Below are 284889 nucleotides of genomic sequence, written 5' to 3' on the forward strand. Positions count from 1 at the left end.
GAAGGGATTCCAGCACCTGGAAGACCCACACAAGGGGTATTTGTCCAGCTTCTCTTTCTAACACCATAACACCAGGTCTCACTTTGAATGACCATGGGAGCGGAGCAGTGATTCCTTGTTTCCAGTTCTACTGACAGTTACATTGTCTGTAGCCATTTCAGGTTCATTCTTGGCTCTGCTCCACGAGAGAGCAGATCTGGATCACACAGAACCGCGAGCTCTGACCAGCACCCTGAGACACCATTTCACCTTCAGGGACTTTTGACTGAAGCCTAGGACTCAAAACTGGCTTTCAGTCCTACACCTCTGCTCTGGATTAAGCTTTGCAGAGAACAAAGGCAGACTATTCTATTGCTATATTAACATTCACCAAAATAAACCATCTGCTGGAAAAGCTCCCAGGCCCCATATGCAAGATTTGTCTTCCGTTATTACCGATGCACATGAGCTCATGGTATGTTAACATGCAGCAAATCGTTCCCAACATGCATACAATAAAAACCTGATTCCGTTTAAGTGCTGTTTCAAACGCTAGAGCTTCATCCAGTATTTGGCTCGCAGCAGAGCAGGGATCACCGGGAAGCGTTACAGCCCAACAGGTGAAGCGCTGGCTGGGCCCACAGTGAACGGCTGAGCCGCATTCTTTCCTTCTGACTGCAACTCATTCCATCCCCCGACTGTAAATCCCCCCTTGGCTAATGATGCACAGCAGCGTAACAGCTTGCATGTCTGGATTCACCCCATCTAGGCCTGTAATGTGTTTTCTGGCTGCCTGCTCACATCAGTTATTATCCTCATATTTGGTGAAAGCACACAAAAATGAAAAGGGATTCTGTGAAACAAAGAGAAACTTGCCCCATTTCCCCATCGCTAACACCCAGAGCCCTTCTGTGAGCTCCACAGTGTCACATGAATACCAGGATGAGCAAGGGGGAAGATCAGTGCAAAGTCAGTATCACAGAGGTACAATGATTTGGAAGCAGAGCTCAGCCGGGCAGCTGCTGGCAGGTACAGACCTGCCCTCTCTGCAGCACCAGAGCTACGGCTGGGCCAGACTGGAGCTGGTGACCTTGCTCAGCCCAAATGGGCTCTAGAGAAAGCAGAGAAGTGCACAGATCCCAGCCACTCTACAGAGGAGCAGAACCAGCCATGCTTTCTGGAGGAATATGCACGACTTGAGTCTAGTTTTTAACATTTGGGGTGAGTGGAAAAGGTTGTTAGGCTTCCTTTTTGTTTTCTAAACCAGAAAATTTTCTGTCAAGAGTTTTTAATATATTTATTTGAAAAGGTTTTGTGAAAGAGTACACTAAATAGCATATATCTGTTCTTCAGCCATAAAACGCGGACTATCGGCTTTAGCTCAGCACAGATTGAGGCTGCATGCACTGAACGGCAGATCTTGACAGGAAGGTCTCCATGTCTGTCTTTCCGACATCAAGTATAGTGTCTTCTTTAGAGGACATGATCCTGGAGGAAGGGGAAGGAGAAACCAGAAAAGCAAATGTATTTAACTGAGGTATCTTGTGGTTGGCCCCACACACTCACCCGAGCCTGCCACTGACGCAACATTTACAGTTTTTAGCAAGGAGTTTGTTTTCCTGCCCATCCACCAATTCAAGTGCATAATCTCTGCTCTTGGGAGCACTGGGACATGCCAGCCCATATTTGGAAATAAAGCAACTGGGTTTTTGCCTCTCAGCGAGAAACTTGCACATCAATTCAGGCACTTTAACCAAGGAACCTGAGAACTGCCTGGAACAGATCTGTAAGTATCCTTAGGCTGAGCTCAGAGAGCACCACAGAGCCCACAGCTGGAGTGTCTTTAAATTCTGCTAAGCACCGCTGGGAAGACAAGACAACAACCCCAGAAAGCAGAGACCAATCCTGCCACACTGAGGTCAAGTAGATGACAACTTTGTTAAATGAGCCACTTGTCCTCTGGGACCATATTTCACAAGGTGATTATTCCCAGCTCAGCAGCTGCCTGTGACCCCATGCACTGTTCTAATTCTGCCCAGCAAGGCTCTACTCAAGAATAATGAAGTTTACGAGATTAGAGACCATATCCAGTACGAATGGGTCAGACCTGATCCAGCACAGTGGATTTCTCTTTTATTACTGCCAAACTCTTCAATTTGGGACGGAGCATGTTTCTGAATCTGGTGCAAAAGCCATTAAAGAGCTAAAACAAGAGTGGTGGGTGCTGGTAACTGCTTCAGTTGATCCAAAGAGGCTTCTACACTGGGATTAATGAAGGTGACTCTGCACACTACACTGTACCTCAGGTCTTAATCATCAATGTACTCAAAGGGCTCTGGTGGTTCAGGTTCCTGCTCCTCTTCCTCAATCTTCGGACCGTGAGCTGCCACAGGTTCAACCAGCTCCTCCGTATCCTCACTGGTGTCCTTCAGAATGATGATGCCTCCGATGGAAAGCTGCAAGACAAGCGCAGTGAGCATTACAAGTGCTCACCTCTGCCTCGTGGTGCAGTGTTTGTGGCTGCACTGTTTATCTTAGAGCAAACGAGACACCGCAGCGGGAGTGAGTTTCAGAGAGCAAAGTGTCTGACACCCACCCGGATCCCTGCCTGATTGGGGTGGAACAGACAGAGCCTGGCCAGGCTACCTGTTGTATTCCCATTGTCTAAGTCTCAGTTCGATAGAAAATGGCATCTGGATTCACAGCTTTACCCCAGTCTGGGGCTTTTCACATGAAAACTAATTGAACCGTAATTGTTTTATAAGGCTCATCTTTTCAGGGTAACAAAGCTTAGTGAAGCTTCTCTGTGTCGCCACCTCCCAGGAGGGTATCTGAAACAGAGACTAATCAGATCACCAGCTTCCACCAACTGAGGAATCCTATCAGCAGTACCTTGTAAAACAAAGGAGGATTAATTACAAAATCACAACCAAACATCCTGGCAGGCCAAAGCAAATCAGTGTGTCTCCAGGACCGAAACACGAGGTGCGAAGAGGCAGCACTGTGTCACGCCTGGCTGGGATCTGAGCTTTGACCGCAGCTGGATTCCAGGCTATAAACAGCATTTCAAAGAAGCTTTTTACTCTGGCGTTCCCCAAAGCAGAGCAAAGCTCCACAACAGCTCCATTTCAAAAGCCTCCTTGGTTACACACCCTAAACCCCAGCAAAAAACCTGCACTGTTCTGTTCTCTTCAAAACCTATTCATTGGGGTTAAGGCAGTGATCTGCATTCCCCTCACCAAGGACTTGGCTCCTTTGGAAACCGAAGCAAACAGCTACTTGTGGCCACATTTCAGCTGCACAAGTGGACACTTACTGGACCACACAGCAGATCTTCCCCATTCAAATACCAGTTGGGTCACCTCTGCTTTTTGAAGGGTAGAAACTGAAAAAATCCTTCCACAGCTTTGCTGAAGTTGTTTCAAAAGGGGATGAAGCACAGAGAATTCCAATGTGCTGATAGAATTCCAGGAAATCAATTTATTAAAAAGCATGACTATTTTCCTGGAAAAAATATTACTACTTCTGAATACCATTTTCCCACGCATAATCCTGCAAAAGGGGGAAGTCAAGGGTGCTATTTCTTGAACAAAAATAAAGGCCAGAAGAATTTTACTCAGGAGATTTAGAGGTCAGGAGCAAGCTTATTAGCCTTGCAATATATTTGAGCATCTTAGAGAAAAGTTAACCCCTTGGGCTAATGCTAAAAGGTCTTTTTAATCCTCTATCTGAGAGTTATATCATCTCTTTATGTTAACAGGAGATGAAGGCAATTTTCAAAGGTCTGATGTAACTGACTAAGAAGTTTGTTTAATGAAAAAAATACTCCATTCAGGTATAAATGCCACTCTAGACTAATAAAGCGCAAGTCCTAATGTATTTCATTGCTTTGATAATGAGCCTGTACAACTTCTCAACCCACTGTAGAGATCACAGCTCAGCCTTCACGTCCCCAGCAATGTCATTAATACACAGAGTACGTCCAATAGATTTCCAGGTTACAGTGTCTGGCATACGTAAAAGAAGAAAGAAAAATAAAGCTGCGTAAGCACAGCAAAAAGGTTCGTAGCAGCTCTGGCTTTCCCCCAACTAGAGCTGCACGTGATCGCTTGGAAGGAGGGACATCAAAAAGCAAATACGGCAACAGTGAAGTTGCAAACCTCTCAGACACATTGCAGTGCTGCCCCAGCTGTGAGTGCTGTTCTGATGTCAACACTGAACTCCTGGGCCTCACACACAAACCCAGCACTGGGGACACCGTCAGGTGCACAGACCAGGAAGGCGACACTTACTGGTTTGAAGGGCTGGTATCGGCAGCTCTCTGTCATAGTGAGAACTTTGAGCTGAGCGGGCATGACTCTGGCTGGGTTGTCCAGAAGCTGGAAGTTGGGTTCAGGTTCCTTTTTCTTTTCTTTTTCATCCTTCTTTTCAGTCTCATCCTGTGGAAGGGAAGATCAAACTGATTTTAACAGTAGCCTCTAACATCTTCACACTTCCGGAGGATAAGGTAAAATGTGCTGGAGAACAAGCTGGCGAGTGTCTCTCAGCTGCACAGGCAGTGCCAGCGTGGATCCAAGCACTCTCACCACAGCAACCCCTCGCTCTCAGCTGCAGCTGAAAAAAAGTTCAACAAGAGGTGGCAGCAAAACAGTTTACCTCTGACTTCCCTTTCTAATAGTTTCTCTGTAAACTCACCACTTTTGGTGCACAGCTGAAGGTCCTTTAATATCATTACTAAGCACATGAAAATTGCCAAAAGCCGCCCTCGTATTTTTGCAGCTCTACAGCCATCAGGGACAGCAGCTCAACTGAAATGACTCTGTCTCAGTGACTCCCCAGGGAATTGCAGCTAAACCTCCCTTTACCGATGACTCAGCAGCTGGAGGCAAAAGCTCAGAAGGAAAAAAGACACAGAACCCTTTACATATTTAAGAACATGAATCATGTTTTGCCTCTTGCTTGAGAACGTCTGAACCGCAAACAAAAGAAAAGAGACTGTAGAAAAGATGGAACCGATAGGAAATGACCAGGGACATCACTAAATGCACAGCATGTTCTGTGACAGCAGACAGGACTTCTCTGGCACGGTGGCTGCTTGGTGCTGTGCACATCCCTTGGAAGCTATGGATTACTAGTCCTGCAACAGGCATAAAAGAAAAACAGGAAAGCAATTATACCTCTAAAAATATTAGGACAATGGCAAAACACTCGACTCAAACATAGCAGGTGGCAGCAAGCTCCCTGTTCACTACCCTCATTTTTCTGCTCAATTCAGCCATGAAAACTTTTGAGACATCTGGAGCATACACAGACACGACACATGAATCCCGTCTAATATATTGCTTCCTCCTAACACCTGTACTTGAATGTAGGTTGTAGCAATTTTAGAAGAAACAGGCATCTGTTCAGCACATTTTGCTTGGTATATACTGCTGTAAGAATAATTCAAAGAAAAGGCAATGTTTGATGACAAAGAAACATTGATAAAGGAGCAAAAAGACAAAAATCAGATATTCTACCTTGAATGCATAAGACGATTCCTCTTCTGGGCCAACTGTATAAAGGTCAGTGCCTACAGCGTGGTTGCATGTAGGTCTAGGAAGGTCATTTTACACACACACCTTTGATCCTACCCCACGCTCTTTCACATAGCATTTGCGTGTTTCTTTTTAAAATTAAAGAGAACAAAAATTCCCTGACCAGGTTTCTTTTCTCATATAGATGTTAAAGTGGAATCAGGAAGGTTTCTACTGAGCTTGTCAGCATAACACACTTTCAGCTCACAACTGCTCTTACAATATTTGCATCTGTTAGCAGAGCACAAAAGGAAGAGTCCTTTGTCAGGGCACAGTGAGAATTTTAGCTGCCATATGTTTTCCAAATTACAGCAACCACAAAGAATTCATTATCCAGCCATTTCTCTATCCCTCAGCTTGCCCCACGATGACACACTATTCGTAGATGAGGATGATAAGTGCCAGTGTCTCTAAGCAGAAAGAAATCATCAGAGGACCAAAGCAATCACCGTAACCGCTGCGCAGCGGACGGATCCAGTGCTCAGATCAGCTGCTGCTAAGGTGGGTGTGGGTAAATGTTTGGCATTTTGATAGATGGGCAAAGCGTATAAGAGATTGTTGCCAAAAATGTGAACGTTTCAGAACAGGGGGTTAAGCATGTGCAAAACCAGAAAGTTTAAACTCTTCAGTGCTCTCAACTGAATTAGACACCACCAAGCAACTGCTACAACACTGAGTCCTTTTAAAAAGGTCAGAGGTACCAAGGACATGAAATTATTAAGACTTTTTCCACGTTAATAAGAAAAGTACATGGATAAGAAATAAAATTCCCTTGGTCTAAAACCAGCAGGTAGCAAAATAATTCACAAAAGGTTGCGGGCAGTTAAAGGCACACAGATTTGTCAAAACAAGCTTCTGCCTTTCAGGAACTCAGTTACTTAACAATATTGGAGAAGATTTATTTCTCAGAAATAAAGGATTCACAAATAATACTTGGCTTTTAAAAACGCACACACCACAGAGTAAAGATGCTTACGTGTACACTGAAACCTCTGTTAACACTTTGCTCAGAACTAATACGAGGGGACAGCACTAAGAGGGTGCCAGCTTTCCAGACAAACCTTCCACATTTATAAGGGGGGGGATGAAGACATTTAAGTTTCAATGTTTGCACCCACCACTTCCATCTTCTCCTCTTCTTTCTTTTCTTTCTCCTTCTCCTTTTCCTTCTTCTTGGCTTTCGCGGTGATGGACAGCACAGCAGTGGAAACCTGGGTATGTCAACAGAGGAGGCGCTCAGTGTGACTGCAGCGCCGGGCACTGCGTCTCAGCTCCCCAGGCAGGGGACAATGGGAAATCAGGGTTAGGTGCACTGCAGGTGTCAATGAGATCAATTCCACTTCATACCCACTGCTCTGCTTAAGAGACAACTACAGAGCCACCAAAGCAAACAAACAGCACAGATGGGACAAAAAAGTGCCATGAATGCAGACTGGGTGCAGCCACGTATGCAGGAGGAGAGCAAAATTCTTAATTTAGAGATTAATCATTGCTGTCTGGGTCTCTATATGAGAGGTTTGTTTATTTTGAACAAAGCAACAAATGGAAACCTTATTCCCAGAGTCTCCAAGGTAAAGAAACACGTATATAGATACTCTTTAGAATGACCTAAAGCTGTCCCAGTGTGTGAATCAGACAGCTGTGTTTCTCATTGATCTGAAGAAGTGCATTTACAAAATGGCCCATGGAGCAGCCCTCGGGAGGCTTTGGCACTCCTGAACCAGAAATACCCAGAGGCAGCACTCAAACACACAAGCAAGCAAGCACCTCTATCCACAGGAACTGGCTCTCTAAGGCAGTAAATCGCTCAGAGGGAGCAACCACATTAGTCACATCGCTGCCGAGGTTTTCTAGGCTACATGTGGGCTCATGGCACATTTTAGTTTCGACCTGGGAAATCGAAAGGAGGGAAAATGTGTCTAATTCTCATCCTATTCCAAAGGCAAGAAAGCAGCTACGAGCGGTGAGCTTTGCCTTTCATCAGAGTTCATTTCTGGGTTCTTGGTGGTTCAGAAATCTGTCCTGTGCAGCATTCAATTCTGGTAAAATGTTTTACATTTTTCATACAATGCCATTTATCAGCATGACATATCTGCTGCTCCACTGCTGCAGTCGCTCCCCAAGGGCTGCTCTGCCTGTTGCTCTGTTCTGCTCAACAGCTTTTACCATCTTATGCCAGGAGACAAATTTCTTCCACTATTGTCCCACTTGTCATCCCATAGGTCTCATCTCTTCAATACCTACATATTCTCAGTTCCACACTTGCCCTTTTGCAATCCACAGGCCTGACAGCTATTATTCTAGCACATGGCCCCAGGTACACTTCCGTCATTCGCTATGGGACTATTTGAGAAGTGCCACACCTAATGTGCTCAATGCTTGTACTGCAGCAGCATTTTGAAGCCCAAGTCATGAACAAGGAGCCCTTTGTGCTAGATGCTGCACAAGGATGATACACACATACAAATCAGTAGAGCATGGAAAACAGTTTTATTAATCAATGCTTCTGCTTGACCGCTGGAGACACGGGAGGTTCTAGCGACTCAGTAGCACAGCAGTTTTATGCCACGATCAGCAACTGACCCCGGCACAGCAGGAAAAAATTGCTAGAATTCTCTTTCAGAGACAATAGTGCCTGCCAATTTTTCTTTTGCTCTTTAGATTCCCTGTTAGTGCCACCACAGTCAATGTTTATACTAGGAGGGAGAAGAGATTAGTCTTTAGAACACAGAAAGCTCGCCTAAATACCTTTTCTTTCTCCTTTTCCTTTGGTACCTCAAGAGGTGGGGGGTAGGCAAATGTGGACGGCTTACAGTTGGACTTGTACTGGACTTTTGGCATCTACAATAAACAGTTAAAAAAATGGTTAGAGACAAGAAAAACAGGGGGAAAAAAATCCACAGCAGAGTAATTACTTTAGCTTCATTTTCCTTCCAGCAGAGACAAACACAGATCCTCTAAAGAATACAAGCTTCCCCTTCTCTCCCTCCGGAAGCTGAGAAACTGTTATCAGTGGCAACAGTTCAACTAGAACAATGTTATTTAATTATTCTATAATTTGACTCTGGCAAGCTCTCCCAGCCTTCTCCATGCACTCCACGCTATTCACACCATGCTCTGTTTTCATTGTTTCGAAGCTTTTGTGGTTTTGATGTTGTTGCTGCGCCTGCTCGTATTAACACAAAATTGGTTTAAGATTTAAGTGAAGATCTGCTCTGCCAGTGCACGCTATGGCAAACCAAGCACTGCCTGACACCCACTGCTTGCAAAGGGACAGCACATTTTGCGGGTGGCTTACCAATTTCACGCATTCTTGTACTCTGCTAATTAAGCAAGGGCAGAAAGCATCTTTGGCCAGCAAATCCATATTCTCAAACTGAATTAATTTCTGCAGTATCTCAGCTCTCTTCCTTTCTGACACATCGCGGAGCAATAAAAGAAGCTCTGAGGATGCAAGGTGGGTGTGGTGCAGCCGTTACATACATTTACATACCTACATTTAGTATGCAATGCAAGTTATACAGCATAACCTCACCCACAGCCTTTTGGGCTCCCTGGAAACTAAGGGATGGGGAGAGGGAGTCAAAACGGCAGTTCAGCCAAAGAGCCAAAAAGGTTCTGAGCCTGTCCCCATTGGTGAGCACAGAGAAAACCAGCAATGAAGCCTCTGTGATGTATTCAGGACAGGGAGGGGAAAAAAAAAAGGCATTTTAATGCAAAACCCTCTCTTCAGAGCGAGAATTTTGAGCTGTGTGTAAATCAACTCAACGCTCAGCCTGAGACAGGTGGAGAAGAGCAACATAGAGCCATAAGGTTCTGGTCCAGAAGCTGCAATCCAGCAAGCGCGCTCAGTCCAGTGGAGGACTCAGAGCAGCCCAGCTTGATGTGAGCTCTGCATATCACAGAATAAGCCTGTAACAGTGACAGGAGGGGGGTACATGCCCCTGGGCTGCCACATTCAGAGCCTTTTTGTGGAAGTTACCAGGTCAGTTCTCCAGCACAGGAGCCCCAGCACAGTACACAGCTTGCAGGGACCACACCACAACCCATCAGCTGGCAGACAGAGGGATATGAAAAGTGCAGTACCCGTGACTGCTTGGTTTAATTTTCCTCCCCACAGAATCCAAACAAATCCTGCTTTCCCATTGCTAAATATCCTAGGGGAAAATATAATATAATATAATATAATATATTTGGGAAGGTGACAGTTTAAAAAACAAAAATCTTGATCTTCTGGAAAGATAACAGGCTGGTTTCTGCCCACACAGACTGACTAGAGTTCCTTTCTTCGTAAGCTACTTTGAAGCTCACAAAGTCAGGTCAAAGCCTGTTCTCTACATTTTCTTGTCCTTATACCCACCAACAGCTCTCCAATTTAAGCCTGCTTGTCAGACTTCTTCCAGTTAGAGCCTTTTCTGGCACAAACAAGCTGCAGACACGCAAAGACAACCAACAAATCCATGCACACCCTCCCAGACCACTGGAGTCTTCCAAGCAGCCATCAGTGCCTCCACTCCTCTCTGCTCATGACGTACCTTCAGATCCTTGTTGAGACCAATGACACAGGTTGGGGTGAAAGCCAGTGACAAGAAGTGTGACAGGGGGAACCAGAACCAGAACTGGGTGAAGACCAGAACGCCCACCACGGAAGGCATGTGAGTATGTCCTGTCCTCGACTGCAGTGAGATAGTTACGTTATGGCCACCTGTAAAGAGTCATAAATGAAATCACTCAATGCATTCCTGCGTACTCCACAAAGACACCTGAGTGCTGATTTTGTCAGGATACAGGTTAAACGAAAGCACAATGCAGAAGGCAGGGAGAATGGAGCAAAAAGGAAACCTTTGCCATAAGCAGTTTTAAAACAGCATCCACAAGACAAGGCTCACAAGGAAAACAGAGCATTTATAGCAGTGTGTACAGAAACATTTCTTTTTGAGGCTGCCTCCCTGAACTGTCAGTTATTCAGAAGAAATATGCCTAGGTTTTTATCCTACACCATCTCAGTAGAAAGAAATGTAAACAGCAGCAACTTCAGAAGTTGCTTCTAGAGGCTATCAGTCTAAGCAGCAAAGAGACAAACTCCTGCAGTCTTTGCAGCAAAATTACATCTCTGCCAGACAACCAAGTCTTAGCTTCATACTTGCAAAGCAGAGACCAAAACAACTCCATACATTGATGTAGTGCAGAAACGTCCAGCTAGAAACCAAACTGAAAGATTGGGCTTGCAGACAGAGTGAGAAAGTGTTAATCGGATCTCCAGTCTTCTGATGAACACAGCAAACTGAGTTGAAGAGGGCACCAGACAAGTCCATTACTGCTGACAAGACCAGGTGCAGGAAGGTTAACTTTGTTAAAATACCAACACCCACTTGTTGCAAACTCAGGACACTTTATAGCTGAAAATCCCAAGCTGGAGTAGCATTCTTCTGTCACAACATTCTTATGGCACAAACAGCCACTTCGACACGGCCAGGCAGCAGTGAGCTGAGTGCTGAAGACAAGCAAAATTAATTTTTGCTGCCAAAACTAACGAAAGTCCTGAAAGCAGCAACAATCTCATCTTAGGTATCTGTCTGTGTTAGTCCCAGGAGAAGCAGTGGAAGATGGAGGATTTTGATGCTCTCCTGTAGGATACTCTGCATACATACAATCTCCTTGCTTCTCCTTTTGTGGTACAAATAGACCTCCTGCTGTTTGACTAGAGAACTCCTTCCAGCCACCCCTTTGAAGAAAGGCAATGATACAGTCTCATCTTTTACGACTGCTAGGTCTGCTCTGCTTCTCATTTTCTCCAATATCAATCTCCTACCCTTGTACTTGACTTTGCCACAGCATTAAGGAGGGACTACCTGAAGTCTTCTGCTACCCTTAAACATGTCAAACATGGCACACTCACACTTCTGGTCTTCTCCTCCATCCTTACTTTGAACTTTTCTTCACTGCATCACTGTATAAGGGTCGGGTCAGGTCAGGAATCTGCAGATATTCTGGATCAAGCAGCCCACTCGATGTTGCACAAGCGGCTTAGCTAGACTTTATCAAACTTCTGGACTTTAATTTTCAGAATTTATTTTAACCTTTAGAAATTTATTATCCAATCTCTGGAATTTCCTGGATGACTAACAGATTTCATATTCCAAAGACACTGTCATGCTACTCCTGTTTGCTGCTTCACACCCACACAGAGCCCACTCCCTGCAGGGAGCAGGAAAGGTGGGAAGACACAATATTGCACAACTGTGATTTATCTTCATGATTAAGCAGCAGCCCCGACAATCCAGAAGGGAACACATCCTGGATCTTTGGCTGGATACATGAAAGCTGTGACATGATGCCTGGAAAAAAAAAATAACCCAAAAACACAAGAGAAAAATTTTCAGGGCTCCTTGGGCAGTACTACAGGGTCTGTCTCCCAAAATTCACACTGCTGCTGTGGCAAGGCTTGATGGAATTCAGGTGGCTGTTCTGAAAGCTACAAGGATTTGCTGGCCCAAGTTCAATGTCAGTTAACAAGAGGGGACTGCAGCAAGCAGATGCCGATGATTTATATACTTGGATGAACTCGCTCTTTACATAGTCATGGTGGCACTTGGTAATACTGTGGCAGTGTAGCCAAGGACAACACACCAGGACAATAACCATTAGGTAAAGATGCTTCATGGATCTTGGAAATTAGTTTCCAACCCTGGCTCAGGCAGCATCACATTTTCAAACAATATTATACTGTTTCTCTCACTATCAGCAAAGACTTATAATTCACTTGATCTATGCAGTGAACGAAGATAACCTGAACTGTTAGCAGCAGCACAGAAAAGTCAATGGCATCAGCTATCAAAATGCCAGCAGAGTGTCTTTCAGCATGTGTCAACAACCCAAATAAAGTGGGCAATGAACTACAAGGTAGCTCTTGTCTAATGGACAAGAACATGATGAAAAAAAGCCATAATGCCGTGCTAACTACCAGAGTTAGACCCAGGTTCACATGAAGAGCCCACGAGCAGGGACAGGCAGGAGGAAGGTGGAAAACACTGGCACCAAATTCAACACATGGGAGAGCAGACTTGGGCATCTAAGTTTATACTTTGTACTTCAGCCTTTAACATGCAAAATGTAACACAACGTGTGAGATACATATTTGGAGAGACAGCAACAAGGAGACGGTAACTCTTTCTGTTTTAATTTGGATGACACTTTTCCATCCCTCTTCTTCACAAATGTCTCCAAACTGTGGAGAATCCAGCACGTTCACACCAGGCTGCCAACAGCTTCCTTGGCTTCATTCTGCTACACCCTGTCCCCGACTCCCTGCACTGCTGACCCCCCAAACCTTTCCTAAATATTGAGAAGAGGATTTTCCAGATGTACTATACAGATATTCGTGTAGTAACTACGGCTCCTCCTTTTTTCTCACTGACTGAGAAATGTAGCATTAAGAACCAGAGAAGATACATAAAGTCTAGGGGGCAAAACAGTTTCCAAGCAGGTAAAACACCGACATCTAATTTGATCAGTATATCCCTTTTGTAGCTCACACTTACAAATCCATACTCTAGCAAATAAAGTAGATTGATTTTGCAAATAATAGAAAGGCAGTCATCAGCCGGCAATAAGAGAGCATGTTTGTATGTGGAGGGGAATATTATAAAAGTTCAGAGGTTTTTTTGGAAAAAAAATACCTAAGCTAAATTTTGAGTGTCTACATTTTTCTTATTTTATTAAAGAAGTAAAAATGTAGCTGCTGGGGCCTAATAATTAGGAAATGACCAAATTCTTCATTTCCACTTCGGTGCTCCTGAAGTCCCCTGCTCCTTCCATGACACCACCAGTCTAATAATGACCGCTTCATTGTCAGAGCGAAAACCCACCTCCAGTGCATCCCCTCCCAGCTGCACGCTGGAAATCTTGGCCTTTTAATCAAATCCTGTCATTGGAAGAGAATTACTCTTTTCTCTGCCCCACCCCCAACAACAAAAACTAATCCGAACTCAATTGTCCCAACTGTGGCAGATGACCTAAAGAACCTTTTCTTTCTGGTAGTGATAATTAAATTCTATAGCTCATTGTTTCAGATAAGCACTTGTAGTTGTATGGGAGAGATAAAAAGAATATATTCTTTTAAGAGGCTCTAATGAAAGTGGCAATAGGTTAAGAAAGGGTAGTTCACAGTCTTCCCCCAGCTGTTCGGCAAGAAATAAAGAGGTTAAAGTTGGCACAAATTCATATTTAGTTTCATAAAAGTGGGTGCTTCTGGTTTCCAAGTCATTATACAATACATGAGTGACACGGGAAGCAAATAAGGTTTTTATGATTTAGTCTTAAAGGCAGGAATTTGAAGCTGGGAGAGAAATCTCTGAGCCAGCTGGGCTCTGGCTTCCCAGCGGCACAGTACGAGTATGGAAACGATGAAAGTTATTGGGGCAGCATTGTGCCAAGAATATCGCTCAGTCTGAGCTCCAGAAGGGGAGGCAAGAAAGATAGAGGAGGTGGTTCCTGTTGCTTCCTCCTGAGCTCCAAGAAGAGTGTCTGAAGGACAATTCCACGCAGGTCGGTGCGGGCAGCCCCACGTTTTTCTCCCCGCACTACACGACTGGAAGGTGTAGTAATAATTTCACACAGACACCGTGTAACCACAGCGCACGCTGCTGTGCTTAAGCCATGCCACAGAGACAAATGTATGAGACTTCTTTGCATATGTGACTTCAGGGCTAACCTTAAAACAGGTTGTTTCTGGTGCCACAGGGAGGAACACGGTGCATGGCAATAAAAGGCCACAGAATGAGAGACCAGATGGGAGAGACTGGAAACTTGGGAGGTGGGTGCGAGTGACACACAGCACCGCACAAGCCTGAACTGCAGCAGGAGGAAAAATTCAAAACAAAACACTGTCTGTCCTCTTTGCTTACAGAAACCTTCCTTAATAGGCCCTGCAATTCGGTCCTTGTGAAAGGCTCATGCCTTTCGAGAATCCTTGGCTCAACATTTAGTCATTAATGATCATGAAATGATGTCTCCTCAGCTGGAAAAGGTAAGTAGCTTGTGAAACTGGCTCTTCCTGAAGTAACACTGATGTAGTTCACTATGCTTCCCTCTTAATAATCAGGAAAGAGGCAAAACCTAGTTATTAATAATATATTTAATACATATATATATATATATATATAGGTATATAATTGAACTGGTTATGTCAAGTTTTAACCGAAAACACAAAATACAAGGACTGGATTCCACAAGGTTTCCAAATTTCTGGAGCAGGCACTTACTTCGAAAAATAAAGAAATAACATATTATGCTATAAATCAGTGTTCAGGATGACAAAACAGAGCAAAAAGATCAGATTAATCCAGACCTCTGGACAAGAATTCTGCCCCCATGGCTGGGTTGAGTCTCTTCTAACAGAAGCACACTCATACAAGCTGAAACTACAAAATAGGATTTCTTTAATTAGCTAAAATTACTTGAAATTTGAGATTTCTTCCTGCCATTATATGACAGGCACAAAGCCAGCACCTCATCTCCCAGATGAGATTTGCTATTACAGCTGTTATAGCCAAACAAGTCTAAGAAATTTTGACTGCTTTAAATGTCTGGGGAATTACCTGCATCCAAAATGCCTTGTGCCAGGATTGCTCCGAACTTCGCCATAACATCATCATGCTTATCATTGATCACTTTGGAATAGAGCTGTCTGAACTGGCTGACCTGGGTAAAAAAATAAAGAGAGATTATAAAACTGACCTGCATGAGCCAAATATTCTGCCTTTCATGGAAGCATCCTAGATTTCTGCATCCTAGGACGTTTGACTTTTCATCAGCTTTAGTCACTGGTGTTACAAGTCATCCCACAAATAATGAATTACAGAGTTTTTCCCCATTTGAAAATACCCATGTAGCGATTTTAAAATAGTCAGGATGGACATGTATTTCTGAACCACATTTTCCAGGCCTTACAGGAATAGCCTGAGAACTTCTGGAGCGTCACTGGAAGAAAAGACTGATGAGTTTGTAGCAAGAGTTACTGTATGTTCTTAGGTGCGTGACAATGCACCTTATTAAATTCCCTCCAATTCCTACTGCTGAAAACCTATTCTGTTTTCCCCGTACAATATTTCTGCTCTATTGATAATGCCCCTATGGTGCGTCATCAGCACATTTTGCTATTGCGCTCCTACCTCTTAAGTGAAAATCATTCACGTAAATATTTAATAATGTTACAGTTTATGCCACGGCATGCTCACCACAATATCTTAAGCGTGTATTAGTAAGGGAAATAGCTAAACTTTTGCTTGCATTATTGTCATTGCTTCAAACAGCTTCATCTTTCACTGGTTCACTGTTGAAGAGACAGAACAGTATCACATTCAGCAATATACATTATTAATTAGTGATAAAGCCTTAGATGCCTTTTAATATATACAGTGGAGCAACAATACAGCTCAAGTAATTTTCATAGGTCTTTCAGGCTGCTCCTGTAAAGCAAATGCTTCACAAGAATGGATTTTTGATGGGACCAGGTCCCAGGTGTAAAACCTTCCCTGCTGCTCGGGAGGTATCGTCCTCGCGTGGAGCGGCTGCTCCATCTCTTTGGAGAAAACAAGAGCGGTACAGACAAAAACTCAGTTCTGTCTTTGCTGTTGGAGCCTTCGCCTCCTACAGAACGGAGAAAAATATCAACCGACAGCTTAATTTCTTAAACTGTTGAAACAAAATCTGCTGGAGTTTGTCTAGAAGAGCCCTTTAATCTGCTACTATTTTTCCTGCAAACCACAGCAGTGAGCAGATCCCAAACTACTGAATAGGCTTAGTTAATACGCTATGAAACCCAGAGGCTCTGTTGCTCCCTTGAAATCTTCAAGCACCATGAAAATTTTATAGCATTTGGAAATGCTATCAAGAAATTCATCAGGGTGACTTCCAGGAAGAATGCTAAAGCATCAGCAGTGACTCATGTCAACTTTACCAACAATACACACACAGCATTCTGATAATTAGTGCACGCCGCCGATTCCAAATGAAGCCGAATGTGCCATCTTGGAAACCCTGAGGAAGCAACACAGGCTTGAAGATACAACGATGATACAGCACCATTTCCTACCACAAACCCGAGGGACCATCATTTGTCATTTATCGGGTTGTTTATAACTTCTCCCTCCACCAGTCAATATTCATGTGCATCATGAAGCCCATGAGATTTTTAAGAATAAGACTTAATAAACGGTTAACTAAGGCAACAGTGGCAGATGATGTGCATGATGCTTTTTGCAAATGCAAGTTCTTAAGAATAAGAGTATCTAGGAATCTGTTTCATGCAACTGATCTTCTTCAGGAGCTGAAGTTACTCCGTGTACACTTGCTCTCTTCAAAGAGCATCCAGCCTGCAGAAGCATCTGAGAGCAACGGGCCTACATGAAGGAATGCAAAGATGCTACTAGAATAAGGGGGGAAAAGCAATCTGGTCCTGGTTTTTTCCATGCTAAAGATAATAGGCGAAGATGATCAAAGGAAGATGAAGGAAAAGCCTTGACCTTGCTGATTATCATTTCGTTTTGCCATGATGACTATTCTAACACAAAACCAGGAAAAAGGTAAATTCAGTTCATGATGTTAGACATAGAGTTGTCTCCAAAATTGCTGTCTTAATTGCCCTGCAGGTCACAAATACATAATGAAGTTGCCATTGATTTCTGTTACAATGATCTCATCACATCTATAATTTAGGATTCTATTTCACAAAATAAACTTGTTACTGGTCTATATCCTGCACTAATATGGTTCCTAAATGTATCAACTCAACAGAGGTCAGGAAAAATCACGCTGGCTGCACATGGAGGAATTGTGTTTCAACTCCAAAGATGTCAAATCGGCTTTACACAAGACTTGCCATTCCCTTTGGCACTTAAGCAACTTCCATATAATGACAATTCCTAAACTTTTTATTTAAATTTAAACTGTTTAAATTATTTAACTGCAGAGTGAACACAACAAAGAGGAATATGAATAGAAAGGAAACAGGAGAGCAAAGGTGATTCAAATACATAGATCTGTGTTCTCTCTGATAAAAATGGTTGCTTTTAGACCACAATAGTTTGATTGTTAAATCTCTGTTTATTGCTGGCATTTCAGCTCTGCAACACTCCGCTCAAAACCCTGAAGTGAGTTTATTCCTGAAAAATCTAAAGTTCCCTTTTTCCAATTAACTGTAAATACTTTTAAATTAAAAAAAAAAAAAAAGCCTTGTTTCCCATTTAAACTTTTTAAACAGACCCATTAGCCTATGAAAAATTGATGCGGCAGCGCTAAATGCACTTTGCAATTACAACCCCAACCAGTACCAAGGGAGGGCAGCCGGCAGCAGCAGCACTGATGGTTCTGCAGCAGATCCTGAGCAGAAAAGCCTATGGGAAACTGAGGCATTTCCACGAGCATTTCCACGGTCACTTATTTGTTGTGCTCACATGAACAGAAACTTTAGAGCCAAGCATGTTACCAGAACAGTCTGAAGAGCAGATTACTGTCCATCCTCCATGTCTCAGATTTTAAAGCGCAGGGAGGGAAGGAACAGAAAATTCTTAAGACTAGAATTTATGTAAAATCTCTCAGGATGTAAGACAAAGCACAGCAACTGCTTTATCTGCTTAAGGAATATAGTTTGCTACCATCTTCATCACTAATTATCACCAGAGAATTTAAAGTCTTTCTAAGCCAAAGCACACAAACATGAAAGTCTATAAAAACCAAAACCAACCAAACAAAAAACCCAGAAAACACAAAAGTGAAAAATAACAACAAGAAGTTGGTCAGACTGTATGCCACAACCTTTATGGAGATCACCATTGCTCACATGCAAAGCAGCATATTTAGCAACAGTGAGATGACGATATGTAAAATGTAGCGTCTCTGTAAACCCATCAAGACCACAAATATGGCTTGTGGGATATAAAATCCATCCCGCTCCGCTGACCCGCTGCTTATCCAGCAAACACACCAGGTTAGACAGACACTTTGGCACCAGTTTGCCATTTAGGAATCGAATCACATCAAAATATGTCACTGTAATCCAAAAATGGCTTTTTTCTGAGCTCTATCCTTTCACATCAGAGTCAAACAATTTTTCTTTAGACTGGCAGAGAGCTCAAAAAAATTTTCCCATGGATAATAAATAACTTAATTGGTAACATATTCCTCAAAATATTCCTTTTACTTTTGAGCAACAAACTATGATGGCTCTAACATTTGGGGAGTTAAAAGAAGTAGAATTGATATATTCTGTATTTAGTTCCTAAGCTAGCAGACTATTGCAGAGATTCATTATTAGTTTATAATCTGTAGTTTTGTGGAGGGGTTTTGTTTGTTTAATATCTGCAGTGTTTCTATGACCAGCTAAAGAACTGCCATCTGTATCTACATTATGTAACGCTACACAAGTTTTGGCTCAAAAGAGGCCTTTGCCATAAAGCTTTTTCAGATCCTCTCCCCATTTTTAAATAAGCCCCTGACCCCCAGACGATACATCCCGTCCTGTATTTCCTGGCCAAGTATTTTAATCACCCATTTAACAAGTCTAGGTATTACACGTACTTCTGAAATCAAGGTTACCAGGTCTGTTTCAGGAAAGAGACCTGACTTATTACACACCTCAAATGATCTGTATTTTTTCTTGCTGTTTTCCTGTCTGCACACACAGATTATTTCACCCTTTATCTCAAAAGAGTTGAAAACCCAATGGACTCAGCAAGTAATCCACAACAGTCTGAGACGTCTGACTGATTCAGAGCTGTCGTTCTCATCCCAAAAGGATTATGGCGCTTTGCAAATTACAATTAATTTATTCTCACAATGTCCTTTCATAGAAGAAAAGTACCTTATTTCTTTCAGGTGGGAAACTGAGGCACGAGAGAGCTATACGGATTGCCCAACATTAAAGGAGCGATAAATGATTAAACCTGATTTCCTGTATTGAGGGCTGGCATTCCAAGCACCTGGCCAAGGAAGAAACGATAAAAACAACAAGTACTTTCTTTCCATAGAAAGATAATTCAGCTTCACATTACAGAGCCACCATATCTTGGAAGACGAAGGGATCCAAGAGAACTCTAGTGTTCAATGGCTTATTCAGTTGCACCACGACTCTCATAACATAAATAACACTCCCAGATTCTGCTCGGTGAAAACTAACGATTATAAATTATTTTTTAAGAATGCAAAGGAATAAACTTTCTGCCAGTAAAACTTCATGTTCCGTGACTTGGAAATACCCAAACACCTGTATTTGTACATCTCCATTGCTGACTTTCCCAAGTAAAATTTTCCACTGGACAAAGAGGGTTTTTTTTTTCCTTTCTCCCCATCCAAACACAGTAAAAAAGTGGCTGTTTTTACCACAGTTCAATTTCTAAAATGACATCAATAAAAGCCACCCATATGTGACAGAGTAGTAAAGTATCAGCTACAGCTCTGCCTCAGCACTCACCAGAGCAGATGAAATGTGGAACCTCAGAGCATCTATTAATGCCGACTTTTAGTCTGTACAAATGTTTGCGTATCATCATCTGTCACATATTCACAGTGCAATCTATTTTTAAAAGCTAAACACAGCATGTGCAATCCTTTTGGCCTTCTGAGCAGAAAGAAAAACTCCATTAAAAAATGTATTTGCTGTAAAGCCACTAAGCCAGTTGTGACAGCAGAAACTGTTTCATCTGAAAGGTGTAAGACTAGCTACAAAAGAAACGCAGTTATAGCCGGACTTTCCTGCATTGCAACCACGTCCTAAATTAAGTTTACTATCATAAAAAACTTATTTGCTAAATAAGCGTTCACAATATGTGATGTGTGTGTCAGTGGAAGACAGTCACTTCCATGTCATTACAAGATGCTTTTAGACCTTTTAAGAAAGAGCAAGAAGAGTTAAAATGCTGCCGTCTACCAGGCGTGTTTCTATCAGCATCCATTGCTCCCTCATTGCAAAGTGCTGATTCACACAGGAGCTTCCTGTGGGGTATCCAGTTCTGGCTCTTCCCAAGGCACCCTCGCTCTCTTGCGAAACATGAAACATTTGGCATCCAAGACCATTTTTCGCCAACCACACCGCTATGCAAGGTATGCCACGTTACCTTTGGGCAGGTAATCTCAGTCTGCTGGATCATGATCAGGGCAGATGCGATCAGAGCGCCCTGGCGTACATAGTTCACAGGATCGTTTGTCATTGGCTCAAGCAAATTAATTGCTTCCTAGAAAAAAAAAGAAATGAGCAGTCACAAAGTTAATACTATTATTTTTAGTTTCCTAGGATTCAGTACTCTAATGCAAGGTTATCAGATTGATACTCTCAGATATACTTTTTAACATATTTTGTCCATTCTTGGTAAATGAAGCAGAAATCTTTTTTTTCTGTGGATTTTCAGCAACTGGGAAGAAAACGACCCCCAAAACCAAATGATGAGTGGAACAAGAAATAGGGCAACAGATAAACAACAGCTGTTGTAAGGAACAGAAGCATTCAGCACAACAGAACTACTGACCTGTCTTAAATAGTACACATAAATTACTTGTGCATTTTCTTTGCTATCCTTCCCAACCAAATACAGTGTTACCTTCATCTTCTGCTTAAGGAACAAATGAAACAGAGATATCAAACAATATGTTGGAGGTTATAAAGTGAGATAGTAAAACAATCCAGGTCTCAAATTCTTGTCCTTACACTTTATTGTTAGAACCTGTAACATTTAGCATGACACAAAAGCATTCATTTCAAACCTACACCAAGTGAGGCCGCCTCCAAGTACCCATATAGTATATCTAAGTTATTAAAACATTTTGAAACACTCTATTGCTTCTTCGAATTCAGTAATTTCCCAGCTAAGAGCAACAGGAACATGATCCACTGCGATCTACCAATAAGTACTGCCGCAGTTATTGGTTCTAAAAAGCTGTGAGAGAGTCTATTGTAATAAACGCTGCTTAGTTGAACCCGAGACCAGCATGTGCAATTTCCAGGTATCTCAGACTAAATCTCCATTTACAGTTCTGCCACTTTGCAAGCCATGACTTAAATAAACATAGAATTATGACAGACGCAATTAATTTCTAACCATGCAAGTCCTCAGCGCACGTTAGACAGGACAACTGAGCTCATCTAAACTCACACAATTAAAATTAGATCCCTCTCCTTCCTCAAGTTTCCTGTGCTAGCTGCAGCCCTTGCCTCACCTCTCAGTGAGCTTTTCTAGCTCAATAACTCAACTTTTTTTCTGCCATTATCTGGGTCAGCATTCTGCGAGCTTGCGTATGAATCTGCGCATTAGGGAGCTGGGCATGAGACACAGCAAAAGGTGGTAGGAAGGACCAAGACAACTCATTTCAACAGCAGCAAGTTGTTGGTGGGCTGAGCTCACCTGCAGCAGCCTCGCTCTTCAGATCTAAGTGGAATAAACCTCAGACAGCAGTTTGTACAGCCATGGGCTGCACAGATAAATTTGGCCAGTGGCAACACAGGGGCTAAAAGCACTCTGGAACAGCACGTGAAGCAAGCTGTTAGATACTCCTAGGAACAGGAGAGATAACAGCCATCCACTCCAAGACACTCAAAGAGCTTTTCATCTATTATGTAATCTTCTGATTCCAGAAGTCAGACAGAATCACTCAGCAATTTCTTGTACTGAGCCCTTGCTTGTCCACACTTAAACTGAGGACACAAGCAGAAGCAACTGAGTGCATGAGTCTCAAAGCACAGACACCTCAGGGTGTTACTTCTGTCAGGGTGAGGGCAACGGTAAAAAGCCGTTGATCTTACACAAAACACTATATCTAAGCACCACTTCTAGAATAACTTCATGCCTTCGCATAGACTCCTTTGGCCAACTGATCTGTCTTGAGGGCCGTGCTTCTCCACCTGAAGGTAACTCACTCGTTCAACACCATCTATGGAACATCCGCTATGACAAAGAGCTGAACTTTCCCATCTCCAAAGTTGAATATATTTGTGCCTTCAAAACCCATTAATATAAGCTCTGGGAGACACGTCTACATATAATCAGATGGTTTAGGTCTTTATCACACAATGTATCTGGAAATAAAACAGACTTCTTTGTGTGACTAAAAACATTTCAACTTAAATCAAATTGTTAGATGAAGCAGTTTAAAAATAATTAGCTCCTTGATTCTACCTTCCGCTTGACAGTAAAGCAACCTGGATAAAAATAGGACTTTGGGTTTGCTTTCAAGGCTGCACTCTTCAGATACTAAAGCCAGCAGGAAGAGCACCTCAGCATCTGAGCACTTCACAACACAAGGGACATGCTGGGGAACGCTCACGTGCAAGAGCCACAGAACACGTGCTTAATGCCAGCAGAGGAAGGGATGACACAGAAAAGCACGAGATTTACCAAAGGCTCAGAAGCATGAAATATGAACATGCCTGTGCACCAGTTTTGAAACTGTGATTCCATACCTGTACAGATTATACACGCAAGTGGATGAAGTAGAAGCTGCTCATCCCAAGCTTATTTGCTGTTTGCTCCACTGAGCACCCACGTCCACAGCAGAAGCGGGAACCCTTCTACTCTAAAAGGTTCCTGCTATCATCTGTGATACTTATCCTTCACTGACACTCAGAACGCAATAACAAAATTTACTGGCTGTGAATTATAGAGCTGGAACTACAGTAATATTTATTAAATTTCAGTGCTTATGGCTTTATTACAGGGATCTTCCATGAATTCGGTATCACAGAAAAGAAAGGAGCTAGAAATTATGCAGAACACCTGCTGTTTTCCTGTCATTGGCACTCCCTTGCTCCCTCTAAAGCAATCTGTAAAAGATCAACTCCAAGGGCAAGGGAGTATTGATTTTGACGTTCTGAACATACAATTAAAGTTCCGTGGCAAGTTGACAGTAAGAAAACTCTAAGAAAAGCTTTGAAGACAAAATTCCAAGAATGTGGCAATCATGTATGAAACATTCTTCTACTTTATCTGTTCTGCACAAGCAGGAAAAGAATCTCTGTGCCCAGGACAGCTCAGGAATCTAAAGCATTGTCCTAGTCCAGCTGGCTAACTGTGCATGTGTGAGAAATCTGATCTCTGTGTGTGATGTTTCTGCACAAACGTGTCTGTGGAAGGAGAAATCAGAAACAGTCCTGGCAGCAGATGCCTTCTGGTGCTCACCTTGTTTCCAGTGCCTGCACAGCAGATACCCAAAGCCATGGCAGCCCCATAACGCACATGGGGGTTGTAGCTCTCTGACAGCAAAGAAACCACGCTCGGACACTGCTCAGGAGTCCTGAAGAGAGATTAAAATAAAAAAAAAAGAATGTTATAATCATTGTTCTTCAAAATATGGAGACTTCACTCTGTTCATACTGGAAAATCTAAACGTGTCCTTCCACATTGTATGTCTTGCCTTTCTCAAAACGTAACCAGAAGGATGGAATGTTGTGGCTGAGACAGACAAACCACATAGACCAAGTTCTTCCAGGATCATAGTAGTAGATGCCATTTATTGCCACAGGTGCATTTTTATACAGTTTTACCAATTCATGTGTCTCTTCACTATTCGTTACAAGTTACAGCAGTAACATCTCATTGGCTAATTTTGCTATCATCAATGTTACTCTTTTACTCCCTTCTCTCTCACTGGTACATCCTTAACATCTCTAGATACTCCTTTACTCCCATCCTTCTCACGGGTAGGCCTTCATATCTTCAAGGCTAATTTCTGTTCCCATGCCCTCCGTCAGGGAATCCATGGAGCCACCATAGTCCCCCACAATGGAACAAATGGACGAAGAGGAAAACAGTGAGGTGCACAAATGAATAAACTTCCCAATCACTGCAGATATCACACATGGTTCCCACTATGAAAATCTTCCTTTCTATTCCACATTTTCTGCCTTTAACAGATTACCCAGCAGAATGACGTATCTATTGAGGCTGAGGTCTTTATCTCTAGAAATCACGCGGTTGTGACAGACTTTCCACTATCAGAGATTTGCTCTCCATGAGAGACACGGTACTAAATTTCCCATCAGTAGACACACAACCCAACTCCAGTGAACACTACAGTGAGCTCCAGTGAACAACTCAGCCCTCAAGGCTGGTGGGTCCCAAACTCCCTTTTGCAATCACTGCTTCTGCCAACTCCTCCTCACCCCCACCTACTGCTGTAAACCAAAGCACTCGAGGAAATACTGATAAAATACACATTTCCAACCAGTTTATCAGCAGCGTCTCCTTACAATATCATGCTGTGATGTTGCTGCCTTTTAAGAGATCTGAAATGAGAGCATATGCTCCACACCTCCCCAGCTGGGAACCAGTGTCCTATTGGTCATTATAGAAACAGAACTTGTAGCCCAGTGCTCAGAGAGATGAAAGGAACCCCTTAATTTCCTATAGCAAGAAGCATGTGTTGCTAATGCAAACAGTCTTGTGATGTTGCTAGTGCAACCGGTCTTGCGAATTTTGAGTATTTCTGAAGTAGGGCAGAACTCACTTGCAGGTGTGGATATATTAATTTCCCTCCTGTCTTCAGAGTCATATTTACCACTTTACTAGTTTTGATACAATACAAACCACTCCATAATACCATACACTGTCAATTTCAGCATTTCTAATGCAGCCAATGCAAAATTGTTTGTAAAATAAGCCTCTCTGCATTCTGAACTCATAAGCACATCCATCACAGCTAATCTGCTAAATTTACCCAATCTCATGACACCATAAACACAAGAGCAATGCAGGAACGTGGTTGGCAAGTGCATGCTCATGAAGAAGAAAAATGGGAAACTATAAATTGCAAGTGATTTAATTATGTCTGTGTTCAAAGTGCTCATCATCTGGTTTCCACTCCATCTCTTTATGTCTTGCAGTGCAGACTAGCTTTTCAGTTGTCACATTCACAATCCTAAAAGCAGCCTTGCAAGCCATTTACTTCAACTACAAACTGATTTCAGACTGAAACGTACAAAGGAAGAGCAAAGAACACCTTAGTTTTAGCTTCTCTTCTTAGGTTTGCTATACTGAGAGATGGAGGGTGGCGGCAGCTCCTGTTGTACACAGGAAATCCAGCATCATGCAGGATCGCTAAGTGTCAATGTACTCAACAGCTCAAGAATCAACAAAAAACCACTATAGCATATGCTCCAGCATTAGTCTTATTTAAACTACTAGCTGAATGATAGAAAACAGAAGTAAAAAGACCTTAAGCAATAATCAAATTCATTTTCTTCTTTCACTGCAAACGGGGACAGAAGACATGCTCACGTAACCACGCACTCGTACTTCAGTTATACTCTACATAGAAAATCAGTTAATTTCTATTTAGCTATTATGTCTTCCCTCTTCAACTCTTTCCCATAGGGTCCTGTGATAACTAGTCCTAAACTCTTCTTTCCAGCCCTCTCTCCTGCTGCAGTTTCTGGCAGAGAGGCAGCACCACCGCACAGGCTCCGGTCCCCTCAACCATCACCAAGGGCACCAAGAGGCTCCTCAACCCCTCAGCAGTAACAGCCAGGACCCAAACCTTCGACCTCAAACCTGCTTCCAGCAGCCTCTTTCTTTATGAGTTGTCTTAAAACACCCGCATGCGGAAAGAATCCCGTTTACTAGCACCGCCTTAACAGAAAGGCCAAACAAAACACACATAAGAAGAGAGGAATAAACACAAAGTTGCTGGAAACTCCACAGCCGTGGTGATAAATGTTAAGAAAGGCGGAATTACTGGGAAACCAAACGGTTCTGTCCTGCAAGTAAGCAGTACCAGTGAAGATTATAAACTAAAAAACATTTAAAACTACCTGTCAGTCTCTTGCTCAAATAACAGCTTGGATGCTGACAATGTTTTTAAAAAATAAGCTGATGTGGAGATGAGAAGTCAAAAATGCTAAAACAAATGAGCCCAAGCACTCAGCTGCACAGAATCCTTCAGCTCTTGCACTAAGACTTAACACCTTTGTGTTATCTTTACTTCAGTAAGTATGAAACAGGTGGAGGGTGAGCCAAAGGAGAGAAAAACATCTTCTGGCAAAGATGTGATTATGCACTTGGAAGCATTAATAAGTAAATTTGTGTTCAGAAAGCTGGATTTTATAGAATCATTAACTTGGACACATTCTTCAGTTTGAAGGCTCAGAAGTTCCAACACAGTTATTATAAAATCAAGATTAATGCGCACTATTTGATTTTGGAATTCTTAGTCTGATTTACATTACTTGTGGCCATTGCTTTAAATGCTTTCATCTCTAATCTATCCATAAAACTGTCAAACACTTTGAAAGGGGGCCCTCCATAAATCCACTATGGGAGTTAAAGCTACTTAACAGGTCCCACCAGTTTCCCCAGTAACAGAGCATCCTCAAGCGCACAATCTTCACCAAGTGTCTTCCCACTCAATGGAGAACTAGAAGGCAGAAGCACAAGTGGGTTGAGGAACCTAAAAAGCCTTTTAAAAATGCTCAGAGGAACAGGACTTCAGCACACAGGCGCACTGCTGGCACCAGTGCTAAAGCAATAACATTTGCTTGCTTTATGGCTGAGACACTTGACAAAGTCCTACACGCTGTTGCCAAAGGTCAGCCCATATAAACCCCAACCCGCGCTTCATGAAATTCATAACACAAAAAACAATGCTGTCAAGTGATCAAAAGAAAAATTACTATATCAAAGTGGTTACTGAAGAGAAACCTCCGGTGGGAGAGGGAAAGAAGTTGCGAAGTATGAGAAAACGTTAAAAGCACGACTAAAACAAGATTAATGGCTGATCAGAAGTGACACTCAGCAACAGGCTACTCTTAGTCCTAATACGGACATCGGTCGTTACTACAAGTTAAACATAGAAGATAACATCACATGAAATACCAGAACAACATCTGGAGATGCAGTGGGCAGAAGGTTCATCCCCAGACACAATTTCCACCCCCTCTTAAAAGTCATAGTAAAAATTCTAAACCTGGAGTATATTTAATATATTTTGAGGAGAGAAACAATGCACTAGAATCCCTTAGTCTGACCTTCCCATAGCACAGTCCAGTAATTCCATCTAAAAATTCCTACCTTAAAGCCTAAGGCATGTCTCTAAACTGGGCTGTGTAGCTTAGAAAGATAGGCAATGTCTAATTTTTAAAACCAAATTATCTTTAATGCACTGGTTCCTTCCTTTTTCCCCAACACTGCTTTTGCTCAAGCAGTTTGCTTCTGCAATTACATTTTACTACAACAGCAAAATGATGACAGAACAACAGCCTGATTATTTCCTTCGTTTTCATCTGAAAATTGCTCAACTGCTCCTCCATCAGCCATCAAAACACAGATGTCAGTGAACCCAGGCCCATATACAAAAAACAGCATCACAACCAGCTTCAGTGTTGTTCTCTCTGGTACCAGAAAACTAAATCAATCAAGAAGCCAAAAAAGCCTCTAAGTTTCTTTGATATGACTTCTGTGCCATAGTCAGCTTCTGCTTTGTTTCCACCCTATGTCAGAAGTTTTACTGCTGTGATATATGGGCTGCAGATGAAGGATTTCATCCAAGATCCACGTTGTTTGTTTCAGAAGTCGTTAAGAAAACCATGAAGAACCAAAACATTAATGAGAGATTCCCAGGAAAACATACTAGTTAGCATTTTATTAGTTTTACTCACTGTTTCCTCTCAAAAGCTCCATGGGAGACAAACACACACTGAAACCAGAACCAGAGAGAACACAAAGGAGCTGCCCAACTCCTACCTAGTGACCCTGGCCTTGGGCTCAGCTTTGATCTCATTCCTGGGGATGTCAATCTCCTGGACGGAATTAAATATAAGTGACATTTATATAAAAATAAGTATTCTATTATAGTATGTATAAAAGCTGATACTTAGCTTCTAAGTGCCCATGAATTTCTGAGAAACCAAAGCAAGCTTTGCATTCTTCATTACTTCCATAAAGAGAGGAAAGATTTTTCTTAAACTTTTAGTACACAAATTCACAAAATAAACCCTAGGAAACCAATTCTTGCTAACACAGACTAATATGAACAAAACCACCCAGATCAGCTGGACACAGAAGGTGTCTGGTTTTCCTTTCAGTCCGTGACACTGACCACGCTCTCCATGGTGTGCAATGAAATCTGAATATTGCTTCCTTTCACCACCAACCTTTTCTTACAGCAGCTCTTCTAGGACTCTGTAAGGCACAGAAAATGATCCTTTTTCTGAAGGTAATGACAACTGCAACATCTGCAGATTAAAAAACTTGTAGTTCTTAGTAGGCTTGGCCTATCAAAGCCTTATTGAGCTATTGGAAGTTGCGGAACACCGTCAGGTACATTGACTCTGCTTAACAATCCGCTTGAATCTTCTTCCCCAAAAGGCACGCAGCAACACCACAGATAAATCAAAACCTCAGATTGCCATATCTTGAAGCATATTTCTTTAGTTTCTTAGATCACAGCTCAGTCTGAATCACATCCACATACCTTTGTTCATTTTATCTCCAGTTCTGTAAATCAGGCATCTTGAAGGTTAGAGAACTATTGTCATTTCTGTTTATAATTCAGCAATGTTTGAACATGAGACCCTATATATGTATAAAATGTAGCATAAACAAATAAACAGAATACTAAAAATAAACCATCACATTGATCTTGTGATGGAGATTAAAGATGGAAATGTCTGAAGCATCGCTAACATACACTTATTTTTCAGTCTAAATATTTAAGGACAACTCAGTGAAAAATGAAATGTCGGAGAACTAAAGAACAACATCAACTATGTATTTGAAATTTCTCATTAAGTCTCCCCAGTCCTATTTCAAAGGATTCTAAATATTTAGGCCTTTCTAAACTACTGGACATGAATTAATCATTTGATATAGAACCATTTCCACGAGTTGCTTTGGTAGCACAGTGACAGACCAAAAAAAAAAAAGCTTAACAGGAGTTTAATTTCATCCATGAATGAGTTAATAAAGGAGGAATGCAGATATCTAATTGCACAACTGGAAGCTGTTTCTGAAGGGGGTGCGTGTGGCAGAGAGGAAAACATAGAGGATTAAAAACCCGCAGAGAAAAAAAATGCAACAAATGGACATATTTCAGAGTAGACTAAGCAGGGGTGTAAGGCCCATCTCCTTCTCTCTAGACAAAAAGGATCCGAGTTATTCCCATGCCAGGAATTTCCTGCAACTATCTCACATGTAACACAGTCTCCTTCAATTTGAAAACAGAAATAAACAGCAATGTGTGGGAAAAATAACCCTTTGCGTGGTTCAAATACCCCAGTTATGGTGGACTAGGAGAGAGGTCTACCAAGATTTTGGGTTCACCGCTCATTGTCACAGGTGAAGAGCTGGACACGGGGCAGGACAGGGACCTGCACAAAAAGCCTGGCCAGGAGCTTGTGGTGAAGAACCTGCTGCGGATCTGGAACAGATATTCAACAGGAAGATGTGTTCCTCAGAAATGGTTCACACCTGGCCAAGTTCAAAGAACATCACAGAAGGCAGATAAGTTTTCTAGCCATCTGAAATGAAACCACGCACCAAGCAGACATGTATGCTATGCAAGCCTACATGCACCTAAACTCCTATCATCTTCCTCTGCAAGTTCCTATGAAAACTCTGTTTACAGCCGTATTTAAAAAAATCATTTCCTTTTCAATTAGATATGAATGCGTTTATAGAGCGTTCATCAGAGCATCTGCACGCAACAGCACAGTCTTCATCTGGTACTTCGTCAAAGTGCCTCCTCCCTCCCAATTTATTTAATTTAGCCATTCTAGTGGCTAAAGAGATGATTTTGTCATATAAATTGCATTATAACATCCACTGAGGCATTCCAGAGAAGTGGGAACGCTTGATTTTCACTTGACCAAAGCAAGTCTTTACACGAGTAACCAACAACGATGGTAAGATCTGTAAAGAAAATTTATGAAGAGGCAACACAGAACTCAAGTTGACAAAATTTCACCTCTATAACATTGAAGTGACACAGGGATAGTGTCTATGCCATGTGAAAGAGAAAACGTGAAGAGAAAAAATCAACACAAAACAACAAAAAACAACCACCAAACCAAAACAACCCCCAACCCAGCTCTTTCAAGATAACGCTTCAGTTCCAACACACGCTTGCATCAGCAACTGATTATTAGCAGATGGTTCTGTTCGATGCATTGCCTACTTTTTCCCCCAGAAGTTTTAATTCTCTTCTTTAAATTCAGAGATGAGACATGAAGATCTATGTGGCATTCACCCACAAGCAGACCACTGGCATGAAAACATTAATCTGTCTTTTATAACACTTTGGTGGGTTTACACTGGAACCTTTTTTTCGTTGTTTATGATGCAGATATACTGCCAATAGCTCCATCTCCATAAAGCAGGAATAACTCCAGCTGCCTTTCAACAAGGAAAAAAACAGCTCAGTGATGAAGGAAAACAAGCTTCACCGTACAATGGGAAAGAGGGAACACTGGCTGTGTTTAATCCAATGGACATTTTGGTAAAGACTTCAAGTACAGCTAGATTAATGCCAGGAGAGCTTTCAAGATCTATAAAACAAAACAGAAGCTGATCAGACATAGATGAGCTTAAGAAAAACTGAATCCAAAGGCTCATTAGCCCAGCACAGTATTGGCCTGTCGTGATTTCTGCTTTTTGCATGTTTTCATGGGCTCTTCTCTCAGTACCGTCAGGGGTGGTCAGATAAGGAAAGAGAATTACCGTAGCTGGATTAATATTTATTTTCTACTCTATACTTTTCTGAAGAATAAAGATACCTGAAGTCAATTGCAAATGAACACAGCCTGGAATCTTAGCAAAGGTTTCCTTTAAACAGGGAAAATAAGGAACAAGTGAAAACTACTTTGCTAGGAATTCTATTGTATGACCTGAACACACTTTAAATACAGTATTTCTATGAATTTCTGGCAGCAGCTTTGTCTCTCTGGCCCCAAAGTAGCTGTATCCTAGAGATACAAATCCCTTTTTTTAAAAACACATATAAATTGATACACAGCTCAAGCCTGGTGAGCACCAGCAACTCATGGAACATAAAGGCCCGTGACATACAGGGGGTCAGACCATGATCTCATGGTCTCTTCTGGCCTTAAACTGAAGGACTCGATTACATACTTGTCCAGCTAAAGTCCTTGGAAGTGAACGTTATTTCCATTTTAATGCTGAACTGTAAGATGAAAGTTGGAAGGTACCAAAAAACAACAAAACATGATAATAAAAAGCAGCTGCATGAAGAAAGATTTCAAGTAATGGTGCACGCACTTGAAATAGTGCGCTAGACAATACTTTTATAAAATTAGTCAGGAAAAAACCTGGAGTATTTACAGGGCAGCAGAACTTTTCAGGGTTAATTGTGCTTCCGTCCAGCGAGCAAGTGAGCGAGCGCGAGCCGGCAGGCACACACGGGCTGTGCTGCGTGGAGCTGCAATCTCGAAAAGCCAAGGGTCATTTACATGATCTGCACATCCTGACACAGCTACAAAGAGCACACACTGGAGAACTGCATCAATTAACCCTCTCTGGCTCTTCTCCAGCCAAACCCCCACTCTTCCCTTCCCTGCTTTTCGAGCGCTGGAGCTGGATACGCCGCAACGTGTCCACCGGCAAACAAGGGCAGCAGCAGCCTGAGAGCTTTGCTAAGGAACAAAGAGAAAACTGCACATGGACTCTGCTAATCACTTAAGTCATCAAAAGAATGGAAGAGAAAGGACAGCAAAAAAGAACAAGCTTATTTCTATATATATTTTTTTATACGTGGCAAGAATGATTCTTCTCCTCCATTCAAGATTTGAAGAAAATACCTGGGTAAGAAATATAGTTTTCCCAAAATAGAAATTCTTCATCTTGGTCTTAGAAGAAACCTAAGTGCTAAGCAAAAGCACACAACAAGCTTTAGAAAAATTATAAAAACCAAAACCAAATGAGCAACTTGTCTTCCAGAAAGCAGTGAAAAATCTTATCTTAAAATCCACCGTGTGATGAAAAAGAAAATGACAAAGGATCTCCCTGGATGCAAAGTGAACTCTACCAAAATGCAAGAGAAAGAGGTAAGGCTTTCTTCACCTGAAAATTGCAACACATGAGATCTTCACAGTATCTGAGTGTTCGTTCAGATTAGCACCGTGACAGCTGTTTCAGCCTGTGCTTGCAGGGGAAATGTAAGCGTTAAGTCTTCAGTGGAGTTGAGAGAGACAGAAAGAGAAAGAGAGAGGGAGAGAAAAAGCTGTGCTTAATAAAAGCCCCGCTCAGATTACAAAAACAAGCCGTTTACTCACCCCCCTCCCTCTAAGTAATGGGTAAATTTAGATGTCTCAGTTCCATAAATCTTTACTGTACCCTTGAGAGTGTCACCAGTGTTTTATTGTCTACGGCTTCCTGACCCCCACCTGATAAATTAGGAACTGTAGACACTAAAACGGAAACCGCATACATCATTTCTCAAGATATTTTTGGGGTGACCCTCTGTGGAGAAATAGGATTCTTAATAAGGGGAAATATGGGACCTGCCATCTGCCTACGCACACGCTGCTGGAGACGAGACACTTGGGAGAGGAGGAGTTGCAGATACATAACGTGAGCATCTGCCTTTGCATCAGTTTGTACTTACAAAGAGCAAATCTACGTACGCTGCATCTAAAGGGGACCATTTGGGATCTAAATTCATCTATTGCATTTACAGCTGCAGAAAGGTGGGGGGGGAGAGAAAAAAAAAAAGGAAGCTAATGCACTGCTTACTTTTCACAGCTATTGATTTGTGTCCTATAATCTTCTGAAACTTGAACCTCCCTAATAAAGGGGAGACCAGAGCACTGAACCCTACCAACCAGAGATGGACACAACACAGGACTTTCAGTTTTAAGACCTAATTGTGCCCAGCAAGGCATAGGATAAAAAAAAATATTGGATACCAGCTTGGACGTGGTCACTGTATCTCAAAATAGCAGATGACCAGTTTGCCATACTGACCATGCTGGCCTTTCTTCAGGACCATCCTGGACCAGTGAGGAACAGTGAACTCTTACAGCGGACGCGATTCCTGCGCAAAATACAGCTTCTGAATACCTTCTGCTGGACACAAAAATGTCCTATCCCTTACATTTCTTAAACGGGTCTGGAGCTGGCAATGGATCTTTGTCGCCTCTCTCAGTAACAGCAGAACCCAAGCAGGACGATCCAAGGGATGAACAAGGAAACAAAGTGTGTTGGGCAGCGTTACTGATTCTCCTGGTGATAATCCCCACCATTGGGGGGAACATACTTGTCATACTGGCCGTGTCTCTGGAGAAGAAGTTGCAATATGCCACCAACTACTTTTTGACGTCCTTGGCGGTGGCAGATTTGCTCGTGGGTCTGTTTGTGATGCCGATTGCCCTTCTCATAATATTATTTGGTAAGTACAGCGCATTTGGTTCGTCAGGCTGGCATACAGGGTAAAATTTGGGGAGGTCTAATTTAAACTGAAAAACTGTTTGCATTCCACCAGCTGTAAAAAATCACTTGGATGAGGGCTGCTAAATCTTTTCTCCCTCTCACCATAATATAGCTTAATGTCTTTATGGGAATTATACTCGCTGGGGAGATTCTTTCCTTTAAAACAAACCATTCAAAAATCACCTGAGACTTAGGACCGACACTAAGTTGGAGCTGGACATAGGAAATTACATTTTGTACAGTGGAATATTACTTTTAACAACATCAGCACAATCTTGGTATCTGTTCTATTGGATATTACATTAATTGCAGTCTTCTCTTAAACGTGAAATGAAGAACAGGTATCTGTTCAGTCCACTGAGCAGATTTTGAACCTTCTAGGAGTCAGCCACCTGATTTTACCTCAGTATTGACTCCAGGCTCCATGAACAGCCAGAGATGGTCCCGGGCACCATCCGTGACAACAAACTCCACCAGTATCAGTTTCAGATAAACTGATTCTCTCCCACTCCTGGGAAAGCAGCAGGTTCATAAAGTGTCCCAAAGAATCAAGCCAAGGGAGCTTCAATCCCTGTTCCTAATGTTTGAGACTCAGATTTATCAGTTAGTCTGGTTCATATGGAATAAAATAGGTTATTTTTTACATGAACATACATCGTGTGAGACGTTTTCTTTCTGGTTACTCATTACAGAACAAGCGTGACTCTTTCATATCCTCTCATGCCCAGCTTTATTTCAGATATTACTTTTCACAGCTAATCAGAGGCAGCTTCATGGGAAAATCTCTCTCTTTTATGCCTAAAAATTCTTTACGAATGCATTTTAAATGGTCTATTTTCATATCATACAAATGGAAAAAAAAACCAATCAGCACGAGCCTGGTTTTTCAATAAACTTACAGATTTACAGAATTATCTTCAATGTATAGATATCACTGGGCCTTAGCTAAGGAAAAGTTGTAGGAGTTCATTTTTCCTATGCTGGATCTCTAAGAGTTGTCTGAGCAACAAGCAAACACAACCATAAACTTTATTTCAGCAAGGCTTTTGTTTGCTGCAGAAGCCTGGTATCACTTTACTAACAAATGTGTTTATTCACTTTATGCCTTGAGACTGAACTTCTACCTATTACAGACCGCTTCTCTCTGATTGAATTCAACAGCAGAATATGTTGATATAATAAAAGTCTTTTTTCAAGCAACAGTTTCTAAAATGAAAAATGAACATACCTGACCAGGACAGCAATTTCTAACTTGAAAAAGAGACAGTCACTTATAAAAAACCTTGGTATATCATGTACATGCACGTGTGTATAGAGGGAAGAAACAGGTATAGATATACACAGATATTGTAACTGCTTAGTTCCTCCCAAAGGCCTCATTAATAATAGAACTACTAACCATAAAAAGTACTAACATTGGACTAGCAATCAACGCAAAGTGAAGGCAAGTCCTGGATTTCATGGAGCTGTTTTTTGGTGGTGATGGAGTATTTTTGGATTTTTTTTTTTTATTATTACTTTCATTTTGCTAGGCTAATAAAACTTTTCTTTTTAACTTTATAAAGAGACTACTGCTCCTTAATCTCTCAATCCACTGCTAAGCCCTGATTACAACAGTTTAAAGCATGCTAGGAATCTTAATTTAAAAGTCAAACAAAAGCGTCTTTCATATTGCGGGAAATTTACAAGAAAATAGCAAAATTAGCTATAATTAACTAAGACTGCAACCAACCTTTCACATAGCAGTGGTTAAAACTGAGATTTCTTGCATACAAGTCTCCCTCTGGCAGCCAACCAGAAAAACTGCTTTGCCTCTCCATGGACTGGGAGAAGATGCTGAGGTGTTTATAGAAGTTCAAAGCACGAGCAAAACATGAGCAGTTACTGGAATGTAGCTAGAACAGATATTTAAATACATACAAGTCTAAATCTTGAGGCTACGTTAGCCAGAGAACTACTTGGACATAGAATAATCATTAATAGCCAGAGAGCCAAATAAATCCAGCCTCCTGGCACTTCCACACAGGAATGTTTCCATAATAATGAAATAGCTGCGTGCAGCTTCTAGATACAGAACACAAATATTATGCTTCCGACTTGGGTCTGATAACTAATTACATGGAGGATACTTGAGGGGAAAGGTGTGAAGTACAGTCACAATAAAGATTCTGACTGTAAAAACGAATGTGTCGGAGCGTTCCAATTCAAAACCTACTGCAGATATTGGCTCCGTGCCCTGACAGGGCGCTTGCAGAAAAATCTGCAGGAATTGACTGTCTCTGCAATAAAGAGCAACCCCTTTCAACAACAAATTAATAAATGCATCTGTAACTCGCTCGCAGGTATAACAGCACGAGCAGCAGATTATTTATTCTCAGCAGAGGGACCAAAATGTACTCTGGTAACAATACACAGTGCAATTTTAATTTAGGAGAGCGAGTGTCAGAATATCCAAACAGTTCATTGCTTTTATTGCTTGCTAAATTCTTCTCATTTCTTCCGAAACAAGGAGGGCATGATAGGAAAGAACTGCATTCTCTGAAATTGAGCTTTCTGAGTTGGCCACATCTCTAACTACTGAAGGAAAGAAAAATGTTGCTATTCATCAGATAGTGAAATTAGCAAATGAACATGAGAGATCCTCTCAGGTGCAAAACCTGCAGCAGGAAGGATTCTGCTGCCCATGGCTTGGTGGGCAATGAGTTACTTGGAGATAGTGCACATACCATCTTATTTTAAAATATACTCTCTGTTCCTGATATTCATCCACTTAAAAATCAGAAGGTAAAGCTGATGGTCTGAGGCTGCAAACCATTATTTAAAAATAAAAATATCTATGACAAGCACTATCCATCTTAAGCTTCTTCCATTACTGAAGACAAACCACAGCAAATCTTCCCTTATTGCTTGTAAAAACTACCAGAGCAAAAGGCTTTAACTGAGGGCCACTTGCCAAAATTTCAAATCCAAAGATAAGTAAGAAAACACAAGTTTACTCCTCACAAAGGAACTCTAATACAAATAAAATGAGTTCAGCACTGACACATGGCAAACACCACACATCCCCAGTCTGGACACCGAAGCCCAGGGTTAAGTCAGTCAGTGATTAAAAATATTCAATTCCCATCTCCGTAAATGCATCATTATCTAACAGCAACAAAATCCTTTGCAGGCAACACGTTTCGGCACCCTTACAGCAGAACAACAGTTTCCAAGACTATTTGAAGGTCACCTTTTATTGCTCACATTTTATCTGAACTAACCCTTCATCAGAGCCAAAAGAAGTCGTCTTGTTTTTCTGGAGTGGGCAAAAACATGTAAAGCCCATCAAATCAATTATTTCTTTTAACTTTTTTTTTGTTTAAACATCTGCTTACATGAACCACAAGACATCTTGGTTTTCCTCTTCTTTTTCCTTCAGAAAGGCACCCTACCTTACTGCCAGCTGAAGTGCAGGTAGAAAAATTAAATAGCAGTGTTTCATAATATAGTAATTAGAACTTTCTCATGCTTGATTGAATGACTTTTGAAGCATAATTTCAACCATTATATCTATTCTAGGAAATATGCAGCTAGATATTAAAATGTACTGGTTAATGATTTGGAAAGAGAATGACTCTTTTCCTTCGGCCTCAGAGGCAACATCACCCTCACCTGGAGTCCAGGGCTCTGGGGACGGGCTCCATCCACCCGTTTAACAGGGGAGGTTTCCCAATGCAGGGGAGAACGCAGACAAGCATGTGCTATGTCTGACTTGATAAAATTTTCCACCCTCTGGAATTTGTAATTCAAGTCAAGGCAGCGCCATTATCACTTCCATCTATCAGTTACATTATGAAAAAACGTTTTAATCTCAAACTACTGCAACATTACCACATTGATAAGACTGGGCATTACAATAGTCCCAACTCACCTGGCATTCCCAGCACGTAGATCTGTTTATTCAGAGCGAGGAGATAAAAACCAATCTGATTTGTTATTCTTTTTTCCTTAATCGTCATTCAACAAAGAACTCTGACAATACTATTAATGTGCCTACCAACTGAGTACAGTTGAATTCTATAAAGAAGGAAAATATATTTAGTAGATCAACTTCTACCATGAGAAATAGAAAAAATAAATCCATGTTCACACATTCTTATAGACACACAACACTAATGGGCACCTTAAATTGAACACTGCTAGAACTGGATTGCGATACAAACTACTTGTGAGTGAAAATAAAGCAGTTAAGAAATAAAAATAATTACTGTTTCATTACAATTCATTTGGTTTGGTATTGTAAATGTTGATATGGGAGACCCAGCTCTCAAATATATGAGCCTTTTGGAAAGCTGAACATTAAAACCCCTTTATCTTGGACACAATGCAGCTGACAGAATCTATGTTCACTACAGAGATTAATGCTAAAGGCAGATAACTACTGTAAGAAACAGGATGCCAGACTTAAAATCCAAGCCATATCTCTTGAAAAAACAACATGAAAACTCTTCAATTTCTACAAAATCATTACAGAGACAGAACAGCCCTGCTTTGCCACACTAGTGCTCAGTTGTATCTGGTCAAGTGATGCAGTAAACCCACTTCAAAACTGTGTGAACCAGATTCTTCAAGATCACCACTGAGATTCAACCGTGGTTCTGCAATGATTGATTAATATACATTGCTTATGACCCATTATCTCCTTCATTTAATACAACCTTGAATCATCGGAGACATAGCTGAAAATAACCATTTAACAGCAGGGCAAAAGAAACAAGCACAGTCATGGCCCTTATTTTAAACACTTTTTTATCCAGAGTTCTTGCCACAAAGAGCTTATGATCTGAAAAGGAAAAAAAAAAAAACTGGGAAAGGCTTAGAATACACAAACAGCCTGATCAATACGATGGCAGTAACCATCCCACTTGGGAGCTACCTAAACCGTAAGACAATCCCGCTGAGGCGGCAGCAAAGCTCAGTTCCTGTAATACTGATGCCGAGGGAAAACCGCACACTGGAAACTCTCCAAAAGCTTGGAATCTAATGAGTTTTCTGTTCTCTTTCAGACAACGCCTGGCCTCTCCCAGCTGCCTTGTGTCCTATCTGGCTGTTCCTTGACGTCCTCTTTTCCACAGCTTCCATCATGCACCTCTGTGCCATCTCACTAGACCGCTATATTGCGATTAAAAAGCCAATCCAGGCTAGTCAGTACAACTCATGGGCTACAACAGTCATCAAAATCATCGTGGTTTGGCTCATTTCAATAGGTATGTGAGACTTGGAGAGCTGAAAAGGAATGCAGAAGCTTTTTGTGTCCAAAACAATAGGTGAAAGCTGGGCAGAATGGAAAATTTGGCCAAGTACTACTGGTTATTAGACCCTAACACTTGGGCTGGCCTAAGTCCACCTGTTGGATCATACACAGCTATGTCCTAAGAACTGCTGCTCCTTATCAGGCTTACCAGAGAGGGCAAGGATTGAGTAGGGATAATCATCGCTCTTCTTCATGGTCCTAAAAGTCCAAAACTCAGAAGGCAATATCTGCAGGCATAGCAGGTCTCCTGTTGCAGTATATTCTGTCTCAAGCACAATTTCAAGCCCTGAGAAGATGCTGTTAAAATCTCTGCCTTACATTTGTCCCACGAAGCAAGTAAAAAAAAGGTTAATTACTTACATCAAAGATTGAAATACAAATGAGTGGCTGGTAACATTCACACTGCAGACAGAGATGCCCTGGCAATATGGCATATAGAAAGGCTAACTTCTACGCAACAATAAACCAAACAACAAACCCTGAACGGTTTATATACAGGATGCCAATGTATAAACTTTAATGATATGAGCACGTGTCCGATGTGCATGTAGCACCTCACCTGTCTTTAATGCTTAAAAACATAAATCTGTTAAGTGAGCTAAGGAGGTGAAAACACTTAATTCAAACAACTCAAGGCGTGCTGCAGGCATAGTGCTGTACACTCTGTGTGCAAGAGGAAGAACAAAATCATTCTGGGTTATAAAGGCCAATAATGCACAGGACAATGGGTACATCCACCTTCGTGGCCGAGGTACACGTGCCTACGCTCAAAAACTCCAACTTGAAAAAGATTTATGGAAGAGTTATGATGATAGCAGAAGAGATGCTTTCTCTATTTAATCACAAAAATAGGAAACTGTTAGCATGATAAGACACAAGTTGACTGTTTAATGCCTGATTTTATTGTTATTAATCAGCGCTGTACTTTTTAGCTTCTTTTTTCTCTAACGCAGAAGTACTCTGCAGCTGAGCCAGGGTTCTCCGAAGCAAAGGCTAATTTGGCCCAATCCTCATTTCAAATGTTTGCTGTATCTGACGTGCCTCTTAGCAAGAAAGGGATCAAGTGGCTGAAGGGTAAACCATTTGCCTCTTGCTGCTCTCAACCAACTTCAGTAAGCAGGGGAGCAGAGGAATACGGTAAATCCCCAGACCTCATTAAGTGGTATCAGGAAACAGAGCACAAATAACCTTCACCAGACAGCAAGGAACCTTTTGTTTTTCTTGTAATGTCAGATTGCTGGCAAATGAAGTGCTGACTGTAATTCAGCAGTTATAAAAAATTAATTTAAAATACAAGACTGTTAAGGTTTTTTTTTAAATGAGTGGTGAATTACAGAGCTAGCTAGCCTCATTTAAACACTCTTAAATATGCAAGAGACTTTAAACAACGAATCTATCTCAAACACACACTGCACAATTCTGGCATCTGTTTAACTATTTATATATATGAAAGAGTGAAGCAGGAAAAAAAAAAACCAACTGTCTGTGACCACTCACTCGATGCGGTTAAGATAAGAAGGAAAGAAAAGTTTTACTTATTTGCAGAACTGCCCTTCAAAAAGTGCAAAGGTTATCCTGAGAGGTAAAAAAAAATAAAAGCAGATAGCATTAGGGAAACACATTTCACTGGAGGAAAAGTCATATTCACTCTAACAAATAGAGTCAAAGCAATTAATGTGTTTTACACTTGAGAAGTTGGCAACTTTATAGAGCTTCCTCAATTACTAAGGGTTAGGTCCAGTCTCCTTAGACGTGGCACTCTGCTAAAGCTGAGCTTGCCAAGTCTTGCCCAATTACCCATGTGATGCTCTCAACAATTCCTGTTCTCTGTCACCATGTGCCTGCCCCAGGGCTCAGGAACTACGTTTCTTTAGAGACCCTGAGGCTTCAGGCCCCCTCAAAATAGAGATTGCAAGCAAATACCATAAGCTGATATACTTGGTTTTTCTCCTGTAGGCATTGCTATTCCGGTCCCTATCAGAGGCATTGAAGATGGAAATGGCAACTCTACAAACATTACGTGTGTCCTGGGGCCAGATCGTTTTCCCGACTTCATTCTGTACGGATCAGTGGCTGCGTTCTTCATTCCCCTCACTATCATGATAGTGACTTATTTTCTGACAATCCAAGTGCTGCGCAAGAAGGCCTACCTGATCAACAAGCCACCTCAGCGTTTCACTTGGTCCACAGTGTCCACGGTGTTTCAGCGTGACACAACATCTGCCTCCTCGCCAGAAAAGGTGGCCATGCTGAATGGCTCCAGAAAGGACAAGATTTTGTCCAATGACATGCCCATCTGCAGAACCTCTACAATTGGGAGGAAGTCCATGCAAACAATAACCAACGAGCAAAGGGCATCAAAAGTTCTGGGGATTGTGTTTTTTCTTTTCTTGTTGATGTGGTGCCCGTTCTTCATAACAAACATAAGTTCAGTTCTGTGCAACTCCTGCGACAAGGAGGTTTTTCAAAAGCTTATGGAGATATTTGTTTGGATAGGATATGTATCCTCAGGAGTGAACCCTCTTGTCTATACACTCTTCAACAAAACATTTAGGGAAGCTTTCAGCAGGTATATCACTTGTAACTATCGGACCACAAAGCCTCTCAAGGCGCTTCGGAAGCGCTCCAGCAGGATCTCTTTCAGAAGCTCTGTGGCAGAAAATTCCAAGCTCTTTGTCATGCATGGGATGAGAAACGGGATTAACCCCATTATGTACCAGAGCCCAATGAGGCTGAGGAGCTCACCCATCCAAACCTCATCGGCCATTCTGCTGGATACATTGCTGCTCACAGAGAATGAAGTCGATAAAACAGAAGAACAAGTCAGCTACGTATAGTGGAATGGCAGCCATGTCCACATCATAGTATTACTGTATGTATTATTCTAGGTAACTGTGCTGTAAGAGGGTATAAATACTATTGTTTTCTGTTATTTATGCAAGCAATATCTTATAAATTTATATTAATTCCTCTCCTCCTAAGTCTCCTCTACTTTAACCCCAACCCCGTGGTGACAACCACAACCTCATTCCATGATAAATGACCAATGTCTACAGCCTGTAGCCTACAGGAAGAGGGAAATAAAGAAGAGCTAAAGCAGTTTGAGTATCTGACTTCAGTTCTCATCATCTTCAGTCTCTTCAAAGTACATTTTGATAAGAAAAGCATCTCTGTACAAACACTGATTTAACATTCACACTGGCAGGAAGACAGAACGCGCTGCAGGTTGATGCTCTATGATGAAGTCCGCAAGGAGATACAAGCTTGCTGGTTTTAATTAAAACCTTTACTCTGTGTACACAGAACAGCACACAGGGTCACTGCATTGCCTCCTACAGACAGGTTCCTCTGCTAAAACTGTGTATCCAAGTACAAGCTTCTCTTCTTCTCTGGGGGAACATATATCACAAGCAGAGTCACTTGCTCCAGAGACCAAAAGGTGTTTGTGTCCATTCCACAAGGGGTAAAACTGGTTTTTAGCAGGGTGAGATAAACCTCCGTGTGCTGAAATCATCCCTTTGTGAGCAGAATCTCTTACCCACTCGAATTTCATCTCCATTACTCTCACATACACATAAGCCTGGTATTGTCAGATTTGTCACAGAAAATTGCTGCTTGTTCTTTTCATACTAAGAAAATGAGAGCATTTAATCAGAATAGGACAATACCACATGAATGATCACGAGCCAAATAGGACAGACAGTGCCTGGAACATCCCTTTAATTTATATGAACAAACTTCCTTTTTTATGATCATTGGAACTTCAGCGAAAGCCTCCCCTGAGCCAATGTAGTTCACACGAAGTAGAAAAATCACAGATAGAATAGCTATTTCACTTGAAAATAAAAGCAAGTGTTTAAGAGAGAGCAGAGACCACAGTACTATCTAGACCTACACACACATTCACAATTTAGCTTAGCTCAAAATAATTTCATTGGACTAACAGCGTAAGATTACAGGTCCCAATCTTCACTCTCTCAGACATGCTCAAGCCTCCCATCAGAGCATGGAATGTATAGAAAGAATCATTCCTCACAATCTGTAACAGCTCCCAGAGTCTATCACCTGGGAAATCAGGAACTTCGGACACTTCCAGACCATTTCTCTTTGGGAAGGGAAACCAGATTTCCCCAAAGTACTGGAGTTCTTACATTAAGCAGCCAGGTCACTTCATTTTTTTTTAATACTTTCCATTTACAGTAAAACGTTCAGCTTGGGCTTTGTTTTCATTTTTAATGTTTTCAGAACTCTATAGTTACATACTAAAATTACGTACAGCGAAAAGCTTAGGTTTTTTCACCCACAGAACAGAAAGTACTGAAGATAACATGTCCTTCCAACATTTATTTTTATATATTTAATTTAAAACATATGTGAGGTCGAATCAGAGCCTAACGTAACAACTGCCAGGGAGTTCCAGAAGAAAGTATTAAAAATACTTCTGTGGGACTTACAGTCATTTATCTCCTTCCTCCTCTTTTTGGTGATAGTCACTAGCCACTTAAGTTAGAATAAGCTTTATCTGCTCTTGGTACTCTTTCATCAATAAAAATTTGTTTAAGAGAATCCTGTCATTAGAAGTCAGAATTGATGGATTGCTATAGCTGTGAAAGATGCCTATATCTAAAAGCACTTAAGAATCAGAAGCCTTCAATAAGAGGTGGATTAATTTGAAGCTCTAGGAGGGGGAAGAAGTAGAAATAAAACAAACCTCCAAACCCCCCAAAACTTCCAGGTATGTAGCTGAAAATATCCCAGACCAGTGTCTCATTTAGCCCAAAGCAGGTGCTCTGGAACCAGGTAAAAGTGCAATCACATCCATACACGGAGTGATCACAGCAAAAACATTAAAAGTGTCATCTGCAATGCAGGAACCAGCCTTCATGAGCAATAACACTGTTCTTGAGGGGTTTTTGCCCAGCAGCCAGACAGCAAGAAGCAGTCATCTTTGAAAACTCTTCTCTTGCTACTTAAATAAATCCATGCTGATCAAACAAAACCCATTCATACAGCAGGAAGCAATCGTCTACTTGCAGCAACAACTTATTTTCTTTCCAGCAGGAACATCACAGCTGGTTCTCAGCATCTGGAAACAGCAAGAGGTAACTCGGTTGTCTTCCGTCTGACCCTGTTCTTGTGCAACTGTCAGTCTGCAATGAGACGAGGAGTAACTCACCCTAAGCGTCCCATAGAGAAAGATTCCAAGGCTTCTTTCGTAGTCAGTGGTTACACTCCACCAACAGGAAACAACCCTTGAAAAAGTCTCACCCAAAGCTGTATTTTGTCAAGCCAGCATACAGATTTCTCAATTTTAGTAATCAGAAATAGAAGCTCAACATGTTCCAGTTACTGAAGTTAGTCAGCAACAATAAACCTCAATCGAAAGGACTAGTGAGTAATCAAAAATCCGAGATTCCTACAGAGAAAGGAAATTTCTCCATAGACAGAAATACATCATTGAGAAAACATGCACATTCTAGTTAACACACAAAGTGTAAAAAGAAATTGCTTGTCTGCTGACAAAGCAAACAAGCTAAGAATTCGGGTAAGTCAGGACACATGGAGAGGAAAGATGAAGAGACAATGCAGAACTATGAAATAAAAAGACAACATAACGGGCAGCAGAGATCTTGTTTTAGCAACTGTATCTACAAGAACAGACCTGAACAAAGACATTCCATTCATTAGCAAGACATGATTGAAAATAAGAGAGTCACTGCGAGCTACTGTAAGAAAGCACAAGTTTGTTGTATGGTAACTAAGGACAACACTGCTCTGGTGGTGCTGACAAGTGAAATAAGAGGCTCGGGACTATATCCACGAGCATCATCTTCAAGTAACACAAATATATAAAATGTATTTTTACATGCTGTGAAGTTAGAGTATTTTTATAGCTTCCAGCTTCCTTCGCAAAGATAGCAGCCTAAAAAATAATTGATATAAGGTTTGCAGTCACTTGCTAGCAGAACACAAGACCTTTCTGCACTTCCCTTTTAACCAAAAGAAGATATTCCTATCTCTGGAGTGAAACACTCTCAGCTCTTTCAGAATCTGGCCCATGCCAAACCAACCACCTGGCCAGCTCCTTGGCCTTTAATTCCTACAGAAAATCAGAACAACAACTCACACAGTTACTTAGTTCAGCTTTCCCCATTATCACAGAAACTTTTATCCAACGTATTTCTTTTTAAACTACTAGAGAAAACAGACAAAAGCCAAAGCTGAACCGCAACATCCAAGCGCTATGAGAAAAAAATACATTTTAGAGGAACAACAGCCAAGTACGGCATTTTTTGTCATTTAATTATTTTAAATACATTAGGAGATACTTAGTCAATGTTCTGGCTGCCTATCTAATTAAAAATTACAGCACAGACATGGACATAAGGACTTACCTATAAATATATCCATCTCGGCAGTCTTGCAGAGAGGAAAATAATGGAGTTTGGAGCCTAAAAGAATTAGTGCCTTGAAATGCAAATAAAGGGAATACCTTAAAAAACAAACCCAAACAAACACCACACATAAAACAAGAAAAAAAACCCAGACAAAAATCAAGCAAAACAAATAAAATCCCAATCTTTAAGCCACTCTAAGAAACAAGAGAAGCAAGAAATTCAGCTAAATCTCAACTGTGGTGATACAAAACCCATTTTGTGAAGCCATTCCCAATCCAGATGGGGTTCTATACACTGCAAGCCTTTAGTTCAGATCCTATCAGAAAACTTTTAGGCAGTCAAGAAAATTTATTCATCACCCATTTCGTATTCTCCAAGTGCAAAACTCTTCCTAACCACATCATACTAGTATCAAATGCATCGAAAACCAGTTATAAAATCCAGTGTTCTGCAGAAGCCAAGGCACTGAGGAGACTGATGCTATAAAGCTATTGACTACCATACAAGAGGCACACTGATTTCTCATGGTGCTTCACAGAAAACGTCATTTTTCTACACCATTTTCTTACTGTGGAAAAATCCACAGCACTGCAAGCTGGCAGGAGAAAGCAAAAGCGTTACTCCCCTGCATCTTTTTCTACGTTGTCATATGTAACATCAGCCTTAAAAGGTAAAGTAATGCAAGCACAGTAAACCCAGTGAAGGCATATTGCACAACCTGGGACACCGGAGTCCAAAACAGCAGGACACTCCCCAAAGCTCTCCTGGCTGGAGCCAGGGGTCCCAGATTCTGTCCAGCCCACAGGACAGAGTTAATATCACTGTGAAGTATTAGATTTCTGTCACTGTATTGATAATGATGCTTTTGTACCATTGGTAAGGAGACTCCTTGTTTTACATCTCCCCTTTGGCTCTCTAGGTAACAAAACAACAGTCAGGAGAGAAGTAACTTCCACGCTCCTGCTTTGGCATTTGACACCCTGGTGTTTACTGCCAGTGCCCGTTCCCATGAGACACAGTTTTCTCCAGCTGCAGAGGCTTCTGCCCTGCAGAACAGGAGAGGATGTTATCTCATTTTTAAATGGGAAGCTAGTTACAAAAATAGGAAAGATGGTTTGCTGAAGTGTTCATTTTTACTCTTATATTTAAGAATTCATATCAAACCCTACTTGCCACACCTAAGATTCCTTGCATCCAGGTATTCAGGTCCTTTCCAATCTCTGGAAAACAACAATATGCTCTTAAAAATGAAGAGCTTCTTACTCACTGAAGGATCCTGTTTATGCTCTAAACAGGTGACAGTAACTCATTTTTCAAATTCATTAGGCCCTGCACAACAAATGAGCCTTTTATTCTGCAAGATGCTTATCAACATTTCTGAATAAAACAGGAAGGTTTTGCCACAAAAAAATATTCACCAGCTTCATGTAATGGCTCAAAGAATCTCAGCACTTTTGATTACAACTTTGAAGAAACTATATCAGATTTAAACCAATGATATTCATTTACTTATCTGCATAGACATTCCATTTTACAGTAGGAAGTTAAAATGCTTGCTGAGATTTTCAAAAGCTTTCAAGTGATATAGGGCTCTGAGTCCTATTTTCCAAAGTAAGTAAAATCTCATGTATACGAATAGTCTAGAACAAAGACAAAACAGTAGCAGGGAAAGAATTAATGCAAGAGGTCATAGTGCACTGCTTGAAACAGCAAATGTTATTTGTGCAACATGATGTACAACTACAATTTTCATCACAAATTGGATTAGTTTTGCCAGAGATGCCAAGGGACTTCTCCAGGGCTCTACAGTTTGGTCAGTGAAGACACACAGCTCTGTTTCCAGTTTCAGACCCGCAGATAAAGACATTTTCACACCCAACAAAACCTCAGGGAAAGTCTGAGGCTTCTCCTGATTATAGTAAGATCTCTGTTATCATTAACCTTTCACTGAAAGAGACCCTCATTCTTCTCCCCCGGGAAGTCTGAATAAGGCAAAGATAAAATGGGTTGGAGGGTAAAAAAACCAACGCTTTAATCTTTCCCACACAAGAATTTTCACTAAATTCCTCTTCTTCACAACTGACACACTGAAAAAGTCATTGGTCAGATCACCTTAGAGTGACTGTTGGCCTCGTCATCGGTTACCCAGAAGATCAGCCATCTGCCTGCTGGATAAAGGTGGCTTGCCAGAGCTAAAGAAAACAAACTGTCCAGGCCTCCCTGGAACAAAAGCCTGGTATCTGATCTGTGTTTGCTTTAAAACAAATATATAAAGTTAAAATATCAAAGGCTATGTAAACACAAAGAAGACATAAGCAGGAAGCATTACTGTTTCACTTGCATCATCCCAAATGAAGATCTGAACATAAGCCACGTTTGGGTAGCTCACACAAGGCTACATCTTCCTTTTGGGACGTTCTAGAGGCTGCGCTGTTCCCTCTTCTGCCCTTAGACTCGCCCCAACAATATTGCACCAGGGCATAAGCAGGAGCCCATAACTTAAGTCCCGCATCGCCATGGCTCTTATTCCCCTGGACTTAACAACTGTGAGATCATTAAACCTTTTTAGTTCATGCTTTCAAGCACTGCTGCATCCCTCATTGGAGCTTTCTCCCTAACCAGTGTTGTTATATTTATAAAACATCTACCTCCTCATTCCGTATATAAACTGAAGCGTTTAGATACATTGCAGCACTACTCTAACATATAACGATGTAAAAATAAAGCTGACTACATAACCAATCACATCTCGCTCTGCAATCTAAACAAAAATCAATTCATGATCTAAAGTGGTAAAAATTAAGATAAAAATCATTCTTCCCATTTTTAAAAACACTTGAATTTTATTGTGTTTTCCACCTCATGATAATAGTCTTAAAAAAAAAAGACAAGGGCTGATGAGAAATCACAAGTGCCTTAAATGCTGTTTTCCAACAGCCATGATAAATATTTTATATACCACTTGAGCAGAAAGCAGGACTAATGTATAAACATCAACAATAAGGTAAGTTTGCTATCTGTGATCACTGGTGAAAGTATCAGGACTGAGAGAACAGAGACACGCCACAGTAGCCAAGTCAATACATCACTTCTTGCTATTTCACAACCCAGCTTCTTGCACCGCCCTGCATCCACACTGCAGTCTCCAACATCTCGAGTTTATTCATGCCTCTGTGCCATTTTACAATAACATTTAACTTAAAAGTGTCTCCTGTAAGAGGTGCCCATTTTTAAACACAGGGAAGGTGTGAAAAGCCTCAGATTTTTATGTCAGACTATTTGGACTGTCTTACTAGTTGCAAAGAGGAAGGAAGGAGGAGACAGTTTTGAAACAATTCTCTTGCACCCAGAGCATTTTCCGGTAATTTAATATAGTGGCATGAAAATGATCAGTTGTAAAATATGTAACTAGTGCCTAATACTTGTAAGGCATTAAGACAAGAGGTAAAAGAGCCATCCCATGTCCTGTAGCCAGGCAAGCTGTGATTTTGATCCTCAGGCAGCAGACCTGTGGAACTGCTTCTCAACAGTCAGCAAAACCACAATTAACAGCAGCAACGCTGCTGGTCAACAAGCTTCGATATCTGTAGCCCCCTAGAAAGCTTTGCGGACTTGAAGAATAGAACAAGGGAGTTAGTTTTGTGCTGTGTGAACATCACCAATGTACTGTGCGGCTCGAGCAGTACGATTGCTGCTGCTTTGCTCCATGGGTTGACTTGCCTGCAGACGATGGCACAGCCGGGAAAGCTCGGAGCCAACGACCAAGCGTGTAATTGCTATGGGGCATGAACCCCACACCCTGACCCTTCACAGCTCCAAAGCTGATGCTCTGAACAATGTGCAGAGTCCATCAATTGCTCCTTACACGTCTTCCCCGCAAGGTACCACAGGACTTGCTGAGCAAACACAAGTAGTGATCCTATTGCAGAAGCAAGAATTTCACCAAGCTGCTCCAGGGAAACGAGATGACTTTGAAAAATAATGTAGGAAAAACATTCGTGCAAGTGCATTTTAACATTTTTAAGTTATCTGAGAAGTTAACAGGTGTTGCAGTTACAAAAAAAAAACCCAACTGCTAATTTAACAAGAGCCATAAGTATAGACTGTTTTCACTCGATATGTTTAGGAATATAGAAATTCTCTTAAGGAATTATATGCTAAGTACTGAATGGTTTAACTGGACAATTTGCTATCTTTAATAACACACCGGAAAATTTTAATCTTGCAATTCTCAGGCAAAGCTTAATAATCTAGACTAGAATATCCTATCTAAACCTTGATTCCTGAATTTTGAACAATGAAGTAGCCACACACATTCTTCTGTAGATTTTTCCAGTAAGTAAAAAGTGCGAGAAAAAAAAAAATCTAACAAAAAAAAGATAATCTGTGCTTTAAAAAAAAGTTAATCTTCAAGTTAGAGCAAAACCTTGTTGCTCTAAAAACAAATGTCATGTTTTGTTACATTATGTTCTATCACATTTACTGTTTCTGTGCTGCTTTCATTAACTCTAGTTATTAAAAAACAAAGCTGTGCTCTTGAGTGTACACAGCGTTGCAGGTTTGTGCTAGCAAGGAAGACTCACAGGGGTAAACAAGGACAGAAAAGCCTTACAGAATGTTCTGCTATGCAAAGGTATTGCCTAAAAATAGCTGCCTTTGTGACATTGATGGCATTTTTAGTTCAAATCCAAGAGGAAGAACTTTTATTCACATATAGCTGCAACAAAAGGAGAAAACAAACTAGGTATTTATGACACGAAGTAAATTTGTGGGCTCTAGCTTTGCCAAGAGCTGTCACATTCACCAATGCTGCTTTACAGAAATCACCACCCTCTGACTGTGTAACCTCCACCTTCATATGGATGTTATTATTCCTACAGGAGGAACAGACAGAAGCACAAGTCTGTGCATACTCGTGGTTCTGTAATGTACAACCCAGCAGATGAACTTACACCTTCAGCATGCTCATCCCTACAGTAATGGCATGAATTCCCTAAGAAAAACGTAGACCGCATTAAACAAATTTATTCTCTTATATCAATCCTGACTTCACAGTTCCCTTTCTGGAACCACCGACTTGCCAGAATTCAGTGCTCTATTAGTGGCCTTAGAAACAAGTAAATCCAGTTAGACTTCAACAAACAAGAGTCTTAAGAAAGAGACAGCACTTCAGTTGCGACAAACAGCCCACTTGCTCTTTATGTCTCTGGACACCTGCAATGTTGAGACTGGCCAGAGCACATAATTAGCGATAACTAGCAGTTCCAGCACACAGAAGGTAAATGTAACACCAGCTTCTAGATCCCTGCACCGATGGCCAATATTTCCTCCAGGAGTTGAAACACAGCTTTGGTTTATAATTAGAGTAATGCAGGGGGTAATGAGTGGGCCCTCTAAGCAGAAAATCCCTCCCATGGCTGCGTGTGAGCATAGGGGTCTGGGCCAGATAAACCAAGGGATCCTACCAGAACTGTGCCTTAAAGCAAAACAATTGATGGTGTATTTCATGAAAGCCATCAAGTGACAAGTATTCGCAATTACAACAGCCTAACACAAGACTTTTGCCTCCAGAAGCCAGCGATAATCAGCTAAAGAGTTTTAGTCCGTTACTACCAAGTAAGGCGAACAATGGAATTTACAATGAAATGTTCCTCCCTATTGTGCAAACAGGTTTTGGTCTGTTCCCCTCCAAACAGGGAAGACGCAGGACAAGATCTGAACCACTGCGGAGCAGGTGAAACAGTCAAAGATGGTGTTACTCATTTCCTCATTGCTGGATATGGAAAGAACAGGCCCAGAACTATCTTGCTCCAACGAGACACCAGCACACGGTAAATGGTTTAGCTCAGAGCCCTGAAAATTTCTCAATGTCCAATTATGCATTGCATTTGATGAAAAGAAAAATTACATTGAAATCTAAGATCAAAAGAGCTTTTTTACAACCTGTTTGGAAATGAAGATACCTGAAACTCTGGAAGGCCTGTGTAGAATCTTCCTTCTGTACACAGACACAGAGGGCAGTTAAACAGACCCTCTGGCTTCATGAGAGACACAGATCCCTGCGCAGGGAGGGATGATCTGTGCTCAGGAAAGCAACAGAGCAGAAGCTCTTGGGAGACGCCTGCTGCCCACGGCGAGAATTTGTTATCTTTGTAAACTATATTTAATTGCAGCCAGAATACGCTTCAGATAAAACGGAATGGAACAGAGTAATTTCTACATGACAAACAACTTAGTCAAAGTGACTGGTTGTATCAGTTAACCCAGTTTTTTAAGCATCTCTTATCCTGCCTTTTAGGATGAATTTACAGACCGCCACTAACCCAAAGAAGATGAGAACAAAGGTTTTTAAATTACAGTCCGGGCCCCAAGCGGGAAGTATCTTGTCTCAAACATACTCAAAGGTTGCAGCCTGGCTCAGTGCTCAGAACACAGATGACTGTATTAACAGATGAAGGTTTAGTCCATGGGGAGCCTCCTAATTCCCCCATCTAATAAAAAAACACAAACATCTCTTATCTAGAGAACTATAGAGCACTACAAAATACCAGTTCACTGACAGATTTCACTTTGGAGAACCAAAGCAAATATAATGACTATTTTGTGATGAGCTTATACTACCACAGCATAAGCCCAGTAACCTGTCAGGGTTTAATAATGGATACTTAAAACACAAAGAACATCCTTCAACATCCTTCTTCAGGTTATTTTTACAAGAGTCATAACCTCCAAGAATGTTTTAAATAACAATTAGGCAGACATATTTGTCTGAGTACTGCTGCTTTTAAGAGACCTGGCACAAGCACTATATATTTGATTTTTAATTAACTCTCCATGTTGCAAATACTAATTTTTCATTCTGTTAGTCAAGCTCATCTAACTCTATTCAGGATAATTTAGCCAGAAACCTACAGAAAGCCTCATTAAACATCTGCTGAACATTAAGGAAGGCTTCTAATTCTGAACCAAGTTTTATTCTCTCTCAATTTTTTTACTTTTCCACCTCCATTCAATTAGCAATTGAAGCATTTTTGTGAAAGCAATAGCATATAGCATGCACATTTCCTGAAAATGTAATAGACATCAAATTGAAGGCTGTGGAAGTGACCAAGGAAGATACTGTACCTGAACAGAATGAAACCAAGTGACTCAACAGCTGCCCGCCTCACGTCATCATTCACATCACTCACCTACAAAGGGAAAACAGGACATTCAGAATGTAGTTAAAACACATGAGGACTCTGCAACATCTCAGGCCAGCTGTCAGGCACACGAGTTAATCAAGACAATGGGATTATAGAGAAAGAAAGTTAACTGAAACAGCCTCACCCTTGTTCATACACTGCAAGTCTATCAAAGAGCAGGCAGATCTCATCTTTTACAACTTGTTTTTTCCCCAGCCCATTGTTACACAGACTATTCAATGAAAACCTGTTAGTAGTTACTTTAGGATCATGTTTTACGTTTCACTGAGGTCCTTTTTTGTGAAACCAGGCTGAATATTCTCTTGCTGAAAGTCTATTTATCCCAATGTCAGAAGACCCTGTTATTTCAACCATAGTATTAAGGAAAGCTTTAATCACTTTACAGTTTCTGATTTGGACCAGAACATTAACACTGTACACATAAAGCCTGGCAAAGTGATGTGCTTACTCTCTTCTCACAAATTTCTTGCTATGTGCTCCTACTTACAGCCACATGCAGCAGGCGTCTGATAGCCTTGTTGTTCCCTGAGCCGCAGTATGCCATAGCAACAGTGTACATGCCCGAACGACGGAGAATTGGATCCTAGAAGAGAAAACATCAACATTTAACATCCATCCAAACAGGGACTCAGTAACTCTGACTTTAGATCTGTTCCATTCTTGGGCCTGGAATCTAAAAGCAGCCTCAGTACTTAATTGTTCATTAGGGATGAGTAAGAGGACAATCACCAAAGCAGGGCTGAAACTACTGATTTCAGGCGGGCAGAAAGAGGATCTGCCAAAGAGGATCTGGTAAATATGTCATTCTGCTTCCTATTCACTCTCTGCTGTTGACCACTACTAGATCCTTGAGAATGACTCAATTACAGAGAGCCTCATCCGTTTTTAACCATTACACCCTGTTCTGTTCCCTGTTGCTGCCCATAGGACTCCAGAGACTGAGTACAAGGCTAAAGAAATACATGACTAAGCACTATTGTTCTTGTATTTTTGATCAGAGTGAAGCAACCTGTGAAACTGCCCCACTTCAGACCTGGTTCAAACCAGTCAGCCCACCATAGACAGATATTTCACAAACAGATAGGAAGGTCATCCATGTAGCAAAAGTGCCAGGGATTAAGTCGCAGTTGAACTCACCTTATCTCTGCAGAGACTCTCAATGAGAGCATCTGCCTCCTCCATCCTCCCATACATGACCAGAGCGATTCCAACCGCGAGGCCTCGCAAAATCTTTTCATGCTGGGTTTCCTGTGCGTAGCCAACCATGTCCTCGATAGCCTGAGCATTTTTAGACCCCAACATAACCAGTCCCAGCGCCAGCCCGGCTGCCTCACCTGCAAAGCACAGAAAAAAAAGTAAAGCAAACTCTGTTCCTAAAAGCAATAAACATTCTAGTTAGAGAATCACACAAGATGTAGGCCCACAGACCACTTTTGGACACCACCATGCCCAGCAACCCCATTATGCATGGCCAGATATGCTTGTAATGATAACCTACCAGCCACAACTTAGAGCTCTGCCCTATCAAGTTCAATTTTCCTTGGGCTAAGAATTGCTGAGATAATTTTCCTGCGAACCCCTGTAAATGCAGCAGTATCCCCCACAAGCTTCTCCAAGCCTGTCTATCAGCCAAAAACGGCACATGGCTCTGGAGATCAACCACACTAAATAAAAAGTGTACGACAAAGGAAAGAATAGAGCAAAATAAGGGACTGTTTAAAGATCTAGCATGTCTTAGCAACATTTGGCTTAGTGCCACAGACCAGACCTGATAGGACCTCTGAACATGACTGTCACATAACTAAACAACTGTGTTGAGCAGGATAAGGTCACTAAATAAAACGCAGCTAAGGCAACCTGAAAGCAATGTATGCTGCTAACAAAAAACCTAAAAAAAACCCCACCACACACACACACACAAAAAACACACATGCAGAAAAACACAGATGCCTGATAAGGCCTCAGATGGTTATTTGCTTTGAAAGCAGAACATTTTACCTGTCACTGCATCATCCTGGTATAGATTTGTTTTCAGCAGATCGTACACGTCTTGACGTGCTGTCCCCATGGCAGCCAGACCCAGACCCAGGCTGCCACCATGTCGGACAATCTAGAGAAGCACATGCAAGTTTAGTCACCATGAAACAGGGAACAATGTGGCTTCAGCCAAAGTAAACATCTTTCTGCCAATATAAAGCTGCAAACTTTAAGCCCCAAACCACCAGAAGATAGAGGAAAACCAGCAGTTCAAAAGCCTGTAAGCACTGAGTATCAGAAATTTTTCAAATAGCACAAGAAACTTCCTAGTATTTTTAAGGTCCTTTTCCCCGAGTGATTTATGCAATAAGGCAAGTCTGTGCCATATGTAAAAATTGCTGCCTAGTAACAGCTTTTGAATGGACAGGTAAATCGGAACCCACTTACAACAATCTACAGGCCCTTCTGTTCTAACAACAGATACAAGAAAGGCAGTATATTTGCAATAAGATGAGGGGGATCCGCACTCAGAATTCTTAAAGATGCAGTCAGAAATTACCCAAAGAAGGGAACATGCTGGAAAAAAACACTAATCTATTCCAAATTTTAAAAGACAGTTTTTGTAGAGATCTACAAATATCAAGTGGCGAAGTAAAACACTTTTTTGTCTAAGATGCATTAAAGCTAGAGAGCAGCAGAAGTATTTTGTGATCTATTCCTTTGACAGCTACGGTGTAAGCAATAACAGTGCCTGAATACTGCTGGTCCACAAACAAAACCAAATAGATATATAAGCAGTAAGAACACTGAAGCTAGATTCACTGTCAAATACAAAAGAATTTCCTAAAAATCTTACTTAAACCTTAAGCAATAGGTGACAACCAGACTTCATATTTAAGGCTCACAGGAGGTATAAATATCACAGCACGGCCACAGTCTCGGTTACCTGGAGCCCCCAGTTCTACACCAGTTGGTAGCCTCCTGGGTATTCCCAAGAAAACAAAGGCTCGTTACTGAGCTCGGTACGTACGTCATTGCTGGCGTTCTTCAGTTGGTTCAGCAAATAGTCAATGATGTCCCCACCATGGTTTGCATGAATGAGACCCAAGGCATAGAGCCCTCCACCTTCCTGGTAGGCTGACCCCGGAGAAGTGTCCTTGGGTAGGTACGTTGCCATGAGCTGTAATGCTTCTTTCTCGTGACCCTGTATGTCCAGTGCGCAGCAGGAAAGGCAGACAGTGGGAAGTGAAAGGTGAAAAACACAGTGGATGCAAACATTTCACAATAATAGTTTAAAAAGTCAGGAGAAAACATGTTACAGCCATTACTTTCTCCACAAAAATCAGCCAAGAATTCTTCTTTACTGGGGTTTTATTAACCCCAATACACCAGTAGTGTCAATCACTTGGTCAAGAATCTAAACCAGGACAAATTTGGCCAGAAGCCACACCGATTTATTCACTAGAGCACTTCAATGGGGGTTGAGGCACACAAAACAATTACAAAGACTTCTTGCTATTTCAAAACAGGTTTAAATATTTCTATGATTCTAAATACACCCTCCCTGTGAATGAATCTGAAGAAAGTTACCACTGCTTCGGTCATCATTCACACTTACTGTAACCTGGTACAGTAAGGACTTTGGTACTGTCCCAAAGCCAGGAAATACACTTAGGAAATACACATCTGCAATTTTAATAGCTAGAAACCATTGACTGTGTTCAACTCACAAAAGAAGAGAAGAACTAGCAAGAAGACTCTCTCCTTGAGCTCTGTTATCTTACCACCTACAGCAAAACGTGCTGTAAACTAGACTGGATATCAGATGAGATGGACTTGATAAAGCTCAGCTTTTCTTCAGTGCAAAGACACAAACTACGTTACAGCTGTGCCTTGCAACAGACCAGCTAAACTGGAGTGCAGGCATCATTCCAAACCCTCACTTCAAATGTTTTTGGTGTTCACAAGTCAAGCATTTACATTGCACAGAGGGGAATGAATGCAACATTACCTTGTGTATAACACCCAAGCTGGCGGTAGCAGTAAACTTAGCCCAGTTAGTGGCCCTGGCCAGCCACTCCAAATTGTCTCTGGAAGACAAAAACAGAAAGGTTATACAAAGTTTTTCATACAGCCCATTCCTCACCCTGCAAGTGCCTCATTAGTTTTCAGATCTTTTGTTTACTCTTGTTTAAGCCCATGGGGTTTTGCAGCCACCCTTTTGGAAGTATCGAGCTTAGCAGGGCAAGATTGTTGTTCAAACACCTCTAAATGACATTGGAGCTTCCTTGCCATAGATTTACCTAAGGAACTGGTCACTGGTTGTACCACAATGCATAAAGGAGTTTGCTATAACCGTTGCTGTATGACACACGGAATTTCGCACCGCATCCTGAAATAACAAAAACAATCAGTATCACCATCAGCAAAAGACATGTCCTAGGTCACTTAACTTGCTTGCCAGTACACTAGAAAAATGGGTTGTAACTAGGCTCAATTTAACCAGCAATTTCCCTTTAATCAAAGTTAATGGATTGTTAAGACATTCTAACGTAACTTCAACCCATCTTCCCAGTACAAAACAATCCTTTCTATGACTTTCTGTCAGAGATGTGGTTCCTTGAATTGCAGCTCAACTGGAGAAACCCCCTTCTGGTTCTGGAAACTGGGCACGGCAGAGCATGTTCTGTCGACATTTTCAAGCCATCTCTGGAACACTATGCAGCATCACTCCCAAGCACTTAACCAGTGGATAGAAAATGTTTTCCAATACACTGGAAGTGCCTCCTGAAATAAATGAGGCCACCGACAAGCATCCCCCACCATCTTCACTGTAACATGCATCTCACTCCACACACAAAAACTTCTCCTAGGGTTTCTAATGGTCATTTAACTTCAGAGAGTCTAATTTACCTGTAAGTTTTCATTTGCCTACCCTTGAGTAGCACCTTCCAAACAAAAACAGTCACTCAATTCACTAGCACTGCCTACAGTACAGTATATCTGACCAAATTTGTCTTCAATGTGGAAAGATTAACCTCTATGCACAGGTCAGGATTTCTTTAGCCAAGCTGAAGGTGTGCTCTCAATAACACATCAGCCAAGATACCAACATACCGTAACCTACAGCTCTGGCTGCCTCCCTCCCTCCCAAAACAGCATCGTTTGCACTGGATCAAGACATGAAGCTGGAGGGTGCGTTGGTCCATCTCACTGACCAGATGGAAAACAAGCCAATCAAAAAAATTGGGATAAATGGATTAGTTTCTATAACCAATCAGCAAACAAAAAATTCAACACACTAATGGCAGCCTGTCATTGGGTCACAGCAGCTGTAAGTTGAAGCAATCTGATTATATGGCCTTCTTTGGGTGCAATCAGCTCTTGTTCAAGTTTTAAATGCTAATTTATCATGACCAAAACACAGATTTGTACCGTCAAAACCCAAGGAGGCCATGCTAAACATAACATGATGTAAAATAACAGCAATGGGGTCAAAACAAACACAGGATGAATCAGATGAATCCAAGACAACCATATCTAACAAAGCCTCTTACCTTTGTGTTTTTGAGGATCATGAGGTCTGTGTTGTTGTTTCGTATTAAAAACTGCAGATGTAACTCAATGGCCATTTCCCCACTTAAAATTTTAATCATCTTTGAGATCTGGTCCTTAGGCTCTGGGTTCTTCACATACAAGCAAAACCAAGAAAAACATGAGAACCCAATTACAGCTCTGTTAAAACACAGTTCATGAGAAGCCACTCTGCTATATTCCCATCACCGTATTTCAAAATCTGACAGGTTTTAGGACTGAAAGGACATTGTTTCTGCCCTTGCTGCACAAGTTCAAACCTCCCAGATATCCACATCCCTTTGTGCACAACAGCACAGGTGGGAGAGGAGACTCTTTGAAAATAAATGCGTTCTTTCATTGAAAGCAAAAGGATCTGAGTGACATCTGATATTCTGCAAGCTCCTATGTTTGGCCTTACAGATACAATGAGCATCCTGCAAGACTTTTATAAATGTGAACCTATATTTCCATGGAAGTTTTGATGGAGGGGACCACAAAGCCACAAGACTTTGCATGACCCTGCTGAGCTGCAGCATCATTCTTGTGAGCTAAAGGCTTTATTTAGAACAATGGCTAGCAGAACTAGGAATCTCCAACATCCACCTTCCAAAGTCATTCGAGAAAACCTTCACCATGGAAGTTTCTACAAAGTAAGTTCCAACTGAAGCCCTTTCTGAACAGGGTGAAAAGTACAGTGCAGCTCTTTGTACTGACATTATTAGCAGGTCACAGACCAGCCAAGCATGAGTAATTCAGCCCTTAAACTAATCCCCTCAATTATTTCTTTGTAGGCAGCACTCTGAATTGTGAAAGATTAAGCTCAAGAACATTTCTGGTCACATAGATCATTTTAATGTAGTTGTCCCTTGGCAGAGTCAGCAATGCCAAAGCAGCAGAAAGTGATTCAAGACAGAATTCCTGCACAAAAGCACTATTTACAGGTTCCATGATGGGGTAAGAAACTCTACCCCTTTTGTTTTCCTTGTGGAAAAGAATTTCAAGAAAACATTTCTTTCTGTTCTTGATTATTTTTAAGTAATCTGCAAGAATCTCTCAAAGATCCCCAAGTCTATTTTGCAAACATGTACCATGGGGAAAAAGAAAAACAAACAAAAAACAAACCACAAGGAAAACCCCTAAACTGTATTGAGTAGCATTTCCTTTCTTCAGCATTACAAGTGTCAGAATTGCATTAACTATTCAACATGCTGAAATGCAATTTATGTGCATGTTAGAAGTGAACTTGCATTCTCCAATTCTTGGGAAAAGAAACTAAACAAAAAGATGACCCAGCAACACAGTCACCATATCACCCAGAGGCAACACCTTCCTCTTTCATGGAAAAGACACTATATTATGTCAGCAACCCCTCCTGCCATTCCTGTGGAACAGCACCAGTTCTATCCAGCCAGAACTACAGCCAGATTTCAGAAGAAAAAAAAAATGTATCAAGCTAATTCATCAGCTCAGGTTCTCGGCAGCAATCAAATTTGAGGCCCTTTCTTCTGGAAGTAGTAAATTATTTCAGTATCAACAAAAAGCAAACATGTGAACCAGATCCTTCTGTCCTCTTTTTCGGGTGTCAATAATTCCCACCAAAATTTACCCACTTCCCACTCTCTCCCACCTTTCAGTATCCAAACCGCTGGACTTTTGGTCCTCATAGACCATCTGCTGTCTTGTCTCCAATCCAGACAGAAGTGGAATTCAATTTTTCACTAACCAAACTAATTTAGCAACCCCAGAGACACAAATGGAACACATCAGAAAAACTAAGCAAAGTATATTTTCAAAACAGCACTCACAATTTCTGGAGACTTCCCCACACAAGTGCTTCCTGGTTTCTCTTCTGCTTCCATAGCATCACTTAAATAAAATAAAAATGAAAAATGCAAGCCAGTTCATCTCTTGTACCCAGCCAAGTGCTGTAATTATGTCCTGAAAGAATAGTCTGGGATTTGGAGGTGACAACTGTAAACAGGACTTTGACAGCACAAGGGTGGACTATCTGGAGGTCACTGCTGAAAAGCAAACTCCTCCACAATTCAATTTTCAGGGAACTTGAAGACAAAGGCCAAGAAAATCCCACCTTCTTATTCCATCTTTAGAGACAACAAAACTAGAGATGTTTTTAGGGAATGAACAGCGATAGATAGGTAAGAAAACAAGGTCAACAAACATGGCAGTGAGGATAATTATATCCTCACCCAGAATTCTTGAGTTCACTATCAGGATGGATGTTAGAGTGTTGAAATGGAAATTAAACATAATAAGCTGTTGTTAGCACCTTGTCCTAATGCTTCACAGCCTGGCTTACAAATTATTCGGTGCCTGTCATTTCACTGGAAAAACAGCAAGGAGATTGCTTGCTATGCCTGTCTCACTGATGCAGACCCCATTCTCCCAGCTGCATAAGCCAGCCATGCTGCAGGCAGCATTCTCCATCACACACTGTCACAGACAGTGCAGGGATCAGGTTGTGTGCAGATATGACAGCTCTGCTGATTAAAGAGCAGATGCAGCACAAACTTCTCAGACGCTGCCCCCAAGATGGGCAGCAGCCTTAACATGGATTGGCCAATCCTCTAAAAACAGGTTTAAAATAAAACTGTGTCGGTTACCTATAAGCCATCAAAAGAAGAACTAAATAAGATGGTCTGGTTAACGACAACTTTGGTTTTCTTAACAGCAGCTTCCTGCAGCAAAGATCCAGTGATGTTGACCACTGTACAGGTTTTAAATGTCAGGACTTCAACAAAACTCAGACTAGATTTGAATTAGCTCTTTTAAACTCCAAGTACAAAAGGGTCTATACCAACACAGTATCATCTGAGCTCACTCTCCGCACAAGGAGGCAGCAGACCACAGCTGTGATATGAAATCAACCTTGCACAGAGCTGTGATGAGCTTTTTGCCTGAACTCGCTCCTTCCCAAGCTTTACAAGTGGCTGCAAAGATCACACAGCATCAGTGTGTTCCTGAGCAATTCACACTACGACTTAACAAATTACTGCTCGTTAACTGAGCAACAGGAACAGTATCATGCTTACCTCAGCTGCAAAGGAAAATGCATTCTTTCAAACAACAGTGGATTCCGGTAATACACAATTTTGCCCCAAGCAAATAACATGTCTTGTCTATCACCCTGGCTTAAATTCAAGGGAGTAACTCGATTGTAATGAACATCCACACACAGAACAGGAGGCTCCATCAGAGCACAACTGTAACCAGACAACTGCACCTCTTCTCAACCCAGTGTTCCCACCTGTCTTTCTCTGATCCAGGGACGGTGCCGGTGTTGGTGGATCCAGGCACGGAGGCGATGGGAGTGCCAACAGTACGGAGATTCTGGATCACCGAAGACAAGAACTGCTGGCTAGCGCTTTCATACAGATCAAAACAAATTTGGTAGGCCATGAGAAGGTTGTCTTCCTTCACCAGTTTTTCTAAGATGTCACTCACAGCCTGTGGGTCATCCAGGAATATCAGGCACTGAGCAGGAGGAAGGGAAGAACAGAAAAAAGAAATCGTGAGAAGACATCATGCACTGCAGAATGAAAAAGCAACACTACCCAAGGCCATGCTCCATTTTCCCTCTTCCCTCATCTGCTGCTACTGCAGAACACCCCTTCAGAGAAAGAAAAAGTCTGTCTCTCCCATAAGAGATAATACTAATCTTTGAAGCGTTTTCATAGGCCAGTTTATAAACGAGAACGAGTATTACAAATTCAAGACACAATATTCAAGCCTTCCTATTTCTGCAGCTTTATCTTTGGAAGCTGAAAATGTCCTACTAAACACAAAAATTTCAATAGCACATTAAAGAAGCATCAGTCATTTCAAAGGGACGTCTCAGCTAAAACGGAAGAGGTATAACGCTCCCGAGTCACATGTACACGGCACAGCAAGACTGGCGAAGGCCTGAGAACACCCGAGTAACTTCATAATTTGCTGTCTAAACTCTTTCAGTCAATGGCTTACCAAAAACCAAATGTTCAAATGGCTTACCAATAAACGAATGTAAATGTTCTTTGGAGGTATAAACAAAATTCCAAGCTGTGAACTACCACCTCGTACTCCCTACACAGGCTTGAAATATTCTGTCAGGGTTGTCTACATTCCTAAACTGCCTTTGAACATGTTTCTTTTTCTATAAACTGACCAAATGCGTAATATTTGCATCTCTTTTCCAAGTTGATCCTACTTTGATATATATTTGAAGCACACAACCAGGAAAAGATACTTAACTGCATAAATAACAGAGATCAGGTAGATGTCAAGTCAAATACATCTAAAGAAGAGCAACTTTCGATTGATGCTTAAAGAGCACTCTGAGAGGTTTACCTGGCACACGTTGATGAAGTCTGGTTTCTCCAGATTCATGTAGATTTTAACTAGAACTCTCAAGACTTTATTACGGAACTGTTTATTCTGCATCAAAGACATACAGAGCTTCAAGCTGTAGGCTAGCATCCCAGGAACATCGTTCTGAAATTAAATTCAGAGATATCAAGTCTGGGTTTAGACTGACAAGCAGGATTTAGAAATTAAAATAAAGCTCCCTCCTTTCCACTATAAAAAGCAGAGCAAAAGACATGCACATGAAAACCTTCACAGTTTCATCTCCCATTTTCAAAAAGCTTATAGGCAGGTGTATTGCTGTTTAAAGAAAAAATACTACCAAAACTGTAAAGGGCAAATATTTAATTCAGTAGTTAAGACATACAAAAGATTAATTTAAAAGCTCAATACTTATTTCCCCTTCTTCATCTCTCGTTGAATAATTACTCTTGAATGCAGTGAAATTTACTGACCATACAATGTCAGCAAAACAAACCGTGCACCAAGAAAAGATCCCCAAATCCTTTTGGAGACTGACAACCAGATTTGGTTACTAGACTTTGAAAGGTAATTTGAAATGAGGGATTTATAGAGGGCAAAGTTTGCAAATTCATAGGAGAGCAAACAGGAAAGAGAAAGAGGAATGCCTTATGATTATCACTCCCATATACAAAAATGGGACACATTCAAAAATGTGGGAAAGCTGTAAACTGAAAAGAGGTAAAATTTAAAGGATTTAAACCATGTGTTCTGGCATATAATTGAAATACTGCAGCACAACAAGGTTACACACAACTGCTGAGCTGCTGCAAATGACTACAGGTGAGTTTCTCTTACTGTCATTACTAGGTAATGTAACTTAAAATAGAAATGTTTGAGTTGGAAGAAACCTTCAAGGTCATCTGGTTCCAACCTCTACCATGGGCAGGGACGTCTTCCAATAGAAAAGCGGCTCAAAGCCCCATCCAACTTAAACCCTCGGTGAAAGATGCTAAAGCCAGATGGTACCACCCTGCAGTCAGGGCAGGCTAACACTGCACACAGCCACTTATTGAAAATTACAGCAGCTCACCCAACTACCGGATTTTTTTAAAAACGTATTGTTTACCTCCCATAAATAAATTGGTTACCTAACCCTAAGGATCCCTTCCCACAGTGTATTAGAGCAGAGGACAAGCACAAAAAAAAATACAAGAGCTGTTCTAATATCACACCAGAGCTAAGGTCTGCCTAGCCCAGTATCATAAGTCTGTTCATAGCTGATAGGGAATACCTAGAGAAGGTGGCACAATGTAGGGGGTCCCTCTACACTTGACAGCCCTGAGTGGCTCTGCCTTCCATGAACACACTGAACTGAACACCCCCGAGTTTCATCTTTTATTCTGTTCAGACAAAACGGGGCAAGTTCCAGAGTGACTTGGACCTGCACTTCACTTCTGGATCCACACCAGGAAGGGACGAGCTATAGGCACCTCCTATCTCCTGCACATACCGATTCGAGGATGGTTTTCTCAAAGACGTCCAGGCGGCGTGTCTCCAGAGCAATGCCGATGGCCTGCTTGTACTTGTGATCATCCAAGCACCGCTGGAACATTTTGTTCACGATCCCTTCTAGCCTTTCATCAACAGGTTTCTTCTCCCCTTCTGGCAGCTCCGCATTTTCCACACACTGTTTAGTATAGTGGTCAATACATTTTGCTGAAGAGATATTGAACAAATATAGGGGGGAAAAATGTCAAATTTCTAGATATTTGCAGGTTTTCTTACAGATGAAGTGTGTGCATACACACATTCCACCAGCACGTACAGCATATGGGGAACTGCACAAAGGTAAGGCACAAGAACTATTTGTGTAGTCCTGCACAGAGAATAGCAGAAGATACTTACACTCTCTCCTAATAAACTCCGATTTTAGTGCCGAAAGCAAGTAGGTATTTTTAAAATGGAACCAAGCAAATTGTCTTTAAGTGGCACAATATTTTAAATAAATGAGGAAACAGCTGTAGGAGACTTACAAGCTCCCCTGAAAGCAGTAGCTGGGGAGACTGAAAGCCAACACTGATCCACTGTATCCTGTACAGGGTGATGCCAGCAGATGAAACTGTTAAAAACCATCTAAATTATACATGCATTCAACATCTGAGTTGCTTTCTTGTTAAGGGTGGTTAAAAACCCCTCAGTTAGGTGTGCACCTACACTTAGCCAATTATTTCCAAAGTTATGCTAACATCAGCAATAACATTAGCACATAAATGGGAGAAGGGACAATAAAAACAAAAGCAATTTTGCTATTAGGAACTCGCAATGGAATAACAGCTAAGAACTGGAAAATATTGCCGGAACTCCTAAGTCAGTTCTATTACAGAATCTCAAAGCAGAGGAAACAAAGCAAAAATAAACTGTGTGAAACCAGCTGCAGCATCAGTTTAAATGAATACAAGGAGAGGAAGAGAAACGCAGATAAATCTAGTAAAATCCCAAAGTTACAGTAGTTTTGACAAGAGCTTTTCTTTTGCAGCAACGGTTGTTTACCAATGATCGTCTCCACATATTCCGAGTTGTCGTTGACATTGAAGAGGTCACCTGCTCCCAGGGCATAGTTCAGCGATTCCTCAAAAGCTCCCAGGTGGTAAAAAACTTTAGAAGCAACTAGAGCAGCAAACTGCCGGCTCCGAAAGCCCTCATCTTCATAGAGAACTTCACTGCAAAGAAGAGAAAGAGTATCAGCTCTGTGTGCTCGGTCCTCTCCAAGTCCACATAACTGCTTGACCCAACGTGCATCTTTGGCACTACAGATCCAACCCCACATCCACTCATATTAGTGCTTTCTGGAAAATATGGAGCTAGATGTTGCACCAGCAAGTATCAAACAACCAGAACTACATCCACTTCATATCTCACGTTCTTTTTAAGTAGCATGCTCTGAAGTAATAAGTGTCTTCTCTTACATTTTGTCCACTGACTCAGAGATTTCTGCCCAGAAGTCATTGACAACAGCATTCAACTTGTGAAGAGCAAACTCCTACAAAAATAACAAAAAGTTATTTACATTAAAAAAATGCACGTATTACCTTCCCCCAGGAAAAACGAAGCATCACCTAAGACTGATATCATAAACACAGACCCATTTCAATAGCAAATTCTTCTTTAAAAGATCTTTTCAAGTATTCACTAATCTATGGAAGTCCTTTGCAAATAAAGGGCTGCTCATTTAACAGGTAAGACAACCCTGATGTTACTCTCTGTAGAGTCACTGGCTAAAACGACTGACAGGTGAAATTCCTTAAAATGCAAAGTTTTTAAAGTCTTTGTGGCAACCTTTGTGTAGCACATAGAACTGGCCTGTGGTCTACGTCAGCTAACACTATTTATTTTTTTGGACACAGATCTTTAGCAGATAATCCATATCTGGACTAGAATCAGCCCACTTGTAATCAGTTCAGAGAAAAAGCAGGACTCACTGGGATCTACCACCATCTTTGTTTGTTTCTAAGCAAAACATTTAGGGGATTACCAATATTAAAAAAAAACACTTGAGATGTTCTTCAGCTTTGAATTTTACACAAACAAGATGCAGTCTCTGGAACACTTAAGTGACAAAGCCCCATTATCATCAGAGAGCTGGGAGCTTTGGTGAACAGAGATCTTTGCAAGTAAAGCTCCAGTTTGATCCACATCCAGAACAAGGAAGTTTGCCATCTGTTATCATGTTATTTAAGCCTTTCCTTTCTGTTTTCAGGCTAGATATGATTCAGAGCCCACCTGTTGCTCTCCGACCATTAATTATTGAGATCCATTCATTCCTGACCTTAAACTCTCAACAAAATGCATTTGCTCTTATTTGCTCCCCGATGTAAGAGTTTACCTTGAGCTGCGGCTCTTCTTCATCCAGAAGAGAGATAATTCCAGCTGCAAAACAAGAGCACAGTCAGTTTTGGACTCTCTGTGTTTCAAAAGTGAACACGTTATTTGTTCAAAACCAACAGGACAGGAAAAAATGCTGTCTCTGAAACATCAGTTTTAAATCTTCAGTATTAAAATTCAAATGTCAGATTCAAGTTTGTATTAAGCATGATATAAAATTTATAACTGAAAAGGTATATTGTTTATAAAAGATGATCCTTCTCAGAGGAAAACATATGAGATGGAACTCGGAGAATCTGGGATTTACCTTCAGGTACCTCAATAGTTTGCTGACTGCATTCTAGCGAGTCACTTCTCACTTCCCCAAGGAGCACCAAGATCACGTCAGAACATCCTACTTTGATGCCAAGGAAACAGGCCTCATGGCTGAGAAAAGACATCCTATATTGCAACTTTAGCAGGACTCCTGACACTGTACCAGAACACTTTTACAAACAGCTACAGAAATATTGTTCCACCGACATAACCAAGAGTTTCACAGTTATTTGGTGAGACCAGTCTGAAGAGTGGTTGTAGGTCGTTTCATTGTCAGACTGCAAGGACACAACTGAAAGGGCTGGAATAGGATCTGATATAGGTCCAACACAATTCACTGCTTTTAATCTTTCATCTGTTGTATAGATTGATAACCTTTTAAAATCTAATTCAAATTAGAAAGGCCAGAACTGGGCTTTCAAATGATCTTGACAAATCTAAAAGGAGAGTGTGCAGGTCCAAACTATAATGTAGAAATATCGAAAGGAATCCGAAGAGTACAGTGGAATAGGATGAAACACAATCAATAACATCATGTGGCTGCAGTGGGAGGCAGAGAACCCAAACTTCACACTGAGATGTGTAATGGAGAGCGTTTCTTGGCAGACGGATGAGGCAAATCCTCCTCTCTGCTTGGCACCTGAGCCAGACTGCAGTGCCCAGCGCTAGGCACCGAGTTTTAAGAGTTATGAGCAAATCAGGGTGTTCAGAACTGAGCAATACGAACAAAGAGGCCGAGCAACTGGGACTTACAAGTTTGACTGGTGGTCTGTAACTGGTTAGTTTACAGAAATCTGGGAAGGGTACACAGTTCATACCTGTACAGGGCAGCTGCCAGCAGAAAGCAAATAACCTGATCTTTGTGTTAGATATGAACAGGAACAGTAGAACCAAGCTTTATTTGGAGCATTAAAGATTGAGGCTTGATGATAAGAAAAGTTTTCTGACAGTGAAATAGATATTCACTTTGCCTGACAAGGTTGTAGAACCTCCATTATCAAAGATTTTTTAAAATCTGGTTAGACACATGTTCATCAGTAACGACTGAAGGAGCACTGATGTGGCCCTTCAGCAAGGAAAGCAGGTTCAGCAGCTTCCCCACTGTGGCTCCTTCCAGCTGTTTTCTGAAACTCTACTCCAAATGTGTGATTTTTTTTTTTTAAATAAGCTCCTGAATTTCCCTGATCTACCAGGAGGAAGCAATCTCACTGCTATCCAACATATCAGTCCCATCTTTTAAAAAACCCTTTGGAATTAATTCCTACTTCTCAAAATAAGGCTGAAACATGATGCAAAGGGTTCAGAAAAATAAAGCTACTTGCAGGTTATTATCCTCTGCCACTGTTTTTCTCACAAAGCCACAGCCAGTCACATATTAGTTTCTGGACTGAGTACTTTTTGTAAATACTCCTCATATTTTCTCACACTATGAAGCTCTCATTAGATCCAGAAACAGTGTTTAACTTTTAATTGCTCACTCACTTGACGAGCCTGGACTCTTTAGGGTGGCTCTTCCTCTGCAAGGCACTTGCATTTCCAACCCCCCCCAAGATCAAGTTTGCCTCTTCCTCCTTTCTCATTCCCACTGTGCCTCCTACAGAGCCCTCCTGCCCACCGGCTCATACCTTCTACGCGTTATTCACGTTAAGGAAGTGAAACCCCCCCGTTCACAACCGCGGCACAGGAGCAGCCCCGTGTCCGCCAGGGGCCCGCGAAGCCACCGGAGCCCTCGCACAGACCCGGCAGGAGGACGCGGCGCCGGGGTGGGCAGCAGCCGCCTCTGCCCCCGCCTGTCCCCCCCGAGCCCGCCGGGGAGCCGGCCCCGCTCAGGCCCCCGCAGCACCCGGGGACGGGCGGGCTCCGGGCAGCGCCGCCGCCTCCCGCGGCTCAGCCTTAACGTGCCGGTTGTTGCAAAGCACCGGGGCGGCCCTTCCGCTCCCGCCAGCGCGCACGGCGGCTGCCGGCCGGGGGCTCCCAGGGGGGCCGGGAGCCCCCGTGACGGGCGGCCCCGCGGAGCGCTGCGGCCTGTGGCGGTGCCCAGTCACGGCCCTGACTCAGCGAAACCCCGGCGGGCAGCGCTGCCCCGCGCCGTTCCCTCACCGGCCGAGGTGATCATGGTGCCGCCCGGCCGGCCCGCGGAGGGAGGTGGGGTCCGGTGGGGTTGCGGTCCGGCCGCTGCGGCCCAGCTGCGGTGCTGCCGGTACCGCCCGGGATCCGATCCGCGCCGCTGCCGCTCCGCCGCCGCCCGGCCCGGAAGTGCCGCGAAGGACCCCTTCCGGCAGGACCTCGCTGCTCCCGGCGAAGCTGCCCGTGGTGATCGCCTGCGCGGGGCGGCGGAGAAGAAGCCAGGCGCGAGCGGGACAGCTGTGCCTTCCGGGGCCTCGCTGCGCCGTGTGCTCCCTCCCGGGCTCCCTTCGCTCCCAACCCCACACGGACCCGCGGGGTCCGCACCGGCCCCGCACACTCCGCAGACCTCACTCCGAGCTCGCAGGGCTTCACCCCGTCTTGCAGGCCGACCCCCTGGACCCCAGGGCCTGTCACACACCTTGCAGCCGTGGGGAAAGGCATCACCCGCACCCGTCTCCCCTTAGAAGGGGAAGCGCCTGTAGACAGAATGTCCTGAGTTGGAAGGGACCCACATGGACCATCCTGTCCCTGCACAGGACAACCCCACAGTTCACACCATGTGTCTGAGGACCTTCAGTCTCTTACTGAACACTGTCAGGCTTGGAGCCATGACACCTCCCTGGGGAGCCTGTTCCAGTGTCCAGCACCCTCTGGGTGAAGAACCTTTTCCTAATCTCTGACCTAAACCTCCTCTGGGACACCTTCCTGCCGTTCCTGTCATTGGACACTAAAGAGAAGAGTTTGGCACCTGCCCCTCCTGCTCCCCTTGTGAGGAAGCTGTACAGGTGCACCTACCAGCCCCTCCCCAAATACTTTCCCAGCCTGTGCTTGGTTTGCAGGCACAGAGCAGTGCCCAGATCTCCCATGCCCTTGTGTACCTGACGCTGCCCCGGTTGTGGAGGAGTCTGGGGTCATTTGGCTCCTGCTTTGGTTCCAGGACAGACGGACAGGACAGCCCGTGGGTCTGCACCAGGGAAGATCCAGCTTAACAGCAATGCTGTGTTCAGTTTGGGCCCCTCATCATAAGGAGGACATGGAGGTACTAGAGAGTGCAGAGGAGGCAACAAAGCTGGTGAGGGGCTGGAGCACAAGTGTGATGGGAGCGGCTGAGGGAACTGGGGCTGTTCAGCCTGGAGAACACGAGCTGAGGGGAGACCTGATCACTGTCTGCAACTGCCTGAAAGGAGGTTGGAGCATGGAGGGGGTTGGTCTCTTCTCCCAAGCGACAGGACGAGAAGAAATGGCCTCAGGTTGCACCGGCGGAGGTTCAGATTGGATATTGGGAAAAAATTCTTCACAGAAAGGGCTATTGGCCATTGGAACAGGCTGCCCAGGGCAGTGGTGGAGTCACCATCCCTGGTGGGTTTAAAAGGTGTTTACATGAGGTTCTTAGGGACCTGGTTTAGTGCCAGAGTGACGTTCTGGTTGGACTCGATGATCCTGAGGGTCTCTTCCAAAGGAAATTATTCTCTCATTCTATGATGGTGAGAGGGTCACCTCTTCTGAGATGACTAAGAAGATCTCCAGCCTTCCCTGCCGCCCACAGGTGAGCAGCCACCTGAGCTGCATACAGACCAACCCCGCTGACCTGGATACCAGGTACTGGGGTCACTTCCATTCCCTCCCAGTATACTTATTTAAGCCAAGAGAAATATCCAGTTAAACCGTGAATAATGCTACATTAAGCACAACAACATGGCAAGCAAAAAATAAACTGAAGCATGTTCCAATTCAGAAATTCAATGTCTTTATTCTTTACAGCAAGCACGTAAGATAACAGTGCCCATAAATTGTTAAAACAATTAAACATGTAAAACTATCTGCTGTACCTCCACATCCCCAGATAGTGCAGAAAAAAATAATTCAAATAATTTTTATTCCTCAAAGGAAAACAATACTTTGGATCCCATGTATTCCCACTCACAGCTCCTAAACCCCAGGCAGCTCATCCCCTTCCACTAAACCTCACTGCAAGGGTAAACTTGCTTAACTTACTTAAAAATTACCAGTAAATAAATCCATTGGATTTGTAGCACTAAGACAGGTTTAACTGCAAATCTGTACTCTTGGGCCACCTCTTCATTGGTAAATTCTAGGTGGCAAAGGCCAAATACTGCAAGAAAATAAAGATTCACCTGATCATGCTGTCAAGTTCTACTGGACTCACTTAACCAAGGGCTTTATTGGGAAAGTCCGTAACTGCCCAGCGCTGTGGGCTCTGCAGTGAGGAGGAGCAGAGCGAACGCACCGCACAGCAGACGGACGCAGGGACAGGGCAGGAGGAGACCCTCGTCTCACCAAGATGCACTTACTGCTTAGTGTTCAAGCCCTGGGTCATGAATACGGCCACCCACAGCAAGTGGTTATATTTTGTATTTTCCACCTGCTCACAAGCAAAGAAAAGCTACAGAAATCCTGCAGGCTGGAAGGCGAGCGGGTTCGGTGCCCTCTCTGCAGAGCAACATGGTCTGTTAATGTCAGCTGCCTTCTAGATTCCTTCTCCCCAGCCCACACCCACACAGGAAAGTGTTTCTGCTGTGACGAGGTGTGACATGCGATTCCCCAAATGCTGCTTGTAGAGACTTAGCAGCCACCTACCCTCTCCCTCTCACCACCTATGGGGCAGCTTCAGCACCTTAGGGCTGTATTTCAGGCAAAGCTTTCCTACGTAGGCTGGGTCTAACTATCCCAACACATTGAAACCAGCAGCATGATAACACGGATTTGCTGAGCACACTGGGCAACGCTCACCCTTGCTCCCACCCGACCCCACCGGTGAGACCCAGACAACCTCAGTTGCTCTCTCCCAGCCAAAAGGGCAAAGCAGCACCATCACTATAGGGACCAACTCTGAACCCACAAGCTGCTACGCTCCACTCCAGCATCACCATCATAACCCCGCTGTGAGGTAGGTAGGTGTTCCCGTCCCCATCCTGCTGGTGGGGAAACTGAGGCACGGAAAAATTGTTGAAAAATGTTGATGATCATGGTAATGAGCAGAGTGGGTAAAAAACCATCCCTTGCTCCAGGTAAGAGCTGGAGAGCTGGTGAAGGCACACGGCTGGGAGAGACGTTTCAGACACTTCAGCTGCCACTGGGATAAAAGGAGCCAGAGAGAGGACAGACATGTGTGGAGGACATACTGACACCATTCAGCAGCTAACCCAGAGAAGCAGGCAGGACATGATGTGTTGAAGTTTCTGCTCTGAGCCAGATGAAACTCCAGAAGGACAGTGAGCCCCAAACAAAACTCAGCCGTTTGTGCTGAAAATAAAACCAGATCTGTTTTATGTTGCATTAAAGTAAGAATAAAAAAAGGTATTATTAGCATTATAGAAACAGTCCTCATAAACCAAGGATTTGTAATTAATTGTGTTGCCCCACAGGCTACAGTCAGCCCTTTGGAACTACTTAAATAGCTTATTTTAAATTTATTTATGAAGCAGCCACATCTTGTTGTGCTGCAGGCCACCTCCAAGACCTGCCACCACATGGCTGTGGAGATGTCCCAGGTGAGATGGGTCTCTCCATAACCCCATTTACCACCAGCCACTGAGTCCATCTGCCACCCCCTCCAGCTCATCAGTCTGTGAGCACCAGGACAAGCCAGAGGGACGGATCCTGCTCCCAAACCACACTCTGCTCCAGCTACCGTTACTGTCAGGATCTTCAGTGTTATTCTTGCTACCCACAGTAGGCTGTTACTGCATTCTTCATGTCACACAGTTACATTCAAGACTCTTCAGCAGCTGGCAGATACAAGACCTCATAATTAGGCCCATTGCAGTCTCAATGCCACCATGTTATTTGTCTTTTTTTTTTCCTGACCAGAGAAGGTGGGATCTTCAAAGCAGCAACAAAGCAGGAAAACAAGGCAGCACAGTCTGTTTGCCAGGGAGGCCAACCCTGGCAATCTCAGCACGGAACTCTGCTCAGAATTAGAAAGCTCTTTCTTCAGGCAGGTGGCTGCACTTCGTGCTCCAAGTCCCCATGTCATCTCACCCAGGATCTGGGATACGTCCCCAAAGGGCTTCTCAGAAGCCTGGTGTCCAGCAGCAGCTCCTGGCACTCCTGGCACCCCCAGCAGCACAGTGCAGCAGGGTGCAGCAGGGGATGGTTCTCTGACATGGACCTCAGAAGCTCTTGACAGCTACAGAAGACCCTGGTGAGCTAAGCCGAGCAGCTTCTCCCCAGAGCAGTGGGTCCTCAGAGGAGAGGGTGAGTGGACACGCACCAGCTCCTCCTCCCACTGCTCCAAATCCACGGGCCAGATCTGGGACACGGACCGTGCTGGGCGCCCAGCAGCTCTAGGTGCCTGCACCTCCAGCAGCTTCTTCGTAGTTTCCATTGGGGGACAGGCTGGTCAGAGCCACTTCTTCCTCAGGGTCCTGCAGGTCATCTGCAAAAGGCAGAGAGAGGTCAAGGGAGAGCTGAATGGGAAACCCTTCTTCATGCAAAATGCAACTTAAGATGAAAAGAAAGCACGGAATGAAGCAATTGATACTCACAACAATTAGCACAGCTAATTTTTTTCCATAACTGATTCTCATTTTGTTTTACCAACTCAACATCGCTTCAACAAACAGGGGTGATCTGTGAGCAAAGGAGCACAGGGTGCAGCTCCCTGGTCTCCTGTGGTCCCAGTGGTCTCAGCACAAGACCACGAGGTGTCACCCACCTGGCACTGACAGCAAGATCAGGCACTTAAATTTTCTGACCCAGAGGATGTGTCTCAAAGCTGCACAAATGGGGCATTTCAGTTGTTTTCTCTCACCCTTATGCTTTTTAAGGATTTTATGTGTTTAAGAGGCATTTGGACACCACCTTTAATAACATGCTCTTAACTTTTGGTCAGCCCTGAAGTGATCAGGCAGTTGGACTAGATGATTATTGTAGGTCCCTTACAACTGAAAATACTCTATTCTTTTTACAGTGAAGAAGCTTCCTCTCCTCTACATCCTCCATAGAGCAATCTGGATCGCCACACCATGCACCTCGTAGCTTTCTGCATGGGGGCACTTCTGCAAAAATAAAATCACTGCTGGGAAAGGCAAGCACAAGTGCCAACGGCACAGCAAAGGCTGAACGCTAGGCTACTCGTTACCTGAACAATTTCCTTTAGAATCGGGGAGCCCAAGGTTGACTCTGCCCTCTTCCTCCTCCCTGCCAGACCCAAATGCAAGTGGTTTGGGAACGCTCCTTCCAGCCACGTTTGCAGAAAACATAATGTAAGATCAGGGTGATGCTTCCAATTCATTGCTTAGGCAGACAGCAAAACGCAGCTGAGTTCAGCAGTGCTCCCAGGGGTGTAGTTGGGCATCGGAACTAGTGTGGTTTTATTTACACAAGTGAAAGGTCAGAAAACAGGAGGATGGCAGCACATCAGCCAGGTGTGTGCTGGTTGTCTTCAAATTCTGGTCAGATCACAGCCAGGGAAGAGACAGCAGCTGCGGACTTGGAAATAGCCTAAGGAGGCCACCAGCAAGGGGTCTGGGCACCAGCACCACCAGGAGTCGGTGAGGAACCCCTGACAGTCACAGCGGGAGTACAAGGGAGGGCGCTGGGCATACCTGCATGAACATGGTTTGCACCTTTTGCTTCGTAACTTTTTTCCCGGCTCCTCTGGCTCCAAGAAATGCACCGCAGGAAGGATGGGAGCCTCCACCTCTCTCTGTCTTTCACATCTTCTGGATAAACCAGAGAAGATTAATTCAGACCAGCGGCAGGTCAGCCCTGCTGCTCCCCCACCTCCCTTGCTGCTGACTCGCAACACCTCCCTTCCACAAGCCAAACTCTTCACGGCAAAACCAGATCCACTCCGCACAGCCCACGCCTGTAAAGCACAGAGCAGCTGCTGGCAATCCTTATTTCAGGCTGAAACCTCTCTGCTACCCTGGACATTTGTCCCTGGTGTTGGCTTCTACTTTGCCACCTCACTGCCAAAACCATCCTGGATGCGGCAGCCCAGAGCGAGCAAGAAACGTGGCAGGAGCTCGGCCAGCACACGTGGTGAGGCTGGGGACTGACACGGTGAGGACATTCCTGCAGGAGGAAGTTTTTCTATTGGATTATCACACATCACCTGCCACATCAGCCTGTTCATTGCTCCCCACTTTATTAAGCAATTCCTCCCTCTCAGACTTGCAGCACACTGAAAACTACAGCTGCAACTACTTGCAAAATGCAGAGAGCATGTGGCCTCCATCCATTTATTCTGGAGGACAACAAAGGTCACAGCAAGTTACTACAGGCTTTCAAGCCATTATAGTAAACACTACAGCAGCTTGTAAAACACTACACCAGCGTATTTTACATGGTCTCCAGCAGCAGTCGTTCAGCATCTCCATTGAAATACCATCCAGCCTTTCACCTCCTAATCAGATAACAAATGATAAACCACTTCAGTGTCCTTCAGCTTATCGAACCATTGCAACACTGAATGGGTCACAGTGACAGTGTTTCCTGCCAGCCAACAAACCAAAACCTCCAGCCAGAAACACATCCCCTCCTCGCACTGCATGGGGACTCTGGACACCACTGAGGCACGACAGGAGAGCAGCACAGCACAGTTCTGCTTAGATGCAGGAACCCCACTGCCATTCCTGTCCCAGCTCCACCACACAAATAACAGTGTCCAGGACCCTCCCAGCACGGGAGGGCTGCACCTCCAGGGCAACTGTCATGGGCAGGGCTGAGCAGCCACGTGAGTGGAAGAGGCTTTGAGGCTGGGCTGAAATACAAAGGTCACGAGCACACATACGCAGAGCCTTAAACTCTGTACACCTCCCAGCATCCTCATCCAGATGCAAGAGCATCTTGTGTCAGCACAAGCCCCTTTCAAAGTCAAGAGGGGAAACAGGACAAGTTCAGCCCCAACCAAGGACATCTTTGAGGTGGCATCCCTAGAACCTGCTTTGCAGGCTGCTCTGGAGCCCCATGCCCATCTTTCCCACAGTTCTCCCTCACATTACATTAAAGGTTTTATTCCCATTGTGCGCTGCTTGTGGGGAAAGCCACGAAGCAAAGGAGACCAGGCTGCAATGAAGCCGATGCCCAGCACTGCCAGGTCCCCAGCTCTCTGGAGACACGGGTGCACCTGGGGACCCTCTGGTCACACGGAGATTTCAGAAGGTAATGTTCACAGGAGCGTGGAGAGAAGCTGCCCCTGCCTAAGGCTGAACCCTGCAGCTGTTGAGCATCCTCATTACTCATACAGGTCCTGGGACACTTACATGACTAAGAGCACCAGGCAGTGCATCAGAGGTAAACTAAAGCAACATGCAGAGTCCTCCTACCCACCATGCTTACAAAGCACAAACACGCTGCAACACCCCCTCTGGCTCCTTCTGCTCCTCTTTCTCACCTGCTGCTATGCTGCTTTCATGTCTGCACAAAGGACAAAGCCACAGCTAGCCACAAAACACAGGTACTGAGCCAAGCGGCAGCATGTGCAGAGGTAAGAGAAGGTCAGGTAGGCAGGAATGTTTTTCTGCATCTGCAGCTGCTGTCCCACAAGGCTGCTGCGACCAGAACTGGAGTCCTGCACCCTCATGGTGGGTCCAGGCCATCTCAAAGCTCTTCAATGTTCAGATCCAGGATTCTGGACTGAGCTGATGGCCGGAAGAACCTGAGCTGCAGCAGCTCTGGGATCCCACAGGAACCGTCAATGTGGTGCTGCAGGCAAGTGCCAGGATCCCTCAGGATAAAGGCAGCGGGAGAGCAGAACACCAGAACCATTGGAAATGATGGGGAGCAATGGAAAAGCGGGAAAAAATGAAAGAAAGGAGGAAGAAATGGAAACAGCCCGAAACAATCAGTGCCAAAGATTAAAGTGAGCGCAGGCTGTTTTGCTTGGCTGCTGTGACAGCAGAGCCTGCGCAGCTTCCCATCACCCAACCAACATTTGCACACAACCACAACTCGCCTTTTGCCCCAGGGCAAGTGCTGCTCCTCAAAGCCTGTTTGACACCCAGCTTCCATCGTGCATAAACTGGCCACCAACAGACGAGTGGTTTTAAACCCAAGCAACCCAAACGCCCAGTTACTGTTGTTCTTATTCATTATGCAAAGCCAGCACAAGCATCTTCCTCCTGCAGGAAGATCAGGTCCTGCCTGCACCCCAGTCCTGCATCCCCAAGAACACACATCCATAAGCACATGGATGGCTACAACATCACAGCCGGCAGCTGCCACAACCCCAGAGCTGCTATAGTGCTTCCCTGCTGTTTGTCCTCTCCATCTGCCAAGACTGGGAACCCCACCAGAAAGAGGCAGATCTCACTGGGGTGGGGGAGAAGATCCCATCAGGAATGGTCAGATCCCATTAGGATGGGGCAGATCCCATCGAGGAGGGGAAAATGCCACAGGAAAACGGAGCAAATCCCACTGTAGAATCCCACAGCCCCGGGGTGGGGAGAGAGAGAGGGAGAAAGTGAGTAAGTAGCCCGGTCACCCGCTGTCCCCGCGGCCGGTGACCCCCGGTACCTGCGGGGTGCTGCAGGGCGGCCCGCAGTGCGCGGCAGGCGGCGGCGCGGCAGTCGCGCAGGGCGGCGGGGCTGCCGGGGCTGTACCGGGCCGCCTGCACCGTGCCGGCCGCCGGGAAGTGCCGGCGCAGCGCGGCGTCCAGCACCGCCGCGTCCTCCCCATCCCCGCCGGCCAGGAGGACGCCGACCACGGCGGGCGGCGGTGCCGGGGGGAGGCGGCCGCGCACGTCCCGCACCACCTCCCGCAGGCGAGCCCGGGCCCCGCGGCTCCGCGCCGCCCCTCCGCGGCACAGCACCAGCAGCAGCCGCGCTGCCAGCGCCCGCTGCCCGCCGCCGACCCGCCGCCGGGACCGGCACGCCGGCCCCGGCCCCGGGGGCGCCTCGTCGCCCAGGAGGTCGCGGGCGAAGGCGGCCAGCGTGGCCGCCGCCGGGGCCCCCTCCGCCACCTCGGCCACCAGTAGCACGGCCGGCCGGCCGCCCACCCGCTCCACCAGCGCCCGCAGCTCCTGCAGCTCCGCCGCCGCCATCCCCCGCCGCCGCCGCCGCGCACCCTGCCCGGCACCGCGCACCGCCCCCGGCCCTCCGCACCGCCCCCTGCCCCGCCACCGCCCCGCACACCCTGCAGCCTCCCGGCCCCGGGCACCAGCTCCAGCACCGCCCCCCCGCGCCAACCACCAGCCCGTGCGCCCGCCCCGGTGCTGCGGAGCGGGGGGCAGGTATCCAAGGTACCCCCACAGCCCCATGCAAGGCCTGCAGCGCCTCCAGCCCCGTCCCGGGACAGGCATGCTCCCTCTGGAGAACAGCCCCTGCCTGCTGCCGGGGGGGCACAGCGGAGACGCTCCGAGGGGGGACCTGGGGCTCCCAAATCTGCCACACGACCGGCCCCAGAACCCTTGCACACGGCTCCCGCGAGGCTGGTCCTGTTACCAGTGAGAAGGTGATAAAATTTCAGACGAAAAGCATATTCCTAGGAAGCTGAGAGAGGGATGAGTGAAAGCTGTGGTGGCTGCGAAGTGGGACACATGCAAGACCTTGATAGGGGAGCAGCTGATTACGCACCCCCAAGGGTATAACATGCCCCTCGGGGTGTAACACACCACAGGACACAGATGGAGTGGCTTCTGCAGGCAACCTGTGCCATGGGGGACACTATACTCCCACATACCCTGGCCAGGCTACAGCCACATCAACACCACCCTTCGGGAAACAGTCACCTCAAAGGCCAACTCATGCATGAGTGCAAAGCCTCAGAAGTGCTTCAAAGCCAAATTGCAGCCCCTACCTCGCACACTGCAAGTCCAAGTTCCTTCCCAAGCCAGTCCTCTTTGGCTTCCCCTCTGCAAACACCACATCCATCCCCTTCCATAGTCACAGCCTGACTAGCACTGTTAGTGCTCCACAGTGTCACACACGTCCCACCAAAGCACAAAATGTTTGCAGGGATAAGTATGGAGCTATAACCAGGGTTTGGTGCTGGCACATGTTACACAGCCTCAGCACAGGAAAAGGCCCGTATCCCATGATCTGGCTCCGCCAGCCCATGGTGAATGAAATCCACGTGATGGCAGCCACCGTGTTTGGCCCTGGCGCTTGCATGATGTTGGTATGCCTGGCAGGTGAGCCAGAAAGGTCCGATGCACAACATGTGGTAAACACTTCCCCGTTCCACATCAGAACAGGCTCCTCCAAACAGGTAATGTCTTATTGCAAGAGTCTGGCAGGGGATAAACAGCTCAAAGGTGCAAACAGTCAGTCACCTTGGCCAGTCACTCTCTGTGGCCGTTCGGAGCCAAACCATCTCTGTGGGGTGGACAGAGGAGGCTCCAAGAGCACTGGGGGCAAAAGCAGAGCCAAAATCCTGGAGCAGTGATTCCCAACAGGTGTGCTGGGGGAAACTTGCGCCACCAAGTTGGCTGAGGTGGCGTGCCGGCTCCCTGCCCATCCTCATGGCCACCCGTCCCCAGAGCCCAGCACATCAGCAGCCACCACGGGGCAGGGATGTACCACAGGCTGGTCTCCAGGCACAGCTCAGGAAGGTCACTGTGTGCGACCAGTTTTAAGCCAGGAAAACATTTGTCCTGGCTATGACAGGTTTCGCAAACGCTGTCCCACACCAGCACCCAGGGACTGAACAGCTTAAGCGAAGGTTTCAGAGGGACTTTCTGTCCTGGATCCTAGCACAAGTAACTTGCTCATTGACAAGTGCTGATAAGCAAGTCAGGAGGGGACATAAACCAGAAGGATTAGGCTCCTCTTCCAAAGCTCAGGGTCTGTTGTTGCAAGAGCTCATGCTCCCATACCAGCATGGTAGCCCTGAGAGCAGCTGTCAACATGGCAGGGCTATGAAGTCAGACATAATTCAACAGCCAGGTGTGGCCTTAGTGTTGTCCCGATTTTGTATTTATAAGGAATTTTCCTCATCTGTTCAGAATTCTGCTCTTGGTCCTGTAGAGAAAAGCCCCGAGTGTAACCAGCATCATGAGCTGTGCCAGCAGCAGCAGGAGGGCACAGGAGCAGGTGCTGGTCCCCAGGAGCCCTCACTTTGGGGTCTCTCACACTCATACTTTCCCCTGCTACGGAATCTCACCTACAGCCCTCGCACAGATTTGTTCATGAGCCAGTCACAAGCAGAAGGTCTCTGGGAAGAGGGACCAGCAGCTTCGGCTGCTCCCCACAAGGAACAAGCCAAAGACAGACACTGGCTTTGCCCAGTTTGACCAGGGAAGCCCAGGACTCCTGAAGCTGGCTCTACGGAGGCAGGATGCTTCCTGCAAACTGCCACAACAAGACCCACAGCATGTTTAAACTCCACATGAGCTGCCAGCTCAGCCTGTGCTGTGGTGGTGCCAATTATACTCTGTCTAATGGGCAAAGATCATCATAGCACAGACCTCGCAGGGCTCTTTTCAAGCAATTCTGTGCCAGTGACTCACATAGAGACCCCAAAGTTCCCTGAGAAGTGGCCTTTCAGGTGGGTGATTCTCCAAATTTGTGAAGATAATTTCTGCAGAGAAGATACGGAAAAAATGGAAGTGTTCTTCCTAACTCAGCTCAGACGGGGCACCACTGGCTCCTTCGCTGCAGCAGCCCTGATGTTTAAACTGCCAGCACAGCCTCTAGAAACTAATATTTGGGGCCAAACAGAACCGTTCTTTGTGGCCACTGCAATTCTCTAGTCAATTTTGGGTACACAAGTACCATTGCCAGCAGAGGCTGGTTGGAAAGGCGAGTGTCACCCACAATACCCAAACCACCTTGTTTACATTTCTGTACTCATTAACAGAGGTAAGATCTAACAGCAAATACAACTCTATCTTCCTTTATGTTACTTAAAGAGGCACAGCCCAAACAGTTCAGGGGCAGTCATCAGCTCAGCAGTATTTGTAGAGCCCAGCAAAGCAACCTCAGAGCTCTGGCAGGCATCTGTGTGAAAACATCATGTATTTACGCTCCTTCAAACATCCATCTGACAGTCACATTTGTAGAAAACCTCTACAGATAGCCCTAAATTAGGGTAATCACATATCTTACATATGCCCATAGCTGTTCAGAGCAAACACAACATCTGCTCGTTTTGGACTTCAAAGAAGGAAGAGAGAAATAAATTCAGAGAAATAAATTTATTATGTATTAGCAGTGCCTTGAAGTCTAAACAAAATCAAAGTTCCACTGGATTAGATCCCTGAAGAGATGCGTTTAGCAAGATTAACCTTTCTTCTGAAGAGGACAGGAAAAAGGATTCTCTTGCCAGTTTCGATGACAGTAGCGCAGAGGGGCTAAATGAGCAAGAGGGAATCTGTAGGAACAGCTCTGAGCCCCTGTGTCCAATGACCCAGCCCAGTTCTTCAAACTCTTCCTCTTGGCAGCCTCAGTGCTCACGGGGGCACTTGGAGAAGCCTCTGAGCCAGCCAGGAGCAGGAACTGGCTGATGACAAGCTAAGCCTTGGCAAACCTTTGCACAAGTGCTCCTTCACAAACCTGTTCTCCAATGCTGCTTCCCCATTACTGCTTTGGAAAAACACATCAGCGTTACAAGATGCTGGAAAGCATCTGCTTTACTTGTGCAGCGCTACCAGCTGCCACCAGGAGCGTTGCTGTGGGGCACCAGCCCTCGCTGAGCTCTTAGTCCATTGAGATCATCTTGGGTGCCCCGAAGAAGTAGCAGGGGAGGTAATTATGAGTGAAGAAAATTCCCCAAATCCCACTGACCCCCTTGCCTTGAACATCCCTGTCCCACTGACCCCTTTCTAGCCCCTGTGTCCTGTTCACTCCTCCATGGCTCTTCCCATCTCCTCCACTGATCTTTCCCAAAACTCCCCTCGACCTCTCCAGCCCCTGAACCCAAACCCCTCCCCACTTTCACCCACTGAAGCTTGAACTGTATCAAACCAGACACAGATCTTTCCTGTGACAAGCTCGGTCACAACTGGACGGTCAGTTGGTTCTGTCCCAGCTCCCCAGACCCAGCCACTCCCAGGGACCGCTGAGGCAGCCTGTGACAGCTCAGTCTTGGCCTGGATCCATCCAAGTCATCACACCCCTCTGAGATCTGCTTAGATGTTACGCCCCATAAGTAAATAAAGCTGGAAAGTCCCCAGCTGTCCCACAGCTTGGACACAGACTGGCTTCCTGATGGGGAAACTCAAACATTTCCCTGCCTCTCTTCTCCAAAATCCCAGTCCCTTTAAAGCTGTGCCTCATCTTGCCCATCTCTGCAGTTGCCCTGAGTTTCCTTATGTTCCCTTGAGTCACCATCCCTTTCTGGACAGCAGAGGGGCATAGGACTGTACACATCTTGCATTGACTCAAGACCTTAACTATCTCTGCATTAGCTTGATACAAATAAAAATGTGTCCTCTCTAACAAAAGGGGGAATTCATCTTAAGATGCCAAAATAATCATGGAAAACCTCTTCCACAACACAGCAATTGAGTCAAGTGTGTTATAATTACGTTTAAACAACTGGACAAGGTCATTTTTCCCCATCCTTTAAAGCAGTTTTTTCCACAGAACCAGCAGCTCAACCCAGAGGCTGCCGAGCACCAGGACCACCCCCACACCTGCAGCATAGTTATTTGGCTTCATAAAGCCACATTGTCCTTAAGGATGTAGAAAAAAACCCTATATTTGATAAATAACTTGGAGGATCCTTTCCCTGAGAAATGTTGGTTCAGAGGCTCTGTACCACCCTCAAATCCCACCCCTTCCATACTGCACAGCACAAAACCCGCAGCTTCAGCAGGAGTGTCGTAGTCTGATGTACAGCTTTAAAGCTTATAGGCACACACAGGGAAATGAAATAAATATCAGGTTTTTAATACTTCTTTTGGTGATAGTTAAGACTTTAGGCATATACAACATCTGTAAAAAAGAAAAAAGAGAAGAAATACATATGAAGTCCCAATAAAAACAAACAAACAAACAAACATGCAGCTAACCATAGTGCCCTGCCATGCCCAGGGAGGATGGGAAATGAGTTCAGGTACTACATGGGCCATTCGCTTTAGAGAAGAAAATAACCTTTTGCTTCCATAGTGCATCCCATCCAAAATAACCCATCCCATCCAAAATAACCCATCCCATCCCAGTAGCTCAATCTACTGGCTGTCTACTGGTACATGCTTGGTAAGGTCAGTTCCCTGCAATAGCCCCTTTAAAGGACAGTTGGGCTAAATGCTGGGTGTTCATCTGTACAGATTTTGTTTTCATTTTTCCCAGGAACAAGAAGGACCAAACACAAATGTACTGTTTTAGTTGCAGCGCCTCTAGTTTGCTGAGGATGCTTAGTGTGGTGTGTTTGGGCACTAAGCTCCCAGGCAGGCCTGGAACCGCTGCCTGCGGCAGGGCAAGGTGCAGGGCATGCCGTGCTCATAACCATCCCCATGTCCTTCCACCAGATAGGTGGGAAGGATCCCATGCATCAGCGCACCAGCTCATCCCAGACCCTTCAGCTGTTCTCTTGTGAGGACTGCAGCTTGAGAAATGCCACTGCACTAATGGCAATAGCACTGCAGCAGGAGATGAACTTTTAGCTTGTTTGCAGCATCTTGTCCAATAAACAAGAAGGGGCAGCAAACTTCGCTCTCCCACCACCCTGTGACTACAAAGAACCCCAGAGAATTTCAGGAGGTTTGTGGTGATAACTATTAAAGACCCCTGCATTCAGGTTCTCCTGGGAAAAAGCAGTCTTAGGTCTTCCCTTTGGATTTCTTGGGGACATATTGATATTTGAGCAAGGCATTTCAGGCAAAGCAGAAACTCAGCAATTTTTGACAGTTTTCTGGGGCAGGTTGTTCAGCTAGTGCAGCAATCTGATCTTTGTAGCAAGGACAGCGCGATGCTGAAGGAGCAGTGTCCCCTTCTGGCAGTAGCTACATACTGAATCATGTCTGTGCAGAAGGACTGGGCAGACAAGCGAGGCACTAGGAGTGCTAGGAAGTATTTCTACAGCCATCCAGGTGAACAGTGTGAAAACCAACCTGCCAGAGTCTGCTGCGCAAGGGAATTCATTCTCCAGCTGTCTTCAATACCTTGAGTTGCGTATGTTCAGGCAGAGCACAGCAGTAACTGAACTCGGGGAGCGAAACAGTAAATGGACCCTGGGAGTCAACTTCTATGGGAGGAAACGCACATGATAGAAGAAGAGCAGGCATCATCCTGGTCAAAGCTTTGGCCTATGGCTCACCCAAAAAAGCTGGCACATCCCTCCAAAGTAGGACACAGTGTCAGTGAGACCATGGAGCTGTTAACATAATGAAGGAAAGCCCCAGTGGCGGAGTCAGGACTGCAGTTCTTACACTGAGCAGCATCTCTACAGCCATGTGTGTTTTGAAGTAAGAAGCAAGAGCCACCACCATCCAGCTTGGAAGAGGACACACAGTTGGCTCAGGCTGCATTGATCCATCCCCATCCTAGCACTTAAGTCCTCATTCTCATTTCCAGCTCACATTGCCTCCAAGGTCCAGCTTATTTTCCCTCAGGTATCTGAACCCAGCCACCAAGCATCACTTTGGTCTACGCCACCCCTCAGACCCCCCCATGCCCCACCCTGAGCATGTTTTTGTTCCCAAGAAGCCCATCTCTTTCTCCCTGGCCCCTGTGTTCAGCTATGTCCCAGGGTACCTTCATGGCAGTTCAGGGATTCTCTCAGTCCTCTACACGCAGCTCTCTTTGCATCCAGCATGCCACCAGGCTGGCCTGGGCTGTAGATCGCTGTCTCCACCACCAGGTCCCAGGCCCCATCCAGCAGACACTGCATTCTCCGCAGTGCTCTCACTGCCTGGTCCTGCTGCTCCTGGGGATCTGGACGGATCAGCACCAGCACCAGCACATCTGGCAGGCAGGGGAGGAGGTTCCTCACATCCCAGAGGGCATCATCCAGGTGATCCCACTGCATGAGCTGCTTCAGCAGAGCTGCTTGCCACAGCATAAAAACCAGATGTGCCTCAACATCCTCCTCCTCTTCCTCTTCCAACCTCTCTGCCTGCTGTAGTTTAGCCCTGATGTCAGCTGTGCCACACAGGTCCTGGGCAAAATCCACCAGCACTGAGGGAGATCTCTCATTTTCATCATCCACCTGCATCACCAGCACCCGTCTGCTCTTCCTCCCTACTCTCTCCAGCAGGCTGAGGAGCTCCCAGGTGGTTTGGTCCACGAAGGAGCAAACAACAGGTTCCTCTGAGGTCATAGCTTCCACACAAGTCGTCGTACTGCACGGCTGGGGAGAGGAGTGGGAGGGGTTTGCACGCAGGCCTGGAAACAGGCTGCACTTGCTGCTCTCGGCAGCCACCACAGACACACACGGGTTTTGGTGGGACCAATGAATATGAAAGGAAATACAGTTTCGATGCAAAGGTTCAAAAACTGTAGCCAAATGCTGTTTGATACTAGACTTTCCAGGAACAGCCTTTGTAGCTCAGCAGTCTGGTGCAGTAGATGAAAGGGGAGAGAAAAGGGATCACTACATATTTTTGGGCATCCTACCTCAAACTCAGGAGTGCTTTTTACCTTCTCATCAGCAGAATCCAACCATGGTAGGGGCCACAGTCCTAACAACCTGCTCTAACAGTCCAATCCAAGCCCTGCGTTTCTTCCTCCTTCCTCCAGGAATGCCCAAAACTGAAAATTCAATTTGTATTCGACCCCATGCTTCATTGAATCCTATGTGTACAACTTGTCGGTATTTGCAGAAGACTAAAGCTCTGCTTGACCTGACCCAGCATCCCCTAAGTTTCCACGCACGTTAAAGAAGTGCAGCTTTCCACTTCAAGAGCTCTCCAGCTGCTGCAGACAGCAGTGGCAGATGCAGTTCTTAAAGAAAGTCCAGTAAAATAATTTATATACCAGAGCTGAATAGCCAGGCCCAGTTTTTAAAAATTGCCATTCAAAATAAAGTCTTAATTTACCCAACAATGCACTGTGAATATACAACTGCTCTGCCTCTGGTGGAAAACACCAGCCCACCGCAGGAGACAAGCGAATTCCTGGCTCAGGGGGCTCCCAGCTGCACAGCAGGGCCAGGCTGGAGGAGGCAAGGTCTCACCCATGGGGACACAGGGACCCACACAGAAATGCCATCGGGGAAGGTCAGGGCAGTGACTCACCTGCTGCACCGACTGGGGACGCTTTCCAAACAACCGAGCAACTACACAGAATCAGCAGAATCACCCACCCAAGGTATTGATGGGTCATTTTGGAACTCCGACATCAGCAGTAACCATGCCAACCTGCAGCTGCCCCAAACCTCCCTTAGAACTACCCAGTATTCTTGAGCTACATACTGAGAAACTCTGAGACACACACTTAAGAATATTTAGATTTTTCACCACCTTCTTGTCCAACATACCTTAAAGAAATTATGAAAGTGATACACTAATCTGATGTAAGGATCCTCTCCACCCCACGTTACATCTTGTGATAAGGTTGTCCAGGAAACCAGCACGTATTAACACTCGTTCACTAGAGTTGTGGATGAAAATGTGTCTTCATAAATTTGACAGAGCCGATGGTAGGGGGATGCATGCTGCCCAGGTACGTGCGGCCGCATTCTCTGCGATTCTACTAGAACCACTATTTTTAGATGCGAGCTAGGACTTATACCTGCTAGGATTTAGTGTCCCATTACACTGTTTTGCCTCAACATCAGCCATCACCAAATACAAGAGAAATAGGAGTAAGAAGTTTCCCTGTAATAGGTAGGGAAGGAAGTACTTCTCATGTTCTATTATATATAAAGCTTGTGTGCAAAGTTTATGAGGTTGTAAACATTTATTGTTCAGCCCTGCAAACCATTCAGATTCCACGACAGGCGGCACAGACCCATGGCAGTAAAGGCCACCAGGTATCTGTCTTTGGAACATACAAATGCCTTGTCAAGCATGGGTCAAATCTCCATTTCACGGTCTAGCTTAGAGTCACTGCTGTGTCCCTGCGCTGTGAATTCTGATATACTACCGAAAAACAAAGTCCCTCAAAACAGGTGGAGAGAATACAAATAGAACTATACAAAAATTTAACAGATTCTCCATTTTATTTCCAATAAAAATTTAGATCCTAGATGGATACAGCATCTGTAAAAGACAAGAAAATAATCATGTTAGAGATCCCACATCTGAACTGTACTATTTTAAACACAACTTTTGCAGTTACAATCTACATCATTGACCTCTTCAACTACTATAATAATGACCTCCCCCCAGTTACACAGAAGAGGTGCAAGACTGAAAAAGTGTTACAAGGTCACTAGGAAGGTATTGCATCAAAAGTCTGGGTGATGGACCTAAAGGGACTGTCCCATTGAAGCCTTGTGGCTAAAAGAGGTCCGAGTGGACCGGTCAGAAGAACATGGCCCTCAGCTAAGATATCTGGGAAGTAGGAGAAACATCTGTCAACAGGTAGAAACTGGAGCAGAATGGTGCAAAAATACATGTACAAGATCTGGTGGAAAGAAATCAAGAGAGCTTTAGAAGGGGGCTGAAGAAGAGTCTCAGAACTCAAAGAGCCTTTCTGGTCAACCTGAGCAAGCGTACAGAACCCCTGACAATGAGACAAACCCCTTCAGCACATGAAGTGACCAATAAACCTCTCCCAGGTCCAAAAGCAGCACTTACCAAAGAAACCATAGCTTGAGTTTTCCCTCATACTATGTGGGATTAAAAGGCACCCCAAAAACTGCCAATAAATATCTCGTTGCTAAAATAAATCCACTTACCACCCGGATTCTGTGTCCAATGGCCTTGGCAGGAAGGTTGGAGCGGAACTTGGCACGAACCATGCCGCTGTTCCCGTGGGCGCGGGTCACCTTCCCCCAGATCACTCGTGTCCTGTTGGGTTTGCCACCGGGCGTTACGGTGTTGCTGAGAAAAGAGAGAACAAGAACTGCTGAGCATACGACTCACAGCTCCATACGGGACTAAGCAGGGATGGGACCGACTGTGCAACCTCTTCAAGGCACTTCCGTAACTTTATTCCACAGCCATCTTTAGCCGGACCACATTCCACTTATTTACCTGTGACATTTGCTAAAACTGGGATTTTTTCACCACACCTTCCAAATAAGTATTGCAGCTTGTAATTAATCTGAAGCTCCACTGGAGACTATTAACAAGTCACAAAAATTTGGAAAATGCTAATGCTAAGATATCAAACCAAAAACTACTCAATTTCAACCACTGGGTATAAGACCGCAAAAAAATGCTTTAAAATAAAACGTATCTTGGATATTATGATGGCCAAGGCAATTCTGAACTCCCATATTTGAACTCTAACTACTATACCCAAAAATAAGAGGAAAGTGATAAGTAACTGTTCTTAAGGCCTCCACCACTGCCAGCACAGCAGAAGTGACACTGCCCTGATATGGCCACACAAAAGCTAGGATACAAATTCCTCCAGGTTTCACAAAATAATTCTGCTGTTGAGGTAACTCAATAGCCCACAGCACTCAGCACAAATTCACCTGACTTCAACTTACGCTACCAAACTGCCTTCAGTTTTTTGCCAGTCTCAGGCAACATTTGTTTCTCATCCCATTTACTCTCTAACGTATCATTTATAATAGCGAACTATTATTTCACACAATTTCATTATCTGAATTAAGAACACGTAGTTCAATTAAAAATAACCACGGAGTTTAAAAACAAAACCAACCCATGAAGCTGGTCTACACAGTACTCTACGGACATTGTACTGATAAAGTGAACCAAATAACAAAAACTCCATAAACAGACTGCTCACATCCTGACATTTACAAAAGCTGATGTAGGAGTTGGCTAATTTAGTGTAACAATAAAAAGTGACTTACTTTTTAGCTTTGTAAACGTAGGCACACCTCTTGCCCAAGTAGAAGTCTGTTTCCTGACGGGCATAAACACCTTCAATTTTCAGAAGGGCCGTGTGCTCCCGCTGGTTTCGGAGGCCACGTTTGTAGCCAGCAAAAATGGCCTTGCACCACAGCCTAAAGACATTGAAAACATTTACAAGTTATAATCCATTCCAAAGTATCAAATGTAAAAACAATGTGTTGTTTCAATAGGAACTATTTCTGCACCAGTACAAGAAATTTAGCTGAAGAAAAACCCCACTATTTTTGCTTTTATTTAATTACTGCAAATCCTCACATTCATCCAACAGGTGAAAGCTAAGGAACTGGGACATTAAGTATTTTTAAGGACTTTGCATCTGTCTTCTTGTTATAAACCTCTGACACTAAAGTCTTCACACTAAAACCAAAGTACTTCAGCACTAGTAGCTGTTACATTTTCAAACACTCTGATGAGTGACCATTACTTTTTTCTACACATCACATAAACTGAGTCTCCTGTGTTGCAGTGACTGCTCTAGTAGAAGATATTAACTGCTGTTAATTTGTAGCCTCAAATGAATTAACCACAATCTACAGGGACAGCCAGAGATGCAGCCCCATATGCACTGGACAAGTGACTTTACACAAACTCCTCAACTATTGACAACTGAGACTTGTCCGTACTACACAGGTAATGCAATTACAAGACTCATTCCATACATCGCATACGCATCATGACCATCTCAACTGCATCCAGCAACTGTCCCCTCATACAGTAGCATTACATTGATCCAGTTCCACCTTCCACACATGCACAAAAGAAGATAAACTCAGCAGACAAATATTAAGACAAAAAGTGACTATTCAGATTCACTGTCTCCATCATTTACCTCAATCCCTATATCTGCAAGAAATCTCGATGGCATAGTAGCTCCCTTACTCAAGGTAACAGTGCGCCAAAGCCTTTACCATACAGTGAAAGTTCAAAAATATTTTGCTAACAAAAACATAATTAATATCCCCCATCTACTGACAGGCCCGGGAAAGCAACACACACCACAGGAACTGCTACAACCAGTTTAAGGCAGAGGCTTCAGAAGAGAAAGACACAACTGTGTGCGCCAACAGAGGGTCCAGTGGGACACTGGGCAGAGGAGCCGTCCCGGATAACGAGCAGCTACAAGAGAACGGATCGTTGCCCGCAGTTTTAACAAAGCGCTCTCTGAAATGCTCCGTTTGCAGGAACATATATCAGCAGTTCGCTGAAACAGCGAGCCCAGAGCTACCCCGGGGCAGGTCACTCACCTCCCGGCCATAGTGTCCTCTCTGGTCCCAGCAGGCCTAGAAACAAACCACACACACGCCGTGAGTCCCCCAGGCCGAGCTGGCGGCGCCGCCGCAGCCCGGGCCGAGCACCCTGCCGGCCGGGGACAGCCCGCAGCACGGCGACCAGGGCACGAGAACCGGCAGCCTGCCCAGGACGGGCTCCGCCGCACGAGGAAGGAAAGGGGCCTCCTTCGCTTCCCCAGGGACGCTGCAGGCGCCTCAGCCCCGGGCCTCAGGCCGCAGCCGGGACCATCCGCCGCTCATCGGCGCCATCCCGCCCTCCACCCACTCCGCACAGCGCCAGCTGAAACGCCCTGGGAGCCGCCCGCCCGCCCGTGGAGCCATGGCGGGGACAACGCCCTCCCGCTTCCCGCCACAACGCCGCTTCTCCGCTCACCCCCGCGCCGGCGAACCAAGATGGCGGTGAAAGGGAGAGCCGGCGCGCTGCCTGCCGGGATATGGGCCGGGAAGGACCCCCTCTCCACGGGCGGCCAGCACCGCCTGAGCGGGCAAAACTGAGGCGGCCCCAGCTGGGTGGGTACATCGTCCCCCAGCGCCATCCTTCGCCGCGTCCGCCGCGTTCCCTTTCTCTCTGGGTGGCGATCCGCGAATGGGCGGCATCAGCTCCGCCGTGCAGGCACCAGCATGGACAGCCCCGCGAGGCCCCCGGAGCGTGGTGGTCGCCATGGAGACAGACGCCACGGCCGCCGCGTCCCGGTGAGCGCCGAGCGGGCCGGGGCCGCGCCGGGCCCAGCACCGGGCGGGCAGGGGGTGCCAGGCCCGATACCGGGAGCAGGGGGATAAATCCCGGCGCGGAGGGTGAGGGAAGGCCTGGCAGGGCGAGAGGGGCCGCAGCCCGGCGGCGAGAACCGGCTGCGGCGGTAGAACGAGCCGAGGAGCCCGACGAGTGGGCAGCCGGGGGTGAAGGGCGGCGACGGCGCTTCTGGGGTGGCCGGGTCTCCGGGGCCCTACCTGTTTTCCCCCTTTCTCACCTGGAATTGGGGAATCAACATTTATTTCACTTCTGATGCCACCTCGATGACTATGCTCAAGTCCCTGTAATGAAGTGTCATGTTCCTGTGTTTTTCTAAATAAGAACAGGTGTGTGTTCTTACCAGGTTCCCCAGTTGGGAGCATTCACTCCCAACTTCTGTCACTTCCCTCACAAAACCAGAAATTTCAGAGCCCTTTAAGTGATTTAGGAACTCACTCCAATACCAAATATGCCCTGGCCATCCTGACTTTCCCTGTAACTATGTTCCTAAGCATCTTCAGCTGCATCTGAACATGTGCCCAGAGTGCTTTTGTGAACAAATGGATCTTGGGAATGAAATCTACTGTCACCTTGTCACCAGCTGAGAAATCAGACCCCAATCCAGGAGGAGAATTAAGTCCATCTATACTTTGCTAGGCCAGGGCAGGAGCACTCAATAAGCAAGAGGTTTTTCTCAGATGAAATTATTAGGAAGTATGAACAGAGAAGGGATGGGATATTATGAAATCTCCAAATGATTCTGTTGACCTCTGCTTTTAAGGAAGAGGCAGAAAGCAAAGTAACGCTCAGTAATTACCCAGTCAAAAGTATCCAAGGTGTGGTAGGAACCTCTCTGGTCAGAGAAAGGACACAATCCCTGCTTTGAGCAGAATAAGCTGACAAAACACAGCGTTTCACAGCAGCAGAAATGCCACAGCCAAAAAGTGCTCCCTCAATCTTCTCTTTTCCTGTCCCGTGCAGATTTAGTCCCATATGGGACATGTGGCTGAAAGTCCCGTGTCTTTCACTCCTGCACTCGGTTCTCCCAGGTTCTCATCAGTACGGCCTCAGAAAGCAGGAGCAGAAAGTGTTTCTCTACCGTCAGGATCAAACCTAAACTGCATCTCTAAGCCAAAACCAAGGTTACTTCAGCTTTTCAAGTGTGTATTCTATTTTGTTTACCTCTTTTTTTTCAAACGAGCACCTTATTTGTAGTGGTAGGCAGAGTTTTGTAAGGCCACAACTATTTTCCTTGCCCAAGAGACATTTTTTTGGTAAAAACTATGGTAGTTCTGATTTACGGCCCAGCCACTGCCACTGTGGATATTCAGAATCTCTCTTTGCCAGTCATTTGCAAAACAGAGCTAAAGGAGATGTGACATTCTCAGCTTCAAATTTTCTCACTGGAGTTCATCAGTATCTCCTTAATTGACTAAAAGGAATGCTGCAAATAATGCTGCCTTTGAAGCTATTTTGGTTCATCAGGCAGCAGGATGGGAGAAATGTGCATCCCGGACTCTCACACAGCAGAGGCTGTTGCAATCCCCAAAGGAACAGGGGGCCAGACCTTTGATACAGTTGTTTTAAAAATTATTTCTTTATATGTTTTTCTTTCCCTTTAGATCAGCAGGGAAAGAATGTCAACGAAAACTCTTGGGGGAAGCTGAATCCTTCACATACCTCCGTTCTTTTATTAACAGTGTTTAATGAAGGAGTTCAGCGGAGCGCAGTGATTAAGGTCGGTGCCGGTGGCTGGATCAGGATGGTCTCTGGACACTGTGTTAACACCAAAATCCAGAGCGAGCAGCTCACTATTCATAGTGTTTCTTAATGCCCCAGACAGCGGATTCCTTCTCAGTGCCAAGTCAACGTAAGGCCAGAGCGTATGGGCTTGGCACATTCATCTGCTGAGCAAGTATGCAGTTATAAGAGGAGATATATAGGAGGAGCAAACCAGCAGGCTTTAGAGACACATTCCAACTGTGAGATTTCCTAATGCACATTAATATCTTGAGTTCATTCTCTCCCAGACAGAAACTTCTGGTGGGATAGAGGAAAAGCTATTGCATCCTCCTTTGTTTCCAAATAAGTCACTTTTTCCTATGAGAGCTGCAAGTGTTATTTCTTCTTTCAAGAATGCTGTTGTAATCACCTGTCACAGTTCTCACAGCAAATCCTTTTTCACCATATTTTTAGCATTAGGACTCCACGTGTAAGACATTATTTTCCTGTTGTTTAGACTCAAAATATGGATCATAGATTTCTTAAAAACATAAAAATGTGTAAAACATTTTATTATTGCCTGTTGACTGTAAAGAGACATTATCTGGCTTTCTCTATGTCAAAATACTTTATTTGCACATCTCCTCTTCTATAATTGATTCCAAGTTTGAAAAGAAATGAAAAGTGCTGCTTTTAGTTTATTATACAGATCATTAGTTATTTGTTAATTGTATAATCAGATTCCTACCTCAAGCTGTAGCATTTTTTTATATAATTAAGTGGAAGGGGAGAAAAAAATCTCAGAAGCAAAGAGAGGAAATCAGTTCCATCTTAGTCACAGGTGACCATCAAAAGTCCTGAATGGTGGGATTAATTAGGTAAGTCAGTATAAATAGTACAAGAAAGGTAGTAAACATATCAATAATATTCAGAATCACTCCTTTGCTGTTATCTTTTCCTGCTGTGATTTAGGCAAGCTGCTTCTTGAAATAATTTAGGGTGCCTCTGCCATTTTCTCATCTGAAAGGCTGTTCCATGTCTTCATCCAGAAGTTAGAAACCTTATCAGAACTGTGTGCCTTAGGGAAAATTACACTCATTTGACCCTGCTCCGGTATTATCCTTTAACTTAAATAGCTCTGTCTCTCCCTGGTGTCTACTCTTCATACGCTTTTACAGAGAGTACTTACAGTACTTAATTCTTCTACCCTCTTGTAAAACAGAATTTCTATTCCCATGATCACCCCACTAGTCGTCTTCTGTACCTGTGCATGTTTTTTAACATAAACCACTATAAACACGGACCATGCTTCATCTGAGGTTCACTGGTGCCTCATGCAGCGCCACTAATACTTCTTTAGATCTGCTGAAAATACCAATCCTGCTATACCACAGCACTTTGCATTATTAACGGCTTATAACACTGGTGCTATGCCACCCCGAACCTTCTCTTCTACCCTGTGCTCCCAACCTCATAGCAGAAATCCATGTGAAAAACCTTTAGCGCAAGACTGTGCACCTGGTAGTGTTACATTCTGAGATATTATTCCGTTAATCAGAAAAGGGTCGAGGCTGAAAGGAGCAATATTCCAGCCTCACTGACCACACATACAGCTGTCACAAAGAAGATTGTCACTCGCACACCAGCCTTTCTGGCCATTGTCTTATGCACAAGAACTGTGTCCTGTCAATACACGTTGCACTGAACAACTTACTGCAAGAGACAGGGACATCAAGAAACAAACACAGAAAATCTAAGTTATTTTTGCTTGTTTTACCTATTCTCTACTAACAGACATCTAATAAACCTGCGCTGAAAAGTGACCCCTTTTTTTTCTGCCCAAGTGAAATTAATGTCACGTTCCAACTGTAAATTACTGTATTTTCTTCAACAAAAAACCAACCAAACAAAATGACAAAACAAAAAAAGACAAGGACAAATGGTAACAGTTTCAGAGAGATCATAGTATGTATTTTTTTAAACACTTGTAAAGTTGCTTATGAAAAATCACTGATTTCCAGTGATCCAGAGCATAACTGCATCTAAATCTCTTTAATTTTCATAGAACGTGGCCATGCCTTATCCTGTTAATCACACTAACAAGCATTGTCTGATGTATTTCCTTGGCATGCTTACATTTTGCACTGTACTATTCTGCAGACGCAGAGTATGTTTATTCAAGGGCTTTACAGGTGGCACAAATCCAGCGGTAGGTATAGCAGCCAAATGAAGATGATGTGAGTGGATGCTGGTGCTTCCATTGCCATGACAGTCAGGATCTTGGTCATCTCAGACTCCAGTTGTGCCAAGTGTTATACAAGAAATATCTATTTTGTGTGTATAGGGTTTGGAGGGATTGTCTAATGGCTTAGCAAAGCATTAAATATCTCAGGGAATTTCTCCATTATTAAGCAGGTGTCTTATGCATTTTTCTAAATGGACCAATTTCACTTGAGCTTATAGTGAATTTCCACCATTCCCTAGATGCGCTTTCACAATATTCCATCTGTAAGCAAGGCAAAGGGATGCTTAAGTGTACATCAGAGCAGTTTCATATTGGAAATGCAATTTAAAACAAAACAACACAGAATGTTAAAGATAGTTTACCTAGTCCACATACTGGTTCTTTTTTGACTTTCAACACGTTAGGGTGGTAACGGTTCCTGCTGAGGGGCTTGGGCTCATAAAAATGTTAAAGCTATACAGTAATAAGGAGGAATGATTAGAGCACCAAGGTTCACCATCTGAGATTTTATAACATGTGGATTATTTTTTTTCCCTTTAAAAAGGAACTTCAGTTGTTTGCCAAAGAACAAAGTTCTGCTCCTGCTTGACCTGGATGGTGAGGCCACCTCACCCGGTTTGTGCCTCCCGTATCCGTTCCCTTCTCAGCCTGTCCACCCACATCTCCTGATGGAAGGACCAGGAACCTACTTTGTTTTGTAAAAGCTAAACATTCTCACTGTCCTTGAACGCAGCCATTAACAGAGCACGGCTCCTCTTATAAACAGTGTATGAAAAGCTATAAACAAAGCTTGGGAAGTATATGAAATGGGGCTATTTCAGGTCTACCTTTAGTTTAAACTAGTGTTACTAACGTCACTAACACCACAGCGTCTTTCTCATTGGTGTCTTTTGGCTTTGTTCCTCTTAGCAAGAACAGAGAGGCTAAAGAAATGGAGAAATTCCCTCATCTGGAAGCTCTGCTGTTCACCGCTGTGCTGGAGAACTGTGTCCAACAGCTCGCCATTCTTGAACATACCCTGCCGGTTTCATACGAGGGCAAGACAGAACTCAGCCATGTACGTGTCTCTATCTCCCTGCTTAAAATAACACATCTATTCTTTTTTCCCTTGTCTTTGTTTTCTGTCTTCTACCAGTATTTTAAAAAAAATCAACTCAGATATTTTCTCTAAGTGCTCCATGACCCTTGGATGAAGAAACACAATAGATGGATGACCCATTTTAATATCTATACTACAGCATCACTGAGAAACCTTTGTCAAGACTCTGCAAAGGACCCTACTGACCCAAGATGAGGTTCCTGGGCTTATAATTTTAACATTTTGGTGGTCAGACGACAAGCAAAGGATCAAGGAAAAGGAAGAAAAACAGATATAGGTTCTTATGTAGATACACAGCTATTTTAAAAACACAAATGAATGGGATATTTGCTAGTACTCAAAACCAGGATAATTCTGTCCCTCTCCACGTCCAGGCTAAAGTTCCTTTAGTCCCCACAGGCAATGAATTAAAAAAGATTCCACTTCAAAATATATTAGTAACTATCCATTCTCAATGAGTATTATTAATTAGCTGATTTCTAACAGGCATCCTAACTAAGAGGGTTTGGGCAGAGATATGAATAAAGAAGAAGCCCTAATGCTAAGTCAAAGGTTTGTTGCTGTGGAGGAAGGTGGTGGGATATTTCTGTTATCTCAGAGACACAGGAAACACGATGGGACCATCCTGAGGAGTAAATGGTTCTGAGGTCTGTTTGTCATATACTCTAAGTGACACATCAGGCTGTTTCCAGTTCAAGCAGGTTTGAAACTCAAAGAGGAGCTCAAAAAGGAAAAAAGTATGTGACCAGGATGGAAATAAAAACTGAAATCCGAGTTTTCAGACCTAATGCTGTTCAGTCTGTCTAACGTACCACTTAAGAATGCAAGAGGAAGGTAAATTTGCTTTCTACGTTTTTCCATATTACCTTTTAAAAAATAAATCCATTGCAAAGCAGCAGAAGCTGGTGACACAGCCCATTTCAGGGCCTGAACGATGCTCGGGCTGTGCAATAGAGGGCACTCCTGCCCTTAGAAGAGCCTGTGAGCCAACCTCACCTGATGCCAGAAGATGCTTCTCTCTCTCAGAGCTGGGTGGAAAACCCTTTACGTGCCAGCAACACCGCAGAGAAAAAGCACATCTCTAGGACAGCAGGAGTTGTCCTTCAGACACACAGACTCAGGCTGACAGACCTACTAAAGGTACACTTGAATTATAGAGAAACCACGTTAGCTTTTCTCTTCTTATCACAGATGCTCATTTTAACCAAATCATATCTTAAAACACAGTTTTCTCACAGACTAGAAACCCTGCTTGTGTTCCTAAAGATGCCAAAACAAATCAAGAGAGAAACAATTTAGAAACAAGAAAACGACTTAGGGAAGCTACATGCTAACTTGGGTGCTCTGTAATTTCCTGCTACTCCCTGTTTATCAGTTTACATTTGTCCGGTATCGTTGTATTTGTAGAAGACCTGTACTTGTAAAGCACCCTGGAGCTCGATCAGTCAAAAAATCAATGACATTTTCAAAGCCGACATCTAAATTTCAGTCGATGACATTTTTGAGAGGTTTAATCACCGTGTTGGCCAGCGCCTCATTGATTTTCCACATCAGGGACTCCAGTACATTGCTTCATGAGGAAGGCAGCCTGTCTATCTGCTGGATTTTGGGCAAAAGATTAGCAAAATATAAACAGCGAGGAGACTACGCAGATGGTAACGCATGCAGTTTACAAACTCCTTGCTCTTACATAGTTATTTGGTAATTATTAGTGTCTAAGTCCTGCTGTTTACAGACAACCCAGTTATAGATTGTCTTGAACTTTCCCAGACATTAAAAAACATCTATCAGAACATTCATAAAATCTACATGATATTTGCCAAGATTAGTTCTTTCTGAAGTACAGCCATCACCAGCAAACTATTTAAACCTTTTTTTTTTTTTCTAATTAACTACGTAATTTTCATTGGCCTGTGAACACTTCACGTGGGACTCATTTAATGTAAATTTAACTGTCCAAAAATTAATCATGTAGTCCCCTAGACTCCTGTAGGGCGAGTCAGGCACTGCCAGAGGCCGATTGATCCCATCTGGAGATGTACAAGGCTCTGAGGAGGACGCAGCACCGCACACTAGCCAGGGAACGGCACGGGATGAGCTGGAAACACGACTGGCATCCACAGCTGCTGCCCTCAGCGCTTGTTTTACCCTGCCCGCTGTGCTGTGTTGGCACAAACGTGTGTGTGGTTGTGGAGGGATCTGGACTCAGAATGGGTGTTGCTAAAAAAAACCCTTTCCCCCCCCTTTTTGCTTGGGAAATCCGTGAGTTCTCTAATCTGGTTCCGCAGGCAGGCAGGGTGGGCAGCACTGGGATGGGGCTGGCAGTGACTTTCCTGGCTTCAGCAGGGCTGCCATTGTGTTCAGCCACAGAGACGCCAGTAGGTGGGCAAGAAAATGTTCTCTTTTCACGTCCCAGTGTATACATCTGCATTTCCATTCACCGCACATAAAGCAGAGAAATTCCTAGAAGTCCTCAACCGATTTTATAGCGTGCTTTTGCTTTTCTGGGCCTTTTTCTTTTTTAATAAAATTGTACACGGCCACAAGATATCTTTCTATGTAGAAGAGAGCTGCCAATATTTTGAATTTCTTGTCTGAATTAATGTTATACCTTCTCTGCCTTCATTCTCTCACAAAACAGCTAAGCAGATAGCTGATGTCTACCACTTTCAGTTCCGCACATCTCAGCTCTTGTTATAACAATAATATTGCATATTTTATATATATTATAACAATATATAATATAATGTAATATAATGCAATGTAATATAATGTAATACAATGTAATGTAATGTAATGTAATACAATGTAATGTAATACAATGTAATGTAATGATATGATATAATTAATATAATATCATATCATATCATCTTATATAATATTCCAATAATAATATTGGAAAGGTCATGGTGAAATGGAAATGGCTAAAATGGAGAGAAGGCGGAGGGGAAACAGTCTTCTAGTACATAAAAGCTGCTGCAAAGAAGGAAGGAACGATTTGTTCTCTGTGCCTATGGAGAACAGGACAAGAAGCCAGGGGCTCAACTGCAGCTTTTTTAATGGTAAAGCTGTGCGGGCAGGAGGGTGCGTGGTCTCCATTGCTGGAGGGCATTAGGAACATACCAGGAATGACACACGTTGAGCCATCATCTCTTGGGGCAGATGAATTCATCTTTTGAGGCCTTTTCTAGTCCTGTCATCTCAGGGCTTCTGATTCCATAAGCTTTAATAAGCCTACATTGTGCGCTCAAAGCTAACCAGGATAAATGTTTCTGCTCTTCTACTCTCTGCAGAATGTAATATGCACTATCAACTGTTCTTATTTCATTCTAGTTTATTATTTTTCTTCCTTTCCCATAATGTTGCAGAGGGTTTATTTCTACTGCCCAATGTACAAGCAAGTCTCTCTTATTCCCTTTTAGACTGGCAGCCAGGAATTGACAGAAAACATAGAGACCCAGAAGGAGCCAGACATGAACTCCCAAGAGCTTATGTCAGCCGGGCAAGGGAGCAGGGAAACAGTTACCTCCCCAGCTCTGAAAAGCAGCGAACACAAGCAGCAGCTGGGGAAACCTGAAGATCTGAAAAGTGCCCGTCATGTTTCCAGGAGGACCATGAAACACAGCGCACTGTCTGTAGAGAATCTCACAAAAATTCAGGCTGACAGGTGAGTGAAGCACAGACACGATGGCTGCGGGGGATGCTCAGAGCTGCCAAGTTCTCAGTCTATCTCTCGAAAGCAGAAATACAAGCTTCCCACTGTCCCACTGCTGTGTAGCTCAGTCTTGGTGTGGAAGAAGCATCTCCAATGAGAGCAGTGGGGTCTCAGCTGAGCATTCACTATGCGTTTTTCTGCGTCCTGGCTTTGTCCTTTAGTATTTTTCAATAAAGGGCTTAAAGAAGATCCTAACACAAATGAGGAAAATACAACTAAAATATAGATACCACATGCACTGTGGAATTAAATAAACTAGGCAAGGCCATGTGTATGTTAAAATCAGCTTAGGGCTGTACTGGGATATTTTGGCACCCAGGTGTTCCATCACAGACACACATCTGCATATTCAGGTCTTGTTTTCCAAGATCCACTCAGCTGCCATCACTGCTGCAGGCCAGCAGCCGTCCTGCTGATGGCAGCTCTGTCTGTGTGTGTTTGTGCCTCCTTGCTGCTTCATAGAGCAGCATTCAGGGCAGCATTTTTAAATTATAAACTTCAACCAGTTCCTCATACAGAGTTCTCTAGACGTACAAGAAGGAGATACCGTGAGAGAAGCACTCTTGGGTTTGACAGGACATAAGAACAGAAATGGGATTTTATATTTCCTTACCTTTTTAGCTGTTAGCGATAATAGATAAAGGTGCCAGACACTGTAGTACCAGCACCTATATATTACTGTTGTGTTCATTTTCTTCCTGCAGGCAGTACGCAAGTGATGTAATTACAGCCACTATGAAAAAGATGCAGGAATCAGGAACATTTAATAGACTAACTGAAGCTAATGAGAGAGAGAAGGCAAAAAAGAGCAAGTTTCATGATGTCCTCATCAGGTCAGTGTTGCATTCAGTACCTTCCTGCTTGACTGCTCAAAGCCAAAGCTCATTCCCGCTCCGTACATGCTAAAAACAGCAATAAACAAACAAACAAAGCAATAACAACCAAGCAAACCAAAATATAGAAAGGATTCTGCTTCTTCAACTGATTATTCTGTCTGCTTTACCAACTGCACTTCTTTCCCCCTCAGAAAGAAGTAACTGATGGTTCTGACACTGATCTGAGCTTTGACCACAGTGGACACCAGTGTCTGTATTAATGCAAATGCTGCCCCTTATCAGTTAAAACACAATGTGATGTAGGAGCTCCCAGATCTTTACCTCTCATCCCGAGTGAAAGGCAGAGCAGCAGGGAATCCATTCAAACCAAGGCAAACAACATATGGTCTTCAGGTGATGTGATGCCCAGGAAAATCTGCTCTGAGCCACAGCTCATATGCGAGGGGGTAGAACAAACGGTGACGGAAGCAGTTGCCTTATTTAAGGTTAAGCCACCAGCCGCTGCACTACGGGTCCTCTTCTGTCCCAAATCACACAGGGAACGAATTTGCTATAATCTCAAATCACACTGGTGATTCCTTAGCTCAAACTTCTGCACACCAGAGGTTTGGAGATGTTTTTAGCATGGGAAGCCCTGGTTCAATCCCTAGCACGCCAGAGAGAACAGCGGTCATCAGAGGAGTATTTGACCATTTTAAAGCTACTTATTCTGTGTGGCAGCTCAGGCCCATCATTTAGGGCAGGCAGCAAAGCTGCAGTAAGTCGTGAAACAACTCCGGTGGTGGCTCAGGGCTTTGCTTCCAGTGAAATGTGAGATTTCAAGAACCAAACGCAACTCTTCCACTGTCTAAAACCACGGGATTTAATTTTTATCCACAGAAGGGAAAGTAAAAATGAGAGCAGCAATTGCTTGTAGAATAACTAATACTGGGAACGTGGGAAGGAGCAGACAAATCATAATCCTAAAGGCCATAATCCTTTTTATTCCATTCTGTCAACCACATCTAACCGCTGTGTTGTCTGTTCTAGTATACATTAGTATGATGTATTAGTATAATCAGTGCAATATATATTTGTCTGTGTTTGTGTCAGCATATTAGTCTAAAAGTCTGCAGTAAGACTGGAACACCATATCAGGAGCTTTTGTTTATCACAGTCACCCAGCTAATGACTCTGAACATGAAGTGCATGTTTGGCTGTAAGGCTGGGATAGGGTACAAGGTCTCAGGTGCCAACTTGAGTATTTACTGCCTTTAAATCAAGCCTAGAAAAGTACTCCACATGAAATAAGCCCTAGAATGTTACTGCATCTGCTTTGTTTTAAACAGGTAAACAACTCTGTAGCTTTTGGCCTTCACTCATATCCTTTCATGGATCTCAGAATCTGAAGCAGTGTTTTTTGAAAGATTTTAAGCCCCACATTCCATACATATAATGAAATTTGCACAATTTGGGACTATCTGCTGATGACGCACGTTTCCAACAGAAACAGGGAGATTTTTGCCTGACATGCAGAAACTGTCACTCATCGATAGGCTTCTTTCTGCGGTAACAATCACATCATGCTCAAGTCCACTCCAGGCTTCCAACTCGAGCATCCCCTGGTTTTTGGCTCATTCTCCCTTCATTCCCGACCCCCTTGCTCAGTCTTTGCACCTCTTCTTTCAGGATTTACTTACCAACTAAACTGGCTTTGGTGGGGAGTCTCTGTCCTTGACTCACAGATGTGCTGCCTCCCTGAAGCTCAGAGTGAAGAGATTTATGCCTTTTTTGCTACTCAGCCATGGAAGGGGGGTTGTCTTGTGCTGTTCTGAAGAGGCAGCCCAAGCTTTTGTGTGCGCTCTTTTAGTTCAGCTGTTAAAACTCATTCAGCGAGCAGGATAAGTGGGGCAGTGCTCAGCTAAAGTGCTGCCATGATGGGACATTCCCTTTCTAGGTAAACAGCTCGTGTCTTTTCTGATAAATCAAGTATTTTTTTTCAGGGACGAGGAACTAAAGACAGAGATAAAGGCACTTGAGAAACAGCTGCAAGATGTCAAGAAAGAAACTGAAACAGAACTTCAGGTGAGATCAGTTAACAACGGGCATCATGCTGGGGGGACGCCTGTTAGCGAGGTCACCTCTGCTGCCAGGAGCTAGCACTTGGGTAAGAGGACATGGGGCATATAGAATGATCCATCACTCAGGAATATAGAAGCAGAATAACTGCAATAAAGACTTGTATTCAGAGTATGCCTGCTAATGACTTTAAGAGCAGTGCCCAATGGTTTTCAAATGGGACTTCAAATACTCATATTAATGAGGGAGCATTGTCAAATTAGAATACCCCAAAACCAGTGCTGGGAGTGGCAAAGCACAGGTCTCTGCAATCAGTAAGGAGGTTATCTGCAGGTAGCAGTATCTAAGGTTCTGTTGTTCTTAACTCATGCAGACGTGAGACCTGGCACAGAAGAAAACGTGACGATGAGGGAGTGAGAAAGCAATAAAGCCGGCACAGGGGCATGTCGTGTTTCTACCTACGATTTTGTCTGGGGAAAATGTCATTATTTTAATTTATTTTTCTAGGCTTCCAGATATTAGAAAATCCCAAACACGGGAGTTCTATACAAGGGCAGATCAATCTTAGTGCACATATATTGTCAACCTGATCTTTCCGGAAAGCTTCAGCACTTCTGTCTGCAACACACAAATGGTGTGTGTGTGTGTGCACAGGGAATCTGGGGCATTCTGGACTTGCTGCACAAGTGCAGATCGATTGAATGCAGCACATCGCTGGTCAGCGTGTTCACCAGACAGCTCAGACCTGATGCCGAGCTGTGCTCGAGAGCAGAAGCACGTACAGTTGTGTGCAGAAACGTGGAAACGCAGCCTGGCCCTGCTGGGGCAGGAGCGTGTGATGGAAAACAAGCAAAGGGAGGAGGTTTAGAGCTGTACAAGGAGTAGAAGAGAGAACAAGAATCTGACACTTGGTTCAGTACTGAGTACGAGGGGAGCAAGGGCATCTGAGGAAAGAGCCAATATCCCTGAATTTTGTCTTTGAACAAAAACATGGACAGTAATCAAGCCAGGATACACTTGGTTACAAAGAGGAATTTTAAGGCACTGACGTACTGGTGAAGTGCAGTTTATAGAAGGTGAAGGTTTTGTGTTGGCAGCCCGGATGCATGTGCAGTGGAAAGTTTAATTGTAAATACAGAATGGTTGTAAGAACATGAAGGATCTACTGGCGCTGGTAGTGTATGCAGCTGTCTGTAAGTGATGGAACACCAGAAGCCCAGGGGAGATATTAGAAAAGCAGAGAAGAAAGCAGGAATGTACAAGATGGGAAAATTCACTCAGGTCAGTGCTCATCTACTAGTGGAGACCCTGGAAATGCATAACATACACTGGGAAGTATGAGATGAAAAGAACACTGGAAAAAAAACTGTAGACATAACAGAGAGGAGAAAGGAGTCACCGAGGGAAAGGGAAAGTTAGCAAGTTAGGAGACAAACTGAGAAAGAACAGTTGTGAGAGGTAAAAGAGAAAAGAAGGATGAACTTCCCCTACGTATTTGAACAGAACATCTAAAGGACGTTGAGGTCAGAGCCAGGTCTGAAAAGGGGAGCTGTGTACCTCAGTATCTACTTACTGCCACTGGAATGGTGTGGGACCCTTTTTCCAGGCCCTGTGAGACAACCCCAAAGTCCCTTGACATCTGTGTGGCAGCTAAATCAGCCGGGCAGTTTGTCAGGGTCAGAAACTGCGTGTTGTCCGTTTGCTCCTGCACACCGTCCCTTCTCAGTCAGGTTCTCGTGGCCCTGGCTCTCCCGCTCCCCCAGACACCGCAGCTCTCACCCTGCACAGCCGCTCAAACCCCCGTGTCTGTGCACACAGGACACCCACCCGGTTCTGTTCAATGGGATGGGTGTACGGGGGGCTGGAACCGTCCCATCTGGCACCAGCAGCAGCGTCCTGGCCCCGTGCACCCAGGCTGGGCACCGCTCCGTGTCCTCTTGCGGCCGCAGGAAGGTGCGCGGCTCCTGCGCTGAGAGGCAGCTCTTCTCCATGTTCTTTTAGAACCTGCTGCTAATTAGGTTATTGCTTTTGGCCTCATCAAGTGGGATCTGCGCCCATCTGGGATTTTCTTTTTATGTTTTCCGCTTAAAAGTCATTTTCTGGGCTCCCTTATAGCTTCAGCTTTGATAACGAATCAAAGACAAGGCTACTTTCAAGTAGTGCTTTCCTCCTGTGCCAAAATTAATGGTGTCTCGCTGTGTCTCCCAAGGGAGAATAATTTCTATTTCCCTCATATGAGATTTACCCATAGGCAGTTTTACAGACACATGCATGATCTGTCACCTTGCCAACTAATTAAAAACAAAAATACAGCTTGCTGATTTTGGAGTACTTTGAACAATAATAATGCAAAGACCCGCAGACAAAGCCCTACAAGGTTGTCTCCAGTCTAGTGGATGAGAAAACAAAACCGAGCAAATCTAATCATGGAACCAGAAAAACACGGTCTTTGCTTCACGCATGTTGCCTGTATGTTTGTATTTTCAGCCTTGCTAGCTCTTAATGAGATGCTAATTAACGCTGTATTATCCTGCTCAGCGGGATAATGGCACACAAATCAAATGGTAAATGTTCCTATTTATTTTGTTTTCTTTCCTCTTGGGAAGCACTAATGTCTCTAAAGGAGCTGAAATGAAGAGTCTGGTTTGTTCTTACCCCTCCGTGCAGGAGCATCTCCCATAGCTCTAGTTTGGCTGCAGTTCTGTTCGCTGCTGCAAACCAGCCTGTATATAAATACTTCCCGGGGCAAGTGACAGCGGTGTGCACAGATTTTGAAACAAGTTAATATCATATAGGATTCTATAGTTTAACACAAAAATCTCAGAAATGTAAACGTTAGAATTCCTGCATTGCTATTCACCCAGAGACTTCTTACGTCCTGTAGGTTTTGTGCTATACTCATGCCATACGTAGGTCCGAATCATGGTATAATTTTATAACGAGCAATAATATTGCAGGTTACGTACCAGACAGAAAACCAAAATGCTGCACCATGGTACCCATGAGAACGGTTCTATCACTTCTATTCTCTGCAGGCTCTGTCACCCACTTGGTTCTACTGTCAGTGTGTCACTTGGCAGCGCTTTTAGCAGCGCCACTGAAATCCATCATGTTTCTTCCCTTCTCCTCTCCCAGCTGCATCACTCGAGTGTTCTGGGGGAACGTTTTACGCACATACACCCCCGCACCGGTGCATGTTTACACTGGGGAAACGCGCCGGGCGATTAGGGTAGGAGCACAAGGTTTGTGACGGTCCTGGGTGTGCGGATCTCAGTGTATCTCCAGGCTTTGCGAGCTGAGGTATCGCAGCCGCCAGCCGAAAGACCTGAGCTGACGTGCACAGGGCGTGAAAGCAGCGGGGGCTCATCCGACCGCTGCAGGAGTTCCTCATACATTTCACTCCCATTTGCTATTTTTGTAGCCAGCTGTATTTGAAGTGACTGTAAACACTAATCGCTGTGGAAGAGCTGAGAGATCTGGGTGGCGCTTGCAGAGAGATGAATGAAGGTAAATGAAAACACAGGAGTGTGCGTACCCTCTCCAGCTAAGAGCAGCTGCTTTTGTAGCCAAACAGCATCTGTGGGGCAGATTCCTCTGCAGATGGGACTCTGAGCTGATGTCTGCGAGCAGAGAGATCAGAATCAGCTTGTTTACCTGCTTGTGAAGCAGATTGGCTCCATTTCCTGGGGTTTGATCTTGGTCTCTGCTAGTTTCGTGATAGTTTTGGACACATGAGGTAGGATTTTGCATCTTTGGTTTGGCAGATTTAACTCTAAAGTCATCCCAAATAGGCAGCCCAGAGGTTTACTGCATTAACTATGAAAACATGCGGTGTCCTGGATGGGACCTTTGCTATGATAAACCAGAATGAACAGGGAAATGGTGGAGTCACCATCCCTGGAGGGGTTTAAAACACGTATAGATGAGGCTCTTAGGCACGTGGGTTAGTGCCAGAGTTAGGTTATGGCTGGACTCGATGAACTTAGGGGTCTCTTCCAACCAAAATGATTCTATGAAACATAAACTCATCTTCCCAGTGCCTGCCCCTGAAGTTCAGGGAACACCATATTCCACAGATGGTGCCCATGGTTTGTGGGCATCTACAGCTGCATTTACAACCTGCAGCCCCACGTGTGCCCCGTTCCTGCAGCGCCAGGTCCCCCAGCTGGGCTGCAGTAGCTGCCACACGCCTGCAGCCAACCTTCCCTCTCCAAGCGAACGCGTTGCTATAAACCACCCGCGGCGTTTTGCATTTCACTTCCCGTCTGCTTTGGATGGTGTAACCGAGCCCCCAGACTCCCCACCTCTAATGGAGATGTTTTACAACGCCACACAGCAAATCCAAACCACAAACATGCCCTACAACAAAGAAAACAAACAGAACAGATGGGCCCCCATCCCAGCTGAGACCTGGGGGGCTGGAATCAAAAGCACTTTTTCCTCTGCTTTACTGAAATATGAAATGAAAAAAGAAAGAAGTAACTTGCTGAAGTGTTCATGCCCTGCCCCACCGCTCTGAGTGTTCTGTAACCCGGGCTGAACCCTCCTCTCCTGGGCTGTTTGCAGATCCCTTGCAGACAGCAGGAACTCACTGACAGCGGCACCGCTTGGCTTCGCGGAGCATCAGCACCACAAAATAAACCAGGTGTTCTTCATTATTATCTCCTCAGCGTCTCTGACAGCCCCTCAGTTCAGACGCGACTCCACCACGATTCAGGAAGACAAAGTCACCTCCCATGTCAATAAAGGCCATTACCAGAAACCTCAACAGGGCACAAACAGGTCATATCTGTAGCTGTCTGCACCCATAGGATGATGTGACCATAACACAGTATTGGATATTGGAAACTTTCAAAGAAACCCCACAAACCAGCATCAGCCATGGCCCCGAATTGTCTTGAGCCTTACAAATATAATCACAGAATGTCAGGGGTTGGAAGGGACCTGTAAAGCTCATCCAGTGCAATCCCCCCATGGAGCAGGAACACCCAGATGAGGTTACACAGGAAGGTGTCCAGGCGGGTTGGAATGTCTGCAGAGAAGGAGACTCCACAACCCCCCTGGGCAGCCTGTTCCAGGCTCTGTTACCCTCACCAGGAAGAAGTTTCTTCTGAAATTTAAGTGGAACCTCTTGTGTTGCAGTTTGAACCCATTACCCCTTGTCCTATCACTGGTTGTCACCAAGAAGAGCCTGGCTCCATCCTCCTGACGCTCACCCTTTATATATCTGTAAACATTAATGAGGTCAATATACTTCACAATGAGGTCATATACTTCACTCTTCCTAACTATCTCTGACAAGGGGTGCAGAGGGAAGGATTTTCCTTTTAACTGTTCCAAACTCTTATTTAAAGACCTTTTCCAAATGAGTCATGCTACATCGGCTTTTAAACACAGCGCTATTGAGCTGGCTGCTTCCTCTGGCATTTTTCCATGTTCAGACAGCTACGGAATGCGAGGGCGCTTTGGAGACGAGATGCGTGGGCTTCAAAACATTTAAATGCTTTGGTATTTCATCTTCAGCTGCAAGGTTTGGCTGACGAATGTCAAACCCGTCACAGCGTGGCAGGAAAGCAAAGCAAAAGGCTGTAATGGAGCAGTCGGGCGCCAAAGCAGAGGCGTTAAGATTGATCGCGCGTAATTGCACGGGAGACTTTGATGACCTTTTTAACTCTTAATAAAAAAAGCCTAGAGTTTTTCATTTTGCAGGTGGTTCTCCAACGTTCCAACCCTGTATTAATTAACTTTTATCTCTTACTCAAATGCATTAAAAAGGAGTAAGCAGAACAACAATCCCAAATCAAGCAAATGCACTTGGCTTCCTGAGCACACTCAGGTTGGCTGAGGATTCCTGCTTATGGGGGGGCTCTGGGGACAGAATCCCCCCAGGAAAGCTCCGTTCCCATGCAGAACACGGCACGGGAGAGGCTGGGAGCTCAGAGCCAGCTTTTCCTCGGCACTTGTGTATAGGTGTATGCTTTTATAACAAAGCAGGCACCAACCGCCTGGTAAGATTTCAAGAAAGAACAGCTTAAACATATGAATGAGACCAGATTAGATTTTCACCTGTTCCTAAGGTTGTGTTTGCATAGTTGCTGCATAACTAGAAAATAATGAACCCAAGGAACAAAGTATACTTCAGGAAAACAAACTTTTGTGGGGCTGAGGCATTATCCTCCTCTTAACAGATGCTCAATCACCATGGAAGCCTAATCCAAGAGGTGAGTAAAGCCTAACTTTAAGCAGTTAAAATTATTTGGCTTCTTTCATGCTTACAATAAACACGACTGAATCCACTCCTGGACCAGAGACCAGAAGGCCTGGCTTCTTGTCCCACTCAGTTCATCACTCCACCTCTCCAGAGGTGATTACTCCTTGCTGATGGGTTTATTGCCTTCCATATGGGTTACAAATCAAACTTCTATTTGAAGTAGAGGCTGAAATGGGACAACATCCAGCGAAAGTGTGAAGCCTGCAGCCTTGTCTCTTCTGAGTTTATCGGGGAGTGCAGAGATTAAGAAACAGTGAGCTGACTTCAGTCTCCAGGCTTGCTCTTGTGCTTCTGTCTCCACCAGAACCGAGATGATACGATTCTCTGCCTCAAGGACCAGCTCCGAGAAATGAAGGCCAAAACAAACATGGAGATCTGCTACACGAAGAAAAACACAGACCTCCAGGTCCACCAAACCCAGAAAAAGTGCAGCAACGCAGAGAAAGTACTGGAGAACAAAATTCAGGTGAGCCCTTCCCCATGGTCCCTGCTGGGGGGCATCTCCAGCTACCAAGGGAAGAGTCCTCCCTCTCTCCCCAGATGCACTTTCTGTTCTCCACCACAGTCACCAACACAACTGTTTGAAACTCATCCAGATTAGAAATCTTCCTCTCTTCCATATGGTCCTGCAAACCCCAGCGGCACGGGTGGCAGGGCTGCAAACGTGTCCATAACTGTGTCCAAAAGGTGTAGCTACAAAGCCATTTAGCAACATAAGCAGCCCGAGCTCCCAGCGCTGCCCACAGCACATTATGCTGATAGAGCTGTTCATGTGGCTATAAGTGGAACTGGACTAGACAACTGGTTTGGTCTTCAAGCTTTTTCTTCGACTGATCAAGGCCTGATCTAGCTGTCCCTTTCTCATGGATGGCCCAGCGGCAAGGACCGTCTCAGTAGACACCCCAGAGAGCTCCTGCCCGACCCGGCTTTCAGCAGCACGTGTGTGCACATCTGCGCACATCTGCACTAACCTTGTCCGCCGTGTTTTCTGTCTGCGCTGATCACAGGAGCTGAAGGACAAAATCGACAAGGAGATTCGAGTCCACGTGGAGATCGAACATTTCCTCAGGCAACGCTACCAGGTGCGTGTGACTTGCTGCTATTGCTTAAGATAGCAACTGATAAACATTATTTCACCGATTAGTGCCTAAAGAAAACCAGTCATTGCTCCATCAAACTTACCAGGCTTACATTGGCCGCTGTTTGAATTACTGTTAACCTTCAAATCCTAATTAACCCTGCTTTCCCAGATTTGGGATTTGCTACATTAGGATAAATTTCCTTAAAATTACAGTTCATGTAATGACTGGCATTTTTTATTCAGGTGTCACAGATTTTGCCTTCTCTTAACCCAAGGAAGAATCAGGGTTGGATAATTGCTAACTCACAATTATTTTACCCATTTTCAGCAGGAAAAAACCATTAAAGTCCTTGTGCTGTTGATCCAGGGGTTCAGGGCTTTCCCATCAGCAGCAGCAGCGCCCATTACAGTGGGTAACACTGGAAAGCATCTCACATAAACTCTTACGATTGAAAGAAAACCTGTACTACTGCAGAGCACCCAACATCACTGCCAGTGCGGAATTTAATAGAAGATAATACATTTTTTTAAATGTAATTTGAGTGCTTTATCTCGTGAGCAATTAAACAGCGTCCTCCGCATCCCCAAACCTTAGTCTCATCGATGCTTCACAGGCGACTTTCCATGTAAAGCTGCAGCCTGTTTGACCTCTACCAGAGGCAAAAAGCCCCTCTTTACTCAGACAGCAGCTGGTGGCTTCGCAGGGGCCCACAGAGGAGAGGACGACCATGTCCCCCGTCTCCCTGTGTGTCCGGCTGTGACGCCGTAATGAGATTGATGCTTTTCCTCAGATTATTTTTCCACGCAAGCAATCCTGGTTGTTGCTATGGAGAAGCGACTGGTGAATGGGAGGAAGTCATCTGGGTGACACAGCAACACCTGCCCTCCTATTCACGGGCAAGACAAAGCCAAGTTCACAACCTGGAGCAGCGTGAAGCGCCGTCCCCTGGGACCTTAGTCCTGGTGCATGGAGTTTAATCCAGACAGTGGGAGTCGGGCAGAGGAGAAAAGCTTTCTCATTATTAAATTCTGTTTATTAAACCCCACTCCCTCTGTCTACACACAAAGAATGGTTTCTGGTTGTCATTTACACCAGGATTGACCATGCACAAAACTAACCACCAGTGCTTCTCTGTTCTTCACACACCTCCAAAAGCCCAACCCAGCCTCTCCATCCCCGGCCAGTGCTGCAGCTTCCACAGGGAAGCCCCAGCGAGGGGTCTGCAACCCACCAGTGATTTATCGCTGGTCCTTGGGCTTTGATCCTTTCAAGGTTTAGACACGAAGGAAACACTAACCATGCAAAATTTACCACCATCCTGAAGGGGGGCCAGATACCATCGCAAACCTTTCCCCTGCGCACCCTTTGTACCACACTGAGCACCACTCTGTCCCCATGCAGAAGGTGGAAGAGAAGCTGGAGCAGTGGGTGGACAAGTATGAAAATGACATGGACGCTCAAGACGAAGAACTGCACGCCCTGAACGCTGCAAAGGCGAACAACTTGGAGGAGCTGAAGAGCCTGGCCAAGGAGGTGAGAGCTGCAGCATCGCAGCGCTCAGCTGTGCTAAACTGCATCCTGGCGTCTCCTGCCCTCCTTCAGATAAGGAATCAGAACCACGGGGAAAAAGATAATCATTAATCTAGGGGTGTAGAGTGGGATTATGATGACTGGTTCTGGGAAGGCAGGGTCCAAGTAGTTGTTTTCTATTTGCACATCAAGGAAGGATGACAGAAATTTCCCCTACAGCTATTTTCAAATACCAGCAAGTAATCAGCGAGGTATTGACAGCATTTGTGAGGGGCAAAGACACCGTCCCACCTGTCCATATGCCTCACCTTAGTTTGTTGCCTTAGTCTGAATGAATTTGCTCCTTCTAACGTTTGCGTAAGACAGGCTGAGACTGGGAAACGCGGCTGATTCCTTCCTGCGGACGCACATTCACAGCTGCACAGTGCTCTGCTATAAGGGAACTGATTCGGGTAAAACCATTCCTGTCCCGCACTGGTTTCCTGGTTAACGGGCAGGCTCTGATCACAGAACAGTGCAGCAGGCAGCGCAGGGCAGAGGGAAGTGCCTAGAAAAAGGGGTGTTTTAAAACCAGAAAGAATTAACTTGTAATCATTCCTTACCATCCCTGGGTCTGAGATGGCGGGGCTGAGGTGATTCCCTGCTTGCGGGCTCATTTTTCACTCCGTACACCGTCATCTCAGTGTCCCTGGTGTGTCTATCCATCATCTGCTGCCTCGCCTGGGGGAGCACGGGCCCTTCCTACCACCATCTGTTGCCTGAGACGCCGTCAGAGAGCGCAGATCAGAGGGTTAATTACAGCCAGCCCGTGAGAGGTTTCACTTTGGCAGCAGCTCTCGGTGCCTTAGGACTGAGAGTGGTAATGAGCAACATTTGCCATCTGGATTCAGGAAAGATCAAATGAAGGAGGTGGCTGGCACATTACCCTTGAGAGCTTCTGGGTGCGCAGGGGGGACCCACAGGTCAGAGCAGCCCCAGCCAGGCCGTGAAAAGCAAGGATGAGAACAGTCAGCAGCTGGAGAAGCCTCTTTGCACCAGGGTCCGGGTGACCTGCCAAGCTGCTGGGCGGTGTGATCCTCGAGGGCTGGTCCTGCAGTTCCGGGGATGTGTTTTTCATGCGGTTGTGCTGCTCCTGTGCTACCTTGCAGTGCCAGATGATCGAGAACACCATCATCAGTGACCGGGCAGAAAAGGATGCTAAGAGAAGACAAGCAGAGCGGGATGCCCTGGAGCTGAAGAGCGCTCTGAAGGTAAAGGGGAGCACAGCTGAGGCAGTGCTGCTCCACCATTGTTTGGGCAGAAAATGGCCCAAGAAGGTTGGCTGGGGTGGGGTGGCACAAGCAACGGAGAGACAAAGCCTGTGCCTTTCTTGTGGGGCAGGCACAAAGCCAGCACTATCTGCGGGTTTGAAAAGGGAAAGGATGGGGAGCAGCCAGTCTCCTCGGGTGACGTGGGGCCGTGCTTGTCACACCGGCCCCATGGCGTGGGGGATCCAGGATGGGTCACAGGGCGGTTCTACTGCTTGTCCCCTTGCCACCAGCAACCAGTGCCCTCTGACCAGACGTGGAGATCTTCAGTGTAACCAGCACGGCCCAACTGCTGCTGCAGGGGCCAGGGGCTCCTCCGGCAGCTGGGGAGCGCAGGAGAGATGCTCTGGCCATTGAGCGGCACCATGTACCCCGGGAAGCGATTTCCCCTAAGACCCCCCTCTCTCTTTCTCTCTCCCTCTTTCAGGTGCAGTCCTGGTGGAGAGGTACAATGGTCCGCAGACACCTTGGCCCATACCAGGCCCTCGCAAAGCTGCGTCAGCGACAGCTACCAAGCAAGAAAGGGAATGAAAAACCTGGAGCAAAGAAAAAGGCACGATAAGAAACCTGGCAGCAGATGTGCTCCAGGGCTGTTGCTGGGCAGAGCGCTGCAGTCTGTCTGTCTGAAAGGACAAAATAAACCATGTAACAGAGCCGGGCCTGTTCTGTAGAACACAGTTCATTACAGACACAGTTAAGGCAAAGCTGCAGTAACTCTTGAAGCTGCCCTTGCACAGCAAGAGACAGTTTCTCCAGCAGAAAGGGGATTTGGATCAAAGTAGTGAGAAACGTTATATCCCCCAGAGTGCTTTATGGAAAAAACAACAGCTAGCGGGAGGTAATCCTGATAACTCACCTGCATGGGATGCTGTGCACCGAGGGCCTCCTCTGCAGCCCCCCAAGCACTGGCCGTGGCCAGAGCTCTGGTGTTTGCCGCAGCTCGGAGCGGGGCCGGGTCACCCGCATCGTGGCTCCAGCGGCACGTCCCTGCAGCACCAGGCCGGCAGAGGGAAACTGCAGACGGCTTGCAGTGTAAACACAAGGGCAGGCAAAGCTCGCAGGTTTCCATTCCCACAGTCCTGCAAAATGTCAGCGCATAGGCAGCATACATAGCTCCGCATACCTTCCGACCAAGCGGAGCAGCCGTGGAAAAAGACAGCCGGCCGTGCTGACAGCGGGGCATCACGGCTGGACGCACCGCCCCGGCCACTGTCTGCGCGGCGAGATGGGGTGCGGGCAGGGAGCGAAGATACTGGGGGCAGCGTGCTGGTTTTTAACCAAGAGGGGAGCCCTCTCTCCTGACGCGACTGTCAGTCCCACATAGGTCTGTGCACAAAGCAAAATGAGCCCTGCGGTTGAGCTGGCTGGTTTGACACTCTCATGCTCGAGCCACGCAAAGTCTGCCGGGCTCTTTGTGACCAGCCTCATCCAAACATCGTGTCCCAGCTGAAATGTGCCAAAAGCTCTAGAGTTGAAGTGAGATGACTGAAATCTCGAGCAGAAAACCTTTGGCTCAGAACTCCCTCTGAACTGCCAGGCAGAGCCGATTGTCAAGGGAGCACTTCAATTTCAGACACTCCAGACAGGCTTGCGTTAGGACCATCGGCATTACCGCGGAGCACCGCCGCACTGGGAAGCAGAACAAGCTCCCACTGCAGCGCTGGAACCAAAGCTGTGAACACACTCGCTCGCTTTCTGTGGCCTCCCCATGGTGATTAGAATGGGATCGCCCCATCCCGACGCTGGCAGGAGCTGAGCCAGGACCAAGCAAACGCGGGAGCTCTGCTCCTAATTTTAACTCTTCTTCGTGCGCCGCTGACTTGGCACATTTCATTTAGGATTAGTATTTTCCATATGTGGTGGGTGTTAGCAGGTGACCTGTTTGGGTGGAAGGAATTAAGTTTGATCATAAACTCTTCAGACATTTCGAGCTAAGGAAAAAGCAGGATAGAACGGCTGGGCAGGAGATCTCCGTGTTTATACCAAAGTTGAGGCAGACATTAGTAATACAACCAAACAACTGAAATCCGAAAGATGGCTTGGCTGGGCGCTGCTTGCTTTTCAAGGAGAGAATAAAATTTAACTTTAAAAAAACAACCAAACAAACAACACCCCCAAAACAACCCAACAGTAGAACAGGGTTTGCTATTGCAGCAAGGTGGGGGGTGCAAGTTTTACAGATCAAACCCAAGAGGGGATAAAAGCAAGACAAGAAGGGTGAGAAGCACCAGTCCTGGCAGGTGCCTGTTAGTTTGGTAAGGGGAAAAAAAGAAAGGGGGTGAGGAGGAAGGAGCGAAGGATTCTGTACAATATCGCTGCATCTCGGGGTCTGGTGAAGGTTAAAAATATCCCCAAGGAAAGTTTCTGATGTGGCTGCAAAATGTGCGTAAAAATGCTGGAATTTTACTATGAAAAGTGAAGAAACAAACCAGGTCCGTTACCTGCCAGCTGTGACGATGGGGATGGGGAACAAACACGGTTCATTGATGCAACAGAAAAGCAGCAGCAAGAACTCCGTGATTCATATGAGCTTTAAAACTTTATTTCAAATTACCCATGGTTTCCTTTTATATTATCAATGTGCTAGAAGTTCACACTACTGGCAGAATACAGGCAATTTAAAATAAAGTATACAATAATATCCAGACACATTTATATGTAACAGACTTATGGAATGTATTTACAGACATACAGCATGGGATGAAGCTTTAAAATCCTTTACTCTATTAATTACACGTTTACACTGTTTTCAGAAATAACAAAATTAGACCGCTTTGTAAAACATCACAATATCTATACAAAAGAATTTTTGTAGATGTCCAAATTCCCCTTAAAAGTCCTCTGTTTCTAAAACATGTTTTTCAAAGAACCGTTTGCAGTCATGAAAGGATAAAAACACCATTTGCCATCGCGTCGCTGCCAAGAACAGCAGAGGTGTTCTCGGCGCTGCAAGAAGTCGGCTCTGATTCATTTTAAGCAGGTCGCCTCCCCCTTCACAAGGGGGAAGACCCAAACTTGGCAGTTTTGCCCCCAAAATGCCGCTGGTCTGCTCGAGCTCACATGTGTGACCCTGCGGAGCCCACGGGGGGGTGGAAGGACAGTGACAGCGCGGAGCCAGCAGCACCGCACAGGTGGGTTCCTCCCACGTAAATGCCTCAGAGAGGGAAGACAATGGCCTCTTTGCTTTAACACCCAAAATAGAACTTTATACACGCTTTCTTTAAAATATTCTTTGCATGGGATACAAAAAAAATTGCACATAAATACACTGAAAAATCCCAACCCATTTTGCAAAAGGGAACTGAAGTTGGTTTTGGTTAATACGTTAAATAAACCGTGTGATAAAACTTTAGGTTTGGATTTTTGCCCTAAGCCTCTGGTCAAGACGTAGGGTTTGCCAGCGTGAAAACACAGGATGATAAACGCCGAGCTAATGCAATTGCATGCAGTGAAACTGCCAGAGTGAACACTCGCTCAGAACAAAAGGAGTGACACTGGGGACACGGGGACACGTCACCTGCCCGGCCATGGGCCATCGCTCCCCACCTGCGGACCCGAGAGTGGCTGCGGTCACCAGGCACAATAGGAAATGGCCATTTCCTGCAGTTCAGGCTCAAATCCCCACCCTACTATCTCCTAAAAACCATATTAATGAAACGTCAAACCTGCACCAACCTGAATACTGTTAGGTTTTGGTTTTGCTAAGTGCTGGAGCAAACATCACCCCCTCACCACTCCACAGAGGGAACGGCTTTCTTAAAACAGGAATATTTAAATAGTCCATGAAGGGTGTGCTATTAAATAGTGAACATGCCCCTGTAACGATACAAGCAACCTCACGTTGAAAACTCAGATGAAGTCAGTGCCCCCCTCTTTCAAATTACGTGCAGCGACAAACACGCAGGAAACATTTGTGGTTTGTACCGTTTCCTTGCGAGCGGCAGCATCTTCCACTCAGCAAACTGCAGCAGAGACTTCACACACTTCAACGTAATCCAACTTGCAAGCGAAATTAAGTGAAACACAAGACCTACTTAAGGGGGAACGCACATCTGTGTGGAGCTGATCTCTTCCTCTGGGTTTTGCAAGTTAGCGGCATGTTCATTCCTTGCAGGGCTCGGCACTTCCCCAGCGTGAAAACATTTCAGCTGTGCGGTTTTAAATACCCCTCAGGCGATCTTCTCCACTTGGAACATGATCAACCGGTGGCAATAAGAAACAACTGGAATAATTACGTGAAATAAGGGATTCAACAGTCACCACGATGGGCCTTGGAAGAAAAATATGAAGCAAAAGGGGGTAGAGACCAAACTGCAAATCAAAAGGGAAAAATCTAGCTAAAGCCAGTGTTCCCACAGCAGGTTTACTTCTGCAAACATGACTTTTAGCTAACCTGTTCCCATTTCTTCCCTTTCCTTTATCCCTGTGAAATCCTCTTGGTGTATTCTGCTTCAAATACCCCCTGGATGGAACACCTCTGATGCCCAAAGTTGGTCTCAGACCCCGTGCACTATGTATTAGTAGCATGATGTTGTGGGATGCTTTAAATTGGGCAAAACCTAAAGGAACTGCATGGGTGGAGAAATGGATTTTGCAAAGTGTTTTTGGGGAGAAGAAATAATTACTGTAATTGATCTGCTTGTGAGCTCATCCTCGTCACGAGGACCGGAGCACACAGAGCTGATCTGTGTTTTTCAGGTCATCTTTCCAGCAAAATCTGCCTCTCCTGCTCCTGTATATTGAATTCCCATTTTTACTTTAAGAGGAAGGAAGCAATGGTAGTTCTGTAAAAATCAGTGCATCTCTACATAAACTCCAATAATAAAAGGCTTTATATATTAAAGCCCTGTTAAACCCTCGTGCAGCAGATTGCTGCTTTGGCAACATGCAGCCCACCTGTGGAAATTCAGAAATTGTGTGCTTAAAATGCTAAGTTTCTCAGTGGCTGGGACATTCACCACTGTGTGCATGGGATGCTGCAGCCCCTAATAAATATTGCTGTTTTAAATGGGTTTCTAATGATTATCATGGCAGGCTGTAATTCTTTACACCACAGTGAAAACGTGGCTCCTTATGACATCTGGGCATCACTGGCCAAAACTACTGAGTCATGAAACGTGTCCCTACGTGCCCAGAATGGGGAGGAGAGGGGGCAGGAGAGCTCCCTCCACTGATGGGGAAACATTTTCGGACAAAGACACGCTGAAACCCCAACAGAAAATGAACCCCGCAAGAAAGTTAATGTGATTAATACAATTTGAACACTTCTGCTTTAGTATCTTTTACTAAGATGTTTCTTGCAGTGAAAACAGAGTATTTTTTCCCTTAGGAAAAAAATGAATACTATTTTTTTTACCGTTTAAATTGTAGGTAATGAGGACATGCCAACACAAGCTACAGTTGCGGGAGGTTGGACCCTGTTATCAAAAACTGTAGGTTAAGATTGTGTGTTGCATTCTTTTTTAATATATATATATAATAGAAAGAGCTGTTGTTCTTTGGAGGCAAAGAAATTCCCTCTCTTCAAACCCTGCAGGGAAAGAAAGACATTTCATTCCCCATGTGCCCACTGCACCAACATGCTTATTTCTTAATTTAAACAAACTAATTCCCCTAGGAATCGCTTTCCAAACTCTACACCCACATTTTCAGTCTACAAGGCGAGTTTCCACAGCTGGCTCCAACAACCAGCTGCGGGAACTCTCTGCCCCCTTCCCAGCGAACTCTATTTTTAATAAGGGGCAAAAATCTTGATAATAAAAATGTTATTGGAAACTGTTGCGATCTCCAAAAAAAATGGAGAATGAAGTAAAACATTCCTGTCAGGAATCACGGAAACTCCTTTCCTTAGAACAGAGCTCTGTGTGTTTGGATGCACTGCATGGGCAGTAAAGTCTTCACGTCCTTCTGCTTAGCCAAGGTAACCCAAAAGGTCCCGCAGGTCTTTACACAGCAGACAAGTGGTGAAGTTGCTGCTGCTTTGGGGGCGCCAGCTCCAGGAGCGCCTGGACAGTCACAGCTACCTGTGTCAAACCCTTCTCTTCTAAAATATGGAGAGGCAAACATAATTGCTCCTGAATGGGGAACAAAACAAAGACAAAAACAAAATGGATGAAAAACACTCAACTGAAAAAAAAATAAAATAAAAAAAAATTAAGCAAAAGGTGACTGAAATATGAAATGTTATGGAGAGCCAGCACACACACACAGAGGTACCAAATGAAACTCCTGCTTGTGACTTAAGAACCATGAACGTGACTTCTCAAAGGAGGAGGCCCCGGGGTGATCCTTGTGCTTCTTTATTATAAAATCATACAAATAAGAATTTAAACAAGGATTGTGGGAGAAGTGGGGAATAGCACATTGTCCTCTACCTCTGCCCACATTGAAATGGCAGCAGTTTATGAAACCAGAAGTAGATGAGCTTAATGAAGGGGGAAAATCTTTGCTTCAACATGATGAACCTGCTACAACATGGAGTAGGGAAGGACCCGCGGCCTCCTTTCCAAAACACAACTGCCTTCTTGGGGGAATCCTTGTCTAACAAGCCTGTTTAGCTATCAACTGTGAGGAAAAACCTGCCGTAAAGCGGAGAAGGAAACACTGGTGTGTGCTACCCAAACACCGTGCAATGGGTCTGAGAGAAAACGTCACATTTCAAAGCAATTCTTATCTCAGGAGACCCACTGTCTGTCTCGAGTCCTCCTGTCTGTCTGTAGGTGCTGATCGCTGCCGTTACAAACATTCATTGGAAGGCACAAAAAAGTAGAAAGCACAGGTTGCTTTATGGAAGAAAAAAAAGAGACTTGCTTTTATGTATGGCTGAAATAACCCTGATCGTAAATGTAGAAAATGCCATTTCCTCCTGTTCAAGGCAATGAGAAATCAACAGTGTATATATAGGCAAATATCCATCCTATGTTATGTGTGAGTCACTACCACTGATTTGTCTTGCAGAAGCACCCGCTTAGCAGGTTACCTCCAAAACCATTCCAAGGAACAAGAGTAATACGCAAAATGCAAAAAAGAGGTTTCAAAGTGTTTATTAATAATTGTGCTATTCTCAGTCTAAGACGGATTTAAAGCCTCATCCTATATAAGTCCTTGGCACATCCTGACCCCAAAACACTCAGGATACATGTCTGACAGTTCTCTGTATTTGTAGAATAAACAAAGTCTGTCCTTCGTATAGAGCTACAGAGATTATTTTTCACGGATTATTTCCACAGCAACCTGCCCTTTTCTGTTCTTTGAGTCTTTACTGGTTTTTGATGCTAAAGAAGTATCTCAGCATAAACAGTGGCAGCCAACGCTCTTCCCACAAGGCTCAGAGCAAACCAATGAACCCAGCCTGGAATTCTCACCGTAAGCCATATGATCAGGTTGAAATACATTTTTCTTCCAGCAAATTTATGTTATTTTGAAAAAAGTGTGCTTTTTGAGAAAATACTTGTAAACTTGAGCAAATATGCCTTATCTTTTTTTTCTTATGTATGCAAAGAGATAAGGGGAAAAGCTTTGGAATGACTCCATACCACAGACGGTCATGACAATCAAGATTTAAAAACTGGAAGGCACTGTTAGTGTAAAACCCCTTGCAGCTTTCATCACAGTGTTCATTAGAAGAAGTTAAGAAACATTGGAACCGAATTAATTTTAGTTCAGACCAGTAAGCAGTGCAAAAATAGCTTATTTAAAAATAAAACAATCTCCCCCTGTCAAAGGTCCCTTCTTTCCTCAAAAATGTTTTGCTTGGACAGAACACTTGGTGTTATTTGGAAAAAGGGCACCAACTCCTCTACTTGCTCCTTTGTTAAATACTCACGTTCTGTTACAAAGAGCTTGTGAGATCCATGTACACATAACACATTTTTACTGGTAGCAACCACGTTTGCAACTAAACTCTTGTGTATCTTAAACTGTGCTTCAGAGTCGTTGCCAGGTTAACACCGGCATTCTAACACCACTTAAAACTGGGCTTACAAGCCACTTACTGTATTTTTCATATACAACAAGAAATTTATTGAAAACACATTTGGAACAGCTATTTTACTTAACACTTACCTGTCAGGGGTCTCTGAGCAGAGTTCCCTGAATTAACCTACACTCTGAGGAGACATGGTCACATCGCATGGGGAGCGCCCTGAATTTCCGAGGTGTCCCTGAGACATTAAAGCATTAAAGCACCAGGATGCTCTTCCTGGGGAGGGAAAAGCTGGGAAGCTTTACGGAAGACTACCTGAGTTCTGTAAAACACTGCAGAGCCACCGTGCAGCCGGGACTTACATTTCTGCAGTTGTGTGTGACAAAGGTTTCTAGAAAAATGACAGGATAAAAGGAAGAAGGGAATAAGCATGGAACAAGCATGGGCTTGGGCACCCACAATCAAGTGGCAACCCAAGGAGTTTTGAAGTTTGATCCAGAGCAAAGTAAAATGCTATGATGTTACGTGGCATCTGGTAGAATCTTAAAGATTTCTTTCCTTTTGTGATAGAAACTTCTCTCAAAGCTGCTGAAGAGCTCAATAGATCTGAAAATTCCCTGCTCGAGCTGTTATGAAGTGTAAGTAGCTCTGCATTCACTGACAGGTATTTTTGACTCACAGTAATACATCGGTTTACATATTTGGGAAACTAAATGCTCTCAGAAGCAGGATAAGGGACTAGGGGTAAGAAAATAAAATACCAACCACCAGTTACAAAGGCCTATGCACAAATCTTACCAGACCATGTCTCCTAAGACTGTAAGATCTCATCAAGAACACCGCCATTGAAAAAAAAATATACTTGGCATTCTTTAACATTTTTCATCAGATAATCCTCAAGCAATTTACCCAAGTGGATGCAATTCCCACTGTAGAGATGGGGAAACTGAGGCACAAACTGACAGTGCAGTTTCCCCAGTACTACATCACTCATCACAGACTATAGGATGCACCCACATGTCCTGACCTCAGCCCCTTGCTCTTGCCCACGGTCAACGCCTCCTCCCTTGCAAAAGCATTATATCTGCTAAACATCATACAGCAAATACACATGTGAATTATGTCACAGATGGCTGTGTGGGTGCACCAATGTGTTCACATATCGTACTTGTCACCTGAATCCCATCAGCGGGAAGGAAAGCACTTCATACACACAGTTTTGACAAAAACCAAAATCCATTCCCAAGCACCGTGGTGGTGGAGGGAGGAAGCAGCACCAGTCTCCTTAGCTAGAGGAAAAAGACCCAGCGATAGAACATACAGAGCGTTAGCATTAGAGTACAGTAAAACACCACAAAGCCCCAGAGCTGAATGGAAAGGGAGACAAGACTGGATTCTTCTGAATCTGTCCCCAGGGAAAGAAGAGTCTCAACTGTTCTTTTAACGCTGAGGTTTAGCTGAAGAATGTCAGAAGGGGAACAAAGATTGTCCTGTCCAGAGTGTGTGAGCAGGAAGGGAAAACAGACAGAAAAAAATGGTCAGTCAGTTAGCCATAGCAACATCCACGAAGCAGTCAGTCATCAGACATCTCAGATATAACCTACATGTCCCAGAAGCTCACCACAGCTGGTTAATTCTCACAAGGGAATCTCTGAGACCCCCATTGCAAAGAACTCACTTAATGCAAATATTGAGCGTTCAGTGAGGTGCCTGTCACCTGTACAGCTTAAACATGTAACAACCTTTGTTGTTGAGAACACAACAACCTCAGTGAAAACCATTTTTCTCCAGGGGAAATGAAGGCTACAGGTTTCTGGGATGCTGCTGGCACTGAATACTCAAAGTTAAGTCCCCACATGTATCTTGGTTAATAGAAACAGTAGGACAGGGATTATTTATGTGTAACCGATGCTCAAATGTAGGATCGTGCAGAAGTATGTATTACTAATTAGTGAGTTCAAGTGTTCTGTACTATAGCCACTGTGTATCTTTTCCCTCCCTTTCACACAGGTAACTGCTGTAAATCACTGTAATCTATACGCACGTATCAATCTGCTCAACCGTTGGTTTCTTTTGATGCAAGGGCTTTAACTTGCAAAGTGCTACAGAAACAGCTGCTCCGCCGTGGTGTCTGTACTCGGCATTTTCTAACAGCAGCCTCCTTCTTAGAAGGTATTTCCACATAGATCCAGACCTTCAGAAAGCCTTTCATTTTTGTAATTAGAATTTAAATGAAAGGTAATACCTTTCATTTTTGTAATTAGAATTTAAATGAAAGGTAATACCTTTCATTTTTGTAATCAGAATTTAAATGAAAGGAAATACCTGCAGGCATCTTTTCAGGAAAAATATACTAGGCTGCCACACCATTCTTGCAGAGAGATATCTCACATGCATATCTCAGCAGATATGTAATGCAGACATGTGAGAGCAACTTTAGAGTTCAGGTGGGGGTATTTCAGTACGTTTCCCTGGAGACACTCTCCTTGAACCCTTTCACATTAAAGCAAGAAATATGAGAAACACAGGAGGGTTCCGGACAGTAGAAGATGTAGCAGACTGGCTCTGCAGGGGACACTTTCTTGAGTGGCTTTTCTATGTTTGTTTTTAAATGTGGGTCATTTCAGCATTCTGCTCTGTACTGCAATCCCACAAAAACTACACCTTCTTATCTGAGGGAGTTATAAATAGAGAAACTGGGATGGAATTGAACAGTTTTGTCCCGCACAAATTTACATCATGCAGCTCTGTTGGGAGTAAAAGTCTGAAGTTTCTTAGGGGACAAAACCAGTGCAGGATCTCAAAGTAGTAATGATGACTTATAACTCCCTGCCACGTTCCAATGCAATTCACCACGGAGTCATGTGAAATTGCCAGGCAGCTCAATAAATATGCTAAAATAAATCCCAATGGCTCAAGTGCCTGCAAGTGAAGCTGTCTGAAAACACCAGAAAATACTGCTTGACTAACTCGAGCACTTTGCTTTTAGGAATAGCTGGGAAGTGAGTCACCGGGTCTACTTTTCCCTTTCACAATACAAAAGAAAGAAAACAGCAGAAATGCTAATGCTTAGCAGTATAAGAAACCAAATCAACTAATGGACTAGAAGAAAAATTAAGAAAAACACGACGTATCAAAATTATTTGTACTGAGACAGCTACTGAATAAGACAAAGTGGAAAGAGCAGGACAGCATAAAACAGGGTAACTGGACTCAGATGGACTGTTTTATATGTTCCCACCTCTTAAGTTTCAGAAGGGGACAAGGAATACCAGAAGATAGACTTCTACCACTTGTACTTAACAAAAGAATTAGGTTCTATGCAAAAAGAGCCGCCATCAGAGAACGGCCAATAATACTGGGATTTGTTGGTAAGACAGTAAAGACATTCACATAAGAGAATTATTCTGAAGGAACATGAAAAGCTTTGGGATGAAAATAATAGATGCAAAACAATCTGAATTTTATCCCACTTTAAGCTGTCAAATAACTAATCTTGAGAAAATGTAATTGTTTTTATAGAAATACCTCACAATTTTAAAGACAGACTCAAACTGCATTAGTTATTATGAATTTGAGGCACAGCAGCAAGTGAATCAGACCTCTAATAAACTATATCTGACTGGAAGACAATACAAGATAAATCTGATCTATACTGCAAGACACAGCTTATACCTGAACCTTCTAAACATGTAACCATTTTGTTTTCATCATCTCTTTCAAAGAAGGTTTTATTTTCCGAAGCATCATGAAAACGGCACCTGAAACACATGAGGGTAGTAGAAATACGTACCTGAGGCACCCCAATCCTTCTGCAAGCTTCCAAGAAGTTCTCCACGTTTCGTCTGCATTTTGCCATTGTAAGTTTAGGCTGCAAAGAAGTAAAGGAGGCAGGAATAGAGTGTTCTTAACTGGCAGGATTCTAAGTTATCTTGATTTTTTATTTAAATAAAACTCTTAGTAAATCTCTTTGCCAAGAACACAATGCACTGACATAAGCTTGTCTAATTCAAAGCAGGCTCTATTGTAGTTTGCTTTTCTTTAGGAAAAACAAGTCTGAATTTCAAAGCTATTTTATAAAAAGCTGATTTATGAATTTTTTTATGAAAGACAATTCTAAACCGCAATAGTTATACACAAGGTGTTATATAAAACTGGTTAACACTTTTAGTGACTCCAGTATGATAAGTACAAAAGCTGTTTAAAGAGTAGTGCTGACTTCTTTCTCCCGAAGGGAACACAAAGATCACATTGTGACCGAGGAACGACATGACGCCTCTTCTGCTCCTGGAGCCATGCGGCTAAAGGCCGCCTCTTCCTTGGGATTTATATGACAAAGCCATGATTTAATTCCTAACACAGAATATTCAACAGCACATCAAACCGGGCCACTGAGAAGATGCCCTCAATGACGCAAGTCTTGTGAATAGCAGCCGTATGCCTTTTCTCTTGATGATTCCACAATCTGCCTAAAATGTTGGCATCACCAGCTCAATCGTTCTCAAAATAATGAAGACATCTGCTTATCACATTAAGTCCAAGAGCAAGGAACCACAATGGTACAGTTGGCAGCCCTGCAAGTGCCAGTGCAAGATCCAACCAAAGACTGACTTCAAAAATCAGGAAAAACCAACACAACATGCATGTTTCAACAACTTCCCCCAGGAACAATCCTCAGTTCTTTCTCCTTATTCATACAATTTAAAGGTGCATAACAAGCTGTCTGCCTCTCCATACTACTTTTAAGTAGCTGAACATAAATATTTTCACTGAACGTTCTGGCTTCCAGAAATACAGATCAAGTATATAATCTGTGGTTATTTCACAGTTCTTGACCCTTCTCTAATTCTTTGCTTTCCCTACATGATACACAATAATGCTCCCAGAAATATATCACCTTCATTTCTTTCCAGACACACTGCAGTTAGCCAGGGTAAGAGAAACTTCAGAAATGTTCAGACTTTTCCTGTGCACTTCCTTCCTTGCTCCCAACAGTCCCCAGACACACCACTTTTTCTCCTGTTATCACAAAGGTATGACTGGATTTGTTTTGTTCCAGGAGATGCTCTTCTCCAAGGAGTCTGAATGTGCTCACTTGAAATTCCTAAGCAGAGGAATTTGTGCTGCTGTGAAGTGGACGCAGATATACACTTGGCTTCTCTGCCTGTTGTCACTGTCTTGCATAGTGGGATCCTAGACACTGTAGAGAGTGTTGTATTTTCCCACTATCTGCTTTCCTGAACTTCACAGACCTTTTGAAATATCCTGTTTCTGTCTTCATGCTGAACTGTCTCTTATTTCACGAGTTTTCAAGTTAACATAGAGAGGACTTGAAAACGTTAATGTTTCCTTACAATGCATTAGAAGTAACTCCATTTAAATGAAACAACCCCAAATATAATTTCTTTTAAAGAAGCTATAGACCTCTTTTAGACAGAACAGATAGTTATTTTTGCCAGGTACATTCACAGAAGAGAATGCTGAACTTAGCATTTGTCTGGATTACAGAACTTTGTTGGATGTTATTTTGGACACCCACAAAATACTATCATTATTATATACTTACAACAGCAGGTGAGGGGACGTGGATGCTGGGAACAGATCGGGGACGCACATGATTAGCTAAATGGCACAGCACAACCCCATCGGTGAGAGCTGCTCCGAGATCGCTGGGCAACGACACCTTCAACCGTGATTCTATATTCTGTACAAAAATGAACACGGACACATGAAACGTAAGAGCTGGTTTCCTCCAACTGTTTTACTCTGTAGAACATTTTATAAGAGGCAGAAGTGCTTCCATCGCAACTTTCTGTCCATCCTTGTGACACTTCTGAACAGCTTTCTGAGTAACACCAAACAGGGCTCCGTGCACTGTGGCCCAGAGCTCACCACCATTTGAACCATTCCTTGTACAGCACAGAGGACTAATACAACCACTACTAACAAATAATGGAAATCGGGATCTAAGAACAGTATTCCTAATCCTACATATCCTCAGAGAAGGGTTCTGCCAATGGAAGTGAAAATAATTGTCTTGTGTGTTGGAGGACAACGTAGTCACCAAGAGTCATGACAACATTTTTCCCTGTAAAGAAAAACCCAAACTACTTGGCATAAATAGTTTTAAAGAAATAAGGTAGTTAGCATTTGTGTAAGGAAATGAATAATATTTCAATTCAGGCTTTTAATCTTATTTCAAATGCTGTGTGAACTTCACCAAGTTGTTATGATGTATCTGAATTTTTTTCAAGTATTAAAAAATCCCCACAAAACTAAGCTTACTTGGGAAGCAGAACAAGAGACAGACTACATGCAAACATCTTGAGATAACAGGAGAGGCTCTGCAAACAGCACCAAGATTTGTTTTATTTTATTTAAGATAACTTTCTCCTTTTAGGGAAAGCAGATTGTCCTTACTTTAAAATTTACAAATGTCTCTGTGCATCTGGGATGCTTATGGCTTTTAAAATCAGCTTTAACAAGTAGGAATTCTTATGTCTCAAGAAAGCCCAAACTAATTCGAGCACCACGAGAAATCTCTTCATGCTCTCCAGAAACAAGTCTGGGGCCAAGCAGAACAGAACCTTAATGCCATGTGACATTTTCAATAGTCACGTGTATTGTCACTGTACCTGGGCACAAACCAGGAGTGTGGGGGCCCTGAACAGGCAGATAACACAACCATAAGGAATATTTGTACCTCAGATGTTCTGCACTTAACTAAGGATAAGACAAGAATTGATAGATGGATGCAGAGCACACAAGGAAGCTGTGCTGTCACCACAACTGGCAGTAGTCTCTGCATTCCAATCTATGGGATTTACGGTAAAGAGGAGTTTTTAAAAAAGAGATTAAAAAGAAGAGAGTAAAGAGGGAGATCCTTACAAGTGTGAAGACTGATAAGGAAGAAAAAAGCATGTTTATTTTAAAAGCAGCTATCACTGGACACTAGGAAGCAGGAGTCAGCACTGTACATATTACAAGATTTAAAGCTGACTTTGTCCACCACAAAACCTAAAGTGAACACCACTGCACCATTGGAAAGAAACACTCAGACTGTATGGTGCCATTTAATTTGGGTCAACTGTTCGCCATATTGGTTCAGTGAAATCGGTCTACAACAAAAGGACACATTTAGCAGGATGCCAATGAATTTCCTAAGATGTCCGGGCAGCACTTACCTTACGTAGCTGCTCTATGAGCTCCAGCTCTTCCTCTCGCTGTTTGGAGTTTTGTCTTGCTCTGGGGTCTGCAGAATCAGTAGCGGGAGACAAGGCACGGGCAGAAGATGAAGTAGCAACTAAAAAAGTAGCATGAAGGAAAGAAAAATCACTAAGGACAGTTTGGCTGATTGTCCTTCACCGCTGTGCTACACCTGCACACACAAGGTTCTGGAATGGGCACAGCACATTCCTTTTCACTAATCTTCTTTCTTTTGATTATTACTCAAGCTAATGACCTACTGATCTAAATAAGGTGTTCTAGAACACATTCTCCTTTTTGTTTAGATTCTGTTCTTAGTATTGGCTAATAATCATTCACAAAAGGAGGAAAAAGTTTTGCCGGATGAAGTATGTTGAAACAGTTCAGTCTTTCTATAGAAATTGCAATTGTGTTACGTGCTACTGTGCAATGCAAAAATGTATCAGGCTGCCTTCATCAGAGGCCAAAAGCTTTTGTGGGATTTCCTCAGTATCTTTTTAGGTGTAAGCACAGATCCAGAAGAACAAAACTCCACATTTCCACAAATATGACAAAAAAATATTTGACACGTCTAAATAAAATAATTGCTTATTCACAAAGTATTTAATGTCCTATGTCTACAAACGGAACTCTAGAAGTAGTTTGATGATAACGACTTGATGTAACAGAGCAGTGCAAAACCTAGGTAATACAGATGTTCATATCAGGTAGCAAAACTAGCTGATTTCTAAGCTCTATAACCTACCTTTGTTTGCTTCATCCCTGACAGCTGCTCGGAAAAGGAAACTCTCAGGTCGCTGGGAAGGGTTTCTATATGAAGGCGGGGCTGCATGGCCAGGATATGGAGGGGTAAGGTGGACTAAATAAACATGGAAAGGCACAGGAAAGGAAAGGAGGAAGAAGGAAATGGTTAAATAGGAAATGGGTTCAGCAATGTGGTAATTAAAAAGAAAAAAACAAAAATTTTAATATAATAATGACAAAATAAATTGCAGCCATGCATGATAAAAGCGTGGGGCAGGAAAAGGCACTTCCAAGGACACTTGCATGCAAAGCACATTCCACATACCAACTCCAACAACTGTTCTGACTGTTGCTGAGCGCGTCTGTGTGCCAAAGCCTGTGTGAAGGCCTAAACCAGCCAGACCCTGCGCTCTGCCTCAGGACGTGCCTCACCTCGCTGGCTCTTCCCTCATGTGTTTCTAAGGGGACCCAAATAACTGGGGAAACTCTCACGTGCACAGCAGTGCCACACAGAGATGGGAACATATGCTCCCTTCTCTTCATAGTACAAATAAGCAAGCAGGCACTTTGATCTTATTTTTCAGAAACTCTTCTTCCTTTCATTGTTACCTGTCTGAGTGGTAGGTGAGCCAGTAGAGATGGTAGATCTGTCATCACTCTGTGGACAAAAAAGCAGAAAGTATAAATGGTCCTAACCTGGAAAAGCTGTGATTACATTTTAATTTGCTGTGTTTTCAAAAAGGCTCAATCTATCTAAATGTGTTTCAGAAAACAAACAAACAAACCAACCCAAACTGAAATGTGAAAAACCGGAGTATGCTATTCCCCAAGTCTCATCTCTGCAGACAGTGACAACATTCTTTTTTTTGCAGAAATGACACAATTGCTTTTCTCTGAGGAAAGAGGATGATGAAACTGTACTGACTGTGCAATGACAGATCTTCGTTTACTCTTCCTTCCAACGAAAACTTTCAAAGTATTCTTTGCAAAGGGGACCCAGAAAACCAGGTAATTAAGTAACATGCAGAACTTGCATTACAGCAGCACCAATGGGATACACCTCTTCGCTAACACAAAACTGCTATGTACTGAACATCGCTCTCCCTAGTGAAATACATTGTGGTTTTATTACAGTGCTTACACAGACGAACGACTTATTGTGATGAATGCACTCAGTTTAGAAGTCTCAACAGAAGAGAAAGAAATATAGGATGTCTGTACTCATTATAAAAATAAGCTGATAAAGAATACAACAAAATTACTTCTGATGAACTCAACTTGGTCAAGAGAAAAATCATCTTGCCTATAAAAAGTAACATCAAAGACAACCAAGAACCCCTCGGAGCAGGGACTCATTACTGTGTTTTGGCAGCTTAGGCCTCCAGTAGACACAGCCTAAAGCTGAGCTAATATCTGCTACAGTTTCATCAGGTAAATCGGATTCATATCCCACCTGAACTTCTGATTAGAAGCTGAACACCCGTTAAAACAGATGTGTGGATCCAAGAGTTTTTTGTTGGCTTTACTGGTGAATGATAATAGCAAGAGATACCTGGACAGGACTGAGGGCAGAGGCATTAGGCGGGGGAGCAGCACAGCTTTCTTGATTCACCCCTGAGAGGGACTGAATGCAGAGAGAGAGAGAGAGAGAAGGTAGTAGCAGAGTTAGCGAACGGCTGACGGGTCGTGCACAAAGGTGGGATGCAGCAGACACGTTAAAAAGGAAGAGGTGATCACAATCACATCCTCAGAAACAACCAACAGGCAACAGATACTTGCTGAACTATAGTTAAAGCCTTCCTATCCTCCTGAGTTTTCTAGCTAATAACCTTGGGAAGTGCAATGTGTCTTTTACACACAACACAGTGACAGCAAAAGCGGAACTAAGAGCCATAAGTTGAGGTAAAGGCTTCTTTAGTAACACCTAATGCAACACCTATGCCATCAGACCAAAGGAAATGTTATCCTACAACAGCTCATTCTGAGCGACTATTCAAAATCAATAGCTTTCTTTTTAATACTTTGAGTATGTTATGCATTTTTACTAAGTTACTTTCCTATCAAGTTTGTAAAATCAGAGAAACGCACATCTACACACAACATCTGCCACAAACACCTAACGCTGATCCTTGTGAATTACACACAAAGTCATAAGATTCCGTGGGTGGAATCCAGCTCTCCTGGAAGATGTCAGTGCGAAGATTTACAGCGTTGTCACAAATAAAGTGCCGCTAAATTCAATTATAACCAATATCAAAGCCAACCAAATAAACAGCTTCTCGTGTTTCCAGAATGGCAGCTCCAGTGTGCCACGCTGTCACTGACAGGTGGATCTACAAGGCCAAACTCTGTGTCTTACTGAAAGCACGACCGAAATGTTAACGTGTGAGGGCTGAACGGCTCAAGAATGAACGTCTACTTTCTGAAACAGCTTTCAAATAGCAACGTGGCAGTTCAGCACAGGAAAGGAACATCAAACAGCACCTAGAAACTCTACAGATGCAAACACCACACTGGGGAGTGTTAGTATTTTAAATGATTTGCAACTATTCTGCGACTTCAGAACAGCACAGCCAGGAAGGACTGAAAGCAGAGGTTAGACTCAGGCAAGCCTTAACCACAAACAACTTAAGGCCCTCTGCAGACCCAACAGTTGATTCTCAAGACAGCCTCTTTCTCCATAGCAGCGCAGAGCAAAACTTGTGGGTTTCTTTTCCATTGTTGTTTTAAAGAGTTTCAAAATATCACTTGACTTAAGCAAAACATTAGCTAGTATGCGAGCACAGTAAAACACACAAGTAGGTGGTCTGTAACATTAACGTAACTGTTTGAACATTAACATTCCTGTGTGAAAAAAAACCAAGACAACCTTAGGGCAGACGAACAAGCAGTTGTCACAATCCGCACACCCAGCAGAGGGAAGGGGAACAGGACACACCACGGGGAAGGACAATCACAACAGCAACACACCACATGCTCTTCACCTGTTTGCGAGTCCCTGGCCTCCTTTTAATGGTATTGGTGTTATTGTCAATCTCAAACACAAAGAGAGGCTCAAAGCCATTCTGTCAGGGGCAGCAAGGAAAGAAAGAGAAGGAAGGAAGAAGTGAGGCAAAGAACATCTGTAAAAGGCAGCTGCAACACAAAGGGAAGCAGGATGCTGCAACTCAGACTTACGACACGCTACTGCACACGCTGCACGTGGGCTCTGGGTCTGGCGCCGGAGCCAGAGAGCCCTCCCTGCGCCAGAAACAACTGCAGACGCAGGGACTGCCAGAGCAGAGCCCAAACAGAACTCTGCACCAACCAAATCAGGATCTTGGAAGGGAATTTGATTATTAAACATCTGAATGCACAAATGGATGCCAACGGTCTGAGAGAAAACTCCAGGGTGCGAGTTAGCGTAATTCAAGTCCTGCTTGCTTTACCCATACCATTATTATTTATAACACACTGGTGCCTAAAAGCCTTAACTTAAAAAGTTTCAGAGACCCACGTTCTAACAATAACACAATGTCCTCATGGCATGTTTGAGACTGCAACAAGAAAACACAGAGCAACGAGGGGAGCACAAGGCAGCAATGACACAAAGGTTATGAAAGGCAGAGGTCAGACCAGCTGCATGATGCTTATCAAGTATTTCACAACATGGAAATTGAGAAGCAGTCTGAGAGAAAATAAAGGATGGTTTGGATTTTCCCCCCCCTCTACAGTGCTCACTTTCTAAGGGACAGTATGAGAGAAAACAAGATGATAATTGGGAAAAAAATGAGATTCATAAGCAACCAAAGCTGAAATCACTAGTCAAGTCTGAAGCCTTGATACTATCTTGAGGAATAATCTCAATTTTAACGAACAGGACTACCCTTGTGAGAATGGGAAGCAGGATATGACTAATGTAAAAGTTCAAGGTATACAGCATGTTTTCTGACAGGCCAGTGATTACATTTCTTCAGCGACATTTTAGTCTCGCTATTGCTGGTCAACACCAGAAACCCACCAGTGTGCAATGAAGTACTACAGCCAAACTCCCCTTCAAATCACAGCCATGTAGAAGAAACGCATAAACTGAACTGTTAACAGGCAGAGAAAGCGCAGGTGGTTGTTTTGTGAGTTCAGACACTGTCCTGAAATCGTTTATGAACAGAAGGAAACAGAGTAACCTGTGCAATGTGATTTTTGATTTTAATTAGTGATAAAACACAAGACCGCCACAGGAAACATGATGTAAGATTCAAAAAAGGAGATCCACAACTTAAATTTTGGTTTTAAGAAAATTTTTGCTAAAGCAGTTAATAATACCAGAAGAAGGAAGCAGGAAAGAAAAGAAAGCTCACTTGCTTTTTAAGTATGTATTAGACTTCATACTTTTTAAATCTTTGTCTCATATCTGAGCTGAAAACATCGTTTAGAGTAAAAGAAAAGCAACTTCTCAGTTTAGAGAGCTCTGATGTAACAAGGGAAATGCTGAACAAAAGATCTTTTACTATACTTCCACTCTCCTCTTTTGGCACAAAGTGTTATCCCCACATCATAAAGCTAGAATAATCAGTGAACTATTTTTATTTATATTTTTTAAACTAACCTATCTTCAAGTTTCAACATTGAAAGTGTTGTAAGGTAAAGTTCACACTACTGCATGCAGACTTTCTGCAGAGAGAAAATGACAGGGAGCTATGGAAGGGGAAAATGTGAACTGAAAACTGCCATTAACAAAGAGAATTTTGTCATGAAATGACTCTGTGCTTTGGCACAGCAAAATAACCATCCTCAGAAAGAAGACCTAGCTACATTTCAAATCCATGAGGACAGGGAAAACGCCAAATGAAATGCAATAGAATATAAGAAGGTAAAAGTAATTTCAACTCTTACAACAGACTCTTTTAAAAGCAAACTAATGAACACTTTTCTTGTGGTTGAGCAAGTTTTTACCATACAAAATACATTAGTGGAAACAAAAACCCCACAAATTCATGATCAAGCCTGGTCTTAATGTTCCAGTTACAACAATTGCCAGAAACAGCTGCCCTGGCATATGTCACCATTAGACAGAGCGTGTATTTCTTCTGCAAAACAGAGCTACGGATCATACTTCAGTAGGTCAGAAAACCCTGTATTTCATCTACTGTTATAGGTTATTGCTGCCGAAAAGAGCAAAGAATGCGGAAAAAAAATGCCTAGAGAAATGATTGCTTTCAAATCTATTACTCGCTCAATCTTTCCCTACCAGCCTGTCCGCTTCGTTGTGAAGTGCAAGGATGTAACGTGGTTAACGACACAAAGGAAACAAACAGCGATGGAAGCCACTTTCAAAATAATTTCTGAAAATTCCAAGTAACATAATGTAAAATTCTATATATTAATTTACAACAAAAGTCATGGGATCGCATAATCAAATAGAAATTAGGTCCTTAAAAGTATCTTTAAAATACATTCCAAAGATGAATTAACTGACAACAGAATATCAACACTTAACCCAACCCACTGCTTTTCTCCTGTTTCTTATTATCTCAATATGAAAGCACATTTTTATACACTAATTGATTGTGATTTCTTTAAACAGACACATGCATGATCACAACTAAATCTCTCTGTAATATTATGAGCTTTCTTCTTCTCCCACACAGTGCTCATCATGTGAAAGCAGGAAAACCAAAAAGTCTGAATAAAGAGATAGTAAATATCTTGAGCAACATGTTCTGGAGAGAAGTGTTCTAACTGAGAGCACTGCCTAAAGAAAACTAAGGCAGATAACGGAAGCACATGAATTAAGAAAATAAATCTCAGGCATGCAGACATGCAACAGCAGGCAAATCAGGTGTATTTTTCTTTTATAGACATGGATTATGGCATCAATTATATTCTTTAATTATGCTACATGACTAAGATGCCATAAAGGAAGAAATAGCATAAAACATGAATCAAATACATAAAGGTTTTTATTTTTGCTAAGTGTTCAAAGTAGATGATTTTAAAGACATCTTAATCAATAAACAATAAAGTGTGAGGTCTATTTTGTGATTTGTAGCATTCATAGGCAGAGATGTTTTTCCCTGCTCTCTGATGTGGTTACCAAGATACTAAGTATTTCTAACCACCACGTGCAAGATGCAGACAAGCTGAAGTAGAAGGCTTTACTCGAAGCAATAAAATTGCTTACTTGCCACTAAAGAGCATGTCAATTAGGAAGCAAGCTAAACAGACAAGAAATCAGACCAGAATAACTAGAGGTGAATTTTTAATATCAGTAATTTCCTTCTGCTCTCAGCAAAAGTGTTAATTATTTTGTGGAAAAACATCACTATGTTGTTACCAAATGGCTGAGAGTACAAGTATCAACATATTTGTAATATTGAAGTTCACAGCGTAGCTACTTTTCAAAGATGGTCATGTTTTATGCTATTTAGATTAGCTCTAAAGTAGTTGGTCTAATCTGAGACAATCGTAACACGTTGTTATTTCTGTGCTCTAGAATCTGCCACATAAAAAGGCCGTTACGTGCAGGATCTTACCACTAACAAGGCACTATCATCAGTATGCTGAGACCTTCTGGATGGAAAGGGACACTGGGAGGTGGGAGAGATGGAGTAATGTCAGAAACACACAGGATGTCAGAAACACACAGTATGTGAACAGACAGACAATTTGGAACATGTGCTGCTTGTTTACAGCATTGTGAGGCTTTAAAAAAAAATAATCCATAAAGTGTATACATAACTGTGGTGGAATATATAGCCACATGACCCACGAATTACAGTGTATTTGTATTACTTAGGGAATCAATTATTCTGCTTTCTGTGCTGTCTCAAGCAAATGCAGACAGCTATGTATTCACAGTTCGTACTGTGGCAGAACAAAGGAACCTTTAAAAGAATAAATTAAGAACAGAAGAACATTAAGAAGGAAAACGAGCAAAAACTATTTCAATAACCCCATGTTTCAGTAATTTTCTAATAAAAAAAGAGTTAGTTGGAAAATGCTGCTGAAGAACTATTTATATTCATTATATTATTAAAAGTTTTTTATCTGATTAACACTGCCAAGTGAATTATCTGCCCCTGGAGGAAAGTGGGGATGGCGAGCCGTGGAACAGCTATTACTGTGCAGAAATCTGACGCAGAGAACAAACAGATGTCGTTGGCTCCGCTCTGTATATTCTGGAAGATTGAGCCTTGAATGTTTTTTGTTTCCTACTGACTTACTGTTTCTGATTATAAAACTACACTAAAGTAAAATTTGTTAAAAACTGTATTTATTTCTTTTTCTGAGAACCCTCAAAATTCTAGCACGGAACCTTTCTGGGATCACTAGCGATCCAGTGATAGGAAGCTGGGAGAGCGCTGATTCGTGAAGGGGATTGCAACACAATAACTTGTCTGAATCCTCCCGTTAGAAAGTTAATTGTACTGCTCGCGAGGAGCATCTTCAAATGGAATATGAAATGTATTTTCTGCGTTGAACATAGAAAACATACAGGGAACATTAGAACAGCACACTCAGACAGGCAATCTGCATGAACAGAAGGAAATATTAGACTGATCCTATAAGCAAAATAAACCAACCAACCCCCAATCCACGGCTTAATAGTAAGTGTGAAAAAACTAAACTATAACCCAGTCCTGAAGGGTTCTCCAAAATCAGAAAAACATCTCTGATGGAGAGGGATAAGAATTCAGGTGCTGACTTCTCTGGTCAAATTCTTATAGGACTCTTACCTCACCATCCAGGGGACTTTGCTTCTGAGGACTCAAAGATGCTTTTTGCTATAAAGGAAAAATGTAAAACTAATTTAAAGTAATATGACATAGCAACAAAATCTCAGAAAGAACAAGCCTAATTTAGAAGTGTTTTAAAACACAAGTAGTCTCAGTTTTTAAATAAAACATGCCTTGGGGAATTTCAAGTTTCCACTGAGCTGAAACTTCAGATATTATTAGTAAAAAAAAAAAGCCTTTATTCAATACAAAAACAAACAAAAAACCAAATTGGTTTTGCATATTAAAGATGCATAATAAACCCTAAATATAACCCAGGGGACGAATTTAATTGCTGAGAATAAAGTGCTCATGAATAACAAAGGCAACAGAAGAAAACCAAACAAAACCAAAAATCCCCGAAGGCTCACCAACGAACAAATGCATCCTAAATATCTACAGTCTTTAACTGAGAGATTGAGCTGAATCTCTAGGAAAAGTAGCTTTTCTACAAAACACTGCCAGGGGCCTGAGATTGGTGCTAACGGAAAGGCCAGTTTCAGTCAGCTAAAAGCCTTTTTCTAAATTAATCGCATCCATTACATAAATGGAACAAAACATCATTTTCCGCTCTGCAGATCAATCCAAGCCCAAAATATTAACTGTAACATTTCTTCAATTTGTGATGGCAAGATTTGGGTAGGTCACCAGAGCAATAAACAATAAAATATATTTAAGTCAACTAGCATGCAAACAAGTTTGCACGTTAAGCAACAGACTACTTCATACTGACTGCAGTGAAAGAGAAAGCGAAGATGCAGTATCCATCGAGTACCTGAGGTACCATAAACTTGCACAGGTGCTTTACCTGGAGATAATTTATTTATGCATCATAAAATATTAAAATAGATCAGGCAACATTATCTTCTTGTAGGCATGATTGCTTTCTTCTCTGCCATATTCATCTTCAAAATTGAATTGCCTCTATGCCTTGTCAAATAAAGACCCCTTCTCTCTTATAACAAACCTGTCACATCTATGCAAATGAAAACTTGAGCCTATGTACAACCAGAATTCTTTACAACAATCATATTTTCTGTAAATCTCTTCCATCTTCCTCCCCAGTTCTAGTTTCCTCTCCGTTCAGCTACAGCACCAACGTTGAGTGGAACCAAATGCTATTTCTCCATTTTCTTTATAAAATGCCACACCTGCCCAAGTGTGCAACACACAAGTATTAATGACCTCGGCAAATAATTTTCATTAGGGCATTCAGAAAATATAAAGCATCAAGTAGGTACTAAAAGAAGGTACCTTAACGAAGTCCAGGACAGCTTCTCTCTGCATCTGTTTCGTCCTCATCCTCTCCTCCTCGTACCGAAATGCCGCCAGCTGGGCCTCCTGACGGGTCCGCTCGACGTGCCTGCGGTGCAGCTCGGGATCCGTCACCTGCAACGAAACCGCACCAGGCTGTACGGACAGAGCTCCACAGGGTAAAACAGGTGGGTTAGGGGAAAACAGCGCATGTCTTATGGCTAACATAAGGTTGGGTTTGCATCCAAAGGAATAAAATAGTGGAGTTCAATGTGTTACCTGACTGTGGTGACTTGATAGAGAGAGAAAGTAGGGTGAATCAGGCGGGGGTCTGACAAAGGGAAAAACAGAGAATAAGTATGGTTTTTATCTCAAATATAAACACATTTTCATACTTGAGTTGTCAGTGACACAGAAGTATCTCATCAAATCAGAAGAGTAACCACTTAGAAGCAAAGCTGTTTAACCAGCTGCTGCGATACCGATTTATCTCATTGCGCACTGACAGATTTTGTGCAGTCATTTCTGTCTCTTCTCCTGAATTGTGACACAATTTTTCTACAACTCAAGATACACCAATGGGATTGTACATTTGGCCTATTACACTGAGACACCCAGTACTTTATACCCATTCTCTAAAAGTTAGTGAAGTAACCAATCCAGGAACTTTTCAGAGGATCCTCATTTAGAGGAGCAACTGGCTACTACAGTTATTTTTTGGGCAAAAGGGGATTAATCAGTAGAAACTCTATGTTTCTTTTCCCTACCTCTCTGTCCTGTCCACATAACTCCTTAGTACTCGGTGCTGCTCTCTGTCCTGCATCAAATTTAGAGTTTCAGGTCTTCGTATTTCATCAGTATCCCTGTGGGTAAACACCAGGTGGAAGTGGCATTGGCCACTGACGCACATAAACTACTGTAAGGTTAATTATTCTTTACATTACAGATGGTTTTGTAAGAATAATTGCCTAGACAATTAGCTTCAGATAACCACAAAGGTGAAATTTAGGATGACTTAAGAAATCATGTGATATCAAGTCAGATCACAATTACTGCACAAGTAACATAAGGAGTTTTGAGTAAAGTCTGCATTGCATCCAGCTCTAAGAGTTCCAATGGCTCCAGCATGCTGAAGGAAAACAAAGGCAGAGGCTGCCTGTCAAGGCATTTGCACAGAATTATTGTGGAAGCAGTTTACAGCTTGTGGTTGCCACAAATGAAACATTTGACTAATGCAAGCTTAAAATATAAAAATGTACTCATTGTCATTTGGTTGTTTTTCCACAATTTCTAAGGCAACAACAGGACCTGTTTTCAGTGGCTCAGTTCGTTTAGAACGTTGATTAACTGCTTCTGCATGAAGATCTGCTGCCATCCTTAAGTAAAATTTTGACAACACTGGATACCCTGGTGAACTACGATTTCCTTTACACCATTACAATCTGTCTATGTAAACAGCAGCTCTCTCCTGGCTAACAAGCCTCCTCTTATTTCCTTCATGTATGTCATGGAAGCCAGTGTTTGTGAAGTGTAAGTATTTCCATGTTTGCCACAAATGTTCAGCTAGAAAAATACATACACAAACAAATAATCAGTTTTTCAACCCAAGAGCACTCACTTTATTTGGGGAGAACACGGCAGACTGCTGTATTATTTTATGCCTTACTTGTAGACACTATGCGATAAGGAATGCTGATATAAAGGAGGGCAACTCCTTCAGCACGTATCTGTACAGCTACTGTATCTGCACATTGCAAAATTCCTATTAAAATGTTGCCATAAGTCTGAAAAAAATTGACACAATATTCTTGCTTTCATTTTCTCTTTCCATGCCATTCTAGAATGCCACTAAAATTAATTTCTACTGACAGCAGAAGCAATGACATGCTTATGGCGAGCAGTTGTCTTTTTTTTTTAAGAAAAACATCTTTAGTACAATCAGGCTTGTTTTCTGCTGAGTCCTCGTACATTTGCTTTGACTCCACAGAATACTGAAACGCTTCAGTGGTATATTAAAGTTTCTATCCATTTTGATTTTAGTTCCATTAGCAAGAAGCTATACATTTGCTTATCTCCTGTTCTTTTAATCAGACGCTCAAAAGTCTCTTCTCGAACCAAAGAACCTCATTTATATCCCATCCAACTCTGATCTGTGTTTTATGGATGAGCATTCCCTCTATAAGCCACGCAATCACTAGAGTATGGACCTAATTCAATAAGTCTAATCTACTAAATTAAGTGTGCTGTTTTCAGCACTCTCATCTTATTCCTTCTTCTCCTGATACAAGCTCACAATTAAGGCACAGAAAAGCACATTTGAAATTAAACTAAACCCCCACAGTAGTACAGCTACCAAGAGTCAACCAAGAATGCGACTGCATAGCACAGACGCTCCTTGGTAACTCTTCCCCTAAACCTGAAGCACACGTTTCTCTTCTGTCCTTTATGTAATATAGCTTAAGTCAACTATTTAATTGAAGCACAAATTAAATAAAAAGCAGACATGAAATCAGTTTAAGAGGACACAATTTAATTTGGCAGATTTCTTCAATCAACCAATTTAAAGCTGAGCATTGGCCAAACCTTTGGTCACTGCCATTATTAGGATAGAAACTCCTAATGGGGAGCAATAACTTAGAGAGTCATGCGCATCTCTGGTGAAGCTACAGGAAACAATGTCATTATCTAAACACATTCAGTAAATATGCACTCTGCATTCAGCATGAAACTTTGGATAAAATTACTGTTGCCACATATTCTTACCTGTTTTGATGTAAGTATCGTTTTGTATCCTCTGTTCTCTGAAATTCTCTGACGGATGCAGGTTTCACCGGTGAACTCTAAGTAAAATAACGCAGAAGGCTGCTCAGAATAGTGCACATTAACATTGCAACATTTGTAAAGAGCTGTCTGGACACCTTGTAACCTGTCTAGCAATAATCGAACTAATTGTTCATTCAACTGTATGCTTTTACTGACTGAGAACAAGCTTCATGCCAGGTTGGTCTGAAACTGCAGATGCTGTTTTTGTTCAGAGAGGTGACTACATACATATATTCAAGTCTGTATCTATGCGTTCAGAGCCTTGGTCAACAGTAAGAGAGAAAACAATTGTTCCCTGCAAAGAGTAGGCTTTCTGAAAACTCTGAATATTTAACTTAGTCTAAACTTAAAATGGATGCTCAAGAGATTTAGTTTACTGGCAAATAACTTATAATCAACATGAACAGCCAACTGAATAGAATTTCAAAATGCCTGTACTAAATCTTTATGCCGCTAACAATTAACATTTTTCCCTTGAGAAAGCCAGTATATATTCAGTACTACCAAGTAAATGTCAACAGTTTTCTAGATATCACCCATTACCAGTTGGGAGCAGCAACTTCCATGTTTTTTGAAGACAGCACTCCTCTGGAAAAACCATTTACTTCACATATGCCTAAAGCACATGCTCACATGACAGGAAAACAGTGTGGCTAGTTTAGGCTTATTCCACATAACCCAAAGGGCACTCGGGAGCTGCTTAACACTCCAGCTCTGACCTTCCACAAAGCACAACACTGTGCTCCTTCTCCAGATCAAACCTATTCTTTTTTTTAATCAAAAAAAAGGCAGAACACCAAAGGAAGCCTCTGAGGATGAGGAGCATGAATACCACCACAAAGGCTTTCCTAAGGCATAAGAATTTAGCTCATTTAAGTAAAAGCATCACCTCATTGGAGATCCGCCGCTGGTCGATATATGCCACGAATTGCGAGCTGAGGCTTTCCGAGTCCGCGCACTTGGGTTGTCTCACCTCTTCCTCCTCCTCTTCTGTGGCACAGCTATCAATATAGTCAATCTGATCGAGATCATGTTCCACTTGACATACACACACAAAGAAAACACCCATAATTAGACAACCAACAGCAGCGGAAAAAAACCCAAAATGACAAAAAAGCAACGTCAAGAACTAAGGCTCTACTGTTTTTGTTCCGTCTGGGAAAACTCAGCCTGAAAACTCTTGAACTTTGCCTGGCCCACTAACATTTGTTAAACATTGGATTGTGAAATAATGACAAAATTTATGCTTTTTAAAAAGCAATGAAAAACATGTATCAAGCACCCACTTTTATATTGCTGGCATCAGATACTTTTGCAGTGACTGAAAAATTAAAAGTGCATAGTGTGATTTTCTGTTTTTTAATATAAAAAACTATCTATCAAAATCTGTCAGCTAACACCAAGACTGTGCAATGATTTGTGTACATTTTGAGACATTTCTCTTGGTTCCAATTCATCTTTGTCAGAAAAATGAGAATGGATATGACAGATACTTCTGTTTTTACTACTACAACAACAAAACACAGGGCAGCACGTCTAAGTCATCCGGATGCAAATGCAATACATCTAAAATGCGTATGCGGAAATAACGAAGGGCAGCACAGGAAGCAACAAAACCCCTCTAAAACAACATAAAAACATCCGCAGTTTTGTTTTAAAAAGAGGAATGAAAAAAGAAATCGGGAACCACTGAAATTAGAGCAAGAAACAGCACTGTCTGGCTCGTATTGATTTTTCCCTTGTGTGCGCGATATTATATAGGGCAATTTTTTCACTTGTCCCTGCTTTTACACGTTCTGCATGTGGATTCTGAGAGTCATGATATTGAGCAAACTACCCTGGTGAAAAATGCAGTGCTGCGGATGCAAGGGAAAGCATAAGCTCCCTTTCTGAGCACTAGAGCTTGCTTTTTCTTACAAGCCTCCTCAAACTTGCTGCAGACTCCCTCGCAGACATTCTTTTTCTACTCCCCCACCCCTTTCCTGCCTGTCTAAACCAGACTTCTCTTTGCCTCACCACACAATCTAGCAACTGTTACCGCCAAAGCCACCTCCTCTGCTACTACAGCCATCCAAACCAAAAATACTTCGGCTTCCTTCAATTCCCAGCTCGGTTTCAATCTCCAACAAAACAAACCAAACCAAAAAAATAATCCCTTCTTTCCATCCTCGCTTATTAAACTTAGATGATAATAATGGTATAGTAGAGGGTGAAAGACATTAGTAACTGTGTTAGGAAAGTAAAACTGGAAGGGATCTCCTGGATCACTGACAGATACACGCTCCAATTTGTGCCCCTCTAAGATACTCACAAACTGTCCCTACTCACAAACTGATTGTGCTTCATCTTAATATCTAGTGAGGGATTCTGAGATCCCTGGTGTGCAAACGCCAAAGAAAAAGATCAAGTCAGCCTTAGAGGCAGAGCTGGCAGCACTACCTGTTATTAAGGCTGCCCACAGCTTCCCGTAACATCATGTCTTCAATTCTTCTAAATTTGCCAGAACTGAGCTGTTTGAACTCATTTTTTTGTCTGTTAATGCGTAAAAAAGTCAACCAAAATGCTGCAGGATTTCTAAAAGGTGGCAAAGAAAACAAGATACTGTGACAGAGAAGAATACGACCAAGAAAAGAAGATGGCAAAAGATGGAGGGATTAGGAGGGAAGAAGGAAGTGGGAGTTGGCATGAAAGATTAAAACTAATTGAGAAAAGCAACACTCAGGGAATATGAACTGGAGCCATTAGGGGAAATGGAAAACAGGGAGCCAAGAAGACAAAGAAGAAAAATTAATCGAAGTATATGGCAATGAGATCTAATAATCAATAGCGCAAAATGGAGGAGGAATGACTGAAAAAAACCAAACCTGGAATAAAGCTAAAACTGGGACATATAAACAAGAAGAGGAGTGAACTGTGAGCCAGTGGTAGCAGCAGATTATTGGATGTTAAAATTGAGAAGGACTGTGGAGATCAAGAAACATGGGAAGTGCTATCATGTCTTGAAAAAATATAAGAGTGCTACTGTAAAAGACTGCAGGACAAGTTGAGAATGTGCAAAAAAGCAACATCACTCACAAATATCAGTCTCTCCTAGATGGTGTGCATGTTTGGATTAAAACCCAGGGCTACTGAATAAAGCACTTTTGCTACTTAGAAATATGAAATTCCCTGACTAAACTGCTCATGCCGTTGTGACAGCAGCCAGCAGAGCACTGACAATCTACTGCCGCTGTACATTTTCCCCCGTAGCTCAAGCAGCAAAACTCCATGCACCGAAATTCAAGATTCCAAAATACTGGTTTTGTATTTGGAGACTTTAACGTAGCACATATGCCAACAAAGTTTCCCAGGTAATCCTAATTCTGATGCTATTTGATTTTGCCTTCTAACATCCTTAATACAACAGTGTTTTTAACACTGTTTACACAACTGTGGTTTTGTATAATTACACCCAGACTTTTATCTTTTTCCTCTTTAGACAACCTACTATTTATAGCAAGTATTTGGGAACCTTAATAATGACAGCAAGAAATATGGTTAGCCAAAGCTCACTATTTACCTCCACCATTAGTGACGACGGTGCTCCCTCGGTTTTCTTGATACTGACTTTCTCTTCGCAGTCTCTGCTCTTTCGTGATCTCTGCCACACGCAAAGGGAGATCTGAGAACTCATCTGTTGGCTTTACAAAACAAACAGTGAAGTCAAGAAACGCTTTTCTTTGGAAACACCACCTTGTAAGCTGCTACCTACTGATTTGTGGTTTTACTTCAACTGTCCTGTTTTGCACCTATAAAACCCTAACTTAAAGTAAAATATAGCTATAGAGTTTTGGTCTTAAAGTCACATATTCAAACTTTCTTGAGAAAACAGCTTGCCTACAGTTTTGCTCTGCAATACCTGCAAGTGCTTGAAAACATCACAGGATGGAAACTCGTAGAATCATCTCAAAAACTAAGGTAGGAATGCAAGCAGGTGTACGGAGTGTAACTCACTGAAACACTTTAGGTCTTGGCTACTGCCTTTCCCGGTTTTCCCAAGAAGAAAAGGGATCTTCTTCCTTGGAAGTATAATTGACAGTCTTCTTGCTAAGGCATCTCATTTTCCTGCTTCTAAGTGGCAATCAGATTTTATTTTTAACATTTGAAACGAGCTACAAAGATGAAATTTCCGTCTCATTTTTGAAGCTTAATTTTCATGTCCAGATTCATTTTATCCAAACAACTACTAACAAATAATCGTAGTTGACTCAACATTGTAATAGGATACAGTTATAAGCTTTTTTAAAAAGGAGGAACCCCTTTTTTCTCATCTTTTATGTTCTAGTAAATTAATATGTCATGCAGTTTTACACATTTCTTTTATTATTCCCAACTCTGCATCCACCCCATATATAATTATGCTTGTTTTTCTCCAATAAAATGACAAATAATTTTGGCTCAAGGCAACCTGCACACCAGCATATACATGTTACCTATTGAACATGCTTCGAGACACACACTTGTTACTTCTCCCTACTGCACTCAACAAAAATAAAGCTGTGACACTTACTTCATTCCCTGACCATCTTTTGTCTCCACTGTCTACGCTGTTGAAGCCGGAATCAAGTGCTCCATAGGGACGACTGGAATAGAGTTCTTCATGGCTGTCAAACGCACAGTTTTGGTTAGAGTAACACAAACACCACCAAACGCTTCTCAGCACAATAAGCTACCAAGCACAGTTGCAGCGTGTTCACAAGCTCAGCGTGATAGAAATCAGACTGCGTTTGTCACAAAGAACAAGAGGCATATTCTTACAGCTACAAATACAGTCACTCAGCTGCCCACTTGCCCTGGCCTGGCCTTTTAAGAGCTAATCCGATCCAGAGTATATATCCATACTTCAAACATTTCCCAAGCAGGAATTACGACAAAGCAAAATGCAAAGTGGTCTGTCATTTCACTTTTTAACAAGTCAAACTTCCATTTTCTGCTACTCATGTATTTTGGCTGAAAAACGCTGTCCCACAAACTTTTTTTGTAATAAGCACAAAACCATGCAAAATTACTAAAAGTGTATCAGAATACACTTCAACACAAAAGTAAGCAGAAAGTATTACACTTCTGTCATCTTCCTCATAATCACCTACCTAAGAAACCGTGCAGAAGGCTGGACAGTATTTCAAATATTTCATAATATAATAAATACAGCAGTACAGTTTTCACCTAGAGAGCCTGACTTCGTCAATGCCATGTCTAGACAAAAGGTGTTAGACACGTGTCCAGTGCTACAATACACATAACGAAGCAGCCACCCAGTTCTTCTCCAACTTTCTGGGCTCAGAAAGTCCATAATTCAACAGTACAGCCACCACAGATGTCAAGTCTGGCAACTGCCGCAGAGAGCTCCAGCAACAGAGACAATGGGACGTGTCTGATCCTCTGCAGATGGCATCTCACAACAGCTCCACTGTCCTGCTGGCACTCGATGCCCCAGGGAGAACTGCAGCAGTAATTACTACATAATATACAAGGATGAATGAATTTCAGGAAGCTAATTGCTTCACCCCATGGTGACTCAATTGCAGGCCATTTTCTTATTGGTATTGCTCTCAAGTTGTTGGTGCCTCTGAAATCCCTCTTTCAGGAAATATTTATTTTCAAATTACTATTATTACTGTTATTACCACAATTCATGCAGCACTGTATGCATGCACGGGACTTCGTACAACAGTGAGAGACTGTTACCTTGGGCTATTTTAAATTTCAGATAGACATGAACCAGCAAAACAGTAAGAGGCAGAATGGAGGGCTACAGATGAAAAATGTTAGGGAATACATCTGCCTCTATGCAGATCTAGATTCTGCAAACGTACACCAAAAGAGGAGCTCTTGCATCTGCATGGAGTCTTGCTTAACTCAAGAGTTCCACCTTTATGGCCCTGTATTTCAACAGAAAGATCACCTGCATAGTAAATGCCTAGAAAAAAAGAATGACAAAAAAACAAACCAAACTTCTTGTGGGTGGGGAAGAAAAAGAAGGACCATGAAATCTCCCAGTGCAGTTAAAGAACTATTAGCCTGAACCACTGACAACAGAAGCATACTTAGGCTAACAGTTCACAGTACTCAAATATTGGATTTAAACTCTAAGTCAAAGAAAAATCCATCTGCAGTATAACACCATATAAAGGCAACAATATTTTCAGAATCTCCTGAGAACCCTGTTCGAAGCTGAACAATTATTGCAAATAGAAGAGTATTGAAATGATTCTTTGGCTACATTTCAAAACTGGGGAAGTACCTTGACACTATTTTTTTTTTCTTTTAATCCTTTTCAATTAGAGATTTTGAAAAGCAATAAATCTACAACTAAGTTTATCTGGAACCTCAAAAATTCCTAATCACCGTGCCCAGAACTCTTATTTTTAAACATGAAAGCTGCTTTCTCTCTCACCAGCTCTCATATCTAAAAGCAGCTATGCAATGCTGCACACTTCACATGTTTATAATCATACAGCAGACATCCCAAAATCAGCTGAGACTTGGGATTTTTATTCCTCCCTGATCAACAAGCTGCAAGGAACAACAAAGGCACTTGGATAGATCAGAGCATTTTGAGGCAATTACAACTTATCCAGGAAGCTACATAAGGCTTGAAGTCAAAGGATAAGAAACCGAATGTCTGGTAAGGCCAACAGCCAAAGGAAGACACCACTTGCCAACGTTTCAAAGACACAGCCCCAAAGCCACCCTAAACCACACATTTTTACCTCCTGTAAGAAAGAACCCAAGTCCCAGAATACCCACTACATTGGTTCATGCATGAATATTTCATATTTTAAGCCTTGTAACTCTGGACTACAGCAGTCTGCCTAAGCACCTAAAGAACTGCTATGTGGCTTCGACAGTTCTGCCTCCCATCAATATATTCACTCCAGTGCCATCCTCAGCTGCTCTGAACTTCAGTGTTGCAAATGAGACTGACTGCAGCAGGTCAACACTTGCTGTGAGATAAACCTCACATAGCTTATGCATAGAAAAGGCCTGTAACATACAAGATTTCACTCTGGTCAAACAGTTCAATATAATTTGACAAAGTTAAACCAAACAATCGGCTGCACAGTGACCTCCACACCACACTTCCTGTCGTAATATCTTGTTTCATTAGCAGCGTTAACAACTTTGTTGTTAAAAAATGTTTGATCAAGAGTCAACTGACAGCATGACTGAAACTTCCTTAAACTTTAAGAATCTCTACAACTCAGTTTCAGATTCTTAACTTCCATGGTATTTCACCTCGCTTATCAGATAAAACAGCAACAAAGTCTAGGGGTACTGCCTGATATCTTATTTCTGTTGGTCACCTTTGAAGATAACAAACATAAAGCTCTTGTGACTTGCCTGGAAATATTAACTATATTGTAGCTGAATGCTTTTATTTCTCAGGTCCCAAGTTCCATAAGAACACATGAGGAACCACCTGCAACACTAAAGGCCCTAAATAGTATGGTAAAAACAAACAATTCTATCACCAACCCTTGTCTCCTCTTGGGGATGGAAATACAGCGACAGGGAAGGCAGCTGAAGCTCATTTCATGCAGCTGAATCTGGAAGCAAGTCTAGAAAAGCACCCTCAACCAGTTCTGCCCTTGTTTTTTCATTCATAATTCCAAGCTATGATTAAAATACATAAATTCTTCTCATTTCACAAATAAATGAAAACTTTCAAAGTAATTTACAGCTACAGACAACAATAAATCAGCAATCACACAGCCCACTGATTTTGTTGGAGTTTCTATTAAAAAAAATAAACTATGCTACACAGATCATGACAGTTTAACATTTAGAGACTTCTCAGCAACAGGACAGTATCTCCAATATTATGTAGAAACCATCTGCAACAGCTCTAAGAAACTGAGTAACACTCATAAAATGCTTATATATTGATCTCACCTAGAAAAATAATTTACGACATTCAGTGCTGATGAAGAATCACTCTGTCAGTCTCTCATGCAAATTCTTCCTCGCAGATCTGACCCATGATGATTTATCGTGAGACCCTCTGATCTGTGTTTTATTGCTGCTCAGATAGTGGTATATTCGCTAGCAAACTTATTCCTCCACACCTTATTACCACCTTCCAAGGTGACCGAGGTATTTTTTATATATATTTAGTTTCATACTTTACTGACTCCCTTTCTTCTGTATCATGTAAAAGGAATAATCTTAACCGCTGCTTTTCTCTAGACATCTTAATTTAGCAGCTGATAAGGTTGACTATTCCAATATTTGTGTTACAACGCTAAAGAATCGTGCCAAGTGAAAGTTTGCCAAGAATAACAGTTTACTAACGGGGTGGAGATCAGCTCTTACACCTGTAGTTCAAGCAAGTAGTTATAAAATTCTGTACAGAAGGTTAAAAATAATCACAGCAGGGATATACTTCAGTAAGGATGTGGAAAATATTAAGATCTCATAAACTGAACACCTTAACACGAGAGCAATCCCTATATTATGAAGATACCAACACACTGTTATTACAGTGTATCAGCTCTTACGCTGCCTTTCATATGATATTACCCAGGTTTTCTTCTGAACTGCTCCTTGCTTCTTACGTAGTGGTATCTTGTTAGAATACACCACGAGATAACACAGATGATACTCTTCAAAGCCACCTCCATCAATGCACTTACCAATGAACAGGCCTTGGATTTATTTTTTAACTCAGATAACGGATAAAATTTTCCCGAATGTCATCAAAACAAGGAACTCAGGTTGTGCCAAACTTACCAGGATCCAAATCCCATGGGTCTCCTATCATAATCAGGCAAGTCTGGAGCTATCTTGCATGCTTCTATGTTCAGGTATTTAAATATGTGAATTTTTCCTTTTATACATATCTTAAAAAAAAAATACACAAGTATAATTTGACAATACGTTTTCAAAGTACTGCAGACATTTAACCTGTAGTTGAGAGTAACAAATAGGCATATTTATGTCAACCAGTGCATCTTCTTATCTTACTGCATTTTAGAGAAACAGCTATAGGGGAGCACCACAGCATGCCCGTGAGAGACAAATGGAAGCTGTCCTTCAAGTACACCTGGTCTGCACACAACTTTGTCAGCTGGATGCTGAAACTTCCCCATGCAAACATGACATAAGCATTTTCAAGTACTAGAATTTATGCTCTTGGCAACAGAACAGACACATCCCATGGATGTCCAGCTTTGAATTGCAGTGGATTGCCAGAGCAAGCTCCAGTTTACAGTGAAGGAAGCAAGTAACAGCCGTCTTGGCTTTCAAAACAGAGGCAAAGCCCTGCTGAAGCCATTGGTCTTAGCAAGTGCTACTGCTGACTCGGAAGCAGCAGCTCACAGGAGAACTTAAAACACCCAAGGGCTTTTACAGCCACATTAAAAATCAAATTACTCACTAACCATATTGCAGTTTCTAGCTCAAAGGCCAATTTGAGCACTTTGCTGCAAAGTGAACCTGCACAGAGCAGCACTGAGGCCTCAGTCGAAATTTTGACATCTGAGTGGCACAAAACCCACTCTTGCCTAAGAGAGCTTTCTCTCTCCTACAATGAAAGCAGAAACGTTCAGCTAACTTTAATACAATACCAAGAGTGGAATTCTTATTAATATCCCACAGGTGAGACTTCCAATACAGTAAAGTAAGAAAAACAGATTTTTCAACCTGTGCTGTGTATTTAACCGTTTTAGACAATAAAATCTGTTTCAAGTTCTCTTGTTCTTAAATAAAGTTTGTAATATAATGCTTCAGCTGTTAACTTTGTTCTTCCCTTGTTAGTTGAACTCATCATCCGAATTCCTTGCTGCAGTTTACCTGTGCAGGGGGTGACTGGAGAGGATTGTTTTCTAACATGATGGTCTGCAGATGTCTGAGGTTCCTATAACAAACTGGTATTGTTGTTATTTTGTTGCAGGAGAAATCTAATCGAATCAAAGGTAACTCAGCAAGTTCTGCAGATAGAAAATAAACACAATTCAGTAGATGTAAAAGCAAGAGTATAAAAATATGTGTTTGACAAAATATTCAACTACACCGCTTCTAGTTCTCAGAGGAAGAAAAGTGAATTGGAAATAAAGAAGTGCTTGAAAATTCTGCTGTTACAACTGACAGCCTTTATCTCACCTTCAGGTAAACGCACCAAATTATTTCTTCTGACATTTAGGTCCCGCAAGGATTCCAAATTGCCAATCTGCGGAGGTATTGTCTGTATTTCATTACAGCTCACATCCTACAAAGCAAGAGCAAAGAATGAGTTAGTGGTTTTGACATTACCAGCACTGACTGGTAAGCCTCTGTTACTTACAATATATAGCGTTTTATTTAGGGACTGAAATAAAAAGACAACCATTTACACAACACCTCAGATCCTTACGTTCATTACATCTCATTGACGATGTAAAGCATTATTCTAATTTTAAATATAACGGGCAATAAAAGATTTAAAAGATTAAGCATTCAGATGTAGAAGTCTATTTCAAGTTATCTCATTCAAGTTATTGCATGTTATTTGAGACAGCGCAACTTGCTATATAAAAGCTTTTTGCCAGAAACAATGCACTAACAGCACTAATTCCATCCAGCCTTCCTTTCAAAAACAGGGAAGACTCTTCATTAAAATGACGTGGAGCATTTGCTGTCCAATGCAAGGCATTTTACTACAATATATATATTTTTATTTAATCTCAGAGTATTTCAAACATTTTTCTAACACCTCTATACGATGTCAAAACATAGCTGGAGATATTATGGCAAATAAAAATCTTCCTTAGGCTACGAACAGATTTAAGTAACTTATTGCATACAAGTGACTGGCTTACAACCACAAAGTTCTCAGCAGAATGAGAAATGCGATGTTGATCTTGCACATGCCCAGATAGCATCAGTCTAAAAAACCCTGTTATTTCTTCTGAAGCACTTCCAAACCTATTAAACACATCAATTAAAAATCAAAGACTGAACACTAATAGTTAAAAAATAACTGTATACTTACAAGCTCTGTCAGCTGTCTGAGCTGTCCAATTTCTTCAGGTATTGAAACCAACTTATTATTACTCGCTATCAAAACCTTTAGCGGTAGGCTACAGAGGTGTACTGGCAATGTTGAAAGCTGGTTGCGACTTTTTGGACAGAAAGAAAACAAAATCATCAGAACTCTAATGAGAAATCACCTCACATCTTAATGCAATGAAAGACACATGCAAAAAGCATCCATTTAGATGATCAGTTTGTATATAATTACTGTAAAATTAGTTCCATCAAACCCTTCTTCATTACTTGCTTTATCTAATGATGTGTGAACAAACTCTGAATATCAAGTACCAAGCCTGATCAGATGTTTTCAAACACAGTGCTGGGGAATACGATATTTTCCTGTCTTTTCACGTGCTTTTGATAACTGGCCACTCCTGTCACAAAGGAGTGTGCTTGAACAGCGTTTTGCAAAAGCCCTTACGACAGGTAGTATTGCAGGTCGGCACACACAAAATGTCACAGAGAAAGTAATTACTTACTCAATTAGAAATATACTTTAAATATTCAGTAAGTCATGTGGATCAAGAATCTTGGTAGGACGGATTCCACTATTCCAAAATATAGTCTTGGACATTTCATAATAAACCACTATTTGAGCAAATATGAGGTCACATGACTGGATTGTAACCTTGGGTGAGAATCAGGCAGAGTAAGAATGGATTGTGAAAGACAAAGATGTCCTTCCAAAACAAAATGTAACAAGGAGGAGTGACTGGATAATTAAAAGAAAAGCTATTAGGACCTTAACTAAGGCTTTGATTAGGTGTTGAAATTTACCCAAATATGCTGCTGTATCATTTCATGCTTGAAACATCGATTTCCCTACTATTAAGGCAAAAAAAAGAGATGTTCTGAGCAACAGGTGAACCAAGCGCAGTTTGTAAAATGATGGTAATTGGACTGCACCTACCGGAGATCACAACAATAGGAAACCCATACCTGATTCATATCCTATTCCTACAATTCTCACCATCAATAAAAAAAGAAAATAAAGAAACATATGCATAATAAACTGGCAGAGGTCTAACAGCAGAAGGAAATGGCCTGAAGACTTTTGTGATAGATATCACTGCCAATTTGTGATGAATGACTTTCCACACCTCTTAAAAGACCTTCTACAAATGGAGGACACTGTACACAGTTGAATTTCATCAACAGGCCACGTTGCAGCAATTAGCTTTTAATGCTGGCAGAGAAAGACCTTTAAAAGACACCAGTACAGCAAAGGTAAAGATCAATTGCACAAGCCTTATTCAGCTGCCGAGAGTCGAATTGTGAAGACTATCCAAAAGCTCCATCCTCTCTTTTCAGTCTGCATGCCTGTGTTTCACATGAAAACTACTGCAATTGATTTTTTGAGTCCTTTACATTGGAATTAGCTTTCCTCTTCATCCTCCACTTCTACAAGCTGTTGCTTACTCCTCACGCTCCCTGATCCACCTAAGTGGGTAAGACTGATTTGGGTTGCTTTGAATCAATGACATAAATATAACAATGTGAAGATTATACACCATGTTAGCGCTACTTATGGATGCATCAACATTTATAAACCTCGACTACTGATGCTAGAGCAAAATTTCTGAGACAATCATTACCTGATATTTAGAAACGTTAAGGACTGTAAGTTCAAAACAGCCTCTGGGATATATCGAATGCAGTTCTGGTACAAGTTAAGACTCTCGAGGGAGACGAAGTGACATGCCTCTGCTGGAAGCTCTGACAGTCTGTTCCGGGAGAAATCTGAAGGGAGGGAAAAAAGAAACATTCAGTAAAGCTGTCTTAAAACTTCACGAGGACAAGTATAGTCTGTATATTCGCCATCACACACAGTGATGGAACAATTGGACAGGAATAATTTTCACTGTCCTGCCTGTAAAATTTTCAGGATGATGAAGCAACTCTCAATTCACACACAAAATAAATCAACATCTTTTAAAATCTTACATCTGCAATGAAAAAGGGAGAGCCAGATGGAACATTCCTTTCATAGTCATGCTTAAACATCCCAAACTGCCTTCTGCTTAGAGGAAGATGGTTTAAGATGCTGAAAGCCCAGCTTCAAATCTCTGTTCCAGGACCATCTCTAGATTATGGAGTTGGTATTGGCTGGGCAGTGCTGTCATGAAAAGAATCATAAAGTATTTTTCTCCCAGCCCCCTACTAAGTTACCCCCTGCTATATGGAAATCTCAGCTTCAGATTTCTGGTTTAAAATATATCCTTTATATAGATATATGCATATTTGTAGGTTACAGTTCCAACAGGGGAAGCATGAGGCACACACTGTACTCCATCCAAATCATTCCCTCCTTCAGAAGGAGGTACTAGTTCGAGCCTGTAATCTCAACCAAGCAATGGAGGGATTTTCAATAAAAGATCTCTCCAGCAGGAGAGAAATGCTCTGCTTGCTGCCAGCAGTAAGGTTTACTGTTTCTTTGTGATCATACATTCCTTGCTTGGCAAGAGACACAAGTTTAACCAAAACCACTACCAAATGTTTGTATTTGAAGAATCTATATTTTTCCTTAGCCAGTTCCAATTACCAGTCCGTACGTATGAAATATCCATCAGTATTACTCTCTTTCAAGAGTAAAAGCTGCATTGTGATAAATAATGCAGTTGCCAAGGGTTCTTTTTCCTGTAAAGGTCAAGGAAAGCTCTTGCTCATACGTGCCAAAGGACAGTTCTCACAAACACATCCAGCACTTAACTCTCACAGGGGTTATTCTTACACCTTGTGTCAGCAGGGAGTTCCTAGGGTCAACGCCTGTTTAATAAACTGACATCTCACCTTTACATTTTTAAGGGAGGGCAGACATCTGTTGTAAAAACCCATCTGACCTGAATCGGTGTCACGAAGGATTAAAAAAAACATAATCCAAATTTAATTGCTATTTTCTTTATTAGTTTTGTATTTCATTTGCTCCTCATCAGCACAAAAGGATAAAAGCTCCCACCCCAAAACACATACAACAAACTGCCAGCTATCCTGCCTCGCACTGTTTCCATGTCTGCTGCTCTAGGTTGCCCAAGGAAAATAAGAGACTCCAAGAGCAGCTGGAGCTGACTCTAGGTCTACATCAAGGTGTAGAACAAGCCATCAGCTACTATTGATAAACAATCAGTAATTAAAAATCTCAGTAGAAAGAAATACTGTGAAAAACTTTGTACTTGAAAGCACAAGTGGGAAGGAACTGCATTATCCAATCTACAGGTGTGACTGAAGCCAACTATAGCAGAGGCTACGGTGGGTATCAAGTTCAGCAGATGTTACACAGTGCACACACATGAGAAAACATGAAAATCATGGGAACTTCTAATCCACCAATACCAAAAGGTAACAGAGAACATAGCAAAACTCCTTGTTTGTTTTGCAACGAGTATAAAGGAAATGGTAATAACAACAGTAAATTTATTAATAATAAAAAAACCCCAAACACACTACATGCTTCTTTGCAGCTTGTGTCAGCCTCAAATATGAGGTCAGCTTAAACTCGTCCAAATTTGATTTTGAAAACCAAACACTTTAAAATGAACATTTCTGACCAGCTCCAATAGTGGGAGCTAAAATTACAAAACAGAAGCAATCATCGTTAAGTCTGCATTGCATATCTAGAATTGTTTAACTCCCTTATGACAGAAAAAAGTTCGAGATCTTTGTCCCCTTTTCCATTTTTTGGGACGCAACCTTCTACCTGCTTTTTTTTCTTCTAAGAGCAAACAAGACCCTGTATTCACAGATCGCTGAAGACAGCTTCCATAAACACCTTCATCTTACTATACACTAATCCAGATAAAACATCAGATAAATGCATAAAATGCAAATAAGGGCCACAGTGATGGATCCTGCTTCCTGCTACTGCCAACCCCAAAGTTTTCTTACTTCTGTTGCTCATCCCAGGCCCTTTGTATTGCCAGAGTTTGTGGGAAACTCTGATTGAAATTCAATACATGAGTTTTTCTGATCGCACAGCCCCATAAACTCTGTGCCAGCACCAGGGAGAAAACAACAGCGCGGGCAGCAAAGTCCCCTGTTCTGGCAGCAGGGATTATTTTGCTGATTTAATGCATCCATCGAACTCCGGCCTAAGTGGAAACAGCAAATGAATCGGACTGAGTAGAACCTGCTTAAGAATCTGTAGACAGTAAAGGAATCAGTAAAGTGGAATTTGCTTCTAGTCTTTAAGTTGCATGTGTGGAAAGGAATCAGTAAAGTATTTGTGTATATCCTAAGATGCATATGAGTGAAATACGGCTATTATAATTTGAACTAGGATTTATTTGTGTTCACATTTCATGGACTAAAAATTACTGTTATCTTTAAAAAGGGTTCTTCTAGCCTGCTAAAAATGAATGTGTTTATTTGAAGACAACATCATGTGGAATTTTGGTAGATGGGAAGCGTTCTTTGGAACTAAGCTCTTTGTGAAAGATAAAAAAGCCAACGGGACGAACACAAAAATGAAATCTCAGAGTGGAGCCAGATCACTGACCCTTCCCATCTTAATTGGGATTCTTCAGAAAGCCATAAAATCCAACGTTATATGTGACTAGAGAACACACTACTTTTCAAATTGCATCATTTGGCATTAAACGTAAACTCTTCTGCTCAAAGAAGAATGTTTCTCTAACATCAAACATTCGCAGGGCTGTGTTTGCACATCTTTAACTTAATCTGCAACACAAAGTTTGTCTCCAAAGGAAAATCACTGATGCATAAAGCTGCACTGTTTAGGGTATCGGGTACTTTAGCTGGCTACATACGCTATAAAGAGAGGGAGCTGCAGCTCAACTGTTGCTGGCACTCAGACCAGCTGGGTGGTGGTGAATTCCAGTTCATCATGGGATGCTAATGTGACCAGTCCGCTAATCCTGTTCCGATGGGAATACGGCTTCGGCTCCCATTCCAATCAACTATGACAATGAGGGCCAGTCCTAGGCCTGGCCTGCGCTACGAAACGTTGTTGATAAAAATCTGCCTTTTGTCACCAGGGACCTGCATGTGTTCCCCACACACATTTAAAATCTTATTTATTTATTTATTTTAAAATGTAAGCCAGCAGAGCCTCAATTTTGGGCTGTCTGTTCAAAACCAAAAGTCAGCAATCACCGTAACACCCGCTGGTGAAACGCTGGCGTAAGAGAGATGGTGATATTATGTCAGCAGCTGTAAACTGTTGGGTCCCACCCGCGATGTATCATCCCTTCTGTAACATCCCTGTTGTCACTGTGTGACACCAGCCATGAATGCGCATGAATGCAACAATACGAGTATCCGTGAATTAATGTGAATCCTGATGGTGACACTGGCTCCTACATGCTGTCCTCAACTAGGACGACTACAGCTGAAAGGCAAGAAAGGCTTCTGTTCCCCTAAAACTAGGAAGTGTTATATCTTAAAAACACAGGTTTCCTTTTATACCAGACAAATCTAAGATATATTAGCTTGCAACTTATAGACAGAAATATATTTTCATATAAATAATTAGATAAGCCAAGAGGGCTGACAACCAGTATAGTGACAAAAGGAAAAAGGCAGAATGGAGTGCTGTAAGAGGACAAAGCACAGCTGCTCAAGAAATACACGCAAAATCTGGAACTGTGTAAACATGTTTTTTATCCCCACATGCAACTCAAAGACCAGAAGCAAATTCCACAGTTTCACAATGATAACAACAAAACCGCAATCATCAGCTTCTCATAAAACACCAAAGAATAGCCTTGAAGTGGCTGATGTAATTGTAACCTCGCAGATACAGAAAGCAGCTCACCTGAACTTGGCATTTACAGCTATTGCTCTCACATGTCAGGCTGAATCTGTGATCAATTAGAATCAATTCTATTAGAACAATTAATTACATTCCCAAATGCATTGGCAGCACATTGTTATGTATTGATCCCAGTTTTATGAATTGATTTGTTTCACCTGCCAAACATTTCAGAACTTGAAATTAGAATCGGAGAAGAGCAATCCTTGTGATCCTGATGATTTTCAGGAAACATTCCCATAAAGCTACTAAAAGAAAATGAATAAAATGAAAGCACAGTCCTAAGCAGATGAGCTACTGCGATTATTATACTGACTGTTTTCTTGCACAAGAAAACTCAAAATCATGATAAAAGAATACCTCTGATATGATTCTGACTTTGCAGGTCTCTGTACTCAGTACCTGGCAATGTTTTCCTTTCTAAGCTCTAAAACCATTGGCATCCTCAGAGCTTCATTTCACACCTGCAGGATTTCCTGACACCACAGTGGTGGCTTTTACCTCTTCCTGCCTGCTGTGACTTAACACTGCCACTTTTGTCATACCCTAATTTAAAACAAACCTCAGAAATGTCATCTCCTGACTCACCTTCTACCAGCCAGTCCTGTCAAACCTGAACTTTTCCCAATGATTCTCCCATGTATCTAAGATACACTTGTTGTACAACTATTAAGCTAAGGTGAAAGAAGGTGGCATTTGCTGACCAGAGATGAGGCTCTTCCTTGTTTTCCTTGGTGATGCACGCTGCCAATGCAACAGTGCCACTGCCCAAGCCTGAATACCCATATAACAGACATAATGAAGTCTGTTTTCACCTACATTATTTTTGTAGCCCTGTAATGAACTACGTCCTCCAATTTCTAATTTCAATTCCCAATATTTCATGACGGAAAATTAGATTCAGACATACATCCTTGATACACTTATCACATTCCAATTCTCAGCAGATCCATCCTTGATACACATGATCACATTCCTATTTAGCAGCATTACCAGCAGCGTTAAACTGCGTTTTAACCATTCGCATGGACTAACATTTTGTAACCAAGAATCTCTGAGACGCTGTTTTTTGCAACATCAACAGTGTATGATTTCTGCAGTTACAGAAAATGAGGCAAAGGTCAGTGGTTTCTTCCACATGCCAACTTTGCACCGCTGTCCCTGAAACACAGAGTTTACCACCAACCTGCTTCACCCACCTGAGAATGTACTGCAGAACATGCACAACAAATTGAAAGATCACACTTCACACTGTGATCAGCCCTGTAGATTTCCTGCCTTGTGTGCTAAAGACCAGGTTTGCATCACGCTTTTAATCAAAGCTGTTTAATGGTGTTCTTTTTAAAACCTGATTCAAATCATTGCCAAATCATTGTCAAGTTTCAGATGTGTGGATCAAAGTTGCACATGTGCTATTTCCTCTGGCTACACTTTTATTTTGGAACATTCAATACAAATAACAAAGCCTCTTGCCAAAGGTTTTAAAAAACAAGAAAAGCCTTCACTTCTCTGAAGAACTCTCACAAATCCCTTGCTTGAAGCCATTTACCTTTTCCTTCAACACTGAGATTCCCAAATGAAACTTTGCTAGCTTTTGGTTTTTTTCTATAACTCAGAGCATCTTAAGAACAGTCACACAAAGGAGTTTTGCAGAATTTACCTTACAAACTGCTTCAATTACACTAGTGGGATTTTTTCATTTGTTTGCTTTGTTTTTTAGCAACTCTTCTCCATTAAAACACATTCCATAGAACCAAGAAATGAATCAAGTACAACTGTTCCTGAGCATAGCCTCTGCAACATTCACCATTCTCTGTGAAGACTAGAAAAATCTATGTACAAAGATCTGTAAGAACTTTAATTATACTAAATAAGAGAACTCAGTCATACCTGGGATCAGAGGAAAACAGAACACCAACTTCCATTCTCCCTCCCTTTTTTTCTCTCCATGTGATTTTAATGTATATTTGCTGTAGTTTAGCTTTCTCTTTTGCACACAAATGAAAACCTCACAGGTGTCACCATAAAAAGCACTGACTAAATACAAGCACGTATTTTACAGTCGTGCACTTAATGTCAGCTGCTGTACATCCCAACAAACGCACAACTTTCTCATAGGCACAGACCACATGAATACTGCAAGAGGAAAAACATTCTAATCAGGGTAACAATTTGCAATACGGAGCCACTTCCTCTGCAAAGTAATTTCGTTTTCCTTTTGCAAGGAATAATAACACTTGTTTATTTGAAAAAAACAAACCAAACCAAAACACAAACCAAAACCCAACAAGCTCCAGTCCGCACAAGGAACTGAGAACTCCTGATGTTCCATCAGCTCCTGTTGCTTTTCCTCTGGTTGGCTGTAGAGCAGGAAAATCAGTAGCCTAAACGGCTCAAACTGTCAGCTTTAATATTTCAATGTAGACCCTGGTTTCACAGTCAGCAACTCTAAGCCAGCAAAGGGAACAACTCCTCACTGGCCATGTGTTATCATCCCCTCCCTTGCGCCAGCACTTCCAATTGTGCAGCCACGCAGCCAGTCGGGTCTCATCACTGAGAGCAAATCCCACAAAAAAGAAACAGAGCCACAAATAGTTTTCAGCCCTTCTGAGGCGTGATCTGATTCATGCTGCAGTTGTGTAATCTCTAACATCAATATAAGGACAAGAATGTGTGGCTGCACGTGTAGAGAAGAAAGGGACCATGAATTTTTGCAGTAGCTGAGATTTGGACTAGCTGGTTAATAGTAACAGTGAAACTGCCTTTTGTTTTGTTCCTCAACACACAGACTTCTAATAAAACACAGAGTTCTTCTCAGAGTAGCAAATACAGGTTTGTGATAAGGCTTATATTATATTCCCAAGTTTTGCTCATTACAGATACATACCTGTGCACACAACACAGTATATCATGGCACACGCTGGAGCAAAGCAAACACTTCAGCAATGAGATGCAACCACTTTTCAGATGAACAGGGGGCAGAACTCAATAGCTTTAAAAGGGAGGCATGATGAAGGAATTCAGGCTGCAGACAGAATACAAACAGCGATCGCATGTGCTGCTACAGCAGACATGATGCAAAGGGAAACTGTTTATCCATGTTTGAAAATAGGCATTAATTCTACCCCTTTCTATGGGGTTTGAGGTTAAAGAAGTTTTTACATATGCTTGGCTTCCAACATTGGATAGACGCCACCACACACCCCTCATCCGCCCCCCGAATCTTCTCTTTTCCAGCAGTTTTGCTCCCTTTCCTCACTAAACTTGGGCATCCAGCCAACAACATAATCAAGCTTCTCATTCAAACAACCCTAAAACATAAAGCCCAACAAACTAAAGTAAGTGAAAGTTGGAGAAGCAACATTGCAAGAGATTTAACACTGAGGAAATGAACCAGGGTCTCCAGCTCGCCAAATCCGGTTAAATTGGGGAAGTTCAGTTCCACCCTGGCCAGCTGCGTTGCAGCTCACTCTTTTTTGTGCAAAACGTACAGCATTTATCTACAGAGAAAGCAGCCTTTGGACTGTACCTACAAAGCTCGTAAGGCAGCACACACCCCTTCATTGATAAACCTGGTTTAAAGGAGGCTATTTTAGTTTGACCCGAAAATACTTCTTACTGAATTTAAACCAAAAAAGAAAAAAAATAGTCAAATCATAGCAGAAAACCTGTATGTCTAGCTTTTCATGCCAGTTTAACCAAGACAGTGTAAAACGGTATCTGAAAGCCTTGGAGATACACCCTTTTGGATTCAACTATACTGGTGCAAAATTGTCACCTCCATCGGCTATTCCTTACCAGCCCTTTGCTGTCAGCTACTAATTCTGCAATGCTTATTGGAGCACTTCCCACTTCACATCAGGCAGAAAACCAGTCAAGTTAGCTCACATGGTATTTTTAGGTTGTTTAAATTACTGCAAATGTTGCCTGAAGCCATCTTAGGAAGGACTTACATGAACCATATCTCCAGTGGATACGTAAGGGCAGTGACTTCCTTTGGCAGCACAGGCTCCTTACAGTAGCTGTTATCTGCACGTCAACAAACAAGTTGAAACCTTCCCTTTACAAAAACTTTTAGAAAAAGACAGGAGGGAAGAAAGAAAATCTTTAATCAGGATTTTCTAAGCAGGCATTACTCGGAATTGAATCAGTTCTGAGTCCCCTTAAGTAAGCATTCTATTTTCTTCTAGCATTAAGCAACCATCTCAGCTCATTTCGTAAAAGTTTTGCTGCAACACCATGACTTAGAATCATTACATGGTTCAGATTTGCTGCTTTGATTCAGGCCCCCAACCCAACATACACAACATGAATTTCACCTTTCCTCCTGTATTTCTTCCTCATCTGTTTTTATTTTTAGACACGTGCTTTTCCCCATTCTCACACTCAGGATTATGAAGAACGAATACCAGTAAATGGACATTCTTCCACCAAAAACACCAGTACTTTACGCTATTTTTACTTCCCATAGGCACAAGCTCATCTTGTCCTATATTATTCAGGAAAGACATACCTCGATTGTACGGACGCTCTTTCCCAACCAGGAAACAATTCCTCATTTTCTTTTACATCTCATCGTTTTCCCACAAATATTTCAAGACAACTGACCACTCAAGACAAGAGTAGAACTTCTCACTTTCACTGAGGCAGAACCAACCTGGTTGTCACTTCATAACTTACAGCTACTTGTTCTTAGTGATCTGGTTTACAGCACAGAGGAGACATGAATGGCTGCACAGAAATAGGAGTGAGCATAGCAAAGGGCTGCAACTTCTTCAGCCAGTTGTGACAGCATCTCCTGAAACTACACTCCAGCATCATTAAACCTCAGCTGAAAACATTCTTTTGCAGGCTCAAGTTGGAATGCTGAATCTAAAAGTCAATTAATACATATTTTTTAAATCTTGTTTAGAATTTAAAAGCATGCTAAGTTATATTGAAAAATACACTTCAGTATAGACACAATGCAAGCTGTCACCTCCAGAACAAAGGGCTGAGCTTGTGTTGCAATGGGAAGACATTTGCTTAGTAAGAGAGAAGTCTGTGTGGTCAACATGGCAACTTCTCATTTCCTTACTTCTCTAAGTTTGAAGAAACCCATTTTTCTCATGCCAGTAAGCACTCGGAGCGCTTCAAGGTCTTCACACACAGTATAATCTCCTTCAATTTCATTTTTCTCACCTTTCCATTTTTACATGGAAAACCTGCCGCTTGCAGTCTGTACAGAAGGTACCACACACAGAAGTTATGTCAAATAGAAAAGACTTGTGCCGAGAAACTATACCGTATGTACAACTCCACCTCACAGAAAAGACAGGAAAACAAAAGTATGATAAATACTAATTCCTCCTTAGGCTCTAAGATACAATGCTAGATACCATAGTCTATAGTTTAAACTCCATAATCAACTTTTGGTTATTCAGAAAAGGAAGGGGAAGGGAGGGTCAGATAACATGGATAAAGCAACACCACAGGTTAATATAAAATATAATGCAGACTGTGTACGTCATGACTGTGTAAGTAATGACAGTGCTGACAGAAGAGTTATCAAGACCTCCTAAGCAACACTGAGTCAAGCTAGAAAACCCCCACAAAGAAGCACAATGCCTTTGAATAAATTCATGTTGCCAAGCTGGTACTCCAAGTACACCCATTACAGTGTTAAACCACCCTCAACAAGCTGTTCATAGCTATCGAGAGTCCTACCTGAAGAGACTGGCAGTGAGGAAGATTTCATGCTACTGTCACTTTGCTTAACGCTCCACTCTGGCTTTCATGTGTATTCGTGAGATACCTCATACACTCAGCAATTGCAACAGCTCTGTGACTAAACTGTAACCTGGGGAAGCAGACCTGGCTCAGAATAAAGGCAGAAACAGGTCAGTCGGGAGGGCTGGAAATGTAAAATGCAACCAACAAAGACTTTGTATTTCTACTATTAATCTATTTCTTTACTAAAAGCTACTACTGACTTCGATTCAGCTTAATATTGTACATAAAATTGTCAGTCTACAAGTTTTTTCACATATAAATATGTCAGCTAACAGAACAGCTGCAATTTACTGAGTATTATGTTAGTTTTGCATATTCCCCCTATTTATTTCACCAATCAGTTCGAAATATATTATGTTAATCCCTTTTCTCCCCCACAGACAGCTGAAGTAGAATGATGTATTAAAGTCAGCAATAGATGAACAGACCATAAAGAAAAATATCATAGCTGTGAATACATTTCAGAATGTCTTAAGTGGAGTTACAAACAAACCAGCTCAAACCAGAACTGGAAATTCAAGGGTAGTAAAAAGCAGAATAAGTAATTACACATAAAAAGGTCAATTACTTTCAGAGAAAGTCAAGCATTTCTATAAAATTTTCTGCCTCTTATTACCGCATTTCTCTGAAGCTTTTAATAGAGTGCCTCCCTATTTACAGCACTTAGATACAGCTTCATCGGGCTACACAGTAAGGTCATCAAATACATCTCATACCATTGCAGACACTGATCTGTCTCCAGCAGAACGGTATTTTATTGAGGAGGAAAGTCAATAACGTCTAACAGTGAAAAGGCCTATGTTCTCTTAATGAATCCTTGAGGCCATCTCTCATGCTGACATCATCCCTAACAAAAAAAGTCTGTTACACTTTACACAAGCAGTGTTGCAATTTTGAATAGGACAATTATTGCCAGAACTCTGGAAAAAGAGCTGGAGTCCTCCCAAGTCATCTGCGCAGTAGAAGCCACTTTAGTGTCAAGAAATAAAACAGTAGCATAGGATATATCTAGTAAATGGACTGAAGTTGGACCAAGGGTTGGATTGATGATCTCTGAAGTCTTTTCCAACCCAGTCGATTCTGTGATTCTGTGATATGTATGGAAAAGATCCCCTATCAAACAAAGAGAACAGCCAAAAGATGAGATAAATGACAACAACTGCCAAAACATATGTTCATAATACGAAATAAATTTTGAATCTTGAAACCATGAAAGTCACCTTCAGTCAAAAACACACCACGTAGACATTAGCAGGGATCAAGGACTACAGAACTGGTGGTCACAGTTTCATATACCTTCACTTTTAAAAAATTTATGTTTGCTAAAAACTACTAGTAAGGCTATCAAAATAATTGTTACTTGTTACATTCTCAAATATTTTGAGTTGACTTGTATACTTTTTTCCACCAAAAAAACCCCAAACCATTATGAATCCCTGGCAGCAAACACACAAAACACAACTGAAACTGTTCCAACTACAACTGAAAATGCGTTTTTTCAAACGCAAACCAAACCCATCCCTGTTCAGGAAAATCCTTAAATCAAGGTTTAATGGCAAACATTTGTCCTAAGGGGCCGTGATGGAAATTAACCTCAAACTGCAGTAGTCAGTTTTAAAGTTTTTGGCTGGTTGGCTCTATCCATCCAGCTTCTTCTAAGGAACACCAGCTTCGTGCACTTGACAACTCTGTACTGGCTCAGAACAAACTGCATGGAGCAGAAGATATAGGAGAACGAAAACGTTTTGTCCTGCTAGACAAATTCTTCACAAACACTGAGCCACAGAAGAGAAGCCGCGTGGCGACTGCCCACATGGTCCAACAACCACGATGAGAATTCCACTCCCAGAGATCTCCGTGATTCCATTTCATAACGACTGTTTCAACTGCTAGTATTTTTAGAGTCATCCATGTATAGGAAACCTTTTTTTAAAAAAGTGATAATTTGCAAATATGTGAAAAATCCAAATGGAAAAAATCTCAGAGTTACAGAGGAACTGCTTCGGCCACACTAACACATGGATGTTGGAAATGTAGGAAAGGGCACAAGTGCTGCTCAGCAACACGACACCCGCGCGCTGCCCACGGCCCATGGAATACTTGACCGTGCTCCAGCAGAGCAGGGTTTCATTTTACAAGAGCGCTTCACAAAGTCAGCAGAGAGAGAACAGAGCAGTCATGAACTCAGCCCCTCCAGCCCCCCCCGGATAACATTTCCTGGGGTACCAAAGGAATTACCCAGCAAAACAATTGACTTTTAAAAAGATTTATTATTGTTTTAAAGCAAAAGAGATAAAAAAGCTTTGAAAATGGAGCTAGAAGTATTGTCAGATTGTAAAGCCACGTGCAAATCTCTGGATCCATCGGTTATATTTCTTAATAAAAATTATGTGCATTGTTAAAAAGGTACATTTAATATTCGTTCAATCTATTTGTTGTTTTTTTTCCCAAAACCTCTCTAACATAACAGGCTTGGGTAAAAAGAGGGACAAACCTTCAACTTGGGTGAAACAGCAGGTAAACTAGTAGTTGCAGTACCAGGAAAAAAAATGACAAACAAATTCAATTCCAAACCATAGGAAATAGATCCACTGCAAAAACACTCCCTGGATTTTAATCAATACACTTAATGGTCATAATTGAACTTTAACAACTTTCAGCAGCCTGCACAGAGGAGTAGGGAGACTGAAGGGCTCTGTTGCGGCAAAGGTACTGAATGGCTTAAGAGCCCCAGAATCACAAATTTGATTTTCACTGAACAGCAAATAACCCAAAGAATCACACATAGCAAAATAGAAGGGTTATATATCGAAAGCAAATGGCCCTGATACACATTTGTTTAAAAGACAATCCATTATAAAAATGGCACAGCATTAGAACATTCATTTAGCTTCAGTATGAATATGGAATTGATCAGCAAAAAGCAAGCAGTAAGGGCAGGAAAATGTGAGTCCAACAGGATATTTGAAGTTTATACAAAAATAAAACTAATGATAAAGCATCAACAATAGTGATGGTACGGAATATTTCCCTTGCCCTGAAAGTAACATTGATCTCGTTACTCTAAACACAAGACGATGAAGAAAATCTATCCTGAGATAACTAGCAGCACAGAAATGCATCTATACTTTTCATAGAAGTAAAATAGAACTCTTAAGGTTGGTATAAAGCAAGAATGAGAAACTTGTGAGAAGTCTCAGAATAAAAGATATTTGAAAATAAAACCATTTTAGTTTATATTTCACCTGATATTTAACTTTCTTTACAAACAAGAATTTCCCCATCTCTATTTAACTGAGTGTTCTATAAATCACGATCTCCACAACACCACAAAATATTTTTGCTTATCATAAAGGGCGTCTCCAGCTTTACAACTGTTAACATCCCCAGTTCCTCCTAAGTATTGTCATCCCTGCACAACATGCAATTTTTTGAGATTACATAATGTAGTAATATAGTTCCAAATCAACTGGTATGGAAAGAAAATACAAAGGCCTGCAAAAAAACCATTTCAACAAATTTAGTCTATCTAAAATAGAAAACTTGACATGAGATTAAGCATGGGGTATGCAGAGGTGTTTGTAGCCACAGAAGTATCCTCAAAATCAAAATATAAGTTTCAGATCTAGGATATAAGTAGTTTGCTCCACGCTCTTTATAACATATCTATCATTTTTCATGTTTATTGAACATGCTCATAACCATCTGCATGCTTGTACTTGTGATGAATGTAACAATGTGGAAAAAGCATTGGAAGTTGAATCTCTAAGTATGGCATATCACAACCAAAGGTCTCAGAATAATTACGATACAGGTGTGTTTTTGTAATCTCTCACATTCTTGATATCTTAAAGTATAGCCCTGGGAAAAAGTTAATTCTTCAAACTATAACAAGCCAAGTCAGAAAGAAACTATGGTTTTACCTTCATAGTAAGTTTTCATTTGTTTGTTTTTGTTTTAACAAGAACATTAACACTCTCAAAGGTCTATTTCTGATAGTATAAACAGACCTTTAGGTAAACAGTAACAGACTGTAAAAACAATGCTTTTCAATAGAAAACCAGCCTCCTTCTTACCCTACATGAAGAGAGAATAAATCTCTTGTTCAACACTATTTGCTGACTTTCACCACATCCAATAGCCAAGAGCAAGAAGGATGTAATACTGTAGGAAGATTTTTAATAGTTGCTGTGCATTTGGGCACTAACAGAATAAACCAAAATCTTCTAGCTCTTATTCAAAATGACAAGTTAATACTATTTTCCACTCAGGGAAAACAAAACAAAACAAAACAAAACGAGATAAAAATTGCAAGCGAGTATCTTAAAAACAAACGAAACAAATGTTACAATAATGAAAAATTTTCAGTTAAATATTGTCTCATGATAAATGATATAACAGCACCTTTAAACTGAAAATTCAATCTGAAAATCAGATTTTAAAAAAAATGTGTTTTCAAGTAGAACAGGAACTACAAGACAGATTGAACAGTATCAGTTGTGGGGGCGGGTAACGGGGTAATAATCTCCATGAAAATTTCCTTCACCATGCTCAGAATGAAAAGTTAACATTTAATAATCAGTGAAGGGTAACACCAGTGAAGATTTAAAGCTTTGCTTCTTACACTATAACTCTTAAGGGTAATTACACCAATTTTCTGACACACAGGCATCCTTGAATGATGGGATATGATTTGCACAGCAGCAGAACAGAGCTATGCAATATATAATACTTGAATATTCTGCTACGCATTTACAGATCAAGTGATCAATCTGCTGTTTTAGCATAGATGGGTTCCAAAGATAATTTTTTTACCCTGCTAAGCACAAATCTACCCAACCCCTGGCAAGCCAGCAGAGTAAAAGGAAATAGCAGATATTTTATGGCTCGTAACCACATTCAGTTGTGGCCCTCTACAAAATCATTTATTCCATAGCTGAGCTTGGAGTCAATGTCATTATGAGAACCTAATTGTCCTGCTGTTGTGCTCAATGACACTCTTACTCTTAGAGAATAGCCTGTATGACACCAACTCCAGGACCAGTTAAAAGCCCTGGGCTATGACTCAATTAACAGGTAATACATATGGCCATAAATAATAGTAATGATGAAATAAGCAGGTTTAAAGTGCTACTTGCCTCACCAGCACCCTAGAATTAATGTTCTCCTCAGAAGCAAAAGGAATTTTCTACCAAATGTTAAGATACTGATTATTCCTCTTTTTATCATGCTAAGGACTTCGATGAGCAGACTGGAGTTGGCAATGAGGCATTTGAGACAGAGGGCAAGACTAACAAGGAAAGAAGGTTAAGACATGGAAACTGGGATGAAAGAGATTAAGAAAAAATTGGGGGCAGATGAGACAGAACTGAGGTAACATATTGCTGAGGACAAGACATGTGACAACAGGTCTCAGGAACAATAACCTACTGCTCAGGTAAGAGAGACCCGATGGACGTAAAGGTTTAAACTATGCTGAGAGGTCGTGTGGACGCCAGCACGATTCCACTTAACCAAAATTAGAAATTCAGCCTGAATTTACAACTCAATGTTAGGAAAATAACCTGCAAAAAGCACTTTTATTTTGTACACAGAAAACTCAGTTAAAAACCCAGGTAAGATTGCTAAATCAAGCACCCAGACAGTATAGTCTGTAATCAAAGATGCCCATGTAACATTAATTGCTCATTTCCTGTGCATATCTACTGTCTACAGGTCTTTAATTAACAACCACATCATACTTTTCATTCCTCTTCAAGATTTTTGTGTTCAAGTATATTTCTTCAGACAATATGAAATTTCTGTAAGAATCAGGACTGATCACAGTAACAGACTTGTTGAAAAACATTAGGGGAAAAAGCAGGGAATTATGGAAAGAAAAAAGGATGGCTAACCTGAAAGCTGGTAAACTCTGCTTTGGGAAAAACAGATTGCATCCTATCAGTGCCATGCACTTCCTTCATAATACTGGGCAAATCTTATAATTTTTCCAAAGGTAGTAATTAATCACATATTTCCATTTTTCTAGATGTTTCGTTTGAATTCTAGTACTCCTGAGAAGCCACCAAGGCAACTAAAGTTATTAAGAAACGCATTAAAAACCAACCAAACAAACTTTTAATATTTTGATTGCCCAAAAGTTCAGACACTGTGTTGAATTTGGTATCCCAAATCAGCAAATGCCTTCAAACTCCGTAGGATTCCAAGCTTCGTATAAATATCTAAAATGCAGTAACATCACCTTGCTTCACTTCACAGAGATTGCATGAAAAATGATGTTTGAAACCTTTTCAATAGTAGGGAGCACTACCAAAAAGCCCAAGGCGAGAATAACAGAGCTAAATTTCAACAATAAGCAGAATAAACAGACTAACATTCACATGGGTTGTTGAACAATGGGGGTGTGGGAGGGGAAATGAATAGATGCTCAGTAATCCCACTGCCCTCTGTGCAGAGCAGACGATGGTTAAACCCCATATGTTCCAGCAGCCAACATCTGGGCTGCAAAGCAAGTGGGATTTCTTTAGGTGTTTCCTAATTTTGCACTGCTCGAACTACATTTAGAGAAGACTATGACTGTAAATACTTTAACTTTCAAATCAATAACATTACCAGCTAGAAAATAATAGACTCGTCCCTCTAAGGAGACTTCTGGGCTCTGTGAGTAAGATCAGCAGTTTGTAATGTGGAGTCGTATGTGAGGCTGAAGTAAAGGACAATTTTGAGGACTTCAAAGGGAAAAATAAAGCCCTCTTCCTGCATATATACAAAAGTACTAATCCAAAACAATATAAAGAAAAGACCACAATGCATTACCCTTTGCGTTTTCTCTAAATATCTAAAATTCAGAGAATTAAAGCAGTATTTTAACTGTAATGCAGTGATAAACTTAATGTGAATGGGTTTTCACCCCTCCACTTAGGAGAGGGAGACGTAGCAGCTGAAGAAGAAAGTGCACTGCAGAGCCCATGACTTCAGCTAAATACACAACTGCAATTCATTCAAGCTGTTTGGCTAACATCAGAAACCACGAGATCCAAGCCTGATTAGTTATTAAAGAGAGAAGAATCCTTGAATTGAGTTATGGCCTTTTTGTTAGCTACCATGTAATTTTATTTTTAACACATGCTATATAATTTGCAATGTTTGTTGTAACTAATTCTTTACTACTGTTTTTTCTACTGAAGAAACTAATTATGTCTACTGCAGTCTAAAGCTAAACCTAAACCATCAGTTTAAAATTACTTGCATAAAATAACACATTTTGCCAAATGAAAACATGAGATCCAAATCTGTCAGCAGTAAACTTTCACTGAATGCAATTCAGCTCTATGAGCCACGCTCGAAAGAAAAAATTCCCAGGCCGAGTGACTCCAAGGCCAGCGCATTGTTTTACCAAAAAATAATGGGCACATTTACAACAAGTCAGTGGTAAAAATGGAGTTAAGGTGTGATTTCACAGTTGACACGAATCAATTTTAAATTTACATATCTGCCAAAACAGGCCTTTCATAGTGTTTCCACCCTCTCTGCTGGCACCTGCACACACGTGAAAACATGGGGACCTGTCCAAGGGTTTGACCCAACCACTTACCGGCCGAGTTCTCAGCCAGGTGAGTACAAAACAGCTCGCTGGGAGGCAACATGATTGCTGGTGTGACTGTGCAGCAGGAGATGAAGACAGAGCCTCCCCTTTTGGCGTCAGCATGGAACTTGGGTCACATTAAACAGTGTATTTATGACAAATTCAGGTAGTACTTCACCAATGTAAATTTCCTACCTCCAAGCACAGGTACAGCCACAGGAGAAGAGGGCTGGAGACACCACAAGAGAAACAAAGACATTTCCTTTTTTCCTAAACTGATCTGTCCTTTATGTAACTGCAGGACTCAATATATTCTCCTCTTTACTCTGTATGTAGCTACAGTTATCTCCAAAAATACAACTAAGAGTGTGTATGCAGACAGGACAATGTTAAAAAACAAAACCAAAAACCAAACAACAAACCAAAACACCAAAACAACACACAAACAAAGCAGTCTAATCATCAGGGAGGAAGGGAAGGGGAGGATTATTAAGGGAGTAACTAGAAACACATGCAATCCTGAATACCACTCAGAAGACTTTACTGCTAGTAAAAGTTTGATTGTGGGGCATTTTTTTGTTGTTGTAAAAGATCAACTCGCTAAACAAAGGCATTCTGAATGTCACGCATTACTTTTATTGCAACAAGGCTCAGAAACTCCAAACTCAGACTCCACTTTCCCAGTTGCTATAAAACATTAGGCCTGAGCGCTAAGAGCCTGTGAGCGTTACTGCAGCTCTCCATCAAAACCCAGCAAAACTCATTCCTCAAAAATAAACTACGAACTATCACAGTCAACAGCTCTCCACATTTTGAAAGTAACAAAAAAAGCAAGAGAAATGACCTCAATTTACCAACTTACCTAAGCACCAGTCTCAGATAATTCCATTAGCCCAGACCAAGACTTGTCAGTATTTATGCACATAACACATGAGATCCAGGCTTTCTAGTAACAGAAACATAACACAAAAGAAAACAAGAGGGAGCAATACTCAAATTATAAGTGGATTGACATAACTAGGAGGCAAGACCAAAAACTGCAAATGAAGGGAAGATGCCAGATTACCATCTAAAGTCTGGAGAAAGATTGTGATCCTCCCTCCTTCTCACCACTACAGCTCCTAGAGCCTCTGGACAATGTATTTCTCTTGGGGTTTTCATATGGGCAGAGGCAAGTACACAAATCTGAGTACAAGATTCTGAACTACCCTAATGCAATGTTAGAATTTTATTTATAATACAGAAACTTTAGATAATCTAAGTACCAACATTGTAAACTCTTCTAATAGCCTGTGACTTGAACAAAGAACAGTCCCATTTCCTTCCAAGTTATCTTAAAGACCATAACAGAATTACATTCAAGATACAGTAACCCAAAGATATTTTTTTTCAAACCATTTCTGGATGGTTTGGATTCTGCTGTTGTGGCTTTAAGAACAAATGTCTGGGAAATATGACCACTGCTGTATGTGCCATCTGTACTTCTCAAATTGTTTTACATTTAATCAGGTAATATCAACTAAATTTCTGGCAGGAAAGAAAAATAACACTGAGACTTCTTACTAAAGAAGTCACTTTAATCCTTCTAAATGCATGCAAGCACTTAGCATTACAGAAATTTTATTGACACTATGGTCAGATGTTACTGTTTATATGGAAAGCTGCTAAGAACAAAACTACAGAGATACCTTAGTGGCCAAGTCATTCCAAAGGTAGTAGCAGACAATTTTTTCTTCCTTTCCAGAGTCTTGCTATCCTTTTTCATTATTAATATATTCCAGAAACAAGACACAGTACATGTAAGTATCTTACTAGTTGATTTCCATAAAACAGACATTTATTTTATTGCATAAACTCACATACTCCCATCTTCTTTAAAAATGGAGACAGTGAGTGGTTTAGGTAATTACAGCTGTCATGGATGGTCTGACAAATAACTTTTCTGCTCGATGTATGCTTCAGGCCACTGGGAAAGCTGCCAAATAATGACATCAGAGTCTACATTAACACTGGTAAAATGCAACTGTGCTTCCTTTCACATTTAACTCAGATGCTTTATGGCCCTATTCCCTGGTTGAGAACAAAAATGAAATGACCAAATGGGTTGTAATTCAAGCCAGATAAAATGGGGATAGATAATGCAGGTTCAGGGAAAGAATATTAAGAAGAGCAGCACATTCTTGCTTTGCTAATGAAAAAGCTTGCTCATTCTTCATCATCAATAAGCTTTGTAAGCTTGAGTCACTTCCTAAAATTCCAATTAAGCTCTAAGGGACAACCATAAAGAACAGCTGCTTTTCCCTCTTTCAGTATCTAAGTTATTATTACACTGCATTTCTCATACATTAGCCACCCCATACATACAAGAACGCCAGGCGGACTCTTGCATCGCGCACTGTGGGGCCACCTTCCCGAGAGCCCACTGCAAAGCTCTCAAGCACAGACAGCCCTGCCTTCAATTTGATTTTATAATACGTGATCTTAATTCCAGCCTAAGTGCAAAACAACCAGAGATTCACTATTACTTCAGTGCCTGAAGTTATCTGATCAGTTCCAAGAACAACCCTGAGCATTGATCTTGCTTTAAAAATCCTTCTGTGGGTCTTCACCATCTGGCAGACAGCAGTGCCCAGAAGCAGCTGAGGCTCTGACAATACTAGAGAATTCACTTTCCTGGGAAGAATTTAGTGACCGATGCAAGTGATTAATAAGGAACTTATTTTTTCCGCTGATACCTAACAGAAATATTATATTAACTTCCAGAGTAAAAATGCATAAAACCTGATATAGTCACACAGTTTAGTTTTAGGTAGCCCTGCGAGGACCAGGGAGTTGGACTTGATGATCCTTATGGGTCCTTTCCAACTGGAGACATTCTACAATTCTGTAATATGCTTATCAAGTATTTTTCCAAAGTTAAGTTACACCTGCCAGAAACTCAGCTCTGATGATTGTTTAGTGGGCAGTTAAGAACCGTACCCAGAAGTGATTACAGCCTGAGCACCAGAGTTAGTATTACTGTCAACTCTGAACTCATAAAAGATCCAAAGAAATGAGATCTTCCCATTGATTTAAGGTTTGGGTATGTACCTTATGGCTGACATCTACGTACATGGATCCTCCCCTCACCCATCATCAACCTCAAAATCAGCACAGAGCACCCAACTAAACTTGACCGAGCATCTAATCTCTAACATCCTGTTCCTACTGACCCGCTGTGCTGGTTCATCTGAGTTAACAACAGCTTCCAGGCTCGGCCAGTGGTTCTGTTACAGCTCAAGGCTACGCCAGATGCTGGTTACATTAATGAGGGATGTGATTCATTCCCACCTCTTTAGAATCAATGCAGTTACAGTGACACGCAATTACTTTTGTTAATACAAGAGCGGGAATGAGCTATACCAGTAGAACACAATCCACACTAGAGAGGTGTCTATTCTGGCACATAAAAAGGAGTAGGATTTGCATATCCATTGTTTTGTCTTCAGTTTTATAGTTTGGGAGGAATTCCAATGATTTTTATGAAACTCCACACACACATCCCACCTGATGTGCTTCGAGTCTTTGTGACACAGCACACAGGAAGGCACTCAGAATTTACATTCTAGGGGGAGTATTTAAAGTGTTTATTTTAAGTGTTTATAACACCTGGCACACATATACATTATACCCTGTTATTTGTGGCTACTCCCATACAAAAGAACTAAAAGTTACACAAGAAAGAAATTAACGTGGGGCAAGAAGTGGATTAAATTTGTAGCTGAGCACTGAACTGAAAACTGGGGGCCTGAAACACTTGCATGGATTTTTCTCCACTGCCCAGTCTTACTCAAAACAAAACAGTCATAGAACAGACCACACCAAAAAAAACCCCACAAGATGAAGTTATTCACAGCAGCCTTCAAAACAAGAGTATTTAAACAGAATGTGTCCCCTCAATGAGCTTTGTTTCTTACAACTTAAGAACAGTTCTAGCTTTTTTCTAAAGTTCATTGTGATGATAAATGCACAAAAGTGTGTGGTATGCACTGCTGCTTATTAGCATTTAATGCTTCTTGAACAACTACAATGCAAATATTCAGCACAATAGATGGGAACCTTGGTGGAAACAAGAATTCCCACAAATTGTTTAAGATTACAGTAAATGAATAGTATCATAAACAAAAAGCTCACATCCCTCACAAACGCATGTTACATTTGCTTACAGATTAGCCCACTACACACTCATTATGCAACTGCATTTGTGAAAAAATTATACCATAACAAGAAGTGTTTTCTATTTATAGATGTGTTCCTGTCAAACCACACTGTCTCAAGGTTTGGCTGGGCAATTTATATATATATATATATATATATATAAACAACAGATTTTTGCATAAATAGGACATTACAGGACAGAGTATGAAGTCAGACAATTTTAAAGTCTTCATTTTTAATTACTTAACTGAGAGTGTATCGACACACTAACAACATAGTAAATTTCAAAAAGCAATGTTGACAGTTTATTTCTAAGCTACAACTCAAGAAACATAAGAAAATCTCAATGACTGCATAGGGAATAATCAAAGTTACAAACAAATGGCATGCTGACACCTTTGAAAACCACTTCACTTCTACAACTAGGCAGTGAACACATAAACTAGATTTGCTCTATATAATGGATTGAGAAAACTTCTACAACCTGCACAAACTCTCACCATTTCCCAAGTCCCATCTCTCTATTCAATACAGTAACATGTAAACATAGGAACATGGTTTAGTGCTAGTTAGGTTAGGTTATGGTCGGACTCAATGATCCCGTGGGTCTCTTCCAACTGAAATTATTCTATGATTCTAAATGTGTTTTTCCTTATTATCAAGGTTCTTACAGGGAGAGTATACATTTTTAGTCTACTCCTATGAATATATTAAAGGAGCATAAGGAAAGAAAAGTGTCCTACTGCTTACTGCACCTTGTAAAACACTTCCTAAAAATTCTTGATGTTTTTACCCATATAACGCAGGAGAGAAAAATAAAAAGGGATACAATTCTGTTCATGGTACCTTCCATATCTTGCTTATAACTGTCAGAAATGACAATAATAAAAGCACAAGAAAGAGGTGTCTTTAGTGTGTGCCCTTCTTGGAAAGCTGGTTTGTGCTGTCAACAGCCCAAGATGAGAGATGGCAAGAGCGCCTATATATGCATTTATACACACAGTCACATATACATACATCAGAACAAGAACACGCCCGGCCAAAACCACATCAGTGAGCAGCAGTACCGAGAAAAGCCTCAGAACTCTTTCAAAAACAGCCTCCAACAAAGGAAACATCTCTAGACTGGAGACGACGAATTAAAAACCCCCAACAAGTGGAGAGATCTCGTCGGCCTGAGCCACGGCGGGGAGAGGAAGGACAAACAAACAGCGACAAACAGCGACAAACAGCGACAAACAGCGACAAACAGCGACAAACAGCGACAAACAGCGACAAACAGCGACAAACAGCTTCTCCATCCTGCCCCCAGCCCGGGAGGAAGGGCGGAGGGTGAAGGGAGGAGGCGAGAGCGCGAAGAAACGGCCCAGGAGCAGAAATCCGCGGGGTGCGGGGGGGAATCCCCCTCTGCACCCACACACCCTCTTAAAAAGAAACGGAGGGGAAGCCCTCAAACACACACCGAGGATATTTCTCCTCCGCACGCATCCTGCTTCATCTGACTGAAGAGACAGCAAATTCATCACCTCAGGCTCACCCTCAGCGGGGGTCTGGCTGTTCCCCGCCTGCCCATAACACCCCGATGGGCACAGCCGGCCCCCCCTGCCCCCCCCCCACGGGCCGCCCTCAGCCCTGAGGCGCTTGCGAACGCAGGACGAGGCGTCCCCCGTTCCCCCCTTCCCCGCCGCCCTCACTCCTCACCGGCCTGGGTGGTGTCGCTGAGGTCGTGGTTGGCGGCGCTGGCCCGCGGGTAGTCACGGAGCTTCCTGCCGCTCAGGCTGAGGGTACCGCTGGCCGCCGCGTCTTCTAATGCTCTGTCCAAGGACCGGCTCCAAGAACCCGGGCCTGAGGGACCAGGTGGCGGCGGACAAGCCGCCGCGCTCCCCGCCGGCATCGCGGCAGAGCCGCCCTCCGGCGCCGCCAGCACCGCGGCCGCCATTTCTCCCCCGCCGCCGCTCCCCCGGCTCCGCGCCCCACTGCGCATGCGCGCCTGGGGCCGGCCGGCGGTGGGGAAGGCGCAGGCGCCAGCCTTGACAGGGCACGGAGTGCGCATGCGCTGCCGCCCGCCTGCGGGGAGCCGGGCGGCGCAGCGCACGGCGTTAAAAAATAAGTCGAAACATCCTCTTTTCGAGGCTTCATTTTTCCACTCGGCTGGGGTGGTATGGCGAGCGAGGGCGCTCACCCCTTGAAATGCCTCTAGCGCCTGCACACCTTCTGAAATTCAGCAAAGGCGAAAACGCACATAGCCGAACCAAGTAGGAAAAGCACCAACTGCTTAATGTTTGTATATTTTTTTTTCCCCTTGCTGTCATCAATCCTTAAAAGGTCACACTCTGCAATCTCGGCCTAAATGCCAGTCTTGCTGTGGGAAAGCACCAACCCGCTGCTTAGGCTGGAATTGTTCTGGGTTTGAACACTCAGCGGCCGTACGGACTTGGGCTGCAAACGCAGACCCAGCCGCAGACTGGGGTGCCGACCACATGCACTCAACGTACATCAAATATACTTACGGGCAGGAATTTTTCACCACAGTACCAATTAAAATCATGACTTCCACTGCTCACGCAAGCCTCCTGCCAGCATTGCGCTGGAGAGCAGGGCGGCAGCCGATTATGAGGTGTCACGAGGTTTGGGTCACAGCGGCTTCTCGCCGGCACGATGTGACACAAGATGAAAAGTGGTGCTTGGGCTGGCAGGTGAAGGGACCTGGTGCTGTAATCACACCAAACCACTCAATTAGACAGTGCTACTGAAAAATACATCAATAGCTGGCACATTTAAATGTCAGTGAGCTTATACGGCACCACTTATACTCCAAGAAGTGCTTAATTTTCAGGATATTAAGCTGAGCAACGAATGCCAGCTGACTTTAATTCAGGCCGTTTTCACAGAACACTAATAATTTATTGATTAATAACCCCTTGAAGGATACCAGAAAATTCATGTAACCAATATAACGTCTAGGTGGTTATAACAGCAACAAGACAATATGAAACCTGTAACTTTTTATTAAAAAAAAAAATTAACAGCTTCAGAATAGATCAAACGTAATAACTTCTCCAAAAAATACCAAAAGATACAGTGTAAAGCATCTTCTCATTAAATACAAACTAGCATTTTTTGATGCATTGCATCAGTGTTTTGCATCTCTGTTGATGCAAAAGAAGTTTTTGTTGCATCCTGGCCCATGGAAAATGTATACACTGAACAGGATGACTGACAACACTATCTACTGAAATTCTAACAGTGGGACATTTTTTCTAAAAAAAACCCCCAAATCCTACTAGTAATTAAGAAAAAAAACCCTTAACACCGTTACGCTTAGTTTGCTTCTGCTAAGGTGTATTTTTCAACATTAAAAATAAGGGTTTAAGTCCTATATAGCATCAGGATGCACTCTGACTTTAAAACTGCTACAGAAACAAAAGCCCTTCTACTGTCAAATGCTCTTCAACGTTGAAGTTCCCAGTAAATGCTAGTTAACTTGGAATTTGAGATTAAAACGCAAGGAAACCAACTCTGTAAGAAGTTAAATGTAAATTCGTCAAGAACAATAAAAGGAAATAAACCTACTTCAAACACCATCAACATTTCTGGATGCAGCAAGCCAACCATTCTTTTACCTGACTTTAACAAAATCTCGTTGCTATAGAACAGCGTTAAGTTCATCAGTTCCTGGTGTGGAAGCAATTCTGAGCAGGTGCCTCATTTTTAGGGCTCAAATAAACTCCCATTGAGGATGCCCCTGTTGTAACCATTCTGCGGATTCTGACGCATAAAGCTCAGCTTAAAGCACGTGGCTACACGCTCCCACTTAATGCCGTACACAGGCTGGCAAACCAAGGGCTTTTCTTAGCAATGTTCCCCAGCTTCAGCCAGTTTCAAGATGCCTGACCATGTCTGATCAGCTTCACATGTCACCTCTCTTTGGTTTAGACAAACTAGTGCCTTTAGATTCCTCACCTCCAGCTATTTGTAAGAGCCAGAGAAACCCTCCTGGGACAAGATATGCAAGATGAGAATCCTGTGTCTCAGAGGGGAAGGAATTCTACCATACCACTGACTGTCTTGTGAAGTTGTTGTATTTATTCCTATGAAATTATTCAAAAAATGTGAAGTTATTGCATTAGGTTTCTGAAAAAACTTACAAAAGAAATCAAAAGCAAAAGTTTAAGAAAAAAATAGGAGACAGACATACTCCGTTTACAGAGGAGGATGATGAACTTCAGCTATTTGTAATACAAATTACTCTCGTGCTGCCCCTGCAGTATTCCTCCAATATGATCTGGACCACTTTTAAGGATAAGAGTAGAATAGTCTGCATCCCAATTATGTAATTCGGGTCTCAGCTAACAGCTTTATTTGTGAAAGTTAAGGATGCAAAACATTTAGTTTTCAAGAAAGGAAAAAAAAATTGAACTTCGAAAACACAAAGAAATACAACCGATGCTCCCATGAAAAATGCCGCTACATCACTACCAAAGTATTCATGGACTGAGGCTCTGTGCCAAACTGCAGTCCAAAGGAGAGTTCATAGGCAGTCCCTAAAAAACCCTAAAATGGGGTTTGGAATGAAACACACAATCTTTACCATAACAGAGGGGCAAAAGAACAAAGACTGAGCACTCCTAAACAAACAAAAAAAACCCAAACCCCAACTTTTAAAATTCATGTTTGTGTTTTGGTTGCAAGATGAACCAAAATCAGGGTTTGTCATCAGCTGGGCCACAGAATCATTTCCAATCAGGTGATGGTGCCACTCCAGCGGATCAGTTTCCCCACTTTTCCCCCCTCAGCGCATCATATCTTTTACCATCGGTAGTAAAAGTAATAAAGATAGATAGTTCTGCCACCATCTGAGCAAGAAGTCCGGAGAATTTCAGTGACATATGCTGTATTCTTCTGCCCACTTTTATCTCGGTTTCTTAGGTAGGTGGGATCAGTGCTCCAGTCCATCTGCCAGGTTACCCCACTGTGACAAAACGGCTCCCTTTGTTCTGAGACAGCAATGTTCTTTGTTCCTTCAGGATCCCAAAACGTTCGTTCAGCGTCATCCCTGTCTGAAAAATAAAGTCATTTAACCACAAACTTAAAAGATGTTAGGTTAACTTAATCAAAGTAACGGAGACAAGAATATTTTCTTCATTCTGTATCATCACTTGACTTCTTAATTGCCACACTTACATTAAAAAAAAAGGAAGTTTAATTTGATTTTGCAATTTCCCGCACCATTTAAAAATCAGATTGGACATCGAGAGCTAACATTTCTCAGAATTCATTAAGAACTCATGGTACACAGTGTCAAGACTGAAAAGTCTGCTCAAACTATGGTAAGTTAAACTGCGGACAGACAGACTGGAAAGAGAACTTTGACTATATTCATTTCCCCACACTGATTCTATGTAACTTCAAAAAATGCAGCATTTTAACCATGTTAATGCAGGCTGCTTTCCAGTCCATCCCGTTGACGCAGGAGACTGGAGTCGAGTCCGAAAGTTCAATTAATTTTACAACATAGTAGCATATTATTTTTGACACACTGGTTATTCATGGAAGGAACAAATCCAGACACCATGTAGTTTTCTGCAGCTGATGACAAGAATAGCACCTAACCCTGTAAAATTCCTTCAATGACAGCGCTAAGATTCCTGAACCAAATCACCCGCCTTCATGAAACTTGTGAAAAATTGCTCATCTTTCAAGCCTTTACGTCACCATATCTGATTTTTTTTTCCTAGATGCATGGCAACAGTTGCCTTATAAATTCAGCTGTCACGATTCCATGCAGGTTACACAAGTGACAGAAGCTCATCCCAGAATTACACACACTTGCTATTCAAACACAGCAATAACACCATAAGGCTTTAAGAAGTATTCAACAATTTAAATCCCATTTAAAGTATGTGGGCATGCAAGATGTGAACTAGAGGAACAGGAACAGCGAGTTCAGTTACTTGCTTGAAGTTACGTATCAAGTCAGTGGAAGAACTTGAAGTGGAAACAAGAAGTAGTCGCTAGTTCCCTCTTTCTGCCACCAGTGAGTCTGGGAGGAAAGTGCCTGGATCACTGGATTTTATTTATCTTGAAACTACAGTTAAGGAAAGAAACTGCATTTACCTGTTTTCCAACACTATTAATATCAAACTGCAATGGGACCCCTTTGGGAATCTTCTTCTCTTCAGATTGGTCCCTCTTCATCAGAAATGGTGGCACAGGTGTACGAGTTAATCGTAACTTCTGGGAACTGTGAAAGAAGAATGTTACAAAGGACACAGTGAATAGTGCTTTCTGCAATACAGCATTAATGCTGAGAGAGGTATGAATTTTACAACAAGCCATTGGAGCAGACTGGCTGAGTAGCTGGGGAGCACAAATTCGAGATGGTAAAAGGCAGAACTATAGAAGGGGAGCATTTGTTATTGTTGTCAGACAGCAAGTGCCTGACACGAAGCAATCTTATATTTTACTTCTCAATTCTACCAAAAAACGTATAATTAGCAGTTAACTACTTCCCTGAATACAAAAAAAAATGGTAGTCTTTCTTACAGATAAAGTATTACTAATGAAAAAATCTACTTGAGACTTTCAGAATAAAATGCCTCATGAAACAACAGTACCATCAACTTCCTAAAGACAAGTGCAGCAATGCTTTCTTTAACCACAGCTCTAGCAACACATGTATGAATCAGGGAGGAACTATTACCATTGTTCAGCAACTAGATGCTCATTAATTTTCATTCAGATAGGGGAGGAAAACAACTGCAATATGGTCTGACTTGAAAGAGGCAGACAAGGTGAAAATCTACCAGCCCACCACTCTTTGACTCTGTACACCACAACAAGCTCCCAACTGGGAGATTCCTTAAGAAATCCAGCTGTGATACTATTGATAGTATTCAAACACAGCTCAGAAACACTCAGAAGGGGGCCAGATACAAAAGTCTGCACAAGAAGCTGTGACCTTGAGGCCATCTGAAATACTACCTGCAAGGAACTCGCTAAATGGCTCAGAACATTCATTTCAGTTTACATTAAGAACATTTCAGGATTTTTTTGAGAACTCACATTGGGGTTATGATTGCTCCCGGGTTGTCAATAGATACAGTCAGAATCCCTCCACTTGTGGTAGAAGTTCGCCATCTAGTTTGAAAACACAGAAATCACTTCCAAAAACGTTGCAGAAATTTCAGTCAGAATATCTTTACATGTGTGTCCAAAACGCTGGCCAGTAAAGAATGTACAAGCTTTCAGAATATAGGCCGGTACAAAGACCACATGCAGTCAAACAATCTAAAAGAAGCTTGGCCACTGATTCTTTTATCTTTTACAATATCTAAACTTACTCATATGAATGTTAGATCATGTGCTGGCAAGGTGTGACAGAACCGCAGCACTGACTGAAATGTTCACTTCTTTAAAACATTCAATTTCCTTGCCATAATGAGGCCAAAATGGTCTGTGTGGGGGGAAGAGATGAGTGTCCACTTGCGACCTGCCTTGCTTATTTCCAAACTGCTTGATAGGCTTATATGTACATTAAATAAAATGGAAATTACATCAAGAGCTCAGGAGAATATTGACATTTGAATTTTTCTTCCAGTCTACATGGTATTCATGAGTGGCAGAGATTAGTTTGATCCGCTGAAGCTACCACCTTATGCAAACAATCTCCTCCTGGTTAAATCTGAAGATAATTTAGGAAATAACTGAGAATAGGGAGAGATCACTGTTGCTCATTTGAGATGCCTACAGGGAAAAAGATATCCCATTCAATTATCATAACCAGGAAGCCAGAACTAAAATGAGAATCATATGAGTAACCAAACTGAAGTTTTCCAAATTAAATACTTACTGACGAGTCCTCTTTACTGTCTGATTATCAAGGTCATCTGTTGACTGCACGTGGGCCTGCACCTGAAAACACAAAAACAGACACTGGATTTGAACACTGTTTCCCATTGTAGCAGCTGGAAATACAGCAGTTCAAGAAGAGAAGTTTAAAGCTGTTTGTACACTCAGCACAAATGGTGTTGTACTTCCAGAGGGACTTGAAAGATGACTATCCTATTACTGTTTTAAGACTCTGGAAAGAAATTACTTTAAGACACAAAATGATTTAAACAAAATTGTCAATGACAGTAACTTAACCAATGAAGAGGTGGAAACATTTTTGAGGACTTAAGTCAGCAAATGTACACTTTACCAAGATACACCAAAGTGTTACCAGCCCAGCATGAAAAACCTGGCTAGTTCCTAAACTAATCAATGTTAACACACATAATATCCCATATGCCACCAAGACCCATTCCTGTTTCAAAGGACTTTGGTTTTTCTTCCTCCTGCTCCTGTCTGTAATTCTGCAGTCCACACTGATGGAAGATGGGAGCTTCTTACAGTCACAACGATGGCAGATGTAGAACAAGGGCACACATGAATACCGAGAACACCACTATCATTCACTGCACACTCCCTATTCTCTTGATCTTACTCAAAATAACTAGAAAATCCTTAAGTAACTAAAACAGTAACTTACTTCACTAAAATAAATGACCACAAAGTAACTAAAATAACTAAAAATAACTAAAACCAAACAAATCAGATTCTGAAACATGGTTCTGGTCGATCCTTCACCCGAAGACAAGTGTTAAAACTACACAGTGCTTTCTAACATTTATTTTAAAAGTAAAAATTAGTATATTGCAACTACCCCCAAACACTCTGACAAGCTCTATTGTCCCCTCTAAACAGTCCAGCTACACTGGAACAGGAAGAAAGACTCAATGGTTTACAGGGTTAGAGTAACTGAAGATGACAAGTATATTTCCCCAGAAGAATCTGTGTCTATTTTCTGGTCTACCTCATGTTCCCACTCAGATCTGATATTCAAAGTCAATTCATTAACACTAGTGTTACAGGACAGCTTAGAACCTGTGGCACAATCTTGTAGTTGTTTTCAGTAACTTTTTTACCTTCAAGCCTCTTCTAAACAGGAAAGTTGCTTGACGAGTGTCTTTCTGTTGATTTAGTTTGTTTCCAATTCGAGCAAAAGTAGATGGTGTGTTATTCCTGTAATATTTATAAAAATATAATTATCAAAGGCCCCACAGATAACATCTTAGAGAGACCACTATGAAAGTCAGGAAATTGCCAGCACATCCCTAAGGACACCTGCAACGCTGCCTCTTTGAAGCTGAACATTTCAGTTGCAATAAGCTTCTCATCTACTAGGAACAAAACACATTAGTAATAAAAGGAGAAAACACTTGCGTTACATGAAGGCCTAGCACTCCTATGCCACAGGACAGTATGGTTATTAATTCTGGTTTTTACTTTTGGTCAGTATCCTTCAGCACTTTAAGCATTGCTGGTTAGATGAAAAAAAGGAAGTGTCTTGAAATGTACAAAGAAAGTTTGCTTATGGTTTCCACAATAGTTGCATAGTGAAAATTTGCATCATAGAGACCAGTTAAGATGCAGTTCACAACTGACACGTTAATTGCAGCACCAATAAAACATGCAATAGCTTCCATGAAACTGAAGATGGCACCAGCTTCCGTGAAAGCATCCTGCTTAGAAAGCTCACTAAACCATTACTGTCACTTCAAAGCTATAGAAATCCACGTTGGCTATTTCCATATAGGCTGCCTATGATATAAACGAAGGCAGAATACAAGGTGCTCAAAACCAGATACTTCCTGAGTGCTCCACATGGTAATAAATATCTGGCTTTTTATCAAGACCATGTTTGTCCTATTTGGCTTCCAGATTTGTAGAACTTCATACACATGACAGCCTTGACCATATTTCTACTGAAGTACCTACCGTCTGCTCTTGAACTCAGTCCTGTCAAACGAGACGTGCTATGGAAAGTTGTCAAGAAGGGTTCAGAAAGCAAACTTGGTATGTTACCTTCTATTTAGCGGGGCAGGCCTCCTGAGGGCTGGACCTTGTTTTCTCTGCATTTCAGATTGTCTCTGCAGGTTTGTTTTCTTTTTCAAAACTGGATAATTCCGCTGTGCGTTCTTAAAAAAACAACAAATATATATAGCAAATATGTATACTGTATACACACAAACTTTTCCTTTAATTTCCATTTACAAACTGCATATAGAATACATTTGGATTTGTAGACTTTTACAGTCTAGTATAATTTGAAAATACCTTTATGAATTCTACATTCCTCTTCGCAGTTACTTTTTGATTAATATATCTCCCTAAACTGAGAAAATACATGCTCCACACCTATTTAAAATTACTCTTCTTCACAAACCCCAAAGCAATCCTCATTCTACAATATTGAATGAGATAGAGCAGGCAACAATCTACTGCAGGAGTGAAGAAGAGGGAGCCAACTAATGGGGCTAAGTATTTTGCAAAACTTCCATTTTTGTAACAGGCACATGCGTAACACATGTTGGCTGAATCACTGGTTTGTAAGAAAGCAAAGCAAAACCAAACAATTCCAGAAAGTGAGCTTTCTGTGTAAAAATACAGCAACTACCTCCATACTTGCACAGAACAGATTTCTATTAATATACTTCAGTTTTCATGACTTGCAACCCAAGTAGGTGTCAAAAACCTCTCAAACCTCGTCATTAACCACCTGCCTCAAAACAAACAAAAACTCAGCTAACACATCCCCAATTTAATAAAAGCTTGTACCACATCTCATATTTCAGGAGCACTGTTCTGAAGCCATTGTGTTTTATTTTTTTAAATGTTTTCACAGGAACCACTAGAATTGCATTAATTACCTTCTCGCTAAGTGGCTGTCTGTTCAGAGGACTAATTCCTTTGTGGGAACCCATTGCCTTCTTGGCTGCCAAGCCAGTTATAACTCCATAAGAACGCTTCTTCCCCGCTATCTTCTTTCTGCGGCCCAAACGATTTTTACCATAATCTGCAACAAACATGAAGAGTTCAAGAATTTTTGTTGAAAGGAAAAGTTTATTGCTTTAAGATGCTATGCAGGCACTGCTTTGGCTGCACACTTCAAGCCTTAGAGCAAAAGCTATCACTACTCTTGAAAACAAGTTGGTCATTCAGTTATTTTAGCAGGTCTGGCCCAAGCCCTGGCACACAATAATCAATTTCTCATATAGATCACAGTTTTGCTTTAGATGGTTGCATTAATTTCTGTTGAAAATTTGTTATTTGACATGTCTACAGGGACAACTTAAGAGTTATTCCAGCATAGAAAACTACCAAAATACTCTGAAATTGAACTTCATCAAGTGCTGAATAATACAAAACCAAAGCAAACCAACAAACAACAGCTCCCCACCCATTCAGCAAACTTTAAATCACCAGTTTAATTTAAAGAAAAAAACCAAACAACTTCAAAGCTTATTTATTTAGATCCAGGGTTCCCAAGACATGACTTAAGGAAAAAGAACATAGCCATTTGCCCACAAAACCATATTAAACAACATACGAATTACATCACATTTTAAGTGTTTTCAATTAGAAGTCTGCATGGCAGTCCAGACGGAACTGAAAATTGAAAGCAGCCTTTGAATATGAAAGGCTTGTAAGCCTGAGCTCTGTAGTACAAACATCTCAAATCTCCAGTTGCAAGGGTTTGGTTAACCCTGCCTGGAGCCATTTAGCTTCACGCTATGAATACGGACCACGCTTCAGTTTTATCCCCAAGTATCATCTCCTCTAGAACCTCAGATCACAAGATAAATTTAAGACTACGGAGTCAGGTCTACAGCAACAGACACATATAGTTTTGACGTCTCTCATTTCATAGTATGAATAATAAATCTGTGCTTCTTCATGAGACAGGACCCACCACATGAAGTAAATCACGGATCAGAACCCAGCTTAAGATAAACGCCTCGAGAAACTGCCATGAACCCATGTTTTGTGGATGGGCAGCAAATGCTCTTTTTTTTTAATAGAAAAGCTGAGAAACAGGGTTACTTAGGCTAAAAGGGAGCTCATGAGCTCTGTGGACCAACCTCTGCTCAAATAAATGACAACCCCAAAGCTGCACAGGGTTTTGTGCGGTTGCATTCTGTGTATCACCAAGGACAACTTTTATTTAAATGAATAATGTTCTTCTCTCTGTTTCTCCCCCCGAAAGCTGAAAAGAGTCCCAGCTCGAGTTCCTTTATACTTTGGCAGCCACTTCTAAAACCTCAAGGAATTGAATGCTGTTGATCATTTGTGGTTTCTGTAGCTGTCCACAAACAGAGGATTTGCTACTTATCAGAGTAACTTCAATGGCAACGGAGCAGCAACAGATCTATTGGTCATAAGCTACTAATAACTAAAATGCTTAGAAGAACTATTTAACGATACTTTCTGCTCAAGAAAATGCTATAAACAATGTTTGCTTTCAATGGGAGAAAACATGTGGAGCTGTACAGGAGGGAGCAGTTAAAGCTATTCACAACGTTTCAACATATCATGAATCTGGCGATTTTACAAAAGAATGTTCGCTTCCCTGCCCTTGTTCTAGGAAAAAGAAGGGAAGGTTCCAAGAGAGAAAAGTAACTGACAAGATGATTTTATTCAGATTTCTGCATTTGCAGCTCAAGTTCCTCCTAAAATTCTAAATTTTAATACTTGCTTCTTTTATGCCCTTTGGGTCACGAACAATTGCATTTGACAACTGCAGTGATAAAAAGAAGCCTAAATGTTTGATAATCTACAACTTGAAAATCACTTACTCTTTCACCGACACAACTATTTCTTACATTTGGGCTGACTGACGTAAAGTATTTTCCTGCACTGTCACCAGTTGGCTAAAGAAGAAAGAATGAAGTAACACTGCTATGTTGGCCTGTATAAAAAGCAAAACTCCTCTGAGTCTTGACATTCCACTGATCCCCTAAGACATCTGTATCTAAGATGCCAACTACCAGCTGCTGCTATAACAAAAATTAAACAACGAGAAGATAAAATGGAGATCGCTGTGAATACACCAGATAGGCGTGTATTTATTTCAAACAAATGCTACTAAACAAGCAATTGCTTGTGTTAACTTAAACACTTCATTAGCTCGGATTGAGGTGGTAAGCTTCCTTATTAGACAGTATTTTTCCATATTTTGATAATCCAATACTATAAAGGAACTTTTCAAAACTAACCATAAGCAAAGCCAGTCTGTGCTTCAAGCAGGTGCTGGCCATGTACTGGACTAAAACCTTTAAAACTTTGGAATATAACTTCCTTTTGTAAAAAAAATCCTGACAGTTACTCTGGGAATCTACAGTAAAGCTGTTATTGTGCATTTCCCTCTCTTCACTCCCTACTTATATTATTTTTTTCCCCCGCTTTTATATTCCACTGTTACAACACTGGCTTAAGAAGGCTGACATGGTATTTCCTTTGCATCCCAAGGTTTTAACAAGAAAAGCCAAATCTGACACTCTGCACTATCCATTTATATATCCCAGAGGCAGCATTACAGCCCGCAGTAACAGCTGTTTGGGGGAGGCCTACTAGAAGAATTCTACCTAGCAAATATAAATACATTGCCTCTTTTGCACAAAGCTGTCAGCTCTGACAAGGCCTCCACATTTGCTAATACATATGCTTTGGCATGAGCACACTTTTTATCCACCTCTGAGAAGGAGCAAAGTATCAACACAATTCCCAAAATTAAAATAAATTTTAAAAATCAGAAAGCAAGCAAATCCTTCCTAGAGACAAAAAGAGTCCCCCAAGCACCTAAGCTCCTCATTGGCCAAACATGTCAATGTTGTTCTCATACTGAACCAAAACCAAACATAAACGGATCACAAAGAACTGAATTATAATCAAAACTGTATATGACACGATTTGAAAGACACACGAACTGACCATGGTCAGTCCATACATTTTCATTAAGTTACATTTCAGCTCAAAAGAAAATACTGTGCAATCCATATTACGTGTGGCATACACACCTTTCTGCTGCTGCATTCCCCACTTGGAGCCTGGTGCCCTGAACTGTCGAGTTGGATTCTGCTGAAGCCCTCTTTTCATTTTGGGAGAGTACTGTTTTCTCTCTTCTTTCTTGTTCAGTTTAATTATATCATCTGTAAGCAGAAAAGTAAAAAAAAAAAAGATTTGACGCATTGTAGACATATTCTAGTTCTGAAGAAAAATCCTAACAGGTTGGAGTCATAGGAAACAGACCAGTTAGTCTTGTAAAGCCAGCACATACAAGTTAAGGTTCCAGAAATTTCCCCCAAAAACACCCAGTCTCTGTTAGTCTTGCAGTACTTCCTTTATAACATAACGCCCTAGTCAAAGAGAAGCAGTTGCACACATGCAGAACACCCAAGAGACTTGAAAGATCCTGGCACTGAAGGACTACATTAGTTTTTGTATACTGTTAAACAGAAGGTAATCCCATCTCAATAACAGACTTCGCAGATTCCAGACAAAATGTCAATTTGAGCCTCGGTCCTTTCATCCTAAGTTACTAAAGAAAAATCACACAGAGAGAACTCAGCCTATCAGTTATCTTCCTATGGTCACTGAGGTTGAGATGATGGGGAAAAAAACAAGCAAGACTTCTCTATCTGCAATCCAAAGCAATCATCTTATCTATTGTTCAGGGAAACAATGTCAAACAAATCATTCTTTGGTTTAAGAATATGTGCAAGATAATAAACTGATGAAAAACAAACAGCAGGTCTGTCAAGTGCAAATCGTGCCACAGCAGTTTGGTTTCCTCCACTCATCAGGGAGGTGGCTTTGAAGATAGGAGTAACGGAAGGGCTGTGACATGCTTTTATTGACTGTCACCTTGTTTATAAAAATACCATAAAGAAAAGAGTCAAATTATGTTTATTGCTTCTAGATTATGAAAGTACAACTGATAAAAACATTATGTTTCAGTAGAGATCTACCACAAACATGTGGTCATCCTTTTTTGAGACAAGGGAGAGATGGAAATGGGGTTACTGTGTTTAACAGAGATCAAATAGACTTGGATGGGGTAAAACAGCAAAACCAGCATTAAAAAAACCCAACAAAAAAATCACAACATTGTTATTCAATGTTTTATAACCTGCTGAAGTAAAGCTAAGAGAAAATCAGCTTACTTTGCTGCAAAAATGATAGAATATTCAGAAAAAAAATCTATTAGAGTAAGAAACACTGATACAGGTCACTCAGGGTTTAATTTCTATAGAATCTTCTGTACCAAAGGGATCATCCCTGGAGTAAGCATTCCCAAATTAACCTTTTTGTACAACAAAAAAAACCAAAGCCACTTCAAAGTTATATACCAGTCCAAAATAGCAGAAATGACCACTGCCAACAGCACTGTTCAGCCAGGAGCATTATCTGAACTTAGTACCACCAATAAAGTGACATTCAACAAAAACTAAAACTTCCAAAACTGTTAGAGCAGAAGAGTAACTCTGTATAATGGCTGCTTCCATTCCTACGTAAGTGTGATACAAAACCACACGTTCATACAGCACGGATTCTTGCTTCAAAGTTCATCTGCTCCATCTTAAATCCCATTTTTGCAAATTAGCTGTCGCTGCACACAAGATTATACATTTTTAAACTAAAGAACTTAAGTTTCAGCTATTCTCTTATTTGGGAAAATGAAGCATATCTGGGACATCATACATTCGTTAGGTGAAGCACTCTCCTATCTTGCCTGAGACTGGAGATCAAAACTACACATAGAACAGCAAAACAATCTGGCAACATTATGAAACTGGAAGCTTAGCTTCAAATGAGTTGCATGTAACACACCAGCAACAAAAATGGGTTTAATCTTTATTACTACATGAGAAAATACTCCATATTAAGATCTAAAGATTTCCTACATTAATGTTGTGTCTTTTTTTTTTTAATATAATGACATACGTGGGACAGCATTTTATCTTTGCTTACACCAGACCACAGAGCTTTGACTTGGGGATGTAGCGATGGATGACACTGTCCTCATGCAATATTACCCCTAGAGGGAAACGAGGGACACACCCACTCAACATCATCTTAAACAAAACGTCACCATGACACCACAACAGTCCTTTGCAATCTGCTGTTAGTCAGTGTCCAGGACACGTAGCAGTGGCTAAACAAAGGTTAGTTTGCCTCAGTAAGAAACATTAGAAAATATGAAAAAAAGAACTGGCCACTCACAATAACTCTATTAATCTTGGTAACCTTGGAAACAAGGATTCAGCACACTATAAGTAAAAATAGATTTATATGAATGCTGTAATGCTACTCCACATTCAGACAAACCCTAAACATCATTTCACAAATTATCCCCATCATCAAAACAAAGAGCTCCACTGGATCATTTACAGAAGGAAAAATTCTACAAATCCTCTTATTTTCAGGTGGTCCACAAAAGCAGAGTCCACCCTTAAGATTCTAGTTCACACTGTGATTTCACTTTTTGAAGCCAGTCTCCTGATAGTACCCATCTACCATGCTCCAGTAGCATGGACTGCACAAAAGCAATTTTTCTGGGTAAAATTAAACTGGGAGATGCACTCCAGCAATGCACCAAATGTGTCCCAAACTGCTGAGGGGACTCAGCGCATAGATCCAGAACAGAGCTCCTCTGAGATATGCCTTAGATATCTATATACCCAGATACCTAGTGGATGTCAGTTTCTCAGCGCTACAGATCTGTACTGAGGCTGTGCAACTTCCTAACACACAAAGCCGATGGGAGGACAGGGGAGATTGTCACAGGAAACTACGTGGTACAAACATCATGCTTGATCTAACTGCTAAAGTATCGCAGAGGGGTTGCAAAGGAGACTTGCCATTAACGACTTCCAAGCCTGGGAAGAAAAGAAAGGCAAGGCCGACTGAGCTGCACCCTTCCCAAGCCTGCCCTGCCATTCAGAACCATGGGACGCTCCCCCAGGGCCACCCAGCAAAGGGCCCGGGCACCGCGGGTCTGACTGGTGCCAAACGCACACAGCGCCCAGGTCTTCGGTGTGCTCCGGACACCCAGCTGGAACAAAGGGGACGCACCCCGCTGAGCCCCGCTCCTCCCCAACCAGAGACAGCGCCCGCCGGGCCCAGAGCCTCGGGAACCCCGCCTGGGCCTCGCCTCCCGCCAACACGGGCGCACAGGCCTCGCGGCTGCCGCGCGTCCCTCCGCCGCGAGGGAGCTGTGGTAGGGTCCTGCCCGCCCCTTCCCCCGCCAGACTTGGCGCAGGCCGCCTCCCCACACGCCCCGTTGGTTGCGCCCGGCAAAGCCCGTTGGTTCGTTCCGTCCCCCCCCCGGCCCTGACGCTTGGTTCAGCCCGCGCCCCTCCACCCTCTCCCCCAGAGCGGCGGGCCCAAGGCGCTCTCCCCACCGAGGGACATGTCGATCTTCTCCAGGCTGTCGCCGCTGCCGTTCCGGGCCCCCGCCGTAGCCGAGGGGCCCGAAAGCGGCGCCGCAGCCCCGAACCCGCTCATGACTGGCCGCAGGACCACCGCCGCCTCCCCTCACTGCCGCAGCCACTGCCGAGCGAGCTGCACGCATGCGCAGGGTGCGGCTGCGCGTGCGCCGCAGGCCTGCCCCGCCCATGCTTTGGTATCTTGCGCATGCGCAGTTACTTCTCGTCAGCCCTAGTAGCAGGCGCCTGCGCCGAGGAGAGGAGCTGCCCCCGCTCTGCCACCCCCTCGCGCTCGGGAGCCGGCGCGCTGCCCCCTGCCGGCCGGGAGGAGCAGGTACAGCGGGGGGTCGGGGCGGGGGGCGTTCGGGTGCCGTCCTCCCGCGTCGCCTCCCGAGCTGCCAGCCCCGGCGGCTGTCCAGGTGCTGCGGGATGGGCCCCCGTGCCCGCTCCCTCCAGACCCTGTCGGGGTGCAGCGGGCGGCGGCGGGGCCCGCAGGTAACCGGCTGTGCGCGGTTACAGGGGGCAGCGGGGAAGGGTGAGGGCCGCCCTGCCCCATCGGCCTGGGAGGGCTGCGGTGGCGGGGCGGGGGGGAAGGCAGCGGGGCACAAAGCCGTGCGCCTGGGGGGGCGGCTGGGGGCTGGGGTGTTGCAGGGGGTTCAGCCGAGAAGCTGAAGGCAAGGTGACTTTGCCCGCGACCTCAGTGGAATTAAGAGAACTAACCTGTTCTGCACAAAGCTAAAGCCATGCGGGCTGTTTTTTAACAGAATTATGCCTCCAAACGTCAAACAGCAGAGTTCAAACCAGGTTCCTATTTCAAAACATCATATTAGGCTTAAAATTGCTACATAAAACAGAGCAGTATGACTACTGATGTTTTGTTTGGGTGTTTTTCAGAGTTGTTATCTTCTCCAGATTTGGTCAGAGTTGCATGAGTCAGAAATTCAGAAGAGAAATTAACAATTTGTTTTTTGAACAAGGAACGTAGTGAAGGCTTTTTTTCACCCTACTTGCATTCTTTGGAGCTGTGTATATTGTTGGTGTGTCAACACAGGTACCTAGTGGTCAGCTGGCTGCTGCTAAATGACTTGTGACAGGGCTGGGATCTACCGCTTTTCACTCACTGGCATTTTCTTCATTCGGCACTCTATTAAATGTAAAAGGGATGCTAATTATCTTTACAATCACTACATCTTGCTCATAGTTGGTTGAAATCAGTTGGTGAATTCCAGAGATAGTAAAGGAGGGTGCAGATGGGCAGACAGCGTGATCGCAGAGGCTGGGCTTCCTTCAGAAACCAGGCAGTACGTGGTGAAAGGAAAATCCGTACCGATTTCCCCCGCTGACTGTGGTCACCTGGCACCACTGTCCACATCTCCCTCTGTGTTCTCTGGGAGCTGCGCTGAGGCTGCCAGTCAAAAGTTGACTTCCCTCACCCTTGGCCTTCAGTAGGCTTTGCAACATGAGCAAAAGCATAACTTGTTTTAGGGTTTGCCTCCAGAGAGCTCAGTACCAAGACTCCAGGGACTGTGTTGCGAATGCCCTTGGGCAGGAGTAAATGTTTCCATACCCACGATCTTCTGCACAACCTCCTCCTTGCAGCAGGAACACTCCCACGTTTCATTAACTGCCCACATACTCCATATGCTCGTTCACTGAAATAAATACTCCCTAGCAAGTATCCCTGCGGCAAATGCAATATCCTCAGTACCCAAGACACAACTAACTCCTCATGTGCAATCCTTTCTATGCCGGGGGCACCTGCACCTCAACACCATCCAGGCCTTACTGCAGAACTGCAGATCTTTTGGGGAATATTATCGTGAAAAGCAAGAATGAGAGGAGAGAGCTGAGGCTTTTTGGCCTCTGGTCTGTTCTGTACTACTGATTGTTGATATGGCCTCATTCTCTCAATTTACACTCTTAATGCATTTCTTCCCTTTTAAAATGAGGCCAATAATGTGCTCCTGGATGTTCCTCCTGCTGCTTTCTACTGAGTAGGAGAGAATGGCTCAGTTCTTGTCACAGGACATCTTCAGCTAGTGAGAGGTTTTCCCTCAAGCAGGAGAAGGTCATGACCATGGTGCTGGAGGCTGAGTTCCACCCTGTTTTCTTCTTTTGTTCTCCATGTGTAGTGTTAGTTCAGACATGGAGTCTTGGAGCCACAGATTTGATAATTTATGCATTTCCCTCCAGATGACAAGTGGGATTTGATGACAAGTGACTGATGACAAATGGGACTTGAGGTTCTTGAAGTCAGGCTACATTTCAAAAGGGAAGATGCTATAGCCAGATGTCCAATAAATACTAATAATAGAGGTGTCAAATAAAAGATGTATTAAAACCCACTTTAAACCAAATTCATGTGATGCTGTATAGTGCAGCTCCATCTGGTGACTGTGTCACACTGATAAACAAATGTTCTGTTTATCCAAAACAAATATGCCAACTGCAAAGGTGGCAGATGCTGCCTGCCCTCGTGACAGGTGGAAATCAGACAAAATCCAGCTTGTACCACATCCATGGGTTGCATTTATTATCCAAACAGGACACCAGCTGTCTGCTGCTCAGCCTAACAGAAAAACAGGCAAAAGTTCTCAGAGTGAAGAGTAATTTTTTCTGTGTTTAAAATGGCTGAAATGCTGCCGGGACCACAAGGCAACCATGCAAACATCAGCTCTTGGTTTCCTGCCTGGCTCTCGGGATTGTGTCAGCACCCAGCCGTGTGCCAAAGCTTCCTTGGGGCACTGTCAGTTACAAAGGACTTGCACTTTACCCGTATAAAGTACTGTATAGCTGCAGCCCTGCTGCGTTTGCACCCACTGTGAGAAGACAGTGTGTCTAAAGCAGCCACGGGTTGTAGTAAATGTTGGGCTGGTTCTTCCCTGGGCTTTTTGCAGCTCTTCCTGAGCACTAGTTGTCTCCTTGAAAAAACAAGACTTTATAGCTGAGCTGCCCAGTAATCCCTGATATGGGATATTGTGGGGGAATTGCAAACTAGATGATGATACCTGCTGAACATCCTGGCTGGAATTCCTGGGAGGTGTCACAATTACCAAACAGGAACCACACCCAAAGAATCAGGTGCTAAACACACGCACATTTAAAGCCAGAGGGGACACTCTAGTACGGGCTGTATGTCGTGGGCTAGGGAATATCACACCTGCACTGATCCCAGAAATAGGTGAGCTATTTGAGTGCCTTCCCCCAAAGGAGCTCTCTGCTTCCTCTGGAGGGTTGTTCCAAGGCACAGGCACTACCTCTGTTAAAAAGAGCTTGTTAGTCCTCACATGAAATTGTGTGGCATCTACCAATAACTTCCAATTCTGCCTTCTCTGTGAGGTTTAATGAGTAAAGAAATTACATTGAGTCAATGACTCACTTTATGTCACCCAAATCTTCCCCAAACGGCAATCAGGTCTGGGAGATTCCAAATTCTGCTACTGTTCAGCAAAAGGATAAATACGTATATACTTTTATACATTTGAAATTGCTGTCTTTTATTGGCACTCCTCAGATTTTATGCTAGAGGACTACTCTCCAGTGTAGTCGCAGCACAGTCCCAGAAACTAACACGTCTGGTGTGACTGTAGGCTCTGTGTGATCTGACTTTTTATATGTTTTCTAAATTGACATGGGCATTTACAATAGTTAAGTAAACAGTGTCTATAAGTAACCTATGCAAAGCAACATAATGAAGCAGGGGAAAAGGATTTTCTGAAGAATAGTTTTAAATCACTGTTAAACAACATCCAGGTTATTTCTGACTTGTGGAGCTAGAAGAATCATTTAATTCCTGATTTAGGAGCTGAATTACATTTGTCAGCTTTGCCTGCATGCTCCGTTTTACTAGACATGATCATCTAAGGATGATTTTACAATGTGTCATGATGACTTGATTTTCTCCAACCTTTTTACTGTGAGACTCAACACATAGTCTGATGCCCTGATAGCAAACATGCCACATACAGCCAGCGTTTCCAACCCCTGTGATCAGTGCAGTCAGCTCTACGCAAGAAAATTACTGCTTGCCTGGCAACCATGCTGGAAGTTGTTGGCCCACACTTGTATACAGGATTAGTAGGATGTTTGGGGAGTCTTAGTCTCTTAATTAAGTGCCTTCTGAAAAACATCTTGTTATTACTTTAAGAATAGAGGTATGGAACCTTTGTACCCCCAAGTGCTGCTGAAGGACTGTACTGGTAAAATGAGTCCATAGAGAGTCTCACGTCAAGGCGTGTCTTCATGTACGCAGCATCAGTGAGCAGCATATACTTATCATTAAAAGTAACAGTCAGAGAAACTTTCTGCTGTGCAAAAGACTAACTGTTGGTTTCTGATGCATCAAACAGCTCTGAAGATGTTTCTGGGTTTTGTCTTCTATAATAATCTGCAACTGACTGTTCTCAGTCTGAAAGCAGCAGCATCACTTTTTCCTTTTACTCCTTTTTAGTGGAAAGTACATATAATTCTGCAGCCTTTTTCACATCCTCTTTAGTGTGGGCAACAGAACAGAAACCTCTCTCCGTTTATCTCTGCCGGTGCACTCAGTGCATGAGCTGTCCTTCAGGGACACATCGTTTGTTTTCTTGGCATCACAAATCCTCCCCATCTCTGAAGCAGGGGCTGGTAAGTGGTTATCACAGCGATTATGGTATCGCGGTTTGACACTGTGGCGCAGCAAAACCCCAGTGCAAACGCTGACCCAGCTGACAGTAACACGACTGGCAACTCAACGTTTGCAGCGGCTGCCAAAGACACACAGCTGCGGGTATGTCCCTGCGGGCTGACGGGGTGTGGGGGCTGGAGGAGGCCGCAGCGGGGCCTGACAGGAAACCAGAGGGCGTGTGGCTCGCCGCTCACCTAGTCACGCAGGGCGCTGGCTCCCGGGGAGCTCGCTCTCCGAAGGCGGCGGCACAGCGCTCAGAGGCGGAGGCGAAACGCCCGCCATGACACCCTTTCCGCCCCTCAGCGCGGCGGCGCGCAGTGCATGCCGGGATACACAGTCCTCCCGCCGCGCGGAGGCTGCTGGGAGCTGTAGTCCGCGGGGGCGGGGCGGGGCGCTGGCTGCCACGTGACGGTGGCGCGGCGGTGGGTGGCGGCGGCGCCGCCGGGATGGAGATCGGGCCCCGCCAGGGGCGCGGGGAGAGCAGGTGGGGCCGCGCCGGGGGGACGCGCCGGGGGGGGCCGGGCACGGGCGCGTGTGCGTGACACGCCGGTGGGTGCGTGTGTGGCGGCAGGAGGTGTCAGCGTACCGGGGGACAGGGGACGCGGGGGAGGCGTGACACGGGGTGGGGGGCGCGCAGTGGGCAGGGCACGATGCCCCGCGTGCGTGTCTGTGCCGGCGCCGTGGGGGAGCGTGTGTGCGCTGAGCCGTGCGCTGTGTGCGCGGGCACCGGGGCGAGCCGCGCGTGGGGACGGGGTCTTCTGTGCGCACGGGGGGTGCACGCGTGGGGTGACGGGGCGTGTGTGCAGGCGGGTTATCCAGGACACGGCAGGAGCGCGGGATGCGCCTGCAAGAACACGGGTGGCAGTAGTGCTGGTGTGCGCCTGGTACCGGGGGAGCGCTGGGGGTGCCCGGGGGACCTCGCCTGCTGCGTGGGCAGGGGCGGCCGTGTGTGTGCAACACCCAGGGCATGGATGGAGGAGTACCTGGGGGCAGCCTGCGAGGAAGCAAAGCCCCCCTGTGCTGGGTGGGGATTGGCGCTTTCAGAGTGTGCGTGCTGCCCCCGGTTTGGTCCCTCGTGGGGAGGAAGCACACGGTGGCGTGGGCTGTCAGAGCAGCATGTGGCCATCACCCAGCCAGGACCGGTGCATCGCTCTGCTCCCTGCCCTGGCCAAGTTTTTGGCTGCCAGAGGGGCTGTGACGGCCACAGACGTGTGCCCTCGATACCTGATGCTCTGTCATCACCATGTTGGGACAGCAACGCTCCATGAGCAGCTACCCAGCCTCTGCTTCGCACGCCTTGTACTTAAGGGCGAAGCCATCCCGCCCTAGCGCCATGCTGCCGTTCCGGTGGCTCTGCAGCTTTGCTGCTTTTGGCTCCTGTCTCCCTACCCTCTTCTAGGTGCTGAAAAGAAACCTTCAGCTTCTCTTTCTTTCTGCAGGCGAGGCCCTGCACGTGGCTGCTGGTGAGAATGGCTGTGCTGTGGTGGCTTCGCGTCCGTGGTCTTCATTTACGCTTTAGGCACAGTTTTTCTCGTTAGCATTTATAAAAGCAGCACAGATGGTTCCCTGGAGGTGTTTTGATGATGAGTCCTATTTGCTTCAGGTTTTTGCATGTCTTCAGCCTTCGCTCTGTGCTTTGGTTTTGCCATGGTGCTCAGGAGCGCAGGATGGATGTTGGATGGGAATGGGAGTGTTGGCTTGGGAGGAGGGAGCAGCTGAAACTTGATATGGGAGAGAAGCATTCCTTATCTGAGGGGCGCAGCTAGCTGCTCTGTTCCTGCTAGCAATATCAGCTGGGAAAATGTACTTGTGCTTTTAAAGCTATAGTGCAGGTTTGGGGTGCCTTTTGATCTGCAGGGTTCAAGGTGTTCTCCCGCTTTAGCTAATGCTTCACACCCAGCAGGTTCGGAAGGGTAAAAGGAATTGACACCATTCACTTCTTTTTCTTTCCAGAATCATCCTTGTGCATTTCCTTGCCTTGGCAAGTGCACGTCCTGCACTACCAGTCTCAACCATCGTGTGACTAATAGGGCTGACGTGGTGCCACCCCCAGCCCTCCTGTGGGGACAAGGAGGGCATCGTCCCCTCCGGTGCTGGCACACGAGGGGTTTGTTTGTTCTGGCTGTCACTGATGCACTGGGGAGGATCCTGGCATGGGCCTTGCAGAGCCGTGTTGTCCTTTGTGCAAATGGTTTAGCATTTTAGTTCCTGGCGAGGTGCTGTTTTGCTATGGGTGGTGGCTGTGACTGACGGCTGCCTAAGGGGAACCTGCCCTGGGAGCGATGGAGGACGGTGAGCGGCTGGTCCCAGGGAGGTGGGTTGTGTTGGGGTCTGCTCTGCCTGTCGCTGCCTCTGGCTGCCAGCATGCTTGTTGGACACCATCCCTGCTCCACAGGAGGCTTTGCCAGGATGAGCAGGCAAAACTATTTGCTGGGAGAAGCCTAAAAACCACCTTTGATCCCTATTTTCTTCCCTCTTCCTTTGCTAGTGTGAAGCAAGGCTGCTTTGGCAAGCAGCAGCTCTGGGCTGCATTTGCTGGGGGAGCCTTTTGTGGCTGTGCCTACTGTTTTAGCAGCAGTGCAAGCAGCCCTGCGTTTCAGCCCTGTGTTTCGGTTTCCCAGCCAGCCTGCTCCGCTCTCCCCATCCGGCGCTGCTGGGCTGGCAGAGCTCTCTCTTGGCTTCCTCTGCCTCATCAGCCGCTCCCCGTGGCTGCAGATGAATTGCGCGAAGCCTGCCTTACTTATAATCCCATTTCCCAGCAGTGCCGTGCCTGCTGGAGGAGCAGGCGGGGGAGCCTGGGGAAGGGGCTGCTGGTTGTCTGGGAGACCCGGGTTCGGCGAGGCGGGAGCAGGCTGTGCGCAGCAGTGCGTTCCGCGACGCCTTCGGGATCCGCAGGAGGAGCTGACAGCTGGCACAGGAGTGTCCTTGGAGACCTGGTGGAAGTCCCTCCACGACCTCGGCATCCTCAGCCCGATCTTTTTAGTGCGCTAAGAAGGATCGAGAAACTCCTCCAGGTAGAGGACAGTTCAAGCCGCATTGCCAAGTGCTGCCTGCAGAGCACAGACAGAGACACAGCAGATGTTGTTCACAAGAAAAACAAGCTTCATTTTTATTTTTTTTTTAACACTAGCTACCTGTGTGATTCTGTTTTGGAAATAACTAGGGATTTGTTTTATTTTAAATGAAGTTCACCTGAGTCAGCAGCATGGCTCCCTGTTTCGACCGTGAGTCACCTTTGCTGACTTGGACCAAGAGAAGTTCCTACCCTTGCCAGCATGGAGGGGCTGAGAAAGCTTTGTGTGAGCAAGCAGCATTTCCCTCTTGTAGTAATCAACACTGGCATTAAGCCATTTCTTGCTCCAAGGCCGGATTCTGTCTTTTATCACTCCAGTGCAAAACGTTCGGTTCTGTTTGGAACAGTTCCTGGTGGCAGGTTGATGTTGCTGTACCTGAAGAAAGACTTTGTGGTGGTAAAGCAAGGAAACTCAGCACCAAATTTATGGAGCTGGTGGCTCAAATTGGAGGCTGGATAGAGGTTGTATTTAAGAGAAGCGAGGGGTACGGCAGAGGTCTCAGCAATGCACCAGCGATGGCCCCTGCAAACACCATCGGCCCTTCTGACTGCAAGAACCAGGCTCTGCTGGAGCAGGGGAGCAGAAGCACGTCAGTTTCTTGCAGGGGAAGCTCTGCTCATGTACTGTGACCTCCCTGGGGTGTGTTGCTCACTTTGCCCTTCTGTACATCAGAATGTTTTCATGATGTGATATGAGATGGGCCTTACCTTATCTCAGGCTTTCTTTAGCACTAGCAAAGGAGAAGTCTAGTTATTCAGGAAAAACCAAGCAGATTTCTTAGTGTTGCTCCAAACATCTGCTGAAACGGGGAACTTGAGGGCAGCTGAGACTCAGGCTTTTGCCAACCCTTCTGGCAGCCCAGGCTCAGGCTCTGCCAGTGGGAGGGAGCAAACTGCCACTAATTTGGGGTTAACCCATGAGTCCGGTCAAAGCTGAAATGTGGTTAGCTGCGCTTGCCCTCGGTGTCCCGGCCACCTGCAGCCAAATATATGAGTCTTCATTTCTTCATCCTTGTGTCACCGTATGCTTTTCAGCATGAACATGGTTCCAGCCCAGAAACAGCTGGGTTTTAGGTATCAGTAGGATTTTGTGCATCCAACTTGTCAACTGCTTTGGGCCAACGAGTCCCATGGGATCCTTACTGTCTTACAGGTGTTTAATTCACTTTTGGTAGCTTCTGAATCCCCTCTGCAAAAGTGCTTTCATTGCACTGCTTGTTCCCTCTGTGTTTCTGAGTCCAATGTTTTAACATTTTGAGGTTATTTTGTTTGAGGCTTGCTTAACCTTAGTCTCCCGTGTGTTAGGAGGGAGAGTGTTGGATCCTGGTTTCCTACCTCTAGGGAGGAACTCCTTGAACAAGACAGATCATTTGGTAAGGCACAGCTCTGTGTGTCCTACTCCCGCACCCTCGTGTGCATCGCCTGCTTTTTATAGCGTGAAAGAAAGAACAGGGAGTTTCCCTGACTCACTGACTTGGAAGATCTGCAGCGTTACCGAGCTTTCACTTGCGTTTCCTAACTCTGAGCGTTAGATTTATCTTGGGGAGGAGCTGGTGAGCTTTTGAGCTTGGTGGCTGCAGATGGTCTTTGACCAGGGAGCGATGATACTGCAGATGAGGGCATCAGTAGATGGCCAGAGCGGCATCACCAGTCCCTGGTCAAAGATCATCTTCATCCCTCAGGGCAGGGGTGAGAAAAGCCCATAAATTCAGAATAGTGACTAGATTGGTTTTCTGTGTCTCCCTGAGCGGGATCTCCTTCAGGAAGCTGCTTGGGATTGATATTCGTGCTTTCTTCTTCAGTCTCTCCTGAGACAAACCCTAACTGTGCTTGTTAGTCTGAGTACATCATAAAGATATACATCTTTATGCATTGCAGTGGTGTTCTAGAGCTCGTGTGCTGTCAGGGTGACAGGCTTTGCTGGTGGCATGGGTTGGCTTCTGCGTGGTATAAGCATAGGTGAGCATTGAACGTGGTGAGGATTTGCTGGGGAGACCTCATGATGGGAGTGGGAGCTTGAAGTAGAGCCAGTATTTGGTTATCTGTTTGTTCACTTAATCAATTTTGCAATAACAAACAAGTTGCAGAAATAGAATATTGATGAGAAAAGCTTGGTTTTAAGTATCAGGATTATGTTACTGCTTAGTGCCTTTGTGCAACAGGTGTGCAGTCCACACTTTCATCCACAAAGATGAAAATGTCAGCGATTTTAATTAATGTTGTTTGTTTTAAAATTATTTTCCTTTGCTTTCTTTTGCTTTGGAAATCCAGTTTGTTTTGGGTGATGAGAGGGATTAATGTCTGAGACACTGACTTGTTTCTTGCCAGCTGCAAAGCTGGTCTTTCATTCTGAGTTGTTAGCCCCAGTGCTTTTCTTACACACCCTGCGGAGGCACGTTTTTTGGCATTTACATCCCCGAATATACTTTGCAACATTCCTGTTGTTTCTGAGGGAGTGTCTCCTATGTCAATACATGTTCCTGACAGCCGCTATTCCTCTGGCAATGCTGTCAAACAGCTTGAGGGAGATCTCAGTCATCTAAGGCTTCCTTCTGCAAAGTTGCTTTTGCATAGGCAAATGATTTTACCTCTCTGCACCATCACTCCCACTTTATGGCGCATAATGGTGATTTCTTGTTATACACAGTACAGCCGAGGGGCTTGATATCAATTAGAAATGCTGTGCGAGCTCTAGAGTACACCTGTAGTTTGCTCATCTCTGTCCAGAATGTGATGAACCCTGTGCAAGAAAGTCAACTGGTGCCCACAGCAGCTCTGGGGCCAGAGAGCAGCTGCAGAGGTGGGGATGCAGGTGACGAGTTGCCGAGCTTGGAGGGGAGCATCTCTGCATCCTGACGGTGCTGGACCGCTCAAGCAGTGTGTTTTGGACTCTATAAATGCAAGAGCAGCATGGCCAGTGTCTTTAGATGTATTGGACATCGTGCCATCACCTTACAGCTGCTTTGCTCCTGATGGGCTGATGCTCTGAACAGTCTCTGATGCAGGGTGTGAGTGAAGCAAGCAAGAGGCTGGCTGGGAAGATGTCCCCCAGCTTTGTTCGCCTGTACTAAGCAGATGGTGTGTTGCAGGAGTCTTTGTTCTGGCTGTCTTCTGAGATCACATTGGTCATCACAAGCATCATTATGATAGGGCCTCTTGTCCACAAACTGTGCACGGGAGACTACAGGGAGATATAAAGTCCTTTAGCTCACCTTTGCTAGCTTCTGGACCACCAAAGGTTTCAGCCTGACCTTGGAGAGAGTGCAACACTCTGGTCCCATTGTGAAGCTCCTCTTGCTGTGTATCTGCTGCAACTCGCTGTGTTCCTCTGCAGGAAGGAGCACTGGAAGCTTCTAGGCAACCTGAAGACCACAGTGGAAGGTTTGGTGTCCACCAGCAACCCGAATGTCTGGTCCAAGTATGGCGGCTTGGAACGGCTCTGCAGAGACATGCACAGCATCCTCTACCACGGGCTCATCCACGACAAGGTAGGTCTTTGTCCTGCCAGCACTGCTGTCTGTCCTGCCAGCGCTGCAGTCTGTCTGTACCAGTTTCGGTGCCTGTTATGAGCAGCAGCAGCTTGCAGCTTGCTTCAGTGCTCGTAGAGCGAGTACAACGCTTGTAGCAGTGTTAGAAATCATTGAAGCAGGGACTGAACTTGCCTGGCGATCGCTGTGGTTGTCAGAGGGACATGAGTGCGTATTCTTTCTATATCATCCACCTTTGACATAGTTTTGCTAAGTACCTGCGCCTCCCGCGCTGAGGCCATCTCCTCTTCCCCATCGTCCTGCTGCAGCCCAGCAATGAAGTTGCATTTGCGATGAGTCAGCCCCATATCGTGTGCACTTGGACAACTTCCCAGCCAGGACTGGCAAGAGAAACCTCGCATCTTTAGTATTTCTGGATAGCTGTGTTAATAACAGGAGCTGGCAGCTGAATCCACACTCTGCATGAATGGGGTCTCTCTTTCCAGGCTCTCTTTGTTCCTTGCAGTTGCTCACCCAGCCATTCCCCGCTTCATGGCTGCCTGGAAGAATTTCTCTTTCCCACTTGTGTGCAGAGACCTGAAGATCTCCCCTTCACCTTGCAATTACCACCACAATTAATTTACAATGGAAAGTTGCAGTGAGTCTGCAGGGCATGCCTTGGGACAGGCTTCCTAGCCTGCTACCCGGAGATCAGCAGAGCGGTGAGCGATGCAGAGCGGTGAGCGATGCAGAGCACTGAGCAATGCAGAGCAGTGAGGGATGCAGAGCAGCCGCCAGCAGTTTGCACGGGCCAGCTTGGTCCAGGAGCAGGAGAACCGCACCTGTGCAACACCACACTCCAGCTAATAAGGCTCCAGGAAGAGCCAGCAGCTCAGCCCAGCAGGGTGCTTTGCTCCCTAAATGTATTAAGTTTACAACCACCTCTTGTTATGGCATTTCTCTGTTCCTGTTAATCCCCAGCGATGCAGGTCAGGGAGTTTTTGGAGATCTGCGGACAGAAGAGCTGCCTTTGGCATGTGAGGAGCGCAGTGCTTCCTTCTGACAGACGTGCTATTGATAAGCTTCAGGAAGTGAGGCTGAAATGCTTTATACTTGTCTGTTGGTAACTGTTCATGCCAGACCTGTGAAGTGGGATGGTGTGTTGCTTTTACTATGGGCAAAGGCAGCTCTTTTACCTAGAAATGCCTCCCCTGCCCAAGCACGTGTGAACCAATTCAGCTATACAAGCTGCCAAGGGAGGCCTCTGAAAATACAGCTTCCTGACACCAGTTTTCTCATAGTTGCTCCAGCAAAACACTTCCTTTTACTTATTATTTTCTTATCAACTTTTTTTTCATACAAGTGGGAATAAATAAAGGCAAAAAAATCCGTATGTATGTCTAAGGAGAACTAGAGTAAGAGGTTTTTAAACTTTTGAGCGATTTTTATTTATTTGTGCAGAAAACCTCAGTTCAGTCTAGAGGACTAAAACAGGCATGTTAGTTCTCTAGTTTTAAAGAAACAAATCAGCCCTCCCAAACAAATAAGCCACAAAACCAAGCCCATTCCTCTGATGCTTGTGAAAGAGGAAACAGAGATGGAGGAAAAAGAAAAAAATCGGCCTTTTGGTGAAGAGAGACATTTTGGGGCTGTGTTTACAGCCGGTGGGGTGGCGAGGAAAACAGCAACTCTGCTGCAGTTCCTCTTTAATGTGAAGAATAACTAAGAAAAAGAACAACTGATAGTCTGGATAAAGCTGAGGCGAACAGCAGCAGGGAGCTGGTAGAAACGCAACACCGGTTTTCTTACCTGGCGTGCTCAGCTGCTCTGGTGTCCTCAGTGGTGGCTTCCATCAGGAGACAGCGGTGGCTGCTGGTTTTGCTAGGAGGTGTTTCCACGTTGCCCTCTGTGTCTCCTCTCTGAGGTCTGGCTCTCGGCGCTGTCAGGGCTTCCCTCCAGGTCCTGCTCTGGCAGGGAGGGGAACAGTGACTTGGGAACTTGGTCAACCTTGAACTTCACACACCTTCAAAGGACCAGGAACACATATGTGACATAGCCACGCAGAGTGGTTGGGAGGACTCAGGAAGAGCTGAGCCCAAAAACACGCTTTGTTGTAGGTGCAGCTGGCACCTGTGGTCCGTTCCTGTCTCCTGTCCGTATGCCCTCACCTGCCTGGCAGCAGAGGTGCAGCTTCTGCTCCCCGATCCACCGATGAGGTGCCCTTGAGATCCATATTGCACTGCTGCAGGGGTGTGAGCCCTTCAGTGCCAGGGGATCTGTTGTGTGGTTGCCTGTGGGCTGACCACAACTGAGAGGTCACCGTAGGAGGGACAGGAGACAACTTACCTACATCAAGCCAGTGTTTTTTTTTTACTAGATCCCTTGATCTACAAAACTGCGTTACACACTTGTGTTGTTTCTCTGTAGAGCAGCGCTGCTCTTCCTCTGTGTTCTGGCCCCTGTTGCTGGTATTGGGTACTGTCCTCTCATGGTAGCCTGGGACTAGTGGGGGATGCTGTTGTTGAAGTGGGATGTGTGTGGTGGAGTCTAACGGTGCCTGTCCCGGGCAGGTGTGCTGCAGGCAGAAGGATTACTGGCAGTTTGTGAAGGACATTCGCTGGCTGAGTCCCAGCTCTGCTCATCACCTGGAGAAGGTGGGTTCTGGTGGGGTGGCTGCGTGTGCACAGTGGGGATAGTGGCGCCTTGGCTGATACCCTGGCATGCGTAAAGTGGCTCCACGGCTTCTGGAGGCTGAAGCAGCCGCGTGTTTGTGCACAAGCCACGTCCTGGGAACTCAGTGTGTCTTGGGCTGAGACAATCGGCTGCTTATTTCTCCCAGGCCAGTCTCCAGCTCGGCTCAGCTGGCTGCAGCGAACATCTCCAAGGGAACCGGCACAAGCAGCTCTTGTGTGTGTGCAGGAGTGATTCATGCATCTATGCAAATCTCTAAAGGTCTGGGCCGTCCCGTTTCTGGGTTGTGCCTTGACCATTTGGTTCTTCCATTCCTGGCTTGTGCCGACCGCTGGCACATGGGGATTTTCTCGTTCTTTGGCTGCCCTGTGCTGACGTCCATAGCTCCTACTGTGGCTGGGCACAAGGGACTGACCACTGGTGGTCCCTGTGTCCATCCTGCTGCGGGGGGGATGTGGGGTGTGACCCCAGTCCAGCTCTACAAGCTGCAGCAGCTCAGCTTCCCCAGTTAATGTGTCAACAAGAACATGATGGTCACCGCTGGGGTCAGCTTGGATTTGGGAGCATGGGGTCCCTCCAGGTCAGGGGTGAGGCACATGGGTGGGAGAGTGTGCCAGAGAAATTCATAGTGCTGGTGGCTGTGGGAGGACTTTGGTCACTGGCTGACCTTTGAAGCCTTGTTTCTCCCTGGTGGCTGGGAAGCTGCCGGGACATGTCCTTCCCGCTGGCAGTGACAGTTATCGGAGGGGGAACCAAAGCCGTGCGGTGGAACAATCCCTGCTCCCCCCCTTGCCTCTGCATGCCTTAACCTGTGCCTGGCATCCCTCCCCAGTTCATCAGCCTGCAGGAGAGCGGCCAGCCCAGCCCAGAGGGCCCGGGGGACCAGGCCATCGCGCAGCTGTGGCTGCAGCACAGCCTGCAGTGCCACTGCCTGTCGGCACAGCTGAGACCGCTCCTGGGGAACCGGCAGTACATCAGGAAATTCTACACAGGTAAAGAGCAACGGGCCTTTTCCTTCTTAGTAAAAAAATATCTAGCTAGTGGTGTTCCCAAGCCACGTGGGAGGGAGGGGGGATGGCAGAAAAAGTGGTTTGTGTGTGAGCAACTGGCACTGTCAAACCCGGTGAGAGGGATCCCCCCTGACCAGCAGTTTTCTCTCCTCAGACACTGCCTTCCTGCTCAGTGACGCCCACGTCACGGCCATGCTGCAGTGCCTGGAGGCTGTCGAGCAGAACAACCCCAGGCTTCTGGCTCAGATTGACACCTCCATGGTGAGTTGAGGTCCCAGCTTTTCCACCTGGCTCTCTCCAGACACCGGCTGGCTGTGGCTGCTCATGCGAGGTCTCATTCAGGGCATGTGGAGCCCTTGGACAAGGGGCTGGACTTGGAAGTAGCAAAAGGAGCTCCAAGAGGGGAGAAGAGTGGTGAACTGGTCCCTGAGCTGCTAGTGTGAGCCTGGCGGGGGTTGGGGTGGGGAAGATGGCTGTGTGGAGCCTGTAGTGAGGTACCTCACATCTGGCTGGCATTGCGGGTTTGAGTATGAGGACCTGAGGACTGGTTCCTTGTAAAACACACCTCCAAGATATCTCCAACAGCCTCAGGTTTCAGAGCTGGCAGGCAGAGCTGCACAGTTGTAAAGGTCAGCCATCCTCAGAGCGGATGGACAGCACCAGGACACCTGGGTGCCCACTCCTGCTGGTGACGCCAGTGACCCCTGTGCAGCCCTGCACCAGCTGCCCCCTCTCCAGAGGAGGGGAACAGCAGCTGCTTTCTTTGCACAGAGCTCCCCAGAGGAAGGCAATTAATGAGGCTTCATTAAATGGGGGCTGTGTTCTTTCAGCTGGCCGGCACGTCACTGCCATCCCTGTGCGCATCAGGTCCTTCTGCTGGGACAAGAGAGCTGTGTGACCACGACGCTGAAGGACACGAGAGCCATCTGCCCGGGGCGCTGGGCTGCCTGGATCATTTCGCTGGGAGCCTGGTAATTTCCTGATGGGAGCCTGTGGTGTAGCTGCGAACAAAGAGCCGCTTCCCTCCTGCACCGCAATGCTTTTCCCTCCCCATCCCCCTGCCCCCAGTGCTGCTGCATCCCTTGCTGGCTGCTGAGCAGGCACTTGCAGGTCAATTCCTTTCTCTTGCTGCTCCTTTGTCGTGTAGCCCTGTAAATGCTGATTTATTAATGATGCCACCTCTCTTCAGCTTACCAGGAAGAGTGACATTCCACCTTCAGTGACCAAGAGTCAGAGCCTGACTGCCCTCCCTGCATCCCCGTATGTCCCCACTCCAGGCTGCGCACAGCAGCGCTGCTTTGGGTCCTTCTCCAGCCTGCACCATCCAGCCTCCTCTGGCCTCTCAGGTAGCGAGGGTGGGCTGGGAAGCTCAGGATAGACCCATAAAAGACTTTGCCTTTTTTTCTGCTCTTGGGTTCATTGTGGTGGATGGGTGCAAGAAGATGTCTGCCCACTTTGGGAGGGAGATCCCTGGCTTTGCTTATGGTGGGTAGGTTACAAACTTATTGCTGTAGAGTGCTCTGCTTGTGCCAGGGTTTGTGACTTCCTGCTCCTGTCTCTGTCCAGACAGGAGACCAGCGAGCTCCTCCGTGAGCTCCGGTGCCAGCCAGCCCCAGGAGTGCTGCCCGTCCAGCCGGTCCTCCTTCAGCGAGGGCAGGTCCCCCTTGGAGCAGCCCGGCTCTGTCAGCGCCTTCCACGTCCCCTCACCCAAAGACCCCTTCTCTCTGGCCAGCGAGATGAGCTCCAGCACCACCAGCCAGAGCGAAGACACTTGGACGGGCAGTCAGGATGATCCGCAGAGCGACGCTAACGACGGGCCGGAGTACCTGGCCATCGGGAACTTGGGGCGCCGGGGCCGGGCGTGCAGCAGCGCCAGCACCAACAGCACCAAGAGCAGTAGCTCCAAACTCTTCTCCTCCAGCAGCTCGCAGAAGCTGGACTCGGTCTCATCCCTGGGGGAGCAGGGGGCAAGCGGAGGTGGAGGCAGGGGCCTGAGCCTGTTGCGCCGGTCCAGCTTCTCAGAGGGACAGTCGTCAGCTCCCCAAAGCATCCTCAAGAAGAGCCACGTGCGCTCGCACTCCGACACCAACGTGGCTTCGGGGAAGTTGCACGGTAACAGGACGGGCTTTCTGGGATGGCTTTGGGGTGTGGGAGTCCCCGGTGCCAGAGGCTGATCCTGGCAACCCCTTTGACTCCATGGATCCTGTCGGCAAGGGAAACAGTGGGTGAGCGGTTGGGAAGTTTGGTCTTTGCCCTTAGCTTTACTGCTCCACACTGGAGTGATGGACTGACATCTTGCTTCCTGGAGTGCCCTGGGCCTGGCTGTTATTGACATTGGCAGCTTTTACCAAAAACTTAGAAAACAGCAGCAATGTCCTGGCATTAGCTGTCCTGCTTCTCTGCTGGCCATGCCTGGCTGGGGCATGACACCATGGCAGGGCACTTGGGCTCATCCTACTGGTAGATTGTCATCCTGCTGGTAACCTTCTGGGTTCTGCTGTGCCCTGGAGTGGGTGAATGCATGGTGGGAGTGGGATGTGATGGGACAACCAGTCTGGGGGAGTCTGCCCAACCAGTGCTGTCTTCATGGGAGAAGTGGAGGTCCTTGCTGAGTAGTAACAAGTCTGTCTCTGTTTTCTCTTCCTTAATGCTGCCCTTCTCCTCCTCTGTCTGCCCAGGAGGCCTCAGGGATATCACCATTATAATAGAAGATCCAGTGGCAGGTTTGGGAGCCAGTATAACAGCTCTTCATCAGTGATCATTACATCAAGTCAGGATTTCCATCAACCCATTACTGTCCATTTAGAAAACAAAAAAACCCTCTTCCTTCTGCCCCAGCTGGTGCTTTGAAGGGTGGGCAGGTTTATGCATGTGACCTGGCTGAAGACCCCAGCTTGTTTTTTGGGAGCAGTGGACCAGACCCAGAAGGGTGCCTAGCTCCCCTGCATGGCGTTAGGGAGCGTTGGCCACCAAGTCCCTGAGCTGTGATCCCTACCCTTCCCTCACCCCACCACCTTGGGAGCCAGGACAGGAGAGGAGAGGAGAGGTTGGAAGGGACCTCTGGAGATGATCTAGTCCAGCCCACCTGCTAAAGCAGGTTCACCCAGAGCAGATCACACAGGAATGTGTCCAGGTGGGTTTGAATGTCTCCAGAGAAGGAGACTCCACAACCTCTCTGGGCAGCCTGTTCCAGTGCTCTGGCACCCTCAAAGTAAAGACATTTCTCCTCATGTTTAGGTGGAACCTCCTGTGCTTCAATCTGTGCCCACTGCCCCTCGTCCTATTGTTGGGCACCACTGAAAGGAGTCTGATCCCATCCTCTTGACACCCACCCTTGAGATATTCATAAATATTGATGAGATCCCCTCTCAGCCTTTTCTTCTCCAGGCTGAACGCACCCAGCTCTCTCAGTCTCTCCTCATAAGAAAGGTGCTTTAGACCCCTCATCATCTCTGTAGCTCTCCGCTGTACACTCCAGTCGGGGGGGTTCAGTCTCCTTGAGCAGTTCTCCGGTCACCCAGCTGCTCCATCTGGACGCTCTCCATGAAGCACCAGCTGCTGTTGGTCCAGCTCCTGGCAGTCCCCGCTGGCTCAGCCCAGCTCAGACCTGGACTGTGGTGTGTGGTGGAGCACAGCCCTGCCCACAGCCCGTGTAGGTCACCTTGGGCACTGCAGACCCAGTTCCAGGGTTGTGTGCAGGGAACCCTGGCTTCTAGTTGAGCAAGAGCATGTCCTTCAGATGCCTCCTTTTGCCGTTGTCCAGGATGCTTTGCAGGGCTGGGAGGCCCACAGATCCCCTGGCTGCTCAGGTTTCCCCTTGTCTCCTGGCTCTCTGCCCTGGGGATCACTCTTCCCTCAGAGATGCTCCAGCAGGATGAAGGGGCTGGCAGAGGCCCTTGCTGAAGGCTCTTGCATCCCCCAGCTCTGCCAGGTGTTAAAGAGAGGAAGGCTCAGGACTTGACTGCTCCATGGCTCTCATGAGTTTCTCTCCTTCTTTCCCTTTCTCTTCTCTTGCCTGGAATGCCCCTTGAGCTTTGTTCCCTCCTGGTCCTGCGCTCAGCCATGGCACGGAGCAGGAGGGTGTTCCTCCTTGCTTCCCATCCGTTTGTGCCTGTCTGTGTGATGTTGAACCCCTTCCATTTCACCCTGTGCTGTGGGCTGGGCACCTTGGGGATACTGATGTCTCTCTGGTGTTGTCTTCCCTTTCCAGAGTCCCATGGCGATGCAGGCGGAGGGAGGAGGCCGGTCTGTGCTTCCACCCAGAGCAGCGAGCTGAGCACACCCAGCTCCCTCTACATGGAGTACGGTGAGTGCATCCAGCCTCAGCGGGGACTCTCCCTCCTGGTCAGGCTCCTCCATCAGCTGTGGTGGCCTCAGTTGCTGGCGCCTGCTTGTGAGATGCTGGTTGGGCACAGCAGCACGGGGTGAGCAGCAGGTCCTTCCATCATATGTTTGTCTCTTGCTTTTCTAGACTCTGGCCAGTACATGAGCTCGGGGGAGGGGATGTTCAGAAGACCCTCGGAAGGGCAGTCCCTCATCAGCTACCTCTCTGAGCAGGACTTTGGCAGCTGTGCAGACCTGGAGAAGGTGAGGGAGGCAGCAGCAGCCTGTGCGCGTTGGAGAACGTCTCACTGCAGGCTCAGTGATACTTCCTTCTGTGGGGAAGATAATCCCATAGTATTTCCTGCTGTAGAGGTGTGCACAGAACTTTATGACTGAATTCCTCAGTGGTGTCTGGCAGCCAGGACCTGTACATCCAGCATATGTTAGGTTATGGTTGGACTCAATGATCCCGAGGGTCTCTTCCAACTGAAATGTTTCTATGATTCTGTGTTGGGGCTCCTCAGGGACATGTGCTGACTCCCTGGAGGGGGTGTGTTGCACACCCTTGTCGTAGGATGCCCCTTGTGTTTTGTGCCCAATAAGGCTTTAGTCTCTAGGTCCTCATGGAAGAGTCAGGTTTCGTGGGGTTGTCAGGGATTAAGGTCTTTCTATCACCCACCATGAGTAATAAGCTCTTTCCTATTACAGGCGGGGAACAAGATTTTACCAAGCCTTCCTAATTTTTCCGTGGTAGAGCCTTGAATGCTTTTGCTCTTGCCTTGCAGGAGAATGCCCACTTCAGCATCTCAGAATCCCTGATCGCTGCCATTGAGCTGATGAAATGCAACATGATGAACCGGCAGCTGGAGGAAGAGGAGGAAGACAGCGACAAGGAGATCCAGGAGCTTAAACAAAAGATTCGCATCCGGCGCCAGCAAATCCGCACCAGACACCTGTTCCCTACCTGCCAGGAGATGGGCTCAGACAGTGGGTGATGTCTTTTGGGCTCGTTGAGTAGCAGGATGTGGGTTTCCTGCAGGTTACCTGTCCTTATAGCATCCTGCCTTCCTGCCCATTCGTGGGAAACAATCATATTGCTACCAGGGTGCTGCAGAGATTTGTGAAACTGCTGCTATTGAAGACCATAATGGGACTGATGTTATATATAGATAAAACTTGTGTGCTGCTGATGCTGAGTTATGGAATTTAATTTTTAACACATAGTATTTCCCATCCTTGACCTCTCCTTCCCTGCCCTGGCCATACCTGGTTATAAGCTTCTCCCTTAGCTGTCAGTGACCCTTCAGACCACTTCCATTGATGACCTGGCTTGTTGCATTTCTCCCAGGTCTGATGGCGACAGACAGTGGGTCCCAGTTCAGCTCCCACGGCTCCACGCGCCTCTCTGACTCCGGCTCCGCGGAGGATGTGGAAGAGTACGAGATCCGAGGTAGGAGGGAACGCTTGCACTGGCCTCTTGCATAGAGACAGGCTTCTCCTTGGTGTGGTTGTGTTGAGGTCAGTCCTGCCGAAGAAGAGCATGTCCTTCTGGCCTTCAGGGCGGCTTTTCCTAAAGAAATGGCTGAATTCTGAGCATGGGCAGAGCAAACAGTTTCCTTCATGTGATGGCATGACTTTCCTTCAAAATCCTCTGTAACCCTCTAGCTTTCATGCCTCTGAATGGTTTCCATTTCATGGCCTGGTCCCCACAGCGGCTGTCACAGCTGGAGAGGGATGGGAGAGCTGCCGTCCTGATCTCCTCCTCCCCAGGCAGAAGGAGCAATAGCTCTGACCATTTATATCTGGGGTGGCAGTGGTGGGTGCTGGTCACATCCTGACCTGTAATACCTGTAGTCTCTGCTCCTGGCAGCTTGGGTGGCTGAGCTTATTGCCCACAGGAGACCTGTCTGGCTCCCTGGGTGTCCCTTCATAGCCTTGTTCATCCTCTGGGGTGGATGACTGATTTCTCAGCAGTACCTCCATCTCACTGACTTTAAATAGAAGATGGAACAGTCCAGTCTCCAGCTAGAAACTTCTCATCCCATGACTGTTGACAGCAAAGCTGTCATTTCAGTCCCTGAGGGCTGATTTTGGGCTCTGCTTTGAAGCCCATGGATGGTTGTGTGAATTCAATTTTGGGCTTCTCTCGTGCGAGTGCTGCTCTTGTGTTATGCCCTTTCTCTTTGGCCTGGCTCAAGCACTGAAGTCAACTGTTTTGTCATCACCGTGTTATACAGATGGTAACGATGGATCTAACCTGATTCAAATGTCCAAGGACGGCCTCTCAGTGTCAATGGCTTCCTTGTTCTCAGGTAGTACCCGCAGTGCTCCCCTGCGGCATGTGTGCGTGTGTGTGCAAGGGGGGGGCGTGTGTGCACCTGCACACTTCTCAGAAACCTGCCTGATTTGGGAGCTGTGAAGTGTCATCCAGACGTCAGCAAGAAAAGCCACAGCAAGATGATATGGCAGGATGGAGCAGAGAGGAGGCAGAGGAGCTCTGCTGTGCACTCCATTCCCCGGGGCGTTTTGCCATGCAATATTTTGGATATATCCAACCTGTCTGCTGTGATGAAGACCTGGCTTGCCTGGGGTAGGGCTTGGTGGGCCGATGGCTCAGCTTTGTGGCTCTGTAGCTGCTGAAGCTGAAGGCTGAATGAGAGCAGAGCCCTCTGCAATGTGGGACCAGGTCTCCATCCCAGGTGCTTTGGGGACCATTATCCTGCCTGACGTGGCAGAGCTGTTTTGCTGTAGTTGTGATCTGAACCACAGTCAGCCCTTCCTGTCCTGTTCAGACTTGACTTGGAGAAGAATCCTTCCAGAAAGAAGTCCTGGAGGGAGAAGTAGTGAGAGCAGACAGGGCGCAGGTAGTTTGTTCACCCTGGAGACCCCAGGCACCAGAATCATGGGCAGCCAGGTCTTGCTTAGTATTTTTATTGCTTGCAGTACTACTAGATAGTTCTTCTGGTCTGCTGGCAACATTTAAATAACCTTCATGTGCTCCCTCTTTGCTTTAGCAAGTGCACAGCCTACGTGGGCTGCTGCTGATCTCTCCTGTCAGGTGTTTGTCACCAGCACGTTGCTCCTGATGGAGATGCTGGTGCTCAGAGCTTCCCCATCTGCCCTGCTGTGTCCTGTGTTTAATCCAGGCTCATCCTGGCCTGAACCTGGCATATGGGGGCTGGGGTGACATCCTTGGGTTTGGGGGCTGTTCAAGAGTCTATCGCAGCTGGTGAAAGCATTGGCAGCAGAGGTGGTTTGGGCAGCTCACTCAAGGCATTTGGGGAGTGTCTGCAATTAAGGGAGCGGTGGCAGGATCCCAGTGCTGGCCCCTGCGGGAGTTGGGGGTCAGGTGTGGGTCCCTCTGCCATCCCTGAGATGATGGCAGTGCCTGAGCGTGCTGGCTCTGCCCCCCACAACGCGTGACCCACACTGTGCTGTGTGTGCCCCGCTCTCTGCTCGTGTTTGTCGTAGTCTAGGACCATGTGGTGCCTTCCTGCACAGAGCTGGAGGTACCAGGGCATGGCAGCTGTGTCTGACCAGTGTCATACGCGGTCAGGAGGCTCTGTTTGCCTGAATTCCCTGTTTTCTGCAGCCAGAATTCCATTTGCGTGATGTAGATGTGCAGATTGCTTAGCATTAGGATGCTTTCCTGTGCCTGTTTCTAGCAATGGATGTCAAATAAGGAGGGTCAAGCATCCATTCTGAGCTCCACTAGCATGAGTCAAGTGGATGTCTCCTTCTCTAGAGACATTCAAAACCTGCCTGGACACCTTCCTGTGTAACCTCATCTGGGTGTTCCTGCTCCGGCGGGGGGATTGGACTGGATGGTCTTTCAGAGTCCTTCCCAATCCCTGACATTCTGTGATTCTGTGATGTCAAGAGGATGGACCAGACTCCTTTCAGTGGTGCCCAATGACAGGATGAGTGGCAATGGGCACAGACTGAAGCACAGATTGAAGCACAGCAATGGACACAGATTGAAGCACAGGAGGTTCCACCTAAACATGAGGAGAAACTTTGAGGGTGCCAGAGCACTGGAACAGGTTGCCCAGAGAGGTTGTGGAGTCTCCTTCTCTGAAGACATTCAAACCCACCTGGACACCTTCCTGTGAGATCTGCTCTGGTGAATCTCCTGTAGCAGGTGGGTTGGACCAGATGATCTCCAGAGGTCACTCCCAACCCCAACCATTGTGTGATTCTGTGAGTCCAGGGCAGCCCTGCTCTTCCTGGGTGAGCTGACAGTTTGGGGGTGTCTGTCTCTGCTCAGCCAGGCTGCAATTCCCTGGGCCATGGTGTGCGGTTGATACCTGGCCAGGAATGATGGGCTCTGTGTGGGTCTGTGTAGCCGACCTGCATGGGGTGGCGGAGCAGAGGCCCCGAGCTGTCCCTCCCCCAGCCAGGCACTGGGCCACTGAGTTGGGGAAGCTGCTAGCCTGTGTTTTGGGGTGGCGTGTTCACTGCAGAGACCATTCCTATAGCTCCCCAGAGGTACAAAACAGGAGACGCGCTGAGCCGAAGGCTGTGGCATTGGCCTCTCTTCTGTCCTGACCTGTAGTGCTTTCCCCTCCCATGCTCGTCTTCCCTGTTCCGGGAGTCTGTGATGAAGCAGAGTTTCTGCCTGCCTTGCACTGCTGGAAGGGTCTCCCAGGGTCCTTCTGCCATTCAGATGAATTCCCTGTCGGAGTTTAACAGCAAAACCTGCTGGAGTGAAAGAAAGAGATGAGTGATGAAGGTACCGCTGGGTCCTGCCTGGTACCCAGGCCTGGCGCTGAGAAGGGATGTGGGGCAGCTCAGGGCTGCTGGGGAACTGATGTGGGGGCAGGGAGCAGGACCCTAGTGTTCTGCTCTTTATGTTGGACTTCTTCTTCCTTGGGAGGGCAAGGCAGGTCCGTGGACTCTGCAGAGGGCTGGTCCCCATGGCTGCTGGCCCGCTCTCATGGATGCTGACACATCTCTGGAGTGTTCGGCTCAGGCTGCCAGCCCCAGCTCTGCAGTCATTGCCAAGCTGTGGCCACTGTCTTGTCTTATGGGTTGTAGTCAAGTAGAGAGAAGGGTTGTGCATCCCATTGCTAATACTATGTGTAAAGAGCTACTAAACCTTCTTGCTAACCTTGCTGTCCTGCCTTCCTGGCTCCTGTGTGCGTACTGGCCATGTAACTGCTAGGATTTGGTGTGTGACCTGTCCTTGCAGCCACTTGTCTCCCCCAAACCCCAGGCTCACTGTTTTCACAGCATCCCACCATGTCCTTCCCTTGTAACTCCGACAGGCGACTGATTAGACTGCACTTTTCCTCGCTGCTCCGTGTCACTGGTAGAAGTTGATGCTGTAGTTCATGTGCTTTTGAACAGCTTGATGAGTTTTGCAGTGAAGCTTTGGTTTGAAATTAGTGTGTCCCCCTGCCTTGCCTTGCCTGCTCCATCTTGTCTGTTTGTGATTCAGATGCAGACATCAAGAGGAATCCAGACTCCAGCAGGAAGTCCTTTCTCTCCTCGGAGTCCATGTACGTCTTCAACTTGTGGTGGGACATCTTGGTACCAAGTTCCCCTTCCTGCCCAGCTCTGCTCTTCCCTGTGCATCAGCTATTGTTTTGCACTGGAGTGGACATCCCTTCAGCTGGGTCCCAGTCTTAAGCACCTGGGATGATCAGGATCATTCACGTGTTACATGAACATGAGGTAGATAGGATGGGAACTGGTGCTGGGAGAGATCCTCATACGTCCTGCTGGGTAAGAGGCTGGGGAGGGAACCCGGCATAACCTGGAGCATCCAGGCTGGCTGCTGGCTCGCTGCTGGCTCTGAGCCTCCCCTGCCGTCCTCTCTCAGCTGGGACAGCCTGTTACACTACCCGGTGCTGCCACTCCTCTCCATCCCTCACTGCAGTGCTGTGGCCCAGAGGTGGAACGGCTGGCACACAGTGATGCTCACAGACTCTCTGTGCAGTGCAGCAGCAGCTTAAACGTGAAGTGCTCAGTCCTTTCGTGGTACTGCCCTGGGGTGGAGAGGTGGGAGCTATAGCGGGGTAAATCACCTGTTCTAAGCACAGCTGCTGTATTAATGCTCTGAAAACAAGACCCCTTTGGGATGCAGGGACCCCTTTGCTCATTGGGTGAGATACGAAGCTGTGTCCATGCTTGGCAGCTTCTAGGGTGGGTTGGTACTGGGGGAGCGGTCACTTTCTGGCTCATACAGACATTGGGTCTCTCTTTGCAGCTTCCCCTGCAAACAGGCACAGGTTTTGTTAAGTAAGATATGTTTTGCTTGCCTTTCTAAACAGTTGCAGTTGTGCCCTTAGCCAGCTTTGCTCGGGGGCGGCTGCAAAGACAGAAATCAATCACGTACATCAATTCTAAGCCTACATGGCAGTGCAGAAATAAGGTGCCAGAGTTGGAGGGAGCACTTTTGGCTTGAGCTGGGACCAGAACAGGGGTTGTGAAGAGCGCAGAGCTGTGAGACCTGGTACTAACCGCTCCCTTTGCTGTCTAGATCCCACTCCTTCCTCAATTCCAACTCGGCGGAGGCTGTGGCCATGGGCTTGCTGAAGCAGTTTGAGGGGATGCAGCTCCCGGCTGCCTCTGAATTCGAGTGGCTGGTCCCCGAGCACGACGCCCCACAGAAGGTAGGGGTGTGAGTCCCTGGTCAGCGGTTGCATTTGGTCGCTCTTCCCTGAACCCCTGGCTTCAGCCCAGTGCCCAGAGGCTTTGCTGGTCCTAGTGATCCCTTTGTGGAGCTGGAGGAGGGGTTTCATCCAGGGTCCAGAGATGGGTGCAGCCGAGTGGGGCTCTGCCACTGAAGCCTCCTACAGCAGAGTGCCCGGATCCCTGGGGACATCCCTTCTCCAGCCCCCACTCAGCTGGAGCAGCAGCTCAGTGCCAGGCAGTTTCCAGGGGGCTGCAGCTGCAAGTTTCTGGCAAGCCAGCCAGGTGATTGCCTCTGTGGTACCAGGCAGGGATCTGACCCTCTTGCCTCCTTCTCCCAGCTCTTGCCCATCCCCAACTCTCTGCCTATCTCTCCTGATGACGGAGAACATGCCGACATCTACAAGCTGAGGATTCGGGTGCGCGGAAACCTGGAATGGGCCCCACCGCGACCGCAGATCATCTTCAACGTTCACCCAGCCCCAACGTAAGGACCTGCAGAGGGCACCTGGGGGATCTGCCCTTTCCCACTCTTTTCCATCAACACCGAGGCTGATAATCCTCTCCTTCCCGCTTGCCTGCCGGGGTGTCCCTGCCCTGTGCCTGGTAAATCCACAGTCATCACCACCGGCAGCTGCTGCTGTGAGATGGAGCCAGTGCCTGCGGTTGGTGCCCTTGGCGTGCACCGGGACACAACAGGGCTTTCCCCTTGGCTTTGTTGTCCACGCTTAAGTGGCAAAGGATGTGGCCATCTCTGCCATCCAGCCTTGTGCCGGTGCCTGTCCTGTGGTGCCAGCTGCTGTCAGGGCTGGACTGACACGTCATCTTCTGTCTCTGGGCAGGAGGAAGGTGGCTGTGGCCAAGCAGAATTATCGGTGTGCGGGCTGTGGCATCCGAACTGATCCTGGTGAGTGCTGGGACTGACCTGTAGCTGGAGGGTGGGGAAGAGCTGGTGAACAAGTGGGAGGATGCAGAATGGTGGCAGAGCTCAGCACAAAGTCACTGACGCGATGCTCTGCTGCCTTTTCCAGCTCTGCCTGCACTTTGCTGTGCATCACCTGCAGAGGAGTCACCTTCCCCAGAAGGTCATGGAGCTGGTGGAAGCAAATAGCAGCCAGCCCGCCCTTCAGAGGGTGTTTCAGATGTTGACTGTTCTAAGACAATGTCATTTACTGGGGTCCTAAAGCTCTTGGCAGGTTCTGCTGTGGGTACAGCTGCACAACTCTTTGCCCAGCCTGAATGTGTAGGTAGATGTGGCTGCACAGCACCAGACTGTGGTCCAAAGGCTTTTTCAGTCAGCAGGGCTGCTTGCAGTTGCCAGTGTTGAACACCCTGGGGCTGGAGGAGGTACTGGCAGGGTAGAATACTGAGCAGTGTTGGGAATCTGGTATATGGCTGGGCAGACCCCATGCCTCGGCTGACCTCCCTGTCCTCTTGGGCTTGGCCAGATTACATCAAGCGGCTGCGGTACTGTGAGTACCTGGGGAAGTATTTCTGCCAGTGCTGCCACGAGAACGCCCAGACGGTCATCCCCAGCCGCATCCTGCGCAAGTGGGACTTCAGCAAGTACTACGTGAGCAACTTCTCCAAAGATCTGCTGAGCAAGATCTGGAGTGACCCGCTCTTCAACGTGCAGGATATCAATCCTGCCCTGTACCGGAAAGTGAAGTCCCTCAACCAAGTGTGGGTAAGACCCTTTCCACGCTTTCCTGAGTGGGGTTTGGGTGAGGTGGGTGGCTGCCAGTTGTTGACGATATTCCAGGGAAGCTGAGGAAAAGCAGATATTTCCAATTTTGAGGCTTAAAACCGCAGCACCATGTGTTTCCATTCACATCTTGTTCTTTGTCCAGTAATGCAGGAATTTCAGAAGGAATTTCTGCCTAGTGTCCAGCTGGGCTTTGGTTTATTTCCTGGGGCACGTGATGATGGTTCTTCTCGCTTTGCCCTGCGTGGTGTAAACACTTGGGTAGCAGCAGCTGAGGAGCTGCGGTTGTTTCACCAGCGCAGAAATGGGGCAGACCTGCTTGGCCAAGGACCATGCTCTGTTTACTGATCTTCGTGTTCCCACCTTCCTCTCCAGCTGCTGCGAATCCAGCTTTTCCACATGAAGAACATGTTTAAGACCTGCCGGCTAGCTAAAGAGTGAGTCCTGGGCTGTGAGATGAAGCTGTTTTGTTGTCCGGGATCTGTCCCGTGGCGGTTTGCACTGGGGATCTGTGCAGACGGTGTGATAAGCAACCGGGGGGAGCGGGGAGTGCAGGGAGAGGGAGAGCAGAAGCAGTGGAGAGAGGGGCTTGGTGGAGTCGCTTTGCTCTGAGCTCTGGTTTCTCCATCCCGCAGCCTCCTGGACTCCTTCGATGCGGTGCCCGGCCACCTGACGGAGGATTTGCACCTCTACTCGCTGAGCGACCTCAGCGCCACGAAGAAGGGGGACCTGGTTCCTCGGCTGACGGAGCTGCTGAAGGCAGGCAGCTTGCACGTGGAGAAGTGCATGGTAAGGCCTCCTTGTCTGCCTCCTGCACGCTCCTCACCATGAGGAGCATGCTTTGGAGCAGGCTTTGCTGCAGAGATAACCAATGACATGCAGGGCAGCCACCGAATTAACTGATTCAGTGCTAGCTGCTCCTGCCTGCTCCACAGAGCTGCTACCCAGCACGTGTGGGTTGTTTCTTTTACCCACTTTGGCTCTCCCTTGCCCCTGACACATGTTGATTCTGCCTTGCTGTGCTCCGTGCTGCAGAAGGGCTGTCCCATGTGGCTGGAGCAGCACTGTGTCATGCTGTCCTGCTCTGCTCTGCCTCCTGCCCCGCTTGCCAGTGAGATGAGGATCATTTAGTTGCTTTTTCTGCACTTATTCTCCTTCTAGCTGTGCCAAGCCAAAGGCTTCATCTGCGAGTTCTGCCAGAATGAGGGTGACATCATCTTCCCCTTTGAGCTCAACAAGTGCAGGACGTGTGAAGGTGAGATGCTGGGGAGAAACAGGGAGGGTACAGACCCTGGGGCCAGCAGCATCTGCCTCTTCAGTTTTAAGTGGCATTTGTGCTAGCAAAAGGTGCAGAGCCAGAGCCAGCCTCTGTGCATGGCCTGTGTCTCTGCATGTTATCACAGCAGATCAGCATTATGGTGTTTGTCCAGAGCTGCTGGCAGGGTGGAGTGTGTAGGTCCCTTCCTGACCATGCTGTGTGAGCAGAGAAAGCCTGATGGCTTCGCCTCTGTGCCCTCCTGCCTGCCAAGAAATCTCCGAGCCCCTTCAGGAGACATCCTTGATAATACCCAGTACTAATGGCCAAGCAGAGCTTATCCCTGCAGCCTGGAACCAAACTCTGAACTGGCTTGAAATAGCTCCTGACAAAATGCAAGCCTTGGTTTGGCGAGCACAGTGCCAGAGAAAACTCAGGGCACAATCGCTATTTCCTTGGAGAATCAGGAAAGTTTGGGGAGGGACCTTATGCGGAGTCCGAAGCCTCCTGCCTGTGCTCCCAAAGGCTTTGCAAGCTGGTGCAGGGACCCTGCGGTGTGACTTCTTGCTGTGACCAGAGCAGTGCTGGATCCCTGCTTCTGGTGCTTGTTCTGCCATGGCTGGACGAGCCTGGAGCATCCCTCCCCGGGGTGTGGGGTGCCGGGTGGTCCAGGTCGGCCCCTGCCAGCCCTCAGCCATGTCTCCCTGTCTCCCTGCAGAGTGCAAAGCCTGCTACCACAAATCCTGCTTCAAGTCCACCCGCTGTCCCCGCTGTGAGCGGCTCCAAGCCCGGAGAGAGTTGCTGGCCAAGCAGAGCATGGACTCCTATGTCTCTGACTATGAAGATGAGCTGGAGCAGCCAGAGACCGTGTCAGCCACATGAGCTTGTTACAGCAGAGGAGCAGATCATGGATTTATTTACATGCATGGCCTTTGTCACCAGAGACTGAGCCACATGAACTTGAGATAAGGAGAATCATCCAGGCCTGGAGTGCTGTTTCAAAGGGATCTGCTTTTCTCCGTGCAGTAGTGCTGGGCTGGGGAAAGGGCATCTTCCATCATCTGGGTCTGCTCCAGGTACCACTCGTGCTCCCCAATGCCTTTGCATGGGGAAAGGCGGCTGCTCCTGCCCATACTGCAGGCAGAACAGGGACCTTTCCAAGCAGTCCCTCATGCTGAACCAGGCAGGGCTGTGCTGCCAGTCCCTGCGTCCTCCTCCCTGGCAGCATCCCCCGAAGGGTCGGCACGTTCTGCCCATCAGCTGGCTATGAAGCAGCTCTGGCCACATCTGCTCCTCAGAGCAGGGAAATCAGCTCTCAGAGTCCTCTGATTCCCTGTCCTGCTGCTGGGGGGGTGTGCACGGAGGGAGGGTGGGGGTTTGGGGTTGGTTGTACATTTAACAGTTCCCTTTCTCAACTCTGCCTTGGGACACTGCCAGAGAGCAGTTGCTCTCTCTCCAGGGTCAGAGAATAGGAGATGGCAGTGGTGAAAACCAGATTTCTGCCTCACCTCTGTGTGCTGAGCTGCTTTCCCTGCCCTCACCCACAGCCGGTGCTGCCGAGGGGCAGCGTCCCCAGAGCAGTCACACAAGGGGACCGGTGCTGCTGGACTTTTGGTGGAGACAGAGCCCAATGGCTGGAAGATGCGGTCAGAGAGGCTTCTAAGCCCACTTCCTTCTCATGATGTCAGTCTGTGCTCTCAGGAGGACATGTCCTCCTCCGAGGGTGACATGGGACCTCACTCTGGTGGCACCAGGACCTGCCTTGTGTGCAGCTGCCTTTAGCCCGAGACCCATCGGGATGCGGGTCAAGGCTCAGCCCTCTGGCCGCATGCCCCCCGCCTCTGTCTTGGTTTGTTCTTTTAGGTTGATTTTTGGTTTTTAATCTGCTGGATTTGGTTTTATTTTTTTAATGCAGTTGTTTGTATTTTTAACTGTGTGTTCTCACCCAAGGAGATGCTGCTTGAAATGCCTCTTTAGGGAGCATGTGATCTGCTTGGGACTCACCGGTGTAAAAACCTCCAGGGCTGCCCTGCTCCTGGTTCCTCACCCCTGGATGGGGCTGGCGGTCGCCAGATGTCCCCTCTCCCAGCAGATCTCCTGCTGCCCTTGGGAGAGGGGTCCCTGAGCCAGGCAAAGCCTTGGGGCTGCCCAGCTGCAGTGCAGCAGGGTGCTCAGACAGCCCGCTCACAACGGGGCGTGCAATGGGGGAGAGGGATTTAGCACGGGGGTGCTGCAAAGGGTTGGTCCCTCACAGCATTCCCCGCAGTGCAGTGTTTTAGCCCATGGCACAGGTGGGCACCCTGCACCACCTTAGCATGGGTGGGATGTGGGGTGGCAGAGGTGTTTGGAAGGATGGTGTGGCCTGTGTAAGTGCAAGAGGGCGCTGAGGGACTGGCGAGCAATACACTGGCAGGAGGCATCCAGGGGCAGTGGCTTTGGCAGCATATGCCCTGGCTGGATGCTGGGATGTGACTCCTCCTGGGCTGTCCCTGGCGAGGGTGGCAGGGTCAGGAGGAAGAGGCTGGGACCAGGAGAGGTGGCCGCAGGGCTTGGCTGGGGAGGGTGGCTGCCAGCCTTGCTGTTGGGGCCAGGCTGCTGCATGGCAACATCTCCTGTGCTCTGCGGCATCCTGACAAAGCCACATCGAGCTCGGGAGAGAAGATTCAGCTCCCTACTTGCTGGCGTGGGGTTTTGCCTCCTTCTGCCTTGCTCCTGCTTGTTTTCCCAAGGGGAGCAGCTTCTCTCCTGCTCATTCTCCATCTCTGCAAGCCCTAGGGCTGCCAGAGGCTGCTCTGCCTTGGTCCTGCCTGACCCCAGGCTGAACCTTTCCACTGCCACATGTATCTGGCATCCCCTTCCTTGGAGTTGCCTCTGCAGCACACCTCCATCACCCTGTTTTGTTTGAAGCACTTTACTGTTATGGGACAGCAGCTGGGAGGCTGCCCGTGTCCCTTTCTAGAAGCACTGAGTATGTTTAGAGAAGAGTGAAGGGATTTTGGGTTTATTTGTGGTTTCCACCCTCCACCATGGACTTTGTCTGGAAGCAGCAGGACTTACAAACCCAGGCGAGGGCTCCAGGGCAGGGTTGTGCCCAGCACCAAGCGCTACAACTAACACTGGAACTGGTCGAGGCAGTGAGAGCGAGGGGCTGCCCCAGCCACCAACTGGAGCCCTCCCCACAGGACTGTTGCACAGGAGAGCAATGAAAATGCCGTCCCTAATAAACTAAGTTAATACGGGGCCTGGTTGTGTCATGGCATCATTTCAGGTGGGGTAATGGTGGCTGTCCCCCAACATGGGGTCAGTGCTGCGGTGTCTGTTGGACCCTGAGGCAGGGAGGGAGCTGATGGCAGAGGGGGGACAACTTGTGCAACTGGTGATGCATCACCAGATGTCACTGGGAGGGGCTGGTTTGTGGCCTCCCTCTGCAAACTGCCCAGTGGAGCCAGGGCAGGAGGTACAAGCTGCTGAGTAAGGGGCTCTTCATGCCTGTCCCCTTCTGGAGCCCCACCTTGCTGCTGGCAGAGGCACCTTGGTGCCCCGTCCCTGTCCCACGCAGCAGGGTTCTCCCCTCACATCAGCGTCCTGCATTGCCCTATAAACACCACAGACACAGGAGGTACAAACTGTAAACTTTAAAACAACTGTTGAAGGAAGCACAGTGCTGGCCCTGCACAGAGCAAACCAGGGCTGCCCTGGGGAAGCACAGCACAAGAAGCCAGTTTCTGGGGGCTTTTCCCCAGAAAAGCCCTGCTCAGCCTAAAGCTAAGCTGTGGCTAACAGCACCAATGGTGACTGATGGTAAGCTCAGGCTTACTCTGGAGCACAGCGGTTGTAGAAAATGTTTCTGGCAGGCATGGGCACACTGGGGATGGGCTCTCGCAGCCACCAGCAAACCCAGGAGGACCCTGCACATCCACATGGGGTTCCAGCAGCTGCCCCAGCACAGCAGCTCAAGCAGGGGGTGATGGCAGAGGAGAGACCTGCAAAACCCCAAGGCTTGCTGCTGTTACACTGAGACCTCCAACCAAGCCCAGGGCAATCCCTGGCCAGGGGGTGAGGTACCAACTGGCACGTTGGCAAAGGCACAACTGCCTCCGGCACCGAGGGGCACGAGCCTGTCACTGGGAGGGCGTGTGGGGGGTGTAGCGACGCTCAAACTGGCCCACGTCAAACTTGCGCTTGCAGCCGGCATAGTTCATGTAGCGGATCTTCCCGAAGACAGCCCGCTCTGTCCAGCCGTGGTCATGGATGCCACAGATGGACCAGAGGCAGCCTGTGGGCAAGAGGATGGAGCATCAGCCCTCCCCCTTGCTTGGAGGCAGCCCGAGGGCAAGTGGGATGTGGGTGAAAAGCACAAGCATGGGCTGACCCCTCTGCCCCAACCCACCCGTGACCTTGGCCATCAGATAAGACCCCCGCACCCCATGCTCCCCTCCTGCAGCTTGCCTACGTATCCATTGGGGTCCCTCCCATCCAGCTCATAGCGGTCGTTGAGGTAGATGGCAAACTGCAGGGCCTCCTCGGGGGAGCGGGTCCACTCCAGGATCTTCTTGGCCCAGTACATCCGCAGGAAGCCGTGCATCTTGCCCTCCTGGACCATTTGGAGCTGAGGAGACAGGGACAGTCATGGGGGTCAGTCCATGCGAGCTCACCTCTGCCCTTTGGGAAAATGCTGTTTTAAGAGGGTGACACAGAGGACACTACCTGGGCAGCGTTCCAGAGCGGGTCGTGTGTGGTCCCCTGCTCCAGCTCCTGCAGCTTGTAGAGATAAGGCCTCTTGTCTTCAGCGTGGAGCTTCAGGGTAGTTTGTGCCCAGTCATAGGCACCTGTGAGCAAAAGAGGTGGGGAGCAACACTAAGCAACCCGCTCCTGCAGGTCCCCAAGGAAGGGATGGGGAACTGGGCTACTGAGGACACCAGGCCCTGGAGGCACCAGCCTTGAAGAGGACATCCACCAGCTCCTGTTCTCCCTGCAGAAGCTACCAAACATTGACACACAACGTCTGCTTGGACCCCCTCTTTGCAGAAATAGGATTGCCAAGTTGGCACGACCAGTTGGGTACCAGCCTGGCCCCGAGCTTTGCCCACCCGACCTGGGGTGCTACCTTGCACACTGTCGTAGTTCTCATTGTAGTAGCAAAAGTTTTCAGCCAGCTCCCGCCGCACCACAGCCTCCTCCACGAACACATCCACTGACTCCTTGTACTTGCCCCGCTGTTTCTGCACCTCCAAGATGGCTCGTTGAGTGGAAACTTGGCCTGGGGAGTTGGGGAGGGAGCAAGTTGGGCTGCTGGTCTGAGCTGCCGTGAGGGGTGGGAAGCCTGGGACACTCACCAAAGTGGAACCACGGGGACAGGTTGCTGAGCGCCTCCTTGTTGGGGTTGTTCCGGTGGGAGCCGAAGTATTTCAGCCGCTCCGCGATGAAGGACTGCAGCACAGCCAGCCCTGCAGCCGTGCCAGGGGTCGCCCACTCCACCTCCTTCACAGTGCGGTCCACCTGCAAGCTGGAATAACAGGCCTCCCAAGCGATGGGCTGGGTGGCAACCAAGCAGCGTGACTATATTTGTAGATATGCTTCAGCCAGGGCTGCCCTGAGTGTTATGTCTCCCGGATGTCCCCAACCAGCAAGTCCCCAGATCACACCAGCCTTCTCCTCTTAACTAGCCCTGAGATGTGGGAACTGAATGAATGAGGTGGGAACCTCCCTTTCCTGGGACATCCCCAGCTCTGCACCACCTCTGCGTGCCCTCAGGCAGGATGCTGTCCCCATCTCCTGCCATCCCTTCCCAGGACCACAAAGCAGCTTTGAAACTCTCCAGTGCTGGCTGTTAGGGGGGTGTGAAGATATCTTTTGTTGGTACCTCTGCCAGGCAGGACGGGTGATACGGATGACAAATGACAGGGGGGAACTCGGTGAGGAACTCAGGGAGCTGAGCGTGGATCTTGCTCCGGAAGGTCCAGGCACTGTACTCCTGCTTGGGGGAGGCGACCCAGCAAGGCACGATGTTGTGGGCATCAACCTGGGAAGCAAAGACACAGAGGACATGAGCAAGAGAAGTAAACAGTCCCTGCTCAGGTCTCTCCAGGGTACCTCTGCAGGCATGAAACACGGGAGACAAGGTTCTCCCTTGTCTCAACAGCCAGAGTTTTCCCCTCCCAGAGTGTGGGCGCCCACCTGTGCAAACGGCACATCCTCTGGCAACCACTCCCTGATGTCCTCCACCCACTGTCGGGGGAGGCGGAGGGGGCTGAAGTCTGTCACCAGCCCACCCACACCATGCTCCACCACGAACGCGGGCAGCACATCCTTGGGGTAGCCCAGCAGCAAGTGGAAGGGGATGTTCAGCTCTGCACACTCCTGCAGGGAGAGGGAAAGGGCTATGGGATGGTCTGCACCTCTGCAGACCGCATCCCATCATCATCCGCTGAAGGGATGAATCTACCTCCTCCCTTCCCTGTGAGCCTTGTCCCACCCAGCGTGGACATCCCCGCAACAGCTGTACCTCAGTCACCTCCTGCAGGCCTTTCAGCATGAAGTCATAGTGGCGGATGGTGGCATCCAGGAATTTGGGCACCAGGCAGAAGCAGACACGCAGAGGCAGCTCCTGTTTGAGGGCCAGGCGCTGGGCATAGAGGAAAGCCCAGTTATCTGGGGAGAAAGCACCCAGGGCTGTGTCAGGGGGATGCTCTGCGGCCGGGAAGGAGGTGGAGTTTCCCAAGAGGAGCCTCTCCCCGCCTCCCTCCCTAGCAGAGGGGGGGACCAGCACCAAGGGCTACAGTAGGGAGGAGCCAACGCTTCCGCCACCCGTGGGAGCTCCGTTTCCCGCGTTTCTCCGCCAGCTGATTCCCACCTTGCACCCGCTGGTCCCGGAACATCCAGTAAAGGATGCACCGAGCGTCTTCCTTCAGGTCCGAGCCCTGCGAGACCAGCCGGACCCGCTTTTTGTTGTACTTGAACTCCCGCACGGACGGGGCCGTCCTCCGCCGGGCCTCCTGCACTGCATCCTCTTCCTCCTCCTTCCTCCTCGGAGACACGCGTGGCAGCTCCGTGGCCTCGGCTTTTCGCTTCCCCCGGCCCCGCCGCATCCTTAGGACCGCTCGGAGCAGCGTGGTTGCGTGGGGCCGCTGCGAAGGGAAACGAGACCGGGCTCAGCTCCCGGTGCCCGCTGCTTTGAGCATCCTGGTCCGGTTCGGGGCCCCGAGTCTGAATGCGAATCCTCGCTCCCTACCGTGCAGCCACGCGGTCCTCCGAGCGTTATACAACACGGGGCGTGGCTATGGGTGTGGCCATGGGCGTGGTTATTGGAGAAGGGGCGTGGATCCAGCACCTGGTGGCGTCCCCATCCCCGCCTCCCTTCCCGGGGGCCGGGGCTGCGCCGATGTCCCCGGCGCGCCCACGGGCGCGCCGGGGACATCGGCGCAGCCTCGGCCCCCGAGGAGGGTTGGCAGTGCCAGTCGTTGCCTCCCCTCCCTGCCCCGGGAACGAGGAAGTGGCTCCCGCCACCTTCTGCCATCACTCCACAGCGTAGTTCCCTGCTGGCACCATCCCCTCGCCCTCTGTCCCCCGGGTGCAGGGACTTGTCGGCACGCAAGGAGTTGGGGTGCTGGCTCTGGACATGGCTGGGCAGAGAAGAGGGCTGTCCCTGCCCCTGCTGCTGCTGAGCCTCGCTATGTCGGACTTCACGCTGGGTAAGGGCTGAGCGGGTTGCTGCGCTCTCCGTGGGGTGGGTGGTGAGCAGGGAGCATCATTCCCCATGGCAGTAGGTGGCCCTGGGGTGGCTTCACCCACAGAGGTGACACACTCTGGGTGCTGTTGCTCTCAGACATCTTAGTCCATCTTGCAACACTGGAGCAACAAGCTTGGCTTTGTTTCTTTTGCTTCTCTCACATGTCTCCAACTGGGCAGAGAAGACCTTGGCCCCAGCTGGACCCCCTTGCTGACCCTTAGTCCAGGCTGGGCTTGTTGCTTTTACTCAGAAGCACCAAACATGTTGCCTGCATGGCAACATCACCAGGATGTTACGGGCCAGAAAAACTGCAAATGCCATCCCAGTGTTTGGATTTGACACAAAGCAAGACTCATGTTGAGCCAAGCACACAGAATAAACCCGGGGCTTGTACCTCCTGCAAGCCTTGAGCTACAGCCACAGGCCCCTTTTGCCCACATCCCTCAAACCCCTCAGAGCTTTCACGGGTCACAGCTCTCCCTAAGCTGCAAGTTGGGATTTGTTCCCCTATGACCCCCTCTGTGGGGCTGCTTCCCCCATTGCCATTGTTTACACCCCACGCTATCAGTTCCTATCTGCAGCAGAGAGGTTTGTATAAACTGTTGCTTCTGCAGTTCCAGCCCATCTCACGGTCACCAGTTCCTGCACGGCTCTTCCCGTCAGACAGGTTTGTCCGACTTCCTCCAGGGATGGGTGAAGGTGCTGGAATGGGTCTTAGTGCTGGCGCCTACAGGAGTTTCTGCCCTGAGACCAGAGATGCCCGTGGTTTGTTCCTGTTTTGTCAGGCTGGGGGATTTACATCCCCTGCCTTCCTGAAGCCCACTCAGGGGATCTATGTGTTTGATCTATGCAGGATGGTGAATCCTTGTTCCTGACACTCCCTGGCTGATGTGTAGCTCTGGGTCCCTTGGGGACCTCATGCTGGTGGTGATGCTGCACTGTCCCTGGCGCAGAAAGAGTCTCAGCCTTTCACAGCCAGCCCTTGTGCACTTCATTCTCCAACTTCTTTTCAGGTACCACTTCCATGGATGTGACAGTGACCATGTCCCCAACTCACCCTACCTCCCTGACACCCACGGCGACCTCAGCACTGCTGCCCACTGCTGAATCCAGCACGTCAGGCACCGTCACTCCCTCCAGCCCTGAAACAGGAGCCTCCATCCCAGGGAATTCCAGCACGTCCCTGGGGACCAGCAGCACCTCACCTCCCACCACACCAGCACCAACAGCTGCTTCGTCTGAGCCCTTGACAACCCTGGCAGACACCACAGCCACCCCCAATACCATCACAAGTGTCCCCAGAAGCACCCGTGCTCCCAGCCAGCTGACGGGGACCACGGCTGGGACCACCCTAGACATTTCCACCTTGACTACAGTGCTGACCCCACGCATCCCAACAGCACCTGAGACCCCCAATGCAGTCACGGGTGAGTGCAGCCACGGGGTCCCTGGAGGGCAGGGGCATGGCCAGGGTGACAAATCCCTGTGGGGACGCTGGGCAGGTACCTGGGTGCCTTCCCATTGGTACCTTCATTTAGTCTTGATCTGTCCCCAGCTGAAGGAGCACCCTGCACCTCTGCAGACAGTGCTGCCCTGAGGCTGGCAATGCCCGTGGTTTGTTCCTGTTTTGTCAGGCTGGGGGATTTACGTCCCCTGGCTTGCTGATGATCACATTGCCATGCAGGGGATCCATGTGTTTGATCCATGTGGGACAGTGAATTCTTAACTTCCGATGCTCCACAGCTGATGGGTAGCTCAGGGGCCTCATACTGTTGGTGGTGCTGCACCGTCCCCGGCACAGCCACAGTCTCAGCCTTTCACCACCAGTCCTTGTGTGCATCACTCTCCTACCTCTTTACAGGAACTACTGTTACAAATGTGGCAGCAACTGTGTCCCTGACTCACCCAACCTCCTCGATGCCCACAGGGACCCCAGCACTGCTGCCCACCAGTACTTCCACCATTGCAGGCACCATCCCTCCCTCCAGCCCTGAAACCTCCACCCCAGAGGTGCTGACAGATTCCTTCTCAACCAGCGCTGCAATGCCCCAGGGGAGCAGCACAGCAGCCTCCAGTACCACCACACCAGAGGAGAGGGGCAGCACAGCCCACAGCACTCTGGGCTCACTGGCTGGCACCACAGTGCAGCCTGATCCCACCCCAACAAGGCTGGGGCTCACCACCGGCACCCCAACAAGGCTGGGGCTCACCACCGGCACCCAAACAGGGATGGGGCTCACCACCGGCACCCCAACGCCAAACCCCATGGCCACGACACCCACTAGTGCTGACACGACCATCATCATATCTGTGGGGACCAGCTCAGCCCTGGCCACCACCTTGTTTGGAGTCCAAACAAGCACGCTGCCTCCCCCCACCTCCACTCTTCTCTCCCCAACCTGGGTGGGCACCGCGCTCGGCACCAGCACCCACCAAGGACCAGCTGTGACCATGTTGCTTGGCAGCACACCCATGGGGACCGGCAATGCCTCTTCTCCCACTGCACCAGCACCGACAGCCTCTTCAGCTGAGCCCTTGACAACCCCGGCGGACACCACAGCTGCCCCTGACACCAGCACGGGAGTTCCCGAGAGCACCCCCAGCCAGCCAGCCAGGACCAGCCCGGACACCTCCACCCCAACGGCACCCGAGCCCTCCGGTGCCACCACAGGTGAGTGCAGCTGCCTGGTGCCTGGAGGGCAGGGTGAGGGTGACAAATCCCCGCGGGATCTCCCACCAGGCGCCCAGTTTTCTGGCCCTGTGGCAGCCACCCTGTCTGCGTGGCATCCCTGGGCAGACACTGGCTGTGCTTCTGTGTGGCCATATCCTGCAGAGTGCACCCCAGGACCCTGTGGTCAGACTGCACCCTGGCAGTGTGACTGCACCCTGAGGTCAGACTGCACCCCAGCAGTGCGGCTGTACCCCAGTGGTGTCTGCAGGAGTCTGTCCCCTGGGGCTACACCTGTACCCTGGTGACACCGCCCTCTGAGCATCTGAACAGGGGTGGGAGACTGTACCCAGCCCCTCTGCCCTTGGCCATGCATGTGTCCCCAGTGTCCCTGTACCCCAGGACAGCCACTGTATCTTGACAGAGTACCTGCACTCTGGCCTAATGCATACAGTGTGGGCGCACCCCAGCAGAGCGCCTGTACCCCGGTGATGCCCTCAGTGCGCCTGTGCCCTGGCAGTGCCCCAGGGTACCTGTACAGCAGCAGGGTGGCTGTGGTCTGCCAGTCCTCCAGCCCGCCTGTCCCCTGGCCCAGCGCCTGCAGGCGCCTCGGACTGGTCTTGTCCCTGACCCCGAGAAGAAGGAAGCGGCTCCGGCTGCCGGTAGCACGCTTCAGCAGTGACACGCTGTGACACGGGGAAGTGATGCTTGTACAGACAGCCCAGGGAACAAACCTCAGCCCGGAGCACGCCCTTCCTGAGCACCGTCTGTTCTCTCGGCCAGTTCCTCAGCTCAGGCAGAGCGGGCGGTTGTCTCACAGGAGCGTTGGTGCTGGGAGCCACTTAACATCACTCTTGTGGTGGAGCGCAAGGACAGTCCCAGGCAGCCTCGCTGCTTCCCTGGGCTTTTTCCCTTCATCACTGTCCCCTCAGCAAGCAGGGACCTGGTGTGCCGCAGTGGTAGCCCTGCTGCCCTGCCCACTGCTTGTGGCTGCTCTGGGTCCAGCTGAGCAGCTGATGTCTGCTCAGCATCGTACCGGTCTCTGGGAGTGTCCGTGTTGGGTGGAAGCCTCCGCTTCACTGCCAACACCTGGGGAGTAAAAGGACCCACCTGGATGCTCCTCATCTACTGGGCAAAGGAGACTCTGAAAACCCAGTGCTGGGGCTGTGGGGAGCACTCGGAGCGGTGCCTGTGAAGGGGCATCGTCTCCCACCCACCCGGACATGGCTGGGCAGAGAGGGGGGCTGCCCCTGCTGCTGCTGAGCCTCGCCGTGGCACACCTCTTGCTGGGTAAGCACTGAGTGGGATGTAATGTTCACGGGGTGGGTGGCGAGCTGGGAACCTGGATCCCTGGGGTGCTTTGCCTGCCACAGGCGCCTCTGGAGTGTGAGGGGTGAAATGCTGCAGCTGCCGTTTGCTAAATGGGAAGTAGAGGGACTTACAGCTCCGCCTTTGTGTGAAGATGAGGCCCTTCACTGCAGACACCCACCTGGGCATGGGCTGAGATCAGACCTTTGCCCTTCTCCACATTATTATTTAACTAGCTGCTGCCTGTAGCAGCTCAGGGAGGGAGTGTCTGGAGGGATTGGCTGAAAGCAGATGGTGGCTCATGGCCTGGTTCCCCATCCCTATGTGAGCAGAACTCCAGACTCACTAGGTTTGTGTTCGGATCACCGGTGAATCCAGCCTGGCATCTCAAAGGTACCACTTCACAGACATCCCTCAACAGTGACCTGGGCAGCCAGGCTGGTTTGTGTGTGATTTTGGAGAGGGTTATGGGTGCCTGGGCTTCCCCAGACACAGGTCTGTGCAGACAGAGAGGGCAGCCTTCCTGTGTTCTTCAACCCCCCCGCAGAGCTTTCATGGGTCACTGCACGTCTCTAACAACTTGCCTTGAGCTGCAAGCTAGGATTGTTCCTCTATGCCCCCCCTCTGTGGGGCTGCTTCTCCATTGCCATTGTTTACACCCTGTGTTATCAGTTCCTGTCTATCCACAGCAGAGAGGTTTGTATAAACTGTTGCTTCTGCAGTTCCAGCCCATCTCACGGTCACCAGTTCCTGCACGGCTCTTCCCGTCAGACAGGTTTGTCCGACTTCCTCCAGGGATGGGTGAAGGTGCTGGAATGGGTCTTAGTGCTGGCGCCTACAGGAGTTTCTGCCCCGAGACCAGAGATGCCCGTGGCTTGTTCCTGTTTTGTCAGGCTGGGGGATTTACATCCCCTGCCTTCCTGAAGCCCACTCAGGGGATCTATGTGTTTGATCTATGCAGGATGATGAATCCTTGTTCCTGACACTCCCTGGCTGATGTGTAGCTCTGGGTCCCTTGGGGACCTCATGCTGGTGGTGATGCTGCACTGTCCCTGGCACAGCCAGAGTCTCAGCCTGTCACAGCCAGCCCTTGTGCACTTCATTCTCCAACTTCTTTTCAGGTACCACTGCCATGGATGTGACAGTGACCATGTCCCCAACTCACCCTACCTCCCTGACACCCATGGTGACCTCAGCACTGCTGCCCACTGCTGAATCCAGCACGTCAGGCACCGTCGCTCCCTCCAGCCCTGAAACAGGAGCCTCCATCCCAGGGAATTCCAGCACGTCCCTGGGGACCAGCAGCACCTCACCTCCCACCACACCAGCACCAACAGCTGCTTCGTCTGAGCCCTTGACAACCCCAGCAGACACCACAGCCACCCCCAATACCATCACAAGTGTCCCCAGAAGCACCCGTGCTCCCAGCCAGCTGACGGGGACCACGGCTGGGACCACCCTAGACATTTCCACCTTGACTACAGTGCTGACCCCACGCACCCCAACAGCACCTGAGACCCCCAATGCAGTCACGGGTGAGTGCAGCCACGGGGTCCCTGGAGGGCAGGGGCATGGCCAGGGTGACAAATCCCTGTGGGGACGCTGGGCAGGTACCTGGGTGCCTTCCCATTGGTACCTTCATTTAGTCTTGATCTGTCCCCAGCTGAAGGAGCATCCTGCACCTCTGCAGACAGTGCTAACATAACATTGCTTTGCCCAGGCACGGAGCCCTCTTCCCCCAGCAGTGGCTCAGCCCAGACCCCAGAAGTTACGCTCAGCACCACTGGAGACCTGCCATCAACTCTGCCCACCTGCCCCACCACCATATCCAACACCAGTAAGTGCAGTGCCCCGTGGCCATTGTCACCCCCCCAGCACTCTGGTGGCTTTGGGCTTTTGTTGTGCTCTCAGTATGTGGGCATTGATTCTCTCTGGGATGTGTGGTTTGCTGTACAGGTGCAGTGTTGTTCTCCTGACAGTGTAGGGTGCCCATGACATGATTAATCTGAGAGGGTGTTCCATGTCTGTGTCAGTGATCAGGCAGACAGACCCCTCCAGGTCCTTTGATGCAGCCAAAGCCTCATGGGCAATAACCGGAACGGTGTTTTTTGTCCCTAGGTGCATCTCACCTCTTTCTGTCACTGCAGCTGACTGTCCCCCTGGATCTGGGGAACACCACGGTGCAGGAGCTGGTGTTGTCCAAGGTGAGGTGTGCCAGCGTGGTGACGCCACTTTGCCAGCCATGGTCCAGACAGCCAGGGAGGGGGGCAGCAGCAAGCGGGAAGGGAATGGCTGGTTCTCACATTAAATGTCACCCAGAGCCCTTTTAGATGGGTTCCTTTAGCTGCCATGGTTGAGGATCAGGCCCTTCCTAGGTGGGGAGTGGGAGTAGTAGACCCCTCTCAGTGCAGTTTCATGGCTGTCCTCTCCCTGCAGCTTCGCACGGACCTGCAGACGGTGTTCCCATGTGCTGGTGTGGCACTGGAGTGGCGAGGGACGAGGAGGACGTGAGTGCTGCTCTTCACCTGGCCAGGACCTGCAGGGCTGGCATCCTCATGGACTTCCAAGCCTCTTGCTCCCAGCTCCTCACTCCACGGCACTGCAGCCCTTCGGGGTAACCTGTACAGCTCCCCTTGAACCTGGGACCCCCTGTCCTTCATTACACACCCCCAGTGACCCCCACAGGCTGGGGTGCCCATGTTCCTTCCCACAGCCTTTCTGTAGAACCTGAGCCATCCCACCACCCTGCACCAGACCTAGCTCCTGTGGTGGGACCCCCCAGTGCTGCTGGGAGAAGGGGACTCAGCCTGGCTGGGCTTTTGTAGCTGGGACTGAGCTGGCCCATCCACAAAAGCCACCCTGGGGACCGACAGAAAGGAGACCTGAAGCCCCTGGTACTGCTGTGCCTCAGGGCGCCAGCAGTCCTGGTGACATCTGAGGATTTGCAACCCAGGGACCTTGCAGCACCCAAAGTCTCTGAGAGATGCTCCATGACTGCTTCACATCCAGAGCATGCCAAGATGGAGGCTGCGGTGGCTCTGGGAAGGAAACAGGAGAGACAAACCTCCTTCTCCCACCTGAGCCCCATCCCAGGGCTGTCAGCACACCAGCTCCCCCTCATCTCTCCCGTGGTGGCACTGACAGAGCAGCACACACTTGCAACAAAGGGGAATCCCATGCTTTCCTTTCCAAGTTGCCTTCCCCAGTTTTCAGCTTCACCATCTAGCAGAGGTACTGGTGAGAAAAACTGGCTGAGTCCCAAAAGTTTCACAGCGGAGAGACTGGTTCTGGGCTGTCCCCTCCTGGCAGAGGCCACTGCAGACATTCCTGAGGACAGCTTGCCACCCCGACAGCCTGGGGGTCCCTGCTTTGGTGCTCTCTGCCCCATGATACTCCCAAAACTGCCAAGGCAGCTGTGGGGCCGTGGAAATCCCGTGGGCTGTGCTCCTTCCCTGTGTTTTTTCAGTCCCAAGCTAAGGAGACAGCCGCAGCGTCTGTCCCCCTGCAGCAAAGTCATTTATTAACTGATTAATTAGCCAGATAAAATCCAACTGAAGCAATTATTAGCCTAAGTAAGTCACCTCACCGAGAGATTGAAAACTGAATTAATTAACAAAATAGCCATGTTGCTTGTTGCGGGTTATTTTCGGCTGATCCTTGCTTCTTGCTGGCAGCCTGTGCTGGCACAGAGACGGCTGGAAGGGGATGCATGGGGCTGTGGGTTGCCAAATATGGGGATAGTTCCTGGGCTCCCTGGATTGTCACCTCTCTGGGAAGGATCCAGCAGCTGGACAGGATGGGGAAAGCCACCCTGGGATCACCCAGCTGTCCGCCAGCTTGCAGGGGCTGGGACAGGCTGGGCTGGGGCTGGAAGCTGAGCCCAGGCAGCTGGTCAGGATGGGATGCTATTTGCATCCCAGCATTGCCCATTTGCTCTCTAGGGTGCTGCCTGGCTTTTGGGGGCTTGTTGGAGCTGTTGGCACCAAAAGAGGTCCCTTAGCACCCAGACAGAGAGCCAGGGAGAAGGGCAAACCTGCTGGAAGGGGTCCCTGCACTGGATGCCTGCTGGGGTGCTGGGAAAGAAATCCTCGTGCTCTGCCTACGCCGTGGAGACGGGCCAAGAGTCCTCCCACGCCACGTCCCACTGGGCTGATTTCTCCGGCTGCTGAATCCATAACTTCAGACCCCAGGACATGGCCGGGGGCCAAGGCCGGGGTAATGGAGCCAAACTGCGTCACAAAGGGAGGAAAAGGTCCTGAAGTGCCGGGATGAAAAGGTGACCGGGGCACTCGCTGTCCCCTGCCAGCACCGCTGCCTTCCACTGTTATCGTGATTGGGGGGCAGTGAGGGGAGGAGATGCTCTAGTCCCACTGAGCCCCCCTGCAAACCCACTCTGGGAGGGGGAAGAGAGGCACAGTGTGGGGACGTGGCTCCCATGGGGATGGTTGGCACTGCCCCAGTGTTGAGGGCACGGAGCTCTCACAAGCTCCTGACACTGCCCATGCTCTCTGTGCCTGCCCTCCTTGAGGATGCTAAGTACCACCTTCTCCCCATGGCTGCTAGTCTTCCACGGACCCCTGAGAGGTCAGATCTGCGTCCTGCTACTTTCCCAGCCTGTAGATAGTTTCTCAGCCTCTTTGCTGTGACTCGCTGCCATCTATCAGCATCATCCTGAAGAGCAGACCCTGTGCCCAGCGGGACAGTTGCCTTTGGAGGGCTCAGCAGCATGACAGGACACGTGTCTTGAGTCCCTTGTGACTCAGGTGTCCCTTCCAGTGTCCCATTCCCCTTCACGCCCTCCGGCGGCTGTAGCCCGGTTCCTGCTGTCCAGGAGGAGGGTGTTGCAATGCGCCCAGCTTGCCAAATCACCCAGAACCTGCGGGGTTGATGGATAACCCGATCCCCCCTTCCCCTGAGCCCTCCCCAAATGCCCTTGCCAGGAGGCCAAAGCAGTGCCAGTAGGAGATGCCAGGATCTCCGCAGGGCTGGAACAACCACCCCATTAATTCCAGGAAGGCTGATAAGGCACCATGCCAGGCCATGCTGTGCTGTGCTGTGCCGGATGGTGCAGGGACCCCGCGCATTGGGATTCTCAGCATTTCCCCCCAGCTTCAGGCTCCTGAGGGGCTCTGGTGCCAATCCAATGCTTTGGTCCATGGTAAAAGTAGGTGATCATTATCCTTGAAGGAGCCAGTGGCTTGCCAGGACCTTGGGTTCGGGTGTAGTAGAAGGATTTATGAAAAGCTCCTTCCCCAGCTGGGAACAGGACACTGTCCTCGAGATGAGGGATGACCCATGGTGTCTGCAGGCTTTCCTGGGAGGATGTGCCAGTGCCAGAGCAGAGAGATGAGCTTAGTTTGTCACCTCTGCAGCTCTGCTGGAGGAGCGGGAAGGACATGGGGGTTTTTGGGACAGTGTGGGCAGGAGGTGCAGGCACGAGGGTCTGGGAACGGTGCCAGTCTCAGCACACCACGGGCAGGAGCCTGCAGGTGAGCTGAGAGTGAGGTGGGCTGGAAGCGCTTTGCTTCAACTGAGCTGTTTTCCCCTATGCTGAGCAGCAATTTGCAACAATTCCTGTGGTTTCTACCACCTTTTGCACCTCAAACCCCAGCTGGAGCAACTCTCTCCAGCGTCAGCACAAATCTGCTGTCAAGGTGGCTTTCCAAGGCAATAAGGCATCGTCAGCACAGGTAGGAGCAACTCTCCCACGGTGGGTTTGTATCCTTCTAATCCTCCATCGGCCCAGGTGTGGCAGCCGCTTGGGTGGTCACTGGCTGGGTGGTCACCTCGTGATCTGCAGTGCTGGTTGCACGGGCCCCTGACACACTGTCCTCCTCTGTGTTCGCCCCCGCATTGGCATATTTGGTGGGCGGGCATTTGTTCCAGGTGAGCTCTCCCCTGATTTACCGTCTGTGCCCGGTTCCCACTGCCAGGGGCTAATGCGTGGGTTTATAGGACAGGGTTTTGTCGGCCGTGACTTGGCCTCCCCTGGCGTTTCGCCCGTTGGTGCTGCCCAGTTGGCAGGTTGGGGTGTTACGGTGCGTCTGGCCACTGCCACCTGCCCTGTGGAGCCCGGCGCTGGTGGGACACTGTGTACTGCCCAACAACACCTCTCATAATACTTTGTACGAGTTGCCCAGGGACATTTCTGGTTAAGAAGCGTTTAGTTGACTACAAAAGCGTGTAGTGGTGGGGGTATGCATAATGCTGTTGCGGGGGCAGGGCAGGAGCTGGCAACAGTTTTCAAGGTGGGGAGTGGGGATTGCTACTCTGGGGGAAGGGAGGCACACAGGTGAAGTGACCCAGGGGATCCCCATAGCAGGGGAGGGGGTCCTGGGCTGTGCCTTTTCCTGCTCCAGCCTCTGGGGATGCTGGTTCCACCTCACAGAGGAGCTTCCCTGGCCCTTTGCCCCCTCCCAGCTCCCTGGCACTGCTGTGCCCATACTGAGGTGCAGGTGTAAAACCCTGCAGGGGCCCTGGATTGGGATCTCCAGTGCTCCCAGTTGCAGCTGAGTACTGGGGGGCTCAGCTGACACCCCAGGGCCTGTCCCTAGCCATAGGTCTCCCAGCTTTAGAATGTGCCTCTGCTCCCAGGGAAGCTGTGAACCAAATGGGGACTTGAGTCCTGCCTTGCGCTGAGCTGAGACATCACTTAGCCGCTGATTTTAGCGCCCATGGTGTCCCCACAGGCATGGTGGCACCAGCTGCCATTGCCATGTCACCACCACCTGCAGCTCCATGGCCCACTCCCCTGCGTGGGGAGCAGGTCCTGTGGGGTCTGTGGAGTGGCTGCTGTGAGGAACAGGTCCCACGGGGTCCATAGGGAGGTTGCTGTGGGGAGCAGTTCCTGCAGGGACCATGGGGAGGCTGCTGTGCCACTGTTGGCAGTGCCACACACTGCTCCAGGCTGGGCTTTGCCAGCTGGTGCTGGTGCCCAGGGAGCTGCACTGGGCTGTGCCAAGGTCCCCGGGGGGTCCCTGCAGGGTGACCTTTGGGTACTCCCCACCTCATGCCTTGGCTGAACAGGACATCCAGCCCTTGGGAAGGGGAGGGCTCAGCAGCAAAGGAATGGTGACAGGGACACTGGGGGCGGGAGGGGACAGCAGCTGTAACCTGCCTCCTTCTGCCATCCCTATAAATGGGAGGGAGCAGGAGCAGGGTTGCACCTGCAGGACTCCAGTTCCACAGGAGAGGCAGAGAGGGAGGGACGGACAGACGGAGCTGCTTCTTGCTACTCTCACCTCCATTTGAGCTTCCCAGTGCTCTGCCTGCGCAGAGGCCCCAGCCATGGGGACCGGGCGATGGACAACCTCCACCTTCGTGGGATGCTGCATATGGATTCTGCATGGTACGTCCGATATTTTTCTGTTAGCACACGTGCTACCTGAGCCCTTGCAAACCTCTGATGCAGCCTAACACAGACAGTATGGTTCCATCCTGGCTGTGCTGGAAATTTCTTTTATGACCAGTCCTTGCAATCAATTACAGCCAAAGAGCTAGTAAAGTATTTTATGGGACAGGCATCACCCTGAAGTGCTGGTTGCAGGCATGGACCTGTGGGATAGGCGAGAGCCCAGCCCAGGAGCCTCCGTGCAGCCACATACCCCTCCAGGGCGGGAGCTGAGGGCTGGAAGCGGGGCTCCAGGGATGCTCCCATCCCTCCCATGTCCCCGGGAAGAGCACACGTTGGTGAGCTCCATGCTGGGCCCCTCTTGCACAAGCTTCCCGTGAATGGGCGGTGTGGGGTAGATGGTGTTTCCTGCTCCGCATGGAAGAATTAAGATAAAATATGGATTTGCTGGGATGGAGTGTGCCAGAATAACCCGGGGGACTTGACTGATGTGTTTTATTTTCCCTGAGACAAGGAAGGAAGTGGCTGATCTCCTCTGGCTGGTGGGGGTTGGTGCAGAAATCTTATTTCAGCAGGGGAAGAAAGTGAAGCAGCAGCGTACTGGGAGGGGGAATGGAGGCTGGAGGAGGATGGACCCCTCAAAAACTGCTCTAGCAGAGGAGATAATATTCATTAATGACTGGCACAAGCTATCTGCAAGCTAACGAGCTGAGCCAATGGTGGGGTTGGGGGCACCTCCATTACAAGGACATCTTGCTGCCTGGCAGGGGGAACCTGACAAACCAGAGCACCAGGATGGGGAACAGGCTCGGGCTGTCAGGCTGCGACAAAACCCTGCTGGGTCTCACCCTCAGGGTGCCCTTCATCTCCCCTAATTGCAGCTGCCTAAAGCCAAGCGTCAGCAGATCCGCCCGGCTCCTCCTGGAGCCAACGGCGGCAGCTTGGTCTTCCCAGAGCCCGCATCCCTGTCCTAAAAATAAGTCTGGGTGAAACGTCACCCAGGGGTGCCAGTGGGTGCTGGGAGAAACTCCTGGGGTGTGGGGTGGTGTCTCCTTCCCCTTTCAGGGAATCTCCTGGATATGAGGCAGGATTTTGGCAGCAGGAGGGCAGAGCTGTAAGCAGGAGCTGCTGAATGTTCCCTCGACTGGCAGGGAACCCCTGGGTGCTGCACCCAGTGTGGGCAAGAGGAGTGGGGGCATGGGCAGGCAGGTGCCCCCTCAGGAGAGGTTTAGCAAACCTGCTTTAGCTGCAGCAGGTCAGGAGCCATTTGCAGTCAGGGAATGTTTCACTAGTCTCTTGCTGTCCTACCTGCCCAAGGGCTTTGGGTAAAGTGTATTTAAATGTCCCTCAGACACTCAAAAGGTGACAAAATGCCAAAAACCACCCCTGGGGCTCCGCAGAAGTGATTGTGCTTAGGGGTGTCCCTCCAGGGAGACAAAGAGGGCTGAGGGCTGTCCTGGGGCAGCAGAGCTGCACAGACACCTCGGGGGCAATGAACTAGACTTACTGGGACTCAGCTCTTGCCAGCGGCCAGGCGGTACCATCCCCAGCCTAACTGGGCTGAGTTACAGTGTCTGCCTTTTCCTCTGTGCTTGCACCCATGTCTCTCCCTGACCTGTGATGAGTTGTGTCCTGTCTCAGCTGGCGGCTGCTGATGCTGGAGATGCAAAAAGTGCTGTGAAGTGCTGTGCCTAAGGTAGCCCAGGGTGCACTCCTTGGCTCTTAAAAGAAAAGCAGGATGAGGCAGTAGAGTTTAAGAAGGAGCGGGAGCATCCTGAGCTTAGCTGGAGGAGATGTGTGGCTGATCCTTTCAGGCTGTTAGCTCCAGCATCCGGTTTAATGCTCCATTTTGTGCTTCTCTGCAGGGCTCAGGGCTGCCGCTGCCATCCCTGTCACTACTGAGGGGTCATTTACTGCAGGGACAGTTTCTCCCATTGCGACGGAGAGTGAGGGGCCCCATGCCCTGGTGATGGGCACTGCAGAGACGAGCACCACGGTGACCGATGCTGAGATAGCCAAGAGTATCCTCGCTGGAAGCCCGACGAGCCTGTCCTTCCCTGCTGGGGCTCAGACAGATGCTTTGGTGACAGCAACAAGTGCATACGGCTCTACAGCACTGACTTTGATAAACGTGACCAAGCCTCTTAACACGTCTCAGGATAACAAGGGGGGTTCAGCTGCTCCCACTGCAGCCACGAGCACTGCTGCCATCCCTGAACAGCACCCCGCTGTCACCCCAGAAGCACCACTCGATGTAACAGGGGCTGTTCCCACCGCCCCGCTAGGGACCACCCTTCTCTTTGCAGGTGTGAAGGAGGATGTTTCTGCAGCCGTGACAAGGGAAGAAGCAGAGAACCTAGACCCCACTGTTGGTGATGTGCTCTTCCCCACTCTGCCAGCAGTCACCTGGGGGGCACAGCCAGCTGCTGGCAGTCCTGTGGGTGCCGGTGTCCCCGTCCTGCCGAGCCAAGGGGTGACCACAGGCACGGGAGCAGTCAAGGAAAGCACAGCCCTGCTTGTGGGTATTCAAACAGAAGACAGTGTCAGCTCCTGGAGCCCCAGCCCCAGCGCTGGGAGGCTGATCACAAACCAGCAGGATGGGATGTTGAGCAGGGCTGGGGGCATTGCCCCAGAGCCAGAGGGAGAAACAGCCCCGGCTGCCGAGGAAAGTCCCTCAGCTTTGGTGCCTGGAGCCAGGGGAGATGCAGTAAATGGTGAATCCAGCACAGCTGGTTTATCCCTCTTGTCTCCAGAGAGTGCAACAGTGGGAAGCCCAGGGGAGCCCTCCCTCCTCCCCAGCCAGGCAGCGCTGAGCCCGGCTGCTTCGCTGGCACCAGCTGGCGATGGGGATGGGGATGGGCAGGGAGCTCCTGGGCTGTCATCGCAAGGTTCAACCCTGTCACCTGCAGCCATTGAGGCACCTGCGGCACCTGAGGCGACAGAGGACACGGCCACCTCGCTATTGGCCCCAAGGGTTCCCACTGATGCACAGAGTGACACGAATCCCCCAGTCCTGGACACTGCGCTGCCCACAGAGGACATAGGAACAATGGGTCTCGCCAAACCATCCCTGCAGCCTGCCTCATGGCAGATCCCCATTGGAGAACAGCCACCACTGCTTGCGTCTGCTCTGCCACCCCCCACAGACAACTCCAGTGCTCTGAGGGCTGCTTACCCACCCTCAGGGGCTGGGGCCAGCACCCTGCCTGCAGCTGGCAATGGGGCAGAGACAGGAACAAGCCCTGACCTTGCAGCTGCCTCAGGAACACCTGTGTCTCCATCTCTTGGGGGGTCAGAGCCATGGGGCATCACCTCTGGTGCTCCCCAGGGAGCCAATGGACCTGGCACTGGCTCGAGTTCAGCTTCAGATGTCCCCAGCCCAGCATCTTTCGTACCTGATGGACTGGCATGGCCCGCGGCTGGGGTCCAGAGTCAGGGGGCCGAGGGTCCAGGGGACGTAGCACAGGCAGGACGTCCAGGGAATGACAGTCTTTATGCAGATATCCAGAGTGACACGAGTCCTTCAGCCTTCAGCACTCAGCAGGATGCTGCTAACACCGGAGAGCTGCCAGCTGGAGAAACAGAAGCTCTGGCAAATGCCAAACTGTCCCCTCCATCAGCTCTTGGGGACAGAACAGGAGCAGCTCCAGCACTAGGGCAAGTGTCCCCACCTGGTCCTGCATCTCTCAGCAGTGCTGGGCCACAGCCCAACCTCCCAGGGGCTGAAGGACCAGGGGACCTGCCCAGTGAATTTCCCAGCGCTCCTGGGGCTGCTTACCCACCCCTGGGATCTGCAGCTGGCCTCGTGTCTGGGGCAGAGACACCAGCGAGCCCCGACCTCAGTGCTGCCCAGGGAGCACCCGTGTCTCCATCCTTTGAGGAACCACAGCCATGGGGAACAGCAGCTGGTGCTCCCCAGGGAGCAGGTCTCCCTGGAGCCAGCGGACCAGGCACCGTTTTGACTTCAGCATGGGATGTCCCCAACTCAGCAGCCTATGGACCAGCAAGACTCCCATCACCTGCCCTCGGGGACCAGTTTGGCACTAACCCAGGGCTGCCGGCAGTGGAGGGACAAGGTGCTGGTACAAAAGAGCCAGTGCTGGGAGGAGCAGGCAGTGGGACTGAGTTTGAGCCACCCCTGATCTCTGCTGCAGGCGGTGGGACGGCGGCTGGAGTGAATCAACTGCCTGGTGCAGGTTCCTTGTCCGGTCCTGCCTCTCCCGGTAATGTGGTGGCAACATCCTCCGTTTCAGAGGACAATGGAGCAGGACTCATCCCAGCCACTGCCCCTGTCCCTGACAGCCTGTCCCCAGCCTCTCCAGACAGTGAAACTGGCCCAGGGCTCGCTCAGGTCCTGGGGACTGATGGCACAGGGAATGCTGTACAGGCAGGAAACCCAGAGAGTGAAAGTCCCTACACAGAGACAAGTCCTTCAGCCTTCAGTGCTCAGCAGGATCCCTCTAACACCGGGGAGCTGTCAGCAGGAGAAACAGGGGCTTTGGTGAATGCTGAACTGTCCACTCCATCAGCTCCTGGAGACAGAGCAGGGACAGGAGCAGCCCCGGCAATAGGGCAAGTGTCCCCACCTGGTCCTGCATCTCTTGGCAGTGCTGGGCTGCAGCCCAACCTCTCAGGGGCTGAAGGACTGGGGGACCTGCCCAGTGAATTTCCCAGTGCTCCTGGGGCTGCTTACCCACCCCTGGGATCTGCAGCTGGCCCCGTGTCTGGGGCAGAGACACCAGCGAGCCCCGACCTCAGTGCTGCCCAGGGAGCACCCGTGTCTCCATCCTTTGAGGAACCACAGCCATGGGGAACAGCAGCTGGTGCTCCCCAGGGAGCAGGTCTCCCTGGAGCCAGCGGACCAGGCACCGTTTTGACTTCAGCATGGGATGTCCCCAACTCAGCAGTCTATGGACCACCAGGACCCCCATCACCTGCCCTCGGGGACCAGTTTGGCACTAACCCAGGGCTGCCGGCAGTGGAGGGACAAGGTGCTGGTACAAAAGAGCCAGTGCTGGGAGGAGCAGGCAGTGGGACTGAGTTTGAGCCACCCCTGATCTCTGCTGCAGGCGGTGGGACGGCGGCTGGAGTGAATCAACTGCCTAGTGCAGGTTCCTTGTCCGGTCCTGCCTCTCCCGGTGATGTGGTGGCAACATCCTCCGTTTCAGAGGACAATGGAGCAGGACTCATCCCAGCCACTGCCCCTGTCCCTGACAGCCTGTCCCCAGCCTCTCCAGACAGTGAAACTGGCCCAGGGCTCACTCAGGTCCTGGGGGCTGATGGCACAGGGAATGCTGTACAGGCAGGAAACCCAGAGAGTGAAAGTCCCTACACAGAGACAAGTCCTTCAGCCTTCAGTGCTCAGCAGGATCCCTCTAACACCGGGGAGCTGCCAGCAGGAGAAATAGGGGCTTTGGTGAATGCTGAACTGTCCACTCCATCAGCTCCTGGGGACAGAGCAGGGACAGGAGCAGCCCCGGCAATAGGGCAAGTGTCCCCACCTGGTCCTGCATCTCTTGGCAGTGCTGGGCTGCAGCCCAACCTCCCAGGGGCTGAAGGACCAGGGGACCTGCCCAGTGAATTTCCCAGCGCTCCTGGGGCTGCTTACCCACCCCTGGGATCTGCAGCTGGCCTCGTGTCTGGGGCAGAGACACCAGCGAGCCCCGACCTCAGTGCTGCCCAGGGAGCACCCGTGTCTCCATCCTTTGAGGAACCACAGCCATGGGGAACAGCAGCTGGTGCTCCCCAGGGAGCAGGTCTCCCTGGAGCCAGTGGACCAGGCACCGTTTTGACTTCAGCATGGGATGTCCCCAACTCAGCAGCCTATGGACCACCAGGACCCCCATCACCTGCCCTCGGGGACCAGTTTGGCACTAACCCAGGGCTGCCGGCAGTGGAGGGACAAGGTGCTGGTACAAAAGAGCCAGTGCTGGGAGGAGCAGGCAGTGGGACTGAGTTTGAGCCACCCCTGATCTCTGCTGCAGGCGGCGGGACGGCGGCTGGAGTGAATCAACTGCCTGGTGCAGGTTCCTTGTCTGGTCCTGCCTCTCCCGGTGATGTGGTGGCAACATCATCTCTTTTGGATACAGCCAGTCCAAGTGCCCTTGGAGGAGCAGGCAGCACTTCTGGAGCTCTGCAGCCTTCCCTGGGTGCTGGGCCTGGGGTCCCTCCTGCTGCAGGGGAAGGTGCAGGTGAAGCAGCTGGTGACGGAACATCCCTGGGGCAGACTGCTGCTGAAGGGCAGCCAGCTGGTTCAGGAGCCCCTGATGGAGAAGCAGCAGCTGTGCTGCAGTCTGCATCTACTTCTTCATCTACTGTGGGGTCTTCATCACCTGGGACGGCTGCCAATGGAGCAAACCTTCCTGGAGCTGGTGAAGCCAGCAATGGCTTGAGCACAGGCTTGGAGGCTGCTGGCCCTGAGGAACCCCCTGTATCTGCCCCTGGCATTCAGAGCGGTGCTGATCTTGGACTTTCTGATGCAAAACTGAGCCAAGTCAATGTGGTGGATCTGCCTGGAGGTGCCTTAGCTAACAGGGGACCTTCCTCCAATGCCAGCCTGGGAGAGGGAGCAGGACCCATCATACAGACCACGTCAGGAGTGTCAGCCCCATCTGCCCTTGCCTCCCCCCAGGAGACGCAGCCCCTGCTCCCGGTGGTTCCAGGTGCTGGTGGTGTCTCCGATGGCACAGCCACCTCACTGCCTGCTTCTCTGCTCCTCCCTGGACATGGGCTGACCTCAGGGCTGGCACCCAATGGAGACCCCCACTTTGTCCCCAGCACCCAGAGCGGGAGCGCCCCCCTGGCTCTGGGGGCACCAGGTGGGCTGGCGGGTGATGGTGGAGGTGCCCAGCTGTGGTCTCCTGAAGACGAGGTGGCCTCAGGGATGCCAGCACCTTCTGGAGAAGCATCACCCCGTGCCCCCACATCCCCCAATGCTGCCCCAGTGCTGCCTTCTGCTCTGGAGGGAGAAAGCTCTGCAGAGGGGCTGTCTGCTGGCCCCGGGCTTTCGGCACGTGAGTCACTAGTGGGGTCCTCTGTGGGGGGAAAGGGAGAGCTGGGGGCTGCTGTGCTGGGGGGGCCTGCCCTGCTCCTGCCCCCTCGCCAGCCGGGAAGCCCTGGGGATCCCTCTGGGGATGCTGATGGCCTTGTGCCTGGGGAAGCAAATGCTGTACTCCCCAAAGTGATGGCAGGGCGAGGGGACGTTGCTCAGCTCCTTCCCAGTGTGACTGGAGCCAGGGCAGCCATGGAGACCCCCCCTCGCTCCTCACCTGGGGGAACCCCAGGGCTCTCTGTCCTGCCTCCCGCCGGGATTGCTGCTGGCAGCCCCGGATCAAAGATCCCAGGGCCAGGACCTGCCAGTGGCTTGTCACCTGCTGGCATGCAGCCATTCTCAGGCAACAAGGTGACCACCAGCTTGGCAAATGGAGTCCTTGCTGCCAGTGGGTCAAGCCTCCATGCAGCCTTCCCAGGCCAGGGGGGACCCCCAAGAGTGTTCCCAGCCACCGCACGCCCAGTTGTGTCCTGCAGCCCGGTCACCACCAGCCCAGTCCCACCAGCCCCCATCCCTGGGGTCAGGAAGTTGCTCCCCAGTCCAGCAGCAGCCACTGTCACCTCCCACGCATCGTCCCCCGTGTTTCCAGCTCCACCAGGAGGGCCGGTGACCGTCCTGAACCTACTGCCCAGCCCCACAGGTACGTGATGCTCGCGGGGCAGCCCGGGCAGCAGGAGCACCTCTGGCCTCCTGAAGGACTGTCCTGGGGAATTTTCAGTGCCCAGAGACTGGGGAGGGGGCTATATGGGACCAGAATCCCTGGGAGAGATGCAATTCCTGCACAAGAGCTTGCATTTTTGACAAGCAGAGCTTGCCTTCAAGTACGGTCCCATGAGCTGGAAAATGCTTCCCCTCCAAATTCTTTGTTTTATTTAATGGACATAGATAGAGAGCTGGAGACTGTAAACATCTCTAGAAAGAGCTGTGGGTGTTTAGTTCCCTGCTGTTCCCCTCCCGCAGTCCTTTGCGATGTTTTTCCCCTCCTAACAGCAGTCCCTCAGCATGATGCCCCAACGGGGTTGGAGCAGGAAGGGACAGTGACTACAAAGGCCACCACAGCAGGTTTGGGGCAGCTGTGCACGTGTAAGGCAACAAAAGGGATGGGGGCAAGCTCCTGTAGGGGGAAGTGACTTGCAGGGTGTCCCAGAGGGCTACTGGCAGTGTCCCACCTCCTCGTGCTGCCCAGGCTGGGTCCCTGTGGGAGCAAAATTATCTCAGCCCTTCAAGTTTTTGGCGCAGACCAGAGGCCTTGCTGTAAGTGTGTTTTGTTTTGTTTTTCTTTTTCAGTCCCAGCTGTAGCCCTCTATGGGTATGGAGTGAGGGAAAATGATCAGGAGTATGTGGAAAGAAAGGTGGATTTTAATTCTCCGCTTTTCAAGCCCGAGACTGGATTCCCATTTGGGAACACCCTGCGCAGCTCTCTCTATGTGAGTCTACCTTGGCTTGACTTGCTCTTGGGCAAGCGGCCATCCCCCAAAAACCTGTGGGAGGGACCAGGAGCCAGGTGTCTGGGATGGGACCCTAACAGGCTTGAATCAACTGGGATGATGCCAGGGTCTTTTTGCAGCAGGAGGTGACTTTGTGCCAGTTTTGGCGGTGGCCAGTGGTGGCCTTACTTAGATGTTCCTCAGAGTGGGCTTGGAAATGGGAGCACTGCCACCCCTGTTTTGGGGGATCCCATTGATCCTGATCTCACCTGATGGAGGGATCCCTCTGTTCAGTTTACAGATAACGGACAAATCATTTTCCCAGCCTCGGACAACAGCATCTTCACGTACCCCAACCCCCCTCCCAGAGGCTTTAGCGGCCGCGAGGAGGTTCCCATGATTGCTGTGTTTTGGGACAATGCCGACTTCTCCAGAGGTGTTGGTACTACCTTTTACCAGGTGAGTGAAGCCACCTGAAACATTTTTGGATGTTAAATTATACCGATGTCCCTTGAGATGGCAGTCCATGAGTGGTAATTCCCTTTTCTGGGCAAAATTTAAGAGCTGTTGGTCCTGTGGGGGGGGAGGGGGCTGTTCAAACATCATCCACAATGCTCCATGGATGACCCCAATCTTGACCTGTCTTTGCCCTGCTGGGAGCTAACACAGATCCACTGGTGTACCTAACCTGCAGGAGTTCCCCACCCTTAACACGGACAAGCCTCCCTTCGTCCGTGACGTGGAAGCGAAGGTTCGGCGGTACCTGAGGTCCTCCTACTCGGCAGCCTGGACCCTGAAGATCACCTGGGAGAAGGCACCTGCCTACGGAGCACGGACTGACACTCGGAGGGTAAGAGGCTGATGGAGCTCAAGGGCTTGTTGAGTTGTCACAAAAACCCCAAGATCTATGGGCCATCACCTTGTCTGTGTCTGAAAATAAGAACTAGTTCTGTGAATAAGGTCAGTCTTGAAGACTTCGGCCAAAAAGAACTGGGCTGTGCCCACGTTTTGGTGGTTTTCAGGTTTTTTGGGGGAACATATTTAGTTGAACTCTCCCTGTTCCGTTAAATCTTTCTCTTTAATGTGGTGGGAGTTTGTTCTTTAGAAGCATTAAAAGTGGGTGAATTTAAGGCTTTTCATGGAACAGCATCAAAGTAAAATCATCACATTTGCCATGCAAAATGCAAACCAGCCCAGGCTGCATTTGCCTTGCACACCAAGACCTCAGCCCCACCGTCCCCCAGCCAGCACTCACACACACCCCTAATTTTAAACCCAGCAGCTTTCCTCACTTTCTTACCTGTCCACAACCTTTCTCCCCAGACGATCACATACCAGGCTGTCCTGACCACCGATGGCTTCAGGTCCTACGTGCTGATGCTGTACCAGGCGGGGGGCATGCAGTGGGATTACACCAGGCTGGCTGCCACCAACGTGCTCATCGGCTACACCAGGTACAGCAGTCCTGGCCCCCAACCCCGTGTCCTCCCCCTGCATCCCATGAAGTGTTCTGCAAGGATGAGGACAGACCAGATGGGGTCTCCACACCCGTACAGCCTAACAGATGGGGGTTTCCAAATCAAATTTGTCCCGTTAGTGCCAAACGGCTGGGCTGCGCTCACTCTAAGATCCACACATCCCTCTGGGGTCCCTGGCCTGCAGTGTCCTGGTGGTTTGGGTGGAAACAGGGGGGAGAAGGGGATGTTTGCTGAACTTTGTGCCAGTTGAGGGAAGGGATTTCCGCTGCTTGGCCGGAGCAGTCGCTTCCTGCCTCCTCGCATTACAGGCACTCTGTCCCTGGAGTTTGCTATTTAACTGCTTGCTGCAGCTGGGTAAGGAAAAGGTGGCTGGGATGGGAAGCGCGGGCAGTACAAGCATGTGTATGTGCTTCCCTATGCATGACCACTCGTGGGTTTCTGCGCCCTGTCACCCTGCAAGGTGCTGGTAGACCATGGAAGCTGTTTGTGGGGTCTCAAGGTGTCTGTGGGTACAGCCCATGATGCGGCAGGAGCATTTGCAGCACCCTGTAGAGAAGAGGCAGTGGGCTGGGGGAGCTGGTGTCTTTGCCCTCCTGTCCCCGGAGCTGTGATTTGGGTGCTGTGGGGTCCTGCATGCTCAGGATCAGGGTGGCTGAAGGGCAGGCTGGGGATGGGGCTGAGATAACCCCACTCGGGAAGAGCAGCCTCTGATTTCTCTCCTTTCCTTTGCACACAGCGGGGATGGCTTTTACCGCAATGACGACTTGACTCGGAGACCTCCAGCTGCTAAATATCGCCCTGACCAGTTTAGGGGCTACAACACAGGTAGGAACAGGTTCTTGCAGCCCCTGGGGTGTTTGGAGAAGGGCTTCTGGGGGACATTCCCAGGGGCTGAAATCCACCCTGTCACTGTGGCAAGGCTCTCACTGAGTTCACCAAGGACAGGCTTTTCCCCCAAGCACATAAAATGCTTTCCCTGGGTACAAGCTATGCCCTGAGGCTGATGTTTCCATGGACACTTTTTGTTGCAACGGCTATGTTCCAAGGTTTTCTTCTTTGGGGAGAGTCTCCCCCCATTTTCCTCCTGTTGAGTGGCTGTTAAACACAAGGTCCCATGGCTGGAGGTCAATGCGTGCTCATCTTCCAGCATCACTTGGCTCTTGCCTCAGGCCAAAACTGCCCCGTGATCCCCTTGGCCAGAGGTGACGACTCATGGTTTCTCTCCCTGCTCAGACCTCCGTGGGCTGTGGATTTACAAACTGGAGAGCCGCGTGGGTATCAACTACCGGCTGAAGTGCCTGGCGTGGACAGGGCAGCAGCAGGAGCCGCGGATGTGGAGCCAGGGCCTGCCCGCCTGCCCCTGCACCCTGCAGCAAGGGCAGCAGGACCCGCGCTTCAAGAGCAGCCGTGGAGGCAAGTGAACACGTCACTTCCCCACCGTCTTCGTCCCCGAGCTGTCCCTCACCATCTCCCCTGCAAGGGTGGCTCGAGTCCCTCCTGGCTGGGTGGGCAGGGGACCCCAAGGAAAATGGGGAGGGAGATGCCCTTTTCCACAGAGACAGGGAAAACGGGGAGGAATGAGGGCTGACCTGTCCATGTTTTGTTAAACTGTATGCAGCTGATCTAAGCTGCACAGGGACAGCAGGGATGGACCCTCCCCAGCACTGGGGTCTCACCTTAGGGCACCGCTTGGATAGTCCCCATCAGTGTCTCCAAACCACCCATAGCACCACGAGTGATGGATAACAAGGAGCCAGCCCCAGCCCTGCTCGGTGCCCGGCAGCAGGGCTGCTGGCCGGGCAGGGCTGCCCTGGGGCTCACTGCTGCTCCCTTGCAGGCTGGGGGGCTGCCCGTGTCTCCATGCTGCACTCAGCCTCCCCCAACCCATACGGCGCCGGTGTCCGCTGCCTGTACGACAGCCAGAGCCGGCTCATCGAGGGGCGGCAGGAGAGGTACTGGAGGTTCTCCAGGCAGGCATCCCCCTTCCGCGGTAAGCACTGGCAACCCTGGCATCCCTTAGCTGAGGCTGTCATGGCTATAGCCTGTAAATTGTTTTGATCTCTGTGCCATGCTGTTGCCCTTGGCGGGAGTGAAGAGGCGAGTGTCCTGCCTGCTCAGAGCCAGCCCATCTCTCCCTTTCAGCCCCTTACTCTCCTATTTTGCCTACAGACCAGGAGCTCAAGTTGTACGACTGGTGCTGTAACCAGGCGGGCAGTGCTCATCTCTGCGCCCGCTACAGTGAGAAGAGACCGAAGATTGGCTGTGATGGATACCAGTCGCCCCGTACTGGTGGGTTTGCAGCCTGTGTGTGCCAGGGCGATGCCGTAATGGTGCCCAGGGCAGGGGGGAGCATCCCAGCTACTCTGTGGTCAAGGCAGCAAGAGCCTCAGGCAGAGGGATGGGTTTTGTGGTGCCCACGTATGGGTTGTGCTGTTCCCTGGGCTGTGCAGAGTTGAGGGAGGGCATCTCCCTTAGCACATAACCACTGGCATAGTCTGGAGGTGACAGCACACTGGGAGGGAGGAGGACTGCAGCTAACATGGTTGTTGGTGTAAGCTGATGTGTGGCTTTCTTGCAACTGCCACAGGTTCCTCGGAGGAGGAGGAGAGCAACTCGAAGGAGCAGGAAGGTGAGTGGGCTCAGGGGTCTCCTACCCACTGGCTGCATCCCAGGGCTGCTGGCTAGCCCCAGGCTCCCAGGGAGAAGATGGCCAGGGAATCCTTATTTCTTCTTCTTTGCAGATAGAGAAGACAAGTAACTGAGGGATTGCACATGTGCAACATGGCCTGGGCCACAGCTTAGTCTCCAAGTACTTTATTCCTGCTCGTCCCACATCCCCGGTTCGTCCCAGCGCCCATCACCCCTGCTTGCCGCACAGGGCAGCTCACTCAGCCAATGTCTGCGGTTACCTTCACTGGTGCAAGTTCATTTTTCTAACCCAGACTTGTCCCAAGGAGTCCATTGTTTTAGTCACTCTTCCCCAGCTGCAGCTGAACGGGTGCCTGTGGGCACCTCCTTGCTGGCAGGGAGCTGGGCAGGTACCCCTCACTGCACCCACCTCCCCCATCCTCCCTACACCTGCTGTCCCCCCACGCTGGAAGCTGAGTTTGGTCTCCTGGTACTCAGGGAATGGGTTTTGCACCTCACATGATTCACCTGCACCCAAGCCCCTGAGTGCTGTGGTGCACAAGGCTCACCCTGTGACCTGGTCCTGCCTTGTTCCCAACTTCTGTCCTCCAGCCATCCCCACCTGTGCAGTCCTTGTGCCCAGGAGAAGGGACAATTCTCTAGATCAAGGCAGAGGCTGCTTGACACCTCTGCTTCATGTGCAAGGGCAAAATTCAGTCCTGTGATCATAAGCATTGGGACAAAAAAAAAAATATTGTGTGTAAGAGAGAATCTACTTTTCTTGAAAAAAAAAAAAGATCTTTGTCAAATCTGTTTCATTCAATAAAGCCTCAAAGGTCTGAGCATCACTGATCTTGCTGCAGCCATGTGCTCTCATGAACCAGGTTGGGAGGCGGTGGTGGGGACAGTGGGGTTGCAGGATGCTGCTGCCCTCGGAGCTGGTGCTGGGGATGTGAGGTTTTGGGCTGTGGCTGAGCCGGGCTCTGGGGCAGCGGGGCTGGAGCTGGGATCTGACAGGGTCTGTCGCACCTTCCTTGGGACCACAGCCCAACCTGTGCCATCTGAGCAGTGAGGGAGACTTGGGGCTTTGCAAGGAGATGAGGGGACAGAGCAACAAAAATAAGCTGTGTTCATCTTCTCTTTGGCCCTGTGGATGAGACCACCACATAGCAAAGACTTGAGAGCCTGGTGACAGGGAATAGGCTTAGGGCACAGGCACCATGAGTTGCAAGCAAATTACTCAGCAGCATGCCACAATTTTTGGTTTATTCTATTTTACTCCTAAAGGGTTACAATTGCTGCGTTTCCCCACTTGACTCTGCTAGTGGTGGCTCTGTCATGTCCAGTCACCCTGCACTAGGGCACACCCCGATGCAGACACACTGAAGGACTATCCTGGTACCTCTGCAGGTCCTCAGGAGAACATGAAATCCTCTTGCTTTGGCCATCTAATATAAAACCACATTTTTCATTCCGAAAAAAAAAGCACCTCCTGCAGAGTGAACCCTCCCACGAAGACCAGACCCCAAAAGGCAGCTGCCTCTGCTTCCATGCGGGTGCCGTTGTCAGGAGTGGGTGGTGGAGTCGGCAGCAGCGGCTCCTCCGTGACCCCAGAGGCACCGGGCAGGATGGCTCTAGGGCTGCTGGGAGGGCTGATTCAGGGGCCTGAGGTGGGGTCTCTGGATCCTTATCTGTAAAGGAGGGACAGGCCAGGCCGTGCTGTCGCTGCTGCATGGGCTCTGCTCTTTGCTATGAGCTCAGGCAGTGGGACAGGCTCCAACACCAGTCAAAGCATCGCTGGTGCTCCGGGATGAGGCAGAGCTCCTTAGCATCTTTGAGGCCAGGACATTGGTTCCCAGCCCACAGCCCCCTATCCCGACCCCCTTCTCCCCCGCTGAGACAATAACCCCCAAGCAAACCTGGACTGAAGGGTCAATGGCTGGCAGCTGTGGTTCCCAACACCTTTCCAGGGAGTGGGAGCATGGGGTCTCTGTCCGCTCTCTTGCCATCGTCAGAGCTGGAGCAGGGAAGATGAGCAGAGCTTGAAGAAGACCAGAGTGAAGCAGAGCCAGGATTTCAGAGAGATATACTCACAAGAGAAGGTCCGTGACCTCCAGAAGGTCTCCTTGGTCCTAGAAGGTGAGGAGCAGAAAGGAGATGAAATGTCAGGGGAGGCTGGGGGAACCCCTGCTTGGTCCTGGCACCTGGGTAAGATGGAATTGGGGAGCAGGGACTGAGTCTGGGGGTGAGATGGAGCTACAAGAGGAGAAAAAGCCTCAACCGTTCTGCAACACACAATTTCTCGCTTCGCCACAGAACGCAGCTCCAGAGCCGGCAGCAGGGGCAGGACATGGCCCTGACTAGTGTGGGGGGCTTGGGGTGCTGAGCTGCCCCCAAGCCTGGGTGCCATGCTGGGACCAAGGGCTGGGGGGAGGGAAGGAGATGCTGGTGCTTCCATCCCAGCCTGGCAGCTCATCAGGCATCTGCGAACTCCCTGCTCTGCAGGACAGCAAGGTCCATTCCTGCAGCCACCTTCTTCTTGCTCCAGACCAGCTCTTTCTAGACCAACGTGGATTGCAGTGGAAATAATTTAGATGTTATTCAAATGAAAACTAAACAGGACAGAACAGATCTGTAACCAAGCACCAGGTGAGATGAGGAAGAAATGCAAATATTCCCTGACATGGGGAAAAAGGAAGATAATATTCAACCCACTGATGTCATTGCACCCCTGAGGAGTAGATGACTGGAAAAGGCACTGGAAGATGCTAAAAGACCACCCAGCTCAGGTCCTTTCCCAGCCAGGCTCCCACTGCCCAGGCCAGATGGGTCCCGCTAGTGGGGGATCTTTCAGATATGGATTTTCCACCAGTTTTTCAGGCTGGAAAAGCTCTTCCTGATGCCCAAATTTCATTCCCTTGTGCACCCGCAGCACCCACCCCTGTGCGGGTCCAGCCCATGGCTCACCCTCGGTTCCAGTGGTGGTGCCGGCGGCAGAGGTGTGAGGCCAGGCAGGCGGTGGTGAGCAGGAGACAGAGCAGGACCAGGGCTCCCACCAAGATGCCGAGGAAGGCGGCGAGGCTGATGGCCAGTTGCTCGCACCGGGTACCAGCCGGGGAGAAGATGGAGAAGGGGAGGCAGCTGCAGATGGAGAGAGAGAAGTGGTGACACTGTGGGGACATGTGGCCGTGGCCAGTGGCCTTGTCCACCCCCAGCACCACTGTTACCTGCATGTGGGTCCCTCAGGAAGGTGCTGACAGTGGCCACCATGCTGGCAATAGCCCATCTTGCAAGGGGAGAGGCAGACGAAGCCAGTGGTTGCCACGTAGTGGAGCTGGTAGCCTTTGTAGCCATACAGACCGCAGGGGAAATATGGCCTCAGCTCAGCCACTGTCCCTGGGAAGGGACAGCATCAGTTTGGCCACACCGCGGCATCACCTCTTGATGCTTCCCCAGGTCTCCCTGAGCTGGATCCATGCCCACCTACCTCTCCCACTGGTATTACCTGAACCCAGGGCACACAAGGTGATGGGGACAATGGGGACAGTGGGGTGCTCCTCTAGGACTCCCTGGCTTAGCACCAGGAGCAACTCACGCTTCACCAGGTCGGTGATGTTGTCCCGGTGCAGACGCTGGAAGAGGAGGAGCGTGCCCACATCCCGCCGCCCTCGCCGCCTGTTGAAGGCACTGATGATGGCCCCCGGCAGGTCCTTGTTCAGGAACTGGATGACAGTGCCGCGGCTGTCATAGGCAAACTCTGACACCACCACGAAGGTGAAACCATCACTCTGTGTTCTGCAGGGAGAGAAGGAAAGGATGGGGCTGCTGGTGGAGCCACTGCTGCATCACAAAGTGACTGAGGCTCGCTGTGCCTCAGTTTCCCCACTTTGGGAGTGGTAAAGGGGTGAAGCAGGAGATGGAAAGTGCCATGGGGCTTGTGTCTCCAAGGATTTACCAGCATCAGGACTAGAAAAATAGACTCTGGGATGGGGGAAATGCCCTTTATGTCCCAAACCCTGTGGCCCCATGCCCAGCCCTGCTGGTTCCTTGAGGTGGGCAAGGGGGCACTCCCCATCTGACTCACATCTGGGTGATGTTGGTGTTGCTCTGGAAAGCCTTTACCTCCAGGGAGCCCAGGATGGCTGAGACCTGTGGTGGGGGAGCAGGACGGTGTTAGGGAAAGGCAGGACAGCACCGGTGCAGCTGTCACACGGCTGGTGCCACCTCCCTCCAGGCCTGCAGATCCACTGGGTCCCCAGGGATCCTGCTGGAGGGGGGTGCACGGAGACACGGGCACCCAAAGCTGCCACTGCACCCTGGGTGCCAGCGCGTCGCCCTCCCCGAGCCTGTCCCCCCCGGAAACATACGGTGCCGTTGACTTCCCCAGCAGTGGCATTTCGCAGCGTTCTGACCTGCAGCCGGACACTTCTCCGGGGGAGATCTGCCAAGGGGAAGCCGCAGGGGTGGCTCTGGCATCCCAGGGCTGGGATGCGCAGGGTTGGAGTTCACCCCCCTGCCAGCACAGGCACCCACCTGCACTGGGCAGCGGCCGAAAATCCCCCCCTGCCACCAGGCAGTGCTGGTCGGTGAAGGCTGGGGGGCAGGTGCAGGTGGGGGCGCAGGTGATGAGGTGCAGGTGGCAGTGTCCCCCATTGCTGCAGTAGCCCTCGGGACAGGAGCGGGACCCACAGGCTGAGCCACAGCCCAGATCCTCACCTGTGGGACAGGGAGCCCAGGTCAGGTGGAGCCTTGAACCTGGCTGCAGGGCCAGATCCATCCTCAGATATGCTGTAATACCTTTCTTCCTGGTATTATTTTTCCTTAAGACTTTCAGTATTCAGGTCCTCAAAAGCTCTGCTGGAGCCTTTTACCCTTGTGAAAACCCAGCCTGCTGCATTAGAACAGGAGCAAAAACCTGCCCAGCCCCACCAAAACCACCCAAAACAGGATTTGTATCAGGCCCCCAACCTCCACATGTGCATTTGAACTTTGGTGGGATGAGAATTTTTTTTTTCCTCCTCAAACAGAGAAGTTGTAGGGAAACGTTCCCCTTCCCAGCGGATCAGTGAGATCTGCAGCCTGGGAACATGAGGGGTAGCTGGAGTCAGGTCCCCTCTGTTAAAGACAGTGAGGGCTTGGGTACAGAGCTCAGTCAACTCCCCCTCCTCTCCTTTCCAGCCAGTTCGGGCCCCACAGGAGCCCTTTCCCACTGAGACCCCAGGGGTGATGGGGACAAGGATCATGCCCTGCTGGGGTTCCCATACTCACCCTCCTCACCATCTGGGCAGGAGCAGGAGTAGCTGCCCACCGTGTTGGTGCAGGTGCTGTTCCCTGGGCATGCCATCCCCTGCGCGCACTCATCAATATCTGCCAAGGCAACACAGCATGGCACCAGGAGAAATACCTTGGCCAGGGTCCTGCGAGTGCTCTGGGCTCCCGGTGGCCATGGCGGGCCCTCCTCACCTGAGCAGTGCCGTCCGTCACCGGTCAGGCCGGCTGGGCAGGGTCCACATCCAGCGTGCGAGTCGCAGCTCACGCCAGGGAAGCATCCCTGGGCACAGAGGTCTGCTGGGTCCTGGCAGAAGGGACCCGAGGAGCCGCCCTCACACCTGCAGGCTGCCAGCTGGGAAGGGGACAGTGACACCAGTGGTTAGGGGACACGAGGAGGATGGCTGGACAGAGAAAACAGCCAGAACAGCTTGCCAGCACATTACCTGCAGGGAGGACCGCCCGAGGGTGACGGTGTTGCTGTAGTCACACTCCTGGCTCCTGCTGCAGCTGCAAAGGGTGAAGCGGAGCTGGAGAAGGGCAGAGAGGTTGTTGGACCCAACAGCTTCCAGGTTGACAGTAAGCGGGGACATCCCGTGGGGCTCCCACGTCAAGGTGCCACTCTCTGATGGGGGTAGAGGCGGTAGTTAGAGGAGGTGGCAGAAGAAAGGGACTGAGTGGCTGGTGTCCCTCTCCTCCTTCCCATCTGCCACATCTCTCCTTCCCTACCTGATATGTTGAGATCTGGAGAGAGGTGGGGGACGAAATGCGCACCCATCCCCACGGCACGGTACTGCCTCCTGACCCTTTCTGCCCTGAAGGCTGTGAGTGACGTGTCACCGATGATGACAGGAGGGAAGGCATCTATGGAAAGAGCAACACAGTGGGCAGCCAGGTGTTTGCTGTGTGGCCTTGGCACCCTCTGGCTCTGAGTCCCTCCTGGTGAGGATGGGACCCCAAGCAGATGCTGCCATGACCACCCACCAACAAGGCCCTTGTGTTGTACAGCATGGTGGCATCTCGCAGGCTTGGAGACCAGCCAGCCAGGCAATGCAACTCAGAGACCTCAGTGACTTCTCTCCTGTCTCACATGGAGCAAGAGAGCCCTGGGAGCGAGCATGGCACTTCTCGGTTATCCATGCCGTGGCAAGGATCTGCTCCACTTACTGAGTACCATCTTCTTCTGCTGGAAATCAGCAGCGAGGCTCTGGGTGGCCAGGCCCAGTGCCACGTCCCCTGTGCTCAGCGCATCATAGATGCACTCCCTGCTACCATGGCACTGCGAGGCTGCCAGCTGGTACAGGCTTTCGTTCTCCTGCCGCAGCTGGGACAAGAAGGCGGGCGTGAAGTTTGTTAGTGGTGAGGGCAGAGGCTGAGCAAACAGGCTGTGCTCTCCAACAGTCCCTGCAAGAGAGCACACCATGAGTATGGCTTTGGATTTTTATATTTTAGGGCTCTTTTCCATGGAGTGGTGAGGAGGCTGAAGAGCTTCCCTGGCACCACTTTCACTCATGCAAGTGTCTTCATCACTCCAGCCAAAGCATGGCCAGGAGGTGCAGGAATGGGGGGATCAACAAGATAGATCCTGAGCCTGAACTTACAGGTCAGCCCGTAGCTGTAGATCTCCTCCTCGCTGCTGTTCACGGGGATGGAGGTACCATTTGGCATCTGGAAGTCATCTGCGGGGTCATGGTCCCACACACCTGGTGGAGCATCACCAGAGGCCTGGAGTTCCCCATGCTGGGGTTGACCCCCTCTCTGGCACTGGCTGGTGTTTAGTTTAGACCCAGTGTTTGCCAGCCTGCTTTGGGGTGGGAAGGGGACTTTGCAGCCTTGCTCTGCAGCCGTGCCAGAAGTCCTCACCCAGGAGGCCCTTGGTGCTGTTGCGGTACCGATCAGGCAGGCTGCAGACCATGCTGAGGATCCCAGAGACTGCTGAGATGGAGATGCTGATGGCCCCATCAAAGATGGCTGTGATGGAGGAGTCATTGACCAGCAGGACACCAGGGCTGTAGTACACATCGGCACCCAGGTCTGCAAGAGAAGGGGAGCACAGAGGGAGAGTCCACAGTGTCTGATGGGGCTCAGGGTGGCTGTCCTCACCCTGGTCAGGGCTGGTCCCTGTGGGATGGGGACACCTCTCGTCCCTCCCCAGATACATTTAACAGCACATCCTGCTCACCTTGGGAGTAGGAAAACCAAATGGTTTCATCATTCAGGAGGACTTGGATGTCACCCTGGCTCCCCAAGGTCCACTCAACCTGCAAATCATGGCAGATGTGCCAGTGAGCCTCTGCTGGCCGGCTTATGAGAAGTGTTAGAGCTGTCTAACCCACCGCTATTGGAGCTTTGTTGGGGTCATGGGAGGTGGCAAGGAGAGGAAATGCTTCTCAGGTCCTGGCTGCTTCTAAGTGATGCAGAGGTGATGCCCAACCTGCCACAGGGGTCTGTCCCATTAAATATTCAAAGCAATACCTGGGTCACTCCTACTCACTGTTGCAGTGGTGGTGGAGATGAGCTGGGCAGCAAAGGCCACGAAGCTGGTGGCTCGGGCTGTGCCAGTCTGGGCTGTGCGCCCTTGCAGCACAAAGCTTGTCTGAGCATCACTGGCCACCAGCAGGACAAAGTCCCCAAGCCCGTTGAAAGTGTAGTTGAGCCCATCCAGGGTGGTGATGTGTGGGTCTCCAAAAGCGCTGGCTGGGGTCCGAAGAATATGGAGCCATTTTGTGGGGAGGAAGAAAAGCAAATGCTGGTGTCATTGCAAGGAGGAGAGCAGCCCCATGTGCTGCACTGAGCTCAGCTGTCCCCACCGGGATGCTGCAAGGTGTGGTTAATGCGTGGGGTCCATGTATGGCTGTGCCACCCACTTAGCACCCTGGCTCAAAGCCCTGGGGACTCACCAGGGGTGGGTGGCATGTAGCCCTCACAGTTGACCTTTGGTCTCTTTTCAGCAAACCTGGCACAGAACAGGGGCTTCCCCACGCGCCGGCAGCACCAGTCGAACGCCTCCAGCTCCTCATCTGCAGTGGAAGGCGGGTGGGTGCTGGGGGGTGGCAGTGACCCCCTGTTCCTGCAGACTGCTTGGTACTCAGGGTGTTTTAGGTTGAGGGAGTGGCAGTGCCCACTTACCAGCCCCGGGGTGGATGGGGAGGCTCCAGACTCTCTCCTGCCAGCCTTCCAGAAAGCTCCCATCTTGATACAGACACCGCACTCCGGCTCCAGCCGGGCTAGGGGACGTGGTGCGCAGCATCCTCATGGAGGCATCTGCTGGGCCTGAAATGGTGCAGGGCATCAGAGCCACCCCCAGAGCAGGAGAGGACCCACTATTGTTCCCCCACTCCATGGCTGGCCCCAGGGGGTGTCATGCTTGGCACCTCTGCTCCAGCGGTAGCGAGGGTCCAGCTCTGCCTGTGGCCCGGAGCAGGGACATGGTGGCAGCTTGCTGTTCCATGTGTCTGGTGCCGGCTGTGCGTCCAGCCATGTCAGGCACTGCAGCCTGTAGTTCACCCGGGAGCGACTGTCCAGCCTGTATATCCACAGCCCACGCACATCTGGGGGAAGCAACCGGAGAACAGCACAGCTGGGCTGGGGTCTTGCCTTGTGCCAAGGGAGATCCCGTGGGACAACTGTCCCTGGCCATTGACCTCACATGAGGTCTCCAGGCTCCCTCTAGAGCCGGTGTGGCCGTGGGAAGCCACAGCAGGACAAGGAACACCCGTGCTCTGCTCTTGGTGGTTAGCCCGGGACTGGTGGTTTGGCTAGCCCATCATCTCACAAGGACACATGTAGGGGACATGGCCCCAGGGCAGAGCACAGGGGTCCCTCCATCTCCCCCCACCCCAAGGCTCCCCAGTGCTGTACCAGTGCCAGTGCTGCTGTGCTGGTCGGGTCGGTACTTGACAGCTCGTGGCTCTTGACTCAGCTCATTATTTTGGGCATAGCCATCGCCGCTGTGTGGAGAGAGGAATTTTGGGGTTCCCTTCTTGATGCACCCCTCCTCCACTCCCCATAAAGGAGTTGGGGTGGGAAGTGCTGCTGTTTGCAGGGGAGGGCTTAAATGGGACAGGGTTGCTCCGGGGGTGGGAGCTGGGCACTCCTGGGGATAACATCTCTGATGGTCCCAGCATAGCGCTGGGAGAAATCCCTGCTGTCCCAAATGCAGTCACACACACAGCACCTGGAGAAGCCCATCAGCACGTTGCCTGCAGCCAGCTCCGTGTAGTCCCACTGCATCCTGCCGTCCTGGTACAGCAACAGGGCAAAAGAGCGGTTCCCATCCGTCGTGAGGACTGCCTGGTAGGTGTTTGTCTGGAGAAAGCCAAGGCACCCCCTTAGCACCCCCACAGCCTCCCTGGCTTTCCCCGCAGTGCAGACTGAGGTGGTGAGACCCAAAATGCCCTCATCGAGCCACAGAAGGACACTAACCCAGCCCTGCCCCAGCCATCGCTGGTGGCTGTCCCCTTTGTCACCCGCTGCTCACCCGTGTGTCATCCAGCCGGGACGGGTATGCTGGAGCCTTCTCCCATGTCACCTTCAAGGTCCATTTTGCTACGTAGAGGATTTTCAGGTATTTCTCAATCTTTGCTTCCACGTCATGGACAAGGGGGTCTCGGGTAGAGCTGAGTGTGGAGTACTCCTGCTGGTTGGCAAGAGAGGGGGTTAAATGGGTAAACTGGGAGCTGGGGTCTCCTAGGAGAACATCTTTGATGGCCCAGACCTGGTACCAGGTGGTGCCGACACCCTGGGAGAAATCCGCATCATCCCAAAAGACGGCCACCATCGGCAAACCCTCCTGGCCGCTGAAGCCCTGGGGAGGTGGGTTGGGGTTGGAGGGGACATAGTTGTCCGTGGGTGGGAAAATGATCTGTCCGTTATCTGTAAACTAACCAAAATAACTCGTTATTTGCCAACAACCCAGACAGCTCCTGCATGGCCCATGTGGCTTTTAGCATCCATGGGTGAGCAGAAATCAGTCATTTTAAATTTTGAAAACAATAAAAAAAATATAGATGAAAATTGGTTTCTGGCCCATTTCCATGGAGGTTTTTTTTCTACCAAAGAGGTTGTGTATCCCTTATGTGCTTGGCAAGGAAGGACTCACGTAAAGAGCATCCTGCAGTGACTTCCCAAAGGGGAACCCGATCTCTGGCTTGAATAGAGGGGAGTTAAAATCCACTGTCCTCTGGATGCACTCTTGGTCCCCTTCCTCCGTGCCGAAAGGGTAGAGTGAGGCTGCTGGCACTGACACAGGCAGGAGATTAATTAAAAAGGTGAAAAAAATAGCATTAATGTTCGCTCCATCCTTCCTCTGGCCAGGACAAACTCACTGCCTTGCTCCTGGGCTGCTGTGCCTGCGCTGCTCCCGGCCAGACCAATGCTCTGATGGCTTGTAACTCAATTTTTAACTCAGTTTTTAACTTGGAATACAATGCTATCAGATAGCCTATTACACTTTTGTCCACGAATCTGGCAGCCCGACATGCAGTGCAGACAAGTGACCCTGAGCCAGGCTGTACCCTCAGTCATCCTGGTGCTCAGTCAGCTGAAAACCCTTTGCTTCAGGAAAAAGAAAATCTACTTACTGAGAAGCCCTTGGGTGGGTCGGGGCTCAGAGGTGGGATTTCTGTGGCCAGTGGTGGTGTGGACAGATGTTCTTGCTGCTGTAGCCGGTCCCCTCTGTGTCCCAAAGGCAGGGGCAGTGGCAGGATTGATGGTGGCTGGTGGTCTTCCCAGTGCCACAGTGGCTGGGGCCAGGAGACCTCCCACCTCCTTGGCTGGGCTCGCTGGGGCTGTGGGTGCAACAGCCACAGTGCTGCCTGCACTGGTGGCCATGGTGTTGCTTGGTGTGATGGCCATGGTGCTGCCTGCAGTGACGGCCATGGTGCTGCCTGCAGTGACGGCCATGGTGCTGCCTGCAGTGATGGTTGTGATGCTGCCTGCAGTGACGGCTGTGCTGCTGCCTGCAGTGACGGCTGTAGTGCTGCCTGCAGTCATGCCCATGTCGTTGCTCGGTGTGATGGCCACAGTGCTGCCTGCAGAGATGGTTCTGGTGCTGCGTGCAGTGATGGCTTCAGTGCTACCTGCAGTGCTGCCTGCAGCGATGCCTGTACTGCTGCTGGCAGTGATGTCGAAAGTGCTGCCTGCAGTGATGGCTCTGGTACTGTCTGCAGTGATAGCTCTGGTGCTGCCTGAAGTGATGGTTTTACTGCTGCCTGCAGTGACAGCTCTAGTGCTGCCTGCAGTGATGATGACTTCAGTGCTGTCTGCAGCAATGGCTGTGGTGCTGCCAGCAGTGATAGCCATGGTGCTACCTGCAGGAATGGCTGCATTTCTGCCTGCAGTGATGGCTGTGGTGCTGCCTGCAGTCACGGCCATGTCGTTGCTCGTTGTGATGGCCACAGTGCCGCCTGCAGCGATGGTTCTGGTGCTACCTGCAGTGGTGCCTGCAGCAATGCCTGTACTGCTGCCGGCAGTGATGTCAAAAGTGCTGTCTGCAGTGATAGCTCTGGTGCTGTCTGCAGTGATGGCTGTACTGCTGCCTGCAGTGATGGCTGTACTGCTGCCTGCAGTGACAGCTCTAGCGCTGCCTGCAGTGGTGATGGCTTCAGTGCTGTCTGCAGCAATGGCTGTGGTGCTGCCTGCAGTCATGGCCATGTCGTTACTCGGTGTGATGGCCATAGTGCTGCCTGCAGAGATGGTTCTGGTGCTGTGTGCAGTGATGGCTTCAGTGCTCCCTGCAGCGCTGCCTGCAGCGATGCCTGTACCGCTGCCGGCAGTGATGTCAAAAGTGCTGACTGCACTGATGGCTCTGGTGCTGCCTGAAGTGATGGTTGTACTGCTGCCTGCAGTGACAGCTCTAGTGCTGCCTGCAGTGATGATGGCTTCAGTGCTGTCTGCAGCAATGGCTGTGGTGTTGCCAGCAGCGATGGCCATGGTGCTACCTGCAGGAATGGCTGCATTTCTGCCTGCAGTGATGGCTGTGGTGCTGCCTGCAGTCATGGCCATGTCATTGCTCGTTGTGATGGCCACAGTGCTACCTGCAGTGCTGCCTGCAGCAATGCCTGTACTGCTGCCGTCAGTGATGTCAAAAGTGCTGCCTGCAGTGATGGCTGTGGTGCTGTCTGCAGTGATGGCTGTACTGCTGCCTGCAGTGACAGCTCTAGTGCTGCCTGCAATGATGATGGCTTCAGTGCTGTCTGCAGCAATGGCTGTGGTGCTGCCAGCAGCGATGGCCATGGCGCTACCTGCAGCAACGGCTGCATTTCTCCCTGCAGTGACGGCTGTGCTGCTGCCTGCAGTCATGCCCATGCTGTTGCTCGGTGTGATGGCCACAGTGCTGCCTGCAGCGACGGTTCTGGTGCTGCGTGCAGTGATGGCTTCAGTGCTACCTGCAGTGGTGCCTGCAGCGATGCCTGTACTGCTGCCGGCAGTGATGTCAAAAGTGCTGACTGCACTGATGGCTCTGGTGCTGTCTGCAGTGATGGCTCTGGTGCTGCCTGAAGTGACGGCCGTGGTGCTGTCTGCAGTGATGGCTCTGGTGCTGCCTAAAGTGACAGCCATGGTGCTGTCTGCGGTGATGGCTCTGGTGCTGCCAGAAGTGATGGCCATGGTGCTGTCTGCAGTGATGGCTCTGGTGCTGTCTGCAGTGATGGCTCTGGTGCTGCCAGAAGTGATGGCCATGGTGCTGTCTGCAGTGATGGCTCTGGTGCTGTCTGCAGTGATGGCCATGGTGCTGTCTGCAGTGATGGCTCTGGTGCTGCCTGAAGTGATGGCTGTACTGGTGCCTGCAGTGACAGCTCTAGTGCTGCCTGCAGTGGTGATGGCTTTAGTGCTGTCTGCAGCAATGGCTGTGCTGCTGCCTGCAGTCACGGCCATGTCTTTGCTCGGTGTGATGGCCACAGTGCTGCCTGCAGTGATGGCTTCAGTGCTACCTGCAGTGGTGCCTGCAGCGATGCCTGTACTGATGCCTGCAGTGATGTCAAAAGTGCTGCCTGCACCGATGGCTGTGGTTCTGCCTGAAGTGATGGTTGTACTGCTGTCTGAAGGGATGGCTGTACTGCTGCCTGCAGTGATGATGGCTTCAGTGCTGTCTGCAGCAATGGCTGTGGTGCTGCCTGCAGTGATGGCTGTGGTGCTACCTGCAGCAATAGCTGTATTTCTGCCTGCAGTGATGGCCGTGGTGCTGCCTGCAGCAATAGCTGTATTTCTGCCTGCAGTGATGGCCATGGTGCTGCCTGCAGTGACAGCAGTGGTGCTGCCTGCAGTGCTGCCTGCAGCGATGTCAATGGTGCTGCCTGCAGTGCTGCCTCCAGCAATGGCTGTTTTCTCCCCCCAGGCAGGTACCCCCAGTATCATCCACATGCTGGGAGGCGACATGCTTGCTGCCTGTCCCATGACAGGGCTGGTGACAGACTTGGGAGCAGTGCTGCCTGTTGCTGGCTCAGAGTGGGTCCATGTGGCTGCCAGCCCCTGTGTCACACCAACACTGCGTGCGCCCACGGTGGCTGTTTCTGGCTCCCCTGTCGGGCTGTGTGGGCTGGGCAGAGGTGAACTGGGCACTGCGAAGGCAGGGCTGGGACCAAGGACATCCCAAGACCCAGTGGTTGTCTCCATGCTGGGGGAACGTGCTGCTGGGGATAGGACAGGTTGCTCGCCTCCACCTACCTTGTTGCGTGTGACAGCCGGGGACAGGGCACTGCTGGTGCTGCTGGCCTCCGCTGTGGCAGACGGCAGGGCTGCGGCGGTCCCAGTCACCACGAAGGTGTCCCCACTGGCAGAGGTGGCTGGCAGGATGGTGTTGCTGGGGGACATGCTGGCAGCTGGCACGGTAGCTGGGCTTGTGCCAGCAGCATTGTAGACAGGCATATGGGTGTTGCTGGTGCCGGCTGGGGATGCCGCACCCTCAGCACTTCTTTCAGAGGAGGTGGTGTCTCCTCGGGTGGTGGTACTCCCAGCACCTGACTGGGATGCAGCTGTAGTATCCCATGCATTTATGTGGCCAACAGACAGCGAGGAGACCCCAGCTGAGGGCTCGTCTTCAGCAACAGATGATGCCACCACCACCAGGTGGGTGTTCTCAGGGAGAGAAGGGGACATGCTCACACCTGGCTCATTGTTGCTGTGAGTGAGGCCAGGGAAACGTGCTGTAACTAGCTCTGTAGCTGTGGGTGACACTGTGCCCATGATGGCCACTGCCACAGGGCTTTTGCTACCTGGAGCAGAGCGTGCCACCATGGTGGCATCACCGGTGCCTGGCTCAGCAAGCCCAGCCACAGAGGTGGGCAACCCCAGGGGCAGCCCTGTAACCCTGTTCCCCAGGGTGGGAGAAGCCATATCCTTGTCCACATCCATGTCCACGGTGGGCTCAGCAGTGCGGTAACTGTGGTCTGAAGCAGCTGTGCTTGGCCAAGCAGTGACGCTCGCTATGGTGTGGGGTGACACCGTAGGGGCTGTCTCTGGAGCAGTGTCACTGGTGCGGGTGGTACCTGTCACAGCATCTGCCCTTGTGTTTTCAACCCGAGTTGAGCCCAGAGCTGCCTGGGTGGTGCTGCCATCTCCTGCCGGTGGGGACCTGTCCCCACTTCCCTGTGAGGCCACGGTTTTGGGGAGCGGTGGTGTCGCTGGCTGAGGTGTCTTGCTCGTGGTGCTGGGGTGGGGGCTGGCCATGGCTGGTGATGGGCTGGGGTCAAGTGTGGATGATGGGGCTGAGCGACTGTGCCGGGGAGCCAGGAGAAGCAAATCCACCAGGGAACTGGTATCAAGACCATCTGTGCCATGGGTGGGAGGCTCTGGCGATGACCCAGCGGTGACAATCACAGGGCTGGAAGCTGGCCCTGATGCACTGGTCCCCAGGGCAGGAGCTGCACTAGCACCTGGGTCCTCCTGCATGCTCACCTCTGGGGACACCGTCCCCAGCACTTGCCCCACATTGCTGCCATCAGGGCGGGGGTCACCTGAAGCACCCATCACTGGCAGTGGAGTAGGCACCGACGGTGAGGACGTTTCTGCTGCCGTCTTCAGGGGGACGCTGGATGGGGACACCTGCGGAGCCGTCCCTGCAGTGGGACGGCCTTCCAGGAGAGGGGGCACATCTCCCCGCAATGCCACAGGGGCAGTGGTTGCTCTGGGTACCCCTGGGGTGCGTGGCACAGCCATGCCCATTCCTAGTGCAGTGCTGGGTGACCACATCTCTGTCCCTGGAGCTGCCCCATGTTGGGGTCCAGCACCAAGTGGTGAGGCTGGTGTAGGTCCAGGGGTGACACCAGTGCCCAGGGATGCTGAGCCTGCAGTGGTGCCAGGCTGTCTGCGGCCGGGAGATGCTTTAGGTGCTGCCAGGGTGGCACTGTTTTCCCACAGCATTGTGGTGGCATTGCCACCAGCTGCTGATGCGGTTCCCATCCCTTCTTCATTAACTGGAGCGTTGCTAACGATGGAGACAGCTGACCTGGTCCTGATGCCATACCTGCTGAGGGAAGATGTTGGTGCAGGAGCGGCTTGAGGGGACCTGTCTTGCTTTGCTCCACCAGTGCTTGTGACAGACAAGGTCATGGTCATGCTGGGTCTGGTTGGAGGGGATCTGCCTGCAGCTGCCTCTGCTGTGGTGGTCCCAGAGCCTGCTGAGGGGGTTTGGAGGAGCAGAGACCCTGGAAAGGGATCACCAGGACTGTTGAGAGCTGCGTGGTGGGACAGCCCCATTCTGAGCCTCACTGGGGTGGCCTTGGTCTCCAGGGCAGCATTGCCTGCTGTGGCTCTGGCACTGAGCTCACTCCTGATGGACGCCAGCTCAGTGTCTGAACTTCCCAGAGCTGCAAATGACATGGTAGGGACGTGCTCTGCAGCGGTGACATCCATCACCATAGCTGGTGTTTCTGGAGCTAGTGTGGTGGCCTGGGCGTGGGTGACAGCATTGGCTCCAGGCAGCTCATCTGCAGCAGCACCAAGGGCTGCACTGCGGCGGGGGGGATGCGTCTCTCCTGTGCCCAGCACAGCAGCAGGGAGCTGGGGATGAAGGGCTGGAGGCAGCTGGGCAGGGGGCATAGGGGGGTCCTGCAAGGCATTGTGGCTTGTGCTGGATAAGGCAGTTGTTCCTGGCTCTGTAGCTTCACTGGTGCCAATGGTGGCAGAAGAAAAAGTGACCTTCGCTGATGATGCACTTGGAGGGTCTGCGGAAGGTGAAGTTGCTATCCTGGCTCCCTCTGTGGCTGTGTGTGGGGGACTCCTGGGGAGGCCAGCGGCAGGGCTGGCTGAGGCTGCTGCTGGCTTCACAGGGCTGCCCATGTCCCAGGGGATGCTGGCTGCTGTGGATGGAAGTGAGGTGGCCTCCTTCAGCCCTGGTGTGACCTCCTGGAACAGGAGCACGGAGGTTGCATGTTGCTCAGCAGAACCCTTGCTGATGCTGGGAGGTGACATCCCTGTGCTGTGCTCGTCATGGGGCAGTGATGGTACAGTGGTCCATGCTGTCTCTGGTGTCCCCTCTGCAGTGACAGCACTGCTCAGCTCCACCAGCTGGTTGGCATCCGTCAGTTTGTCAGTGACTGAGGAAGATGCTTGTATTCCTGGTGCTGGATGAGTAACCAGGGTATGTCCCACTGGAGGTGACAGACCTGGTGCTGGGAGAGCACGTCTCAGTGCACTGACAGCACTCAACAGCGGCTTGGCCTTAGTTCCCTCTTGCATAGGGTCAGTTGTTCCCAGGACTGGCTCCCCAGGAATGCTGTCCAGAAACACTTCCACAGCCGGCTTGGGAGCGCTGCTGCTTTTCGGTGGTGATTTGCTTGTCCTCATTACAGTGGGGACACCTGGAGCTGGTAACGATGTGGCTGTGGCTGGCCCAGCACTGCCACTGCCCATGGCAAGAGCCACTGCATGTCCCGTTGGTGTGAAGGACAGAAGCTGCCTGTGTCGAGCATTGGTGGGAGCCAGAGGGACACTGGTAGGGTGGCTGGCAGCACCTAGAGAGGACACTCCAGCCCCTGCCCCTACCTGGGGACTGCCTTGTGTAGCTGGACCTGCAGGGAGAGCTGCCATGCTAGGAGATCCCCCCTGCTCCCCACTGCTCCTGGCTGGGGCCAGCGGTCTTGATGCCACCTGCTGCACCAGGCTGCCTGTGGGGCGAGACAAGGTGGCCCCAGCTGGATCAACCCCGCCATGGCCCCAGTAGAGAGGAACCCGCCCGTGGCCAGCTGCCTGTTGGCCTTACCTGAGCCACGGTTGCCCACCGAGGTGATCCTGTCGGTGAGGGAGGGGTGCTCCGGTTGGGTGGCTGCGGTGACAAGGAACACCTGGCACATGCCCAGGTCCAGAGGCAGCTCAGCGCTGGTGCTGTCGGCCACAGGGGAGACGCTGCCCGGCTCTGCCGGGGCTGGCGCGGGGGCGAGGGGCTGCTTTTTCGTCACCCCAGGTTTTGCTGGCAGCACAGCAGGTTGGTGAGGGCAGAGCAGAGAAGAAAACAGCCTGGGGTCCCTATCACCCTCATCCCTCCACCCTGCGGCAGGAGGAAGGTGCCCCCAGGCGACGTGTCGCCCTCGGAGGTTGTCCCCACCCCAGCACACACAGCCGGACAAAGCCGGGAGCACCCCCGTGGGTGAGAGTCCCTGTGTGACCCACACACCCCTTCCATTGCCACAGTGGGGGGACCATGCCAAGGCTGTGGCACCAGTGGACAGAGACGGGGGCAAACACCAGCCAGGCACTCGATCTCAAACTTGCAGCATTTGAGCAGCCAGAGAGTCATTTGCAGCTCATCACCCAAGTGGCTTCAGCCACCCAGTCAGACCAACAGCAGCGTAGGTGACCCCAGCACTTACCTTGTAGAACCCAGAGCCCCCACAGCACCCAGCTCCGGAGCAGCCATTGGACCCAGCACTCCATGGTGTTTCCTTGGTGGCAGGAATGGGACTGTGACTCTCCTGTCCCAGAGGAGCGACGCAACAGGGTGGCTCCGTCGGTGAGCACACCCCCGGGCGCCGAGACGAGGGTGCCACGTGCCCTGCCTGGGGCACTGACAGGTCCGTGTCCTCGCAGCCTGACATAGAGGTGGCTGTGTCCCAGTTCTGGGGACCCACTCATGCTGGGGGTTGCCCATTTTACCATGGAAGGTTTAAATGCCTTTCCCAGGCTGACCCCATGGTTGACATCCCAAGGTTGGGGTCCCCAAATAGCCGATAGGCTACAAAGTCACTTCACACAAAGACACTGGGACAGCAAGTGGGGAGTAGGGGTTCCCAGCAGCTCTGGAAGGGGCAGGTCAACCCTGAGCCTTGCATCTGCTATCCACCCCCCTACATTTGCTGCTGGGTCCCTGCCACGCTCCCCTGCACGGCTGATAACCCCTGGCAGGGGTGGGCTCGCTGCCAAGGAGGAAGAAGGAAGGAACAACCTTCTGTTGCCACCTCGGGGTCCCGCGTTAACCCTGCCCCGGTCCCCCTCCCAACACCGCCAGCGGGGACCTGCGTGCTGGGGTTATCTGTGCCATCGCGGCAAACGCCCACGCAAACCTGGCTGGGGGGGTTGTTCCCGCTTTGGTGATGGGGCTGGGCCTTTTCCCTGGGTTGTAAGTCACCTTCCACAGGGGACAGCAGCCAGGCACACCCGGCCATGCAAAGGGACACAGTGAGGCCACTGCAGCAAACACACGTTTGCTTCTTCATGGGGTCTAACCCAGCTCTGGAAACATTTAAGGGGGAAAAATAAGTTAGTGGAGGTGCTGTTCCTCCTTCGCTTCATTAACAGCCATCTCACCTGGCTGCCATGCCACGGTAGCTGCACTTTAGATGGGGGAAACTGAGGCATGGAGAGCCCAAAGCACCTGTGCATGGTTGTGCCCACAGCAGCACCAGCAAAGCTCCCTGTCGCCATGCTCAGGGAGGGCTGGGGGACTCCAGAGGAGCTGTGGGTGCACATGGTACGTAGGTTTTGTGGCCGGGTACCATCCACCACGGCAATGCCAGGACAGCCAGGTGACTCACTGTGAATCACAGGGTCTCTTCTCTGAAGCCACCAGCTCTGGAGAAGAGGTCACCCTGGGGATCAGGTACTACAAATGCCCATGGACCTGGTGGGTTTGGGCACTGCGGTCTTCCTCCACCTGCAGAGACCTCATCCTCTACCTCCAGGAACTCAGTCAAGGCGCTCTAACACCCACCTGGGGGGTTTAGCACTGCCACCTGGCCTGGGACCCCACGGGGGCCACCCCCCAGCCCCCTATCCACACCTGGTTCTGGTTGCACAGTGTCACCTGGTTGCACAACACCCCACGCGTGGGTGGGGACACGACGCAGGTCCTGCCACTCCCTGCCTGCTCATGAGTCAGTCAGCGGCCGGGAACCAAACTGCTGAGGTGGGCTGGGATAAGGGAGGGCCCTGCTGGGGGGCTTCCCTGCTCGGGCCATCCCCGTGGGGAAGCACTGCTCACTCCAAGGGGGAAAAACTATGACCAGCCCTCAAGGCTTGGTCCTGGGTGAGGGACAGCATGGGACAAACCCCAGCAGCCCCAGGTGGCAAGACCTTTACACCCCAAAACAGCTCAGGAACCACCACCAGAGGTTTTTATGGATGCTTGTCCCATACAGCTGCCCAGGGAGCCCCCAAGACCCACTGGGCACCACAGCACACCTGCATCCCTAACCGGGCACCCTGTATCTGGGCTCCCCAGCAGCATCATCAAAGCAGCAGGTCCTGTGGGGCACAGGGGGACAGTCTCGGCTGCCTGCAGGGAGGAGCTGGCACTGCTGGAGACAGGAAGGAGGTGGCCTGTCCCTGTGTGCTGGTGGGGATGAACCTGAGAGACGGGCACAGGTACCCTCCTCTCCATAGAATATTTTATATATATATATAATATATATTAAAATTACATTTCTCTTTACAAAAACAATTCAATGATGGGCCAGGGGACAGAGCCCATCGCCAAGGCCAGGACACAGGCACCTTGGCAAGTCGGGGGCAGTGGGCAGGCTCCATTTCGGGGTGTCCCTGTCCCTCGAGTGGGGGCTCAGTCCAGAGTCCAGCAGCAGGTTCCGTGGGTGGGGTGGGCACCAAGGGGGTGGCCCTGCGGTGAGATGCCTGCTCCAGATCCGGCCCAGCTTGCCCCATCCCTGCTGTCATCGCCTGTAAGGAGAGGAGAGGACATAAGCTCACAGGAGGGGTGATGGTTCCAGCTGGCCAAGAGCAGCGTGGCATGGAGATCCCCCCTCAAAAAAAATACATCCATGCCCTTACTTCTGGCGGGCCATGCTGTAGGGATCGAGGAGGTGGGAGCTGGCCTGGGCCAGGTTCCAGTCAAACATCTCCAGCACGCGGTGACACTCCACACGGGACTTCAGCCCCAGGCAGAAGAGCTGCTCCACCTGCAAGGGGACAGGGCACAGTGAGGGGGGTGACAGGGGTGCCACCTCCCTCACAGGAGCCAGGACAGGGGGACAGGGGTGCGTGGTACCTTCAGGTACTGGATGGCCCGTTGGACGCTCCAGCCGTGGTTCTGCAGGGCTGCCTGGCACTCCTCAGTGGTCACACCGTGTACCGTGTCCTGCACCTGCGGGGAGCCTGTGGTCAGCGCCCATCACCACCCCCTGGCATTGAGGAGCCTGTGGCTGGAGCAGGGGGGCACTGAGGGTGTCCCCATCTCAGCTCTGTACCTGGGGAGCACTGCCAGCCTGGAGCTGAGACCATCCTCACCCCTGGCACCTTCAGCCTCTCCTGGGCTTGGATGTGCACTCCCAGCCAGCACAGACCCCAACCAGAAAGCCCAAGGGGACTACAGTGACAGCCACCTTCCTCCCCCCACCTCCTTGTGGCCATGGGTAAGGCTAATTTGGAGGTGCAGTGACATGTCCCAAAGGATGTCTGAGGACTCCTTGTAGCCAAGCCCCCAAGGGTTGAACTTGGGGAAACTGAGGCACAGGGTGGGGACAGCTCTTGCCCAAGCAAGCCTATGGCCACTGTGTCCCCTCTTGCCCATGCATGCTGGGGATGCCACTTACCAGCCGGATTTTGTCAGCAGGGCGGTAGCCATCTGGCCCATCATAGACGATCTTCTGGAGGCTGCAGGAAGCTTTCACCAAGCACTTGGGCCCAGGGTTGCTGTTGTTGGAGGAGAAGTTGGCCTTGCAGTCCAGCGGTGGCTGCTGCACCATGGGACGGACGGTGGCTGTAGTGACCAGGCGAGATGTCGGAACCTCCTCGGGGCTTTTGGCCTCCTTGAAAAACTTCTCGTACTTGTCCAGGTAAGCCGGGCGCTCAGGCAGCAGGTAGTAGTGGGTGCTGCTGACCTTCTGCCCATCCTTCACGATGGGCAGGATGCAGGGTCCCTTGGAGCAGTCCTTGCCCTGTGCCTGGATGACTTTGGGGGTCGCATATTTGGGGTCAAGGGCGAAGCTCTGCGTGGTGGGCATGGGCTTCCCCGGCGAGGTGGAGAGGTAGGAGCAGAGAGCAGCACGTTGCTGGGGGGAGCCCACCTGCAGAGCCATGGGGCTGGGCGTCCGGGAGGTGGGCTGTGACAGCGGGTCTCGGGGGGGAATCTGGGGTGGCCGGTCTTCCTCACCCCCCGAAGCTGGCGAAAGGTCCCCCGACCAGCGCCCGGGCTCGTTGCGGCGGAGGGGTCGGGGTGGGATGGGGACACGCGGCGGGATTTGGGGCTTGTCATCAGTGGGGACAGCCTGTCCCAGAGGGACATTGAGCCTCTTCATGCACTCCTGCTGCAGCTCCTCAAAGAGCTCAGTGGTCTGTGTCAAGCTGGGCTGCTTGGTCTCCTTGGGGGGCAGGAAGAGGTTGTCCTCCAGCACTGGTCCCCGCTCTCCCTCGTCCACAAAGCCGTAGTTGGTCTTGCCCCGCCGGCTCGGGGGACTGGTGATGGAGCAGACCTCAAAGTCATCCTCGTCCTGTGCCACATCATCATAAGCGGGTGGCGGGGGCAAGGGTCGGGCGTCCCAGTCCACCACCGGCGTGGGGTGGAGGGGCCGGGGTAGAGCCCGCGTGGGGCTCTGTGGTGGGGTCTTGTCCAGCAGCGAGAAGGCCTCCATGGCCAGCTTGGCCAACGATGGGGCTGTCAGCTCTCCCACCGGTGATGGGCTACCTTGAGGCACCTCCTCCCCAAAATCGATGAGGGTCACCTCGCCGCCCGCTGGTCCCTCGCTTGGTAGCTGGCTGGGTTGCCGCTCGCCCACCTTTGTGCCCGGCACCCGTGCTGATGGCTTGACCGGCCGCGGACCTTTCCCCGTGCTCGGCTTCTTCAGGCAGAGCTTCCGGAGACCCCCTGGCAGACCCTCCTCCTCCTCACTGACCGGGTCGTAGCAGGGCTCTACGAGGGGACAGAGAAGGATGGTGAGGGTCCCAATACTCATCCCTGGGGTGCAAGGGGAGGCACCCCCAATCTCCCCAACTGCCCCATAGCTTCAGCCACCTTTGCTCCCCCTGTGGGGTCACCCAGCCCCCAGCTGGCCACCCTGCTCCACACCTGTGTCCCCACCACAGATGTCACCACCCATAGGTGCACAGGGGTACCAGAGGGGCAGAGGAAGCAAAAGAAGCTAAGAGAGAAAAGAAAGGGGCACGAAGGAGGGAGAGCAGCACTGAAAAAAGCCAGACTTACTGGTGAGCAGGACGGAAGGCTGAGGCGGGCGTGGAGGTGGCTGCCCTGCGGGAGAAGAGAGAGCCCGAGAGGAGGGGAGGCGTGGGGTGAGCGCACGGAGCAAGCGGCGGCCGGGTCGCTCGTTAGCAGGGCGCATGCTTCATCATCTCCCCCATCGTTGGTGGGGTGCAGGGAGGATGCCAGTGGGAAGCCCCCCAAGGGAAAACCACAGGTTTAGGGGGGTTGTGGCACACACATGGTGTCTGAGCTCCCTCCCTATGGCAGCTTTGCTGAGATCCCCGTACTGGAGAGCCCAGCCACAGGAAGTTGGGAGGGGACAAGGGACCTGGACGAAGGGCAGTGGGGCAGAGTCCAGCTGGGCAGAGCCACCGGCCGCCCATACTGCTGACAGTGGCACATGGCCAGGTGACAACGTGCCCCAGCACCTCTGCTGCCCCCAGGTCTGTGAAAAGCAAGTGGCAGTAGAAAGACAGAAAGTCCAGCCCATCACCCTGGCTGCAGAGTGTGGGGACAGGGGCTTGGTGCAGGCGATGGGCAGGGGGAAGGGGAAAAGCTGCTCACTTTTAGCTCTGCCTGGAAGCTGGGTGGGTCTGGCAGTGCTTGGGTCCACACCTAAAATGTCAGGAGGGTCCATGGGATTTCCCAGGTACAGCCTGTGGGGAGAGAAGAGTATCAAGGGGTCAGCGGGAGCCACATGGGACCTCTTGCTCCCACACCATGTCCCTTGGGACACCCCACAGCGCCTCCACCATGCACCATGACCTGGCGAGTACCATCCCCGCAAGCACCGGGACACCCCACTCCAGAAGCTTTCAGTGCCATGGTGCGGAGCCCGGTGCTGTCCCGGTGTCACCCACCCCTCTCCGGCTCCATGTGCATGATGTGCCATACCCAGGTGACTGCACCCCTGCTGTGCCCAGGGTACTCATGCAGGGTGTGGTGTCCAGGGCACCCCCAGGACCAGGGTGCCACTGCACGATGCTGCGCCCATGGCACGGTACCCCGGTGCCGCACGCTGGTGGGGTGCCGGGAGGCCCGGGCGAGCTGTCGCAAGCCAGGCGCGGTGAGGCAGGGAGCCGGCGGGAGGCGGCACAGCCCCAAGGCCTGGGCGTGTGCCGAGCTCGGTGCGTTCTCGGCAGCCCGGGCGGCACGTACCCAGCGCTGTGCCCACGCAGCGGGGCGCGGGGAGGCCTGCCGGGGCACGAGCCGGGTCTGCGTGTGTGCGGAGGCTCGGTTCAGCCCTCAGAGGGCCGCCGGCACAGCCCGCGGCACAGGGCACCACGGGGGTTCAGGCTGGGACCGAGGGCACTGTCAGAGCTGTCCCGGGGCTGGGATCACAGTCCCAGGGGATGCGCAAAGCCTGGCAGAGGAGCTGGCTCTACCCAGCAGGAGCCTTCTAGGCTTTGAAATCCCATTCTGCCCCCGCCAGCCCCCTCACATTCCCCCAGCCCAGCGCTGGCAGAGATCTCCAAGCCCCCTGCCCCGAGCCCAAGCTCCCCTGCCCACCACCCCTTGTGCCCCCAGTACCGACACTGGGCAGGGTTAGTCCCACCTGGCAGGGGGTCATCAGGTGCCCTGGGGCACAGGCACCCAACTCCCCGTCTCCACTGCAGACCAATCAGAGTCTCTCCTGATGGCGCATGGCGGGGAAAGCATTTTGGTGCTTTTTTTTTTTTTTTCATATTTTGCTTTTTAAGAGGACTCATGCTGTTAAAAGCAGGTTACACCCCCGCTGCGGCTCCCCTCCCCACAGACACTGAAAGGCAAGGGTTTAGCAGCCCTGGGACACCCCAAAAGTGTTGGTGTAAAACAGCCACCTCTGGGGTGGTGCTTACTGATGTCCCTCCATCCCAGGACAGCCACAAGGGGCTGCAGGGCTGGGACAAGACGCTACCCAAGACACAGCCACCCACAAGCACAGCAGCCCCCCACATCCCCAACCCCATTAGTAAGAAGAGGCGAGGGAGTTAGTCCAGCTGCAGGGACCCTACCCAGAGCCACTGTCCCCAGTACAGCAGGCGGGGAAGAGATGCTTCAAGGTGGAGGGGTGACCAAGCTGCAGCTCAGTCCTGTGCCTGGCAGGCAGCAGGGAAGGCAGGGAGCAGGCAGGGGATGCAGAGAAGTCAGAAAATTTCTTACTCATCAATTTTATCGGGAAACCCCCAGCAGTGCTGCGGGTTGGTGTCTCCATGGCCTGTGTGGATGAAGCTGTTTTTAAGCGGCTGGCTGATGTCGTGGGCCGACAGCCCCGCCACCGAGGTCACCGTGTTTCGGGGGAACTGGCCCACTTTTAGAGTCCGCTTATTCTGACCCCGCCACCAGTAATTCTCGGCCCTAAGGAATAAAAAGGACCTTGTTACTGACGAGGGGACAGGAAGGGGACAAGCATCTTACCCTGGTGGCAGGGGAGGAGGTGAGGTGACTCCTCCAAGTCCACACAAGCAGGCAGTGGCACAACTGGGAAGGGAAATTGCGTGCCCAAGATCCCAACCCTACGCCAGCAGTGTGCTCTGCCTTTCACCCTGCACAGCCCCTGCACCAGGAGGTGTCAGGGATGCGAGCCGTGGGGAAAAATGTTCCCCATTTGCACCCAAAAAGATGGGTCCCCTCCTTTTCCTTCCAGCTGCCCCAAATTACACAGGAGCCCTTGGAGCAATGCCTGCACCAAGCTGCTCACCGCTGGTCCCCTCGTGCCGCAGGCAGCTGGGGACAGCACAAGGGATGTGCACAGTGTTTGCCCCTCAAATATCCCAGTCCCACAGGGGAAACTGGGGGGCCATGGTGGGGACAGGTGGCTGGGGGCTCTCCCTCGCTCCCTTCCTACATTATTGGTGAGCCCCGTGCAGGCTGGCGTGAGCAAGGGAAAAGGGGCAGGCAGGCAGGGGGAGTTAAATTGCAAAACCTCCCATGGCCGTATGAGCAGGGTAGCCAGGGTGATGGTCCCTGGCAGAGCCCAGCATGTCCCAGGAGCCGGCCAGGAGCTGCCTGCCCCAAGATTCAGCCACTTCTAGGGTGGGGGGACATAAGGACAGGTAGGGTGCAGGGAATGGCACCCCAAGCAGTGCCCCCTGCCCAGCCTGTGCCAAATCAATGCAGGGGGGCTCTGACTCTAATCCTCCTCCTACTAACATCACATCCATCCCCCTTCCCCCCGCCTGCTGGGCCCCCCGCTCCCCGCGGGCAGGGTGTGCGCTGGGCAGGGGGCGGCGGATGGTGTGCGGTGCCAGCTCGGCGAGGCTGGCACGGGCCCCACGGTTTCCTGGAGTCACCTGTGAGTCACCCCCGGCCACCAGCTCAGCCCTTTTCCTGTTTACCTTCCCTGCTCGCCGCCAGCCAGCCGCCTTACTCAGCGCCGGGACCCCTCAGCCAGGCCACGGCAGAGCCCAGATGGCACTGGGCACCCCCACATCCCCGGCGGGCTGGAGGGGGCACGATTCTCCTCCTCGGGAGGTCCCCAACATCGCTGCATCCCGCCGGAGGGATGCTGCAGCTGGGCCGGCCCCGCTCTCCCAGCCCCATCCCACCGGACCTGGGGTCGGACCCCCGGCACAAACCCACCCCGGCTCTGCCCTGGCTTTCCTCCGAAAGCCCCCTCCCGCGGCCGGCTGGGTCCCCGGGGGGGGCTTTCAGGTAGGTCCTTGCCCCTGCCCACACACACGTACGCACGCCCGGCGCCCGCCGAACAACAGGCAGGGGCTTGAAAAGAGGTGGGGGGTGTTTACGGTGCCCCGGGCGGCCTCGGTGGGGCCGGATGCAGCCCCCGGGAGGAGGTCCCCCCCAACCAGCCCTCCCCCTCCATGCCCAGGCACCCCCGCAGGCAGCGCGGTGGGGGGCAGCCGCCCCAGGGGAAACTGAGGCACGGGAAGGGGGTCCCTTTCCGCCCCTCGGGAGCACCAGCAGCTGCTGCGGCTCCTGCCACCCCCTCGGCTGCAGAGCGCACCCCGCTTGCCCAGATCCAGCACCCCCGAAACGTGCCCACCGAGAACCGGCGTCCCCCGGGGAAACTGAGGCAGGGGAGGCTGCACCCCGGCTCCACCGCGCTCCCGGCCCTCCTCGCCCCATCGGCACCTCCCAGCGCGGCCACGTCTCTCTGTCCAGCTCCCGCCAACCTCCCGCTCCGTCCCCCCCGACACCGTGGTTCACCTGGAGCCAGCGGCGGGGCGGGGGACACGGGAGCGGGACCCCCAGCCCGGCCGTGATGCGGCGGCGGGGACGATGTAAGGCGCAGTGGCGCGGCCGCACCGCCCTCCGCCGCTCCTTCCCTCCCTCCTTCCCTCCCTCCGCCGACGCCGATTCTCTTCCCCTCCCCTCCCCTCCCTGCAATTAAACCGCCAGACCCTGGGCAAGAGTCATCCCTGGCGGCAGCGGCCGGGGAGAAAGCCGGTCCCTGCAGACACACAAATCCAGCCTGATTCACCTCCGGGCCGTGACTAACCGCGGGGAGCCGGCCCGGGACGGGGAGAGGGAATGGGGAAGGACAGAGCCTTCCTCCTCACTCCCCCGGGGCTGGGAGGACCCGCCTCCCGTGTGCCAGTGGGGCAAAGGGACACTGAGCCCCTCTGGGAGGTCCCTGCTGTCCCCGAGCTGGAGTGGGACAAGCACGTCCTGGGATCGGGATGCAGGGACCAAAGGTCCCCCCAGCCTGCTGGTCCCCAGGGCAGCAGAGGGGGGTGGCTGTGCCCCGGGGTGTCTGGCAGTGACTGAGGAGCAAAAAACCCACGGCGCAGGGGGTGACAGGTCACGCCACCACAGTACCTGTCCCCTGGTGCCTCTCCCAGCTGGGTGACAGCGGCACGTCCCCATTGCTATCAGCAGGGAGCGGCCCCGGGGTGTGCGGTTTCCCGGGGCAAGGCTGGGGCAAACCCACGGGCGCAGTGGGGTGAGTCAGCGGGGGTGGATGGTGCGGGCATTGCGGGCAGGGCTGTGCTGCCCACAGGCACGGCCGTGCCCCCGCGCTAGGGTGGTCACAGGGCCCTGTGCTGCCCAGGGGGGCTGCACACCTCCCAGGGAAGATGGGACACGTGGCTAGGTCAGCTGGGGCAGGCAGAGCCCCCCATCCTCATCCCTGCTCCCCACAGCTCTGCCAGTGCCCGCGGTGTCTCCGCTCCTGGGTTCCCCTGTCCCCATACAGGCTGGCAGCACTGAAGCTGGCAGCTGGTCTATGCGTCCTCATGCAATACCTGCCCTCGATGACCGTGATGATGTCGTTCATCTGGATGTGCAGCTTGTCAGCCTCCTCAAAGTCCTGCAGTGCCCTCATGTCAGTGGGCTGGGCCTGGGGGGAGATGGGGGTGAGGACAGGGGACACAGCCCCCCACATCCATCCTTGCCCCATTTTGATGCCAGGCCCTGCCCCGTGCAGGGCAGGGGAGTCTCAAAAATGGGCAGAAGACAGCATCACCACTCCCAGTCCCCCCTCAGCTGTGACATCCCTGGGGTGGGTGAGAGCAAGGTGGCACCTGGGGTCTTCCTGCACCCCGTCCCCCGCCCTGCTCACCCACCTCCACCAAGAAGTCCCGCAGCGCCACGAAGGTGGGTCGGTCCTCGGGCTTGTGCGCCCAGCACTGCAGCATGACGTTGTAGACATCCTGGGGACAGTCCTCAGGCCGCGGCAGCCGCTCGCCCTCCTTGTCGATCTTGTGCAGGATCTGCGGCACAAGGGGAGCCATCAGGGGGTCCCAAGTGCCCCCCAGCACTGCTGGGGTGAGGTGTGGGGGAGCAGGTTCTGGCTGTGCACCCACCTGGCTGCCATTGAGGCCGATCCAGGGCTCCTGCCCGTAGGTGAACATCTCCCAGAGGGTCACCCCAAACATCCAGGTGTCACTGGCGTGGGAGAAGGTGCGTGTCTTCAGGCTCTCGGGAGCACACCTGTGCGGGGAAAGACATGAGCATCAGGAGGCTGTGGGTGCTGCAACCCCAGGTGCCCCCTTCCCCATGGCTCACCAGGCAAAGGGGACCTTGCGGTGCTCCTGCATCACGTAGTGGTCATCATTTTTGGGCAGGGCCCGCATCAGCCCAAAGTCCCCAATCTTGATGAGCTCGTTAGAGGCCAGCAGGATGTTGCGAGCCGCCAGGTCACGGTGGATGAAGCGTTTGGACTCCAGGTAGGCCATGCCCTTGGCCACCTGGATGGCGTACTGGCAGAGGGTGGAGATGAGAAAATGGCCCTGGTTCTTCCGCAGGCGGTCCAGGAGGGAGCCCAGCGGGGCCAGCTCTGTCACCTGGGCCATGCAGAGGAACAGTGAGATGGTCAAATCAGTAGCACTCTGGTTGGGCTGCTTTGCAGCCTTATTGTGCCCTCCTGGGGATGCCAGTGGAGAACCTGGGGTACAGACCCAGCCTGGCTTTGCTCACCCCATCATGTGAGACCCCTGTGGGGCGGCATTACGGTTGGCCTCATCCCCCAAACTCACCATCTTCATGGGGTGGGAGAGCACCACACCATAGAGGCGGATGAGGTTCCTGTGGTCCAGGGAGTGCATGGCATTCACCTCCCGGATGAAGTCATCCAGCGCCTCCGGCTGGCTCAGCACGTCTGTCTTGAGGCACTTCACTGCCACGTTCAGCTACAGCCAAAGCAGGGATGAGCCCCAAAGCATCTTTCCCCACGAGTGGTCCCACCACCCGGCTGCCCCCCACAGTCCCCTCACCGTCTTGCCGGCAGGTGTGCACCACTCGCCGCGACGCACGACGCCAAAGGAGCCGTCACCCAGTTTCTCAAAGAGTGAGAGGTCCCGCTCCCGCACGAGGCAGGTGAGGGAGTGCTGGCCCCCTGCTTCGGGGGGTGGCGGCGTGGGGGGCTTGCGGAAGGTGCTCTGGGGCTGGGGTGGCAGCTCTGACTCAGGGCGCTTCCCGCTGAACACCTGTGGGATATGCAGGTGAGTGAGATGCAGGCATAGAGACACCCTGAGTCTTTGGGTCTGCGAGTGAGTGGTGCTGAGAGGACCCCCAGGTTGTACACTCTGGAACCTAATGGTGGTCCCTAACTGGGGAGGCTGGCAGAGAGAACAGACTCTGCTCCTCCAGCTGCCTGAATGCTGAGCTGTGATCGGGAGAGAGTGAGGGGGCTGTGACTCTCACCACAGCCCTGTGGTGCATCCCCAGCAAACCAGGCTGGTAGCTGGAGGGCCCTGGGCATTCCTTGGCCAAACTGTGGCTACATGATGTTCCTGGGCACAAAGCCAAGAGAAACCTCCAGCTTGGGCTGAGTGTGGTGACACATCCCCGCAGCAATGTGGGCTCTGCAATACGTGCTGCCTAGAAGGGATGGGGATGGGCTCTCCTTGTCTCTCCCCCCGCCGGGACCAACGATGTGCCCCATGGGACGGGGTCTATCCCAGCCCTGGCAGCTGGGACCCGTGGGGGGTGCGCGGGGGCCGGGCCCAGCATGTGGCCAGGGTGGGAGGTGGCATTTCTGTGCCCGGTGTGAGGCTGAGTTGCCTTCTATTAAAAGCCCATCCCAGCCCAGATGAGTCACGTAGGGGAGAGGCCACGACCCAGCACCCAGCTGGCAAACACCCCACTCTTTTGGGGGTGCAAGGTGCTGGGGTGGCAGCAGCACCGGCTTTGGGAGGGACGGCATCGGGGGCACATGTTTGTATCCCTGGGTCCCCTGCCCTGCAGCAGTTCCAGCCCCTGTGGGCACAGGGCTGTGATGTGTGGGCTGTGTGGCTCGTTAACTGCAAATGAGTTTCCCGCCAAAGAGACAAATCAGGCGGGGAAAATTAATTTCCTGAGTGCCGGGGCAGCAGAGCCGTCCTTCGTCAGGAAGCTGCACAGGACCAGGACGCACGCTGGCAGGGTCACGCCGCAGGCAGGGCATGTGGCAGAGGCTTCTGCCCATCTCCTTGCCAGCCCACAGGGGATGGTGGTGTGAGAAGAGCCGGGCACTGGGGATGAGCATGGGGAGAGGTCCATCTCCTCCTGCCTGCCTCAGTTTCCCTGCCACACCTGCCCCTCTCCCATCCCTACCTTGCTCATCCAGGATTTCCGCTTGCACATGGCCTTCCTTCGCTTCACCGCCTCCCACAGCCGCCGCTGGCCTGCAGGACACAGGGACTGTCACTGACCCAGCACGGGGTGGGGGTCCCCTCCACCGCCATGGACTGCATGCTCCTCTGGGCTCCCCAAAAGATGCTGTGCAGCCAGTGGGAAGTACGGGGAGAGGTTTGAGGGGAACGTACGCACCGGGGCGTCCCATGCCGATCTTCTCCAGATCCTCATTTTTGACGTACTCGAAGTGGGAGAGGCGGGTGACGTTGAGCTCATCCCGGATGCGCAGGAAGTACTGCTGCAGCTGCAGCTCGGTCAGCAGCTCCAGCAGCCAGTCCGTGCCCTCCTCTGCCTGCATGCTACAGCTCAGCCTCTGCTGGGACACGGCGCTGGGTTAATGGGGGACCCTTCCCCACTCCACTCTGCCCCATCCCCCCAGGGGGCTCACTCAGAGCAGCTAAGGCAGAGGTGCTGCCTGGGTAGGGTGTGAGGGATGCTAGCAGGGTTCATCTCCTGAGCCTATCCCCAGCTCCCGGGGGGCTGGGAGAGGCACCCCATCAGCAAGACCCCCAGGGACAGGCAAAGACCCCCATTGTGCCCACAGAAACACGAGCCCACCCCTCCGCTCCAGCATTGGCTGTCCCCAGACACAGGAGACACAGGGACACAGGAGGCAGTAGAGCCCAGGGCATGGGATGGATGTGCTTGGCAGCAGCTCTCAGCTGAGGGATGCCCCACACCCGGCACCGTGCCTGCCAGGCTCCCTTTGCCCAGCTGGAGGGGCTGCCTGAGGATGTGGCAGCTGTCCCCAGCAAGGACAGTCACCTTGGCACTGCCTCTTGGCCCCCCAGCATCCCTGTGGAGCTGGCTGGGCTGGTGCACTGACCCATGGTGGGTCTCTTCTGCCACAGGTGGTGGCACTTTGCCATGCGACCACACGGAGGGTACAGACAGGAACATCAGGGCCCTGGGGGATCCTCGTGCCACGGGGCTGCAGCACAGTGCACCCCCCTGCCACCAATGTCATCCCCCAAGCTGTGTCAGTCCACAGGGAGGGAAGGGATGGGAACAGGTCTCACCCAGGGTTCCCCACGCCTCTCGCTAATCCCCATCCCTGCTGCTGCCCCAGCTCCCCCACCCTTTCATTGCCACCTTTCTGGGAATGAACACGGCTCTGCCTCACACTGCCCAGAGCCAGAGGGCAGGTGGGACCACTGGTCCCAGCCCCACAGCGGGGCAGCCCCCTCCATCCTCTCCTCTGCTCCAGGAGATGATGTTGCCCCCGGGCACCTTCAGCCCCAGCCCTCGGGTCCTCCGGCCGCGTCACCGCAATTACAGCTCTCAGCACCGGGCTAAAAATACGGCGGGTGCGGCAAGCAGCTGG

General features: G+C 47.6%; 11 protein-coding genes across 19 annotated transcripts; 4 read left to right on the forward strand and 7 right to left on the reverse strand.

Moving 5' to 3' along the window:
* Window positions 1-1266: 1266 nt before the first annotated feature.
* On the reverse strand, window positions 1267-69188 carry PSMD1 (proteasome 26S subunit, non-ATPase 1). Of its 3 annotated transcripts, none has more exons than XM_080350022.1 (25): window positions 69049-69188; window positions 66635-66678; window positions 65718-65791; window positions 65302-65471; window positions 64262-64467; window positions 62773-62916; window positions 61694-61920; window positions 60234-60294; window positions 58410-58538; window positions 57156-57244; window positions 56864-56942; window positions 55883-56056; window positions 54874-54985; window positions 54013-54209; window positions 53363-53458; window positions 52796-52860; window positions 23720-23834; window positions 20669-20785; window positions 15155-15257; window positions 10091-10260; window positions 8304-8396; window positions 6674-6766; window positions 4272-4418; window positions 2281-2435; window positions 1267-1467 (listed from the first exon to the last, which is right to left on the reverse strand). In XM_080350022.1, exons 1-24 carry the CDS (start codon window positions 69062-69064, stop codon window positions 2289-2291), a joined length of 2868 nt encoding a protein of 955 aa, XP_080206148.1. In that variant the 5' UTR covers window positions 69065-69188; the 3' UTR covers window positions 1267-1467; window positions 2281-2288. The 3 variants fall into 3 exon arrangements, with proteins under 3 accessions (XP_080206148.1, XP_080206147.1, XP_080206149.1); XM_080350021.1 differs by lacking the exon at window positions 69049-69188 and adding an exon at window positions 66941-67290; XM_080350023.1 differs by lacking the exons at window positions 57156-57244; window positions 58410-58538; window positions 60234-60294; window positions 69049-69188 and adding an exon at window positions 66941-67290.
* HTR2B (5-hydroxytryptamine receptor 2B) lies at window positions 33626-42109 on the forward strand (the record flags this gene model as incomplete). Its single annotated transcript, XM_080349738.1, has 3 exons — window positions 33626-33935; window positions 39025-39225; window positions 41229-42109. 3 exons carry the CDS (start codon window positions 33626-33628, stop codon window positions 42107-42109), a joined length of 1392 nt encoding a protein of 463 aa, XP_080205864.1.
* A 4194-nt stretch (window positions 69189-73382) lies between the features above and the next one.
* LOC308043776 (uncharacterized protein C2orf72) lies at window positions 73383-78085 on the reverse strand (the record flags this gene model as incomplete). Its single annotated transcript, XM_080350073.1, has 3 exons — window positions 73383-73474; window positions 74646-74762; window positions 77560-78085. The coding sequence occupies 3 exons, from the start codon at window positions 78083-78085 to the stop codon at window positions 73383-73385; spliced, it is 735 nt and encodes a 244-aa protein (XP_080206199.1).
* Window positions 78086-87068: 8983 nt separating this feature from the next.
* Window positions 87069-90806, reverse strand: RPL35A (ribosomal protein L35a). The gene is made up of 5 exons (XM_080349331.1): window positions 90584-90806; window positions 90166-90201; window positions 88861-89013; window positions 87769-87913; window positions 87069-87127 (listed from the first exon to the last, which is right to left on the reverse strand). The coding sequence occupies exons 2-5, from the start codon at window positions 90174-90176 to the stop codon at window positions 87104-87106; spliced, it is 333 nt and encodes a 110-aa protein (XP_080205457.1). The 5' UTR covers window positions 90177-90201; window positions 90584-90806; the 3' UTR covers window positions 87069-87103.
* A 16-nt stretch (window positions 90807-90822) lies between these two features.
* Window positions 90823-113367, forward strand: DRC9 (dynein regulatory complex subunit 9; the record flags this gene model as incomplete). The annotated part of the gene is given in 11 exon segments (XM_080349694.1): window positions 90823-90855; window positions 90857-90903; window positions 95817-95964; window positions 99429-99673; window positions 100426-100554; window positions 102540-102621; window positions 109191-109352; window positions 109894-109968; window positions 111370-111501; window positions 112647-112748; window positions 113233-113367. Coding segments are annotated over 11 exon segments (1281 nt in total). The 5' UTR covers window positions 90823-90831.
* Window positions 113368-115372: 2005 nt separating this feature from the next.
* LRCH3 (leucine rich repeats and calponin homology domain containing 3) lies at window positions 115373-176846 on the reverse strand. 3 transcript variants are annotated; one of them, XM_080350170.1, is made up of 20 exons: window positions 176585-176846; window positions 153158-153302; window positions 151522-151648; window positions 150654-150759; window positions 150345-150481; window positions 149283-149392; window positions 145060-145153; window positions 144070-144190; window positions 141400-141548; window positions 140451-140527; window positions 138455-138550; window positions 137967-138018; window positions 137688-137822; window positions 136395-136442; window positions 129289-129337; window positions 128681-128794; window positions 127914-128032; window positions 126296-126433; window positions 124523-124600; window positions 115373-118879 (listed from the first exon to the last, which is right to left on the reverse strand). In XM_080350170.1, exons 1-20 carry the CDS (start codon window positions 176820-176822, stop codon window positions 118751-118753), a joined length of 2262 nt encoding a protein of 753 aa, XP_080206296.1. In that variant the 5' UTR covers window positions 176823-176846; the 3' UTR covers window positions 115373-118750. The 3 variants fall into 3 exon arrangements, with proteins under 3 accessions (XP_080206296.1, XP_080206295.1, XP_080206297.1); XM_080350169.1 differs by lacking the exon at window positions 115373-118879 and adding an exon at window positions 120043-122219; XM_080350171.1 differs by lacking the exons at window positions 115373-118879; window positions 138455-138550 and adding an exon at window positions 120043-122219.
* A 1029-nt stretch (window positions 176847-177875) lies between these two features.
* FYTTD1 (forty-two-three domain containing 1) lies at window positions 177876-197143 on the reverse strand. 3 transcript variants are annotated; one of them, XM_080349831.1, is made up of 9 exons: window positions 197056-197143; window positions 188785-188916; window positions 185638-185783; window positions 184793-184905; window positions 183853-183949; window positions 182736-182797; window positions 181949-182023; window positions 181001-181127; window positions 177876-179943 (listed from the first exon to the last, which is right to left on the reverse strand). In XM_080349831.1, the coding sequence occupies exons 2-9, from the start codon at window positions 188861-188863 to the stop codon at window positions 179848-179850; spliced, it is 795 nt and encodes a 264-aa protein (XP_080205957.1). In that variant the 5' UTR covers window positions 188864-188916; window positions 197056-197143; the 3' UTR covers window positions 177876-179847. The 3 variants fall into 3 exon arrangements, with proteins under 3 accessions (XP_080205957.1, XP_080205955.1, XP_080205956.1); XM_080349829.1 differs by lacking the exon at window positions 197056-197143 and adding an exon at window positions 192172-192326; XM_080349830.1 differs by lacking the exon at window positions 197056-197143 and adding an exon at window positions 192172-192326 and having other exon boundaries at window positions 179872-179939.
* A 140-nt stretch (window positions 197144-197283) lies between these two features.
* On the forward strand, window positions 197284-222365 carry RUBCN (rubicon autophagy regulator). 3 transcript variants are annotated; one of them, XM_080350024.1, is made up of 22 exons: window positions 197284-197345; window positions 203269-203422; window positions 205972-206055; window positions 206925-207084; window positions 207257-207363; window positions 207933-208073; window positions 208292-208448; window positions 208669-209214; window positions 211313-211408; window positions 211574-211689; window positions 212211-212412; window positions 212774-212875; window positions 213663-213737; window positions 216866-216926; window positions 217910-218042; window positions 218403-218548; window positions 218904-218968; window positions 219510-219748; window positions 220142-220203; window positions 220402-220555; window positions 220928-221021; window positions 221740-222365. In XM_080350024.1, the coding sequence occupies exons 1-22, from the start codon at window positions 197308-197310 to the stop codon at window positions 221901-221903; spliced, it is 3096 nt and encodes a 1031-aa protein (XP_080206150.1). In that variant the 5' UTR covers window positions 197284-197307; the 3' UTR covers window positions 221904-222365. The 3 variants fall into 3 exon arrangements, with proteins under 3 accessions (XP_080206150.1, XP_080206151.1, XP_080206152.1); XM_080350025.1 differs by lacking the exon at window positions 213663-213737; XM_080350026.1 differs by lacking the exon at window positions 205972-206055.
* Window positions 222366-225142: 2777 nt separating this feature from the next.
* Window positions 225143-228109, reverse strand: LOC308043380 (deoxyribodipyrimidine photo-lyase-like; the record flags this gene model as incomplete). Its single annotated transcript, XM_080349405.1, has 9 exons — window positions 225143-225297; window positions 225471-225630; window positions 225729-225850; window positions 226129-226281; window positions 226358-226556; window positions 226885-227043; window positions 227199-227381; window positions 227527-227672; window positions 227875-228109. 9 exons carry the CDS (start codon window positions 228107-228109, stop codon window positions 225143-225145), a joined length of 1512 nt encoding a protein of 503 aa, XP_080205531.1.
* Window positions 228110-232641: 4532 nt separating this feature from the next.
* MUC4 (mucin 4, cell surface associated) lies at window positions 232642-252791 on the forward strand (the record flags this gene model as incomplete). Its single annotated transcript, XM_080349695.1, has 16 exons — window positions 232642-232708; window positions 234447-234563; window positions 234845-234930; window positions 235163-235233; window positions 246855-247090; window positions 247718-247768; window positions 248368-248555; window positions 248850-249014; window positions 249250-249405; window positions 249879-250009; window positions 250770-250858; window positions 251267-251446; window positions 251871-252023; window positions 252203-252322; window positions 252621-252662; window positions 252775-252791. The coding sequence occupies 16 exons, from the start codon at window positions 232642-232644 to the stop codon at window positions 252789-252791; spliced, it is 1869 nt and encodes a 622-aa protein (XP_080205821.1).
* Window positions 252792-272734: 19943 nt separating this feature from the next.
* Window positions 272735-283878, reverse strand: TNK2 (tyrosine kinase non receptor 2). The gene is made up of 15 exons (XM_080349770.1): window positions 283701-283878; window positions 283485-283555; window positions 282164-282376; window positions 281927-282079; window positions 281457-281734; window positions 281255-281381; window positions 281015-281161; window positions 280694-280788; window positions 277653-277847; window positions 276075-276166; window positions 275514-275558; window positions 273907-275222; window positions 273363-273458; window positions 273146-273273; window positions 272735-273034 (listed from the first exon to the last, which is right to left on the reverse strand). The coding sequence occupies exons 1-15, from the start codon at window positions 283861-283863 to the stop codon at window positions 273028-273030; spliced, it is 3126 nt and encodes a 1041-aa protein (XP_080205896.1). The 5' UTR covers window positions 283864-283878; the 3' UTR covers window positions 272735-273027.
* Window positions 283879-284889: the final 1011 nt, after the last annotated feature.

The sequence above is a fragment of the Nesoenas mayeri genome (genome assembly GCF_963082525.1).
Source record: "Nesoenas mayeri genome assembly, chromosome: 9".
Classification (NCBI taxonomy): Eukaryota; Metazoa; Chordata; class Aves; order Columbiformes; family Columbidae; genus Nesoenas; species Nesoenas mayeri.

What these genes read in the sequence shown, in the direction of transcription:
- PSMD1 (XM_080350021.1), bottom strand. Translation starts at nt 67,073, where the DNA reads ATGTCTTTTCTCAGCCATGAGGCCTGTTTCCTTGGCATCAAAGTAGGA. An exon ending in GCTTGGGTGTTATACACAAG is followed by an intron (nt 56,057 to 56,863) that starts GTAATGTTGCAT and finishes CTGGACATACAG; the next exon opens with GGTCACGAGAAAGAAGCATT. An exon ending in CCAGGATGATGCAGTGACAG is followed by an intron (nt 54,210 to 54,873) that starts GTAAAATGTTCT and finishes TGTGCTTTGCAG; the next exon opens with GTGAGGCAGCCGGGCTGGCG.
- RPL35A (XM_080349331.1), bottom strand. An exon ending in TACGTTTACAAAGCTAAAAA is followed by an intron (nt 87,914 to 88,860) that starts GTAAGTCACTTT and finishes CTCTTTTCTCAG; the next exon opens with CAACACCGTAACGCCCGGTG. An exon ending in TTGGACACAGAATCCGGGTG is followed by an intron (nt 87,128 to 87,768) that starts GTAAGTGGATTT and finishes TGTCTTTTACAG; the next exon opens with ATGCTGTATCCATCTAGGAT.
- LRCH3 (XM_080350169.1), bottom strand. Translation starts at nt 176,822, where the DNA reads ATGGCGGCCGCGGTGCTGGCGGCGCCGGAGGGCGGCTCTGCCGCGATG. An exon ending in TTTGGTGCGTTTACCTGAAG is followed by an intron (nt 150,482 to 150,653) that starts GTGAGATAAAGG and finishes TTCTATCTGCAG; the next exon opens with AACTTGCTGAGTTACCTTTG. An exon ending in CAGGGATGAAGCAAACAAAG is followed by an intron (nt 128,033 to 128,680) that starts GTAGGTTATAGA and finishes CTACTTTTTTAG; the next exon opens with TTGCTACTTCATCTTCTGCC.
- FYTTD1 (XM_080349829.1), bottom strand. Translation starts at nt 192,274, where the DNA reads ATGAGCGGGTTCGGGGCTGCGGCGCCGCTTTCGGGCCCCTCGGCTACG. An exon ending in GAAGATCGACATGTCCCTCG is followed by an intron (nt 188,917 to 192,171) that starts GTGGGGAGAGCG and finishes TTCTGCTTACAG; the next exon opens with ATGATATAATTAAACTGAAC. An exon ending in GACAGCCACTTAGCGAGAAG is followed by an intron (nt 184,906 to 185,637) that starts GTAATTAATGCA and finishes TGTTTTTTTAAG; the next exon opens with AACGCACAGCGGAATTATCC.
- RUBCN (XM_080350024.1), top strand. Translation starts at nt 197,308, where the DNA reads ATGGAGATCGGGCCCCGCCAGGGGCGCGGGGAGAGCAG. An exon ending in TTTCTCTCCTCGGAGTCCAT is followed by an intron (nt 216,927 to 217,909) that starts GTACGTCTTCAA and finishes TTTGCTGTCTAG; the next exon opens with ATCCCACTCCTTCCTCAATT. An exon ending in AGCACGACGCCCCACAGAAG is followed by an intron (nt 218,043 to 218,402) that starts GTAGGGGTGTGA and finishes TCCTTCTCCCAG; the next exon opens with CTCTTGCCCATCCCCAACTC.
- TNK2 (XM_080349770.1), bottom strand. Translation starts at nt 283,863, where the DNA reads ATGCAGGCAGAGGAGGGCACGGACTGGCTGCTGGAGCTGCTGACCGAG. An exon ending in TGCGGGACTTCTTGGTGGAG is followed by an intron (nt 280,789 to 281,014) that starts GTGGGTGAGCAG and finishes ATCTCCCCCCAG; the next exon opens with GCCCAGCCCACTGACATGAG. An exon ending in GGGCCATCCAGTACCTGAAG is followed by an intron (nt 273,274 to 273,362) that starts GTACCACGCACC and finishes GTCCCCTTGCAG; the next exon opens with GTGGAGCAGCTCTTCTGCCT.